The sequence below is a fragment of the Styela clava genome, chromosome 1, assembly GCF_964204865.1.
Source record: "Styela clava chromosome 1, kaStyClav1.hap1.2, whole genome shotgun sequence".
Taxonomy (NCBI): Eukaryota; Metazoa; Chordata; class Ascidiacea; order Stolidobranchia; family Styelidae; genus Styela; species Styela clava.
Window position 1 is genome coordinate 30,260,644 of NC_135250.1, and position 240,677 is coordinate 30,501,320.

The 240,677-nt window shown below is 37.1% G+C and overlaps 13 protein-coding genes, 1 long non-coding RNA gene and 1 other non-coding gene across 20 annotated transcripts; 9 read left to right on the forward strand and 6 right to left on the reverse strand.

Annotated features, from left to right (window-relative positions):
- The first annotated feature begins 14,453 nt into the window (after nucleotides 1-14,453).
- Nucleotides 14,454-18,528, forward strand: LOC120334783 (uncharacterized). The gene is made up of 7 exons (XM_078115433.1): nucleotides 14,454-14,948; nucleotides 15,278-15,363; nucleotides 15,615-15,887; nucleotides 16,633-16,746; nucleotides 17,220-17,441; nucleotides 17,653-17,714; nucleotides 18,064-18,528. Exons 1-7 carry the CDS (start codon nucleotides 14,476-14,478, stop codon nucleotides 18,106-18,108), a joined length of 1,275 nt encoding a protein of 424 aa, XP_077971559.1. The 5' UTR covers nucleotides 14,454-14,475; the 3' UTR covers nucleotides 18,109-18,528.
- A 5,638-nt stretch (nucleotides 18,529-24,166) lies between these two features.
- On the reverse strand, nucleotides 24,167-27,801 carry LOC120334796 (uncharacterized). Its single transcript, XM_078117433.1, has 6 exons — nucleotides 27,681-27,801; nucleotides 27,332-27,390; nucleotides 27,078-27,093; nucleotides 26,800-26,850; nucleotides 25,362-25,588; nucleotides 24,167-24,561 (listed from the first exon to the last, which is right to left on the reverse strand). The coding sequence occupies exons 1-6, from the start codon at nucleotides 27,748-27,750 to the stop codon at nucleotides 24,367-24,369; spliced, it is 618 nt and encodes a 205-aa protein (XP_077973559.1). The 5' UTR covers nucleotides 27,751-27,801; the 3' UTR covers nucleotides 24,167-24,366.
- Nucleotides 27,802-33,246: 5,445 nt separating this feature from the next.
- On the forward strand, nucleotides 33,247-198,591 carry LOC120334744 (afadin- and alpha-actinin-binding protein A-like). 5 transcript variants are annotated; one of them, XR_013476229.1, is made up of 17 exons: nucleotides 33,247-33,506; nucleotides 35,837-35,924; nucleotides 39,529-39,762; nucleotides 45,230-45,305; nucleotides 46,361-46,509; nucleotides 47,484-47,584; nucleotides 48,380-48,540; nucleotides 48,831-48,916; nucleotides 49,367-49,529; nucleotides 50,603-50,683; nucleotides 51,320-51,429; nucleotides 52,121-52,235; nucleotides 52,853-52,980; nucleotides 53,393-53,532; nucleotides 54,218-54,415; nucleotides 61,482-62,117; nucleotides 198,570-198,591. XR_013476229.1 is itself a non-coding variant. In XM_039402239.2 (16 exons), the coding sequence occupies exons 1-16, from the start codon at nucleotides 33,325-33,327 to the stop codon at nucleotides 61,888-61,890; spliced, it is 2,421 nt and encodes an 806-aa protein (XP_039258173.2). In that variant the 5' UTR covers nucleotides 33,247-33,324; the 3' UTR covers nucleotides 61,891-64,026. The 5 variants fall into 5 exon arrangements, 3 of the variants coding, with proteins under 3 accessions (XP_039258173.2, XP_039258171.2, XP_039258172.2); XR_013476223.1 differs by lacking the exon at nucleotides 198,570-198,591 and adding an exon at nucleotides 63,268-64,026 and having other exon boundaries at nucleotides 61,482-63,194; XM_039402239.2 differs by lacking the exon at nucleotides 198,570-198,591 and having other exon boundaries at nucleotides 61,482-64,026.
- LOC120334803 (uncharacterized) lies at nucleotides 65,019-69,104 on the reverse strand. The gene is made up of 4 exons (XM_078113324.1): nucleotides 68,945-69,104; nucleotides 67,581-67,724; nucleotides 67,059-67,212; nucleotides 65,019-66,136 (listed from the first exon to the last, which is right to left on the reverse strand). Exons 1-4 carry the CDS (start codon nucleotides 68,996-68,998, stop codon nucleotides 65,970-65,972), a joined length of 519 nt encoding a protein of 172 aa, XP_077969450.1. The 5' UTR covers nucleotides 68,999-69,104; the 3' UTR covers nucleotides 65,019-65,969.
- On the forward strand, nucleotides 75,671-79,083 carry LOC120334758 (zinc finger protein ZPR1-like). The gene has a single exon (XM_039402261.2). The coding sequence runs from the start codon at nucleotides 75,741-75,743 to the stop codon at nucleotides 77,061-77,063; it is 1,323 nt and encodes a 440-aa protein (XP_039258195.2). The 5' UTR covers nucleotides 75,671-75,740; the 3' UTR covers nucleotides 77,064-79,083.
- Nucleotides 79,110-88,164, forward strand: LOC120334754 (uncharacterized). Its single transcript, XM_039402256.2, has 6 exons — nucleotides 79,110-79,300; nucleotides 79,747-79,971; nucleotides 81,590-81,823; nucleotides 84,230-84,332; nucleotides 85,214-85,699; nucleotides 87,210-88,164. The coding sequence occupies exons 1-6, from the start codon at nucleotides 79,124-79,126 to the stop codon at nucleotides 87,539-87,541; spliced, it is 1,557 nt and encodes a 518-aa protein (XP_039258190.2). The 5' UTR covers nucleotides 79,110-79,123; the 3' UTR covers nucleotides 87,542-88,164.
- On the forward strand, nucleotides 89,733-101,161 carry LOC120334749 (2-(3-amino-3-carboxypropyl)histidine synthase subunit 2-like). The gene is made up of 9 exons (XM_039402250.2): nucleotides 89,733-90,003; nucleotides 91,048-91,178; nucleotides 92,751-92,980; nucleotides 94,030-94,490; nucleotides 94,815-95,002; nucleotides 96,730-96,928; nucleotides 97,744-97,903; nucleotides 99,806-99,991; nucleotides 100,957-101,161. Exons 1-9 carry the CDS (start codon nucleotides 89,860-89,862, stop codon nucleotides 101,079-101,081), a joined length of 1,824 nt encoding a protein of 607 aa, XP_039258184.2. The 5' UTR covers nucleotides 89,733-89,859; the 3' UTR covers nucleotides 101,082-101,161.
- LOC144423970 (uncharacterized) lies at nucleotides 101,123-105,095 on the reverse strand. The gene is made up of 4 exons (XM_078113323.1): nucleotides 104,939-105,095; nucleotides 103,935-104,105; nucleotides 103,105-103,232; nucleotides 101,123-102,793 (listed from the first exon to the last, which is right to left on the reverse strand). Exons 1-4 carry the CDS (start codon nucleotides 105,078-105,080, stop codon nucleotides 102,671-102,673), a joined length of 564 nt encoding a protein of 187 aa, XP_077969449.1. The 5' UTR covers nucleotides 105,081-105,095; the 3' UTR covers nucleotides 101,123-102,670.
- LOC120335055 (uncharacterized) lies at nucleotides 106,451-109,779 on the reverse strand. Its single transcript, XR_013476384.1, has 3 exons — nucleotides 109,591-109,779; nucleotides 108,245-108,342; nucleotides 106,451-106,640 (listed from the first exon to the last, which is right to left on the reverse strand). It is a non-coding gene; the product is annotated as an uncharacterized LOC120335055 (long non-coding RNA).
- LOC120335003 (uncharacterized) lies at nucleotides 115,549-123,709 on the forward strand. Of its 2 annotated transcripts, none has more exons than XM_039402513.2 (5): nucleotides 115,549-115,813; nucleotides 117,433-117,570; nucleotides 119,008-119,103; nucleotides 121,271-121,460; nucleotides 122,730-123,709. In XM_039402513.2, the coding sequence occupies exons 1-5, from the start codon at nucleotides 115,666-115,668 to the stop codon at nucleotides 123,127-123,129; spliced, it is 972 nt and encodes a 323-aa protein (XP_039258447.2). In that variant the 5' UTR covers nucleotides 115,549-115,665; the 3' UTR covers nucleotides 123,130-123,709. The 2 variants fall into 2 exon arrangements, with proteins under 2 accessions (XP_039258447.2, XP_077971563.1); XM_078115437.1 differs by having other exon boundaries at nucleotides 121,322-121,460.
- On the reverse strand, nucleotides 134,890-145,538 carry LOC120334883 (uncharacterized). Its single transcript, XM_039402398.2, has 9 exons — nucleotides 145,206-145,538; nucleotides 141,795-141,897; nucleotides 140,409-140,644; nucleotides 139,909-140,084; nucleotides 139,235-139,415; nucleotides 138,384-138,422; nucleotides 137,675-137,919; nucleotides 136,835-137,334; nucleotides 134,890-136,303 (listed from the first exon to the last, which is right to left on the reverse strand). Exons 1-9 carry the CDS (start codon nucleotides 145,321-145,323, stop codon nucleotides 135,646-135,648), a joined length of 2,256 nt encoding a protein of 751 aa, XP_039258332.2. The 5' UTR covers nucleotides 145,324-145,538; the 3' UTR covers nucleotides 134,890-135,645.
- Trnai-uau (transfer RNA isoleucine (anticodon UAU)) lies at nucleotides 175,475-175,564 on the forward strand. Its single transcript is given in 2 exon segments — nucleotides 175,475-175,512; nucleotides 175,529-175,564. It is a non-coding gene; the product is annotated as a tRNA-Ile (tRNA).
- On the forward strand, nucleotides 191,142-193,805 carry LOC120334860 (enoyl-CoA hydratase, mitochondrial-like). Its single transcript, XM_039402375.2, has one exon. It carries the CDS (start codon nucleotides 191,184-191,186, stop codon nucleotides 192,051-192,053), a length of 870 nt encoding a protein of 289 aa, XP_039258309.2. The 5' UTR covers nucleotides 191,142-191,183; the 3' UTR covers nucleotides 192,054-193,805.
- On the forward strand, nucleotides 193,808-218,407 carry LOC120334859 (uncharacterized). Its single transcript, XM_039402374.2, has 16 exons — nucleotides 193,808-193,948; nucleotides 194,697-194,804; nucleotides 196,082-196,240; nucleotides 197,709-197,792; nucleotides 198,950-199,106; nucleotides 202,843-203,006; nucleotides 203,264-203,389; nucleotides 203,960-204,076; nucleotides 206,683-206,779; nucleotides 208,151-208,260; nucleotides 209,843-209,977; nucleotides 211,413-213,603; nucleotides 214,595-214,766; nucleotides 215,578-215,659; nucleotides 215,909-216,038; nucleotides 217,228-218,407. Exons 1-16 carry the CDS (start codon nucleotides 193,875-193,877, stop codon nucleotides 217,309-217,311), a joined length of 3,990 nt encoding a protein of 1,329 aa, XP_039258308.2. The 5' UTR covers nucleotides 193,808-193,874; the 3' UTR covers nucleotides 217,312-218,407.
- A 4,250-nt stretch (nucleotides 218,408-222,657) lies between these two features.
- LOC120334928 (NADH dehydrogenase [ubiquinone] 1 beta subcomplex subunit 6-like) lies at nucleotides 222,658-227,686 on the reverse strand. Its single transcript, XM_039402444.2, has 5 exons — nucleotides 227,508-227,686; nucleotides 225,520-225,651; nucleotides 224,585-224,701; nucleotides 223,469-223,561; nucleotides 222,658-222,859 (listed from the first exon to the last, which is right to left on the reverse strand). The coding sequence occupies exons 1-5, from the start codon at nucleotides 227,574-227,576 to the stop codon at nucleotides 222,707-222,709; spliced, it is 564 nt and encodes a 187-aa protein (XP_039258378.1). The 5' UTR covers nucleotides 227,577-227,686; the 3' UTR covers nucleotides 222,658-222,706.
- Between the last annotated feature and the right edge of the window lie 12,991 nt (nucleotides 227,687-240,677).

Below are 240,677 nucleotides of genomic sequence, written 5' to 3' on the forward strand. Positions count from 1 at the left end.
AAATTTAATGTGGATATTGAGAAACATACATGGATGAAATTGTTTGGGGGTAAATGCAGATCAGACGACAGGAAACAATGTGGTCGAGTTATTTTCTCTTGAGAAAGGCTCTAGACAAGCAGCCATGGAGACTCTATAAGTCTATAAGCTGCAATGTTATTGGAAACACCAAAATCACCATGCAAGCATATAGTGTTGTATGTTTGGTGAAACTATCTATCTTTATTGTTTATTATATATCACGAATGTTTATATGCGTGTTGTCTATAGCTGTGAAGTCAGGGAAAACACTCGATCCACTTCGGACTTTGTGCAGTTTATAAACCAAACAGCTACTGAAATAAGAATTCAACTGTTGAATTAAGAAAATTGGTTTAACTTGAGCCCAAAAACAATCGTTTTATTGATTTTGGATTTACTTACATGTCTGGTGGTTTTTTTTTAGCTATGTGATCAGTGACTGCCAGCCTAGAGCTTTCCTCAGAATAAAATATACAAAACACATTGTTACCTGTCATCTCTGAACTGCATAATCCCCAAATCTTTTTTTATTCTCATATGTTCCTCAATATTAACATTGAATTGAGTTTGTGCAAAAAGTTAACCGGACTACTTTCTCTTTCACTCAATGAAATTTAGTAGGAATTCAGTCCATAATAATTTTTAATTGAAAAAACCATTCATGACTATTTTTGGCACTTTTTTTTAAATGATTTCTGTCACAGCTGTCTGCTTTCAGCTTCATTGCACTCACACAACTTTCATTTCTCTTTAAAATATTTGGATCCGAGATATTCTGAGTGTCGTCAAGTTGTGCTTCATTTTTCTTTCTTGCTGTCCTTTGTTCAACGGCTGTGAAGTCGAGGGAAAATTCAGCCACTTTGGGTTGAAAAATTATGTCTGCGCCTCCAGAGTTGAAATAAAAATTTTGACTGCGGCTTTAGATAAAATCTAATTTCTGACATTATGTATATCTTTTTTAATATATTGTTGGGAATGATTGGATTAAAGATTAAAAATTTTTTGATGGCAACTCTCGAGAAAATCAAATTTTAGACCTCCAGAAGTATGTGCACCAAGATGGCGCACAACCTGAATATTGTATGTGTACCAGGTCATGGTTCAGGTTGTGCCTCATCTTGGTGCACATACTTCGGAAGCGCCCAAATTTTAATAACAAAAACGTTGATATACGTAAACCGTCTTTAATAGCCTTTTGGGAATGCTCCGCGTTTCTCTATGAAATTTTTGCTTTGACTATCACTATAAATGTATGGTATTTCAACTCTGGGCAATTCAAAATTTAATTTTTGATTCAGAGTTGGGGGAAGGGTATATGGGGGTTGAAAACATTACTCCGACTTCGCAGTCCTTCTTTGTTCTGTCTTTCTTTTATATCGCCATTGTTGGGTTTGGGGAGGGGCATGGGTGTGTTACCAGTCAGTTTGTCCAATTATTCTGTATTTTACCAGTAAATTTTACTAATTGCATTTTATGAAATGGGTTAAGCCCGCCTAACACCTTAGTTTTTGCTCCGAGATTGAGTGCGTATAAATGTCTGCCCCTCAGAGATGAGGTTTTCCTTACTTTAGGGCAAATTGTTTGTCTCACAGTGGTCGCCTGTAACTTAGCCCTGAGATGTGTCTTTTTTGCAATAAATAATAAATACATGCCCATCAATGATACACTTCGCAGGCCTCTCTCCCATTTTCCAATAATGGCGGCTTTTCCGCTTCTGTTTTCCTAAGCCGGTGTTTCTATTTTTCGAAAACATTATAGTTCGTACAGAAAAAGATTTGTCTCTTTACATTTGGTCGGGATCGACCCCCCTTTTTTTCTGGACCATGTGCGGAATGAGTTGCGTGGAGCCTGCCTGCGACGCTTCACTGAATTATAGCGGCAAAACGGTTGTTTTAACGATCATATTCTCTACGTAAACGAATTTATTGCGAGACACGTATGGACTAAATTTTATTATGACCTAACAATTTAGTAAACGGCTACTCGTTTATTTAATGAGCCTACAATTTAACAATTATAATTAGACAAATGACAACAAAACACAGAAAAGTGGATCTGCGTGCAGCTGGTTCTTAGGCGAAGAAAATATTCAATGCAATGCAATGAGGAAATAAAATCCATATTTCATTCGAGAGATACGAGGTGTGGCTAAAAAGAAACGAGACTGACGTCACAGATTGCGCAACACGATTAACCATTGGTAATCAACACTTTTACAGTGTGGTGTAATATGTGTTCTTTGTTCAACAGCTTTTTTGACACAATATCGCAATTATTTTTGCTCTTTAGGAGCCATAGGTGAATGTGATTAATTGCTTGTTGAAAAAAAAATTGCCGTGCGAGATCTGATTGAGTTTTTTGGCGATAGGGGGTTCAATTGCAGAATGACGATTGAGCAATGAATTAACATTAAATTTTGTGTCAAACTTGGAAAAACGGCGACTGCGACTTTGAAGAAATTGTGTGATGTTTATGGAGATTCTTCCATGTCCAGAACAAGAGTTTTTGAATGGCACAAGCGATTTGTGGGATGCAGGGAGGATGTGGAGGATGATTCGAAGTCAGGAAGGCCTTGCACTTCCACAACTGATACCAACATCGAAAAGGTATCAGTTGTGAGTTCAGTTGTGAAAGGCAGTTGATTCGCAGCGACCGTCGCTCAACAATTCGCGTCATTGCGAAGTTGGAAAAGACAAAAAAAAACGGTTCGCACCAGTTTGGTTGACACTTTTGGCTTGTGAAAGGTGAGTGTCAAAATGGTGCCAAGGCTGTTGACTGAGGAGCAGAAAGCTCAACGATTAAATGTTGCCCAGTTGACATGCATTTTTCCAAGTTTGACACAAAATTTAATGTTAATTCATTGCTCAATCGTCATTCTGCAATTGAACCCCCTATCGCCAAAAAACTCAATCAGATCTCGCACGGCAATTTTTTTTTCAACAAGCAATTAATCACATTCACCTATGGCTCCTAAAGAGCAAAAATAATTGCGATATTGTGTCAAAAAAGCTGTTGAACAAAGAACACATATTACACCACACTGTAAAAGTGTTGATTACCAATGGTTAATCGTGTTGCGCAATCTGTGACGTCAGTCTCGTTTCTTTTTAGCCACACCTCGTATATCACTGCTTGATTTTTATAAAAGTATCTTATTGAAAGAAAACTCTATTCAAATTTGACAAACCATGCTAAAAAACTCAAATCAATGTTTGATAGTACATATATATGTGTGCGAAGAATTATTTTCGAAAATGAACAGAACAAGCTAGACTTGTATTAGTGATGCGCATCCAGTGTGTCACTTGATGTTGAAAAGCTATTAAGCGTAATGCAACAAGTAGGTGTCTTAATTTCAACTTCTGATTTGTGTGGAAAAATTGCGATTCACCAGCTATCTGTTCGGTTTTTAACTTTCTAAAAATACATGTGGCCCGCCAAGACTTGCAACACTCAATTTTTGCCCGCGAGCGACGAAAGGTTGCGGACTCCTGTTCGAGAGGATTGGTGGATTCCTCGCCGCCGCAGGGTGGTTCACGTAACCGCTGGTCGGTTACGGCTTCCACCACCATTAAGTTATGCTTCCGAAAACAAATAACTAGCTAACCCCATACCCGACATGGACTGGTAACCGAATGAGAGGCCGTGGTTCGCCATTTGAGTAAGCCGTTTTAATCGCTTTTCACTCCTTCGCAATGAACATTTAAAGCGTGTGTTGACACGGAAGTTTAATACGGCGTCTCGCCCTGGGCGCCAATTCCGTTTTCGGCAGTCGCGCTCTTTCACATAACTTTCTGTAATAATACGTATGTAATATTTATTTGATTCAATATACAGTCAGTCAAACAGTGGAGATGTGCTGTCTATGAGGGACACACAGCATACAGAACTCAACAGCTTTTATTGTCTATCGATGTGTGGTGTGATTGGCCTAAACAAGATTACGTCACACACATCGTGAATTTAAAAACCAGCCAATCAAAACGTTGTCTACGACTCTACGTGACACTTTACAAAGTCACAAACCTTAACGCGGGTAGATTAACTGACAGATATAGAGGGTGTCCATGACGTCCTAATTTTTTTTAGAGAGTTCATCGATACCATATATTGTTTAGGCCGTCATAAATTTATTAAATATAGTAAAAATACTTTAAAAAATTACTGAATAAAAAACAACAAACTTAGTTAAGATATATTGAAAACTGACTTCATAACAAAATTGAAATTGTAAAAGGACTTTGTGGACAACTTGTATATATCCTACTGATTGGGGAGATACCATTAAGAGTTAAGGTTGTATTACCGTGTGATCTAGGTTGAAGGATGTGAGACATTATATTAGTATCAGTTTAAATTAACATCATAAAAATAAATATTGAATTCAGTCAGGGCCGGATTTACCAATAGGCTAGGCAGGCTGAAGCCGAGGGTCAACGTCTAGGGGCCTCAAAATTCCGTTCCGAAGTTTGTAATTCTTTTGAAAACTTGGCAAGTTTAAACCCTACCTATAGTATATATATATTAAGCTTGTCAGAGTAGAAAATTCTATACACAACTGGTTTCACCCACGTTGTAAACAGCCATTATTACGTCGTTTGCATCATAATAAAGGCAATTATTATGCGCATTCTGCTGGAAGCTTCTATGTTAAAGTACCGTAGTCTACTCTGCAAAAAACAGTATCGATAGTGGATATGTTGCTGAAATAACCAATAGACATTGTGTTGCTTACTGTTAGTGTGGTAAATTATACGTTTTATCAATTGAAATTTACTAATGTTATCGACTTATCTTATTATGAGACGTCTTGGTATTGCTAACCTGCGTTTAGATCAAGCAATAATCTTATTTCATAGTTTTTCGAACCTCAAATTTATTGTGAGTAAAAGATTTGAAAGTGGAGCTAGCAAGCGCAAAGGAAAGAAATTAGAAATTAAAAGCAAAACTGCCTTAGTTGAATTTTTATTCATTTAATTAAAAATTTACACTCATAAATGGGGAGAATGAAAAGAACGAAGAGTTTAATGCACTCATATTTTAAACATTAAGCAATGACATGTGATGTTGTTCAGAGAGAAATTCTGAGCCAAAAAATATGGAAGGGCCTCACAAATGGAATAGCCTAGGCCCTAGGGCCCTTTCATGGTCTAAATCCCACCCAGAATTCAGTTTATATACTTTGTGATATAGATAACTTATCCTGTTGTGTTAAAAAAGATTGTGAAACATTGATGAGTGTAAATCATGCATTTATAAACTGTGCATGGATTTGCGCTATGTGAAGGAGTGTTTATAGAAAGGCAACCAGTAACACCACTAAAACGGATATGCCTCTAGTGGTTTTCGATCGAGCTTCCACCAGTACAGTCAAGGGATTCCGCAAGTTTATATTTAAATCTGAGTCTATATCGGACATGGGCGAAGTACGGCCCGCGGGCCAAATCCGGCCCGTTGGGTAATTCAATCTGGCCCGCCTGATGTTGACACAACCAAACTGAAATCAAATTTTGATGTTTTAGCTAAAATACCTTAAGTAATTCGTTGAGATTGCGCTCAAATTAGATTTGACACGAGGCGTATTGTTTTCTACCTTTGCTATGTAACACTGGTAATATTGCTCATAAAATGTAACTTTTTACGTCACACTTTTATGGCCCGTCAGTCTAAATGGGCAAAATTTTTGGCCCCTGGTTTAAAAACCGTGCCCACCCATGGTCCATGCTGTTTAATTGTGATCAAATGCCAGTAAATTTCGCCACTATTATTAAACTTGCTTTTCTAGATCGTTTTTTGCCAGTATTGCGCTAATGGGCTTTCTTTTGTATCAGAGGTTCTTGAACTTTTTAACCCCCTTGGAAGAATTTGTCAAGTCTCGCACCCCACCTGGAAAATATCTAGCTAGCAATAGGCTACAAATATCAAGTAGTAAATCGAAAATATCTTTTATTCAAAAAATACGTTGAAAATGTGTGGATGGAACGTAAATAATGAAAAGTTTTAGAAACAAAAAAGGCGGGCAAAATCATATCTAACAAATCGTTTTATTTTTATTTAGCTTTATTTAAGTCCCTCATTGTGTGATCATGGCCATAGATATTTTAGTCAAAATCTAGGGACTTTAGTTGGGACTTTATTTTGAGTAGTTGTTTGTGCAGAGTCTAGTTCAGAGAGAATATGTTAAAGAACACTCAATATTCTTGAGTAAATGCTCGTGCAATTGTACTAGTTACACAAGTAACTAGTTGTATAGAATGGATGGATGAATACTACCTAGTTGTAATATTAACGTCTTTGTTTAAGTTACAGTTGGTTACACTTCAGTTACATTGCGTAAAAGAAATGTTAAAGTAGCCCAGTTACCTTTTGCATAAACTCGCCCCAAATTTAATGTGGATATTGAGAAACATACATGAATTGAATTGTTTGGGGGTAAATGCAGATAAGACGACAGGAAACAATGTGGTCGAGTTATTTTCTCTTGAGAAAGGCTCTAGACAAGCAGCCATGGAGACTCTATAAGTCTATAAGCTGCAATGTTATTGGAAACACCAAAATCACCATGCAAGCATATAGTGTTGTATGTTTGGTGAAACTATCTATCTTTATTGTTTATTATATATCACGAATGTTTATATGCGTGTTGTCTATAGCTGTGAAGTCAGGAAAACACTCGATCCACTTCGGACTTTGTGCAGTTTATAAACCAAACTGCTACTGAAATAAGAATTCAACTGTTGAATTAAGAAAATTGGTTTAACTTGAGCCCAAAAACAATCGTTTTATTGATTTTGGATTTACTTACATGTCTGGTGTTTTTTTTTTAGCTATGTGACCATCAGTGACTGCCAGCCTAGAGCTTTTCTCAGAATAAAATATACAAAACACATTGTTACCTGTCATCTGAACTGCATAATCCCAAAATCTTTTTTTATTCTCATATGTTCCTCAATATTAACATTGAATTGAGTTTGTGCAAAAAGTTAACCGGACTACTTTCTCTTTCACTCAATGAAATTTAGTAGGAATTCAGTCCATAATAATTTTTAATTGGAAAAACCATTCATGACTATTTTTGGCACTTTTTTTTTAAATGATTTCTGTCACAGCTGTCTGCTTTCAGCTTCATTGCACTTACAGAACTTTCATTTCTCTTTAAAATATTTGGATCCGAGATATATCTGAGTGTCGTCAAGTTGTGCTTCATTTTTCTTTCTTGCTGTCCTTTGTTCAACGGCTGTGAAGTCGAGAGAAAATTCAGCCACTTTGGGTTAAATGGATACTTGACTTCTAAAATTAAATTTGAAAGAGGAATTCGTCAAGATGATCCAATTGGTATGTTTATTTTTATAATTGCAATAGAACCACTTCTAATATATATAAACACGGAAAATAATATTCGTGAAATTGTTGTACCAGAAAATAATAAATTGAAAAGTCTTGGATTTGCTGATGACGTGACTCTGGCATTAGGTAAATAAAATTCTATAAAAGAAGCATCGAAAGTTATTGAAAGGCATGAAATAGCAACATGATGAAATTGAACAAATCTAAAACAAAATTAATGAGAATTGGAATTTGGAGACAAATAAACCCGCAACAAGACATCAATGAAGTTGAATCCATGGAAATATTAAATGTTACATTTGGGGGGGCTCCCGAAGTATGCGAACCAAGATGGCGGACATCGGAATGTAATATGTGTACTAGATTAGGGTTAGGCCATAATTTTAGGCATAAATACTACGGGAGACTCTTGGCTAGTCTTCGAACTGATAATAGGACTAAAATGAGGAAAATTGGAAAAAAATTATCGCCTAACCCTAACCTGTTATCCACGTTACGTTTTGATGTCCGCCATCTTGGTTCGCATACTTCGGGAGCACCCATTTGGGAATAAAGATATGTGTCAAATTAATTGGATGAAATGTTTAGAGGAAGCAAAAAATGTTGTAAGAGAATTACAGGATATCAAGTTGACTTTAGAGGGCAAATGTATATTAGTAAAATTAAAGGTGTTGCCGCAGTTTCTATATTTATCGAAAGTATTTCCGATGCCAAATTCTATAGGAAAAAGGGTGAATGACATGGTGGAAAAATTTGTATTCAATGGAAGAAGCATACTGAAAATAGGGAATTTGTGAAAACCAAAAAATTTGGGGGGTTATGATATTATTGACATACCCATTTTTACAATGTGCATGTACATAATTAGTGTCTTGGATTATTATGAAGCTGGAAAATGTGATTATAATGAGGATTACAATAATATTTGTATGTCCTTTGTTGAATACAATATTGGACAACAACTTAGTACATTTTGGGGGATTAGAACTAAAAATACATGTTCACATAGATTTTGTCCTCAAAGTGAGTATAGATTAATATTAGAATTTTTAAGAAAGCATAACATAAGTAGTACAGATATAAAAGAAGGTATGCATAAAACTATTTATAAAAAAATTGTTATTTCTATGACTGGGGACAGATTAATTTTTCTACGCAATTGTAATTTAAATATTGCATGTGAGAATATTCATAATAATATTCTGGCAAACTATATGAAAACCTTTAATTTCAAGTTAATGTGGGATATTTTACCAGTAAAAACAAAACCTGGAATAAGAAATATTGCAGGAAATGATATGTGTGTGTTATGTGGAAAAGAACCAGAATTTGTTAGCCATCTATTTATGAGTTGTGAATATTTTGATTATGTTTTTGATTTTATGGAAAATACTGGTAGGAAATTAAATAATGCCAGACTTTTGAAAGATTATGAATCTTGTGTTTTATTGGATTTAAGCTATTTGTTACATTCCAACATTACAAGACGAGATTTAGATATTATTATTATACATTTTCAATCACTAGATATAAAATATGGATACAAAGAAATTCTGTTATATTCGAAGGTAGTCCCCCTAATCAGCACTTAGTTTTCAAACAAATATGGTTTGGCGGTGTGGCTCAACGGGTTAAGCGTTAGGAATACGCTCGCCACCGCACCTCTAATTACTCTGCGTGGGTTCGCAGGTTCGAATCCCATGCAGGGATGGTTATGTGCGAGAGGATTGCTGGACTCCTCGCCGTCGTTGGGTGGTTCACGTAACCGCTGGTCGGTTACGGTTTCCTCCACCACCAAGTCCATGCTTCCGCAAACAAACAATATAACTAATCCCATACCCGACTTGGAATGGTAACCGGACGAGAGGCCGTGGTTCGCCATATGGATAAGCCGTCTTATCGGCTTTCCTCTCCCCCGGGATAAATATGTAAATCCTATCCTTCCCATCCTCGGGGTCGCGACCCTGAAATGGTCTCTCTCTTTCCGGGGTAGGTTTTTAACATCATAAAGCAAACTTTGGAATATCAGTTTACCTCTCACACATTAGGTAGACATTGTCTACCTCTATAAAAACACAACACCAAGCTACTGGATTACCATAGGCCGAAATAATATTACAAATCAGCAATAGTTGAACATCGTTCAGGCTTGGTACTGGTGTCAGTAAAGCATACTTCGAAAAGAGTGAAAACAAATATCACGCTTCAACGTAGTATTGTTAACAGCGCGTCGGGGGACGTTGTTTTGTTGTTGTTTCATCACTTTTGTTTTGTTTCAGTAAAAGAATACGTATAAGGACATCGATGGAGGTCGAATAGAATAGTGTTCCCATAGTTTGTAAAATAATTGAAATATAATTTCTAGACCGCTATGACTTATCGCCGAAAAATCATAAAACAATCTTCTCACCTTATTGGCGAAGAATTTGTTGTCTGGTGAAGTCTGATAAATACCATCTTATATTAATTTCAATAATCGATGGACAAGTATGAGTGGAACGCTGAAATTGGTCGCGTGTGCTTTTTTGGCTTTTCACAATCTAGCTGGTATTTTACCCGGAGAAAGTAGTAGTTTATTATCAACGATAAAAAGAGCTGCAAATATAAGTTTAGACTAAAAAGAAAACATTATGTCATATTTTGAAATAATTTTGTTTTATGAAATAGAAATTGGATTTTGAGATTGGTATTCTAGTTTCTTTCATCATGAAGTTCAGATAATGAGTTTGTAATGTATATATGATCAAGTTTGCTGTCAAACGTAAGCTGTTTTATGAGGAATTTAAAAGGTACCGGTATGTCATTGAATAAGCTGGATTAAATTGTCTTTCATATAAAATTTAAGAATTGTTATTTAGGAATGACACATGCATAAGAAGTAGGCTACACAGGGTACTAAACTAAATCCGCCCCCAATGGCAGAATGGTAGAAAATCACACTAATAAATCAGTACATAACCAATCATAAAATTACAATTGTAATGTATTCACAATTGTATGCGGATGTAGTTTAGTACCCTGTGTAGCCTACTTCTTATGGGTGTGAATACTACCTATTGGTAATATTAACATCTTTGTTTAAGTTACAGTTGGTTACACTTCAGTTACAATCCGTAAAAGAAATGTTAACAGAATAAACGTGTACGCCCCTATTTGGCAGTGGATTGTGGTATTGTATGTGATATACATTCAAAATATATCAGCGTGTCCTACACAAACTAGGGTAGGTCACAAGGCTTTTACGCAAAAATGTACGGCCCTAAGTGTTGGCGATAAATCTTTGTGGTATTGAAAATATCTTTTATTCAAAAAATACGTTGAAAATGTGTGGATGGAACGTAAATAATGAAAAGTTTTAGAAACAAAAAAGGCGGGCAAAATCATATCTAACAGGTCGTTTTATTTTTATTTAGCTTTATTTAAGTCCCTCATTGTTTGATCATGGCCATAACTATTTTAGTCAAAATCTAGGGACTTTAGTTGGGACTTTATTTTGAGTAGTTGTTTGTGCAGAGTCTAGTTCAGAGAGAATATGTTAAAGAACACTCAATATTCTTGAGTAAATGCTCGTGCAATTGTACTAGTTACACAAGTAACTAGTTGTATAGAATGGATGGATGAATACTACCTAGTTGTACTTGTAATATTAACATCTTTGTTTGAGTTACAGTATGTTACACTTCAGTTACATTGCGTAAAAGAAATGTTAAAGTAGCCCAGTTACCTTTTGCATAAACTCTCCCAAATTTAATCTGGATATTGAGAAACATACATGAATGGAATTGTTTGGGGGTAAATGCAGATCAGACGACAGGAAACAATGTGGTCGAGTTATTTTCTCTTGAGAAAAGCTCTAGACAAGCAGCCATGGCGACTCTATAAGTCTATAAGCTGCAATGTTATTGGAAACACCAAAATCACCATGCAAGCATATAGTGTTGTATGTTTGGTGAAACTATCTATCTTTATTGTTTATTATATATCACGAATGTTTATATGCGTGTTGTCTATAGCTGTGAAGTCAGGAAAACACTCGATCCACTTCGGACTTTGTGCAGTTTATAAACCAAACAGCTACTGAAATAAGAATTCAACTGTTGAATTAAGAAAATTGGTTTAACTTGAGCCCAAAAACAATCGTTTTATTGATTTTGGATTTACTTACATGTCTGGTGTTTTTTTTTTAGCTATGTGACCATCAGTGACTGCCAGCCTAGAGCTTTCCTCAGAATAAAATATACAAAACACATTGTTACCTGTCATCTGAACTGCATAATCCCCAAATCTTTTTTTATTCTCGTATGTTCCTCAATATTAACATTGAATTGAGTTTGTGCAAAAAGTTAACCGGACTACTTTCTCTTTCACTCAATGAAATTTAGTAGGAATTCAGTCCATAATAATTTTTAATTGGAAAAACCATTCATGACTATTTTTGGCACTTTTTTTTTAAATGATTTCTGTCACAGCTGTCTGCTTTCAGCTTCATTGCACTTACAGAACTTTCATTTCTCTTTAAAATATTTGGATCCGAGATATATCTGAGTGTCGTCAAGTTGTGCTTCATTTTTCTTTCTTGCTGTCCTTTGTTTAACGGCTGTGAAGTCGAGAGAAAATTCAGCAACTTTGGGTTAAATGGATACTTGACTTCTAAAATTAAATTTGAAAGAGGAATTCGTCAAGATGATCCAATTGGTATGTTTATTTTTATAATTGCAATAGAACCACTTCTAATATATATAAACACAGAAAATAATATTCGTGAAATTGTTGTACCAGAAAATAATAAATTGAAAAGTCTTGGATTTGCTGATGACGTGACTCTGGCATTAGGTAAAGAAAATTCTATAAAAGAAGCATTGAAAGTTATTGAAAGGCATGAAATAGCAACATGATGAAATTGAACAAATCTAGAACAAAATTAATGAGAATTGGGATTTGGAGACAAATAAATCCGCAACAAGACATCAATGAAGTTGAATCCATGGAAATATTAAATGTTACATTTGGGGGGGCTCCCGAAGTATGCGAACCAAGATGGCGGACATCGGAATGTAATATGTGTACTAGATTAGGGTTAGGCCATAATTTTAGGCATAAATACTACGGGAGACTCTTGGCTAGTCTTCGAACTGATAATAGGACTAAAATAAGGAAAATTGGAAAAAAATTATCGCCTAACCCTAACCTGTTATCCACGTTACGTTCTGATGTCCGCCATCTTGGTTCGCATACTTCGGGAGCACCCATTTGGGAATAAAGATATGTGTCAAATTAATTGGATGAAATGTTTAGAGGAAGCAAAAAATGTTGTAAGAGAATTACAGGATATCAAGTTGACTTTAGAGGGCAAATGTATATTAGTAAAATTAAAGGTGTTGCCGCAGTTTCTATATTTATCGAAAGTATTTCCGATGCCAAATTCTATAGGAAAAAGAGTGAATGACATGGTGGAAAAATTTGTATTCAATGGAAGAAGCATACTGAAAATAGGGAATTTGTGAAAACCAAAAAATTTGGGGGGTTATGATATTATTGACATACCCATTTTTACAATGTGCATGTACATAATTAGTGTCTTGGATTATTATGAAGCTGGAAAATGTGATTATAATGAGAATTACAATAATATTTGTATGTCCTTTGTTGAATACAATATTGGACAACAACTTAGTACATTTTGGGGGATTAGAACTAAAAATACATGTTCACATAGATTTTGTCCTCAAAGTGAGTATAGATTAATATTAGAATTTTTAAGAAAGCATAACATAAGTAGTACAGATATAAAAGAAGGTATGCATAAAACTATTTATAAAAAAATTGTTATTTCTATGACTGGGGACAGATTAATTTTTCTACGCAATTGTAATTTAAATATTGCATGTGAGAATATTCATAATAATATTCTGGCAAACTATATGAAAACCTTTAATTTCAAGTTAATGTGGGATATTTTACCAGTAAAAACAAAACCTGGAATAAGAAATATAGCAGGAAATGATATGTGTGTGTTATGTGGAAAAGAACCAGAATTTGTTAGCCATCTATTTATGAGTTGTGAATATTTTGATTATGTTTTTGATTTTATGGAAAATACTGGTAGGAAATTAAATAATGCCAGACTTTTGAAAGATTATGAATCTTGTGTTTTATTGGATTTAAGCTATTTGTTACATTCCAACATTACAAGACGAGATTTAGATATTATTATTATACATTTTCAATCACTAGATATAAAATATGGATACAAAGAAATTCTGTTATATTCGAAGGTAGTCCCCCTAATCAGCACTTAGTTTTCAAACAAATAAAAACTGCAATCAGTTACAGACTCAACATTGAAAAAAATAGAAAATCACCAAATTTTGTCAGAGAATTTGAAATACTAAGGAATTGTATTTGAACTATAAATCAAGTGTGTATAAATTTAGTATGTTTAAAAATGAACATGTCTAATAAATTAAAAAAAAAAAAAAAGTACTGCCGTTACCGCGGCAGATATGCCATGGTTTCAAGGCAGGTTCGGAAAATGGTGTCGGTATGTGGTATGACCATGTATGTTGCAGTATCTGGGTTTTTTGTACTATGGATGACTTGATGATGGCACGTGAGTACAGATGTGCCTGATTAGATTTAGTCCTGGTAATTTCAGTTACAGATGTTAGGTTTGAAGTATGGATGGAACGAAATGATGTTATATTTCAAGGAGTTACTCCAGATGTAACAAAGGTGAAAGAAAAAATCAAGAGGGGGTTGAAACACAGACTTAGTTTAGAAAGGCATAGGAATGGTAACAAATATGTTAATATATTATGCCAATGTTTTTGATAGATGTAAGCTAAGATTGTTTTAAATTAATTTATTATCAATAGTGTGAATTATTCATTTGCTAATTGTCATTTTTGTTTTTTATGTAACTATTGTTAATAACCTAAATATTTGATTATATTAATAATATGTATTTGAAAAAATTGGATGATACTAATGCTGAATGGAACATACAATAATAATGATGGGAATCATATTGGATGATGACGTGTAATGTGATGAATCTTACTGTATTCTTATATCAACACATATTAAAAAAATAAATAAAATAACAGTATGGGGCCGGGCATACCGTCCATTCCATTTGTATTTGATTTTAGAGACAAAACAAGACATATTGAGGTTAAATATGATGATAATACACTAGAAGTGAAGCATGAAGACTTCATTAAATGCAGAGAATGGAAATTGAAAACAAATTCGGATAGTAAATTTATGATGGGATGCATTACTGGTGGTGTAGCTGTTGCAGCGATTGGTGTAACATCCCTGTTATTAAAAAAAACCATCAGTTTGAGAGCATTACCGTTCGCACATAAGTGTGCTATATATGAGGTGGTGATTCCAATTGACGGCGAAATTGAATTTGAGCAGTTTGTCAACAGTGGAGAACTGACTTCAAAGTTGCAAAGAAAATTCGAAAAAATTGAGAGTCATCTGGAAACTATGGGAGTTACAGCTGGATATTCAGATTATCAAGACAAGATTATCAAACAACTAGGAGGAGTCAAAATAGTGTCAGTGGAAATGTAAGTTTAGTAAAATGAAAATACCCGTACTATTCTAATCCACCAACGGTTACGTGAAGCACCCTACGGCGACGAGGAGTCCAGCAATCCTCTCGAACATACTATCCGCATTGGATTCGGACCTGCGAACTCACACAGAGTAATCAGAGGTGCTCTTAGCATGATTAGCCACACCGCCGCGCCAATTATTCTCGAATATGTTTTTTTTTCGATCAAGCAAACATTTATTAACATGCATTCAAATATTACTGAAATATAATAATACATCGAAGCTTCGACGCTTGTCATTTGTCTCAAAAAAATAATAATACATACTTATCCTTGTTCAGTTGTAGTCAAGAGATTGCAGAAAAAGCATTTGAAGATATGTATAAGAAAGAAGCATTCGACGAGCAACAAAGAAAAAAAATTTGCAGTAAGTTTTTACATCATTCTTAAAGAGATAAGGTAGAATTTTTCTATTGGTAGCATTGCTTGACGAATCGAAAGCAAATTGTTCAATTGACAAATCTAGCTCAAAATGATCAGAATCTAAATAAAACATTTCGGCCAGGACTTTTTATGCTTGTGTAATTGTCATTGTTGGTTAGGACAATCTCACATCTTTTTATCAAATATTAATGTTGTTAGTTTCAAAGGTACCAGTATGTGTTTAATTGTTTTCAGCACCAAAAAACCTCATTATCAAGGAAGGGCCCAAATCACCGAGTACTCAGATATTTGCCTCGTATGATCCTGGCGAGGAAGCAGATGGGTACATTGTTACAGCACATGACCTCGGAACTGGGAAAGAAGTCATAAAATCAACAACCAATAGGTTTTGTGTCGTTGATGGCCTTGAAGCTGGCCATTCCTATTTGTTGGGGGTGAAATCTCTTCATGGCGGTCTAGAGAGTTTAGAACTCTTAGCAAAGGATCATGTGCGAACTGCAATGTATGGTAAGAACTGTTATGCTGTTTTTTTTTTCTTGGGCAATTCGGGTAGATATGTAACAATATTGCACTATTTAGTGATGATATTTCAATAATATTTTCTACTAAACAAGACCACATTTTTTATGTTCAACTAGTTGTTTTTTGAGATAAGCTGGTGAAACAATTTGATATAAAACTAGTTCCTATGTTTCCAATTATGTGAATTTTTCCTATGATGCATATTACCACATTCTGCTCTGAGCAAGGTGCTGTACGACCAACCACTGACATCTAGCAATATGTACTATTTTCAAAATAACTAGGTTGGCATATCCGTAGTTAGGGGGGAAAGGATAGGGAACTGTGCGGTGTGGCTCATCGTGCTAAGCGTTAGGAATACGCTCGCCATCGCACCTCTAATTACTCTGCGTGGATTCACAGTTCCGAATCCCATGACGGGATAGGTATGTGTGAGAGGATTGCTGGACTCTTCGTCGCCATAGGGTGGTTCACGTAACCGCTGGTCGGTTACGGCTTCCTCCACCATCAAGTCCATGCTTCCGAAAACAAATAACTAACTAATCCCATAATCGCCATAGAATTGTAACCGGTTGAGAGGCCTTTGTTAGCCATATGGTTAAGCCGCCTTAGTGGCTTTCCTTTCCCACAGCATAAATATGTAAATCCTATCCTAACTCGAGATATGTAACTTGCAATGCCAGCTTAGATATTAGGAAACCATTGCTAACAAACCGAGTAATTTTCTCAGATCCATATCCTTGGAGGTACATAGATGATGATGAAAGCAAAGCTTTAATCGGTGGTGGAACATCAGTTGCTCAATATTCAGAAGCTGGATTAAGGAAATTTACAGATGATAGTGGTGAGTCTGACCTGTTCATTGATAAAATTATAAATGAAAGTAATGATACAAATGTTGTATAGAACAGCGTTTCACAAACTTTTTATGCCTGCGCTTTTTATCCAGCCCCGTGGAACACCAAGAAATTAGAAGGTAAAATTAATAATAAAGAAATTCTGTATGATTTTACTTTGTGCTTTGTGCACAACCGGCTTATCACAACACCTTTTATGGCTTCCAGTTTTAAGCCAACGTTCCTTTGAGAAAGGTGTTCTCCAAAAAATTTAGCTTAAGGTAAAATAAAAAGTTATCTGTAATGTAAAGCAAATTTAACCATGGTTTTTGGGGAACATATACAATCTACCCATGGTTGAAACATTTCTGGCCCTGATTCTGGGTTAACTTTAGACTCCCGACTTACAGCACTCCTTTCCTTCCATCTCCGTTTTAAAGTCTAAAACAGCATCTCAGAATATTGACACTGACATTTTTAGCTTTGCCCGAACTATGGAATTCTAGCTTTCATGTGGAATTATTGAAAATATTCGGGAAGAGATTTGATGATGCAAAAATGAAGAGCCTACTTTTCAAGTGTGATGAGCTTGGAATTTCTGAAGCCAGGGATCTCAAGTTCATAGAAAGCAAAGAGGTTGCGGAGGAATTCAAAGGCACGTTGAAAATGGTCGAACTCTTGAAGCTGATTGATTATGCAAAAGGTAGAAAAATAGTGATGAAATAATGTTGATTTTTTGGCTATTTTTAATTTTTCAATTAGAAATGATGCCCTATAACTCCAATCCTTGTATATTTTTCAGGATATCATGAACAATGTACTCTATAAGTACCTTTTACTGAAAACATGGCACCTATTTAGGTATTTGCATTTATGCATTGGATGTTGCTCAAATATATTTTTTTTTATTTCAGATCAGTCATCTACACAGGAATCTACAGAAGAAAAAAGAGTCCCTGGCATTGTAATAAATGTGGTAATTGCACTTATTACACTATATAATAGTCAGGTCATTGATAACACTGTGGACGTGGAGTGGGGTCCCAAATCAAAGTTTTTACTGGGCTTAGTTGTACTTTCGAGTTGCTTTGAACAAGTGTCAAAATTTTGGACTGTAAAGCTAAAGTTTCAACTTAAACAAAGAAAAATTGGAAATGACAAAGTTTTTATGGTCAAAATATAGTTCTCATGTATCTGGCATCAGATTTAGTCTAACATGAATTTGGGAAACAGGGGCGGAATTAGATTCAACCTTGTCCTAATATGGCAATTTTTCCATGCACAATATCTTCTCCTGCTCTAATTTATAATTGTTACATTTCCAGGAAAGTAATCACACAAAACCGACAGAAATCACTGCAAGTGGCTAAACAGACTCAGAAATGAAGATGGAATTTCACATTACTAGAGTAGTTTAGTTTTTCTGTATTTTCTAGTGTAGCAATGTATACTCAGTATGGTAGGGAACGGTCACAAAGATTAACGAAGTGGATTTAAGTAGTGTTATAGTTAACTATTTTGAATTAATTACATTTAAAAAAAATTTGGTTTTACAATTTACAGCACCTATTGTTTAAGAATGTTCAGCTAATTTTATGCAAAAATTATTAATTTTGGCTTTTGTACTTTATTTGTTTTACAAGTTCAATTCATTTATCAATTATTTTTCTGAATCCTTCGTCCGTTGAGTTGAAATCATGTACGGATAATTATGCATAAATTTTCACCTTTAGGCCTATCCTAAATTTTATATACATTTTTGCAGAAAATATATACTCTGGACTAGATAATTCATGTGGCTTATTCAACGAGTAATCTTGGGTGCGGTCAGAGTTCAAAGTCTTTGTCTCATTTTTTTTAAATGATGCTTAGTGCCTTTCGGTACGAAACCATGTACAGCGGCCACTGATATCCAGAGATATTTAAAAAAGTACTTTTATTTTTGAAAAAAAACATAATTTTCCCATTCGGTATTGCGTACCAAATTTATTTCACCTTGAGTAAGCTGGTAAGCATGGAATTCGAACGGGAAATATTTTAATCGCTGGACCCTTGTGCCTATTTAGGGTAGGATAGAGTATTCCTAACGCTTAGCACGATGACCCACACCGCCATGCTTACCCATTTAGGAGAAGTTTTAATCATATGGCGAACCACGGTCTCTGGTTTGGTGGCCAGTTCATATCGGGTATGAGATTAGTTAGCCAGTTATTTTTTTCCGAAAGCATGAAGTTGATGATGGAGGAAGCGTAACCGACCAGCGGTTACGTGAAACACCCTACGGCAGCGAGGAGTCCAGTAATCCTCGCGCTCAACTTTCCCGGCATAGGATTATAACCTGCGATCCCACGCAGAGGTGCGGTAGCGCATATCTCTTAATGCTTATCAAGATGAGCCACACCACTGCGCTTTTACACTTAGGAGAGATCTCTTCAAGTTATGGCAAATAAGCGGTTATAGATGAAAAATGATCTTTTTTGCCGTGAACAAAGGGTCATGAACTTTGCTGTGAACCACCACACGACGGCGATCAGGACATCAATCCGCTCGCACATTATTATCTCCCACATTATTCGAACCCACGCAGGGTAATAATAAAGTTGATATGCCAATTGTAACGTACGATGCACCAACTACACCTTAGGATATGACTTATAATATATGGAACCTCTTGAAGTATGCGCACCAAGATGGCGCACAACCTGAACTCAGGTTAGGGTTCAGGTTATGCGACATTTTGGTGCGCATACTTCGGGAGCACCGGAGATAAGACAGCTTAATCATACAGTCATATGGTGAACTACGGCCTCTCATTCGATTACCACTTCAGACAGACCACGTCGGGTATGAGATTAGTTTGCAAGTTGTTTGTTTCAGATCACGGACTAGGTGGTAGAGGAAGCCGTAACCGCTGGTCGATGAACCATCCTGAACAAATACTTATCTATCTATTTGTTAGTTTTCGGATGTGTTTTCAATAATTAGTTGTAAATTAATTACCTCAGTTGTAATTATGTCTTTCAGGGAGCCATAGTTTAGTTGCAATATTCGATAATCTGTCCCAGAATAGCTGCAGTAGACTACCCCAAAAGTAGCTGTCAGTACCCGTAAGGAGCACGTGTTTGAATATTATTATAAAAAAGGGATGGTTTTTAAAACATATAAACTAGTTTAGAGATGTACCGATACCACTTTTGTCGCCGATACCGATACCAGCTAAAAACACCGATACGCCGATACTACAAAAAGGCCGATATTCCGATACCGATACTATGTAAATATTACTTAATTAGGTGTGTTGTGTAGGGCAGACGGGTTAAAACAATGGTCTTTGAGCGTTGTTCATAGTACACAATCTTTCAGATCGAAAAAAATAGATATATATGTCGCATAATGTGAAATTAATAGGATAGGATTTACATATTTATCCCGGGGGAGAGGAAAGCCGATAAGACAGCTTATCCATATGGCGAACCACGGCCTCTCGTCCCGTTACCATTCCAAGTCGGGTATGGGATTAGTTTTACTGTATTGTTTGTTTTCGGAGGCATGGACTTGGTGGTGGAGGAAGCCGTAACCGACCAGCGGTTACGTGAACCACCCAACGACGGCGAGGAGTCCAGCAATCCTCTCGCACATAACCATCCCTGCATGGGATTCGAACCTGCGAACCCACGCAGAGTAGTTAGAGGTGCAGTGGCGAGCGTATTCCTAACGCTTAGCCCGTTGAGCCACACCGCCGCGCCATGTTTGGTATCCATCTGCTTTAACAGATTAAGATACGTTGTACAGTAACGCTAGTAATCTCGGTGTTCAATTGAAACTCATAAGCCGGGATGTCCAATATGAATTTAATGTTAATATCGCGACCTTCAAAAATCGTTATTCGTGTTTAAAAGAATATCGAATATCACCCACACATTCTAGAGCCGCCGTCCTACGATCAAGTTAAAAGCATTTTTCAAATATTTCATTTCGTGGCTAATCGTAATCGTCGACGCAATAAGTAAGTCAAAGCCAACATGAAAGAATATCAATCAGCACCGACCAAAAGAAGGATACCTATAACCGTCGAGGACGTTTTTTTTTACTTCACTATTTTATATTATTATACAATTGCTATCATATATTTTGTGACAGTCTAGGGCTAGGCGGTCATGTCAATATATCTATAAAGAAATTGTGTAGTTAAACAAAATTAATACCTGCGTAGAGGGATAATTGTGTCGGAATTTAGTTTATTGATGTCGACGGACTAAATGATACTCGTACTTGACGACAAACAGTCAGAAATTATACCCGTGCCAAAAGTCCATGTGCCGTTAATAAGGACCCCAATTCCACTGTATGATTTAAAACTGGGCGTCTAATTGCTTTTTGTTATGTGCCGTGTTGATGTATTTCTTCATGATTACTATGTAATATTAAAAATGTCAATATAAAAATTTGACAGCGAAAATAGCCAAATTAGTTGAGCTAATTTAGCTGATAAATAGCTAAAAACACGTGAATCCTATTCTCTCGCGGGGGTGGGGACATGTATGGCTCATAGCTCACGATGTCTCCAGACAAAAAATAAATTAAAAAGTAGTATTCCAACTTATCTTTAAAACATTCTGGACCATTTCAAAAAAGTAAATATATCGGAAATATCGGCCTTAATCTCACCGATACCGATACATGGCTGATACCGTAAAAATGACCGATATTGCCGATACCGATACATCGGTACATCTCTAAACCAGTTTACAAGCGCCCACTCTCCAAAACACTCAAAATAAGCGTTAAAAAGTCACAATACTAACAGCTTTTCAGGGTCGCGGAAATAGCATTCTGCGAGGTTATGGGTTATGACAGGGTTTGATCACATTGAGGTAGTTGGTTGAAGCATGGACTTGATGGTAGAGGAAGCCGTAAGGCGTAACCGACCAGCGGTTACGTGAACAACCCCACGGCGGTGAGGAGTCCAACAATCCTCTCGTACATAACTATGAGGAGTTGACTTTGATGGCCGTCTATTCGTATCACTCCCTCCTCTCTATACCAAACTAATTTATTATTACCAAATATTATTTTCATTATTACGATGACTGTTATTTTATTTTGGTTGACGGAAAAATAAATCTCTCTCTCTTTATATATATACCGTATATATCGCCGATAAACTTTAATGTAAACTTTTATATTAATAAAAAGTCGTAAAGAAGTTTTCGTCAATGATTAAGACAAATTATGTTTTAGTATGAAAATCGCTGTAGCGTTGAATTTTGAATTTAAGTCAGTCAAGTCAGTAAATCTTTCGTCACAATGGTCAATGTGCACTACTAAAATGCAAGCAGATGTACCACATTGTATTGACGAGTGGCATCTACCATTTGCGAACGCGACATAGTGGGAAGTATATGAAAGTATATGTAGAAGCATTGTAGTCAAAATCTTTATATTTTTCATATTGACATGTAAGAATTTTGAAATAGCCGCCTAGAATTAACAGTGGGTGGTGAGCTGGAAATGCAGTTCACAACCAAGTTGCACATTGGCCTACGTTTACGTTTGTATTATGGCCGCCAAAAAAGAAGAAAAATATATTTTTGAAATGATTCAACAGCTAGCTACCTGCGGAACCATTAGGCGAAAAATATGAGCAACGACGTATATTTGTGAGCGCACGTTGCGGTAGCATGGACAAAAACGTGTTGTTCTGCTTTCCGTTATGACGTCACCAACTCGGCAGAGCAGTACAGTCGGACACAAAATGGCGCCCGAGGAGCAGTACAGTGGGACACAAAATGGCGTCCGATGGCCTCAGAACGTTCGGTGACGTCATAGCAAACAAAAATTCACAGAGCTAACAGAAATAGTTGAAATAAATAAAAGTAATGGCCTTCTGGAGAAAAATATTATCTGTAACCACTGAAAATTTCAGAGCAATTGGTCCAGTAATCAAAGAGAAAAGCGACTTTTTGGATTTTCCACTGGGTGTCCAAAAACTGTCAAAGAACAACAAGGACAACAACAACATAATATTGAAACGATCGCTATTTCCACTTCAACTCAAACTGTAAGCGTGGATGACTTTTTTCAAAAAAGGAATTAAATAAAACATAATATACAAACAATACAGTAAAAACTAATCCCATACCCGACTTGGAATGGTAACCGGACGAGAGGCCGTGGTTCGCCATATGGATAAGCCGTCTTATCGGCTTCCCTCTCCCCCGGGATAAATATGTAAATCCTATCCTAAAATGGTATAACCTACCATTTGTGAGAATATCTATATGAAGATAGCAAAGCCATAAAATCCCGGGATTTTTAGAAAATAATTGAGGGTCGGGATTGAAAAAAACAGTCCAAATTTCGGGATCTTGATTTTCCGGGGTCCCAACCCTGATTGTTACTGTAACGTGTGAGCGATAGCCACATTCTCTTCCCTCAAGGTTTCTTGTGCTTCTCCCTCACGAAAAAAATGAAAAAAATTTGTGTAGCTCGGCTAGGTGTCTGAAGTTGGTTATATGGCTAAAAAAATGTTGCACGCGTCTTGTTTAGAGTCTTTCACATGCTTTGGTAGAATTTTGCTGAATAACGATCCATTTGAACCTTATAAAATAGTTGCCTAATATGGGTCTCAAGCAGAGCACATAATTACCAAATCACTACTAAAATAAGTTTGTTTCAAAGGTTCTCTCCCTGATATATCTGCCCGTACCCTAGATATCTATGGATATGGTGGGCGTGGTCATTTTCATGCATGAGTAAATTTCCATTTTACGGATCATTTCACTTTTTGATTGATTTCCATAAGCCAACAAAATAATATCAAACTCACAAATAATCGAATCAATATTTAATATTCTAATTGATAATATACAGTAACATGGAGACAGCTATGAATTTTACTTTCTGAGCAAAAATTTTCAATAAACAAGGCGACCAATTCAAGGCATGGGTTATACGGTTAACAATAGTAAATAATACAAGAGAGCTACGCACAAATATATGGACACGTTAGACCAGAGCGAATCAGTCCTTACCGGTACCTTTGACGCTACCGGTACCCTCAAAAAAGTTCTGAATTTCCAGTAGCAAGAATTTTGCAGAATCAAAACGTACAGCCAGTCATGACACTGACTAAAATCCGTGTTCCCATGGATGAAAAATAATACAGCAAAATTTTAGACGAAATATCAAATTTCATAGAATTCACGCAAAATTTTGAAATAAATAAAAGTAATAGCCTTCTAGCGAAAAAATTAATCATTAACCACTGAAAATTTCAAAGCAATTGGTCCAGTATTCGAAGAGAAAAGCGACTTTTTAAAAACGTGTCAAAGAACAATAACAACAACAACAACATAATATTGAAACGATCGTTATGTCCACTACGTTTCCAATAAGTAATTAATGAAAATAAGAAGCTTTGTAACTATTATTTTATTGTAATATTTCCAATTGGTTTTTTTCTTTAGCGGTTGAAAAAAAAAGATTAACTTAGTGTATATTTGGAACATCACTAATCACGAGCATAAAAGTGGAAAATCACAAAAAAACAACACCAAAAAGCCTAGTAAAACGTTCAAAATCTATGAAAACCCATCAATGGAGTACTGTCTGGTTTTGAGCTGGTATTATATTTCACAGATTACACCGTGGCATCTCGCGGATAGAGAAATATCAGATATTCCCTGATGTACAGACACTGGATCTTCATCGACATAAAGAATAACATTAGTTAGCGATGCATTGGTTGTCGGATAATGAACATGCCAGAATCCTGTTGCTATGGTAATTGGTTCTCCACTTGACAGCAAAAGCTGATTGTCCTGCAACAATTAATCAAGAGAGCGATGTTCAAATATATAGACACGCAGGGCAATTTTTTTTTATCATTAATTCCCCAGAAATCATATGCGGTACGTAACTTGCTAGTACTGTCGCTGTGTGCCTGATATTCGATCGCGAAACCGCTTGAAATAGGTTAAAAACAGTGTTCCCAGGAGTAAAAATTATTTCAGCGAAATTTTGAATGAAATATCAGATTACATAGGATTCATAGAAAATTTAGGAAAAAATTAAAGTAATAGCCTTCTATCGAAAAATAGAATTTTTACCCACTGGAAATTTCAAAGTAATTAGTCCAGTAATCAGGGCGAATCCATAACGATAAGAAGTAACGCAAAGAACAACAACATAATAATAATATCAAAACGATCAATAGGTCGTAATTTCGTGATTTAATTAAAGACAGGCTTTGAGTCAACCTTGGACCTGGTGAAGTTTACAAAAATGAGTCAAACTTTGCTGAGATTTCAGATCGGTGGTCCCCAACCTTTTATGGCTTGCTGATGACCCCCATTCGGAAGCTTTTAGCACTAATGGCCTCCTGTTTTTTATTCCGGATTGGTCGATCCAAAATCCCCTTAAAATTTTCAATTGATTCATGCCCAACAAAGTTAAAACACCCTGTTAAATAACGTTATCAAGCAATGGAACTTGTAAAGGAAAAGGAAAATCAGTTTTTCGCCTAGCAGGGTGCCTCCTTCAACTGCTCTGTGGCCTTATTGGCGGGCCACGGGCCCTCCATTGGGAACCGTTTATTTAGATTGTGACCTATAGAACGAACCTTATATTCCATCCCTGTCCAGACACGAATATATTTCCTACCAGCATCAGCTTTGAGTGAGCGAAGATCAGATAGCAACATCTGGAGATGCGCGAGGTCGTAAATATTCGCGGGTTTTCCGTTGTTCATTGATTTGCAAATGAATTTCCCAACATTGAAGGTGACGTTGGCTTCAGCATACACAACCGATCGGAAGCATTTTGAATCGTATTTGACGTCACATTTTACTGAAAAAAACATTATTGTTGTCCTTTTATATTGAAATTTCGGAATATTTGAACGATCTGAGATTACAATTTTGTGGCTTTGCTTATTCAATAGGACTTCCTTTCGAAGCAAAAATTTTAAAAATGCTGTAACCCAATAATTTCGGGGAGAGAAAAATCAATATAAAAATAAATCTGTTTCAGATGTCATAATAGCTATTATGTTTAAATACATGGTTGTCGTAACAGACTATGGCTTGGGTTAATTAAAACCCAACACCGTCGGATGGCATATACTCAGTATTATTTAGCCTAGTCCAACTCTAAAAAGGTATTAATTGTGTTTTACAGTCAATGTTTTATAGTAGAGTGGTATATTTCGCGAAAAAAGAGACTCCAGCCGTGACGCAAAGTGCGAATAGCGTGGATTTCAAAATCGCCATTCAGATGTGTGAAATTGTTGACCCAACCCAAACAGGAAATCAAAACATTAACTCTTTATAATGACCTATTATTGGTTCAGCATGTATTTTCAGTCATACATATCATCCCTGGCACTGTGATGTTTTGATAAATATGATTTCGACTGCACCATACTTGGCAGAGGTATCGAGATTTTTCAAACGTGAAAAAAACGTAAAATTAATGGTAATTTTCACGCGTAGTGGCGCGCGTTAGAATGTTTACGTCTTTCTCCGCGCATTTTCCGTCGGAAAAAGTAACATTTTTTGCATTGAGGGGGGCGTGTGCACTAATAATTAAAGGTGTGACGTCATCGAAATTGTCAATTGAAGCCTTGTACTTGAAAATTCTGTAAGTACAATCGTGAATTTTAGAATAACCATTCTTGCTATAGTGATTTTGGTGTTGTTCTGTTGGAAAATAACACAAGAAAACGTTGAAATGAAAATTAATTAATTAGGAATAAATATTAACCCTCTACTAAACACAAAATCTCGCAAGTTCAATAGAAATTTTGGTATTCTGGCGTAAAAAATTTTTTTTTAGAGGAGTGCGTTTTACATATATTGCTGAATAGAGCTCTATCACACGCCATTAAAAAGCCATGAGTGAAGCTTTAGGGCCTAATGGTTGTAGTGCGAACCCATGTAAAATGACACCAGACCGACCGGCTGGGTAGGACAGCCAATTGACAACGCGATATGCGAAATCTTCATAAAATTAGAATAATAATGCTTTTACGGGTGTGGCATATTTTATAATCAAATTACTTTCAGCTTTTGTCTTCTCGTCCAGACTCTTCTTGATCAATCTGGCGATTTCTGTAAATAAATGACATATTTAGTTGCATGTAGGGTATGACATTTTAAATCAATTTTCATCATATAATATTGTTCACACTTTTTTCTCCGATGACCTTATCTTTGTAACCAACGCATATTGCAACTATTATACACGCTGAGAATATTGACTCAAAGTCTGTGTCGTTCGTTCAGGGTCAGGAAATATTTTCAAACATAATATATTTCATTAAGTAAAGCGAACTCACCGGATCCATCATCTTTCTGTAAAAAAAAAATGCAGATGATTAGTAAAATGAATATATCAAGTAAGTTGTTTTCGATTATATTAGTTGCGTGACATGCAGAAGTCGGATTTGCAATTGGGTTGCAACTTACGAAAGGAAAAGCTTCGAGTACCAAAAATGGTAACTCTAAAATGATCAGTGGCCTCTTTCTCAAAGCCTTGCTTAGAAACAAAGTGGGAAAACATGTATAATATAATATAGTTACTTCATTTTACCTTGCAATCTCCAACTTGGACGAGTTTCCCGTTAACGATCTTAGAAACGCAGGATCCAGCTGTCAAAAATAAAACGTTATATTATCAAGTCAAATATAGCAACATCTTGTGTCAAAAATTATAGGTTTTGCTACACTCGTTGAATTTGGTATATTTTGCAAATGATTTGAAAAGTTCTTCTTATTTTTGAATTCTTGGCGTCCAGTAATGGCGTCTCGCGACTCGCTCCACCCTGAAGTACCATTTACCCTTTTTTTATTATTCAACCATAAAGTGTATTTTAGTATAGTTGAAAAATAAATTACTGATTACAAAATCTAGCAGCTTTTGTATCCGAAATAAATCTTACCCGGTACTTTTAGCTCCGCAACCAAGCCACAGATGAGAGAGATAAAGAAGAGTATTTCGAACAGATTCATGTTAGCTTATAGAATGATTTGATAACACAACTGAGTGCTTAGCTTTAAGGTAACATCTGTAAAAATATCCGAAGGTTTTATATGCTGCCTATCTTATTCGCTCTGAACAGAACTCTTGGTGTGTTTGAGAAATGTTTTCTAATTTGAGGGGCTTGTATGGACGTTTCTCTGACCCTTGAACCCTGAAAGATTCTCCTTATACTTGAACATTGCAAAATTTTCAACGTTGATTTGGAGAGTATTTTGGAGTGTTGGGCTCTTACAAACTGGTTCATATAATCAAAACTATTCAAAACAATAAACCACGAGCCGGTAGGTAGGGAGGACTAATTTTAGGCTTGTCCGTCGCATCGTTTGCGGTATCAGTTTTGAATTAATGTAACTAAACTAGAGTTTCTCATAAGACTAAATGACAATTAAGTTATTCGATTTAGAACTATTTTTGGAAACACAAATAAAAACAGACGAATAACACGCAAAACTACCATAAAAAAGGCAATGTTTACAACCACGCTTGGATATCTGTCGGAGCAAAAAAAGTGTCTGAGCGGCGGCATATATTCCAATTGTTACGTCATTACGTTAACTCATTGCTGATTTGTAATTGTTACGGAAATAAACAAGGAACTCGGGGAAACATCCATTCAGTGGCGTATCTACGTAAAATGGCGCCCGACTGTTTCGTTATTATTTAGGCAGAAATGCGAGTTTAAGTGAAGACGGGACATGCTAACTTCATTCACCTGTTGTATTTGTGCAGTTGAAAGCAGTTTATATTCTCGAGTAATGTTTTGCTTGACGCCACTTCCTGTGGTATATATAAAACATACTAAGAATTGAAAAATTTTATTGTACCCTTTCGACCCTGTACTGTGCGTTCCGTAATGTTTTGTTGAACGGTAAAACATTGTGTTATATCTACATACTGTATATAAAAAAGCATTCATCGAACATCTTCAAAAATCGTTGAAAAAAACTAGAAATTGTTTTTGCTTGCGAATTTTCAACGTTTTATTTTACTTAAATGCAATTTTGCAACAGTTGCAGTGAGATATAAATCCTTACGCCTATTCCAGCACTATTTTGCGCTATTCTTGAACGATTCACTAAAAATTTGACGTTTTTTGGCTTGCTATAAATAATCCTTCCTCTAAACAAGAGAGCTATGCTCAAATATATGGACACGTAGCGCCACCCGATGGCAATAATTTTGATGACGTCATAGCGGGAAAAAAAGTAATAGCCTTCTGGAGAAAATTTTTATCTTTAACCACTGTAAATTTCAAAGCAATTGGTCCAGTATTCGAAGAGAAAAGCGATTTTTTAAAAATGAAGACGGAGACAAATATAAATAACCATAACAACAAAATTTTGAAACGATCGTTATGTCCACTTCGTGTCCAATAAACCAACCGAGATAGGTGAAAATACGCGCCTATATAGCTTGGATAATTTCGATAGCGAGATAAGTCTGTGAAGAGATTTTTTGGTGAGAAATCGGTGGCCGTTAAAAATTCACTGCGACATTAATTTCACCCAGATTCCAAAACACTCACTATAAACAGGTTGGCAGGCGCATGTATATTAGCGAGAGCACACTACTCGACTGACGGTGGAAAGTCGTCATACCGCGATTTTATCTGTGCAGTATTAAAAATATAAAAACGCTCGTATGACGCAGCATTCAAATGTTATTTACGTGCAGTTGAAGGCAGTTTATAGTGTCGGGTGATGCTTTGTTTCACGTCACTTCCTGTACTATATATAAAACAAATTATAGAATAGAATACTTTTATTGCACCCGCTTACCCCGTACATTTAAGTAAACATAGAACATAAAATATGACTGCATTACGCAATAACCAAACTGAATTCACCCATTGTAAGAGTACAGGCAATTTGGTATTGTTTAAAGCAGGTAGCGCGCAACGAATTTTATGGGTCACCAAGAGTACACCAATTTCACAAGGGTGTTGTAGCAAGAGTGAAGATAACTATCCTGAGTGATTCAAGAGTTCAGTTGAATAATGTATGTTTGTGGAGGTCTGGCCTTGGTCAGACGAAACGTCACAGAAATATATTTGTGTTAGTGTATAATGATGAAACTGCTGAAACTCAAACCCCGACTACAAACGTTTTAGCCAAATCCAAAAATATTCCGTAACTTAATCAACCCCCCCTCCAAGGAGTAGCGTTTTTTTTTTATAAATTGTTCAATTACCTTAATTAACCGTGAATCATTATAGCAAACATGAGGGGAGCTGATTCTGATGACCGTATGGTCGTATCGCTCCCCGGTCTATACCAAAGTGACTATAAACCAAGTGAGGACATGCATTGGTAACGTTATAAGCGCTCGTGTGACGTCACACCAGCCGTTTTGTGTCCAGAGTTCTATCTCTGCATGATCCTAACTAGGTGATTTAAACCTGCGATCGTTAAACAGCTGAATAAAAAAAAAACGATGCTCAATAATTCGGACCAAACTTTCGCAGCGGCAAAACGAATCAACATTCTTCTGAAAAATTGATTATCCGCAGATGTTTCTCGGATAACTCGGCTCGGCGGTATGGTCAGCATATACGAAGTTAAGGTTGAAGTCATCAGACTTCACTCGATAAATCAACAATTAAGACCAAAATAATAAACAAAAAGATACACATTTTAGGAGGAGGATTTACATATTTATCCCGGGGGAGAGGAAATCCGATAAGACGGCTTATCCATATTGCGAACCACGTCCTCTCGTCCGGTTACCATTCCAAGTCGGGTATGGGATTAGTTATATTGTTTTGTTTTCGGAAGCATATTTTATTATAAAATTCTTGATGTAAGTATCGCTACTTGCACATAAGCTATTTTAACAAACTGACAGACCTACAATACAAATTATACTACAGAAACTTGCACTATATTTTGCGGTACATGTCATGATATATTAAAATATGCGTATCGCAAATTTTCAACAAGATGTACATTGCCAAAATAATATTAAAAAAATATACTACATGCATGGAATGAAGGATAAAGGCGTATATCAAGTTTACAAGAACATCTAATAATCTGGAGTGTATAAAATAATATATTATCTATTTGACTCTTGCCGCAGGTCTACTAATAACTAGCATGCCGTTTTTCAATAATTTTATTTGTCTCCTGTTTTGCGTGAATATTTAGCTTTAAATGAGAAAACGTTTCAAAATTTTAAAAGCGATATTGTGGAAAATTATTATACTCCAAGCAACTTTATCTGTCAGAAAAGTAACAGGCGAACATATATTAGGAAAGGCAGTAATATTAATATTTATGCCACCCATACAAAAAAGCAATCGTATTTTTGCGCGAAGAATAAACTATATTGCTTTTTTGTATGGGTGGCATAAATATTGGGTAAAACTATCAATTTTCAAATATTTATCGTGTGTGTAAGACCTAAAAAGAGTTAGAAATGATTGTGGGCATTCATCGGGATATTGACACATAGAAACAAACAAACAATTTGAACCCGTGTCTTTATAGGGTTCCCCCGGAAACATCAAGACTAATTTTTCACTGTTGGATATCGATAAAATTATAATTAAGTTTTATCAACAAAAACGTAGAAGACATGTTGGCGTTGCTAAATCACCTAGTAAATATTTTACATTTTCCGACGCAAAAGAATCGAAACATCCTGTCAATAATAAGTTGCTAAGAGCTGCAACACCAGTCGCGGTGGCTGGTTTTTAAATTTTGTACCTTATAATGTACATGCTTCGATGAAATTCATTAGGCCGCACAAATGTGCTAGCTATGAGATCGTTTACATTCTATAATTTTTGGAGCGACTGTTGCAACAGTTCATAAAATTAAGAAAAATTTTCCCGAGAAAATTCATTCCATCAGCTTCTGGAATGATAAATGTAAAACACAGACTTTAAACTTTTGGCATGGTGTGAACAAGTATCATAATACCAGTTCAAAGTTTACCTGATTTAAACGTATGCATTAGGTTAATGACGTTTCACACTTGCGAAGAAAAGCGTTATGTTTTTTTCATACAGAACGTTGCTACGTAATTGCGTAACGAAGTAATTAGGGAACGTTGTTGTTTAACTCAAGTTTGCGCAGTGGACATGTCAAAGAATTGGAGAACATTGAATGAAATAACTTATACAATTTTACTGGTGCACGATAAATTCTATCTAATGTCGAAAGCTATCTTTAACCTCTGCAAATGTGTCGATGTCATATTAGGTTAAAACAAGAACAAATCGAAGTTTTTGTTATTTAATTCAAAAGCCTCTAAAAAAAATTCCACGCTTTTTTCAATTTTGCAGATTTTTGTATGTTAATCGCAACATTTTATCTTCATCTCATAATTATATTTAGTCTCCTAGATTGCCTTTCAAACAATATAAAACATATCTGCATATAATATAAGGTTCGTGAGATATGAGGTTTCAAAGTTGCATAACTCACACGGGATGATAAGATAACTATCGCAACTTTCACGAAACCGCACGATACCAGTATGATTCCGCGAGGCAAATAGCAAAAGAGAAATGAAATTACCCGAATAAAATGCAAAACAGTAAAAAATCTTCAAACAAATCGACGAGCGAGACCTTCTGACGAAGCTAAAATAAACCGACGCTGCCGCGTTCCCCCGATTCGCTGGACACAAAATGGCGTCGATAAGCATCTACACTTGGTTTATAGTCACTTTGGTCGATACTGAATAACTTTGTATATCCTGTATATATTGCTTTAGTGCTTGTATTCTTGCTGACAAAATATTATCTCTATCTCTCTCTATGTGTAGCAATATTCTTGAATCACCTATGAAATAATTTTATGTAGAAATACCAGAGTTTAGTGAAAAAATATACATTGGTTTACCGGTTGTTCTATATGCTCAGGATATTAATCCTCATTTGGTAAATTTTTTTGTCGGTATCAGTATTATTAAACGTAAGATTTACTAGTTATTCGTTTTGGATTTCGTGCCCATAAATATGAGCACCGCTCTCTTGTTTTCGTATCGCCAGCACGGGCATTCAGCCGTATCAGTTCAAATTGTTCTCAAGGACGGCGGGTGTTTTTGTTCTGTTGTTTCGTTGCCGTTTGCTTTGATTGTCGGACAGGATCTGGTTTTTATATTTATGCCTGGCTGTCTCGGGTGAAGAAAGTGATAATATGTTAGATACAGATAGATATTTTACTATGGTTTAATAATTTGGAGGACCATGGCCTCTCATTCGGCTGTCAGTCCATTTCGAATATGGGAATAGGTGATTAAACCGTTTTCAGATCGTTCACCCCCGTCCGTCTGCCCGTGGAGTCGCGATAAGTACCGGTATGTACAGATGTACGTACGGTAAGTATACTGGTATTTTACTATTCAGCCATACCAGTAGTTAGGACAGTATCAGCAAAAACTGAAAAATAACAGTAGACTATAACAGATATATTTTTTATAAAATAGATGTGAAAAGAATAATTTAATTTCTGGATTTCCGTTTAAACAGGTATATTTTACAACTGAACTCCAAAATAGCAACGAAATTTTATCTCGAGAATTACTTTTAAAATATGGATGAAAGCTCTGGTCCCCCTGGCGATTTTGCTCAGCGATATTTGACAAGACAATCTTTTTCACCTGGACAAGGGATTTATATGTCTCATAGATCTTCATCAGACCAAAATTCACATTTTAGGAATTCTATGCCAGGAAGCTGCAATGAGTTTTCACCTTTTAAACCTTCAAATATCAGGTAGTTTGTGGCCACAATGAGGAGGAATTTTTACTTTGTATTTGCTGATATTACTGATTCTTTAGTTTGTTATAATAACACTTATGGGCTATTCCAAGTGACGCTACAGGACAATTCCAGAAATTTTGCATGTTGTTAAATTCAATATATTTTCACATTTTCAGCTACATGTTTTGTTTCATTGTCCAATCAGTTGCTTTATTGAATATGTAAAAAATTGCACAAAAGTTACACCCAACCTTACTTAGTAGATAAAAAAAATATAGTAAAATATAGCGTGACACTACAGGACGGCAAATCCACCATGCACTAACAGTACGTTGTGTTGTGCTGTAAATTTTTGCGATGGTACAGTAGGAGCCCATAATATTTTCTGGTGCAGTAGCTGAACTACCCTTCTATGTGTTGCTCAAGTTACTTAATGTAACACTGAAAATCCATGCCAATAATGTGCATATTGTATGTGACACTACAGGACGTGACACTACAGGACATTTTTCCACTTCGGAATAGCGGCCTCTATCATCTCTTAAAATTCTGGTAATAAATCGTTAAATGGGTGAAGAAATGTCCTACAGCACTGCAAACATTTAAACGTTATTAACTTAAATCCAGTGGATCAATTCCATATGAAATAACTGTACCAAACAATCAAACACTTTGTGCCAGGAATCATCACAAAATATGTCAATTATACCAAAATTTCTACATTTCAGGCCATTTTTTTTTAAACCATCAAAAACCTGGGTGAAATTTTAAATTGTTCGATGGAATGAATGCAGTCCAATAAAATTCCAATGACTTTTGATATCAAAAATAAAAAAAATTTACTTTTACTACACTTTTTAAAAATTTGATAGAATTCAACTTTTGCTTGGAATGACCCTTATATGTTATACATGATCACATAATAAATTACTATACAAGAAGGAGAGTGCGTCTATTTTTTCCCCAAACTAATCACCTAATCAACAACATGAATTTAGCAATAACAGAATAATGAGTTAGGGTAATCATAAAATATAAAATATAGCTCTATCTTCGCAGTACAACCAAAATAGCTCATGTTGCATTTTTCAGAAATGTGATTTATTTTATCGTCAGTCATTGTGGACTTGGGCCCGTCTTTTGTTCTGTGTTCCCAAGCTTGTACCTGTTTCGATATTAATTGTGGACAAAAGTGATTTTTTTCCAACAGCAAAAGCCTTGTCAATCAGTCCTGTTGGGCCAGTCTGGATTTCATGGCCTTTTTGAACGAGAAATCAGGCGTGCAATCAGAAATTCCCGCCTGCAAATCAGAATTCCCGGCGTGCAATTATAGCTCACGACGTGCAAAACAACTGCGCCCGCGCGCAACTGACTTTGACTTTAGAACCTGTTCAATACATTCGCGTAAAATTATCGGAAATTTACGTTAATCAGAGCAAAAATGGACGTTTGACCTTTGACCCCCAAAAACCTTATTTCCAATAACTTGTCATTAATTTCAAGAGTGTTTGTGTGACTTTGGATACTTGTACTGTTTAGTGCATCCGCTTAAAATTATTGGATAAAAAATATGTCGAATCAAAGCAAAAATGGACCTTTGACCCCCAAATATTATTTCTATACTTTGACATTAATTTTCGAGTTTTTTTGTGTAAAATTATTTGATAAACAATACGCTGAATCAGAGCCGTAACTGACCAGCGTCGGCAAGGAGTCTGGCGCCCTTAGCTATTCTCTGGTCTTTTTGCTTCTCATTTTTCGATAAGGCCAAATCTTGCAAGCTAGTATGTAGTCGACAATTGTGGAGCTGCAATTTGTTGACATCTTTATATTACTGGATTATTGATTTAAAAACCATTTATACCAATTTTCATTGGTGAGCAATGGCAAATTTTCGGCGTGCAAAGTTGGATTCGCTCGCTTGCATTTTTGCGGAGCGCTAGCGCCCTCGGGCGTGCACCTGCCATGGAATCCAGTCTGGCTGTTGGGCAATTCAATCTAGCCAGCCTGTTACTACCACAACCAAGCAAAACCAAATTTTGATGTTTTAGCTAAATCATAGCTCAAGGGTATTTTGTTTAAATTGCGATTAAATTTAGTTTAGGCACGAGGCTCATCGTTTTCTACTTCTGCTTTTGTAACACTGTAAATATTGTTAATAAAAGGTAATTTCACACTTACATGGCCCACCAGTCCAGCCAGCAAAATTTTTGGACCCTGGTTCATCCCAGCTCACGTTTCCTATTCGTGGGTTATAAATTTTGGATAAAACCTTGAAATGTGACATACGCTAATTTGTTTCTGCTGTGGCGATATGATTCTGAATTTTCAATATCTTACAGATCACCGGAATGCCGAAAAATAATGGATAGAATTTCAACCTTTTGTGGAAAAGAAAATTTAGTTCAAAGAGTTGCTTTTCTTGATCAGGTAAATTTTATATTTGATACATACTATTTCGTGAAACAATTTTTACATTCTCTTGGAAAAAGGCTCACACTGTTTTTTTCCAACATGGGGTGGGTGCGACCAGGGTCGCACACAGGAGAGGGTGTGTGTGGGTCGGAACCCTCTCTTTTTAAATGTAAAAAAACATTTTTTTGTATCATACATAACAATCTTCATGCTTGAAATGCTTTTGAAACCCTCAAGGCTTTTGAAAACCCATGTTTTTCAGCCTCTTAAGGCAGTGGTTGTCAAACTTTTTGAAACGCGACCCCATTTCATAAATTTTGACGTATGATAAGCTCGCGACCCCAAGGTTTGACAAGGGAAAAAAAATCACTAAAAACTAATCACAATAAAATCTCATTCCCAAAATTTTTTTCACACGCTCTAGATTTCGTGTTAGAATTTAATTATTGCCGTCAAACAATAGCCTTATTATAAAAGATATCACTGTAATTCAGAATACCCAAACTTGCTATGTAGTGCTAGTCAGCTCAGTGTAGAATGCACGCAATAGAATAATGAAAAATAAAACAAGAATACAACGCTGGACACTCGACGACCCCGAAATATTCAAGGCGACCAAACTTGGGGTCGCCACCCACACTACAGTGACCACTGTCTTAGGGACCCGTTAGCTGTTTCGGTCTAACTTTTCAATTAGAAATTTACGAACCCCTCGTTGAAAAATCCAGGCTAAAACCCTGGTTGCGATGCGAAGTTGGGTCGTCTGATATTCTTTCTAGGTTTTTGTTTAACGAAAACATATAACAAGTTATTAACCTGGGCTTGCTTTATTTTAAATTACAAAATAGCTGCTAATTCGTCAAAAAAAACGATCCTATGATAAAGATTTTCAAAAACTTGGTTTTACCGATTTAGATGTTGGTAAATGTTATGCAAAAATGATTGTTTTGCATTAATAATTAATTTTGTAGCTGTAACAGCACTACAGTATTTGAGCATATTTTTGGGTAACAAGTTGGGTAATAAAAAAATTTAATTTGCTTTTAAAATTTGGTTTGCTAAAAAAAAGGTTTTTCACTTCTCCAGAGATTTATATGCTGATGTTAGAATGGAACTACTCTGGCATCATAGATAGATAAATTAACTAAAAAGCAATAAAAAGTTTCTTCAAATTGAAATATTTTCAAATTTTGTCCTGAATAAATTGGTATAGCCTACATCAGGGCTACTCAACTATTTTTATCGAAGGTCCGCAAACAAAACTTCAAAATTATTTGGGTCCTGTCTTTCCAGAAATGATATTTCGGCATCCTTAACAAGCACTTCCTCGACCGACTAATGATTAGTAGCAAATTAAAAGTGTTTATTATGGTGTTATAGTTCTTTTCGTATATATTCAAAACTATGAAAGTCATTTTATAATAGGAAATTCAAAAAGTGGGACTAATGATCCAAAAAAAAATTCTCGAAAGGTCCGGATTCGGACTGCGGTCCGCCAGTTAAGTAGCCCTGGCCTACATCTCTAGAAATGACCAGTCAATGGAAAACAATTAACAGACGTACTGAGTTTATAGTGCTCTTTATATAAACTATATAAGAACCATGGAAATTCAATCTTTGGGTTTATTGAACCTTTCAACAAATACAAAATTGACATATTATTTATATATCACATTGTAAAATATGATTGAATGAATTTTGTTGATTGAAAATGAAACAGTATGAAATTAATTCAAAATTTCGTTTGCGTTCGTGGCTCTTAAGATAAATTTAATATTTAAAACATCCTGGAGATGATGTAATTTTTACACCACATGAGAAATTTTTTTAGAGAAATATTTTAATGATGCACAGCTAAATGGATAATGTTATGTCAATAACATAGCCTATATATATTTCATAGTAATTCCCTAAAAAAACGAACTTAGAGTGGTTTATGTGTCCAATAGGAGGCAATAGAATTTTGCACTTGAAAGGGTTAATAATTGCTTGTTTCGAGCCTTTTCAGAGCAAGAACTACATGTCAGTTATCTGATATGACAGTATTATTTCAATACACATTTATATTCCATAGAATAATGTATATTTGAAAACAAATCCTTAACAAAACTTCCAGCTGTAGCGTGATTTGTGTGTCTTATATAAATAAACCTTATATATAGCTACAAAAGACTAGAAAACCTGTCATAACATACACAAGTATGTATGGAAGTTTGTAATAACATAGGATGTTTGAATTGGGTGCATATGACTGCTGAAGAATGTCACAATGTTTTGAAAAATAACAGACAAACATAACTTAGAAATCACAACAGTAAAGCCCTTCAAGGAAAACCCATTTGGACTGAGTTCTAAGCCTGTATTAATTTGAGCCTTAATAGATAGATAGATAGTTTATTTCGAAAACTCCACAATATGATAATACAAAAAAATAATAATAAAAATGGAGAAATCTGGAGAACGAGCAAAACCTTTAAAAGTTTAAAACATGATGAGTATCATGTGCCCGCTCACCAACACGCATTGCATTCACAACAGAAAATACAAATCTTGTTAAATTAGATGAAGAAATGTTTGATTTTACGATAACACGAAAAGCGGTAAGTCGACTAAGCAATTCCAATGGCCTGTAGGCTTGCATACAACAAAGTTTTGTTTTTGTTAAAGTTTGATTTTCTCAAAGCGACTCCTGTGTCATTTGATTATTGCGTTCATGTAAAGGCACCTAGTAAATTGATGCTCTCTATTTTATTATAGCAGTAATATTTTTGTTCATAGAATATTGGAAACAGTTTGAATGGGTTATCCTCCAAGGCAGTGGTTATCAAACTGTTTTGTGTACCCGTATGTGAAGGCACATTATCAGGAAAAAAAACTTTACAACTTTACACAAGAAAAATTGCTGCTTTTAAATAAAACTCAATTTTGTGATCGTTAATGTGCGCTTCATGACTGACACTTTTTGGAAACCGCTGTTTATAGGGTTTCCTCTCACTTATTATTTCCTTGGTCGTAAAAGTAATAAAACTTTTCTACAACAACAACAAACAGCTGAATAACAGATGTGCTTGCCAGACAGTTGGTCATAAAATATTCATTCCTAATTGCTATGTCTGGAGTTTGTTTAGAACACTTTATATTTCCGTTTTGGATATGATACGTCAGAATATTTAGTTTAAGGTTAAATTTAGTTTTTATGAAATAGAGCAATTCATAATTCACGAGAATTAAGTCGTTTGTTTTGTGAAATTTCATGAGTGTTCACATGCCTCATTCAGGAGCGCCAAACTGGAAATTCTGTTTTGAAAAAATGAAGAAAATGAATTTTTGTTATTCTTCAAACTGTTGTAAAATTTATTGAAGTATACTTTGGTGAATACTGCTTCCAACCATGATTAGATACCTGATTAAATAGACCCTTTGTGATAGCCAAGTAAATAAATATACCATAGGTTTCAGTCCCTTTACACCACATGATGTAAAGTAGGTGAACAAAATTAGTTACCGCCAGTCCGCCACATTGGTACACACACTCTTGGCGCACTTCTTTTTCTTAATCTAACATTTGCTCTTTTGTATTGATCTCTTCAAACTTATCAATTTTTTATTTGTCTTCCAGGAACTGTCAGTATTCGGCTATCCGTCCATCGTCAGCGATTTTGAAGATGACTTGGAACTGTCGCCAGATCAACAACAAGGTGGCGCTATAGATCTTGTGACTCTTGTAAACATCTCATACGATCTACTGAGATCTTGGCGTCAATCGTTTGAAATACAAAGTGAATCGAATGATGTACAGCGATCTTCTGAAGCTGAAATCGTCAGATTGAGACATCTGGCCTCAAGATTGAAGGTAAGACAATTTGATCAATTACAGGAATATTGTCTGTTTATTCCAGGGGTGTGCAACCTTTTTCCAGGCGGGCCAGATTACACTAAATTGAAAACTTGTTTCGCTGGTCGCACGCCATTCAAAATTGCACCTCTCTGCGGGTCGCTCGATTTTCTCTCGCGTGCTGCATTTGGCCCCACGGGCCGCAATTTGCACACCCCTGGTTTATATCAGTGGTTCTTAGAACTGATTGACCGGGGTCCAAAATTAGAAGCGGGAGGATATTCGCGGGCCAGAGGAAGGGAGCGCCTGCAAAGGGCTGGTACGGTACCTATAATTATCAAGATACCAGTATAATTCAACTGTTACGAATATACATGTGCTTAAATGTGATAATGACATAACAATTGGCAATATCTAGACCGCAAAGTGGAAAAACAAATGGTTAAACTATTTTGCTCTATTTCGACGGGCTATATTGAATCGTTAAGGGCCGTGGTTTGGGAACCACTGCTTCATTTTGAATGATGTTTTCAAGCATTAATTTTTGTCGGTACAATATTCATGCACGACAGAATAATGATTCGAATCTTATCGAAGCACGCATTACTACTTAAACCAGTCGTTCTCAAACTTTTCAAGAATTTGTCAAGTCCTCGCGCCCAACCTCATAAATAAATAGCTAACAATAAGCTACAAATAACAGATAGTGAGGCGAAAGTATATTTTATTCAAAAAACACGCTGAAAATACGTTCACATAATAAAGAAATGTAAATATCCAAAATAAAGCGGACGAGATCAAATCTGACAAATATCTTTATTTTTAATCAGCTTCATGCCTTACAAAAAATTTGTCTTTGTCCAGCAATTGAGAACCACTGACGTATACTGTACAAAAGCCATAGTGTGACTTGCAGTAATGCTACCTAAGGATCTATTTAAGATTGAATAAACAAAAGTGCTTTTTATTCGTAGTGAGGAAGATATAAAGCGTTCAAAAAGGGAGGAATTTAATGAAAAATATTGGGAACCACTGCCTTAGCTATCCTTGGTTACAATAAACATTCATATCTTTTTTGCGTTCAGAGATATCTCCTTGACATCTCGTCATATTTACATTGTTTGATAATAATCGATGACATTATGAGTCATAGTATATATTATAAAGAGATGATAGACAAATTGTCAACATTGACATTTGTTGATTCAAACACTTCAGTGTTCACTTCCACAGTGTTCCCCACGGATGTTCAAAACAGGACCCAGGTGCTCATCTAGAACACAATCCAGAGAAAACATAACTTTTTGTGCATAACGTCCTAGATTACTGTTATTGTCTACTAATAGTTTAAATAAATTGTCTTAATTTTAGTAGTAGTAATTAAGAAAATTATTGTTTTTGTGTGGCGCCCTGTATATTCTTGAATTTATTAAGATAATTATGATCAGAATATTTCAAGTCAACTTTATTTTCTTCCAGTCTTAATTAAATATCGCTTTTCGCCCTTATCTCTACCCAGCTTCATGCAATCAGTTTCGCCTAGGGCACCACATGGTGTCAATCTTAACTTCTTACACACTGTGAGTCCGTGATATATCTGTGACTTTTTGTACAGATTCTTGTTCGGAGCAGAAAATATAAATAAGCATTGTTTACACAAGGAAAAATATAGGTTGAAGAAATTAATTTGTGTTCACCATTCAAAAGCTTGGTACAATTCAATTTCCTTAAAACCTTTTAAATAGGATAATTCCTCTTTATGAGAGGCATCTTAGCTTAAGTTATCAATAGCACTCGGTAGGACTTAATAACACAAGAAGGCAGTAATGCTGTTTAATTCTCTCCTTGTGTATCAATTCAATAATTAATCTGGCGTATTCTTTTTTATAATATCCTAGAACAGGGGTTCGCAACCTTTTTAGTCTCGCGTGCCAAAATCGGCTAAATTTGACCACAAAATTCTTCAGCGTGCCGACCGAAATGCTTTGCTATTTTCAAAGCAGAAAAGATTCACTATTCGGGAAAATATCAGTCCGACAAATAGATTTGATTACTTCTTATTCTATATCAGTGAGACTTCTGCTGCTGCATCACTGCTGATTGGGATTTTACATTGGGTTTATATTTTTTAAGTTTCAAAGAAATACACGAACTACTGGTTTCATCTTTCAGGCTACTCCTGTTACGAGACTTGATAAAGGTCATAATCATAACTGAGATTCACAAGCATAATGTAGATGAAAACATGGAGAGTAATGCAGTTGCAAAGTTTTTAAGATATGAAAATTTCTCGGGAATGGCATCCCAATCACGCAATAGTTCGTTTTCTGCACTTCTCTCTTGTATTCCCTTCCCTAATCGCTTATATTTTATTCAAAATCAATTTATAACAATAAGTTAGCAAGTAACTCTAACCAACATAAGCTGTACAACTTCATAAATCAATCAGAAATGAAGAAAAAGTGTGGCACAGACGATGTAGGATACGTAACAATGTAGCCAAATGAAAGGAGTGTTTTCTCGACAAAATTCGTCGAGAGCTCACTCAGTCGTTACGTCATAATATTTTTCTTTCTAGCCATATGTCATGAAAAGACAAAACGAGTTCGAAGGAATAACGGATTGTTAAGAAACGATAATGAATAAACGAACACCGAGTTTCATCACATAACTCAGAGTCTCGAAACTTTTTATCTGAAAGAGAATGATCTCGTTTCTGAGGCCTCGCTCGCGTGCCGAACTCGCGTGGGCTCGCGTTGCCCACCCCTGTCCTAGAACATGGGTCACCAACCTTTTTAAAGCCACATGCTACTTCCTGAGTACCGATTTAGTTACGGGCAACCAGCTCGATGTATACTTCTGAAAGCCAATTTGCTCGATTACTATTATTGGTATTTAGCCATGAGGAGACACAGATAATGTTTAAGATTCTTCACAAAATTATAATTAATAATTACAACATCATAGGAAGTAGGTTAATATCAATAAGACTTAGGTACACAGGGAGTCCTCGGGTTACGACGGTCGCGACTTACGCTGTTTCGAGGTTACAAACGCACTTCATAAAGAATATAAAAGATAATACTGTACTGTACAGTATTTGCTTTTATTCATGTGATATGGTCATGGAATTGTTTTCTGTTTTTTTAATAAAGTACTTTTTTGCATTATTTGTGCATTTTATTGCAGTACCATACTTTACAATACAGTACGATATATATAGAGTAAGTTATGTACTGTACAGTATAATGTTGCGACTTACACTGAAATTCGGGTTACACCGCGTCTCGAGAACGGAACACTGTCGTAAGTCGAGGACTTCCTGTATTTTCAAATTCAGTGTTTTTCAAATGACCACTTCTATAGCAGCCTAGGAAATTTAACAAACACCCTGCACACGCCTACTTAGTGCCCGCGGGTGACCCCTGTCCTAGAATATTCTGAATGAATTGAATATACAAATCAACGGGAGCAAAAAAACAAATGCATCACAGGCCACAGCATTAACTTACCATAGTCAATTTATTTCAAAATTGTACCTAGTTTAGAGCCTTCAAATCATGGCCCAGAAAACTGCTCTGTGAAGAGGTTTGAGGGCCCAGTTTCAGTAACCTTGATCTATATCATATTTTAAAATTTAATGTCGAAAAAAAAGTCATTAACATTAATTCGGTGCTCCCGAAGTATGTGAACCAAGATGGCGGACATCGGAACGTAACATGGGTAACAGGTACGGGTTAGGCGATAATTTTTTTCCAATTTTCCTTATTTTCGTCCTATTATCAGTTCGAAGACTAGCCAAGAGCCTCCCGTAGTATTTATACCTAAAATTATTGCCTAACCCTAACCTATACACATATTACATTCCGATGTCCGCCATCTTGGTTAGCATACTTCGGGAGCCCCATTAATTCATTATTATTTTTTGAGTCGGGGGGAGAGGGGGTGGCCTACTGATTACAATATTAACTGTGTTGGCGACCGTAGCAGAGTACACATCTGTGATTCAAATCCCATGCCTCCCATCTTATCCAGACTGTAATAAATTGAGTAGTCAACGCAGAACCGGAGAGTTTCTCGTCTTTCTGAATGATAAAAAAGTTTATTCTGTATCAGGGGTTCTCAAGCTTTTTTCAGGACGACCCCAAAGACAACTTTCAAGTGTCCAGTGCGACCCCAGGTCAATATATATATTTTTCATGAAACTTTAGAGCTTCTTTCACTGGACTTTTGAGTTTGGTTATGTGGTGGTATTGAGTAAAATAAGCTAAAACCAAGCAGTGATGTAACAATAAGCACCTACATTTTCTATAGCATAAGCATAGAGCAATGCTTATAGGCCTGTTTTACAGTAAGCCATGGTACAAAACTACTAAATTTAACATGGTTTGTCAAATTTTAGATGTTTTATACATCAATCCTCTACCATACCTCAGCGACCCCACGACCTATTTGCGGCCCTACCTACTTATCACTCCGAACCAATTTGGGGTCGTGACCTCTGGTTTGAGAACCCCTGTCCTATATCATTAGAAGTCAGTGGCTGCTTTTATAAGGCCTTGTTTGCAACAAAAGCCAGGAATTAATGTTTAAAAAAATTTGGTTTGGGGATCACCTACTTCTGAGCTTATAGTCTCGTGTTTTGTCTTCCATAATAACAATTATGCGTTCTCTTTTGATCACTTGTGTAGCGTGATTTGAAAACAATTTTAAACATACTTGATACTCAATGTCTGGTGTTGAAGTGCTTTCTATTAGACACTTATCTTTCAATTGATCCATGAAATTGACTTTTGAAGGAGGCACACCTAAATCATTTACTATTTTGTCATTTTAATTCCTGTAAAATAATAAATGGTTTATAAAAGATGAAAAGATTGTTGGAATCTCAAGGAGGCTTCAGATATCAAAGAAAATTTCCTCCTTGAGAGTTAATAATATGCCATGCCGACATCACAGATTATTAAAGATCTTAGATGCAAATCACTTGCCAATCATCTCATCAAGTGTGTAATAAATTTGGCCGCTAATGAACCGGTAAGATTCTGGTTCGTACGAAATTCAATTGCGCTCACATTTCAGTGGCCATTTGTACAAATGCTTGAAGAGGCTTAGGAAATGCGACCGTCCCCCCAACCCATCTAGGCTGTGATAATTGGGTGGACAATCCCAAACTATTAAGATTCTTGTCTTGCTAAATTTCTGTAACTTCCTGTGCATCAGTGGCTGCTCATACAGAGCCTCCTTCAGGGTGAAGGACTTGAAAATGTGAAAAATGGCATCTCAAGGCCCCCCCATGCCAACTAACCCCATCCTGGGGGAAATCAGTTGGGTGAAAAATTCAGTACCCGAAAGATTTTGGTCCCTTCAAAATATAATATTTCCTTAAACCTCATTCTTTGCTTGAACCTTTATTCTGAGTAAAATACATAATACCAATAGGATATTTATGGGAATTATTCAATTTTTATTTTCAAATTTTTAGGAAGACATTGCGAATAAGGATCGAGATTTAAAATCAAAAGAATTAATGCAACTACAGCTGTCACAAAGAATGGAAAGTGAGTAAAATATATTTCTTAAGTTGTCATTTCTCCTGAATAGGGTCTGGACAAGCAGCCAGATGTGCCCAGAATGAATACATTCAAAATTTTATTTAATGAATTTTTGGTTTTTGTGTAATTTAGACCAGGGGTGTGCAAACTGCGGCCCACGGGATAAATGTGGAAAAATTGTGCGGCGGCGAAACGAGTTTTTAATTTAGTTTAATCTGGAACGTGTGAGTAATTCACTTTGCGTTGCACAGCATATACTCGAGTATATTACTTATTATCTATGCATATGACGTTACAATTCCCTGATAGTTAGCTTGTGCGAAGCTAACAACACATGTCATAACATCAATCTCCAAAATTTTTGTGTTAGAAAGCCTATATTACTTAAATAAAAGTGTGGCCCGCGGCTTCACCCAGTTATTTATATCTGGCCCTGTTTATAGCTTGCACACTCCTGATTTAGACAATTTTATTATTCCTATTATAAGTATTCTAACAGGGGTGTGCAGCCTGCGACCCCAATGTGGCCCTCAAGGGAAAATTTGCATCCTGTGAAACAGGTTATTAATTTGGTTGTTCCAGTCCCTTTCATTGCAAAGCCTATACCCGAGTCCAATTCATTATCATCTATGCCTATTACTCCATAGTGCCCTATTATCTAGCTTGTGCGAAGCAAACAACGCATGTCGTAAATCAATAACAAATGTTTTATGCCTGCCTACTAGATAGCCGCCTATGTTAAAAAAAAGTTATTCTCTTCTGACCCTCCTGTAGTAAAGCTTGCACAACCCTGCTCTAAGTTATTCAAGTCTTGCTGCATAACATTCTGTAACAGTGACCATTTCATAGCAATGATGTGAACTGACTATGGCCTTGAACGTAACGGTATTCAGATCTCGACCAGACGAAATGTTACAGAAATACATTTGTGGTAATGTGCAGAAAAACTCTTATATTACATAGTCGAATCCAATTAATTTGACTTTGGCTTTGGGCAGTCTTGAATGCTGGATGTTTGACATTATCAATACAGTTTGCTTTTTATTTGTCGAAATTTCCAGGTCTCAAAAAGAAGTTTAAACTTGAGCAGGACAAGTCTAAAAAACTTTCTGCTGAATTGACGGCGAGAGATTCACAATTTCGTCACGAAAAGAAAAAAAAGGTCCAAGAGATAGAGAAATTGCAATCTCGTTTGCAACAGTTATTACAGGTTTGAATGCTTTTTTGTCTTTTCCCCTTTCTATGCAAGTTTGCCAAAAGCAAGGATATGATCATGGACAGAAGTGAAAAAGTCCAAGCTTGTGTGAAATTTTACATCTAACTCAGAGCCATTTGTAACGACTACAACTCTGAAATTTCGAGAATTACATGCTCTAACTCAGAAGCACGGGACTGACATTTTGCTGGAGCCAATTTAACCATGTTAGATGAAGCTGTAGCTAACAGAAATGTTATCATTTTTTACATTTATAATGTCACACAACTAATAAAATCTATCCTTTTCAGCTCATTAATTTTTACAAATTTCAATTTATATTATTAGTTCAAAATCTCAAGTTGAATTTAAATATTTAAAACTTTAATTTTGAAATTTGAAACCCTAATATCATACTATTGAGTCCCGCTTCCACGAAACTGCTTCTGGGCAGATATTTTATGATAGTGGTCACACTTAAAACCTCAATGGGTATGGAGTCGGAGCCCAGCTCTGATTGAGAAAATAAAACTGAAACAGAGTCAAGATGTCAAACCAGCTCTGCTCAGAAGTAACTCATAAATGAGCAAAGGTATAGGCGCCATTAAAATGTCATTCGCTACTGGTGCGATACAGATTAATGTTTAGTGCGTCACATTTATTTATAGTCTTGCATGGTAAGTTCTGTTAAAAGTGTCAGGGTGCATTTACATGGTATCCAAAAAGTTTCGCCCGATTTTTTAGTAATAACAATTGGAAGTTTGAACAAGTTTTTTTTGTATGATAAATGAAAACTAAAGCACAATAAGAACTATTAATAAACAAAGACGAAGAAATTTTTAGTTGTTATTACTAACTAGCGGAAAGTAACATTCTTACTCTCCATCTAAACACATTCTAAAAACCTTGCAAAAATGAGCAAATTTGTGAAAAATGAAAAGTAAAAAACTAGGCTCCTACTGATTTCTTTTTTCATTCTTCTTTTTCAGGACAAACGCCATGAACGAATGCTTGGAATAGAAATTCTGAATTCTCTGCAAAGATCAGATGGGAAGCGTGGAAAATGGAGCACAGATAAAACTAAGAAAAGGTACCTTCTTTCTCCTAAAAATAAATACAAAATCTATTTCTGTGGAAAATTCGAAGCAATTCCAAACCCTAATCAACTCAGCCTGACCATTGAATCCATGCCGATTGACAAAAAAGTACAATGTCAGTTATAGTGAGAAACTGAAAAAAAAAAGTTGCCAAACTGGGGGGGGGGCTTATACGTGCATAACTCTGATCGCTCTCGAACGAAATGACATTATGCAACTTAATTCCAACAGCTACAACTAAGTTCTCACGATAAGAGCGTGCATGCAGGAAGCAGGGCCTGGTATGCTATGACAGCGATAATAGTCTATGATTGGTTTCCATACATGTGATTGCTTGCGTGTTTACATTTCTATGACAGCAATAACATTTGTACGGCATGTTACAATTTGTAAGGTCGCCTTCTACGCAAATTTTTTGGTACTCCTGTAGTATGTGAACCAAGATGACGGACACAGAACGTATTATGCGTAACAGGCTAGGGTTAGGCCATAATTCCAGGTACAAATAATACCGGTGTCATTTGCTAGTCCCCGAACTCGTAATAAACTAAAATAAGAAAAATTGTAATAAAATTATGGCCTAACCCTAATCTGGTGCACATACTATGTTCAGGTGTCCGCCATTTTGGCTCACCAACTACGGGAGCGCCATTTTTTTTAAATCACATTTTAGAGTGTTTTTAGGGCTTGTATACGAGATTGGCTTATATCTGAAGATATCTTTACCCAACCAATGTTGGCCATAATTAAGCCTCCCCTTTTTATTTAATATTTTTCTTCTTATATAGCAATGAGCAAGACATGTATCGTTTAATCATCACAAATTACGAAGACTCTCAAAAACAATTGTTGAAAGAAAATGACGGAATGAGAAAATATTTAAAAGAAATGCAGAACGAACTAATATCAGCTCTGAATGAGAGAACTAACAATGTACATGACCAAAGCCGTAAGTGTAGATTTTTATTTAATTCTTTCATAAGCACTTCGCTTGAACGCAGGTGCGTAAGGTACCTTTCTGTGAGTGCCATCAGTAATTGTTCAAGTATTTTTACTTCATTTAATATATTTATGAGGGTCAAAACAATATACGATATCGATAAATTTTAAAAAATCTCAAGACTTTTGGACACCCTTTGGGAGAAATTCCCTCTGGTTGGCAAGTGAGGCTATTTTGCCTATTGTATTATTATTAGACAATCCAGCACACAAACTCATTTTTTGATTTTTTTCTTTCAGAATCATCCAACCATGGAGGTGTCAAAGGTCAAACTGAAGGTGACAGACCAGATAGTTCAAGGTCAAGCAGTGCTGCTTCTAATATGGTCAGTAATGATATAGCCTAGTGATTAGAGAATTGGAATCTCAGTTCATCAAACCCCATGCTAACCATGTCACACAGGGTCAAGGATGTAGTCTTTTTTGGGGGGGGGGGGTTAAGGGCCGAACCTGTTGAAACTTCCCCATTTGAAATGTAAAAAAAGCATTTTTTTGTATTATGTTATGGAAATGATTTTGTGTTAGTGTTGCAATACTATTGAATTATTATCGCGATAATCACAGTTATTCTTGCTACTTTATCCTTCGCCTGCATAAGTAGAGGAGTATGTTTCGAGTTGTAGCTGTTGGGATTAAGTTAGCATAAACAATATCATTTCCGAGTCAGAGTTATGTTATCATTTTTTTTTTTTGAGTTTTAAATCGGGCTTTTATGTGATGATTTATGGTAAGTTTCGCAGTGTGTAACTCCGGAATCCAATTCTTAAATTCTGTAGTCTGAAACTTCTGACGTGTCTGAGCCGATGTCGGATGGAATGTTCGAGATGCCGTATGATCTAGTCAAAGAAGACATTGAGAAGAGCATCAGGAATAAATGGAGAGCGCTGAAAAAAGAAATTAGGAAAACTAGGAACGCTGATAAAGCTCCACAGTCTAATAGTGAGTAAATTTCAAGACTAATATGTTGTTACTTATCGATCTTAAGATCGGTAAGTATATTGATAGGTATTTGTCTGTATGTCTGTGTGTGTGTCTGTTAGATGAATGCGATATCTCGCGAATGCGAGGTTGAATCTGCTCCAAATTTTGCATGTGCATTCATCATATCTCGGACCAGAAGCCTATTGATTTTAGATGAATTATGTCGTATAATTAGCGAGTTATTAATTAATTAGTGATGGGACACGCAGTGTCACTATAGAGTCATGAATCGAAATTGCAGTTTCGATCGATAAGTCTTCGGTCTCCGACCGATGTTCTCGTTTATTTTTTAATTCATTTTATGCATAACGGGTATGAATATGTACAAAGTTTCCTGAAAATAAAGAAAGCCCTCTCAACATCTCTAAGTTCCCAAGTCCTCAACTAGAGTAAGCATACAATTAGAATACTGAATACATGGTGCTCCCGAAGTATGCGAACCAAGATGGCGGACATCGGAACGTAACATGGGTAACAGGTTAGGGTTAGGCGATAATTTTTTTTCCAATTTTCCTCATTTTAGTACTATTATCAGTTCGAAGACTAGCCAAGAGCCTCCCGTAGTATCTATACCTAAAATTATGGCCTAACCCTAACCTGTACACGTATTACATTCCGATGTCCGCCATCTTGGTTTGCATACTTCGGGAGACCCGAATACCATATATTAATATTTTAAACATGAAGTATAGGTTATTACTTATCGATTTTAATCGGTAAGTATGTTGATAGGTATTTGTCTGTCTGTTTGTTTGTCTGTCTGTCTGTTAGATGCACGCGATATCTCACGAAAGCGAGATTGAATCTGCTCCAGATTTTGCATGTGCATTCATCATATGTCGTACCAGAAGCCTATTGATTTTGGATGAATTATGTCCATTATAATTAGTATCGGTCGAAAAGTCTTCGGTCTCTGACCGACATTCTCGTATTCTACAGCTGGCCATGTTTAAGAATGAAAAGGACTAAGGACTAACCTGGAAACCTGGTTGAGAAGTACTTCTTCTTATGAATCTAACACTATTTTTCAGAAGAAAACTACACAGAAAATGAGTATGATGATTTGGTTCAACAACAACAAGAACTAATTGATTATCTGACAACAGGGGAAGGTAGGCTAGGTTAATCTTTTTATTGCCGATATTTCTTTGCCAAGGGTGCCTTTTGTCATTACCTAGGCCAGGATTTCCCAAACTTTTTAGATCGCGACCACATTGAAAATATTTAATTTTTATCCGACCCCTGTTTCGAGAAGCGCGCCGCTTCTTGGGTCATACGACCAAGGTCGGCATTTTTATGCAAGCGTGCCGCTTCTCTGATCCTATGTCTTGTCTTATCTTGTGAGATTTTGTTAGATTTATGTTTTGCAAGATTTCTAATAATTGTGTTTTAAATTGAAGGCCTAAAGAGGTACAATAGATATAGTACTTTGTGTTAAATTGGTGTTCTTTTTGCGCCCCCCAAAATTTGTTGCGTCCCCATGCAGGGTCGCGACCCCCAGTTTGTGAAAAGCCCTAATCTAGGCAGTGTTTGTTATAAGTGAGCCCTTGTTACCCTATTTGCGGTTCACAAGGGGTCACAAAGGGATTCACTGTGATGCATGCATTCTTTGTTTCATTTGTTGGATTTTATTATTTATCTTGGCTGATGAATATGGCGAGGTCTTTGATGGTCGCAGATAATGAGAGCTTGGAAACCATTGCACTTCATCCAACTTGTTCTGTATATTGTCTTCCTTCCTGTTACAGGTGAAAGTTCAGATCGTCCTATTCCTGAAGATTGTTATTTTCTTGAAGAAAAAGCTGATTTTGAGAAAGAAAAGAATGTTTTTAACCAACAGAAACAAGCATTTGATAAGGTAGTATATTTATATAGTGAATTGGATGAAAACTAGATGAAACTGGGGCTCGACCTTTATTTTTCATAGACTTATCAGCAGTTGCAGGCACAAAAAATTTTGTATGTGGATCTTATGACATGCGACACAAGTTAGCTGTTTTCTCAGGGGGCTGCACAGTTTTAGGGGCTCCGGAAGTATGCGAACCAAGATGGCTGACATCGGAATGTAATATGTGTACTAGGTTAGGGTTGGGCCATAATTTTAGGTATAAATACTACGGGAGGCTCTTGGCTAGTCTTCGAATTGATAATAGGACTGAAATGAGGAAAATTGGAAAAAAATTATCGTCTAACCCTAACCTGTTACCCATGTTACGTTCCGATGTCCGCCATCTTGGTTCGCATACTTCGGAAGCCCCCAATTTTACTTTGTGGGCCGCATTTGGCCCCCAGCCCGCAGGTTGCATACCACAGCTTTAGATAATGAATGTAATAGTTGCTCAGGCTGAGAAGTTCTGGAAATTAGCACCTTCTTGTTGACATGGAATCTATGACCTTGACTTCCAATCTATGACCTTGACGACCAATCCTGAGAGCAGGGTTCTTTAAACTGGCCACCCAGAGGCCCACGGAGCAGTTCTTTAAATTTCTCACACTATGTACATACATGGTGCTTGGCCATGGTTTGTAACCATTTATTACCTTTCCAGGAGAGACAACTTTATGCAGAAGCATTACTTCAGTTGGATGAACAAAGACAATCATTTGAAATTGAGAAAAACAAATGGCTCCAACAAAATTTCCTACAACTGACACCTTTCAGAGGCTTGTGACGTTTTCATTTTTCGAACTTGAATTGAAGCAGTGACTGTTTGTTTATAACGAAATGTGTAATTAAATAAGCGTCGTATATGAAAAGTTGTTCACGTTGGTTGTGTAAAAATTACTTTTCTCTGCAATTAGTGGCGTAATGGTTTCTAAATTTTTAATTCTAAAAATGGAAGAAGTTTTTAGTGTGGGCACAACTATTATTATTCAGTTTTATTCCTCCAAGTTTTTGATATGTTTCAATTTTTGCTTTTTTATTTTATAATTGACAATTCTACATACGCTCTTTCAAAAACAATTAATTCTAATTCTCTTTTTCCAACTGAAGTTTTCAAATTTTAGATGAGTGAGGATTAGGGCCGCCCAAATTTGAACAGTATGTTTTTCTCGCTGCACCGAATAATCGAATATTTTTACGCAATCCTAAATCTGTCTCGTTTGTACTACGAAAACTTATCCAGTGTAATAACACATGAGCGATTACATCGAAATACCGAAATACTGGTGAAATTGGGCATAACTATGTTTTCAGGAATATATTGAGAGTTACACATGCATTATTCATCTTCATCCGATAATTGAACATCTTTGGTATTTCTTTTTATTTTTAACAGACAATCGTCCTTCTACTGCTCCACATCCAAATCTTCGAGGCAAAGAGACGTCTTCTCACTATATCAAGTCAACAAGGCAACAGCCGTATCAAGCAAGGCCATCTATAAGCCCAGATAGATCTTTAAAGGTCTTTAAATTTACTTTTTCACCCAAAATATGTTAAAACTAGCCTAAAAAATATGTCGTTGTACAAAAAAATCAGGTACCTGTGGCCCGGATAAAATGTTTTGATTTAAATCTCATGCTCATCACCTCAAAATAGAGACGCTTTCATACATTAATGCCATATTATTCCGAAAATACATGCATCAGTGATTATTACACCTATTCTTTTACAGGGGAGTGACCACTTGTTAAAATGGCAGCAGTTTCATATGTCTATTAAGGTTATATTATTCTGGCTAGTAATGTTTGACTGATTTGTACCCTCTTCCCAGGCAAATGACCACTTGTGAAAAATTGCAGCACTTTCAAATGTGTATTACAGTCATATTATTCTGTCTAGACACGCTTTGTTGATTATCAAGCCTATTTTTCAGGGAAATGACCAACAACAATCCAAGAGTTACCAAAGTCAGCAACATATGCAAAACTCTCCAAATAATATTACTCAGACACTAAGCAGATTGCATTCATCAAGTCATCATAACTCATTCTCACCTGATAATATGCAACATAGGTACGTAGGTGGTTTACTCTAAATTGGATTTGCGTATACTTGAAAACTTCTCTTATGAACTTGCTGCAAGAATACTGTAATGCAGTGGTTTCCAACCTTTTATGGCTTGTGATCCTTCTTACGGAGATTTTTAGTTCTCATGGCCTCCTGTTTACCATTAGCGTAGTATTTGTAGCGTTTTTTTGATTGTTAGATTTCAAATCCCATTATGTTCAAACAATTGGGCATGGCCCATGGCCCCTTGTTTGAGAACTGATGCTGTAATGCTCTTGTTTGGGATTGGGGGGGGGGGGGGAATTTAGCTGAAAAACAACACAGCATGAGGTCCTCGATTGGGGTAGTATTTACCCTTAGGGATAAATTTCTCAAGCAAGAAATAGATTTTATCAATTTACCCAGACATTAAGCAGACTTCATTCATCTAATCATTATAACTCACCTGACAATATGCAACATAGGCAGGTTGGTGTGCTCCCACTCTGAGTAGCAAATTATTTTTGAATTTTGCAAGATAATTTTGACTTTTTCATCACCATTGAAGGTTCGAAGTTTGATTTATGATTTGGTGAATTCAACTCCGGACTTCGGAAATTTGAAAATATGAATCCGATTTGATCCGACAATGCTAAACAGCAGTTCGGATTTAACAGCCGTGACTAAGCAAATAATCCCTCGTTATTTTTAGATCTCCTGATCCGTCATGGCAAACTCGCACTCCAGAGAACAATCAGAAAACTGCCACAACCAACCCCCACAGAACAAAAAGTACCCCCAACACAACAAACTCTATACCTCCACCTAGTACTGCGGAATTATATCGAAGCTTGGGATTGGTTTATTACGGAAGTGATAAGGAAAATGAAGAGACAGGAAACACTGGAAAGTGAGTAATTAGATTTTAAATTTTTAGTGGTATAAGGAGGGGAAATACCCTTCAGGATTGCAATTTTTGGTTCAAAACTCCATTTTTCAGTATTGGGGAAATACCCTGGAATAGAAAATTTTATTTAGCTTACAACTTTATATATGGCCTTTTACAGTATTATAGGGAGGGGAAATACCCTAAGATTTGAACTTTTTAGGTTACAACTCTTCTTTTTATGTAAGGCTTTTTTCAGTATTATGGAAAGAGGAAATACACTTTAGAAACAAGAGTTTTTTTAATTACAACTCTTTTTCTTAATATACATACAATGGTTAATTTTTACTGGGTAGGAAAAATAAGCTCTTAATGGTAAACTAATATGTTGTCACATCGCATCCACATGGCACTTTCTTCTTAGAATAGCAACTAATGTATGTTAGGTTCAGACATATATACCTGAACATTAGATAACCAGATACTTGCATGATGTGTCTTTGCCTTCGTATAATAACATGGAAAGTTGAGAATACTTTTCAACAGTGGCAAAAACAGCTCAATTATGGCAGATAAAACTATTTATGTGAAAATCAACGCTATCTTATTAGAAATTGCAACACTTTATTCTGACAAAATTGATTTATTTTGCAAAATGGGGCGGGGGGAGGTAGATTCTCTGTGATTTCATAAAATGCATGCATCTCACATATCTTTTAGTTTTAGTCTCTTTCCAACTTCTCTTTCCAACTAACTAACAATCTCTTTTTTTCTTTCTTTGTGTTGTCACTATGTGTTGCATGTTTGTGTTTGTTGCATCACAATAGCATGGATTCAAATATTTGTCCTCGCTCTAGTGGAGCTATGGAATTTCACCACTCGATGTCTCGAGGTGCAAACCAACAACAAAATATTTCTTCAAGGTCAAACCCTGGATCGTTTAAGGTCAAAATACAATCTAAAGTGAAACCGGTGGCTCAGAACGAAATTCCGCCAAGCCCAGAATATGTGAGCGCAGAGGGAAGTTTTGATAGTCAATCTAACGATCAGAAATCGACGGAATCGGATTACTTTGATGCAGAACGAAGTTTAAGAAACGGATCTCCACGTAGAAGCCAGAGAAACGCTCCTAAAGAACGCAGTAATCACTCAGTATCGAAAAAGGGAATTGAAAACGTGCCATTCTTCACAAATGAGTTTCAAATCAGTCAAAAATTACCGGAACCTGGCAGCCATTTTATTTATTCCTCTCCACAGAAGCGTCGATTATACTCGAGTAAATCCATGGATGAAAAAACTTTCCGTTACGATTTGGAGAATGATAAATACGAGGTGGAAACCGCGAAACAGAAAAAATTTGGATTTCGTAGTTTCGTGAGAAATATAATTTCTGGATCGCCGAAGCGTAAAGAGCGTGACGCAAACAACAATGACAAAGCAAATCCACAGTTGCTTTCAAACAGTGATTCAGCTTTAAGTCTTCGATACTATTTGGACCATGACGTTGAAAGCGGGGGTCAGAGTTCGATATTTCCATCAGCACGGGTGACTTCAAACACTGAATGTCGACCAAAAATTGATTCCGCTTCGAGCCCTGCTCTTTCGAATGACGTCACACATCAACGAACAAGATCTTTCCCAGGGAATGAAATCTTAAATACGGATTATGTCAAGCCAAGATCCTCTTCTTACGACTCTCCAGTTTTGACTCGAGCCGCAGAAAGACATAAGTCTGCTCTGTTATCTTTGTCAGCCAATTGCAATCCAACTGGTCCAACTTCAAGCCAAAAGGAGCCAACCCCAAGCCATTTGAAGCCAAAACCAAGCCGTTATGATTTGAAAAGAAGCTTTGAGGGATTGACCATAACGAACACTGCCAAAGAAAATACAAGTTCAGCCACCACAAAGGGGAGTTTAAATCAATACCAAGGGTATAATTTTGATGGCAAGCAATACCAGCCAGAAATGTATGATAGTTGGTCAAATTCCAGACAAGGAATCTTCAAACCAACGGTGAAAGTCACAAGCCAGCCATTAATTCAGGCTGAAGGCAACCAGAGACCAAAGTCAAGCCAACCAATCCAAAACCAGCCTCAAGGCGATTTGGGTATGCAAAGGCCAGTTTCAGCCAGTTGGAACCAGTCTCAACGGCTTCATGCTGACACCAACAAGTCGAAACCTGTTTCAGCAAGACAGAAGTACTCAGAACTGGCTCAAACCAGTTCCAGCAAGTTTCAAGCGAATCCATTCAATCAGACCGGGTCCAGCCAACCACAAACTGGAGCAAACATGCCAGAACTGGTTTCTACCAACCAGTTACAAATGGATCCATCCAATCAGATCTGGTCAAACCCGACACAATTTGGATCAAGCAGGCCAGAACCAGTTTCAACCGCCCATTGCAGTCCTTCTTTGCTGGAGAAATTAACAATGGCTGATCAAAGCTATGGATCTATCGCTGAAGATGACTCAAGTGCTAGCGAAACATGCTGAATCTTTTCCACTAACTTTGGTTTTGAAGGCATAAACTTTTTTGATCTATCAAAGGCTTTTCTGATGGCAGAACTTGGAAAATCTGCTTTGAGAAAATGAGAAAAACATATTTTTCACTTTGAAATACTTTGGGGGAATATTGTTACAAACTATGTAGCACCTATTTCTTTGTAATATTTTCAAATAAAAACTTATTGAAATTTCGCTCAAACTCTCAATATTCTTCTATTAGTGGTCATATTCAACCAAACTTACAATCATCCAGTAATAGTTTTTTGGCAGAATTGACCCAGCTCTGGGAAAAAACTTAAATTACTTTAATCGGAGTAAACCAATCATCCTTATGACAATAAATCTGTATGAATTTTGTGTTAAATTATTTTTATTGAACTCTGTAAAAATGTTGAACATAAACCTATTTAGCATATATTTTATATTCAAATTTTGGATACTCCTGAAATATGTGCACCAAGATGTCGGACAACCTGAACCCTAACATAGTATACAACCTGAGTTCAGGTTGTGCGCCATCTTGGTGCGCATACTTCAAGAGATCCCAAATTTTTTTTTTCAATGTATTCATAACAGTAGTCAGTTATTCAAGACTTAAAAGTTGGTTTCACATTGGATTTGAACATGGCTATAGGCTAGAACAGGGTGGTCCAGGGTTGTCTGCTCCGCGGGCCAAAATATTTTTTTTTTGCATTGTTCGCGGGCCACAATTGTGCCAAAATAGGTAAACGGTGCAACACAAAACAAACGCTTTTATTGTGCGAACACATAGTTATCAGGCATAGCCATCCCTGGCAAATAGAATCCGCATTCGACTTTTAGTTTTCTATGATGCCTGTATTGTTAGCATATATTCCTGACCAAAAAGATAGAAAGCCAGATAATAATTTAGACTGCCAAGCACATCATTCAACTTCGCTAGTTGCCCCAGCAAGCCATAACACTAGTCAATTCAGTGACATGAGTGATGTAACAATATGTCGAAAGATTTTTTTGAATTATTTTGTTACGAAACAACGCGAAATGCGATTTTCTGATTACTCTCCGAACGTCACGCGGGCCACATATAATGAAGCGGCGGGCCACATGTGGCCCGCGGGCCTGGATTTGGACAACCCTGGGCTAGAAGCATCCGATATTAAAATCTCTGACTTAATTAGAATTAGGTCAGAAACTGGATCAAACAGGCCAGAACTGGTTTCAGCTGACAAGTTTCATATGGATCCACCCAATCAGATCTGGTCAAAACCATCACAATCTGGATTACAATCGAAAACATTTCACGCTATTACTTACCCATCTTAGTATTCCTTTTGAATATCTTCGCAATCATAATTCACTCATGTACAGCAGTGGGTCGCAACTTCAAACTGGGTCGCCTGAAATATAGTAGATCTTAACCAGGGGGGTAGCCAGAGTTGAGGGCAAGGGGTCGTCCCCCCCCCCCTTTTGAAATGTAAAAAAATGGACCTCCTGAAGTATGCGCACCAAGATGGCGCACAACCTGAACTCAGGTTAGGCTTCAGGCTATGCGACATCTTGGTGCGCATACTTCAGGAGCACCAAAAAAATAAATTCCTCATCATACATACCGTATTTGCTCGTTTTGTAGCCCGGGCCCATATTTTTTTCAACCAACTCACTAACCGGGCCCTTATTCAAGCACGGGCGCTTGTTATTTTCGATCGTTACAATAATTCCTCATCATACATACCGTATTTACTCGTTTTGTAGCCCGGGCCCATATTTTTTTCAACCAACTCACTAACCGGGCCCTTATTCAAGCACGGGCGCTTGTTATTTTCGATCGTTACAATAATTAATATATTGTTATTTCCAGTTATCAAGTATGATTTAAACGAGAATAACGAAAATTTTGACTTTTTCTACGCACCGCAGGTACAAATATGCAAAAGAAGAAAAGTTTTGCGACGCCCTATCAATATTGAAACGACGCACTTGGGCGTCGCGACACCGGCGCTCAAAATTCAACAGCGTTGTGACAAAAGCGTTTTTATTTCCTATTGTTATCTACCACTGGAAGATCATCTTTTACATCGGGCGGGTATTCAAGCACGGGCCCTTATTTATTTTTATGTTGTGTTCATACGGGCAGCTATTCAAACGGGCCCTTAATCAAGATCGGGCGGTAAAACGAGCATCTACGGTAGTAAGTTTTCATAGCTTGAAACGCTCCTTAGAGCATTAAGACAAAGCACATTGAAGTTTTCGGCTTATTTAGAACAGGAATTTATTACCACACAGTGTAAATCAGTCATATTTAGTGTGCAAAACCTGTAATCATATATGCCAGATACTATGTATATACTAATATAACTTATATATAATCTTTATGGCGCTTAGACTAGCCAATAAATATGTTACTTTGTTTTTAATAATTAGAAAATTATGATGTTGGTTATGCTAGGTAGGCATTGGTGTCTACATGAGCCAAAAACAAAATTTTGCTGGACTCTGGTTTTTAGGCTTTCATTGGTGATAAAAATGTAAGGTTTTTTCAGAAAAATTGTTAAGTATAATATAATAATAGGGCCCGTAATAAAATTTTGATACATAGTGGGTCAAGTATACCAAAATCTGTTTATGAGTGAATCTATCATATTATTCTCACAATATTTTGCTATTATTATCTCAGTGGGGGCTCGTAGTCTCCTTTTTGAGTGCATTTTTTCTGAGGTAAAATTTGTATGTTTATGGGGCAATTTGTCGTACATACATCTCAGTGGTGCTTTCGAAATCTTTAATAATCATATTTTTCACGTTTTTGTTCCTGAGTGGAGATTTTATAATTGCATGATTACCTGCTTGCTATTGTTATCCGTGCTGTGAAGTTTTTTTCGGTTTTTTGATTATTTTTGCCTGATTTTGTGTTCAGTTCTGAGTTTATTTTTAACGTTACTCGCAATAGAGAATGATCTATATAACAAGTCTGTGTTGAGTCTTGCACTTTTCTGGTTTGAGTCTATTTGTACTAACATCATAAACACCTAAGTAGTACACCACTTGACATCTTCATAAACCTGAACTAGAACAGTCTGTTTTGAGTTCAGAATCATTCTGCTTTCAGTCTATTCTCACTAACAATTATTAACACGTAGATGAAGAAACTTAACATCAAACATTATTTTCTAAAACTATAAAACTTACTGGTGACTTTGACACTACTGACAGCTGGCATATTGTGCTAATTATAAGGAAAATACTTGTCATCGCATCCCTGATTACTCTATGCAGGTGTGCAAGTTTGAATCTTGTAGGAGATATGAATGTGCGAGAGAATTACTGGATTTCTCATCGTGATAGTTTCCAGCTTCCTTTACTATCAAGTCCATGATTATGAAATTAATTACTGATTAACTCTAACCGTACCTGATATGGATTGGTAACCGCACAAGGGGCCGTGGTTTTATATTCTATCTTATCTAACACACAACAAAATCGGAACATATCTGCGATATCACACCTTTCAACATGTTATTACCGTTTACAGGCATGCATCATCAGTTTTAAAACGAATCCGACTTAACTAGTGTCTTTTATAGTTTCATATTTATCTCAACTTAAAACATGGTACTCCCATAGTGTGTGTACAAAGTTAGGGTTAGGCCATAATTTTATTCTGATTTTCGGTGCTCCCGAAGTATGCGAACCAAGATGGCGGACATCGGAACGTAACAGGTTAGGGTTAGGCGATAATTTTTTTCCAATTTTCCTTATTTTAGTCCTATTATCAGTTCGAAGACTAGCCAAGAGCTTCCCGTAGTATTTATACCTAAAATTATGGCCTAACCCTAACCTAGTACACATATTACATTCCGAGGTCCGCCATGTTGGTTCGCATACTTCGGGAGCCCCTGATTTTCTCTATTTTAGTTCTATTACGAGTTCGTGGACTGTCTGTGTTAGACAAGTGAATATACCCCTGCCCATAGCTTTCAGTCCCATTATACAACTTGATGTAAAATAGCAAACAAACTTGGTCACGTCCATATTGGTTGACATACTTCTGGAGCGCCCAAAACATACTATCAAATTGAATTCACCTACAAGTGCTTCATGCCCTTGATAATTTACCCAAAGTTTTAGTTGCTGGTCGGCATATTCTTCTGTTATAATGTTTATTTATTATGCAGAAGCCATTACATTTTAGGACAAATAGACATACATATCAACATGAAGTTATTTTCATTGTAACGATTCCCAACTTTATGAACACATTCCTTCCTTGGCGTAATTTTTAGCTCGTCACCCCCCCCACTATGCCCAAAAACTTCATTTACATTTGTTATTTATTCTTTAACGAAACATTTACTTGCGGCACATGTAAATGGTACTCCTTATTTCAAAATATACGATATTGCTAAATAAGTAAAAATTACTAGCAATTCTACCATGCGAAAAAAGTAAAATTTCCTCTGCATAAACTTTTAAAATCCTCCCTGGGAAACCATGGGATAATTACAGAAGTCCTTATGGCTTCAGTAAAGTGGCTTTTACAATAACCGTTAGTTACCTAAAAAAATTTTGGAAACTAGAATTAATTACCTTACCTGTACAATACAAGGTTACCACATCATCATGAGAGAAGAATAACCTCAACATCAAAGACCGAACACCAAAGAAACATTCGTCGATTTCACCATAAAATGAAGAATTCACCACCTAGTGGTTTAAAACCGTCGCCACCAAAGTTCGATAAAGGAGACCCTGCGGATTGCAGTTCAATTCGACGATCATACGACGCCACGTACGATAAAACTGTCCTCACCACGAATGGTAGTATAAACGAAACTCATAAAAGGAGTTCCAGTGCTCCCAAAGACAGTTTTCTTCACTCTTCAAATGATTCTCATGGGAGCACTGGCAATAGTATGCTTTATGATACCGTGCTAAATGCTGAAACTCCAAATCCCCAAATAAGGGAGAAGTTTGTTGTTGTTGAGGACTTGAAAGCTGCCTTGTTCCAAGATTAATTATAACTTCTTACATGTCGTTGATATCAGTGGATGCTACTAAAGGGCCTTGTTCAAAGAGAAAAGTGTGAATGTGGGACATAAAAGTGTGATTAAGGATGTTTAAAAACAAATTTCCTATTTCAAATACATTATTAAGAATATTTTATTGGTCTATTCCAGCGGTTCCCAAGCTTTTTTCAGGACGACCCCAAACACAACTTTCAAACTGTCCAGTGCGACCCCAAGTCGATATATATACATATATATATTTTTCATGGAATTTAGAAGAACTTCTTTCACTGGACTTTTGAGTTTGGTCATGTGGTGGTATTAAGTAAAATAAGCTAAAACCAAACAGTGATGTCACAATAAGCACCTACATTTTCTATAGGATAAGCATAGAGCGATGCCCATGGGCCTGCTTTACAGTAAGCCATGGTTTTATACTGCTAAATTCAACACAGTTTGTCAAGTCTTAGATGATTTGTGTATCCATCCTCCAACATACCTCAGCGACCTCATCGGCCCCATGATCTGTTTGCGACCCTACCTATCACTTCGACACAATTTGGGGTCGCGATCTCTGGTTTGGGAACCCCTATTCCAAGGTGGTGGAACCTGTGGGCCAAGGTCAAATGCGTCCAACAAAAAAAAATTGTGCAGCCCGCGAAGAAGTGCCAATTCTGAATGGTATGCGGCCCGCAAAACGAGTTTTCAATTTAGTCCAATCTGATATGTTACCAGCATGTTATGACGTTACTATACCTAACAGCTCGCTTGTGTGAAGCGGACAATTCATGTCATAAGATCATTAATCAAAGTTTGTTGTCTGCAACTACTAAAAATCCTATGTTAAATGAAAGTGCGGTCGTGGTTTCACCCAGTTATTTGTATCTGTCTCTCTTGTATTAAAGGTTGCACACCCCTATTCAACTCTCCATGTTCTGGTTTTGAATTTTATTTCATGCAGCCACTAACGTGCTTTTCGATTCTTTTTCAATTTCGCATAGAAATGTATTTCCCTACGAGTGAATAGATTCGATCTCTTTGTGGTAATTTGAAAAAATCATCAAATTCAACTGTACTGTAATGTTACTAAATTAGCAGAATTGGATCACTGTTATAATACCTTCAATTATTCTGCCACTTACATGTTCACAGAGTCATGGCATTGTGTTATTTTAATTTGCAAATTAGTGCATTTCAATTCTGTTTTTGAACAGCATTCCGCGGTGAGACAATCTGAAAGTTCATTTTTCATTTCATATATTTACAAATTCATACTTTCAAAGTGGTAATTTATTTGGTCTTCGTTTGTTCTGGTATCACTAAATAACTTCGCAGACTGCACATCCATTTTTATTTGTTTTAGTTTATTGTACTGAAATGATCAAGTGTGTATTGTATTTATGTTCTAAGTGTTCCAGCACTGTATTTATTTTATGTTTATTCTTATTTATTGTACATGTTCTTAAACGTAAGACGTCTGGTTGCTATCTCAAACAGTTTGCCACTTACAGACCTTGTTTTCTTGTACATGAAATAATAAAACTAAACTGTAAAAGCATTCAAGCATGACTGGCAGCAACTGATACAAAATCTTAGCAGCCTCACTGTGATACAATTATTATCAAATTCTGTCCATTTATGGTAAAGTGTTGTTAGCCGACATTTTTTATCACTACCCAATTGGCACAGCCAAATTGTTCGCGCCCCACAAAAGCTAAAATAAAACCTAATAATACAAAAATTGCTTGCATATTCTCGCACTAAAGATCAAATCTTGATGGAGCTGATTTATTTTCGATATTGTTTAGTTGCCATTTTGCATGGCTGATTAATATGTTTTCTTATCTATGTATAAGTATGAAAAATAGTATTTGATACCGGAATTTATCCCAGATTCTAAATGTTACTTATTAGTGTGACTGTGTTTTCGTTTGTGAAAATGTTTTATCCTATGATTTTTTGATGATTAGGAAACTGTTTCTTTTTCTTTAACTGTTACAAAATAATTGGTTTTCAAAATCTGGCATCCTCCTTTGTGTCCCTCTTCAAATTCTGCTTGTCCAACTTTTCAGTATCTTGTGTTTTATTGCTTATGTGTTGAACTTTGTTTTAATGAATCTTTCAAATGAAATAATTTTATTCTGATTCAAATACTCTTCATTTGCCAGGGGGGCCAGGGAGGACGTAGGACTTTACATAGCGATCTCATTGGTAAGGATTGCTGGACTATTAGCCGCTGTGGGGTGGTTCACGTAACCGCTGGTCGGTTACGGCTTCCTCCACCACTAAGTCCATGCTTCCGAAAACAAAGGACTGGCTAACTAATCCCATCGACATGGACTGGAAACCAGACGAGATTCGCGGTTTGCCATATGATTAAGCCATCTAATCAGCTTCCCCCTCCTCAATGATAATTATGTAAATCCTATCCTCATGTAGTCATCAAGTATGGTGCCTAGTGAAAGCTTTTCTCTTTGGACTCAGTTTTGGAAACCTTTCATTAAGCTGTAAAATGCATAAGCCTCCCTCATGAGTATTAAGCACCGCCCCTCGTGGGTTATTGTACTTTCTTGGATTATAACTGGTGTTGACGCGCTCATTGTCTGAAGAATCAAGTCCATATATCCAAAGCAAATAACAGGTCTCATCAACTTCCCTTTTTCCTCGAATAAATATAAAAATCCTCTATTCAAATTTATTGTTCGTCATATATTATATCAAAAATGTATTGATGAAGAGAACAATCCGCTTCCAATTCGGGAACTGCAACATAGTATTTAACACTGAAACCTCTGCTTGAACCTAACTTACCAATCGAGACAAATACTACGGGAGTCCTAGTAATACAAATAGAATAAAGAAAATTGAAATAAAATTATGGCCTAACCCTAAACTGGTACAAATACTACGTTCCGGTTTCCGCCATCTATGGGAGCGCTCTTCAGTTCTTCTTGAAATGGTTTACCTCTTTTTCACCGTATGTGGGTTCATCCTTTCGTCATAGATGTTTTTAGTTCGTCAGGTTGGGACCGTATTATTTCCAAGTCTGTGCATTTTGTGAAGTTGTGGGCTATTTTTTCATAACATAACACCTTTCATTTTGAGAACAACAATTCAGGTCCTATTCATTGCGACACTTTCCAGGAAAATGAATTATTATTTTATTAAAAACAAAGTTTGTTAAATGAAATAGAAATAATAAGAGGTAAACAGCTTTGAACATGCATTATATCAGTCATATTGACTTCTCTCTTCCCCGCAAAGGTAGAGATGTTGTCTCAGTATTGGATGTGTTTTCTTGATTGCCATCCATAACAAACGCATGATCTTCACTGATAGTTGAGGCCCGCAATCAAGTGTGGATGTATAGCGGCAGCGTGATACCGAAACTGCCCATTCATTTTAAGCGCTGCGCATTTGTAGTGAGTGCATTAATGACAAAATGAAGCTAATAATTAAAAAACTGTTCACTAAAATCAAGGCTTTTCCACTTCATGGAGCATTGGGGCGAAAGACCACTTGTTCGAAAGAGTATTTTGTTCTGCAGAAGATAACGCTCTTACTCTAGAGATGAGATCCAACAGTACATAGATATGCCTGATCTGGGTAGGTTACATATGGGCAATAGCATTATCCATGTGTCAGAAATGTCAGTTTTATGTGACTTTTAGAACGAATCATTTCCTACTTCGTCCAATGAATCATCTCTTGATATTTCAATAAGAACAATATTTAATACATGAATTACAAATAATAAAAAGTAAAAAGAACCAATAAATTCATGATATAAAGACTGGTGAAGCCGCATTTGGGGCTCCCCTCTCCTCCAGAGAGATGCCTGAAGCACTGGTACACTCTTTTTAGCGCCATCGTGTGCAAGACACATTCCAAACTTTTTTGAAATCGTTCAAATTTGTTCAGTCGCTGTCTGAAGATAAGCAATAGTTTTTTAATATAAAAAAATATGATAAAGCCACATATAGGCTTTCCTCTCCCCCTGAAAGACACTTGAAGTTGGACACCCTTCTTTGGCGCCATCGTGTGCAAGACGTGTCTCAAATTTTTTTCTCAAGATCGTTCAAATTTATTCAGTCGCTGTCTGAAGATGAGCTTGAACTTGAAGATGATGACTCGGCTTTCTTATTTTTCGCTTTTTCATCTTTTGGTGAGACAGCAATTTTTACTTTTGCATTATCATCATCTGATGAACTGTCAGGGGAGGAATCTTCAGTTCCAGATGAGGATTTGTCTGGATCTGCCAAAAATAGACATGAAAAATAATTTTAACTGAGTCTGTAAAACGTAAAAAAATTTGACTCGGGGGCTAGCTCCGAAATGAAATTTTCTTATTTTGATTACAAATACTCAGGGGTATACAATAAGAAGCCAATTTTTTAAAATTGCAAAGGTAATTCAATGATACCATATATTGTTTTGGCCCTCACAGATGTATTAATGAAGTAAAAATACTTGAATAATTGAACAACAAACCTGGTTAAGATATATTGAGAACTAACTTCATAACAAAATTGAATGTGTGAGGGGACTTTATGTTGGGTATGTTTTGGTTACAAAATTATGACGTCTTTTATCACAATCAAATTTTTGATTCGATTTGTTTTTGGCAATAAAGCTTAGATTCTGAAATTTGGTTCTGGTCGGATACGGCTTTCTCCACCATGAAGTTCATTCATATGGAACAAATAATTATTCAACCAACAGTAACAGGACAGTACTTTTTCGCCGCTGAAAGCAATAGTGAAACCTAGCTCCAAATACTTCTCATCATACTGCCTAATAAAGTCTCCCTTTTGTTTTTTGCTTGTTTCTGTGTGATCCATATCAACATTGCTGCAAGATCGTTTCGGGGCATGATGTAAAGTTGAAGTAGCAGTCTCTTCCTCTGTCTTGTCAACACCACTAACTTGGTGTTCACCGCTAGATTTCTTTTGAATGAACTTTGCTGTTTGTTTGCCTCAATTTTACTATCAAACCTCGCTAAATTATAGGCCTATTGAGTATTGATTACAGAATCCGGCGGTTGAGTACAACTGCTCTAGAATGTTCAAGAATAGTAAATTATTCTACATTGCCCATCCCTAACTCTAGCTACAGGTGCGAAGCCTTGCTCAGAGTGGGAGGGTGTCACCAACTCGTAAAAATTTAAAAAAACTTACCTCCTTCATTCTCTGAATCACTCGATGATGAAGAGCTAGAATCTGAGCTTGATGAGGAGGAATCGCTGCTACTTGAGGAACTCGAAGATGAACTACTACTGCTACTAGTGGATGAAGATCCCGTAGAATTCTTCCTTCTTCGCTTCTGTTTCGTCTAAAAGTGTTGAAAGGGTTAATTCTTAAAGGTATAGACAGCAATGGTAAAGCTTGATAAGGACAAGGTTGTTTCAGAGATTGAGACTTGAAAAACATGAAGACTAAATCTCATTTTTGAAAAGTTCAACGTAAATCTTGTTACCTATGCTGCCTTAGTCATGACTGGGTCGCAGTCAGCAGGTTCGGCTGAGGCCGAAAGACATGGGTTCTAAATGGTCTCGAGGGTCTAAAGAGCGGTTAAATATAAGATACAGAAGAATGCTTTTTTTTATATTTTAAATGGGAGTTATGACGAAACGAAACCATCGCCCCCAAACGAAATGGAACCCTTCGACACCCGTTTCAGAATTGGGTTAAAATGCATACCTTTCTCAATTCTTTCTTTTTATTTTCTTTGATAGATTTATTCAATTCTTTAGTTCTTGACGTTCTTTCAACATATTTTCTTTTGTTTTTACACTCGTATGTCCAATGACCTTTTTGTAGGCATTTTTGACATGTTGCATTGGTCTGAAACAGAGGTGGGCAATTACTTTTCTGAGTGGGTTACAGATAATAGACTTGGTTACTGGACCAAAAGCTCAAAACTCGATATGAAAAACTATGAATGAAAACAGTTTATTTACAAGGCAATAAAATAAATGGAACCGGTTAAAAGGTCTTGCCAAAAGAAGTGGTACCTGTTCATTCACCTGAAATATCAAATTAAATCACATACATATTGTACATATGCAATCACACAGATATAATAAAATTAGAAATGGTAAAAGTGAGATAGGATAGGATTTACTTATTTATCCAGGGGGAGAGGAAAGTCGATAAGACGGCTTATCCATATGGCGAACCACGGCCTCTCGTCCGGTTACCATTCCAAGTCGGGTATGGGATTAGTTTTACTGTATTGTTTGTTTTCGGAAGCATGGACTTGGTGGTGGAGGAAGCCATAACCGACCAGCGGTTACGTGAACCACCCAACGACGGCGAGGAGTCCAGCAATCCTCTCGCACATAACCATCCCTGCATGGGATTCGAACCTGCGAACCCACGCAGAGTAGTTAGATGTGCGGTGGCGAGCGTATTCCTAACGCTTAGCCCGTTGAGCCACACCGCCGCGCCGAGAAATCCAAGATATACCGGTATAACATAGAAATCCAATCCAAAACTAGACAAAGAAAAAAAATTTGGCCACACCATCCCGTCTAAATTTTGGGGAAACACGATAAGAAGTGCTGTACAGTGTACAAAACTACTATGCGTAAAAAAGCCACATGGTCATTTTTTGTGTAGCAAATTTTTGTTCCTTTGAGAAGATTGGTAAAAGGAAACTTTCACAGATTAGAATATTTCAATTTAACTTCTTTTGTTTTTTTGAAGATTTATGTATTCGAGTCGTCACCGATCCTAATAACCAGTATAATTAATCAAAGCTTTCTACATCTTTCCACGACCCACTAAGATTCCTTTTGCTACCCACCAGTGAAACCGCTGCCATAGACTATAAATGTACATTAATGACTTTGCCAAATTGAATACTGAATTCACAAAAAGAAGTGAACAGTAAGGAGATGGAAAAAAAATAATCACATATTTATCCCGGAAAGTTAAAGTTTGGAAGGTTGACTTGAAAGAAAGTACCGTACCGTAAGAAAACAATGCTATTGCATTCCTGACTGCAAAAAAAACAGAGAAAGAGCAAGCTAGCCCATAAACTTATTTTATATCGAACTCACTTTCTCAAGATCTCTTTGCCTCTGTTGTAAAACAGCCATCCATCTTGAAGACATTGTTGTTTTAGTAATTCCAATATCCTGATATATCACAGCTAAACGAACTAAGTCTAATGGATAACGTTGAGTCAACGTTGCTCAATACAATAAAATTTGGTGAAAATAGTGCTCATTGGCACCATCTCGAGGATGTAGATGGATTGATTTTACTGATCATGACATCCGCAGGGTGGCGCACATATCCAAGAATTTTCGCGAATTTGCTGTAAATTTTCCATGTGTTTTGTTGGCAGTCGTCAAAATGTGGACAACACTAAAAGGCTGAAGGAAGAAACGGATGAAGTGGAGGAAAAACGGAAGTTGAAGTGTTCCCAAAGGAGAAAAATTAAAAAACACTAAAAGGCTGAACACTAAAAGGAAGAAGTGGATGAAATTTATTCCCACGAATAATGAGGTGGTTGAAGTCACTAAAAAGCTGAACACTAAAAGGAAGAAGTTGATGAAATTTCTTCCGACGAATAATGAGGTGGTTGAAGTCACTAAAAAGCTGAACACTAAAAGGAAGAAATGGATGAAATTTCTTCCGACGAATAATGAGGTGGTTGAAGTCACTAATAATCTGAACACTAAAAGGAAGGAGTGGATGAAATTTCTTCCGACGAAAAATGAGGTGGTTGAAGTCTCTAAAAAGCTGAACACTAAAAGGAAGAAATAGATGAAATTTCTTTCGACGAATAATGAGGTGGCGGAGGTCACTGAAAAGCTGAACACTAAAAGGAAGAAGTTGATGAAATTTCTTCCGACGGGTGGTGAGGTGGCTGAGGTCACTAAAAAGCTAAACACTATAAGGAAGAAGTACGTTAGGGTTAGATGATATTTTGTCCTATCGATTTTGAGGCGGTTGAAGTCACTAAAATACCGAACATTAGGAGAGTTAAATAGCCAAAACATATCCCGACGGAAGTGAGATTGGATGAAGACCCTGAAAGCGGACTAATGAGTAGGCATGCCCCTTTTAGATTTATGAATTGAATCGATTCAAATCGCAATTTTTTTTCGAATCTGATTTACGCGATTCGAAAAAAAGAGAGCCGTTTAGCGAAGAAAAACAAACACTCCAAATAACACCTATTGCCAGACGGGAATGTAAATGAATTTTTCGTTATTTACTTTTATTGATCTGCCTTCATTCATTTTCATGTTCAGCGCAACACACCCTGATCATCACTCGAGATGCTGACGTGCTGTGTGGGTAATTAATTTCCTTCAATCTGTCAGTTGAGTATTCCACTGAATGACCTAAGTTTCTATCACACGCAAATTAAAATGGATCGTATACCCGAAAGTTCGTTGCAATTTTGTTAAAAATATGCAACAGCATACCTTCTTTGCGACTAAGTTATGGTACGCCTTGACATGAATTGATAAACGATCAGATACCGACTTTTAGAAAACATTTAATTTTGATTGAAATTTAATTTAAACTCCGTTGAAATTGAAATATTGGTACTACTGGAGTACGCGCACCAAGATGTCGCACAACCTGATCCCTAACCTCGTACACCAGTGATTTTCAACCTTTATTGTATCGCGGAACACATTTTTTATTCTAAAATTGTGACGGAACACCAAATGAGATTTTTGGAAATAAACTATATTATGCAATTAACTGACATCGATCATTTCGGAATAAAATAAATTAACGAAATTAATAATAGCTTGTCAACTTCAGCTGGAAAAGACGTTGCACATATTCCGATTCAGAGCTACCGATGAGCTAGGAACAGAAATGGTATTTTAATGTAATATCTGGGCCTGTTTCGATAAGTTTCAATATTTTATTCTGGCTGGAATTTAATTGAGAGAGACAAACACGCAGCTCTTTCTCGATGACTCTCAATTTTTCGTGTTTTTTATACTCTTATTGGCGGCCAAGAAAAGGGTGGGCAAAATCGAATATTTTTTTCGAATCAAATAATTCGAATATTCTTAACAAATACCGAATAGTCCAATACCGAATATTTTTTATACGCAGCAGGGTCCAGAACATCGGAGGTAGATTTGGAAACTAATAGAAACATGGAAAATCGGCAACAAAGCGATTTTTACTGATTAATTTCGTCATAATCGCTGATATTTTGTCCCCCTGAACGTTTTTAAATTCCCGTCATTTGTTCTTTTGCGCAACTATTAATTCCTGTGAGTCGGCGGAGATCGAAGTTTCATATTATTGATATAACTATGAGTTCACATCAGCGACAGATTTTAATGACATTAAGGAGTGATTTCAAAGCCAAATTAATTGTATTCTGATGTTTATCTTTTGCGCCGACTCTGATCTAACTTATCGCCGTTTGCAAATTGAACGTCCCAGTTTTAGATTTAGATAAATCTGTGAAGCTGTGATTGCGTGAATAAAGAATGTTGATTTAAAATCTGAAATAAAGGCAATTCCACGTTGTCGTTTGGCAGCACTCTTGAACGATATTTCACATACACGACCTAATACCAAAAAAATTGTAAACAATTTTGTGCCCAAGTGCTTTTCGTACCTAGTAGAAGGGAAGACGCTAATTATAATTAATCACCTCAAGTCACCATTTATTTTACAACAAATCAATACCCCGACCATTATCATAGCTAATATCGTTACCGAGAAATTCATAATTTTATTTACGGAATTTGCAAATTCAACACTCCACTTGACGATTTTGATGATGCCACGCCCTAATTAATACTGCAAGAAAAGCTTCAAAAGGCAACGAATGTAATCAATTCCGATGATGACTCCATCCATGGTCGAGTATAATGTTCACATTTTTGAAACATTTTTTGGTCAAGGATGAAATGGATCACTAAAAATACATGCCGATCTATTAGAGTCCATTAAAAGAAAGTATGGCCTGTCATTTCTTATCTTGTTATAAGTTTTTATACCGGCTTTTCAAAACTCTGACTCGCCATTTTCAAATCTATGCTATTTATATGGTACTCCCGTGGTATGTGAACCAATTATATAACTCGAATTTTCTGACGACCTAAAATTGCCGTTTTCACCATGTATCGAAAACGTCTTTGTAACTCTTAATTTCCGAAAATTATTTTCTATTCGGGTCATGCATGCGGAGGCTAATAAAATCTTTAAAATCTGTTAACTTTATTTTAGATATCTTATTTGGGGTGACGTTTCTACATTTGCGGACTAGTGTCGGCACGCTTTTTGCAAAATAACAGTGGAACCGAGGGAGAATTCTCGCGTAATCCAAGCGATCGACTTACCGGCGTGAATTCCGTGCCCAAGCAAAGCGGTACAGATTACGTGGTATTGTACATACGAATAGTAAAATAGCATTCGCATATTTTAATATTGTATTCGCTATTCGAATATTTTGCCCAGCCCTAGACCGACCATGCTTAAAAAGCTCATTTCGCAAAGATAGGTAGTGGAAAATGATAGCAAGATTGAAAGCGCTTGTGAACCGAGCTTTGTGAAATTTTATAAATCCATCGGACGGTTAAATACCTGATATCAAAAAATCAATCAAAAATCACTTCTTCCTTTTAGTGTTCAGCTTTTTAGTGACTTCAACCACCTCATTATTCGTCGGAAACAATTTCATCCACCTCTTCCTTTTAGTGTTCAGCTTTTTAGTGGCGTCAACCACCTCATTATTCGTCGGAAGAAATTTCATCCACTTCTTCCTTTTAGTGTTCAGCTTTTTAGTGACTTCAACCACCTCATTATTCGTCGGAAGAAATTTCATCCACTTCTTCCTTTTAGTGTTCAGCTTTTAAGTGACTTCAACCACCTCATTATTCGTCGGAAGAAATTTCATCCACTTCTTCCTTTTAGTGTTCAGCTTTTTAGTGACTTCAACCACCTCGTTATTCGTCGGAAACAATTTCATCCACCTCTTCCTTTTAGTGTTCAGCTTTTTAGTGGCGTCAACCACCTCATTATTCGTCGGAAGAAATTTCATCCACTTCTTCCTTTTAGTGTTCAGCTTTTTAGTGACTTTCAACCACCTCATTATTCGTCGGAAAAAATTCCATCAGCTTTTTAGTGACTTCAACCACTTCATTATTCGTCGGAAAAAATTTCATCCACCTCTTCCTTTTAGTGTTCAGCTTTTTAGTGACTCCAGCCACCTAACTACCCGTCGGAAAAAATTTCATCCACTTCTTACTTTTAGTGTTCAGCCTTTTAGTGTTTTTTTAATTTTTCACCTTTGGGAACACTTCAACTTCCGTTTTCCCTCCACTTCATCCGTTTCTTCCTTCAGCCTTTTAGTGTTGTCCTCAAAATGTATGATTTCACACATTTCAGCGTTTTCAGGTTTGGTAGTATTAGTGAAATCGTGAAACTTGGAATTATTGGAACTCCCTGGATTATATGGAATATTATATCTGATAGAATTATCTTGATATTACTGATATATATGTTTGTTCACTTGTGGTACACAATATGTCTTTATTTATATTTAATTTACCGGTGGTACCGGTATGGCGGTATCTATTATTTACTTCTTGAATAATTAACATTGTGGATCCATTTAAAAAAAAAAAACTTGATCAGGTAAATTTCGTTTAGTTTGGACGTTTATTTCCTATGCTGACAAGTACCGTAAAGTGCTACCCTTGCATGACTGCAGTTGACAGCTTTTTATAGGACAGTCTGAAGCCCCGGGCGGTACCTTTTTTCAAGATTAAGTTTTGTTTTGTTATTGATCTTACGACATTATTATTGGTCTTTGCAGAAATGGTGAGATAAACGCATAAACTTATGAAAAAAAACTGCTATTCAAATTTATTGTCACACCGATCTGCCGACTTGAACGAATTCAGTGAGAAACAAATTTTTTAACACGGGATATTTTGCTAGCTAGTTTTGCTGATATGATAGTAGCACTCAGGCTGGTATAGGCTTTGCGACGCAAAAAAGAATTTGGACTGCTCACGCATAGACTAGTACAGTGGTTCCCAAACTTTTTAGAGTTGGGACCCACTATTTTTTACCACAGCTTATGGCGACCCATTTAACTTTAATAAATTAATTAAACATCAATGGAAGAAACAAATTTATTTTTTCAAATTGAATTTTTAGTGAAGCTAGTGAGAAAGATGAGCTTATTTCTTGCTATTTTCCATAATAGACTTGACATTTATTTCAATTTCAGATAGTTTTAGACGTAAAAAATTAAAAAGTTGTCGTTTATTTCGAAATTTGCTTTGCCACCGATCCTAATAACTAGTATAATTGATCAAAGCTTTCTACATCTTTTCACGACCCACTGAGATTCCTCTTGCGACCCACCAGTCGGTCGCAACCCATAGTTTGGGAACCGCTGGACTAGTAGACTACCAGGTTAACTAAACTAAAAACTCATTTTGCGGGCGCACTATTCAAAATTGACACTTCTCCGCTGGCTGCACAATTTTTCTTGGGGGCTGAAGTTTGCACACCCCTGTTTTAATGCATGAGAATTGTCTGTAGACTAATTTTTTCTACTCTAAGTTCAAAAACAAATGTTGTGAGCTTAGTCATTTAAATGAAAATTAATAGGGCAGGATATACGGGTCTCGTGTAGTTTCGTACCTAACGTACTTCTAATGGGTGTAGCATAACAATTTTTTTGACATGTCAATCCTAACCCCCACCTGACTACGTCATCCCAAAAAATTACGTCACTGCGACCTCACAATCACGTCACAGAGTTGCCGAAGTATAACTACGATTACCCGAGAAGGCATCTGCGCCGACGATAAAGAACTCGCTAACGACAGCGATCTCTCTCTTATCGGGATCGTTGAGACGAGAAATAGCTGTTCGATTTTGGGTTCTCGTCTGACCGTCTTGGATGACAGTTCGTATAGTTTGAAGGGCTCCATTATGTCACGGTGACGTCGTAGTGACGTAATTTTTGGATGCCACGGTCAGGCGGGGGTTAGGATTAACCTATGCATGTGATGCTACGCCCACTAGAAGTAATTTAGGTACGAAACTACACTAAACCCGGATTTACATGTTTTATTAAGAGAGATAAGATCGCTTAATCATATGGCGGCCTTTCGTCCGGTGACCAGCACCAGCTGATGTCCTACACAAGGTAATGAGAGATGCGAGGGTGAGAGTATTCGTAGCGCGATGCACCACACCACCGAACTTACCAAAGCCGATGATTGAGACATACGGTAACTCAGCGATCGTTTTGCTTGCGTGAGCTGCAACGTGGCATGACTCAAGAGTTTAGGGTTTCTCACTCCTCACCATACAGTACAGCACACTATCTCCAAATTCCAAGAATTTCCTTCCATTTGGCTAAATAAAACAAACACTCCATGTGTCTCACAAACGAGGGGCGTCTGGGATCGCGTCAGATGCTTCATATCGCGCCATGCTTGTCTCAATAATAATCTAAATTAATCGCGACCGTCACATGATCAAAATTGCCGTCGAATGCTACGGTAAAATTTTTTTTTCCTTCTGTAAATCGGATTATTTTTTCCCAAGGAATTCAATGATGACGTTACTAGATTGTGCTTTTTTGTAGTATTTTGCGCAACTTCATTTTACTGTATTATTTTCGATATTGAGGGAGGACAATGCCTAGACGTCTCCCAAAGGAGGGGTGTCTGATCATCTGTAAAATGGGTTTCTCTGAAGCAGGACAATGTCACCCGATTTGTATAGTGTGCTATACTGCCATAGCATAACATTCATTTTTTCATATTTTCAAAGGACTAGATTGATAAGATTTTTTTAAACTTTATTTATTCAATAATCTTGCATCAAAAAAATATGGCTTCCGAGCCCAAAAAGACCAAGACAAATAAACCCTTATTTCAGTCTGACCATGACGAATTGGAAACAACAGAAATCCAGAGTTTGTGTATGTATTGTCACCAGCAAGGAACAACGCGCTTACTACTCACAAAAATTCCGTTCTTTAAGGATCTAGTCGTTAGTTCGTTTTCGTGCGATCATTGTGGTCATTCAGATACTGACTTACAATCGGCGGATCCTATTCAAGAATTTGGGGTAAAAATGTCATTCAACGTTGACCCTCAGCGTGACCTCAATCGGCGAGTCGTAAAAACGGAGTCCACTACGATAAAAATCCCGGAAATTGATTTCGAAATACCTCCCGAGTCGCAAAAAGGTATTTTAACGACAATCGAAGGAGTGATGGATCGTGCTGTACGTGGGTTAGAACAAGAACAACCAGTTAGGCGCATCATGGATCCCGCAACTGCTGAAAAAATTGATGCTTTTGTTAAAAAATTAAAAGAACTTCAAACACGAGAAAAACCATTTAAGATGATTCTTGAAGATCCAGCAGGAAATTGTCACATTGAAAATTACAACGCACCAAATCCAGACCCGCAGATGATAATTTCACATTTTGAGCGTACGAAACAACAAAACGAAGCTCTTGGGATCTCTGCTGCCCCCGCTGATGGAAATAACGGATCTGAAGAGACGGATAACCCTGCACCAGGAGAGGTTATGCAATTTAAAACAAATTGTCCGAATTGCAACGCACCAGTGGATACAAATATGAAAATGGTAGACATCCCCCACTTCAAAGAAATTATCCTAATGGCGACATCGTGTGACACATGTGGAGAGCGTACAAATGAAGTCAAATCTGGCACAGGATTTGAAGAAAAAGGGAAAAAGATAACTTTGAACGTTACTGATGCATCAGATATGAATCGTGATTTACTCAAATCTGAAACATGCTCTGTGCGCATTCCAGAAATTGATATGGAAATTGGGGGTCACGCGATCGCAGGAAAATTCACGACTTTGGAAGGCTTACTGGACGATATCAGGGACCTCGTTGTTAAGAAAAACCCTTTTACAGCGGGAGATAGTGTGGATGCCGACATGAGAAAAAATATCACAACATTCGGAGAAAAATTAGAGAGTCTAAAAAACGGGAAATCGAATTTTACATTCATAATGGATGACCCAGCAGGTAACTCGTATCTACAGAATGTTTACGCCCCAGAAGATGACCCAGAAATGAAAATCGAACTTTATGAACGAACGTACGATCAAAATGAGGAACTCGGACTGAATGACATGAAAACTGAAAACTATGAACAAGAAGGATAAAACTTTGATGAACGGCCAACAGGGGGCGTGACCAGGAATTCTCGGGGGGGGAGATTTTTAAATTTTGAATTACCAAGTTTGACTGTAACAGCAGGGTGGTCCAAGGTTGTGGGCTACGCGGGCCACAAAATTATTTTGGCATTGGTCGCGGCCCGCGGGCCACAATACGATCAAGAATAGATAAACAGTGCAATACAAAACAAGCACTTCTATTATGTAAACAAATAGTTATCAAGCATTTCTAACCTAGACTAATGGAATCCGCATCGGATGTTTAGTTTTCTATCATGCCTATATTGTTAGGATATATTCCCGACCAAAACGATAGAAATCCAGGTAACAATTCAGACTGCCCATCACATCTTCAACTTTGCTAGTTGCTTCAGCTAGCCATCATACTAGTCAATTCAGTCACAGTGGTGATATAAGAACAATACGTCAAACGATTTTTCTGATTTATTTTATGAGAAGCAATTTAAAATACGTTATTTTGATTACTCTCCGAATGCGGCGAGGGCCACAGATAATGGAGCGTCGGGCCACATGTGGCCCGCTGGCCTAGATTTAGACCACCCTGAGCTAGTGGGTTCAGGTTTTTAAGAGTCTTAGAGATCTAAAAGCGTTTCAAGCAGTGATGGGATTCAAATTTTTTGTCAGCCGGTTCCCTCACAAAAGTCATATTTTTCAGTCGGTTCTGTTACAAACAGAACATTGACAGTAACCAGTAATGCTAACCGGTTCGCTGATCTCATAAAATTCCGTGAGACGGTTCTATAGAACCGGTGCGAACCGGCTGAATCCAACCACTGGTTTTAAGCTACGAAAATTGCTATGTATGATGCGCAAACTGCTTTTCACTTTTTTTTCACATTTCAAAAGAGGGGGGGGGGGCCTAACCCTGAATCCCCACGCCCTCAGATCAGCCACTGATAGTTAACAATATCTATAAAGGAGCAAAATATATTTGGGATATTTATCTTCATTATACTTAAGAAGTTCTCAAACTTTTCAAATTCACATACATTCAATATTTTTAAAACATGCAAAAGCCTTGTAGGTCACAAAAAATTGGGAAGGCTTTTTGCCTTCCTTGACATGACAAAAGTAGTTCCATTATATATGCTAATTTATTTGAATACGTTTGAAACATTCATGCATGACTAAGTGTGCTGTGCAACTTGAGAAAATTTTGCTTTTGTCATAAAATATTAATTTATTTCCTAAAAGTTACTTTTGTGCCTTTATGTTACGTTTTTGGTTTAAAACTGTGGTTCCCAACCTTTTATAGTTCATGTCCCCTTGTTTATCATTACATTGGTATTTCTGTATTTATATTGTTATTTTCATTGGTGGATTTCAAATCCCATTATAATCAAACAATTCATGCTCAACAAAGAGAAAACACTCTTTGAAATGACCTTATCAAAGAAATGAAACTAGGAAGAATGTTTCTTGTGAAGGGAAAAAGTGAAATCTGTTTTGCGCCTAGCGTTACCCCCCTAAAACTGCGCTGTGGCCCTCGTTAGGAATTGCTGGTTTAGAACTTGTCACAAAATGTTAAATTAAATCTATTCAAATACTGTCGAGTCGTGAAGCACGATTCTCAAATATCAGACATCCAGTCACATAATCTTTTATACAGTGTGTCCAATATATTTTTGCCTGATTTCATAGTAATAACAATTGTAAGTTTAATAAATTTTATTGTATGATAATTGATAAATAAGAACTACAAGCACATTAAGAACTATTAATAAACAAAGACAAAGAAATTTTTGATTGCTATTACTATCAAATCAGGCGAAATTTTTTGAACACCCTTGTATTCCCAAAAGAACAGTTGTGTTTCACACACATTCAATTTTAGATATTTTGAGACCTTTTTTGATGTAATTTATTGTTAAATAAAATCAAATTTCAATGTGTCATAATTTGCTTTTCCGAACTGTACTGTACATTTTCCGTATGTGAGCAATCGAAGAATTAATCTATTTAATGACATTGTATTGTTTGCCTGTAGTGAAATAAACATCAAAAAAATTTTTGAATAAAAATATAAAATGTCGGACGCTGAGGTGGAAGTTATAGAAGTAAAAGCGTCCAATACGTTAGTTCCAAATCTTACAATATCTGTAGACCAAGATGAAAATCAGGGCGATGAACCCATTGTTGAATTCCAGGAAGAAGATGAGGAAGTTACAGAGGTCAAAGAGGAAAAAGATGCTGTGGAGTTCAAGGTACTGTAGGCCAGGGTTACTAATCTATTTTTGCTTAAGGTCCGTATACAAAACTTGAAAATTTCTGTGATCCGGTTTGGCCAGAAAATGCATTTCATTCTGCACCTACGGTAACTATATTTCAGTGACTCTATCTTTTCGGTTGCGCCAGTTGTGGAAAACTGAGTAACGGCAAAATATTCCACATCCTTTTACATATCCAAAGTTAAATGGAGACAATCCTCTAAAATAAAAAAAATCAGACTGGTCCGAATCGAATACTTGAAAAGTTATTGAAGTCTCAAAGTATGACGAGAAATTTACTACTCTGTAGACGTTTTCCTGATTGCATTGCCAAGAACCTTTAACTTATTATTTCTAAGTCCGTGCGATCTTGATTTGAGCAAATTTTTTCATAAATAAAATAATTTTATTTTTTCACATCTTCTTGTTATCCATATTTTCAGCTTGAGACGAAATCATTTCCTCACACAAAGATCTATGAAAACAAATTATTGAAAGAAATGGGTCTGACAGCTGAGGAAGCCAAACTTCGAAAGCAAACTCGTGCCCAGAGGTTCCAATCTCCGTTGTTACGAGGAGAGATTGAACCTGAGGATAATGAGTTAGACGCCGTAAAAAATCTCATCGCAAAAATTGAGAAAATGAACGAAGAAGGGGATATTTTAAAGGTAAAAGGCTTAAATACAATTGGCAAGGACAGTGTCTCCCAACCAGAGGGAATTTAACAGTTCAAGAGGGGAATTCAACTTTATATTTGAATGTAGTGTTATCATTCTTTTTTACTTGTCGATCTTCAGATTGGTAAGTATGTTGATAGGTATTTGTCTGTCTGTCTGTTAAATGCACGCGATATCTCACGAAGGCGTGGTTGAATCTGCTCCAAATTTTGCATGTGCATTAATCATATTGGACCGGAAGACTATTGATTTCGGATGAATTATGTAGTATAATTAGCGAGGTATTAATTAATTAGTGATGGGACACGCGGTGTCACTATAGAGTCATAAATCGAAACCGCAGTTTCGATCGATAAGTCTTTTGTCTCCAACAGATATACTCGTTCTTTATTCCTTTAGTATTAATGTAATACTTGTATATGCACACATTATGGACCATTCAAGCTGCAGAAGGTTGTCCACACTCTGTACCACACATGAAGGACCCTTGAAATTATCAAATTTGAGGTCAGAGATCGAAGACTTATCAATCGCAAGTTAGGGGATCCCCAAAACAAAGCTCTTACTCCATAGTGACATCTTGTGTCTCATCACTAATTTATTAATAACTCGCTAATTATACGACATAATTCGCTCAAAATCAATAGGCTTCTGGTCCGAGATAAGATGAATGCACATGCAAAATCTGGAGCAGATTTAATCTACAGACAAACAGACAGACAAATACCTATCAACGTACTTACCGATTAAAATCGATAAGTAATGAAGGTTGGGAAGCACTGGCGTAACTATTTTGATGTTATTGTTTGAAATCGAAGGTCTGACCACGTTACGTCCACGTTAACCAGAGTGCAATTATTTGGGTAGGCAATGCTGAACCAGAAATATTCTTGTTTTTGCAAAAATGCTAGATTCTTACATGGCAATGACTGCTTGTTGTACATACCGTATTTGCTCGTTTTGTAGCCCGGGCCTATATTTTTTTCAACCAACTCACTAGCCGGGCCCTTATTCAAACCGGCCCTTATTCAAGCACAGGTGCTTGTTATTTTCGACCGTTACAATAATTAATATATTGTTGTGTTCAGTTCTCAAATAAGATTTAAACGAGAATAACGAAAATTTTGACTTTTTCTACGCACAGCAGGTACCAATCCGCAAAAGGAGGAAAGTTTTGCGACGCCCTATCAATATTGAAACAACGCACTTGGGCGTCGCGACGCCCAGTTTGAGAACCATGGTGTTACGTAATCAATGCTGTTTGTTATGTACTTGGACTCCCAAGGTGTGAGTGTTATCTACCGGCGCTTAAAATTGAACAGCGTTCTGACAAAAGCGCTTCTTATTTCCTATTGTTCTCTACCACTGAAAAATCAGCTACATCGGCGGCCCTTATTTATTTTTATGTTCTGTTCACACCCTTAATCAAGAACGGGCAGTAAAACGACCATATACGGTAGTCGTAATTCAGGCATAAGACTCGACCCCATGCACACCAACTCACTTGGAGTTTAAAATAAACTGGGTAGCTTGTTTGGAGTTGAAGTTGTATATATTAAAAAATTTTCCTAACATTTCTTATAAATATTTTCATCATTTTCTTTTTTAGTCAATCAGACTCGACGCCATCCATCTTCGAGGACTTGATGACATGAGTACGGAGGATATTTTCAGTTTTTTCAGCGACCATTTTCCCTCCCACATCGAGTGGATTGATGACACGTCGTGTAATGTTGTTTGGAAAGATACTGAATCTGCGGCCTCTGCTTTATTAAAAATGACAAAACCTTATAAATCGAGAACAAAATCACAAGATGGAGCTAATGAGTCTGATAAAACTAAGGTAAGTTTGCCGTTATTTTATTTGTATCTTGGACATTTTAAAATTAGCGATCTGCTGGCTCGAATCTGCTGGTCGGGATAAGTAAGTGTAAAAGGATTGCTATACTTTTGACTGCTACAGGTGTTGGCTTGACTTAAGTCACCATTTGTAAAGACTTGAAGTGACCCGATTCACACAAATAAAAGAACTCAGACTCATCTAACTGTCAGTGAGATGTAAATCAGTGATTGACTCGTTTTCGGACTCAGACGCAGATGATCGAACTGAAGTTCTTTTTATTTCAATCCATTACTTATCGATCTTTAGATCGGTAAGTGTGTTGATAGGTATTTGTCTGTCTGTCTGTTAGATGCACGCGATATCTCACGAAGGCGTGGTTGAATCTGCTCCAAATTTTGCATGTGCATTCATCATATCTCGGACCAAAAGCCTATTGATTTTGGATGAATTATGTCGTATAATTAGCGAGTTATTAATTAATTAGTGATGGGAGACGTGGTGTCACTATAGAGTCATGAATCGAAACCGAAGTTTCGATCGACAAGTCTTCGGTCTCCGACCGATATTCTCGTTTGTATCTTAGTTGTTTTAGTCCCTGATTTGCGAGCTTGTATCCTATGTGGATAGTCATGTGCTTGGATATTGCTAGCCTTCATTGTGGTTCACTCAACCAGTGAATGGTTGTAGCTTTCTCTACTATTAGGCCTGGGCATTTTCGAATACCTGATGATTTCAGCATCGAATCGAATAATTTTTTCGAATCAAATCTCGAATACTTGGAAGGTATGAAATTGTATGTAACTTCCTTAGTATTTTAGTTCCTCCAGACACATGAATTACCGAAAACATAGAATACATCACTGACAATAAAAAAAAAACACGTTTTCATCAATACCTCAATACAGAAAGAGTCATAAGTCAGAATTGTATTGAAAAAAAAATTGAGAAATTTACCTTGACCATTGGCGGAAAGAGTAAAACAAGATGGCGGTGATTCGAAAATTTGCTCTAAACCGATTCGAATAATTTACTATTCGATTTGAAATGCCCAATCCGCTATACAAGGATATTCATATAAAACAAGTGACTGATTAACTCTCCAAATACCTGACCTGGACTTGTAACCAAACGCATGACTATATTAAATCCATGCGCGGCGGTGTGGCTCAACGGGCTAAGCGTTAGGAATTCGCTCGCCACCGCACCTCTAATTACTCTGCGTGGGTTCGCAGGTTCGAATCCCATGCAGGGATGGTTATGTGCGAGAGGATTGCTGGACTCCTCGCCGTCGTTGGGTGGTTCACGTAACCGCTGGTCGGTTACGGCTTCCTCCACCACCAAGTCCATGCTTCCGAAAACAAACAATATAACTAATCCCATACCCGACCTGGAATGGTAACCGGACGAGAGGCCGTGGTTCGCCATATGGATAAGCCGTCTTATCGGCTTTCCTCTCCCCCGGGATAAATATGTAAATCCTAATCCTAATGTCATTGGATTTCCTTTTCCCTGGGATAAAAATGAAATCTATAAACTTCAGTTATGCGGAATCCACAACACTACCTCCGTAGTCGTTTTTTTCTGTTTGTATTCACTTGAATGGCATATCTCCGCATTCAAGTCGAGTTTAAAACTAAGGGGTTGGCTTTTGTGCGCATAACTCTGACCGCACTCAAACGAGTTTGAGAAGTTTGACAGTGATAATGAGGATGAATTTGAAGGATTTCGAGACACCTCTCACTGTTATTAATAACAGTAAAACATAATAATAATGATTATCATTTTAATTAATTATCTTCTGCAACCAATTACTGTAGTAGGTTCGTACAGTGTGTTATGATTTGTAGTGTCGGGCTATATGCGAATTTTTATAAATTCACCGTTTTGAGGGGGTGGACTTATATGCGAGGATCTGCTGTAGTTCTGGTAACTGGAATTTTGGTGCTCATTTGTGAGTTTTCTCAAAAATAATGAATTTTTGGTACTCCTGAAGTATGCGCACCAAGATGCCGCACAACCTGAACCCTAACCTGGTACACAACCTGAGTTCAGGTTGTGCGCCATCTTGGTGCACATACTTCAGGAGGTCCTAATTTTCTTTGCTTCTGAGTTACTGCATGTTACTTCTATTGAATTAGGTGAAATTTATTTCTCGCAAGCGTAACTGTTTTCTCGCAGTATTTACTTAAGTCGGCCTAGTTTCATTCACCCTTTACACATAGAATTGCCCTAATTATACATCATATCAGTAGCACTGGGTATTCAGTGGTCTTCTGTTAGCGTATTCAGAAATGAATATTCTTTATTTTTGAGCAAGTGCAACTGATGACGTTGCTTCAAGCAATTCTCTTTGAAAAAATAAAAATATTTTTACAAAAATAAATATGAATTCTTATTCTTACACAGGAGGGTTCTGAAACGAAGGGAGAAGCTAAAGATGAAGATGATGACTTAGACTTAATGGAAACCGATGAAGAAATGGAAGTTGATGAGGGGAACACTGAAAAAGGTGAACACTACGGTTATTAAGAAATTTGGGTGCTTCCAAAGTATGTGCACCAAGATGGCGCTCAACCTGAACATAGTATGTGTACTAGGTTAGGGCTCAGGTTGTGCGCCATCTCGGTGCACATACTTCCAGAGCGCCGAAATTTGCATGGTCAAGCGAACCGAACCTGCTCTTAAGATGACTGATCTTGGAACAAAGTTACAGACTTTCATGTAAATGACTTAATCAATTCGCTACGAAGCTTCGATAAATTGTGAATCCATCGTGATTCTATAACTCCAGCCTCTCCAACACTGCGATAACTAGGCGAGAGGATTAGTATCATAATTTGGCTTCCGGAATGAATAATATCAAAACCCCTAATCCAGGGGTGTTAAACGCTATTCTGTGGCCACAACTCGGCCCGCCAAGCTATTTAGTGTGGCCGCTATCAACACTCAGGTTTTTCCCCTTCAAGCATAACATCCTAATTTTTTTTCAAAAGGCGCTCACATGGGTAAAAATATGTGATGTTTTTTGCTCTTGTCGCTGCATTAAATCTTTCGTCGTTTTGCCCAGTGCCTTCATTAGCTAAGTGATATCCGCATTCTCTTGCCTTTCCCATGGCAATTTGGTTGTAGCTAATTTTTTAATTTGTACTGTACATGAAAAACCAATTTTTTGTATGGCATAGCTAGACGTCAGAAGTTGGTTATATGGCCCACCGACATAAAATGTTGCACAACCATGCTCTAATGCCAGTCCTACTAAAATAGTGGAAACGTTTTTTGCGTTGCCCAGCTAGAAGTCAGAATGTCGGGGTATATGGCCCACTGTCATAATAAAATGTTGCCCCCCCCCCTCCTCTCTAATAGTCAAAAACTTGTACACTGTTTTTACAGATTCGGAGCAAAAGCAATTGGATAAAGTTAATGGAGCTTTCAAAAATGAATTACGAAGATGCAAGCGTCCTTTCTTGAAAGGCGAGAGGAAAGTTTTACTAAAAATGAGACTCGCTAACGTAAACGATAAAAAAACACTAGGTGGGGCTAAAAAGAGCCACTATTATCGTCGATATGGTAATCCAAATTACGGCAACATTCGTGGACTATTAAGTCGCTCATTCATGAAAAGATATCACGGAAGGGTAGCCAAGCGTGAATATTCTGGCTACAAGCCAGAAACCGATGAAGCGGAACATGACATAGAAGAAGAACATGAATCAGCAAAAAAATATGCAACTAAGAAACGACAAATGTATAGTGAGGAGGAATGGTCAAATGCTAAGAAAGCCCGAAAAAATGATGGGGAGACATCTAGTGGATCGTCTGAAAGTGAGTCAGAAGAAGACAATGAAAAAGAAGACAGGGATCTTATCAACAGTTCAGGTAGTGTGAACGATAAATGTAAAAACCCTATTTTAAAATTTGCACGCTTGGTTGAGAGTGACTTTCCTCTTCCTCACTATATATATCAAAAACCTAACCTAAAAACTTGCATGTTTGTGTAATGAATGTATATAAATTTCCCTGGTCCAAACAACATTTCCAGTTCTGTCGATTTTTTTATTCAAAAATTACTATCCCTTTAACTTCGAACAATGTTCTTTATGTGCAGCCAGTGAAATCTAATGATATGTTCAGGTCAGGGGTGGGCAATTACCTTTTTGAGTGGCCCAGTTCCAGATAATAGACTTGGTTACCTGACCGGAGGGTCAAAACTCGATATAAAACACCATGAATGAAAAACAATTTATTTGCAAAAGCTTGGCTAACGTTTATATGATAATAAGAAGCACAATGTAATAATCATTGGCTGTTAGATGGCCAAGATGTGATGGCGTCAGACCTACAAATTAAATTAAATAGATAAAAAAAATAAATCTACCTTGCTTACACTCTCACAGAAATTCTAGGGTTGTTATGTTATGTTCATAGCTGCAATGTTTCATGCAGGGTCGCATAAATGTATTTTGTACTAGACTGAAATAGGTTAGGTTGGATTTTTGTAAAAATATGAAACCTTAGGTTAGAGGCTCTTAAGGTGGATTTTATTATTTATTTACTCTCTGTAGCAAGACTTAACCCTTTTTTTCCGCTGTATACAATCGACTTTATGTACCATTTTATAATATGCAATGACCAGTTAACCAAACGTACAAGGAACACCCCCAATATCTCTTTAAAAAGCTTATTTTCGCGTCTTCCTACTAAAACGCGCCCAAATGACGTAGGCGAAACTGTTCGACCCTACGCGTGTAAGAAGAGAGAAATTTCAAAAAATTTTGAGAGAACGTTTCACACTCTTATCGCTTCGATGAACACGTGTTACAAAGAAACGAAATTCCAACCGCTCTTCTGAAAGAGGGTTACGTCGCCTTTGCAGAAAAACCAGACTCAGCTTCGCAAGCGAAGCGAAACGCGAAATAATCAATGATATGTGAGAGCATGTCCACGATAGTTGTCTGGAATCTTTGTTTGTTTATTATGTGCGCGAAATTGTTTCCCGCTCGTTCAAATGGCCTCTTTTTGAAGTAATGACAAATACTTTCGTGTATCTCTAAGCTTTGAAATGCCTACACAAATAAAATTCACTTAGTAGTAAAATAAAAAATTTACAAAAAAACAAAATGTTGACAGATCAAGCACGGATCATAGTTGGATGCTCAAAATGATTTAGTTAGTGCGGAATACTTCACAAAACATGAACATAAACGTAAAATAGTCCGAAAATAACTATTATGACCAAGGATGGTAATACGAATATATAAGTTATACGGAACAAAAGAGTTAAGACCTGTATTGACTGACAATATTTTGAAACAGTTCAAGCAAGTAAATATGATCAGGAAAACTGCTACAAGATAGTAAATTTCACATATTCACTTTATTTTTAAAGCTAAAGATCTGGATGACGCGATCCCAGTACAAAACAACGAAGATTCTTTCGAAATTACTGAAGAAGACACAATGAGAGCAGATCGAATTGCAAAGAAAATCGAAGCTGCTCGACGCAGTCAAGAAAACGCGTCTCTGAGTGGAAATTTGAACGTGCAGGTTCGGGGAAATAGCGTTTGGGGTCGATTGGGTAAAAAGCCTGACCCTGATGCCAATCAAGTTGCAATTACGATTAAAAATGAACAGAAAGAAAGAAGTTTACGTCAAGATGTAGAAATTAAGAACAAATTACCGAAATCACTGCAAGATCGATTAGGGTCCAAAAGAAGCTGAGGGCGTGTCCTTCTATAAACGCCTTCGCAATCTGGGGTTCTAGAAATGATGTACATTTACTTGTTGGGGGTAAATGTTGCCATGTTTTCACCACAGAGAGTCTAGTGACATTATTTTAGATCAGTTTTTCTCAAGCTTTTTAAGTGGCGCCTCCATTTTAGATTTTGTCAAGTCTTGGGCCTCACCTCAAAAATGACTGTCTAACAATAAGCTACAAATAATAGATAGTGAGGAGAAAGTATGTTTTATTCAAAAAAAACTTTTGAAAATTAGTGGATGAAACGTAAATATCCAAAATAAGATCGAATCTAATCAATATGTTTTTAATTAGCCTCACGACCCCTCAAAAATTGTCTTAGGACTGGTGGGCTACTGCCATTCTCAAAATGAGAATCTCTGGTTACCAAATGATAAGTCACCTTTTTGTCTATTCAGCAGCAGTTTTTTTTATGTTTAGCACATGGAATAAAGCAGTAGATTGGTGCAGATCGCAAAGTCGTTTGTAACTTGTTTTTGCAGTTTGTATGTCTTGTGCTGAAGTCGCAGTGATTATTTTTTAATTTCTCAACTTTTTCTACATTTAATGACCAATTCAATCTTTAATAAAATCATAAATTTGCAGATTTCATTTTCTGTCAGAAAGAGGGAGGGGCGAAAGGGTGCTTTGTCTAGCTCAGTGGTACTCAACCTTCTTTCTTCCGTTGCACAAAAAGTTCTGCGGCTAATTAACTTTCTCATGCATAGGGAAAACTACAAGAAAAACAAATTATCCTAATTGCAAAGTTAGGCATTTTTGATTTTCCTAAATCCATAAAATTTAGGCCTCTGGAAAACCGGAGTGAATTCGATAAAAGAAACGGTCTCCAGGAGACACTTCGATAATTTTATTCACAAAAATACTACATGAAAAGCAGTTGAGATAAGAGTCAGGAAATATACAAAACCTAAGAATTACCCGACGAGGCAAATCAAACAGCATATCGAGCTTCCTCATTTTGTGTTTCCATCTAGTAGCAAAAGATTGAAATCGATTGGCCAAATTTTAAAAAAGTGTTTTTGTTTTATTCTCAACAGTGCAGGACGACCATTAGGCTAAACGTTTGAAATATTGATGTCATCATAGGCGTCGCCGAAGTAGGCCCAGGATTTTCATCAATTTTTATTAGATAATGATTTATTTCCGATACAAGTACCTAATACAGTAAGCATGAGCAAACAACAACAAGCATAAAAATATATACGGAAGGGGACGGGCTTCCAAGGTCGACCAACCCCTATTAATGCTTTCTCTATTGAAGTGCTTTAAATTCGTACGTATTTTCCAACATCATTTTGCCCTATTCTTGAACGTTTTACCGAGATATATGAAAATGCGTACCTATAAACCTTGGGCAACATCGACAGCGAAGTAAGTCTGAAGAGAGATTCTTGGTATCAGGGGTATATTTGGTATCAGAGGCTACTTTTAGCTAGCCTTGTTCGGAGCGAAAAGCACGAGTAAACGCCGTATTACGTCATATTACAAATCAATTGACCCCTTCAAACAATACACTTATACTTCCAACAGCATTGAGATCTGCTCCAGTTATACTGGAGTTTAAGGTAGAAGTATAAGTTTGTTTCAATAAAAGAAAGTTTTAAGATATATGTTAGGGTACAAGTAGCACAATGGTTAACATAGCAGCGCTCTATTAGCTTCGGTTACGTACATTTGAACCCATGCGTATATTCGCGGTTTCAATCTATATGCGGGTGCTAAAACCCATGGGTTAGGGTTAGTATGGGTTCAAATATCCGCAAAACAAAAGAATTTCTATAGGTGCAATAGTATGCAGGTGCAATTGTCGTGGGTTCAAATGTACGAGAAACAGTGACTTCGAATATGGGACGAAAAGAATCATTTTCTTAATTCACATTACCCAGCCTTTATACATGTTTAATGAAAACTACAAATGTTGTCCCTTATATTATCAGAATATGGCAACTACTAAACAGAGCAGCGTGCTATTATATTTTTATCTGGTCGTGCATGAATTATGATAATTAATTTTTCAGGCAAACTTCTTACGGCCATGTTCGATCGTGGATAATTCACCATGTGATTAACGTTTTACGTCATCAAATTCCTTACTAATGATATTTAAAAATCGCTGATTCATGGTATAGTACGTGACTGTTTTGTTCCTGTGAATGGACGGACGATCGGGGTCGCTGCTGTTCCCGTATTTTTTTCCCTTTCAGTGAATTTATATAAATTTTTATTATTCTAAATTAGAAATTGCCGTTGAAATATAAAAAAATAAAGTAATTTCTTCAAAATGGCATCGTCGTCAGCTTATTACTCGAACGAAGAAGCAACAATTCAGAGAGAGACAGACGTTCATGTTGCAGACTTGGTCGCTACTCCTGCAGAGAAATTGAACGAAATATACGAAATTGAAAGATGCGTGAAATACATAAAAGTAAGTTATGTGTTTTCATGTCCAAGTAACGTTTTTTAAGTTTTGGGAAATTTCCTACCACAGACTAAAAGTTCTGAAATTGAAGCAGGTTTTCCAAACGGAGATGGTGTCTAGTGTTTTGGGGGAAGCAATTTCACTTTGTATTTGTGTGAAGCATTATTAAGTTAATATTTTTTGCCGGTTCCTATGTAATATGATTGTAATACTCATAATTATAGTCCACACACTAGATTGGTGTAGGCTACCTGTCATAAGTATAAGTTTATTTCGACTCCATAATCAGCAATAGACGATAAAATAATTGATAAAAAACAAAATAAATAAAACTGATTATAGAATCGGGAAAGCAAACGAAACCTCAAGTAAGGTTTAAATCGTACAGATTTTAGGCGGAAAGGTATTGATTAAAGTAGTAGTGCATGTTCGCTTACCCAAAAGATAAAAACTAATTAAGGCACGCACTCACACACACACATACAATCATTGAGACTGAGACATGATAAGTCGGCAGTGAAAAAAGTGAGAAAATAAAATTATTTAGGATAGGATAGGGATAGGATTTACATATTTATCCCGGGGGAGAGGAAAGCCGATAAGACGGCTTATCTATATGGCGAACCACGGCCTCTCGTCCGGTTACCATTCCAAGTCGGGTATGGGATTAGTTATATATTGTTTGTTTCCGGAAGCATGGACTTGGTGGTGGAGGAAGCCGTAACCGACCAGCGGTTACGTGAACCACCCAACGACGGTGAGGAGTCCAGCAATCCTCTCGCACATAACCATCCCTGCATGGGATTCGAACCTGCGGATCCACGCAGAGTAATTAGGGGGTGCGGTGGCGAGCGTATTCCTAACGCTTAGCCCGTTGAGCCACACCGCCGCGCCGCTTTTTACTCAGTAAAAAGGAAAATATACATATAAAAAAAAAATGAATAAATTATTTTGCCACACCAAATTAATAATTTTATGAGAATTATCTGTCATTATTTGAATATAGTCAGATTTTATGTTTTAACTATTAATATACATTATTGGTTTTAGGAGAAAAAGTGCAAGAAAGTGTCTTTGCAGTTTCCTGATTCTCTGCTCGTTGATGCATCAAATGTTGCTAAGCAATTAGAAAACAATTGTGATGCAAAAATATATATACTTGCCGATACATCATATGGACAGTAAGTTATGTTTTTTATCTTTATTTGTTAAAGTTTAGACCAAGAATCAGATATTGATGCTCGAAGCTGTTAATGCGAACCCAACGTAAGGATGATAGGGTTAGGAGATTACAACTTCACTCAGGTGCATTTAAATTGGATAAGCAATGCCTGTGAAAAATATGGCCTTTCAAAAATGGTATAATTTTTGTCTTAGTAGTGACTGAATGTATAGAGCCTAGTTTAAAGTGAGAGTGTGGAAATGCCTCTGAAAATTTCCATGATTGCCTTGTTCACCAGGGGCATAGTCAGGTGGCTTCCTTTTTTGAAATGTAAAAAATATTTTTCTGTATTATGCATTGCAATTTTTCATAGAAATTCTTTTGTAGCCTCTCAAGATTATTGTAAACCCATGTTTTCAGTCCTCAGATTGGCAGTACAGCACACTATCCAAATTCCAAGAATTTCCCTCCATTTGGCTCAATAAAACAAATACTCTATGTGTCTCACAAACGAGGGGCGTCTATGACCACGTCAGATGCTTCATATCACTCCATGCTTGGCTCAATAATAATCTAAATTAATCGCGGCTGTCACATGACCGAAATTGTCCTTTTTTTCTAAAAACTCTCGAATGCTACGGTAAAATTTTTTTCCTTCGGTAAATCGGATTAACTTTTCCCAAGGAATTCAATGATGACGTTACTAACTTGCGCTTTTCTGTAGTATTTTGTGCAACTTCATTATACTGTATTATTACCGATATTGAGGGACAACAATGTCCCGACGTCTCCCCTTGTCCGATCATCTGTAAAATGGGTTTCTCTGAAACGGGACAATATCACCCGTTTTGTATAGTGTGCCGTACTGGATTGGACCTGATAGCTGTTACGATCTAACTTGGCAATTAGAAATTTCAGAACCTTCCAGTGGTCTTCCACCACCTCCAGGCATTTGTAACAGTTAACAACTAGTTAGCTATTCTCATTTTTAATAATTATCTGTTCAGACTGTTTAGTGGACTTGATGCTTCCTGATCTTTCGTTGGAAATTTTAACTTTGACTATCACCATTAGATGTGTGAAATCACAGTTTTATTTGAGAAGGGCTAATTTCATTTGCCAAAATATTTACTGTAATATAGATGAAGTCAATGCCATATTTTTCAATCTTACCGTTGTTTGTGAAATCTATTAAATGATTCTGCCTTGACGTTTGGGTGCTCCCGAAGTATGTGAACCAAGATGGCGGACATCGGAACGTAACATGGGTAACAGGTTAGGGTTAGGCGATAATTTTTTTCCAATTTTCCTCGTTTTAGTCCTATTATCAGTTCGAAGACTAGAGCCAAGAGCCTCCCGTAGTATTTATAGCTAAAATTATGGCCTAACCCTAACCTAGTACATATATTACATTCCGATGTCCGCCATCTTGGTTCGCATACTTCAGGAGCCCCGACGTTTGACCATATACTCTGGTATTGGAGTAAGTTCCCAACATTTGGCATCTTGGTGTATTTCTCTTTGTTATGTGTGAGGAATCAGAAAGAACAAATTTCAATTCCCCTGAAAAAAATGTTTATCGTTTTAACAGCTGTGACATAGATGAAGTCAATGCCAAACATATCACATCAGATCTTCTTATTCATTATGGAGAAACTTCACTTACACCGTCTGCAACAATACCGACATTATTTGTATTCGGACGTCACCCTAGTCTGATTGACGCTGATAAAGTTTGTGAAATCTTTCGTGAAACGTACCCAAGTAAATGTGACACAAGAGTTGTTTTCTTGCACCATGTTTCATGCGATTATATAGCAGGTTGGTACTTCTTCTATGACTAGACCAGAGTTTCTGATACTGGGTCTTTGGCTTTCTTGGGTTGTAACAAGCCAATACCTTTACTAGTTCCCATTTGTGATGATAACAACAAGTCAAATTTTATTGATTATTAGATACTCACATAGTGTGTGTACCAGGTTAGGGTTAGTCCATAATTTTATTTCGAATTTCCTTATTTTAGTTCTATTACGAGTTTGGTGAATGTCTGTGTTAGCCAAGAGAATATCCCCCCCGCCTAAAGATTTCAGTCCTTTTGCACTACTTGATGTAAAGTAGGCGAATAAAATTAGTTACCTTCATATTGGTACACATACTTCTGGAGCGCTGATTGTTATTTTTAATTTTTTTAATGCAATTTATTTACTATCTTTCATTTGTGCGCTTTTTTAGTATTAAACATAACACGTATAATACCTGTTGGTACCTTTAGAAGAGGGCCATGGCTTATGAATGTTTGTGAACCATTGAACTATGCCATTGTCTTGCAGTACCAGGTTTGGGTTAGGTCGTAATTTTATTCTGATTTTTCTTATTACTTATCGATCTTAAGATCGGTAAGTATGTTGATAGGTGTTTGTCTGTGTGTCAGATGCACGCGATATCTCACGAAAGCGAGGTTGGATCTGCTCCAAATTTTGCATGTGCATTCATCATAGCTCGGATCAGAAGCCTATTGATTTTGGATAGATTATGTCTTATAATTAGTGAGTTATTAATTAATTAGTGATGGGACACACGGTGTCACTATGGAGTAAGACCACTGTTTTGGGGATCCCCTAACCTTCGATCGATAAGTCTTCGATTTCTAACCGATATTCTAGTTTTAGTTCTATTATGAGTTCGGGGACTGTCTATGTTAGCCAAGTGAATATACCCCCTGCCCGTAGTAATCAGTCCCCATTACACGACTTGATGAAAACTAGGCAAACAAAATTAGCTACCTCCATATTGGTGCACATACTTCTAGAGCGCCCCTGCAATTATACCTGCACTCCACTTTACCTAATGGTGAACATCTATTTTTTTAGACTCGATAGCAAGTCGGCTTGTTCCAGAATATCCATATCTATCCGTCGGTGAACTCAATATTCCTAAAGACCCTGGTGGCGCTAAAGGGCTACAAGCAGGCGAGGAGGAGGAAAACATTCTAAAAGACTTGTGTACTAAATCTTGCCCTGGTTGCCCTTGTCGACTAGAAAATACAGACAAAAATAAAAAGGGTGATTTAACACGCCCGACTGAACTTCAGGGCTCAAAATTGAGTGAAAATGTTATAAAAATATTGGTTCACCCTGAACAAACCAAAAACGACTCAAATTTGACCCGAATTAATAACATAGATGGCATAACAAACTCTAGTACAGCTTCAAAAGAGGGTGAAGATGTTTCTTATGAAGCTTCTGAAACTACGGAATATCCTACAAATATTTCAAATGGAAATAATTCTGCCAGTAAGGAGGATGGGGATACGCATCATCCAGATTGCAAGGTGAATTACTTTCTTATTGCAAAGCGGTATCTTTTCATACTTTTGTTCGAGCTGCTGCACAGTGTAATGAAATAAAAAAATTGGGCGCCATCAATAATATCAGGCATACAAAATATCACAAAAAAATAAAACAAATTTACATATCACGGTACTATTTTTTTGATATTCAATGTGTTTGGATATTCCCGCGACCATGGGTTTGCAGAAACATTGGCAGAATAACCATAGATATTTTGCATGGGTGAAATATAGAATGAATTTCACTGAGGCATATGTCGAGTAATCATCCAGCAGTTTTCTAAAACTATATTTTTATGTTTTCAGGACTATGTAACGGGATTCTATACAATCCCACTCGAATTTGACAAGAAATTATCTGATTACAGTATTTTCTACCTCGGGTCGAAAAATGCAGAGTCATTGAGGAATTTTATGCTGACTCATCCTACATGCAATGTACATGTATTTGATCCAGAGACTGGGATAGAGAGAATGCAATCTAATACAAACAGGTATAACCTGAACAGGCATCTGAAAATAAATATCTTTTTGAACTAGATTAGGATAGGATAGGATAGGATTTACATATTTATCCCGAGGGAGAGGAAAGCCGATAAGACGGCTTATCCATATGGCGAACCACGGCCTCTCGTCTGGTTACCATTCCAAGTCGGGTATGGGATTAGTTTAACTGTATTGTTTGTTTTCGGAAGCATGGACTTGGTGGTGGAGGAAGCCGTAACCGACCAGCGGTAACGTGAACCACCCAACGACGGCGAGGAGTCCAGCGATCCTCCCGCACATAACCATCCCTGCATGGGATTCGAACCTGCGAACCCACGCAGAGTAGTTAGAGGTGCGGTGGCGAGAGTATCACACCGCCGCCGCGATTATCCTCTATCCAACGTTGGCTTCGAATTTGACATATTGTGCTAAGCCAGGGTTTCCAAAACTGGGGGCCCACAGACCTCTGCGGGTTCGTGATGACTGCACAGGGGGTCTGCAACGATATTAAAAGAGTGGTCTGCGGCCCAACAAGTATGGGTAACCCTGTGCTAAGCATTAAGAATATGCTTGCCATTGCATTCCTGATTACCGTACGCAGTTTCGAAATCAGGCCTGGGAATAAATGTGTGCAGAAGCATTGCTGAACTCCTCACCAATGTAGAGTGGTTTACGTGACCCCTGGTTGGTTTGACCCCTGACCCAGTTTACCCCAACATCGAATTTATCTGTCTAAAACAAGCGTTTCTAAACTGCTGCCCGTGAGCCAATTACTGCCTTCGTATCGTTTTAGTATGGCTTGCCAAACTTAAGTAACTAGTTTTTGCGGTCTAGATACTACTAATTGTTACATCATTCTTACAGTTTAACCCTTTCCGTGTGTTGGGCACGTATACGTACCCACAACAAAACTCGCTAGATTGCGGCGGGTACGTTGATGTACTCCACTGTTTTATTTAGCAATTGGTCGCAAACTGTTGGTCTATCTTTTCCGGGTTTTAGTTTATTAATAAGAAGTCTTCTTCGAGATTAACATAAGCGACGGTAAATCTCGCTTTCGTTTACCATGGGAATTTTATTTGTGGCGGAACGAGGGAGTGTTTTTGAAATTTATGCAAATTTCGGTGTTTTTTGGGTGTTAATAGAAGACATATTATCCCTTCCATCTACCAAAGTATTTTGAGTTAGATAACGAAATTGCTACAGCAATATTATGCTATTGTTTGCCAACCAAGAAGCGGTAACAGTAAAGGATTTAGCGAATATTTATATTTTTTATCACGGTTTGAAGTATCAACACCCAAGAAAAAAAAAAGCCTTTTTTCTATCCGGTTTGTGACTCAGACCACCCCTTTTAAAAAAAAATTTTTTTAATTGCCAATTGCAAGCTCTTTAAATAAGCTTTCCAACGAGCCGTCAGTGGGCAGTAGAGGATCATTACTTTTTCGTTAGTCGATCGATTAGTTGTGGGGGTACAAATGCAAAAAGTAGGCGTAGCAAATACGATTATTAAATAAAAAATAAAAATCGCATGGAAAGGGTTAAGCAAGTGTATATTTATAACAATTCAATGATACCGGTATCTTGCGGGCGATCCCCTCTCCTGGCCTGCGAATACTGTTCTGCTTCCAATTTTGAACCTAGTCAATCAACTTTGGAACATCTTTTCATACACCCTTCTGTAAAATTTAAAAAAGTTGTAAAAGTTGTAAAATTTAATATCCTTCATTTACAGACAACTAATGAAAAGGTATTACCTCGTCGAAAAAGTCAAGGATGCAAAAATCGTCGGAATACTTTGTGGTACAATGGGAGTAGCGGGATACTTAGAATGCATGAATTATATGAAAAAGATAGGAAAAGCTGCCGGGAAGAAAATTTATACTTTCATTATGGGGAAACTAACACCGGAAAAACTTGCAAACTTCTTGGAAGTAAGACTTTTTAATAATTATTTACTCATCGATTTTTATTGGTAAGTATGTTGATAGGTATTTGTCTGTATGTCTGTGTGTTAGATGCATGCGATATCTCATGAAAACGAGATTGAATTTGCTCCAGATTTTGCATGTGCATGCATCATATCTCGGACCAGAAGCCTATTGATTTGAGGCGAATTATGTCGTATAATTAGCAAGTTATTAATTTATTAGTGATGGGACACAAGGTGTCACTATGGTTAAGAGTGCTGTTTTGGGGGATCCCCTAACTTTTGATCGATAAGTCTTCGGTCTCTGACCGATATTCTCGTTTTGTTTTTGTCAAACCTCTTGTCAAACCGAAAACTTTACCAATGGTAAAATAAAATAGGCAAACTATATGTATAACCAGTTCTGGAGAGCAGGGAGCCATGGAGCCAGGTGGTTTTGTTGGGGCTGGATTCAAGCTACCATATTAGATGGGACCTGGAGCTGCCAGAATTTAGTGGCTCCAGCTCCAGACCAGAAATTTGAATATTCAACTCGTTTTAGACATCTCTGAACTAACACAGCACATATTTAGTTACTCCCGTAGTATGTGTACCAGGTTAGGGTTAGGCCATAATTTTATTTCGATTTTCCCCATTTTAGTTCTATTACGTGTTCGGGGACTGTCTGTATTAGCCAAGTGAATATACCCCATCTCATAGGTTTCAGTCCCTTTACACAACTTGATGTAAAATAGGTGAATAAAATTAGTTATTGGTACACACACTTATGGAGTGCCCATATGTGTGTATTAAACAAATTTTTATTCAATGTTTTTCCAGATTGACATCTATGTACTTGTTGCCAACCCAGAGCACAATAATATTGACGTCTCAAATTTTTATCGACCGGTTGTGACTCCTTATGAGTTTGAAGTCGCTTGCAATCCTAGCAGAGAGTGGTCGGAAAATTATGTCACCGATTTCAGGACAATATTGCCAGGTGAGGCAGTAGATAGTTTTGTATTTTGTGGACGCAGTGCAGGGGCTTGCCTTAGGCGACTACACCCTAAACGGCGCTGTGGGCAGTAAATTTTTTTTTTTTTGGCGGGGATGCAGTGCCGAGGATGGACTGAGGCAATCTCAACCTAAACGGCGCTGTGGGCAGTAAAGAGTTTTTTTTTTGGGAGGACGCAGTGCAGGGGATGGCCTGAGGCGATCACAACCGAAACGGCGCCGTGGGCATAAGAGAGTTTTTTTGAGGCTTCGTACAAGAGCGACCTATGTAACCCATGTGATCACAGTGAGCCCTGTGCTATTTCATGTGTACACTATTAATTTAAGTTTAGCGTGTTTATCCTGTGCACGCAAGACTTGTTTGCAGTAGTTTTAATTTTGATTTGATTATAACTGGGGGGTTTAGAGACTCGGGGGGGGGGGAGGGGGGGTATTAAGAGGACTAGGGGCCAAAAATTGGGCTCACCTAGACTAGCGGATCATTCACGTGTGACGTAAAAAGTTTATGAGCAGTGTGTTACAAAAGCAAAGTGGAAAACAATACGCCTCGTGCCGAAACTAAGTTTAACCGAAATCTCAACAAATTCCTTAAGCTATTTTCTAGCTAAAACATTAACATTTGTTTCTCGTAGCATCAGGCGGGCCAAATGAAATTGCCCAATAAGCAGGATTCGTCCCGCGGGCAGATCTTACTTCACACTTTCTGATCTAATAATATAGTTACTTGAAGGAGTCCCATGTCATTTTCCAGAACTTGAACGCAACAATCTGGCAGTCAGTTACGCTTGTTATTCACGCATACATTCACGAAATTTATTACTTAAATATTTCACTCATTTTTAACTCTGCAAACTGTTCTTTATTTCAAACTCTGTATCAATAAAATAAAATATACAAAAATGTAATGGTTGACAGTCCACAGATAAAAATAAAATACTAAAATATATTGCAACAGAAAGCTATGAAGTTTGATAACTACTGAAAAGAGCATGTCTACTGATTGGTTATATATTTTTTTGTAGTTTTCTAAGATTAAATGAAAGTCTTTTTTAGTCATATTGTGAAACTTTAATTCTTCAAAATAATAATTTCTTTAAATTAAATTACGGTGGCACTGCCAGGGGGGTCAAAAATAGAAAAAAAAAAGACTTTGATTATACGCTGAAGAAGTCTGCTTCTCTAACGAACACGCAATCGTTGCGACTGTTTCAGAAGCCGTTGGGGGCTCCCGAAGTATGCGAACCAAGATGGCGGACATCGAAATGTAATATGTGTACTAGGTTAGGGTTAGGCCATAATTTTAGGTATAAATTCTACGGGAGGCTCTTGGCTAGTCTTCGAACTGATAATAGGACTAAAATAAGGAAAATTGGAAAAAAATTATCGCCTAACCCTAACCTGTTACCCATGTTACGTTCCGATGTCCGCCATCTTGGTTCGCATACTTCGGGAGCACCAGCCGTTGCATAGAAATATCCAATTCCGAAAATCCCTTCTTGTTTGAGGATCTTGGCTCAGTGGCCCCCAAAGTTACGAACCATGGGGCCAAAATTAGAAGCGGAAGGATATTCATTGGCCGGGAGAAGAGAGCGCCCACAGGGGGCCCGTATAATTAAGATACCGGTATAATGGAATTGTCACGAATATACACATGTTTAAACTGTGCTGATGACGGGAGAATTGCCGGTATCTAGAACACAAAAAGGTAAAAACATGAAGTGTTAAACTATATCACTTCGGCGGGCCATATTGAATCGGCATGCGGGCCGTAATCAGGCCACGGTTTGGGAACCACTGCGTTGAATGCTTTTAAAGTGCCTTGGTGAGAGCGAACATCATAAATAATCATTGTATAAAACTATAAAAGTTGAAAAATCATCTTTTCCAGGCGGGACAAACTTTGTCGAATTCCCAGAGAATTACTCGAAAGATGATGAAACCACAATGTCCTTAATATCTGGCAACATAAGAACAAACAATAATTCTGACATTGAAAATTGTACAGAAAACGCCGATGCATTAGCGATAAGAAATGATAAAACTTCAGTTGCAGTATTTGGGCCAAACTCGTCAGGTAAACCTTTTGAATATCAATCAGTGGTCTATTCAACTTTATTTAAAAAAAAAATAACAAATAGTAAAGCAAAAGTATTTTTTATTCAAAAACATGTTGAAAATATGTGGATGCAACCTAAATAACCAAAATAAAGAAACTAAAATATCCTAAGTAGGTCGGGCAATATCAAATATAACAAATTTTGGGGCTCCCGAAGTATGCGAACCAAGATGGCGGACATCGGAATGTAATATGTGTACTAGGTTAGGGTTAGGCCATAATTTTAGGTATAAATACTACGGGAGGCTCTTGGCTAGTCTTCGAACTGATAATAGGACTAAAATAGGGAAAATTGGAAAAAAATTATCGCCTAACCCTAACCTGTTACCCATGTTACGCTCCGATGTCCGCCATCTTGGTTTGCATACTTCGGGAGCACCCAAGTTTTTAGTTCTAGATGCTTAAACTTGATGGTGGAGGAAGCTGTAAAATACCAGCTGTTAACGTGTACCACTATAGGATAGGATAGGTTTTACAGATTTATTCCGGGGGAGAGGAAAGCCCATAAGACGGCATATCCATATGGCTAATCACGACATCTCGTCCGGTTACCGTTCCAAGTCGGGTATGGGATTAGTTGTATTGTTTGTTTTCGGAAGCATGGACTTGGTGGTGGAGGAAGCCGTAACCGGAACCACCCAACGACGGCGAGGAGTCCAGAAATCCTCTTGCTTGCACATAACCATCCTTGCATGGGATTCGAACCTGCGAACCCGCGCAGAGTAATTAGAGGTGCGGTGGCGAGCATATTCCTAACGATTAGCCCGTTGAGCCACACCGCCGCGCTAAATCATTTCTACAGTTGTAATTTCAGATACAAGTCGGCTGAATAAAACACTTTGGGGGGGCGGCTGTAATTTGCCCGCCCTATATTAGACAAAAGTGCTGACACAATAAATTTTTTTTGAACTTCCATTTTGCAGCTCAAAAGTTATCGGAACGATCTTGGAAAGGATTGGAACAAAAATTAGGGGAAACCCCTGTTACCAAGGCAACAAAAGGAAGAAGTGGACTTCCGGTTTCATATAACGAAATGATCGATTTTTAAGATTGTTTTTCATTGTTTATATCGGTGCCATAAAATTATGCATATTTTGCGGGATCAGTAAATTTTAATTTATGCTGCCACTGCTTTGCGTATTTTGTTGATCTTGAGATCACCAAAGCTGATTGTTATATTTTCAGCGAGAGGGTATGGTAGATCATATTAGCAGTATTGGAGGCTGGCGTGTAGCTGGAGGATGGGTTTTGAGGACCCCCCTTTTTGAACTCGACAACACATACTAACTTGATAATTATCAATCTCACGACTAACCACTTTCAAAATTCCACGCTATTCCTTCCATTTACCAAAGACTTCTAAATTGGCAAACTGGTATCGGGAGAGACTTGATGGCTTAATCATATAGCGGACTGTTTAAGCATGGACTACCTGTCGGTAAGACGTTATTCGTACGCAGAATATTATTTATCCATTCGATTACCAGGTGTGTTATAAATAATAGTTCCCACTCATAGCCCTTGCTAAAACCAGAATGAAACACCTGGTTCAAGGGTTAATGCTCGAGGCATGATGAAATTTCAAAGTGTATCAAAAAAACAAGACAGGCGGAGTGCCAGATTGCATATAACTGTGCTCTTATGAATTGAAAAAAAATAAGTGGCTTCGTTTCATAAGCTTCGAATAATAATAATAAAAGTTCTGCAAATTAAAATAAAACATCAAAAATTGGGGTAAGATATAAATAATAAATGTTATAGCAAGATGCTCAAGAATTGAACTATGACAACAAAAAATATTGATTAAATATCCGCTTCGTACGTCTCGGAAAAAATGAAGGTTATAATAAGATGTCATCAAAAGTGCTTCCATGAAATAAAATAATAAAAATTGGGTGAAGTAACGGGCTTCGTACGCCTCAAGCAAAATGTCATATAAGAGCGTTCCCATGAATTAAATAAAATAGCAAAATTTTGGGTAAAATACCAGGGTTTGTGCGAATGAGAAATGAGTGCTCACATGAAATAAAACATCAAGATGTCATAGAAGAGTGCTCCCATGAATTAAATATAACAGCAAAATATTTAGTTAAATACCGGGGTTCGTTCAGCCAACTGGAAGCTATAATACGAAGTGTTCCCATCAGCAAGAAAGTTCCAATAGGGGAGTTTCGTACGTCTCGCAAAATGAAGGAAAGAAAATAAATGGTATAGCAAGGTGCCATATAAAAATGTTCACATTAAATAATATATTTGACTATGTAAAACATAACTAAAAGTTTTATACAGGTGTTCTTATCATTGGATATAATAGCAAAAATTGCAGTGAATTTTGGGCTTCGTGAAGCTGACAGAAAGATATAGTAAGATGTCTATGAATTGATAAAAGCGCAAATTTTGGGTAAAATAATGGGCTTCGTGTGACTTTCTGAAAGTTTTAGTAAGGTGTCATGGAAAAGTATCAAATAAAATGAAAACAAATATGTCGTATGAATGTTCAATGGATTAAATTGTAACATCCAAATTTGGTGAATATCGGCTTCCTAAAACTCGAACGAGAAATGAAAGCACTGTCGCGATTGTAGTTTAAAAATCTGTCGTAAACTTTCGGATCGAAATTCACGGTGGTCTCTATTCTCAGCATCCAAATACAGTAATGGTGCAGTTCTCGATGTTTTTGTGCTCAAGCTGGATTGCATGTACAACCTCCGAAGTTGGAAATGTGATAAAGTCCTCTGTGTAATTTGTCCGGTCGAATTTCTGTAATAAAGATTTTAGTTTCCATATTTATCCTCGAGGAGAGGAAAGTCTGACCACAGAGGCCTCTTGTTCGGTTACCATTCTACGTCGTGAATGGGATTTGTTAGCCAGTTATTTGTTTCAGATGCATGGACTGGCTGGTTTGGGAAGCCGTAACCGATCACCCTACGACGGCGAAGAGTCTAGCAACCCTCTCGCACATAATTAGCCATTGGATTCAAACCCGTGTACGGTAATCTAAGGTGTGATGGTAAGCATATTCCTAACGTTTAGCATGATGCGCCAAACGCCGATACGAGATTGGTCCTTACCGTATAATTGCCATTAGCTATTTTCATGTAGCTGAACGTGAAATCCTTGCATTCGTGCGTAGATGTAACTCTGGTAATTTGTTTCAGTTCAGAACTAGATCCTAATACAATTATGAAATACGTGGTATCTAAATACAAAACAAAAATGTGATTAGAGAATAATTTTAATATTTATTCTGGGGGAGAGGAGAGTCGGTAAGACGGGTTCCTTCAATGGCGAATCACGTCCATCCGGTCTTAAATGTCACAGCGTGTTCGCAGAATGGTTGAAGCAGGAATGGACAAACTACGAATAGAGTCGTGAATATTTTGCAACTAATACAAATTTAGATTTATTTTAACTTTATTTAAAATAGCTATCTTTTTACTTCCTAAAAAATCTTCAATTTGGGATATTTCACATAACATTTCTTGACTGTAGGTAAATAATAGGGTAATAATATAAAAAAGATGGCGGACACCGGAACGTAGTATGTGTACCACGTTAGGGTTAGGACATAATTTCAAGTACAAATACTACGTGAGTCACCTAGCTAGTCTCCGAACTCGTAATAGAACTAAAATAAGGAAAATTGGAATCAAATTATGGCTTGACCTGGTACACATACTACGTTCCGGTGTTCGCCATCTTGGTTTGCAATCTATATGCTATGGTCATCTGGTAAAAGTACTTTCTCAAAGCGGCCATTTGCAAAAAAAAATCTGAATGCGATTGTTGCAAAATAAACTTTTCCCAGCCTTGAGATGAAGTAGTCCTACTTATCAGTGGCTTGCTGCACAGAATTGTGTAGAACGAAAAGAATAGAAAAAGTGAAAAGAAAAAATCTCACTGTTCGACCCGTCTTTGGCCTGACATACGAATTTTGGTAGTTTATCTTCACAGGTATTGTTATATAGTACAATTGTCTTGGTACATGATGGAATGGTTGTGGTAGCTGTTGTTGTTGTAGCTGAGCTTGTTGTTGGGGTAGCTGGTTCTCGTTCAGCCGTTGTCGTGAGAACTAGAAATAAATTTAGCCAGTCAGTCATTAATTTATTTTTTCACCAACGTTAAAAGAACGTAACAAACAGTGTAGAATAGAATAAGAAATAGCAATTCAAGGTGAAGGAAGACGCAGAAAAACCACTACAGGGGTTATCGAGCAGCGACAGCAAAAACATGAAAATTTTCTCAGCATTAAAAAGTTAATATTCAGGTATATTTTTACTGGGTAGGACTTTCATACATAATCATAAATTTATAAATTAATTCTATGAAAATGGGACACTTGAACCTCTGTTTGTGTGCGATTGTACCCAAATATTTAATAATCTGGGACTTTTTGCACAAAATTTGAGTTCTTCCTAGGATATGTTCCAAATTATTATTTGTAAATTCCTTACATTCAATAGTGATAACAAGTTAAAATTCCCTGCAGAACCTCAAAAAATTTTTTTTACAGTCTATTGAAGAATTGCTGGAATACGTAACGTTTTGATGTTTGTTTGACTACTCGTCGTTACAGAGTGGTTCAGGTAACCTCCACTATTAAGTTCATGCAGCAGTCAGTAGTTTATTTTCTCATCATACTGGGAGCACACTTGATATACAAATTGTAATAAATAATGAAAAAGCATTTCAGGGTTGGGGGAACCGCGGGAAATCAAATTTGGTTATCGAGCAGCGGCCCCCATACGGAAGTCTAACAAAAAAAATGCTTTCAAAACAAAGTAATTCTCTTTTTATTCTCATACCCGACAAAGACTGTTAACCGGACGAGAGGCCGTGGTTCGCCATTTAATCAACCATCTTATAGGCTTTCCTCTCCTCCGGGAAAAAAATTTAAAAAAATACCTTGTTTCAGAGTGGATGTCGATGTTGTCCGTACTGGCGTCGGCTGCACTTTTTCAATGTCGGTCTTGATCTCAATTGTTGCGTCATTCAAAGACGTCAGAGGGCATGGCGAATTTTGGATATACGGTGTACATTCACGCATTTTCGACAGTTAGACACTTATTTGGGTCTTATTGGCAGTTACTTTAGTACGAGTCACTTTATTGAGAAGAACAGGCTTAAAGAATAAGTCAAAGCTGTATACGCGAAAATTTATGTTAGTCAAGTCAAGTTTATTTTTTCCAACCGGTAAATAGAAAAAAGCGACACCCAAGGTTCACATTGAAAAATTGAAATTTTAGATTTAGGAAACTACTGTGTTTGATGTTGGGTACCGTACGAATCATTAATCTAACATTGCTTGATAGAGATAGTAAATTTCTCGTGATTGTATTAATAACAAAATTTTTATTAGCAAAATTTGATTTTTTCGAAAAAAAATTTTCTACTCGAATTCGGAGTCGAAATATGTATTTTCAACTGGAGGTCGTAGTTGGAGTCAATATATTTTAATCCGTAATTACAGAGTCTAATTTTTTTTTTTAAATCATTGTCGGAGTCAAATTTTTTTTTAATCGGGTCGAGGTACCCTGTGAAATCGGAATTAGCCAACGTAGTCGAAAATTTTTAATGGTCGCTGTCAGAGTCAACAATTTTTTTAATCTAGAGGTGCAGACGTAGTCAAAATATTTTCTCCAACCCGGTAATGTCGGATTCGGAGTCAAAATAATTTCAATCACAAAATCCTGATCTTTCATTTTATGAAGATTCGATATTTTTTTAACTTCGAGTCGGACTCAAAATATTTTTTAACAGAGTTCGTAGTTGGAGTCAATATTTTTCCGATCCGGAGTTACAAGATCAAAATTTTTCCAACTCAGAGTTGCAATCGGAGTCAAATTATTCAAATCCGGGTCGTAGTCGGATTCAAAATATTCTGCAACCCCGATGTTGGGGTAAAATTTTTTTTCATTCCAGATTCGAATGAAGAGTCAAAAATGTTTCAACCCGGAATCACAAAGTTCAAATTTTTATAAAGATTCAAAATTTTCACAACTTCGAGTCGGATTCAAAATATTTTTAAACCAGGATCGTAGTTGGAGTCAATATTTTCGCGTCTCGGAGTTATAAGGTCATAATTTTGAGTCGAGTCGGAATCTAAATTCGCAGTCAAACTATTTCTAACCAGGTGTCGTAGTCGGAGTCGAAATATTCTGCAACACGGCGGAATCGAGGACAAAAGCATTTTTTACCCGGAGTTATTATTAAGTCAAAATTTTAAAGATTGGCTGTCGGAGCCAAAATATTTTAAATTTTCTAAGGGTCGTATTTTGAGTCAATATATTTTCAACCCAGAGTTACGAAGTCGAAATTCTTTCGTATCCGGAGTCAGAATATTTTCAACCCGGGGTAGCAGTCGGAGTCAAAATTCGAAGTTAAATTATTTTTAACCAGGTGTCGTAGTCACAGTCGCATAGTTTCAACCAGGGGTCGTAGCCAGAGTCGAAATTTGCTTTAAACCGGATTGAAATCAAATCCGGAGTCGGAGTTGATAGTAAATTTCTCCAGACTGCACTGCCCTGGTACAATGAAACACGGCTTTACAAACTTGACTGCTGATTGATCGTCAAAGTTAATGATGCTCACCGGCTTCGCTTGTAATCTGAAATAAAAAAAATAAAATATTCAAATATTTATTTTCAGCATAAAAAACAAAAAGTTGCAAATATCAATTTGAGCTTGACTTAGGACAAATATCGCTAAAAAAATATTATGCAAAAAACTATGGTCGGGATGTCTTAGTGCAGGGGTCGGCAACCCACGGTCCGCGGAGTAATATAATCCGGCCCGCGACGGTTCACTGAATTATAGTAACAAAACAGCTGTTTTGATGATTATATTCTTACGTAACAAAATTTATTGTGAGACACGTGTAGACTAAATTATATTATAATCTAACAAGTATAATATCCAAAAATTACTCGTTCAATAAGCCTATAATTTAATTATAATTAGACAAATGGCAACAAAACGCAGAAAAATTGATGCTAAGTGCAAAGGGTTCAATGGCGCCGAAAATATTCAAATGAAATTTTTTGAGATGCAATGAGGAAATAAATCTATCTTCTATTCGAGAGATGTATCACTGCTTGATTTTTTTTTATAAAAATATCATCCGTTTTCAACTTTCTAAAAATATGTACGGCCCGCCAATGACTTGCAAGTTGCAACCCTTGATATTGGCCCGCGAGCGACAAAATGTTGCCGATCCCTGGCTTAGTGATTGAATAGTTAGCTCATCAGTTGCCAACCGGATGCCCCTGCCCATAGAGGTACTCCTGAAGTATGCGCACCAAGATGTCGCACAACCTGAACCCTGACCTTATACACATCCTGATTTCAGGTTTTGCGCCATCTTGGTTCGCACACTTCGGGAGCCCCGAAAAATGTTTCTTTTTACATTTCAAAAGGAAAGGGTTGCGACCAGCAACACTGCCCCAAATCCTTACGCCCCCTTTTCAAACTATAGTCGCTGTTTCCAGTGGGTACATCCACACAGGTGGGAAGGCTCAGTAGTTCTCTACATAAAGTTCCATATTTATTCCGCGGGGGGAGAGGAAAGCCGATAAAACGGCTTGATCATATTGCGAACCAAGGCCTCTCGTTCGGTTACCAGTCCATGTCGGGTATGGGATAAGTTAGTCGGGTATTTGTACTCAGATGCATGGACTTGAGGGTGAAGGAAGCCGTAACTTAAAAGCGTTTACGTGAACCACCACCTAGGGCTGGGCATTTCGAATTGAATATTCGAATCGAATAGTAAATTATTCGAATCGGTTCAGAGCAAAATTTCGAATCGCCGCCATCTTGTTTTTTTCTTTCCGTCAATGGTTCGTGTGAATTCCCCCAATTTTTTTTTCATCGACGTCATATTTTTTCAACGCAATTCTGACATATGACTATTCTCTGTAGTGAGTTATTGATAAAACGTGTTTGTTATTCTGTGTGAACGCTCAGTAATCTGTCTGAGTGATGTATTCTATGTCTTCGGTAATTCATTTGTTGAGAGGACCAATTACTATAAGACTCCTATATTATTTTATTATTAATTACTATATATAAATATTCGATTCGATTCTGAAATCTCAAGTTATTCGTAAATTCCCAGCCCTACCACCACCATGAGGTGGCAAGGGAGGGGGGGGGATCGTTTTGCACATAATTATTACCCAACGGATTCTTACGGTGAACCACTTATTTGTTTACCTTCTGGAAGTCGTCGCTTTTTCCCAAGACAATCTCCATATTTCCGTCTTTGTCCCCACAACCAAGACCAACGTGCACGACTACCTTGACGAACGTATCTGTATTAGAAAAATTGGTAATCAGTACTTTCAGTGACTTCTTTACATCCGCCCTATAGGTGCTGAACAACCCTCCTAAAATTTTGTGACACAATAATATAATTCTTGAGGTGTATAAAATTTTATCTGGATTTTCTGAAAGTGGCATATTCATCAGTGCAAATGATGAGTCAATTACATAACACATTTTTATAGGTTAAGTTGAAAATAATTTTATCACTAAAAACAATATATATACTACCCTCTAAATTTGGAAACAAACAAGAGACGCCGCCGTTCGTTTGTGGCAGGAGCTGCCATAAAGTGATAAGAACTCCGCTTCTAATTATGTGTGAGAGGATTGCTGGACTCCTCGCCACCGCAGGGTGGTTCACGTACCCATGGACGGCTTTCTCCTCCATCAAGTACATGCAATTGGAACAAATAACAGGCTCACTAATTTAATACCGGACATGGATATAATACCTCCCGTAGTATGTCGACCAAGTTGGCGGACACCGGAACGTAGTATGTGTACCAGGTTAGGGTTAGGCATATTTCTAGGTACAAATACTACAGGAGTCACTTGGCTAGTCCCGAACACGTAATAAAACTAAACTAATGAAAATTGGACTAAAATTATGGCCTGACCCTAACCTGGTACACATACTACGTTTCGGTGTCCGCCATCTTGGTTCACATACTACGGGAGTACCTTTTATTTGACGTTGTGTATTAGACTCATGTTAAGTGTATCATGTTAATGCAGCTTACGTAGCGAAAGAGAGAGAGATATTTATTTTTCAACAACTGGAAAAAACGAGAATAGCAAAAATAATAAAAATAACAACATAAGCAAAGTTTTTTGGTATAGACTGGGGGGGAGCGATGCGACCATACGGTGATCAGAGTCAGCGTACTTTCTCCAAATTGAGCGAACCCGTTATTGATAAGTTCGATGCAAAAGAGAACCCGTTTCTAAAACTTTGAATCCCTTCATGGGAGGAATTCCGGCGCTCCAGAAGTACGTGTACCAATATGAATGTAACCTCAATTTGTTCGCCTATTTTACATTAAGTTGTGTAACGGGACTGAAACCTAAGGACAGGTGGTATATTCGCTTGGCTAACACAGGCAGTCCCCGAACTCGTAATAGAACTAAAATAAGGAAAATCAGAATAAAATTATGGTCTAACCCTAACCTGGTACACATGCTACGAGACTATCGGAATTTCAATATACAAATTAACGTAAGGATATTTTTACCACCTTCATGATTCCCAGAGGCCAGAAGGAAGAAACTGATGAGAATAATCCAGTGGAGAAGCAAAGCCATTATGCAAAGCTTACTCTCGCCAAGTCGTGTGCATGCAAGCACAAAAGTGAAGGAATCCGACTCGACTCGCTGTATGCTACCGCGACCGTTAAATAAGGATCTTTAAAAAATATCTGATATTCTAGCCTGTCAGAAAATAGAAAAAGTATTTTGGCAGTTTGTCTTTGATTTTGTCTGGGTACTGAAAATCCATTCTTTCGGTGTTGGGGTCGAGGACGTATACGCTAAAATTTCTAGAAGTCGGGAACCGATGTCTAAATATTGACGTTACGGGAATCAAAGCTTCTGGGCCAGAAATCGAACCTTTAAAAAGTCTACAGTCGAATTAAGTTTCCAATAAAATATTATAGTTATTTTTTTCCTGTAGCAATAAGCGCAGTCTAACTGATATAATAGCCACAAACGACTCTGCCATTACACATTAGTAGCACTGGACATTTCGAATGGAATAGTAAATTATTTGAATCGGTATTTCCACTTCGCCAATGGTCGCGGTAAATTTTTGAATTTTTTTTAGATAAAGCCATCTTTTTTCAACGCAATTCTGACATATGACTATTTTCTGTAGTGAGTTATTGTTGAAAACATGTTTTTTTATTGTGTATGAACGCTCAGCAGTCTGTATTAATGATGTATTCTATGTTTTCCGAATTTATGTGTCTGGAGGACCTAATACAATAGGAAAGTTACAGACAATTTTATATCTCCCAAGTATTCGAGATTCTATTCGAAAAATATTTGAGTCGATTCTGAAATCATCAGGTATTCGAAAATGCACATCCCTACACATTGATCGTTCCTCATAGAAAACCTTATTAGGAGAGAAAGTTTGTCAATTATTAATATTAATATAACACCTTTCTAATGGAGAGCGATTACTTAGAATCTAATCTACAAAGAGCAAGTAAATTGTGACTTCACACGCGGAAATGACGCAGGTGGGATATTTTTATCGACATTTGATTGATCTAATGATGTGTCTGGGAAAACATTTGTTTAGAAATCATGACGTCACTTTTCAATGACGTCATAAAATTGTCCATTTTTGAAAGGGAACACTTTGCGGAAGACACTTTTTGTGCTGGGCCGCGTTATATTGTCGGGAGCAGTTCTTTTCAGTGTCGGGTTTATATGACGAACCACGGCCTATCGTTCAGTTTCCAGTCCATGTCGGGTATGGGATTATTTAGCCAGTCATTTTGGTACTCCCGTAGTATGTGAACCAAGATGGCGGACACCGGTACGTAGTATTCCCTGAACTCGTAATAGAACTAAAATAAGTACGATGGGAATAAAATTATGGCCTAACCCTAACTTGGTACACATACTACGTCTCGGTGTCCGCCATCTTGGTTTACATACTTCGGGATTACCGTTATTTGTTTTCGGAGGCATTGACTGAAAGAAATCGCTCTGTAAAGCAACCAAGCTAGGTAAGAAGCTACTTACTTTTGAAAAACAGGAATTTTCCTATTCAAGAATCGCATACCCAATTTATTTACACCCTTAGGGGATTTCATTCCGCGATTTATAACCAGCGACACCACCAAAGATTTTGGACCAGGGATTAAAAATTCTGTCCTACCAGACGGGCGTACCATGTGAGCCGTAAGTGGCTCGGGTTCCAAATAGCGACTGGTAGAGCAGCGACTGTCATAATGGCGACTTCATAATAGCGACGTAATCAAGTGAACGACTGTCAAAATAGCCACTGTCATAATGGCGACCGCATTAAAACAACGACTGTTATGATAGCGTTAGGGTTAGTCCAAATAAAATGTTGATTTGAAGTCCCCTTTTGTTTTCAATCTTTCACTACGCAGTGTTTGCCTGTTTGTGCGTGTATACGTGTGTAGAGAGGTCGCTAACCCTAACACGAGTTAAGTCGCTATCATAACAGTCGCTGTTTTATTGCGGTCGCCATTATGACATTCGCTGTTTTGACAGTCGCTCACTTGATTACGTCGCTATTATGAAGTCGCCATTATGACAGTCGCTATCCTGCCTGAATACCCATGTAAGTGTGGCGTAAAAAGTTACAAATGCACACAAATACAAAGTGAAATTATGTTCCTCATACCAACGAAATTTCTCCTTGGAAATGAATTCCGCCCGGTTTTGGAATATCTGTACTTTCATCAAGGGCGAAGAAAAATGGGGAGTCGACTCAAACATTCCCCCCATCCCAACATTTTAAAACATAAACAGAAAAAGTTTCAAAACGATTGAAGAAGCGATTTTTATAGCATGAAGACTCGAACCCGCTATCTGATAGTGTCCAACTTGGAACTTAAAAATTTCAGATACCCCACGAGAAAAAATTGTGGCTATCTGACTTTCATAATTACCTAACATCCTAACATAAATTTTCCATCCTGTTCAGGATACTAATAAATACAAACAATAGCCTAACGTAAATGAAAACTTCGAAAACAGAACATCTAAGCAAGCGCGCTCACATGATATACTGCCGATGGCACACAAGCTACTACTTGCAGTTTGAATCAACTTTTTGCTTGCCTACGTATAAATTTCCTTGTTATAGATGAGCATAGATGGAGTAACTAATGTCACAGAACCTTCGGACCATGTGTGGTCACTGTTAAACTGATATAAACGGAAATTACACATAATTATCCTCTAAAAAATCTCGGAAATTTAACTGAAATTTTCATGTGATTGTGCGACCTTGCACACACATCGTGCAATGAGGAAATGATGTTGAACATTATAATCATCGGCAGAGCGGAAATTCACTCGTGAAAATTCCATGGTCTTGTAGGCTGTTTCCAAATTTTGGGAGTGGCAAATATTTTGCTATTAGCGATTAAACAAACTATTTATAACTTATAATAATGTGTTACGTATTTGACTGGCCATCTGTACTGGTATATAAGCCACTGACTGAATATTTGAATGCGATTATATTCAAGTTGAATTAAAGTGGATTTAACTTGAATTAAAGTGTGATGTCACTCCTCAAAATTAGGGGGGGGGGGGTTAAATTTTAGATGGTTTTCATCACTGGCGACATGGCATAGCAGGGACGTAGCTAGGAGGTGGTTTGGGGGTGGGAACGCCCCCCCCCCCCCCCCATTTTGGAATAAAAAAAATTAAAAGCATCTTTCTGTATCACACACAGCAATTTGAAGCTTGAAACCCTTTTTAGACCACTAAGACTCATGAAACACACATTTTCCGGCGTTCGGCCGGACCCACTTGCTGTTTCAATCTAACTAGGCAAATCAGAACATCCCCCCCCCCATTTGAAATTTTCTGGATATGCCTCCGGCTATAGTGTTAAAGTTGAATGTTTTCACCGGAGTCCGAGTCGTATTTTCAAACTCTCCGGAGTTGAAATAAAAATTCTGATATTTCCGGAGTAGGGAGTCAGACTTTCAATGGTGATAAAGTCGTCAAAAAAGGATTTTAAGTCGTCCAAAAGTTTATTAAGCGTTATTAACAGTGTAACGAGAATATCGGTCAGAGACCGAAGACTTATCGATCGAAAGTTAGGGGATCCCTCAAAACAGTGCTCTTACTCCATAGTGACACCTTGTGTCCAATCACTAATTAATTAATAACTCGCTAATTATACGACATAATTTGCCCAAAATCAACAGGCTTCTGGTCTGAGATACGGTAAAAATCTGGAGCAGATTCAATCTCGCTTTCGTGAGATATCGCGTGCTTCTAACAGACAAACAGACAAATACCTATCAACATACTTACCGATTAAAATCGATAAGTAATAACACTGGATTGATAAACAGGCGGCCCAGCAGTGCTGAAAGCCTCCGGAAGGGAACACGAGCGCTAAAAGGTTGGGAATCACTGGAATAGAGTGTAAATTTTCACCCGACTACCCCAGCAAACCTAATTCTACACAAAAAATTAATCACTTCAACGATAGAGTTCAAACCGGGTCACAAATTTCAGAGGCGAGCTGGCTCGAATCAAATTTTAACATTGCGAAATCAAGCCCGCACCTAGCCTGCCATCCTATTATGACATCATGTGTTGTTTGTGAATTTAGCCGATACAGTTGTGTGTGACTTTTGTTGATTATAAGAAATAGTCTCGCACACTCACGGGCCATCATCACTGAAACGTCAAAGAATATACAGTGTTACCTCGATCGATACTCGAACAATTCAATACTCGACCAATAAATTCTAGTAAAAAATGCTGCAGTACTTGTACGGAAATTCCGTGCTCGAACACCCGGGCGCGCCGCTGAGTACGATTACGTCACCCGAACCGCGAATCTCGGCTGTCTCTTGACCATTCTAGAAGAGAGCGATGCTCAAATATATAGACACGAAGTCCTATAACGAAAAAATACGGGTAGCAATCTTCACAACTAACGTGACGGCGGAACCGTCACAAGGTGCGCATTTTTTGATGACGTCATCGCACACAAATACGGAATTCCACAGAACCCACAGAAATTTTCTCAAGCATACAGTATAACCGATACAAATTTTTAAATATTTCATGATTTATTTCAAATTCCAAATCATTCCAACCTCAACTGGATGGTATCTAATTTGTTATTTTGAAACGTGAAGATGTTTTCTTCAAATCTCCCATTTTCGCATTAGTGGCCGGGGCTTCTTTGTGCAGAAGATCCAAAATTCGTTGCGAGCATAAAATTTTTGGGTCATATTCTACTTTTAACGTTTACGATTTACCTAAAAATCAAACAACTTTCTTTTTATTTAAATATAATTGTTTAGTTTTTATTTTTATTTGGAGGGGGTGGGGCGTTGTAACTCAAATTTGATGCAAGCGAATATAATTTTGGGAATTATTCTACTTTTGCGTTTACGATTTCCCTAAAAATCAAACAATTATTTTATCCAAATATAGTTTTTTTTTTTTTTTCGGGGTATCTCAAATTTGATGCAAGCGAATCAAATTTTGGGGAATTTTGTACTTTTAACGTTTACGATTTACTTATAAATTAAACAATTTTTCTTTTTTTTCAAATATAATTTGCCCACTTCATTCAATAGCCTATCGACGTAGATAGGTAATAATCATAAACACGGAAGGTGACGCTACTCGTAAAAAGAAACGAAAAGTTTACTCGCGTTTTAATGTTATCCGCTCACATAAGAAATTATTGAGGGCGGGGTTCGTCAAAGACTCAAAATTGACAAACTACTAAATCTTTCGATATAAAATGTCGAAGTTACTGACAAATATAAGTTACATTAACAGACATTTCAATTATATCAACACACGTATTTTTTGTCTTAGTAATACTCGTATCATATATTATAATCTCGCGGAAATTGGTTTGAACAATACATTTTGCGCAGGCGATGCAAATAGTCGGGCTGTATTGCTATTTGATCATAGGCTTAGCTTTGCAATAGTGTATTTTATACAAATTTGAGCAACGTAAATAAAGTCTTGAAATAGCGCTACAATCTAACAGCAAGCTAACTCGGTACCCTGAAGTATGCATACCAAAACGGCAGACACGGAACGTAGTATGTGTACCAGGTTAGCGTTAGGCCATAATTTCAGATACAAATACTACGGGAGTCACTTGGCTAGTTCCCGAACTCGTAATAGAACTAAAATAAAGAAAATTGGAATAAAATTATGGCTTGACAAATACTTTAGCATACTGTAGAAGTTATTGTACGGATGTTCGCCAGTCAAGGCACACGATATTCGGCACGTTCATTTCTTAAAATTGGCAGCGGCGAAACTTGCCTTTGTTACGTAATATTATGATCTATCTGCCTTGCCCAGGCATAAATACTATATGTGTATACTGTATCGTACTTTGCGCGTACACAGTACTGTATTATTCCCGTTTTAAAAGCACACAACATGCGCTGCATGGAACTTGTTCAAGGCAATATTTCGAGGTATGTTACCGAATTCTCAAGCGTGGTGACGCGATCGACTACTCATGACGTGTTGGCCACCCCTTACATATAGCATATGTTTTACTGACTGTAGATATAGTGAGTTAAAATTATTGAAGTATGACTCAACTGCCTCCCGCTGCAATTCGAACGTGCAATGTGACAGTTATGCAGAACGAAGCCGATTCACATCCTTCTCTGGAAGTGATCATTTTTCCGATTCACTTTGAGAATATTACTTTGAATTGCGCATCATGGACTATCCAGGGTAAGTCGAGCTAGGGGAGTAAAATTGTGGTTGTATACGTGGAGTCGATGGATCCGGCTCCGGATTATCCTAAAACCGGTTTCATATACCGTGTTACCCCGAAAATAAGACCTAGTCAGAATTTTAAAAATGATTTTAATATAAGCTCTCCCCTTATAAGACCTAGTCAATACCGCGAATTTTTTTTTACTTAGTCTATAACAAGAAATCTTTCCTACATGTTCTAATGATCAGTAATCTATGTTTTGCAGTTGTTTTGAAAAGAAACTGTTATTTATAAGTGTCAAGTGAATGGATATCGGTTTTCATATTTTGTAAATTCTGAAATCTCGTATTTCTCTACTTTGTAATTTTGTTTTTGATAAATAAAAATATAAGACATCCCCCGAAAATAAGCGCTAGCGGTAATTTTTGGAAGAAAATTGAAATAAGACCCAGTCTTATTTTCGGGAAAACACGGTACAAACGTTGACTTAGACACCAACCCAAACAAACGTTACCATTTTTCACGTTTTGTAAGTAATAGTGCGGATTGCTCTACGTCAAGGGATCACAAACTTTTCTAGCCGCGCCCCCTTTTTAGAATTTGTCAAGTTTCGCACCCCACCTCAGAAATAACTAGCTAACAATAAGCTACAAACGAGAATATCGGTCAGAGACCGAAGACTTATCGATCGAAAGTTAGGGGATCTCCCAAAACAGCGCTCTTATTCCATAGTGACACCTTGTGGTCCCATCACTAATTAATTAATAACTCGCTAATTATACGGCATAATTCATCCACAATCAATAGGCTTCTGGTCCGAGATTAGATGAATGCACATGCAAAATTCGGAGCAGATTCAGCCTTGCTTTCGTGAGATATTGCGTAACATACGAAAGTGTCTAACAGACAAATACCTATCAACATACTTACCGATCAAGATCGATAAGTAATAAGTCTGGGAAGGTCAAGTCTAACAAATATATATATTTTTAAATAGCTTCACGCCCCCTCAAAAATTGTCTACGCCTCCCTTGTGGGGCGCGTCCCACCGTTTTAGAATCACTGACCGATGTGATCCGTCAAGGTTAATCGAACCAGAGGGCTGGAAACTCTGTAAAATCGACTCACCATCGACTCTTAATCCGGATTAAAAAAAATTTGACTCCCACTCCAGCTCTGAGAAAAACAAATTTTGATAACAAAAAGGGTATGCGATTATTCTTTATTAGACTATAAAAGACGCTTAGTAAAATTAATACTTTTTGAGTTTCTGTGGTCAATTCTGATTTTTTTTTTTATCGCCACTTAGAATCTGAAATCCCGACTTTGACGAAATCAGAATTTCGACTTCGAATCAGGGAAAAATATGATTCCGATTACAGTGAAAGCATGCTTTAGTCCGACTAAATATTAAATCCGGTCTCTGGTTAGTTGGACCAGCGGACTTAAACCGTGGTTGCAGAGTCGACAAATCTGACTCCAGATACCGGACTCCAGTTTTTATGGAATTTTTGAGATGGAAAGGGTCGCCTGAAGGCAATTAATGTTTTTCTATTAGATTCGATATTCTATTCGACTCTTCTTTAGAATCTAGTATAAATGTCTCACTTAAAAACGACCATTTGTTTTTTAGGCCAGCGCAGTATTGAAGAAGCTCGACCTTTTGCTTCGTTTCAAGATCGTAAAGATAGCTGTACAGATACTATATCTAAATATTGTCGATCTAAAGCAATACTCGACACGGATCGGTGCACTTTATACCTCACAAACGGTAATGCTGAGCCCAATATGTAGACCTACCATACGTACCGGTTTAGCCGGAACAGTCCCGATTTTGACAAGCTGTCCTGGCGTCCCGCCCGGTACACTAAAATGTCCCGGTCATGAGCATGGTAGTCGTAAACAATTATTTTATTATCAATACAAAATAGTTTTTTTGGTTGTTAGGAATTCCATTTACCACTGATTTGCGACTCACTTTATTAGTTCAGTGAGAACTACTATATTGTTATGTCATAGTTATTATATGTTTGATGTGCCAATTTAACATCCAACGTTAGTTGCCGTAAAATTATTCAGAATGCCGAAAAGAAAGTAAAAGTTTTCCGATGATTTAAATATATATTCATATGAGTTGAATGTTTCTAAGCCTCGAAAATGAACTAAGGTTTGTTCAATCGCACCGTCCCGTTTTTTCATGTATATAGTAATCCCACTAATAAGACAAGTTGGCACGCTCTGCAGGGGCGAACAAGCTTGGCTCGAATAAAGTCACATTTAGACCTGAATGACGGTTAGCATTGCAGGTTGTAGTTATTTGGGTGAACAGTGCCGACTTAAAACCTGAAAGATTCCGGCCCTTGCGCGAAACACTGTTTTATATTAATTGAAGAAAGTAAATAATCATTTCATTTTCGAATAATGGCAGCGCAATTACGCCATCACCCCCGGTTCAGTAATCACTCCTCACTGCTTATCTTATAGTGATTGACGGTTCAGGACACGAGTGCGAATGTTGAAATTTCAAAAAAAAAATTATCTGAATACATCACAAAGTATAGGTGCTCTTTATACTGTTCTTCAATCATACTCTGATGCAATATTCAGCAAATTTCTTCAATAAAAAGTTGCGGTTATTTAATGCAAACCAAATAAACGTTTTCGTTATTTTTTTCTCAAAAAAGTCTTTTATAGTTTAGTCCTTTTGGGTCGAAATCCTTATTTGCTAAGGGTTCAAAACTATGTCGGTTATCCCACGAAAGGCTGAACCACGACTAGTTGTTGTGGTTATTTGTAATCTTGGTATTTTTTTTCTTTAGTTATTGTAAAAAAATCCTCTGAACTACTGGACCAATTGCTTTGGAATTTTCAGTGGTTAAAGATTCCTGTTGTCGCCAGAAGGCTACTACTTTTATTTAATTCCCAATATTTTGTGGGCTCTGAGAGATTCGATTTTTACTTTGAAGTTTTGCGTGATGACGTCATCAAAATTGCGCACCGTGTGGCTTCCGCGATCTGGTGAAGTGAAGTTGGGAGATTTTCGTTAAGTAAGACAATGGGTAGCTTACTGTAAAAGATTCAATACCACTTCGTTTTAGCCTTTGTGTCCATATATTTGAGCATTGTTCTCTTGTATATATTTGTGATTTGATAATTATTAATAAAATTGTTTTCCAAAATCTGACTTGTCTCTATTTTTCAAAAAAAGGACCCAACCCTGGGGGCAAATTGGAAAATTCTGTCAACTTTACCTGCACCCCGCTAATAACCACGAACACCCACTTCACTGCAACGACACCCACAGGTACGTTTTTTTCTTCGCTCCATTAATATGCCCCTGTTTATATAGGGGAAGCAAGCGGGGGGGGGGGGGGGGGATATTAGTTTTGACTACCGAAATAATCGTTTCTTTTATTTGTCGAAGAAAGGTATCGCAGACCATATTACTGAAACTTATCAGACACAAACAGAAGGTCAAGTGCTAAATGAAGTTTCGTCATTTTTGTAAAAGTCATTAGTAGGGCTGGGAATGGTTGACTGGTTAATCGGTTAGACTATTTTAGAGGATTAACGGTTACGATTTATTTTAACCGTTAACTGACATCTCAGGTACAAATCATCTTTATAATGTATAATTTCTTCAAAGGATTAGTTCATCGCAAATTTATCTCCTGTGGCGTTTAATTCAAAAGAATATCACTAACTGTATTGGTAAGGACCCAATGAGTGTGAAAAATATTCGAAGTATCAAGATTGCAGATTATGAAAATTTGACAATGATAAATTCAGGATCAGTTTTCGGTCGAAATATATTGTTCGCGATTTTATTGCAAAATCGTTCATTCAATGCCATCCAACAAGTGTGGAGTTTTTTTTATATGATATCTCAAAGTAGAATTGCACGTCAAAAACTGAAAATTTGTCATATAAATGACATTCAATAACTGATTCGCGTTTTACCAAAATACTGCCATATGCTCAAACCACGTTGCATATCTCTTGCAGCAGAGCGATCACAAAACTATCTCCATTCGTGAATATTTTTGAGCGATACCGGGATAAGATCACCGAAATGGCTTTGTAACCATTGTAACGTAAACAAGCTAAAATTACTACGTCAAATGTCACGCTGCGGTAAATTTTACCCGGTGAAAGTGTTTTCCCTAAAATTCCCAGCCCTGGGAAATGTATTGTTTTTTTATTGGGAGATGATGGGACGCGAACCCGTAGGGGAAGGTGGGTTACGTTGGGACATTGGGCACAGTGAAAAATCAGCTATCACACTGATACTATATCCGCAATCCTGTCCGCGGCTCGATGTTCCAATCCGCCCTTAGGTGAGTTACAACGTCCCCGCGAACGGACAACGGACGGGTAGAGCGGCGCAAGCTATGGGGTGAAATTGGTTTTGGGAGGTTGAAAAAAAAATTTCACCGTTCCAGTTTTTTCTTTTTTTTAGTTTAGCCTTTCCAACGAGACAAACCATCGTCTGATATTCTTTAGCGTCAATCCACTGTAAAATATTCCTAACGTTAGCGAGTGGCTGTGCCTTCCGAATTTTGCCGTGGGATGGTCTGAAAATATTTGTTTCCTATGGGGAACAATGGACCGGGGTTCAGTGGGACATGCTCTACAGGGCACAATTCGACAATGTTTGATACAATAAGTGCTTAGAGACTTAGAGATGCGTTATATTTTGTGTAATATAATGGTTTCTTTCGACCCATGGCCCAATATGGAATATATTCGAGAATCAATAATATTTCCAGATTTAGATTCGAGGAAGGAAATAATCAAATTTTTTTGCAAAATGTTTTGTCAAAATATCTGAACTATTTCAGTTGAACATTGATTTTAAAAATATTAAATCTTCAAATTCGAAGTCTCCCCGTACTTTAGACGATTTTGCTGATTAATTGCTTATTTTTAAGGGCATACTTCGTTGAATTTTGACAGACTGACCCATTGTGCCCCAGGGTCTGTCCGATTGTGCCCACAAGTGGGGTACAGTGGGACACTTGACAGACGTTTTTCAAAGCATTTTGGTAGTAAGATGTGTGTCGCAAGGGAATTTCTTTGTTGCTGAATAAAAACTACATTTACCCCTCTATGCATTAGTCCCGCAAACTTAAGAGAATATGCAGAATTAACGGCTCAAAATATGCAAAAGAAAAAAAGTGTCCCAACCTTCCCCACTTTCCCCTACTTGTCTTTAGACGAACGCAGCAAAGGGGTAACGTGCACCGCCGCTGACAACTAGCGTTATCTTTCACGCTTCAAATGTTGTGCTAGATTTGAAGAGTGTCGTGTTAATGTAGCTAACGTAGGATAGGGTTTACATATTTCATGGGGGAAAGAGAAGTGCGCGAGCGTATTCCTAACGCTTAGAACGATGCGCCACCCTGAAATAAAAGAATCTGTTGTTGGAGAGAACCTGCTCTCAAATTTTGAATGCTACCACTGCTTTTAAGATCTACCCACCGAAAGTACTACTCATACAACAGGAACCTTTCTCTCCACAGAAAATACAACCCAGAAAGTGCCGGTAAACACCGACAAGGATATGGCAGGAGACAACTTCCCAGTTTGGGTGATAATCTTGATTGCCTCTGTCATAATGGTGATCATTTTGATGATTGTGGCGTACAGAATAGTAAAACGGTGAGTGAAAAATACGTTATGTTCACAAAGAATATCAAGATTATAATTTTTCGTTCATTTTTCCGAGTTTAAAGTTGCTTTTGGTCAATATCGCCTCTCTCTTATTGAAATGAGATTTCCATAGTAATCCCGGAGAAACGGAAACTCGATAGGACGTCTTAATTACATGGCGAACAACGGGCTATAGTCTGGTTAACAGTCCATGTCGGTATAGGCAGTGGCGTAGCAAGACTCTCGTGAGCCCCCCCGCAAAAATATTTCGTGGAAATGACCCTAAAAACTCTCGGACATAAGCTAAAACGTTTTTTTTATTTCGTCAAAAAGCATAACATGTCGCTATTAAAAGGCAATATTAACCTAAAATTTGCCGTTTATCTTGGTTACTTTTATTTTTTTCATACGTACTTCCTCTTCTGCCCTTTTTCTGCGTTTCTGTGCGCCACTGAGAAGTTTTGCTTTTGACATCATTCTGACAGCCTTCGTAATTTTGCCGGTGCGATCAAACCACACGACGCCAAAAATCGACGACTCCCTGGCATTGTTACGTAACGAAACGATTTGAGCAGAGCTAACATCAACGTTATAAGATGTGCATTACTTGTTTTGCAATGCAACTTTTGGTTTTGCGGCTTAAATTTCTAAATTCTAACAGCTTGGGCCCCTTTGCGCTGTGGGCCCTCCCGCGACCGCGAGGGTTGCGGGGGTGGATGCTACGCCACTGGGTATAGGTAAATAATTATTCAGCTATTTTTCTCCGAATCCAACGGTGACTCCTCCAATATAAGTTGTTACCCTCCCTCTGTGAAAACTGTGTATAAACAGAAACAGCGAATATATAATTTGACGACATACACGTACGGTACTTACCTCGGGGTGGGGTCGGTATTCCCTCCCCCCCCCCAGGTATTCCCCGGTCGGTATTCCCCCTCAAGAACGCTTGTCAAAGCGTTTGATAGGTGGGTGACCAGTCTATCGTGACGCTTCATGTACACATTTAAATTGTTTCTGGACAAAGTCTCGGCCACTAGCGGTCAGGCCACCACATAGGTGTTTCTCCGATCGTAATGACTTGCATTTCTTTCAAGTCTCACGTCAATCGGTATTTACTAACATAGCAGCTCTTGGAACTTTAGTTGTCACCTTTAACTTTGCTCGGAGATCAGTTTCCTTTAATACTAAGTAGCCTACCGTAAGTCCTCGCGACCTTGCTTTGAGCCAAGTTTTAAAGCTAGAAAAATTTTGTTGATCATTTTCTATTGATATCCGTAGACGAAAAGCGGCGAGGAAAGAATCTATTACCGCTAAAGGAGATGGGAATGTGCCACAAGATGGAGCCAATAATCCTGTTTTTGAGTCGGATTACACGCTTGCAGTTGATCCAAACAACTCAAGAGGCAACGATGCGTCATCAGCATCAACGTCACAGCCTACGCCACAAGCTGTTGTTAATAACTACGAGGAAGCTAAGCCTCTAGGTCACGTGACAGACAATGAGAACAATGGCCCATCAACCAGTAATCTTTATCATGTAATAAACGATGCTCCCGGAAATGAAACTACGCGGGAAGGATTGTATCATGTGATTAAAGATTTGGCGCCAAAATCTGAATCACGTGATGGGAATGAGAGCGAACGAGAAATGGTCGACAATGTGCTATATAATATGTAATTTTTTTGTGGGTTTCGTAAGTGAGAGAAACTCTCTTCAGTTTTTTTGACAGTAATCACGTGACGCATTCAAAAAGCGCCTTTATCGATATTCACTGGGAATCCTGTCGCAACAAGGAATGTAAATTTATATGTATTTTAAGGTCGCCACGAGTGTTCTGTTCCTATTTTTTTTCCGTTATGCTTTTATTTTAACCTGAGTTGTGATTGCTGTAGAATCTGTTGTATCAAGCACCCACCAAAATACCTCCGTCACCGCTCAAATAAAAAAACAATTAATATTTATCCTGTTAGAGTGAGGGCTATTAATGCAAGTTGCGCTGAAAATTCAAATTTTCAAATCATTCCTAACCCTAACCCCAACTGGGTAACTACACAGTTGTTATATCAAACGTGTTTTTCTCAAATATCACATTTTTTGTATTAGTGAGGGGGATTTGTACAAAAGATCCAGATGTATATGAATATACTACAAACTGTCTGTTTTATTGAAGTGGGTGATAGCAATATGTTTTTGTGAATGTTTCCAATTTCTATACAAACAAACGTCATCAGGACTATCTGTCATTGCCCTGATAAGCCGTCTGTGTATATGATGTACGCAGGGGCGTCATCAGGGAGGGTGTGGGGTAGGGCTGGGCATTTCGAATCGAATATTCGAATCAAATCGAATAGTAAATTATTCGAATCGGTTCAGAGCAAAATTTCGAATCGAAGCCATCTTGTTTTTTTCTTTCCCCCAATTTTCGAGGTAAATTTCTCAATTTTTTTGAGAAAAAAAAAACATTGAAATTGAAACCATATTTTTTCAACCCAATTCTGACTTATGACTCTTTTTTGTTGTGACTTATTGATGAAAACGTGTTTTTTTATTGAGTGTGAACGCTCAGCAATCGTTTCCAGTAATTTATGTGTCTGGAACACCCAATACAAAAAGAAAGTAAAATACAATTATATATCTCCCAAGTATTCGAGATTCGATTCGATTCGAAAAAATATTCGATTCGATTCTGAAATCATCAGATATTCGAAAATGCCCAGGTTGAGGGTAACACCCCCCCCCCCCCCCCCTTTTGAATGCAAAAAAGAAAATAATTTTTCTGTAATATGCATGCCAATCTTTCGTAGTTTCATACCTTGAAACGCATTTTAGACTCTCAAGACTCTTGAAAACCCGGACTTGTTATCTGTCACGGTCTAAGTTGGTCATCAGAAATTTCAGAACCTTCTTCCCCCTCGAAAATTCGTTGCTGTGCGTTGCCAAGCTGCGCAGACAACCTCGTCAAAGCTATTCAACGCCCTGTATAGGCGTCTGTGTTGTACATACCAGTGGTTGACATTTGTTCAACACGAAATGTTGTTGTTGGTATTTTTCTTCTTGATGTTATGGAAAATTTTCTTATTCACTAGTATACCAATTTTTTTGACATTTTTAGTGGTTGAAGATTGTATTTTTCGCTAGAATGCTATTACTTTTATTTATTTTTAATTTTCTATGAGATCTGATATTTGATTCAAAATTTTGCTGTAATTTTATTTTTCATTGGAACAAGGTTTTTAATTCGCAAAGCGTGACGGCCGTTTCCAATTCCACACAGTGCTCGGAGATTAATTGATACCGGTAAACCGGTACGAGTACAGGTGATAAATATGACATGAGCAAACTACGTCCCGCAAGCCAGTCCCGGTCCGTTGAGTAATTCAATCTGGCCCGCATGATGCTGCCACAACAAAGCTAAGAACCAAATTTTGATTTTTTATCTGAAAAAACATATAAGGAATTGGTTGGGGTTGCGATTAAATTTAGTTTTAGCGCCAGGCCTATTGTTTTTCAAATTCAAATTTGTAACACTGTTAATATTGTTAATTAATTTAAACTTTTACGTCACTTACATGACTCGCTAGCCTGGGTGAACAAAATTTTTAGCCTCTGGTATAAAAAATGCTTTGCTTTTGATTTCGTGTCCATATATTTGAGCATCGCCCTCTTGTCTACCCGTAGTAAAGCATGCAAAACTAGTGAGAAGACTGTGAGAGAACTGTGGCTAACATTTTCGTCTACTTATTATCAAGTATGCTTGTTCTATAATTGTTTCGGTTTATTTAACTAGAATCTCAAAACGAATGTTCTTTTTAATTTTCTATGCAAAATACAAGCATTCCTACAGTTCAATTAAAAAAATTTCTGGAGAATTTGGAATTTTACTTTAATCCCGGGGGGAAAGGAAAACAAGAAGACGATTCGGCAATTCAGAAGTATGTGTACCAATATAGAGGTTACTAACTTTGTTCGCACACTTTACATCAAGTTGTGTAAAGGGACTGAAACCTATGGGCAGGTGGTATATTCGCGTGGCTAACACAGACAGTCCCTGAACGCGTAATAGAACTAAAATAAGGAAAATCGTAATAAAATCATGGCCTAGCCCTAATCTGTTACACATACTACGGGAGTACGAAATTCAATCATATATGATGACATAGTCTTGTCCGGTTACCAGTTCATGTCAGGTATGGGAATAGGGGTTATTTGCACAAAGCCCCCGGCACTAATGCAAAAGGTAAGATTTGAGAAAGACACCCCTCCACGTTTTAAAATAACAAACAAGTAATTATCCAGTGAGGATTCGGGTTAGGAATGATTTGAAAATTTGAATGTCCAGCGCAATCGGCATTTCTAGCCCTGACTAAATAGTTACTATATTTTTTTTTGAGCGTCGGTAGGGGTGTTATTAGGCAAGGGCTTTTGTACAAAAGATTCAGCAATAGTTAACCTGGTATTCTATATACATGGAATTTTTAGTTTAATATATAACTGTGGGTACTCAAGATAAGAAAGGCGACAAGGCGGATTAAATAACAAGCAAATAACATTTAGCGTAGTCGTGTGTCGCATTTTGAACCATTAGCACACACACATTAGCGGGTTTCTGCTTGAATCATATTCCCTTCCATCTATAGTATCTACATTCTCGCTAGTTGGCACACACGAGTAAAAATATTCGAGTTTTCCAGATCGAGTAATTGCGCATCAGAAATCTCAAGACTTTCTCCTATTCATTAGATGTACTTGTACTTAACGGGAATAATTATTGTTTCAAATAATAACCCCCCCCCCCCAAAAAAAAAAACCTACGTGGGAGGAGAACCTTCATATGATCTAGCCCGGGGGCTTGAGTTGGATACTTTTTGAAGAGATAATCATATTATCCAATAATGTTTCTTAAATCTCCCAAATAAGCACCATTGTAAGTATTGATAGAAACTAAAAGGCTAACTATTCCCAAATTTGGCCTGAAATAGTAACCAGAAGGAAGCCATGGATGCCCACTAAATAAACTATTTTATCGCTATTTTTAATTCCAAAAATAAATATTAAATAGAATTCCGCCCTACCGTGTATAATACGTCGTTAGAATAGGGACACCTACATCTGTTTTTTACGAAGAATTTTGATCTCTGGGTGTTCCCGAAGTATGCGAACCAAGATGGCGGACATCGGAGCGTAACATGGGTAACAGGTTAGGGTTAGGCGATAATTTTTCTTATTTTAGTCCTATTATCAGTTCGAAGACTAGCCAAGAGCCTCCCGTAGTATTTATATCTAAAATTATCGCTTAACCCTAACCTAGTACACATATTACATTCCGATGTCCGCCATCTTGGTTCGCATACTTCGGGAGCCCCGATCTCTGACCTCGCCGAGGAAATCCTCTATCGGTTTAAGGACAAGAAAGACAAAACGAAGGGTACTCCCGTAGGTTACCAGGTTAGGGTTGGGTTAATTTAATTCCGATTTTCCTTATTTTAGTTCTATTACGAGTTCGGGGACTGTCCGTGTTAGCCAAGAGAATATACCCCCTGCCCATAGGCTTCAGTCCCTTTACACAACTTGATGTAAAGTAGGCGAACAAAATTAGTTACCTCCATATTGGTACACATACTTCTAGAACGCCGTATTTGTATATGGACACGAAACCCAAAACGTAGTAGTATGGGTATGCTATCTGTCACTGTACCGGTACGGTATCGTAGCCTCCACGACTTAGACTGACCACCAGATCGCGAACGCGGAACCGCCACAAGGTGCGCAATTTTCAATTTTGATTACGTTATCACACAAAACAGAAAAACAAATCTCATAAATCCCACAGAAATTTTTGAACAAATAAAAGTAATATTCTCTAGCAAAAAATATAATCTTTCACCACTGTAAATTTCAAAGCTATTGTTCCAATAGGTAATGAGAAAAGCGATTTTTTTCATAACAACAACAAAAACAACACATTAACAAAACGATCCTTAAGTACATATCGTGTCCAATAACATTAATGAAAACGTCTGGGAAATCAGTTATCAATTCAAATAGCAATAAAATAAAGGCTGACATCAAATTTTGCAATGGAAATATTGTGAGTCGATTGTGGAAGACATGATGATGTCAGAATCGAATCGAATATTTCTTTCGAATCGAATCTTGAATACTCAGAAGAAAATTGAACTTCTGTTCGAGAATAATGTATGATTGTGGCCGAAATTTCGATAAATTTAGTTTCAAAGTTGAGTTCTGTTTCGTCGTGTATTTTTAGTATTACTCTCGCGTCTTCCTCTTGGAAAAATTGTTTATCTTTTTCGGCTTTATTTGATTATAGATAGATTTTAATTACAATGAAGATACCACGATAAAACTTAATTTATTTCAAAAAATACGTTTCGAGATGTTTCACCCGATAACCTTTATATTCTACCAAAATACAGAAATAATTGAACGAGCGTCGAGACAGGACGTGATGCGGTTGGACTGTGATATCACAGTGCGCTGATTTCAAATGTTTTTCGAGTTATAGTATTCAGTATGGTAGGAGGGGGGGAGTGATTTGAATATTAAAAAAATATTACGTCATAACCCAACGACTGACGTCACGAAGTGTGATGACACAATGTGATGATTTCGAAAGTTTTTGATTTATCCTATTCAGTGTATTCAGTATGAGGGGATGGGGTAATTTGAATGAAAAACAAAATTACGTCATAACCCAACGAGTGACGTCACGAAGAGTGATAACAAAATGTGCTGATTTCGAAAGTTTTTTGATTTATTTCATTCAGTGTATTTAGTATTTATTGTAATTTGAATGAAAAAAAAAATATTGCGTCATAACCCAACTAGTGACGTCACACTATTTTTGACGCAGCATATTTGAATGACCTTTTACTTCCACGTATATACCAGTATTTTACCAGTATCACCCGCTTTTCGTAACACGACGCATAACGGGACAATCTTCTCTTCCCCATATTAATAATAATCCAATGCAGGGCTTCTCAATTTGGACCTGGACCAAAAAATGACGTCATAACACACCGAATGACGTCACACTATTTTTGACGTAGCTGGGTTGAATGGCCTTTTACCTTCTCATATCAGTACTATGACGCATAATAGCACAAACCTCAACCTCTTTCCCATAATATTAATACTCCAATTTCTCAAACTGGGCCTTCGAACTGGGGGGTTGGGGGGACTCCAGCACATGCCTCCACTACCATTCGCGATTAGGGCGGGGCATTTTCGAATACCTGATGATTTCAGAATCAAATCGAATATTTTTTTCGAATCGAATCGAATCTCGAATACTTGGAAGATATATAATTGTATGTTACTTTCTTTTTGTATTGGGTCTTCCAGACACATAAATTACTGGAAACGATTGATGAGCGTTCACACTCAATAAAAAAACACGTTTTCATCAATAAGTCACAACAGAAAAGAGTCATAAGTCAGAATTGGGTTGAAAAAATATGGTTTCAATAAAAAAAATTGAGAAATTTACCTCGAAAATTGGCGGAAAGAAAAAAAACAAGATGGCGTCGATTCGAAATTTTGCTCTGAACCGATTCGAATAATTTACTATTCGATTCGATTCGAATATTCGATTCGAAATGCCCAGCCCTATTCGCGATGGATTCATTTATTTAGTTTAGAACAAAGATGGGCAAATTACGGCCCCTATTATCGATGAAAATAACGTCATAATGATCCTGATTGCTACATCGTGCTTCTTGTTATTATATAAACGTTAATAGCTGTTGGACTAGTTTTTTTGAATAAACAGTTTTTAATCATAGTTTATCATATTTAGTTTTGAGCCTCCGGCCCAGTAACCAAGTCTGTTATGTGTGACTGACCCACTCAGAAAAGTAATTACTAATCCCTGATTTAGAGCAAATTGACTGGGATTCGTTTAATTGTTCGACTGAAATGCAGATCATGGGTGTTTGAGAACCACTATACAACACCGCCAATGATGTCTCGCGATAAGTAGGTGATATTTGGAAAGGCCACAATTGTTCTGGTTTTGGTTTGGTATTGCATCATTTTGTTTCAGAGCAGGTTGGTCTCATTAGCTAAAAAAAAATGAGACCACATCATTATTGTTCTATACCGTGGTTTTTAAGATATAATTTCTGACAAAGGACAAAAGATTTCCACATTCTTCTACGTAATTACGATTATCTATAATGACATCGCAATGACATACTTTACCTAATTCTTCCGGTATTTCATAACATGGTAGATTAGAGACATGTTTTTAGACCTCAAACTATTCTCCTTTACAAACGAAAATAAAAACACGAAAATTGATGAAATCGTCTTAATTTTGATGTGCTTTTGTAGGACATATTTTTCTCAGAGTCGAGACTATTTTACAGTGTTTCCCCAAAAATAAGACATGGTCTCATTTCAATTTTCTTTCGAAAAATAACACTATGGCTTAATTTTGGGGATGTCTTTTAGGGGCTCCCGAAGTATGCAAACCAAGATGGCGGACATCGGAATGTAATATGTGTACTAGGTTAGGGTTAGGCCATAATTTTAGGTATAAATACTACGGGAGGCTCTTGGCTAGTCTTCGAACTGATAATAGGACTAAAATAAGGAAAATTGGAAAAAAAATTATGGCCTAACCCTAACCTGTTACCCATGTTACGTTCCGATGTCCGCCATCTTGGTTCGCATACTTCGGGAGCACCGTCTTTTATTTTCATTTATCAAAAAAAATGACAAAGTAAAGAATTACAAGATTTTCAAATATACAAAATATGGAAACCGATATCTATTTACTTATAAATGTCGTATTTTTATCGACTAGATCTTATTTTAAGGGGAAGGAATATATTAAAATCATTTATAAAATTAAGGCTACGTCTTATTTTCGGGAAAACACGGTATTTTCTTTTCGCAAACACAATGTTCTCCGTCTTATAGCTATTTATCACTTTCATAATTTTTTCTGTCTTTCTAAAGTGTATTAAACAACAAAAATAATGTTTTTCAACTCATAATTTTCGAAAATAGGCTCAGCTGATTAGTGTACTCACAATGTTGCCGTTACAAATAAAAAAAAAAAAACTTTACCCGCCATCTCGCCCAGAAAGTAATAAATTGGTTATAGAAGGTACGGAACCAGACAAATCATGGCGCCTTAATACCACTTTGCTTATAGGTATTGAAGTGCAAGTATTGAAAGTTTAAAATTGAATGCTCTATCATTACGAAAAAAAGCGATTTTTTCCGCCAAAAAGTCGTCCAACCACAACGATTTTACGAAGCAATCCATAAGGCCGCTTCGTGCACAATAAATATTATTTTCCATGTTTTTAAAATATCTTTGGAATGAGGTAATCGTTGTTTTGGCGAAAATTCCACCCCATCAGCAAAATTATCAGCCATAACGTCTGGTAACTGGCAAAAACAAACAAGTTACAAAAAATGTCAACAATTTGACGATGAGAGTCACAAGTTGGAGATAAAAACTAAAACTAAAACAAACTATTATGCAGAAATACCGAGGGAAAATCACACAAAGTGACGTCATACTTCAAAAGCTACGTCATAAAACGAGGGCTCAGAAATCAATTATTAGGTTGCTATTAGAAAAGTCCCCAGAATATAACGTCATGAATATTGAGTTACGTCATAAAACACGATTCCACTCTGACAATGACGTCATAATGCAAAACCGTGATGTATTATCTCTCATAATCGTCTCAGAAGATCTCATTTTTCAGTCAGGGGGATGTTTATATACAAAATAGGCCGGTTCGATAACAAAGCTTCTATCTCTGATATAACTATTAAATTAAAGGCCCATGCCAAAAGTATATATTTATACTGTATTTTCACTTCTTCACTCCGAAGAAGTCATTGTACAAGCAGCACAAATATTCAAAATGTCAGCTTCTGAAGGATTCAACTAAATCGAGAGTTGGTAGCCAGTGCATCTCTAGCATTGAGCAGTAAACTAGTAACTTATTGAACACAAAATGTACATATTTTTCGTTCTGTTATTATGTTGTGTTCTTGTTGGTATTTTCTTCTTGTTGTGAAAAAGAAAACGTTTTTCTCTCTAACTGATGAACAGATTAGCTTTGAAATTTTCAGTGGTTAAAGTTTGTATTTTCCTAAAATGCTAATACTTTTATTTATTTCGAAAATTTCTTTGACCTCTATGGGGTTCGTTTTGTTGCGTGCGAAGACGTCATCAAATTAAAAATTGCGCTTCTTGTGGCGGTTCCGCGTTCGCGTAAGCTGTTTTCGTGGTCAGCTGCTTTACGTTACCGGTAGACTACTGTGGCAGATTGTACATACATTTGAGCATTGCTGTCATGTTTCTCAATGGCTAACAACCCATTTAAGGTCGCTTTCAATTTGCCATAATCGTCTCAAAAGATCTTATTTTTCAGTCAAGGCGATGTTTATATGTAAAATAGGTCCGTTTGATAACAATTGAGATACCGCACGTCCTTATATAAACCATAACAGAGCAAAGCTTACAATAAAAGCGCATTACTATCAACAGATAAGTAGCGATCAATAAGTTATATTGGCACAGAAAGGGTACTTCAGTGTTTTTGAAAAAAGTCAGAGGAGACGTCATAATTCAAAAGTTACGTCATATGACTATAAAACAAGACTTCACCACAAACCAATTAAGTGATTGCCATTATTAAAGAACATATACAGAATGTTACGTCATAATTTGCGTAATACAATATGAGATTGTGAGGTTCTTGTAATTTTGATACGGTAAACTAAATAATACTTTTTCATTGGATTCTTTATTACTTGTCTTACAAGCACCAGACATCTTTTGTAAACTCGGCGAAAGAAACTTGTACTACTTGACGTCACAAATTAAAATTTGACGTCACAATATAGCTCCAAATTCCATGATTTTAAAACAATTACATTAAAAATGTGATGTCATTGTTCCATATAAAGACGTTAAACGGCTAGGAACGAGTTCCCAAATGCTGCTTAAATTGGAAATTTATGACAGGTACAAGTAATTTCGACACGGTATATTATCTACTACTTTTTTAACAGTAATCGCAGGAAATTAATGGAATTTTGGTTCCATATTATCTAGTTTTATCAAGTCCTTGTATAATCTGTTATAAATTTCCCCTGAGGGACTTGATAACTTGCAATAACTGCAAACCGTAAAAATCGTGCCGGTACGCGCATTGACGTCCTGACAGTTTGTTTAATATTGTGACAACATAGTCCCTGTATCGTTTATGAAGTCATAATAAATAATTAATCCTTGAAGAGAATTTTTTAAATAAATCGTTCGCCGAATTAAGAGTTTAATTTTCCTAAATAATAAATAGGCTTTTCTTAGTTTTTTGTTGGAGAGAGCGCGCAGGTTTAGCAAGTTGCCTCTAATTATATTGGCAAAGTATGTTAAAGATTCCTTATTCCAGGGGTCGGCAACCGTTTTGTCGCTCGCGGGCCAAAATTGAAGGTTGCAAGTCATTGGCGGGCCACACATATTTTTAGAAAGGTAAAAATCGAATGGATGGCCGGTGAATCACATTTTATCACACAGATCAGAAGTTAAAGTTTAAGCAGCGCGCGAAGACTGACCATTCGAATATTTTTGTGCCATTAAACCATTCGCACTTAGCATCAAATTTTCTGGTTTTTGTTGCCATTCATCTAAATTTTAATTATATTATAGGCTCATTAAACGAGGAATTGTGAATTATATACTTGTTACGTTATAATATAATTTAGTCTACACGTAAATTCTTTTGCGTAAAGAATATAATCGACAAAACAGCTATAATTTGTTACTATAATTCAGTGAAGGGACGCGGGCCAGATTATATTGCTCCGCGGGCCGGATCCGGCCCGCGGGCCGTAAGTTGCCGACTCCTACCTTATTTATTCGTTTTCAAAAGTTTGTACCATTCCCAAATTTTGTTATGCATGACTGCTTTTCGGAATCAAAACTCGGTACTCCCGTAGTGTGTGTACCTGGTTAGGGCTAGGCCATAATTTTATTCCTATTTTCCTTATTTTGGTTCTATTTCAAGTTCGGGGACTGTCTGTGTTAGCCAAGTGGAATCGCGATGGCTGTCTTTCACGTTTTTATGACATCGTGACGGCTGGTACCGGTAGTCTACTGTGAAAAATTGCATACCCGTACTACGGCGTTTAGGACTTCGTGTCCATATATCTGAGCATTCCTTTCTTGTCTTCTACAAAAATATTCAGTTGTTCATTTCAATCGGCTTTAGTAGAGCCGAGTTTTAAAGGCCCGTTCAATACCATTCCTTACAACAGGGGTGCGCAACCTCTGACCCGCGGGCCAAAGAGGCCGACATGAAAAATTTGTGCGCCCGCTAGCCGAGTTTTCAATTTAGTTTAATCAGGTACGTGCGAATAATTTCAATCCTTTTTCGTTGCAAAGCCCATACCTTAGTCCAATTTATTATCTATGCCAACGGTGCACAACCTGCGGCCGTCGTGAAAAAATAATGCGGCCGTCCACATACAAAATCCTATAAATAAAAAACAAAAAAAAAGTTTAAAATGAGAGATTTGACGGCTTTGCTTTGCAAACTTTTATAGAATAAATTCATTTATATATATTATATATATATTATCCTAATATTTGACATTTTATTATACTTTTGTCGACAAGAAAATGGGGGCAACCGCCCCTCACCGACTTCGATATTTTTCAAAATTGTGCAACCATTATGCAATTTGCTGCAATATATATGCTCAAAAATAGATCCGCCGAAAAGAAAAATCCGTTTAAAATGCGAATATTATACCTTCAAGTAGTGTTACATACTTCATAATGGGCATGGGCAGACTACACCTCGCATGGGTCAAATACGCGGTTATGACGTCAGAAAAGTCCAAACAAAAAATTTCGCTCATCAACCCCCTGGAGGCCATATTGAATACAAACAAATGCAATGTGGCCGCCAATAGCAAAAAGGTCGTGCACCCCTGAACTACGCCTATGACGTTACAATGCCTTAATAACAGCGAGCTTTTGCGAAGCAAACAACGCATGTCATAAGATCAATAACCTGATAACTACTAGAATGGCTATGAATAAATAAAGGTGCAGTCCGCGATTTCACACAGTCATTTGGGTAGTAGGTGAACCAAGATGGCGGACACCGTAACGTAGTATGTGTACCAGGTTAGAGTTAGGCCATAATTCTATTTCAATTTTTTTTATTTTAGTTCTATTACGAGTTCGGGGACTAGCCAAGTGACTCCCGTAGTATTTGTACCTGAAATTATGGCCTAACCCCAACCTGGTACACGTACTACGTTGCGGTGTCCGCCATCTTAGTTCACATACTACGGGAGTACTGTTATTTATATCTGACTCTCGTGTAATAAATGTCGCACAACCTTACCCCACAACCCGCTATAAACACACGATTTGCGTTTTCAAGTGATTTGTATTTGAAAAGCTTCATGGTAGGAATGGGTATATATGTCAAGGCATTAGAAATAATAAACAAACAAGAATAAAAATTAAAAATAAATAAGAAGATCGCGTATGTACAGGCAGTCATCCCAAGTATGGGTGTAAAGTCTTTAAGGTGGCATAAAATTTTTAAGAAAAATCAGAAAATGTAACGGATTTTATCGTATTATACGAAATATATATATATGGTATCCCCACAAGGGGATTAAGACAATTTCTTGAGTGGGTGTGAAGCCAATTGATAATGAAAATATTTGTAGGATTTGATTTTGCCCGTCTTATTTCGAATATTTACAATTCTTTATTTTGAATATTTACGTTCCATCCACGTGATTTCAACGTTTTTATAGGATAAAAAAAAACTTATTATTAGCTTATTATATTTGTAATATTTATTTCAAAGCTATGTATGCTTTTTACATAAACTTAATTCGAACAGGAATAAAGACGAAAATAAAATTTTTCTACAACCGAATATATAATCACGTAACAACAACTAAAATTCACTATTTTATCTTTAATTATTACGTCATATTTACAGCTCAGTAAATAACAATAAAACATAAATTTAAAAAGGTGAAACGCTGAAAATCGCGTTGAGCGAAAAAGGCAGTTTTTAAAAAGTTCTGGCACATTTTGATAATGGAACTTAATTACGTACAGTGTTAAGAATGTTGTTGACGTTTTGATGACGTTATATACGATTATTACGTAGTTACGTACGTCATGTAATCTCCGTCATTATCAGAGTTTTCATTATCGCTAGCGCCAGCTAATTCAAAACGCGAACTCAATAAAGTGTCTTTTTCACTGGAAGGCAAAGTAGCACAGTCTGGTGTGTCGGGGCTGTACCCCGAATCTATTGAATTTTCTGACACTGACCCCCTGCGGTCAAGCCCAACCGGAAGTGAAACAGGAACCTCCCGCGATTCTCTATTGTCTCCATTTGTACATTTTTCGTGTGTTTGTGCATTCTTGCATGAAGGGCACATCGTCATTATGACGACGCGTGACGATTCGCCAGCGAAATGTGAATAATCGTTTATGTCATCACATTTAATTGGAGACTCTTTTTTTATTGCGTCATAAACGTTTATTGGTTGTCGTTGTGTGACGTCTTCTGTTGCCATGGATACGAACATGGTCATATTCTGAGAGAAATCTTTGTTAAAAGATGGCGCGTGTGTTACGTAATCAGGCATTCCGTCAGATATTGCGTCACTATCCATCATCTGTTTCTGCCATTGTTTGAACTTTTCCTCATCGAAATCTTCTGATGACGTAATGTCTCCTGTGACGTCACTTAGATCATTTGTGAACGCTGATTCTATCCCAGTGTCATCCGTCACGTAGTCGCTCATGGTCCTAAAAATTTTACATCGTAAATAATATTTCAAAAATTGAGACGAATGCGATGCCAAGTGTTGAAAATTAGGGATGATCGTATCATTGAAATCTGTGGTAGACTACGTCGGTATGTTTCCCGGCTTTTTATTTCAGGGGGGTCAGATATTTTGTTGGTAGTGATAAAACTATTTTTAACATTTGAAAATGTGTTATGTATTTGACTAATCATCTTCATCGGCATATGAGCCACTTTCTGAATATTCAAATACATTTTTATTTACGTTAAGAATTAATTAAGTATGGTGTCACACCTATATTTGGGGAGGGGTTCGAAATTTTAGGGGTATGTGGAAAAATTATTGGACTAGGCTGAAATTAAGTATCAGGTTTTCAACAGCTTTTGGTAAAATTTTTTAATTAAAATGATAGTCAGGAATCAAGTAAACCAGGAAGAAGGAAGAGAATTAATTTCGAGGGAAAGGTCGAGAAAACATTCATGGATGTGCAACAAGACATAAATACAGAAAATAGAAAGTGTTATTCACGAACCTATCCAGGCTTCCAAGTATTGTGACGTCATTCTTGTCGTTTGTAAAAAGATAGCTCGGCATGTCACTGTCTTGAGGTCCCAACTTTACATATTTTACAGATCCAAAATTTTTCACAATTGCCTGTATATCCTCCTGAGATTTCAATTTCCACGGGTTCCTGTTTTGAAGCGATACACTATTGTTACGTGTGGTGACGTCATCAAATATTAGGACGTCACGTGGCGATGACGTTGAAGGTTCTTCATCGTGCCCATCCACGCTATCCAATATCTCGTTTAGAGAAAAGGTGTCGTCCAAATTTTTGGATGAAGACAGGAGTCGTTGTCGTCCGAAATCGACGTCTCGTTCTTCCCGGCGAGATAAAGCGAAGTACCGAGTGTGGTTATTGTTGTTGTTGGATGGATTGTTCGGAACAGCAGCTACTGGCTTCTGTAGCATGTGCTGTGTGATGGGACAAGGTACTTCTGCTCCTTTTTCACATTGGCCATCAGATTTTTCCTTTAAAGAAAAATAAATTTTCAGCAAGTTTGCTTAAATCAAGTTGGCGCTTTCCCCAAGCCATCACTGAAGTATAAGACTTCAAGTTTCAAATATGGCACTATTTTGTTATGCTATTACTTATGTATTATGACGCCACAGTTAAATTATTACGTCATTTTATTATGAAGTAACCTTCGTATTATGTCGTTTTGAATTATAATACCACAGTTCAATTATGACGTAAGTCAATTATGATGTCACCTTGCATTATGTAATCAAGTATTTAAAAATTTTTACTCCCCATCATCGAGATTCGTTTGCAAGTACTGATTATCTTAGTATTATTAAAGTAACTTACATTAGTATTTGGGAAAAGTCCGGGGTCGTGAATGCTTTCATCTTTGAAGTTGACAAACAATTTCGGACCAGAGAACTTAATTTTACTGAGGCAACAGCAATATCGTCTCCATTGGAAGAAGTATCCAGCGATCGCTAGAGCGACTACGATGATAAATGACGTCACTGCTGACGCAATGATGACTTTCTTCGATACTTGTACCGGTCGAATGACATCATTGATACGATTTGATGACGTGAAAGGTTCTAAATATGATATCTTAATGTAATCACAGCAGTAAGTGGTGGAGATAAACTAACTTATCACAAATTGTTCCGAAGAATACCATGATCAACTAACTATTGCCCAAACACTCTACATGAAATATTACAGCAACAGTATATATATATTGGTATTATTTGAATAATTACAAAAATAAAAAATGATTAAAAAACAAAGGAAGTTTTGAAAACAAAATGCGATATTTTAATAAAAGTTTAAAACGGGGTTAATTTTGCTACATATGGCCTTGTAAGTAGGTGCCGTGATTTGCAAATTTTTAACACCATCTTGTTCTATTCCTATAAATTTTTACTTATATTACTGGAATTTAATTTATTTAACGCATTATTTGCTTTGAATTTGTATATTTCTTGTTTTTAAGCCTTTCTAAGATTAGATTTTCTTCTAAAAAAGTTTTTCAGACGAATGTACAGTTTCTTATACTTACCGTTTATTTTTGTGTCTTCCTTGAGATCGACGAGTGTAACTGCAAAAAAAATAAAATAAATTTAGTTACGAAATCTAATACGATAACGTGGTTGGAGTAATCTATATTAGAAATGAATCAGGGGTTTCAGCATTCAAGTGATTACTGTATAAGGCAGTGGTTTCCAAAGTTGATTGACCGGTAACCAAAATTGAAAACGGAAGTATATTCGTGGGTCGGAAGAGGGGAGCGCCGCAAGTGGCCGATATCGGTATTGATATGTATAATTAAAATACCGGTATAATTGAATCGTTACGAATATACACGTGCCTTAACTTAATAATGACGTAACAACAATAAACTATTTTACTTAAGCTCGGCGGGCCATATTGAATCGTTGAGCAGGCCGTAATTGGCCCGTGAGCCGCGGCTGGGAACCACTACTATAGGATGTTTCATCCCCCATATCCAATCAAAGTTTTGAATCTATATCCAATTATCCATAGGTGGATACCCAAATGAGAAGAATCATCTTTGGGCTTTTGTGTAGCTTGCTCAATTTATTACAGCCTTAGTATGCAAGGGCTCAAATCATGTTTAACTTCTGTCGACATAGTTGAGCTAAAAGAATTGTTATGGATGATGAAATCCCAGCAACATGAGTATTGATAAGATCTGGATTTCATGTTCGGACCACGATTTTTTTTCTATATTTAACACAGCACAACAGAGAAATATTAAACACAATCAGTTGCACGAGCAACGCTGAAGAATGTTCAGGTATATTAGTAGGATCAGTAACTAGGCTAACTTAAGTCCATGGTAGTATAAGGTGAGAACAGTTTGAAGTAAACAAATGAATGAAACCTCACCTTCTGAGGTTATTCTTGCCGTCTTTGGCACCATAAAGACCAAAACATTCGATGGACGAGTCCACTCTCGTTCGGCATCAGCTTCTGATGGATCCATAGAGGCAGAGACGCGGAGTTCATACGTTGAACCCGGAACTAGTGTTGGCAGGAAGGCACTTGTTTCCGGACCAATATACCAATCCTGAAAAATGAATTTTTATTTTTACTTGTTTTATGTAGTCGAGTTTAATGAAAATTTAAGTCTTTATTAATGAAATTGGAACTCGGGTGATCCTTAACAGTGGATAGGACAGATACATAAATATCATGTCTATACCAAATAACTTTGCGTATGTTATTTATTTTTAATATTAATGCAATACTTGTTTTCTGGTTGACAAAATCATAAATCTCTTTCTATGTTGGCATTCAAAAACTGACATTTCGTGTACAAGCACTGAATATTTATCGTTCGACCCGATCCTATTCTAGACAAGATGAGACATGGTATACCTTAATCGTAGCTCCCGATATATTTGAAAGCAGATTGTACTGAATCTTATTAAAAACCAAAATGTAAAACACATTAATGACAATAAAAATATCAACATTGCTTGTTGGTATTTATAGCTAAAATAACTCATAGGAAAGTGGAAATACACATTTTTCTGAAGACAACTAAAACGGTAACAAACCTCCCAACCGGTAGCTTTTTCTCCGTTCAATAGTTCTCTGTACTCTACTTTATAAAGAACTTTTCTTCTATGTAAAGCAAAGCTCAACATTGAATCCATTCTCTCAGGTTCTTCCCATGTTAGTCTTTCCCCATCGTCCACGATTTGAAGCGAGGAAGGAGGAATGGTCAGTTTTACTGTGAAAATTAGAATGTGTTAGTTTTGATATATATGTGTACATATTTATGAACAGAACGTTAAGGCAGAAAAACGAATGTGCTTGCAAACAAAAGCATCTGAAACGTAGCCTACAGTATACAGTGAAGCCTGCAGTATCCCATATCCGACATGGAGGAATGCCGTGGTTCGCCATATGGTTGAGTCGTCTTATCGCCTTTCCTCTCCCCGGCACAAATATGTAAGTCACATTCTATTCAGCATATGTTTATATTACAGGGGTCTCCTTTTACTTACTTAGCAAACAAACTATTTAAAAAATATATACTTATATCTCGGCTTACCATTTGATCCCATACAGGTAAAATCAATCTCTTTGCTTTTGGCAAACGACTGACAAACTCCGGTTATTGCATCACAATCATGTACAGACGCAACCCACAATGTAAATTTTCCGTACATTGTTCCATGAATGCCACAACTTTCTGTTATGACATCACCATCGATGCTTTGTTCTGTCACAGAGCAGTATTTGTCAAGCCTTACTTCATGAGCGTCGGCAGCTGAGATGTAACCAAGCCTGAAAATAGAGTTAACCTATATCAGTTATGGAGTTTTGAAAGTAGAATATGGTAGGTTTTAGTCAGTTTCAACTTTTAGTCTGGCTTCGATACTGTTTGGTTACCGTCAGTATTTGGCATTGTTACCGCTATAATTTCGACTTTAGTAGCGTTCGCCTTAGTACTTATACTTTTTGTATTACTACCATTAAGCTTAATCAAGGCTTCCAAAACTTTTAAGCTTGCGACCTCTTTCAATATGATGAATTTTTTCGCGACCCCGTTACGAGTAGCGCACCGCGTCTTTGATCCTATGTATTCTCTCGAAATTGTAAATTCGAGTTTTGCACTAGTTTTAATAATTGTGTTTCGAATCAAAAGTCTAAAAATGTACAACAAACATAGTACTTTGTAAATTGCGCCCCCTGAAGTATGTTGTGCGCCCTCTTTGGGGTTGCATCCCCCAGTTTGGGAAACTTTGTGCTGAATTAGTTTAGGGACAATGGAAGCACAGCACTCAAACGAAATGAAGGAAAAATAGATCACAGAATAAGCTATGTGACAATAACATGATATCACCGTCACCAACACAGTTCTAATACAAAATTTGGACCTCTAGAAGTATGCGCACCAAGATGGCGCACAACCTGAACATAGTATTGAGTACTGTACCGGTTAGGATTCAGGTTGTGCGACATCTTGGTGCGCATACTTCTACTTTTTAATATAGTCAAGATTAACCGACTTTGTCGTAAGAGACTAAAACCAGAATTCCGCCTTAACACACGATTATATAAATTCGTATTAAAATTATAAGGCTTCGGGCGAATTAGACCTCGTATTAAGATTGCATAACAGATTGAATTAATTTTAAAATTCTGTCTTGAAACCGCCATTTTGCGGCACAGATTATTATAATAATAACGTGTGGCATGAACCGGCGTAATTGGAATTTTGTACAAAGATGAGAAAGAGAATTGCAGTTAAGGAATGTAACTTCGTCGTACTCTTGTAAATTCCGTGGAATATTGGGAATAGATCTTGAAGCGACATTTTTTTTAATTGTCACACTACTAGTGTTTACCGGCTATTCTTTCGGTAGTACTTGTTTTTTTTTAGCTGTTTTCGGTCGTTATCGAAGCCCTACATTTAAAGAAAAAGCTAACATACCTAAAATCTGAAGCAGTGTCTCTTTTTGGTCGCTTCCACCAGCATGTGACGTAATATGCGTTGACGTAGGCACAATTTTCTATCTCCGGAACTTCTAAGAGATCTGTGAAATAGTAGAAAAATCTGGTTGAGTTGAGTTCAAAGTTTAACAACATTAACTCGGAAGTTAGTTTTATGAATTAAATACGGAGTAATCTTTATATCTAATGGATGTTGGGGTCCTTATTTGTAATTAGACACGTATACAAAACCATGTTAGTCTTATGTGCAAATGTATCAAATATTATATTTGGATAACTTTTATACGTTCGGAGCTTTTCCGATATTTTTTTCGAGCGGTGATATTCTTTAAAGAGGTACCATGTCGTAATGACAAAAATTTTCGAGACGATAATATAAGTTTTAAGTTATATAATGACTAATTTAAACATTTGGATGATGGTTTTACAACAGACAGTGATTCACCTCTGACCCGTAATTTCGGTCAGCCGATATGTCTCAATTCAAGGTCAAATATTATAATTTCAAGGTCATAACATATGACCTATTACGTAAGAAATCCGATACAGTCGATTCACGTCGCTTAAGGACATAAATTTGAAACGTAAAAAATTATAACACCTGTGATTATTAGAGTAGTTCTTTGTGCAAATTTATCATTTTTTTTAAATAAAATTTGATGAGTTATGCTTGATTCAAAGCTGTATAAATTAATATGTATATTCTCGCATATAAGCCGAGTGTAAACTGAATAAAAAGTTGTCAAACTGAGAAGTCAGCTTATGCACGCATAACTCTGATCACAGACTAATCATATATACGTTGCGTATGGCGTGTTAGGGTTTGTAGGATCTGCTTATAGTCAGTTCGGCAGTCAGCATACTAGGCAGGATTCATGGTATACTTTGGATTAGGTTGATGTGAAACTTTGTGGAAATAATTAAAATTAGCGTATGAAAGGGAACAGTTAGTCATATGGATATATTATATAACTTTATGGAAATGATTAAAATTACCATACAAAGTGGGATTTGCGGCGAAAATGATGGTTAATGCTTCATTCACTTAGGTTAAAAACACTTGGCAAATACCTCATAAGAATTAGTACAAAATTAGAAAATTTTCAATGATTCATTTTTTAAAATGAACTAATAAACACAGACCTTCAGGCTGTTATTCTATTTTGAATGAAGTTCAGAGACTTTGGTAACAAAAAATTAATATCAACAACAAAACTTCATAACATTCATTCGCTCTGAATCACCGCAGAAGATTAGAAAACCACACTACGACTGTCATCGATGTCCGTGCTTCATAGTACTATATCGTATTATTACCTAACCGCAAATTTTATTTTAATTTTGTTTATTTTATGTTAGGTTTGAAATGGGTTCTATTATAATAAGAGGCTCTCAAATTAAGGTGTTATGGTGGCTGACTAATATTTACGGAGTCCCTCAATAATTCAAAAAAAAAAATACAAACAAAAAACACATTTTTACTTAACGATTATCGTTTCTGAGTAAATTAAAATCACTCTACCTAATGACTCAGATGTAGTTGCTTCTTTTTTTAAAAAAATATTTCATTAATGCCACCATTGCTTATTTGGACAGTTACAAAATTGGAGGATTTTTTCTCCAAAACGGCTATGTGGAAATAGTCACTATTTAGAAACTATGAGTTGATTTAACAATTTGTTTACAATTGTTTTAATTCACAAATTCTTTGTTTTAAAATGTATTAAATTTGACGTCACTACACTTCCCCTCGGGCAACCAATAGCATTTGAATATAATTGTGAACGCCCGTATTTACGTCAGATGACATTTGAATGTAAATTTCTCGAGTTAGATCGAGAATTTAATATAAATAAATAAAACGAATCGATTTCCTGTCCAAAAGATTGTGATAACACAAAATTTTTTACTCGAAAATGGGCGACTTTTAATTTTTAAACCCGAAAACGTGTCATACCATCAGAATTTTTTTTAATTCATTTAATTTATTGTGTTTTCAAGGATGAAATGACAAATATTAAATTTTTGATTAGTTTTGTTTCTATCAATTAATCACTTTATTTATTATCGTTAATTGTTTGCTTTTTAGTAGTGTGCGTGCATTGTTACTTTTTAAAGTCTAACTATTATGCTGTGTTATATACTGATTGCAGATTCGAATTTATCTGATATCAGAATTTCACTTATTATAATGATTTTATGTTCTAGATAATCACTTTTTAAATTCCTTTGTTGAACAAAATTATAATCATTGTTGAGTAATAATCCACAATACGGTCGCGACAAACAATGCCGGGTGGAGTTAACAATCATTTAGCGAGAAAATACTCTTACGTCATAATGAAAGATAATTGGTTCGAGTTCGCGCCGTTATCAAACACGTTTGTTCCATTATGATGAAATAATTGTTAGTTACAACAAACAATCGCTTTAAAGAAATCCATTGTTTGTCGTTGTTGTCATCCAAACGACTCTATAACAGGATTATATGTTCAATCATATTTGCCTTAAGCATTTTAGAAATTCTAAATTTTAAATTTTTTTTACGAAATGTAACATGTTTGAACATTAATAAGCATTAACTTTTCGTCGAAATAATGATTAAAACCGAATAATTCGAAATTAAAATTTATTTTTAGAATAATAATCTATTAATCCTATATTGTTTATATTATCTATGTTATGGTTTTATTGACAATAGGATTTCTGGAATAGATATTAAAAATACATATTTCGACAAATAATCCACTTTAAGCCATCGAAAGTATTTAGTCTTATTTTTTTACCCGGAATTCGAAAACTACGGAGAAAATAGCATTATCTGAAAACTATAAGAAATATTACAAGGATTATATTTTCTAAAAATGCGCTTATGATATAAACAATAACGCAGAAAGTTAAATTAAAAAAAATTGACAAGACTTTAAAATTACCAATGATGAACATAATTAATCAGTTTTGTTAAAATAACTTTGCGTGTATTTTCGAAGTTCTTTTATTCAATTATAGGTTTTAGCCTAAAAAATTTGTGTTTCTCGTATTAGGTATATAGGCGCATACGTTTCTTTGAAAAGCGTTTTCAATTTAATATTATTATCGCTAATATAAAGCAGTTATTGATACATGAAAAAGGGACCGGATTTTAATACTTTTCTCTTCACCTAACCAAAAATCGCCCGTCAAAGGAACAAAATTAATAATGAGTATTTGCAACCATTATATACACATACAAATGATATTGCCCAGAAATGAGTCTTCTTCGCGTCTGATGTTATGTGAACTTGCTTTGATCAAAACCTCATACCAATTTCCCGGAATCTGTAGGAATCCATTTAAATGAAATGGCATTTGAATATAATAATATTTAGATCAAAAATATAATATATCTTACCTTCTGTATTGGGTATTGGAGCAGCTGTTGTAAGAAAGCTTAATTCGAGTAAAATAAACATTGCAATCATGTTCGCGTTCGCGCTAATTACTTTTGTCGACAGAATTTTTGTTTTCATAATTTAAATCGTTGTTTCAATACTTCTTAGTAAACGGATACCAGCACTTAGAAACACATTTCCAAAGTTTTCAACCACTTGAAATAATCCGTTTGTAAAGTGTGTTTTCCTGCAACTGAGGTGTTTTTTCAAAAAAGTTTAATCCTTTTTACGGGAATTTCCGAACCCTCTTTAGAATATGTGTATCTTATTATATTTAATCTGTAATATAAACAATGATAATTAGATTCGTTCACGGGACATTAAATGATCAACGAAAAATGTTTAAATGCTCGACAGGTGATCAAATCTTTCCTGGAATAAACTTAAACTCAAATCTAATTTGTTGAGTTTAGTACCATATGCGCGAAAAATGCCATTGGCCGCGAATCCGACCAACCTAACTCTTTTTATATCTACCTTAACTTAAATAATACTATTAATGACTCCCGTTTCACGTACTCACTATAACTATTTCGTTAATCTCCATATCTAGTCCAAAATCTGACATTCAACTCAAAGATAATTTGTTGAGTTTAGAACCATTTGCGCGAATAATATCACTTACCGAGAATCCGTCTGTATATGAACAATCTATCTATTTGCTTAAATTAATCTTTTCATAAAAACTATGGTCGTAATTTCGGCAGACACAAATGAGCCGGATAAAACACTTCGTTGGGCCGTAATTCTCTCTCCCATGTTGTATAAACAACAGGGAACACACTGCCTATTGCAGGGTGGTCCAAACCCAGGCCCGCCACTTCATTATCTTTGGCTCGCGTCGCATTTGGAGAGGAATCAAAAAATCGCATTTCTTGTTGTTTCGTCATAAAATTAACCAAAAAATATTTTGTCATATTGTTGCATCACTAATGTCACTGAATTGATTAGTGTTATGGCTGGTTGAGGCAACGAACGAAGTTCTTGGCACTATTGTGGCCCGCGAACAATGCAAAAGTAATTTTATGGCCCGCGAATCTGCCAATCTTGGACCACTCTGGCCTATTGCGTACAAGTTCAATAACAATGTTAGAAATAAGTAAACTACTGTGTATATATATATATATATATCTTGTTTAAATTACCACTTGGAACGCGCGAAAACTTAACAATAGGTATTGTTGCGTAACAATAGTAATTATTTCTTATCAAATTCAGGTTCAATGCTTTAATTATGACCTCATAGTAATTATATTCAAACTTGCAAGACTTGAACGCTAATGAACTCTGGAGATAATGAAGCAGCAATTAAGCGGCGTCTACGCAAAAGATAGACCAGTAAATTAACTTAACGTAAGAAACATGGAATTCGATACTCCCGTAATAAATTTCTAACTTTCGAGAAAGATTTTCTATGCTATATCAATGCTGTACAAAGAATTACCATTACTACACGGGTTGTCCATAAAGTCTTTTTACAATTTCAATTTTGTTATGAAGTCAGTTTTCAATATATCTTAACCAGGTTTATTGATTTTTAATCAGTAATTGTTAAAGTATTTTACTTCATTTAATACATCTGTGAGAACCAAAACAATAAATGGTATCGATAAATTCCCTTTGCAATTTTAAAAAATTGTTAAGACTTTGTGGACACTCCATACTTTCAATTTGATTTCGTGTTGGTTGAAATGACTGTTTGCTTAAAACTGTTTGTTCTATTCATATTGCACATATTTCTACTCGAAGCCACAACTTTTTATTAAAATGCTAACTTGTTTGCCTTTTTTACATCAAGTTTTGTAAATGAACTGAAGCCGATGGACAGGGGTATATTCACTTGGCTAACACAGACAGTCCCCGACCTCGTAATATAACTAAAACAAGGAATATCGGAATAAAATTATGACCTGACCCCCCACCTGGTACTCATACTTCGCGAATACCATCGGTTCTATCTCTCTCCATAGAGCACAATTATTACTTTCCATTATGATTATTATTATCGTCTTCTAACAGCTCCCCTTCAGATAACTTGTTTGCAATGATACGTCATTTTATTGAGAAATAATTTGTCTGCATTTACATGTATCGAAGCCCTCGGGCCTTTATAACTTGTTCCATTAAAACGATCGTTATGTTGTTTATACTAAGCCGACTGATGTACGGCCATATTTAAAACAACGATAAATTGAGTACTTAAAACTACTGTTTTATGTTAGGACCATGATTAATAAATTATGATAGAAGTGTAAATCAGGTGTTTACAACAAAAAAGTGCGGCATTTTAGCTGTAACTTTGTGTAACTCCGAAGCGAGAGAGTGGTGAACAAGCAATAATGCAATTATAGAAAAACATAATGGAAAAAAGAATTATTTACTACTCATTTGCACATGATAATCACAAAATTCAAGTTCATATGTCTGAAACAAATAACTGTCTAACTAATCCCATACCCGACATGGACTAGTAACCGGACGAAAGGCCGTGGTTCACCACATGTTTTTGCGCGTTTTCCCACGTTTTGGCAATTTTTCTAGTGTTGTTGGACGGCTTTTCTTTCCCTCGAGATATTTAATAAAAATCTTATCCTAAATATGACCGACATTTCAAATTATGCAGATAGTTCTTTTCGAATGGGCGTTCCAGAACTATTCGTACCAAGATGACGCACAACCCTAACCGGGTACACATGTTCAGGTCGTGCGCCATATTGGTACGAATACTTCGGGAGCACCTTCCAATGTCCTGTGGCGGTTGTCTGAGGATAGACGTTCTAACAGCGTTAGCGAAAGCTATGTCTCACGCTATGTTAACCTTGTCGGCTCCATTTTGCCTTCTTGATTCTTAATACGATACAGAACTGATGTAAGTCTGTTATTCATTTCGATTTTTATACCAACACCCACATTATCGCGCGCGAAATGTAACAATACTCTTTAATATGATAACACAATGTAATTTTCCTTATCAAAACCATGTTCAATGCCATAATTATTGCATAATAGTCGGTGTGAGGCAATGCGCGAGACTCCGGCGCTAATGAGGCCCGAGTACCTATTACTCGTCCCAAACGCGATTCAGATATCTCGCGCGCGTTTGTTTTTTAATAAGCGATAAAACTTGACAGCGTAAGTTCACAAAAGTAGGTATAATTATCGTAAAGCTTCTTTTATGATTTGAGGTTTGAAGTCAGAAAATGTGGTCTGGTTTAAATCGCTTGAGTAATTATAGAATTCAAATTAAAAATAGCGCATCAGCGGTTAAAAAAGCATGATAGCCTGATAAAAATTTAATTTCAAATTAAGAAAATGAGTTATTATCCAGTTAGGGTTACGAATGATAATTACTATTTTTCTCATTTTAGCGTTGGCGAGGGTGTTTTTTTGGCGGGCTTTGCCAAAAAAAAAAAAAAATGGACGAATACAAACAACCACGGCCGTCATAATATTAAAATACATGAGAGAGCAATGTTTATATATGTATGGACGCAAAAATCAAATGGTTGATATGGCCACAGTAAAGTCAGTTGAATCTCGGCCAAATGTTAGAAAGTATTGCTACCAAATTTTTTTTTGGAATCGGGGCATCTCTTTTTTGATTATACTGGGCCACGGCCTATCGTTCTTGCACTAGAATGTCTTAATTAGGGTGTAATATTCTAAGACTATGACATTACATTCTGTTAATATGATAACACATCGTCGCCTCTTTCGGTCATTAATTTTTCTTGTTCATATTCAACAACCACGAACCGCCAATATGTCTTTATCAACAGTACTATACTTAATATTCCACAATTTAAATTAGTAAACACATTTACTGCAAAAACTAACTCTTTTCACATTTTTTTTTATAAAGTACTACCCAATAATTATCTAAATTACAAGCGGTGTTTACAATGATCATTTGTTTGTCTGGCAATCCCATGTATTCAAAGAATGCATCGTAAGGTAAATACCAGTCCTGCGGGAACTCGCGTAGTGTGTGTACCAGGTTAGGGTTAGGCCATAATTTTATTCCAAATTTCCTTATTTTAGTTTTATTACGAGTTCGGGGACTGTCTGTGTTAGCAAAGTGAATATACCCCTGCTCATAGGTTTCAGTCCATTTACAAAACTTGATGTAAAGTATGCGAACAAAATTAGTTACCTCCATATTGATACACACACTTCTGGAGCGTCCCGACCAGAACTTGCATAGCTGACGCAATTCTAAAGTGTGTCTGCCGAATACAAACTTTGTATAGCCTCAGTCGCCGCCCGTCAAAGGTAAGTCTTTTTTACTACGCAGTAGCGTATCTACGTAAAATGGCGCCCATTGCAAAGTTTAAAATATCGTTAACTGATATCGTTAGTGATCGTTGACTGAAAATATTTAACGACTGTAGTTGATTTGAGATACTTGTGCGTCAGTATATACGTAAAAATACGGGTCTTTCATAGAATGCCTAGCCTACACCACTAAAAGTGAGAGATTTGAAAAAAAACTTCCGCCACGCTTTAAATAAAATTTTAGTAAGTATCGAGATGGAGTTAGGAATGATTTAAAAATTTAAACTTTCAGCGCAATCTGCTTTTCTAACCCTAACTGGATAACTGGCGAGAGCATTGTACAAAAGATCTATAATTCTTTATTTCTGGGTGAGCGCGCCTAACCTTGCTTCGTGCAAACTACCTTCCTTAAAAATGGCATTCATTCTTTTTACTTCTGGTTTAGTATGTGACCTTGCACAGCTGACAAACTCAAATATTTTTTTACGTCCCACGTCGGCCGGCATTTGGTAATTCACCAATATACTTCCGTATGTTTGCGCAATTCAATGGTCGCCGTTAAATTTGCTCCGCGATGAGTTTCCTTTACTTCCGAGTTGATGCGCGTTGCATTGAGCAGGGTCCCATTCAAAAATTTGTAACATTCCGATTCGAAAAACTTGCTCAATACATCAATTTCCGCATCTATTAGTAATTCAATAGTCGCCGGTGAATAGACTCTGATATGTGTGCTCTCGAAGTATTTGTACCAAGATGGCGCACAGCCTAACCATAGTTTGTGTACCAGGTTAGGTTGTTCAGGTTGTGCGTCATCTTTGTGCGAAATTATCCGAAGCAACTGATATGCGTTCATTAACTTATGATTTAATGCACGTTTCATTGAGCAACTTCCCATTGAAAACTTTGTAACATTCCGATTCGAAAAACCCGCCCAATGCATCAATATACTTCCGTAGCTATTAGCGATTCAATAGAGGACTTATTTATTGATGTGCGTTGCAATAAGCAGTTTCCCCAAAGTACCATTCACAGACTGGCGTCGAAATGCACCGATGTACTTCCGTAACTATTAGCAATTCAATAGCCACTTCATTTACTCTTATGTTTCTATGATTCATTTACTTCTATGAAAAAAATTTAATTCATGATATTCAATTCATTATTCAAACTTTCGACTTTTTTCGGTTATTCACATGGCGGGCTGGTCTAAACTAACGCTTCCCAACAGCGGAAGAATCCCTTCGCAGCAAGAAATTGTCATTTTTCTGGGAGAATTTTGCTACCCACCCTTACCCCCCAAATGGGTACTCCCGTGGTATGTGTACCAAGTTAGAGTTGGGCCATAATAATATTAGGCCCACTCAGACTGGCGGGCTATGTAACTGTGACGTAGAAAGTTACATTTGATGAACAATATTAACAGTGTATACAAAACAAAGGTGGAAAACAATACGCCTCGTGTCAAATCTAAATTAACCGCAATCTCAACATATTCCTTGAGCTATTTTTAGCTAAAACATCAAAACTTGATTTCAGTTTAGTTGTGGCAGCATCAGGCGGGCCAGATTAAATTACCTAACGGGCAGGATTTGGCCCGCGGGCCGTACTTTGCCAATGTCTGATCTATTTGGTTCATTTTCTGCCCTTTATTTCTATTCATATTTCTGGCACTCTATTCCACATACTAAAACTTTCGATTAATACAACTTCTATTTATATCAGAAAATTTTAACAAGAAAAAAATACCGTAATCTCTTAAATTATAACTTTAAATCATAAAACCAAAAAACGCCTTTGACCTAAATACTTACATTGAAATTTTTTTACAACAGAATTCTCGGAAATGAAGCTTATATCAATACTACTAAAAAGTGGTGATTTTAACTAAAAATTCACTGTCATCTAGAGTCGAGAAAGTTCTTAAATTGCCGAGTTAGACAGTAACATTTACAAGGTCCGTACGGAGGGATCTTTGGGGTCTAAAAAGCATTTCAAGCTACGAAAATTTTCTATATATGAGAAAATCTTTTTTTACATTTCAAAAAAAAGGGGGGGGGGGGTGGTGGCTGATTTTATCGGTTCGTCATTGACAACACAATTTGTTACATTTTGGTTGAGGATATGAGAATTCGTCTTAACGCTTCAACAAATAGGGCCAAGCGTTTCTCAGACTGTGTTCCGCAGAACAGAGATCAGAATTGTGACAAAATTGGTTGCCGTTTTATTGTCGATTTTCTAATTCATTGGTGTTACACAAGGTTGGATAAAAAGCGTAGGTGTTTCGCCAAAAAAGTTTGAGAAACGCTTATCTAGGCTATCGCACGCAACTATAAAATACAACTAACTTTATCTCATTTTTTTATAGTAATATTTATTTGATTTATTATTTTTATTCTCATTTTCACAAACAATGAAATCTTCCAAGTACAAAATATCGGTATTTAAGTCCATGTAATCGCTTGCTTTTCTAGGAATTGAAATTATGGATTTCTCCGAATTTCGGCAAATTGGTTGTTTTGTGATTTTCTGAGAATTTTGATGATAGAATTTTTTATCTTTTTTATATGTGACATACAATATTCCTGAAAATGGAGTATTCACAATTCACGAATTATTTTCGAATCCTGTTTCACGAATTTGGAAATTTTTTCCAATTTGTTGAATTGAATAAAAATAAATTAAACTAATAAATGAAGGATAAATTGGAGTATTTCGCGGAAACTCCGGAAAAATTAAATTTTGATGAAACAAAAAATTTTAAAATATATGAACACGAAGTCCAAAACAAAGTACTTTTCGTACCGTTCCTACCGGTATCAATTAATCTCCGAGTTTCGCATAACTTCGCGTCTAATCGAAAACAGCCTCTTAGGATCTCGTAGGATTCATTGAAAATTTAGGAATATATAAATAAAAGAAATAGCCGTATATATTTAAAATAAATCTTTAAACCACTGAAAATTTCAAAGCAATTGGTCCTTTAGGGAATGAGAAAAGCGATTTTTTCACTTTGGCACATTCAAACCTTCTTGGATTAAGAACACTACCGAACACTTCAGAACAAAATCTATATACAAGTACGATTTTGTGAATATGAGCAAAAATATTTATTTCTTGAAGTTCGTGCTTTGTTGTTTTTGAACTATTTTCAAGAAATCGGTAATTTGGAGAAAATACGATTTGACTGGAATATGTTCAAAATATAAAAAAGTATCTTTTCAAGGAATATTCATCGCGTTTCTTATATCAATCTAATTCGTTTTATTTTTAGAATTTTGTTTTTCAATTCGACGGAAAAACAAATTAATTGGATTATGACAAAAGACAAATAAATCGAATTTTAAGGAATTATTTTTAAAAAATGTAGTTTTTCGTTTGCTTTGAAAAGTCGAGAAATTGTAAAAATAGACTGAATTAAGAGCTCGTAATATTTTCTGGCAGTTCGCTGAATTAACCTTACCATGTGCGCTTTGGGGTACTCCCGTAGTATGTGTACCAGGTTAGGGTTAGGGCATAACTTTATTTCGATTTTCCTTATTTTAGTTCTATAAAAGAAATCAAAATATTCGCGACAAAAGATTGTACCTTCCGTGTTTATGTAAAAGGCCTAAAAGGAAAGAGGGCGAATGACGTCGGATCCGACACTGCACAAAGTGTTCCATCCGGCCTACTGTTGTAAATACGACTACAGTTATTATGAATATAAATCTTCGTCGAAAATGCCGATGAAAATAACTTCATAATGACCCTGATTGTTACTTTGTGCTCCTTATTATTATATAGACCAGGGATGTACAACTCGCGGGCCGCATGCGGCCCACAGGGAGAATTTGTGCGTCCCACTTGAAGTTTTTATATAACTATGGACATATAAACATATTTAACGTAAAAATTTTCTTGTATGATATCAAATATTACTAAAATTTAGTCTATAATTTCACGCGACTCCGCCCAAAGAAAAACGTTGTTAAGAGCCGCAGAAGATTTGATTTGGCGTTTGATTTAGCGAGGATCAAATTCTAACGTAAATCGGAATTGGGTTGGTATTTTAAGTTTGGTAAAAACGTTTGCGGCCCGCATTGAATTTCCCCACGTGAAAGTGGCCCGCTACACCAAAAAGGTTGCCGTGCTTGATATATACGTTAGCCTACCTGTTGAACTAGCTTTTGTAAATAAACTGTTTTTATTTATATTGAGTTTTAATCCCCCGGCCCGGTAATCAAGTCTATTGTTTGTAACTGGCCCACTCATAAAAGTAATGGCCCACTTCTGGGCCCTCAAACCCCTCAACTAGGATAAAAAATATTTCAACAAATTCAAGATTCCAAGTAGCTATAAACTTCACTGTTTCAAACGATTCAAAAAAAAATTCTTGGAAATGAAAAAAGTCAGAATCTGACTAAAATATAAGCGCGCCAAGCAGAAATACATGCATTGCAAATAATTCTTGAAATCCCACGATATCGATAGAATAAAAAAATTGGATTTCAAGGAAACGCAATGCGACCTTTTTTTTTTCGCAAAACTAAAAAAAGGACAAGGACTTTTTAACGTAATTGTCGTAATTTTTTCAACTCGTTAGAACAGTAATTTGTTTTACAGGAATAAGCAAGTGACGACAATTACAGTAAAATGAATAGTGCAATTTATCAAACTTTCTTAATCGTATTTAAAAAGCGCTAAATTGATTCGCACATTTTGGTGAATTTTGTTGTACGATGAGGAAAAAAATTACTACTTATAATTACTACTAACAAAAATGAGTTACTTTAATTGCTTTTGATCGTTATTACAACCACGTGTATGAGAAGCAAGGCAAATTACTGCTGTTTGGTTTTATTTTTGACAATTTGGCTAATTTTACCCTCGGATTTTTTGTAAAGATCTTCTTTCTGGTCGTTATTTACTCAAGTTATTATATTCTACTATCTTTTCACTGTAATTTTGAAATTTTTACCGGCAATCGCCTGGCATTACTTATTACTGGTATGCAGTTTTATAATTTTGATGCAATTTTGCGGTAAAAATCACTTTTCATCTCATTCACTGCCTCTTGGCTGTAATTTATACAACTTGACACATTTTGCGCTCTTTTTACTGTAAATGGCGCACCGCGTTATAAGGCAAACTGTCGATAATTTCCCATAATTAAGGCGAATCTGGCTATAAGTCGCAAACGGTATAGGTACTGAATAAAGGCAATTTAGCACTACTTGATACATACATTAAACGCGGCTTCTTATAAGGAGTACGATCGTTTTTTGAGAAAAAAAAAGTAATTAAATGCATAATTAAATTTTGATTCGTAAGATACGTTATTTAATTTTAGCATCTTAATTCCCATACACTTTAAAATGTTATCTGACCTCAAATTTGAATGTCATCTTTTATCTTGTCATAAAACCCATACTATTTGTCATAATACGACCGCGACCTTTTCATATGACGGCATATTGATTAGAAATTGCATGTTTGTTTAAATCTTGTCTGACATCGTTGTCTGTATATAATACCAAAAAGGTTCCCGACCTTTCATGGCTTGTGGTCCCCTTCATAAGTACTCAGTTTATAAGTCAAGGCCGGATATATATAGTACTACTAGTGTTTCATGGTATCTGAAGTTGAATACGATGGGACAGCACACATTTGTGTTTTCCATGGGACACGTGGGACACGAAAACCGCATGATTTTCGGGGAAATCATGGTAAAACACTTCGTAATGGACTTCGTGTCCATGGCATAGCTCTCTAGTTAGGTATAACGAGCGAAATATTTTTAGCATTAACAATATACTTTGTGAAGGAGCTGATGGACACGTGTATAATAGTTATAAATATAAAGTTAACAAAGTCCGTAAATTTTGTTGTTTTGCATATCTATTCGTACATGTAGTCCTATTTAGTAGATGCTAGTTAAACCTAAATTTAACAATTTCTATTGAATTTTATTTCAATGGGAATCCAATGGGATGGGACAGGCATAAATACTATGGGATGGGAATGGGACAGGAAATATGGGACAAGCCTGTGTATATAAGGAAAAAGGCAAAAATTTATATCAGCCGGGCCGATATTGAGGTCTTTATCGTATGACCGTATATATCAACTCGACCTACTGTCGCAAAAGAAAGCAAATAAACCGATCCATAGTGAATGTACTAGATTTAAGCATTATTACAGCAATCTGTTCAAACTGTACCTCATTTATAAAATTGAAAAATATTTTACAATTAATGCAATATTGTAAAAACATATTCTTGCATACAAAAATATTCTCAAAAATGACATTAGAAATTGTTTATATCAGAGCAGCTTTAAAAACACATTCTATCATAAACTGCAAGCTGTCACACGCCCATCTACAAATAAAAATAAAAAAAGATTCAATGTGTGAAACCGATACTAGAATTTGTTGCAACCTAATACGCTGTGTATTCTTCACACAATAGTATATGCTTGCTGAACGATTACATGTGAAATATAGTGTCATCCCCGGACAACATTCCCCCCCCCCCCCCCCCCCTCAACCACATACACACACAAAACAATATAAAGAGCAGCTCTATAAGAAAATTTTCACATTTAAACTGCTTCAGTCCGGGCCATAGTTAAATCTGTCTGGATGAAAAAAATGCTAGAAAACTGGTCCATCTGTTACTTGAGTTTAGATCTACACAAAACACCCCTCGCGCCACCTACAAATGCAAATTAAAAAAATCGATTTGTCTCATTAAGAAAATAAAAATTCGTCTCACATAAAAGCAAACAAAGGTGATGACGGGTTTATCGCATCTCCCTTTACACTAAAATGCATTTTTTTTCAAATCTTTTTCAAGTATTTTTGTACAATGTGTGCTTACGGCATGTGAAAAGGATGCTTGCATAAAAACAATATGCCCCCTCTCACACACAGAACCACATAACAAAAACGAGCAGATCTATTAGAAAAATTTACGTCTGAACTGCTTTAGTCCAGTTTAGTTTAGTTTTAATTCTATCTTTCTCAATTAAAAAAGCGAGAAAAACTGGCTCATCTGTTCATTATATGCTATGTCGTAACATGAAAGTATGCTTGCATCGGTTTTCTCTCGCTCTATAATTTTTTTTTTTTCAAAAATTCGATAATATATTTAAAAATTCTAGATTCATGCAGAATTACGTTCAGTTCTACACAAACAATTAATCCTATGTTTGTCATTCTTTTAAAACAATTTTATATAATACGCTTTATATTCTTCACACAATAGTATATGCGCCTCCCCTGCGGCCTCCCTCCCGAACTATGAAAAAAAAAATGAAGAAAAAGGGAGAATATATTTAAAAACTCCAGATTCATGCAGGATTAATTTCAGTTCTACCTAAAACTTTAACTTGAAACAATTCTACACATTCTTAAGCATCGGTAACCTAATACGCTTTATATTCTTCACACAATAGTATATGCGTGCAGAAAGACTGCCAGTAGAATATGATGATATCCCTGGCATAACTCATTACCCCCTCACACACACACAAAACAAAAAACGCAGATCTAATAAAAACATTCTACATTTAAACTGCTTTAGTTAGTGTTCTAATTCAAACGTTCTCAATAAAAAAATGCTAGAAAACTGGTCCATCATTATATGCTTTGTCGTAACATAAAAGAATGGTTGCGCCGCCTCTCTACCGCAGTATGAGTTTTTTTCAACTGCGATAATAATTTTAAATATTCTAGATTCATGCAAATTAGGTTTAGTTTTACACAAAAAATCCTATGTTTCACGTATTTTTAAAAACAATTCTACAAATTCTTAAGCATTGGTAACCTAATACGCTTTATATTCTTCACACAATAGTATATGCGTGCAGAATAACTGCCTGTAAAATATAATGACATCCCTGGCATAACTCATTATTCTTTTTGTCATTGCCCCAAGCGCTATGCATTTATATTATTCAATTTTTATTTTTTCACACTTTTACTTTAAGAAATCATATTTTTTATTAATTTATAATCTTTTTTTGCCATTATCTGTTCGTTTCATCTCTTCAAAAATGCGCTCTTTACGTAGAAAATATCCTTGCGCGTTGTTAACGTGCCCGAAGGCATAAAATTCGACTGTTCGTTCGCTATTATCCCTCAAAAAATTAAACATAGGATTTTTCGAAATACCTCGAATCAAAGAAGGCGGACCCCTTCGAAACGCCGTTTTTCTGTGGTCCAAGATAAGGGGATGCCTTTATATTAAATTTTTCTTTTTAACTTACCATAATATGATGAAGTTTCATTACTATAATAACACCCTACACGAGAAATTATCTTTTTTTTAATATAATTTTAACAGTATGCCCGCTATCATTATTACTTTAGTATTTACTTTAAAATATTGATGATTTCGAAATTCCCTCCGAAAGTCTCCACATAAGCAACTACCCAATGTGTGAATAAATTAGGATTTCAAGTGGTAACTAGAGTTTCTGAATTTCAGACTTCAAATGTAATTTTTCCATAAAAATTTAAAAAGCATTGAGTCGTATAAGGGCTGGGCTTTCTAAATCGAATCGAATAGTAAATTAATCGAATCGGTTCAGACAAGAATTTTGGATTGCCGCCATCTTGTTTTTTTGTCCGCTAAAAGTCGAGATGAACCCCCAATTTTTTATTCATATCTAATTTTTTAAATGCAATTGTAATATATGACTTTTTTCCTTCGAGCGAGTTACTGATGAAACATGTTTCTTATCGTTTGTGAACGTTTAGCGAACTCTCTTGAGTGATAGATAGACACGAATTTATGTGTCTGAAAGACCTTTTACAATGAAAAGCTACACACAATTGCATATCTTCCAAAAAAATTCGATTCTGAAACGATCAGCTATTCGAAAAGGCCAGTTCTAATTAAAAAGCGCCGAAAAATGTTCTATAAAAACTCTATTGGCGCTCATAGCGTATCGCATTTCATTCGCCATATCATATTACCAGATTGGAATTTGATATATTGCCCGCCCGTGAAAGTATATTTTTGTTAAGTTTTACATTTTGAATATCTATCTCCCAGGGAGAAGTATATATCCGACATTTTCGAATATCTTGTGATTTCAGAATCGAATCGAATAATTTTTTCGAATCGAATCTCGAATACTTGAACGTATATAATTGTAAGCGACTTTATTATAGTAATTGGTCCTCTCAACAAATGAATTACTGAAAACGTAGAATACATCACTCAGACAGATTACTGAGCGTTCACACAAAATAACAAACACGTTTTATCAATAACTCACCACAGAGAATAGTCATATGTTAGTATTTCGTTGAAAAAATATGACTCCAATGAAAAAAAAATTGGGGATTTCACCTCGACCATTAACGGAAAGATAAAAACAAGATGGCGGCGAATCGAAATTTAGCTCTGAACCGATTCGAATAATTTACTATTCGAAATAACGGTAGCTTCTGGGATATCAGAGGCCGCTAGTACAACCCCCCTAATTCTGATCGAACAACGAGGAGTAAGCGAGTATAATACGAAAACGTTTATTGCTATAAACGTGTGAGACATCATAAATACATAATTGACTCCGCGTTGTTTGGGTAAATAGGACTTAATTTTTGTTTTCAGAAAATTGTAAACCAAAATTATTACTTCGAAATTTCTTGTTGGTGTTAAAATAATTGCGCGCGTTTGTTTTGTTACTTCGTAAAATAAAATTGATATCTTAACCGGGGGTCTCACATCTTTACCCAGAAAAATACGTTGAGTAAGAATCTACTCGTTCGATGGGCCATAATTTTTCAAACTGTTTTGCCCCGCAACACCTATATACGCTTTTTACCTCGCCTCGCGAAACACTACGGAAGTAGAAGCTAAAATGATAATGGAAAAAATGCGTAATAGTGGATTACTTTGTGCATGCATGCTTTCCAGACTGGCACGAGGCCTGCTGCCTGTTTGTCGCCAGTTTGAGGACAAATTTACGACCAAGAGGCACCGAAGTACGGCTGAGATCGCTATGGCGAACAATTAGGTCGCAATTTCGACCCCCTGTCTCGCGGAACACTCCGGAAAAGCTCGCGGAACACAGTTTGAGAAACGCTTCGTTAAGCAAGTACTTCAAAACCAAGATTCCAAAGCACGGTCCCGAAAGTTTACAAGTGTTTCCCAACTTATGGATAGGTCGCCTGAAAATATTCTTGAGTTTTTATTTTTGGGGGAAAAATCTAAAAGTTACTGCTTTTATTTTCTAGTAAATTTTATTATTTATTTCATATTTAGTATTGAAGTGTTGCTCAAAAGTAATTATGTAGATGTGGGAAGTATCACAGCGTAAAAACTTCACAGCATCCATTTTGCTTAGAGCGACGCAATTATTTCAATAAATCGCTGATGGCAAAACATCTCACTTGTGCGAGTTTAAAAGTTCTGCTGAAACAAATCTTTTGTAAAATTCAAAGTGATTGTTTTGTATCAGTAATTTAATTCGGCGGCCATAAATGCACTTCATGCGGTTTGTACCGTGTGTGAGCATTTCGTTGGGTTGCGAGATTTTACAAAATTTATTTTTCAAATATTTGGGCTGCGTGGGAAAAGGTTGAAAACCATTGATTAATATATCAAACTATCACTGAACATTCTACACTTTAAGGATGATTTTGTTTTCAAGTCTTAGGCTTGCTTTTATACATTTACAGCTTATAAAATCATTCTTAACCTACAAGTGTTGCTCAGAGGTTCCTTGAGCCCCTAGAACTGACATAAGCAAACTACGGCCCGCGGGCCAAATCCTGCCAGTCGGGTAATTCAAAATTATGGCCTAACCCTAATCTGGTACACACACACTACGGGAGTACCTGATACCTGTAGTAATTGTAATGAGAGACCTTTTTTAGTTGCCCAAGAGAACTGCCCCCTAGAGAGGCCGACTGCCCAGTTAAAATAAAACTGAAAAGATGGATTTCAGGATTTCAGCAACTCGGGTACTTCAAAAGTATTATTGGAAAAATGTCGAACCGACTGGTAGTTACATGTTACTTCAGTTATGTGCAACCGGGATATACTGGGGCGCAGAGCAGTAGCCAGGAATTTTCAATGGGGGTGGGGGGAGTTCTGAGACTTTTAATTGTCAAGTCAAACCGAAACAGTTAGCGGGTCTGGAAAACATATGTTTTAACCTGTGTAGTCTTGTCGGTATAAAAAGCGATTCAACGTGCTAAAAATGGCTATGTATAATACATTAAAATGCTTTTTTTTTACAAAAAAATGGGAAGGGGTGGGGGAAAGGGGGGAAGCTAAGGCCAATAAAAAACAGGAAGCATCTGGCGCCCATCAACAGCCTATACCGAAAATATAGGCTATTTCCAGGAGGTTTCGGGGGGTCCGACCCGCGCCCAAGGGTACAACCCAGATTGTGCGCAATTCCCCATCAAAATTCTATATGATTTCAGGAATCTTTTTTACAAATTCCCTTTCCAAAAACACACCCCGCCAACGCTTAAAAAAAAATATTAATAATCCAGTCAAGGTTAAGAATGGCAAGGGTGACTGTATCATCATGAATTATGATTGAGTATTTCAGATTAACGCCAGAACGGAATCATACCGATAACATAAACATAACGTTTTGCTTCACAAAAATAAACAACTGATTGTAAACAGCGGATTAGAATAACAAAGGAAACCGCAGGTCATTGGCTTAAAAATGGCGGCGATTTTGGTTTAATTGATCGTGAAAAAGCACTATAAATAACTTGTGTTTTCTTTGAATTGGAGATTTAAGCAAGACATCAATTTGATCTATTTTTGTGAGGCGTTTCAACATCCTTCGCTCTAAACAATGCTCAGTACTCGCGTAGTATGTGTACCAGGTTAGAGTTGGCCACTATTTTATTCCGATTTTCCTTATTTTAGTTCTTTAAGGGGTTCGGGGACTGTTTGTGATAGCCAAGTGAATATACCCCCTGCTCATAGGTTTCAGTTCCTTCACACAACTTGAAGTAAAGTAGGCGAACAAAATCAGTTACTTTCATATTGGTACACATACTTCTGGAGCGCCCTTGCCTTTGTAGTTTTAATTTAGTTCATATTGTGACTTGTATAGATAAATAAGTGTTATATCAATAATAAAGAACTAAAGAATATTACTGCTACTCCTCGTCACTTTGGGGGGCGTGAGGTAGATTCCTTTTCGGCTGGGATACGTAGCTATAACCACTCTCGACTTTGGTTGCGAACAACGGGTTAATGTAACACAACAGCACAAACAAATTTATTTTGACCGGATTTCATAATAATAATCCGCAAGTCATTGCTTACATGATGTTGCGACTTTCGGTTAGTTTTTCTTGGAAAAAATTTGGCTGTTTATTTGATTTTCACCAAAATGCAATTCCTCAGCAAGGCGCTTTTACTCAGAAGTAAAAAAGACTTATTTTTGAGTAAAGGGCGACCATTGAATTTTGAAAATTGATGAAAAAATTTTTTCTAGCATTCGCTCAAATCAGGGCAACACGTGCTTTGTTCAGAAGTAAAATCTCATCTCAGAGCGAAGTTACAGGACCATTGAGATGTTTAGAGATACTGAATCCATATATATATATATATATAGAATTATGGAAGTAAATCACGCATCGTCAGGGGCGTACCTTGAGTGCGCGGTTGACCTCCGACCTCCCTCATTTTTTAAATGAAAAAAAATAAGTTTTTGTATCATACATTGTAGTTTTTCGTAGCTTTAGATCCTTATTAGACACTCAGGACTCGTGAAAACGTACGCCGCCAGCTTTTACGGTTGAAATGGGCAATTAGAAACATCAGAACCCCCTCCCCCCCCTCTTCAAAAAGTCCTGGCTACACCTTAAATGCCGAACTGGAAATATTTCGGTCATTCCAAGAATATCAGCTTTTTACATATCGAAGGATGCTTGTGCAGTTAACAGACAATATGATCCTATAAGCCCCCTTTTTCACAAATAGCGTTTAATGCCTACGTGACCACAGAAACGTACGCATATAGTCTGGAACCCCGAGGGCGTCTCTTCCGGGAAAGTCATAGGAGTGCCGACAATTGCCCGCAGATGCTCTTTAACGATAAGAATTTTTAGGCGAATAACAATTTTTGTTATTTTTTTGTCAAATTCGAAAAAAAAAATTGAGCAGGTCGAAATTTTGGTTTGGGACTTAATTGGAAATAGAAGTACAACTTGCAAGTACAAGTCCATAATATCTCAAACAATTTCAAAATTGCAAAAGAAATTTATCGCTACCATACATTGTTTTGGCCCTCACAGATGTATTAAATGAAGTGTAAATATTCGAACAATCACTGATTAAAAAACAACAAACCTGGTTAAAATATATTGAGAACTTGACTTTATACCAAAATTAAAATTGTAAAGGAACTTTATGAACACTCTGTATATGCAAAATCGTGATTTATAAAAAAAAAATCAAAAAAAAATTCATTGTAGTTTTGATAAATTTGATATTGCATTCCTGCAGTTCACCCTAACACAAAAGCGTATCCAGCGCAAAATTGGGGAGGAAAGCAAATTTTGTTTTCTATACTGACATAATACGACGCTTGCTCGTGCCTTTTGCTACGAACAAGCCCAGATAAAAGTATTGACCGATATCTAGCAAAATTGTGAAGAATCTCCCTACAGACTAACTCCGCTGTCGAATTATCCAAGGTATACATACAAGCGCGCATTTTCATCCATCTCGATTGGTTCATTCGTTGAAAAGATTATTGATTGCAAGACAGGAAAAATTAACTTTCAGTTAAATCGTTCAAGAATAAAGTAAAACGGTGGTCTTTTAGGCCACTCCTGGCTTCACATACAGTCATACACCCTACTAATATGCTATTCATTTACTTATCCTAGTCCAAACATAACTCCTACTAATAACAAGAACGCGATGCTAAAATATATAGACACGAAAGTTGAAACGATGTAGCACGGGAATGCAACAGTAATCAGTAATTTATTTTTCCACCACACTAAAATACACTTTATGAATAAACAATACAAAAATAAATTAAAATGTCACTCCAGGATGAAGGGAGGCACTAGACATCATTACTGGTTATCGAGTAGCGATGCCCGTAATTTGAGTCTAACAGTAATAGATGAATCGAATCAACTGAATTCCCCCCCCCCCCCCCGGACCCGCCTGGGGAGGAGATTCTTCAATTGGACTCACCTAGGGGCAGATTCTTCAGTTGATCCCGTTTCCCAACTGAAGAATATCCCTCCCCTGACCCACCTAAGTCGATAATACCAGCTGATCCTTCATTTGACCTGGACTAATTATTTGGTAGGGTTAAAAGGTCTTAGTTGGGGTGGAGATTCTACAGTTGGTCTAACTTGGGTTGGAGATTCTTTAGTTGGGTGCCCTTTGGGGGGATTCTTCAGTTGATCCGATAAATTAAACAATGATTTTTAAAAGAAGTTTGTGTCAAAGTAAGTCAAGGCGACCTGAATACCCTGAAGACGCCGATTCAAAAAACAATAGACTACTGGTACGGCAATCTTTGCGACTTTGTCTAACCGCCAGACACAAACAAGGAATCGCCACAAAATGCGCAATTTTTCAATTTGAAGACTCATCGACACAAGAAAACGAATCCATAAATTCGTTCATCCACGTATTAATAGCCGTCTAGCGAAAAATACAATTTTTAACCACTGAAAATTTCAAAACATTCAGTGTAGTACAGCGGTTCTCAACGGTGGGGCGTATACAATTATCGAGGAAGCGTTGAGCTGATTAAAATATTTGTTACATTTGATCTTGCCCGCTTTTTTTGGATATTTACATTTCAAAACTTTTATTTTATTATTTACGTTTCATCCACGTATTTTCAACTTGTTTTTCGAATAAAACATACTTTCTCCTCACTATCTGTTATTTGTAGCTTATTGTTAGCTAGTTATTTATGAGGTTGGGCGCGAGACTTAGCAAATTCAAAAAGGAGACGCGGCTCAAAAAGTTTAGGAACCACTGGGCTAGAAGTAAATAGGTTTTCGTAAGTACAAGAATGAGAAAATAAAATCTAGCAACAACAACATAATAACAAACAATTCAAATATGAACAAAATTTATCTACGAGTACCATGCAAACAAGAGAGCTATGCTCAAATATATGGACACGTTTGAAATAAATGAATGTAAAAGCCTTCTAAAAAAAATTATCTTTAATCACTGAAAATTTCAGAGCAATTGGTCCAGTAATCAAGGAGAAAAGCGACTTTTTAAAAGTGTGTCAAAGAAGAAGAAGAGTGCAGCATAAAATGCAAAACGATCGTTATGTCTACTGACGTGCCAAAAAATCAGACATCTATTTGCGCATATTGCGTGAAATCTTCTGCATCCGAGTAAACCTCATCGCTGAAACGAATTTGCTTGAAAATCGATTTTACAACAGGATACTCAAAGTTCTCAGTGAGAGAGGCCTGGGCACAAGCAATTCGCCAATGTGCGAAGAGCTTGAATGCTTTTGAATAGGTACAGAATAATCTCGCCCCGGAATTATAATCCTAGCCGAAAATTATTCGATCATTCAGTTTAACGCCTTTAATAACGTCAACATTATACACCCCGTCTTGAACCCGGAAATGTTTCGATACGGTTCATCGATCACAATTTATCGTAATTTACTTGACACCAAAATTTGCATACAACGTCACAACATTTCAAACAGAAAACCGAAGACACTTCGACCACTGCGATCCAGAAAACCGAAACGATATCCGGTAACCACAGTTTGACGTAACCTTGTCAGAGACCTGTCCTGAACCCGGAAGTGTTTCGATACGGGTCATCGATCAAAATTCATCATATTTTTTTAAGAACAAAATTTGCATACAACGTCATGACATTTCAAACAAAGAAACTAGAAAAGCTCCGACCATTGCGGTCAGAAAACCGAAACGATATCCGGTAACTACAGTTTGACGTAACCTTATCAGAAACCTGTCTTGAACTCGGCAGTGTTTCGATACGGTTTATCGATCATAATTCATCGTGATTTTCTTGACACCAAATTTTGCATACAACTTCCAACAACTTAAACTGGAAATCGAATAAACTCCGACCACAGCAACTCAGAAAACCGAAACGGCAATTGGTAACCACAGTTTGACGTCATATATTCTTATCAGTGAAACGTGATGCGCTATTTCTGGTTAGACATAGATAAAGATCACTGATAATATAGAGATAACACACGATTAAATGTTTTTATCAGGAATCCGCACATACGTGCATGTCAATCAAAATTGTCTCAACCAACGAGGTTAGTTTTTCAAAATCTGTCGCATACTGCTTTTTACGTTTTTGCCCCAAATAGGGAAATTTACTGGAATGATGACGCATCGTGTAGTGGTACCCAAACCACGGCCGCTTAACGGTTTAATATGACCCGTCGATCTTGAGTGAAATAGTTAACACTTCATGTTTTAATCTTTTTTGCGTTCTAGATAATACCAATTGTTACATCATTATCACAGTTTAAAGCACATGTATAATCGTCACAATTCAATTATAATGGTATCTTTATCATACGCATCGGTACCGATATTGAACCCCTTGCGGACGCTTCCCTTTCCCGGCCCGCAAACATCTTTTTGCTTCTAATTTAAGCCCCCGGTCTATCAACTTTGAAAATCATTGTGTTAAACGTTGTGATTATGCTACCACGACTTTGTTAATTGCAATGGCTGATGTATTCAGTATCAAGTCAAATATTTTTTTGAATTAAATCGAATACTTGTAATTAAATGTAACTTTTTTAATATAATGGGTCTTTCAGACACACAAATTACTGAAAACATGTAATACATCACTCAGACAACGAAAAACTTATTTTATCAATAAGGGTAATAGCCAGATACATAATGGATGCAGTGGGTTATTTAGAGATTCCAGGATATGGCGTCAAAATTGCAATGTCGCACCTTTTGAGGAAAACCGAAACACATTTCATTTGTTTTCAACTTCAGATCTCGGGGTTTCCTGATTAAATTGGGGGACGCCAAAATATGTGGCGAAATCTACCCGCCTATCAAATCCTTGCACCCAAATCAACTAACTAACTGTAACTCATTCCTAATTGACTTCTGAACGGGGAAAATGCCCTGATTTTCCATATAATTAATTCGTCTTATCGGCTTTTCTCTCCCCGGAAAATGCCGATTCCTTAAACCACAACTCTTTACTGTCCCTAGTGGCGAAAAATTGAAAACAATTACATCATTTATATATTAGCATTCCAATGACAGACAGGAGAAAATCGCCCTTGTTTTGATTGTTGTGACATTTTGCCACAGAAATTCAAAACTCAGCGATCTGATTTAGATAATTAGGATTCTTGATGGCTTCCCTAAACAAAAATATTATTCTTTCAAGACGAGTGGTCGTTGGTCACGTACACAGGACTGATCCATATCACGTACGAGGAATGATCTAAGGAAATTGTCATGCTTGTCTATAGGACAGTTTTTGTCTCACCCAGTATCATGTAAATTTATGCCTGTCTTATCATATCGTATGAAACGTTTCTCATGGAATTACTTCCGTAGTATGTAATATTTGATATTCATAATTTTATTCCGATTTCCCTTATTTAGGTTCTATCACGAGTTCGAGTCTGTGTTGGCCAAGTGAATATACCCCCTGCCCATAGGTTTCATTCCTTTTACACAACCTGATGTAAAGTAAGCAAACAAAATTAGTTACCTCCCCAGAGATTATGTAAATTTATGCCTGCTTCATGTCTTGTGAAACGTTTCGGCTTTACGTTACTGGTAACGCCAGGTCGAAGAACCGCTACAAATAATTTATATTGATTTTCAAGAGGTCATCACGAAAAATTAATAGCGAAAAATACAATCTTTACACCAAAAATTCAAAGCAGTTAATCCGGTAGCTAATGAGAAAGGCGATATCAACAAGAACAACAACACATTAACAAAACGATCAATATGCACTCTTTCAATATAATCATTTCTTAGGATTATTCATTGATCAGAAAAAAACGGCGCTTTAGAAGTATGTGTACCAATATGGATGTAACTAATTTTGTTCACCTACTTTATATAAAGGGACTGAAACATATGGGCAGGGGATATATTCACTTGACTAACACAGATAGTCCCGAACTCGTAAAAAAACCCGTAAAAAAACTAAAATAAGGGAAATCGAAATCAAATTATGACCTGACCCTAACCTGGTACACATACTACAGGATTACCGTGAATTCCATATAAGTACTTAGAAAAACCACTCTGACGACATCAAACCAAAGACAGATTCTCTTATAGAGATTATGGCATAATAAAATTCGGATCATAAACAGTCACAGACCAACATGTAAACACAATTCTTTTCAAATATACAAACGGAAACTGAAGTACGAAAAAATGATAAAAGTAATTATATAACACTCAAAATATTATTTTCATGTTACATAATCATGTGTCGCCTGTTTTTATTAAATTTCATTGTTTATTGAACACGTAAGTAGACCTATAAATCGTTTTAACATTATGTTGTTGTTCCTATTCTTGTTCTTGTTGTTCTTTGTCACAAGAACAAACCATTCTTTGATTACTGGACCAATTGCTTTGAAATTTTCAGTGCTTAAAGATTAAATTTTTCGCTAGAAGGCTATAGCTTTTATTTATTTCAAATATTCCGGTAAGTTGCATGGGATTCCATTTTTTGTGTGCTATGACGTCATCGAAATTTGCCAATATGTGACACAATGTGTCTATATATATTCGAGCATAGCTCTCTTGTTTCTATTTGGCATTGACGTGTTGACATAAATATTATATAAAAATGGCTGTTTTGAAGTAACCGTTTAATTCTACGGCCATAAAAGGGCGCTCTAGAAGTATGTGTACCAATATGGAAGTACATCAAGTTGTGTAAAGGGAATGAAACCTATGGACAGGGAGATATTCAGTTAGTTAACACAGACAGTCCCCGAACTCGTGATTAAACTAAAATAAGGGAAATCGGAATAAAATTATGTCCTGACCCTAACCTGGTACACATACTACGGGATTACCGTGAACTCCATATAAGTACTTGGAAAAACCACTCGGGCGACACCAAACCAAAGACAGATTCTCTTATAGAGATTATGGCATAATAAAATTCGGATCATAAACAGTCATGGACCAACATATAAACACAATTCTTTTCAAATATACAAACGAAAACCGAAGTATAAACAAATAATAAAAGTAATTATATAAGTCTAAAAATGGTGTTTTATTTGTCACGTTATGTGATGGATTTTTTTTAAATATCACTATGACGATGTTTTTCAAAAGAATTTGTTGAAAAATCTTATTTTAAAAATTATATGTTCGTGAAATTCACGATACTCATGTAGCGTGTGTACCAGGTTAGGGTTAGGCCATAATTTGATTCCGATTTTTCTTATTTTAGTTCTATTACGAGTTCGGTGACTGTTTATTTAGCCCCCCCCCCCCCCCCCCCCCCCAAAATCGACATCATAATCTCGCATACTCTTCCTTTCTCTTCCGCGTTTCAACTCCATCGCAAAAATGGATTATTTTTATTTCAGGAATAGTACCGATTGTTCAACTCTATAAACGGATTATAGCAATTTATCTGAGTCGACAACAAGTTTAATATATTATGATTTAATAAAGATGAGACGGGAAACGCCGACTTATCGATCTTCCGCAAAAAAAAATTAACTAATTATTTAATAACTGGCTAATTATACGAAATAATTCATCCAAAATCAAAAGACTTCTGGTCCGAGATTTGATGAGTGCACATGTGAAATTTGGAGCAGATGTAACCTCGCTTTCGTGAGATATTGCGTAACATACGAAAGTGTCTGACAGACAAACAGGCAAACAAACAGACAAATACCTATCGACATACTTACTGATCGAGATCGATAAGTAATAATCATCCATTTTACTCACACTCAGTGGCTGCTTGTACAAGTCCTCCTTTGGGGTGAAACGCGAAAGTAAGTGTTGTTAAATAAACTAAATACTTCGTGAACTAAAATAACCTGAACTTTGCACGAACCTTCAATTATATCAATTATAAGAAAATTAAATCAAAAAGATGAACTCAAATTTTGAAAATAACAATTCCTATATAAACCATGGTCCATACCAAACGATCATACATTTCGTTTCAAACGTGGTTTCAACTTTTTGAGTTCAATTTTAATGAACACGTTGAAAATATCACTTGACCACTAATTCCGATTCCTTCCCGCCATTCATAATTACGATTATGATGGAACAATTAGATATTGGTTTTGGCGGGAAGCATACCACAGACACGCGGTTATTTATTTTAAAATGAGTTTATGAGTTTAATTTACAAAATTCTTATTGTCTGCATATGATAGAAATAGCAATATAGCTACTACTGGAAAACTGAGCCAACGAGGCTATATTATATACATACAAGTAGGTTTACCATATAACTGAAGCAATAATAAAACGGGACATTGCGGATTGGAATAGCCGCAAAAACTCTTCGATAGAAAATAAATTTTATGTGAAGATGGTTGTTTCAAATTAGTCAGTTAATTGTTGCAACATAAAGCATGAGCACTACATACCGCCTAATATGCGAGCATATCATAATTGGGTTTTGAGTTTTTACAAAATATATTTTTTTTAAATTTGGGTCGCTTCAGAAAAATGGGTACTCATGTAGTATGTGAACCAAGATGGCGGACACCGGAACGTAGTATGTGTACCAGGTTAGGGTTAGGTCATAATTTTAAGTACAAATAATACGGAAGTCACTTGGCTAGTTCCCGAAATCGTAATAGAACTAAAATAAAGAAATTTAGAATAAAATTATGTCCTAACCCTAACTTGGCACACATACTACGTTCTGGTGTCCGCCATCTTGGTGCACATACTACGGGGGCGCCAAAACTGCTCTATTGGATTATTCTAATCTCAATTTTTTGTTCACGACTGACTGTATCCGGTAACGGAAACAAAATCGGAAATCTTGATAAAAACCGGAACAAAACGACTCTTTCTATTTACACTATTAAGAGCACGTTTATGTTGTTAAACACTGATACTATCTTGGTATAAGTCACGACTTATTTGCTAATTGTAAAAGTGATGCAAACAGTTCAAAAAAACGTAAAATAAATTGAATTTGATGATGGCTTGATTTGCCAATTTCCACATCTGATGTCGTTTATTATTTGTGGAGAGGTAGTTAGCTATTTTCATCAAGCAGTTCAAAAAAACGTGAAATAAATTGAATTTGATGATGGCTTGATTTGCCCATTTCCGCAACCCTAGTTTATATGCTAATTGTGATTTATATCTTTTCATGATACAATTTTACACGGAAGTTCCAAATAAAGAAGCAGCTACAAACATGCTTGCAGATATTATTGTTGAAAGAAATGGTATATTTCCCGTTAGGCAATGTCTCCTAAAGGCAGTGGTTCCCAACCCTTTATGTTTCGTGACCTCCTTCCGGAAGCATTTAGCACTCATCGCCCCCTTTTTAATATTCCAGTGGTATTTATAGTTTTTTTTTGATTGGTAGATTCCAAATCCCATTATGTTTAAACAATTCAAGCTCAAAAAAGTGGAAACACCATGTGAAATAACCTTATCAATAATGTAAAAAGAAAGAAAACGGAGATTTTCCTTGTAAAGGGAAACGTAAAGGGCTAGTGTTGTAGGCATGAGGTTTCAGCTCGAAAGCATAATCTTGCGATACCGACATCATTTTAGAGCTTTTTGAACTTTGACCTTTTGACCACACGGAACAAGGATATGCAGGATACTCATACACACGTGGGGCAATTATGTTTTGCGAATAACAGTACCTTTCTGTTCAGCATTACCTCCTACACTTTATTTCAAAAATTCTCTCCTTTTATAGGTTTTAGAAAAAATGGAAATTTTCTCGTATTTTTTTTAGGCTCTATTCAGCCACTTGCAATGAGAAAATAGATTCCTTTTGGGGCGCTTACAACTCAAAATGTTACTTTTTCACGCATTTTTCAACAGTCACAAACGCGGATTTTTCAATTTGTTCACTCACTCCTTCGCTCTGAATAAGAACTTGTACAAGCGATACATGTCATTGCGGTTTCGCAGACCAGGGGAGTAGCCAGAGGTTCCGACCCCTGCCCTTTTTAAAATGTAAAAAAAAGCATTTTTTGTATCATACACATTTTTCGCATTTTGAAACGACGATTTTTAGACCCTCAAGACCCCCTAACCCACGTTTTCTGGGACCCAGCTGGGACCCGCTAGCTCTCAAGGTCAAACTTGGGAATTACACATTTCAGTTTGTGCTCGTTGTGTAAGATATGGTGTAGGCAGGGTTAGACAGCAAAGTCCTATTCCGCCCTAAAGGTAATAGCTTCTAACGGATTTCTTTTGCGTATAAAAGTGCTACCGCGAATTTTAGGTAACCCGCCTTCAAGGTAATAGGCACTTTTACACATTGCATAAAGCCTTGTTCAGAGCTAAAAGATTGTAAATTACCCCAAACAATTTGCGTCACTGAAATTTATAATCTAAACAGCCACTAAATTATATGTTACGTTAATGCGATTTCTATCTCTTAAGACTCAACCTTCACCTATTTTCTCCATTCATAAAAGGAAAACAACAAAATTCCTTCGCGTAAAGAAGTGCTACAGCGAATTTTAGAAAGGTTCTTATTCTTGGGCGACCAAACAGGATCAAGTAGTGGAAACAAAGGCGAGACGTCATACATGTAAAAGAGCTAATGCAAATGCAATCGGGTGAAATTATAACTTTTACTAGGGTCTGCAAGTGTTTAAAATGTCAGTCGAAAATGATCAATTTCTAGGAAAATCAAAGTTTTGTAATGAAGCAGTCTCAACGTCAGTGGAAACTACCTTGTCTGTACTCTTTTGTCAAAGACTCGAGGTTTCTAACTCAGAACACACCATGCATCCAATTTTATACGATCGCGCATTAACTTCGCCAAAGGGACCGCTGGGAACAAAAAGATCGGATAGTGCGCAAAATGTGGTCGGTATCCCTTGCCAAATGAAACTGAAAGATTGACAAAGTTCATTGTTCCACGTGCAAAAGTGCTAGCGAGCTATTTTTAAGCGGGCTATAATTTTAACAACTAATAAACAAAATGAGATAGGCGTTTTTTGCTAGAAGAAATAGCAGGTCAAAATTTACTCTAACCATTTGCTGATAATTTTATATCTTAACAATTCATTCATACCTGTATTTTAATTATACATACCGATATCGTCCCCATGCGGGCGCTCGCTTCACTTTTGGAACCACCGGGCCAAACGTTAGAAACGCTAAAAATCTGTTAGTTAAATCGAAAGCTGTGGTGAAATTTATAATCCAATCAATGCAATATCTCAATGAATCTATCGACAGACTTACTTCACCTTGCTGTCGAAGTTATTCAAGGTATACACAATCGTGCATTTTCATTTATCTCGGTTCGTCTATTTGGTGAAAGGAATATTGATATCGTGCCAGAAAAAATTAGTTTTCAGTAAATCGTTAAAGGATAGATTAAAATGGTGTTGGGAAAGACGTAATGAGGGAGGAGGTAATAGGTATGGCTCTATGATCTCATCTAAAAAATAAATTGGCGTGAAAACACTACTGCCTTGCTTTATAGGCTAATCCTTAGAGGCGCCAGGAATCTCTTTCTTTCCTCCCATAAAAGTACGAAATAACATCTTATTCTGACTCTTCCCAGCATTCTATATACTTACTAATCGAATATAAAACCATTTTAGACACATTTGCATTCCTCTCATTTGATTTATAATTACTTAATTAGCAAATGCTCTATGTTCAATCAAATCTTGCAAGATCCATCACTATGTAAAAAAAATCAGTAAGGATAAGGTGTCCAAGAAGTCTTGAGATTTTTGAAAATTGCAAAGGGAATTTATTGATACCACATATTGTTTTAGTCCTCACGGATGTATTAAATGAAGTAAAAATACTTGAACAATGACTGACTGAAAAACAACAAACCTGGTTAAGATATATTGAGAACTCACTTGTAACAAAATTGAAGTTGTAAAGAGACTTTATGTACGACTTTTATGTATATTAAATCAGTTTAGACACATTTGCTTCCCATTTGATTTATAATTACTTAATTACTAAATGCTCTATGTTCAATCAAATCGTGCAGGATCCATAACTGTGTAAAAAATCAGTAAAAGTTACTAACATTTGATGATGGTTAATGAGAAAATACTTGAGAAAAAAAAAACCAACAATACCTTCATGGGACAAATGTGCTTGCATATTTTCTCCCAATTTATCGAATCTTGGTGATGATGCCTTTCAAGTTTTATGGATATTTTGTTTTAACATAAGTTAGCGTCGATAAAGATTTCACTTCGATCCATTGGGGTTCGGGACCCCCAGTTTGAAAAGCTCTGAGCTAAACTATATCCGTTGCTAATTACATAAACAACAAAACAATAAATTTTACCGGTGTTTTTACACAGGTAATGAAATAATAATTAACCATTTTGAACACATTCGCTGTTCTCATTTGATTTATAGTTATTACTTAATTAGTAAATCCTCTGCTCATTAATATATGCGGGATCCATAACTGTGTAAAAAAACAGTAAATATGACCGACAATTGAAAGTAAATGCCGTGTATGTCTAAATCAGTGGTTCTCAAATAGTGGGCGTGTCCCACAAAGGGGGCGTAGACATTTTTTTGAGGGAGCGTAAAGCTAATTCAAAATAAAAATACTTGTTAGATTTGATCTTGCCTGCTTTATTTTGGATATTTACATTTCTGACATATTGACAGAGCTGTGCTTGGAGCATGTTGAAGAGAGTAGCTCATTGTTAGCCCTTTGTTTTTGAGGTGGGGCGCTAGACGTGACAAATTCTAAAAAGGGGGCGCGGATTAAACAGTTTGAGAACCACTGGTCTCAAAAATTTCGAGCGGCGATAGTTTTTAGCAGTACATGAAATTATGATTAACTCTGGTAGATCACGTGATCAATGAGAAGAAACCAAACTACAATCCGTCATATTAATGGAGATTGATCTTATTGTGGCACGAGTGGCCCGTGAGAACTGTACGCGCGAGTTGTTGGCCCAACGGCCGATCAATGGCTTTTACAAGCGGCATTTTTGATTATCAGCCTAATACTACCTCGACGGTGAGTTCAGCGTTGGAATTTCTTTTTTTTTCTTTTTTCAATAAAAAAGACAAAAAGACAAAGTTAGACATGAAACAACACAACAACAATTTTATCTGGAATATCATAATTTTCATTTTAACACACCAAACATACATTTTTTTTACAACTATCTTATTTCAATGTAAATAAATTACAGAAAATAGAGATGAGAACTTTGAAGCATTACAGATTTTTCAAAAGAATTTCAATCTTTCCATCTCTTAATATTTCTTCTTTTATAAAACCATTCATAACTCTTATATATCCTATCATCACATAATTAAACATAGTTCGGAGTATAAACCGATAGATTCCCAATTTTTGAAATATTATGCCATTTCTAAAATTCCAAATTGCTGCCATTAGGCATACGCTTGCCACTACATCTCTGATTATCCTGCGTGGATCTGAAAATTCGAATCCCATGCAGGGATGGTTATGTGCGAGAGGATTGCTGGATTCCTCACCACCGTAGGGTGGTTCACGTAAGCGCTGTTGCGTTACGGCTTCCTCCACCATCAAGTCCGTGCCTTTGAAACACATAACTGGCTAACTAATCCCATACCGGACATAGAATGGTAACCGGACGAGAGACCGTGGTTTGCCATATGATCAAGCCGCGTTATCGACTTACCTCTCCCCTAGGATAAATATGTAAATCCTATCCTGCCGAAAGGTGGCTTTCTTTCTGAATGATATTTTCCGATTTACCCAATTCGAAGATCACCGCACGCCAAACTCCAGTGGCGCAATCGGTTAGCGCGCCGTACTTATATGACAGATACGGAGTGATGCGGAGGTTGTGAGTTCGATCCTCACCTGGAGCAATTTTTAAGTTGCTGAACTATATTGACATATATTTATCTTCGACCGTTACCTAAACAATTTTTCCGATTGGTTGACCGTTAGTTCGGCTCGGCGATGTGGCGCATCGTGCTAAGCGTTAGGAATACGATCGACACCGCAACTATGATTACCCTACGGCTTACGTGGTTTCGCAGGTTCAAATTCTGCGGAGTTAATCATGTGCAAGAATATTGCTGGACTCCTCGCCGCCATAGGGTGGTTCTCGTAACCGCTGGTCGGTTACGTATTGCTCCACCATCAAGTCCATTCTTACGAAAACAAATAACTGGCTAACTACTCCCATAACCAACATTAAGCCGTATTAACGACTTTCCTTTTCTCTGGGATAAATATGTCAATCCTAATCTAGTTATCTCAAGCAATAAATTGGTATTTGAACAAAAAGTAGAGATTATAACATATAATAGAGCTTAAGTATCCGGAAATAAATATTTACCTCCGAACACCACTTTTCTCATTATATACAGTAAAAAATAATATTACAAACGGATTGAAGTTGCAATATTCCTTTTTTTGTGTTTATATATCCGATGATATTTTATATGCTCCGTGCAACACCACTTTGATAAGATCCAATAAACAAATAATTCCAAAGAAATGTTATCCATTGACGTTATCCAAATTACAATAACTCCAAATTGTAAAATCCAATAGGGTCTCCCACATTCCAGGAACTAAATTGAGCCGTCCAGAAGTGTGTGTACCAATATTCAGGTAACTAATTTTGTTCGCCTATTTTACACGAAGTTGTGCAAAGGAACTGAAAACCTATAGGCAGGGGGTATATTCATTTGGCTGACACAGACAGTCCCCGAACTCGTAATGGAACTAAAATAGGAATAATCGGAATGAAATTATGACACAAACCTAACCTGTTACACACTACGGGAGTACCCAAATTCAAATTCATAATATGGGACGTTGTTACTACACCTTTCTCATTTTCGCCCAGAACAAGGCTCATTGCAACTAACCATTGATACATAAGGCTCATCTTGCCATGTTTTCTATTTCCTCCAGCGCACAATATTTTCTACTGGTCTGGTCAGGGCGTAGCCAGACATTTTCAGAAGGAGGAGAAGTTCTAAAATTTGTAATTGCTAAGTTACACCGTAAAAGCTATCGGACCGGGGTCTCCAAGAATCTTGATGGTCTAATAAGCGTTTCAGAAAGCATTTTCTGTATCATACATAAAATTGTTCGTAGCCTGCAACGCTTTTCGACCCTCAATTTCCCGCCAGCTGTTATGGTCTAACTTGGCACTTTGTCAGAAATGTCAGAACCCCCGCTTTAAAAATTACTGACTGCGCCATTGCACTGTACAAATACTGCGGATCGCAATGATTATTTCGCCAAAACTAATACACAATATTTTTCACGAGTCTCCACAAGTTAAAAATCTAAAATTAGTCTTCACTATACAATTTACTGCCACCTGTAGTAGTTATTGGTTCCATTATACCAGTGGTTCTCAACTTTTTATGACTCGTGGCCCCCTTTCGGAGGCTTTTAGCACTCATGGCCCCCACTTTAATATTCCAGAGGTATTAATAGGGTTATTTTCATTGATAGATTCCAAATCCCATTATGTTAAAACAATTTGCACAAAAGAGAGCGAAAACACCCTGCGAAATAACCTTGTTGAGCAGCAAACTAGGAAAAACTGTGAGATTTCTTTTAAAGTGAAAAGTAAATTTAGATTTCAGCTCATCCTTGTGGCCCCCCTCCAACTCCTCTGTGGTCCCCTTAGGAGGCCGAGGGCCCCCGGTTAAGAACCACTGCATTATACCCTTTCTAAAAAAAAATTCCATATTTTTTCACGCATATCAGACAAGGGTTCGAATCCCAGCGAGGCCACAATAAATCCCAACTTAATTTATATCGCACAGTTACCAAACTTCCACTATGAACTCTTCATACTCTTCCACTGACACCCTATATCTGCCAATTTAAAAAAAATCGGTGCTCCCGAAGTATGCGAACCAAGATGGCGGACATTGGAACGTAACATTGGTAACAGGTTAGGGTTAGGCGATAATTTTTTTCCAATTTCCCTTATTTTAGTCCTATTATCAGTTCGCAGACTAGCCAAGAGCCTCCCGTAGTATATATACCTAAAATTATGGCCTAACCCTAACCTAGTACACATATTACATTCCGATGTCCGCCATCTTGGTTCGCATACTTCGGGAGCCCCAAAAAATCTCTACTCAACTTAATACAGTCGTTATTATTTTTATTGGCAATTCATATCATAACGGCTTGCGTTTCTAGCTACGCAAATGGCTCTGTATGATACAAAAAAATGCTTTTTTCTGCATTTCAAAAGGAGGGAGAGGGTGTTATGAACCTCAGCCGCACAGTTTGAAACCAAAAAAATATAACCTTCAAAGTAAACATTCCTAAGCTTTCTATCCATATTTATACCATCTTAAATTACTGTTCCTATATCCTTTTGTATATATTTTTTTTCCGTCACAATATGTAAAGTTTAAAACCTAAATTCTTCTTCTCTATACAATTCCCTGTCTGATATGGTCTCATAGTCTCTCTCTCAAAAAAGATTTTCTTCATATTTTTACGCGTATGACCTAAGTGTTGGAATCCCCTTATTCTAAATTTGTACAGTTACCACCATTATGAACAAGGCTTCAATAGAGCAGCCAGTAATCTACGCGAATCTCAGCTCAACTTATTACAGTCAGTTTTTTAGGGGGGAGGGGGGGGGGGGAGCTCAAATTAAAGACTTATAACGTTCAAAGTCAATATTGCAAACTTTCTATTCAACTTCCACTACCTATAATTTCAGTTTTCCCATCCTTCTAGAAATATTTTTTCATCATTATTCGTTTCACATATATCAGCTTACATAACTTCATAAGCTAACGAGACAGTAAAAATACACTTCTAAAAATTTCCAGCAAACTTAACGTGACTTTACGCAAAATTATACATAAATAACTCCAAAATTTCTCTCGTTTTTACCGATTGTATCTAAAACAGAATCGCGTTACATAACGCTGATTCTACGTCACGTGTTTAGCGATTTTTATGTAAATTTGGATTTTTATTTTTGCCTCGAATGTATTAAAAACATGCGGCAAATTTGACTGTTATTTTATAGTATTCGGTAATGATGATCCGGGAAGATCCCAGGACCCTCAAAAATTGTAGCTTACATTCACACAAGGGTGCGAATAGCCGTAGATATTATCACAAAATCGACAATTTTTTTCGTCATATTAAGGTGTTTAGTAATGCTGGTCATAGTCTAATTTCTTCAGGCGAAACAAGATATATTTGTAAAAATGAACACCGCAATAATTGTCACGTACAATTACAACAATAAAATTCCACAAGAGAGCAGCAATGCTCAAATATTTGGACACGAAACCCAAAACGAAATAGTATCAATTCTTTTACTGTAGCAGTAGTCGCACTGAGATGTGATCACGGAACCACGTTACGCAAGTTTCAATTTTGATGACGTCATCACTCAAAACTCCAAAAGGAATTAAATTTTTGAAAAAAATAAAAGCAATAGCCTTCTATAAGCGAAATATACAATCTTGGACCACTGAAAATCCAAAGCAATTGGACCATTAATTTTTTTCATAACAACAGCAATAACGTAATAACAAAACGTTCTATAGGTCCATTTTGTGTGCAATCATTTGTTCTGTCTCGTATCTTAAGGCTGCACTAATTTATGTGCATAGATTCCGGGTCCGTCCTTTTGTCTGGCTTTTGTTGTTGTTGTTGATGTTGTTGTTGTTCAGCCGAGGACCAATGTTTCTCAAACTTTTTAAGCCGCTTCCTCCTCCCCTTTTTGAGAATATGCTAGGGGTCGCCCCCCCCTTCCTCCCCTTTCAAAAATAATCACAAATGAGCTAGATCTACAAATAACAGATAGTGAGTTTTATTCAAAAAAACACGTGAAAAACCCTACCCCCTCCCCAACTAAAAACATTCTACGGCCCCTATATGGGGCGCGCCCCATCGTTTAGATTGAATTGAATTTTTGAATCTTTTTAAATTCAATATAGCAAGTCTTAGTTTTGAGACAAAAGAGTACCGGCTTTTATTTTTTTAATTCTAACGCTGGAAATATCGTTTATGATAAAAATACAAACGCTGTTACGTGTTCGCGGTAGCGCTTTATTTACAGGAAAATTATCCGATTAAGCAAGCGGTGCCAGATATTATGCGTCGCTGGTTGTTTATGATTATGTTGTTGTTATGTAATTGGATCAACGTGGATTAAAATCACAGGTATTATCTGGCAAGAGATTTCTTGGAAGTTAATTTTTTTTTTGAACAATAAAAATGGGCAAAAAGGAGAATTACGTTGGTGTATCTTGTCTGAGAAAAGCCTTTTTATCCAATTTTGTAAAACTCGATATTAGTTGGCGACATTATGGTTTCATTCCAAGGCTAAAACAAGTCTCTGAACAGGCGACCGAATCTACGCTTTTGAGAAAAAAACAAAGTATTTTTATTCCAGAGTTTCTCAAACTTATCTCGCCTCATGAAACATCAAGAAATTAGAAGGTAAATTTATATTCAAAAAATTGTGTAATAGAGTTACTTCGTGCATCAACTTGCACAGCAGGATTATCACGACATCTTTTGAGGCTTCCAGTTTTGAGTCAACACTCCATTGAGAAGGCAACACACGAAAACACCCTACGGTAAAATGTAAACTTGACAATTAGAAAACGAGAATATCGGTCAGAGACCGAAACCCATCGATCGAAAGTTATGGGATTCCCCCAAAACAGCGCTCGTATTCCATAGTGACACCTTGTGTCCCATCACTAATTAATTAAAAAACTTGCTAATTATACGACATAGTTCATCCAAAATCAATAGGCTTCTGGTCCGATATATGATGAATGCACATGCAAAATCTGGAGCAGATTCAATCTCGCTTCCGTGAGATATCGCGTGCATCTAACAGACAGACAGACAGACAGACAGACAGACAGACAGACAGACAGACAGACAGACAGACAGACAGACAGACAGACAGACAGACAGACAGACAGACAGACAGACAGACAGACAGACAGACAGACAGACAGACAGACAGACAGACAGACAGACAGACAGACAGACAGACAGACAGACAGACAGACAGACAGACAGACAGACAGACAGACAGACAGACAGACAGACAGACAGACAGACAGACAGACAGACAGACAGACAGACAGACAGACAGACAGACAGACAGACAGACAGACAGACAGACAGACAGACAGACAGACAGACAGACAGACAGACAGACAGACCGACAGACAAATACCTATCAACATACTTACCGATTAAAATCGATAAGTGATAAGGCCGACGGTTAAGGATATTGAACAGTTGACAAAAATGCCAAGCTCTCCAGACTGGTATGAGGCCTGTCCGCCTGTTTGTCGCCAGTTGGAGACAAATTCAAGACCCAGAAGTACCGCCGGAATTGACATAGCGACCAATTTAGTCACAATTTCAATCCATGTCCAGCGGAACAATTCGAAAATGCTCTCTCAACAGCAGTGTTTCGCGGAACACAATTCTAGAAGTTCTGTTCTATTTAATTCACTAAGCTTTGATGTTGAAAGATGGGGATTCCGATAAAACCAAGATTTCCGACGACACAAACATAGCCTATTATACTAAATACCCTATCCCGTGATATTAAAAGTATTTACTGTAAACTAAAATAACGTGAGCGTTGAAACCACGAATTTGTGAAAGATAAAAAGTCAATCTGGCAGATCGGCTTTCATGATGTATATCAGGTGCTAATCTCCGTGTTAGATAAAGGTTATCTATCCGATAGTTTAAACAGTGCCATTTAGCTTCCCAACTCCGAGAAACCTAAGTTTTAGTGTTCCTTTGATTGGTGTATTCTAAATCCCATTATGTCCAAACAATTCATGATAAACAAAGTGAAAACACCTTGTGAGAAAACCTAGTCAAGCAAGCGGTGCCAGATATTGTTCATCGTCGGTTGTTTATGAATATGTTGTTGTTATGTAATTGAATCAACGTGGATTAAAATCACAGGTATTATCTGGCAAGAGGTTTCTTGGAAGCTAATTATTTAGAACAATAAAAATTGACAAAGCGGGAAATTAAGTCCTTCCATTAGAACAAGGCTCCGGAAATGCATAATATATTTATAATCGCTTGTTCTCCTGTCCAATTTTGTACAATTTGCTGTTAGTTGAGAACATTGGGGTTGCATTCCATGGATAAAACAATCAAAGCCAATCAAAGTCTCCGGTTGGCCAAATATTTTTTTCAGGTATGGATATACATATTTATCCCGGGAAGAGGAAAGTCGATAAGACGGCTCAGTCATATGCCGAACCACGACCTCTCGCCCGGTTACCGGTCCATATCGGGTATGGAATTAGTTAGCCAGTTATTTGTTTTCAGATACATAAACGGGCGACAAAAGCTACGCTTTTGAAGAAAAACGAAGTATTTTATTCAATTCACTATGCTTGACGTTAGGAGATGGAGATTCCGTTTAAACTAAGATCTTTCCAACGACACCAACATAGCACTAAACACTCGATAACCATATCGTATGATATTAAAAGTATGATACTCCCGAAGTATGTGAACCAATATCGCGGACACCGGAACGTAGCATGTGTACCAGGTTGAGGTTGAGCCATAATTTCTTCCTTATTCAGTAGTTCTATTACGAGTTAGAGGACTAGCCAAGTGGTATTTGTACCTGAAATTACTGTACTTGAAATTACACATACTACGTCCCGGTGTCCGCCATCTTGCTTTTCATACTTCGGAAGCACCAAAATGATTTACTGTAAACTGAAATATCGTAAACGTTGAAACTATATAAATTCAGCTGGCTGTTTCAATTTTTAATCTGTATTGAGATTTTCTTATTTTATTTTTGTATCAAGTATTATCAGCTTTATTTTGTTTAAATTGCTTTTTTTAAATACCCTCAAGTTAGTAATTCCTTGATTTTTTTTTCTGTTATTTACGGATTTATGAAAGATAAAAAAGTCAATCTGGCAGATCGGATTTCATGATGTATATCAGGTGCTAATCTCCTTGTTAGATAAAGATTATCTATCCGATAGTTTAAGCAGTGCCATTTAGCTTAACAACTCCGAGAAAACTAAGATCTGATCGAAAAAACTTGTATACATATGTTTGGTTTCTATTGAGAATTCCACAGAATCTGTGGAAAACATATGAACAACGTCCGGGTTCTAGGAAAAGTATACTTCAATAAATGCGACAAAGGGCGACATGGGCTGGAAGATAACAAATTTGCCGCCTTGGTTCGCAAAGGGCAATCACAATAGGACTAATATGCCACATGGTTGAGCTTACCATACGTCCCGCTTTAGGCGGGACAGTCCCGCTTTTCAGCGTTTTGTCTCACCGTCCCAATAAGTCAGCCAAAAGTCCCGCTTTTCCAGCATAATACACAAACATGTTCTCGTTACTGTTGTTTCTGTGTAGCGCAGCGCTAGCCTACTTACTGAAAGTGAATGAGTTCGTTTCCCGCTGATTCTCATTGATGGCAGACGTATCGCATGTAAAACCAATACTAATTAGTCCAAATTGAATTATTTGTACCGGTATCGTTAACGTCACAGCTGAGGGGTTGTTGCCTTTTGAGGCGTCCCGATTTGAAGTCCCAAAAATATGGTAACCCTACACATGGTGCCGGTTCGCTATGCGATCTTACTTGCTTCAATCAATTGTCATAGAGTTCAGTTTCAAGCCCTGACTAAGTTTTGAGTGTTATTTTGATTGACAGATTCCAAATCCCATTATCCAAAAAAGGTTGAGAACCAATGCAATAGATCATCAAGGAATGCCTTTTTTGTAGGATGGTTTTCAACCTTTTTCTTTCGTGCCCCACTTTTGTTGCACAAAATATCCCGTGGCCTAATAACTCACTCATGGAAGAAAAAAGCTAAAAGTGAAACAAGAAATTGTTTTGTCAAAGATAGACACTTTAAACAATTAAATTGAGAATTAACACATAGAGCAGGGGTCGGCAACCTACGGCCCGCGGAGATATATAATCCGGCCCGCGACGCTTCACTGAATTATAGTAACGAATTATAGCTGTTTTGTCGATTATATTCTTTACGCAAGAGAATTTACGTGTAGACTAAATGATATTATAACGTCACAAGTATATAATTCACAATTACTCGTTTAATGAGCCTATAATTTAATTATAAATTAGACAAATGGCAACAAAACGCAGAAAAGTTGATGCTAAGTGCAAATGGTTTAATGGCGCAAAAAATATTGAAATGATCAGTCTTCGCGCGCTGCTTAAAATTTAACTTCTGATCTGTGTGATAAACTGTGATACATTGATCATCCATACGATTTTTAACTTTCTAAAAATAGGTGCGCCCCGCCAATGAATTGCAACCTTTAATTTTGGCCCGCAAGCGACAAAAGGTTGCCGACCCCTGACATAGAGCCAAAAAGCAGCAGCATCCTTCATTTCAATCAAAGTTCAACTGATTAGTCAATAACTCTGGCAGTTTTTAATAGGTCTGTGCTCCATCTGAAAATATTTCTATGACCCAAAATTGGGCCATGATCGAGTACCAATGACCACGGCGTTCATGTCTTTACTCAGATCATTATGAAATCCCGTCAATTTATACAACGTATACAAAACATATCTATTCACAGAAACACTTGTAAGCTGTGGATTTTGGTTTAACTCCTATTTAAGAAACGGATTTGGATTTAAAATTTTCGAGACCCAGCCAAATCTTTCTTCAAAATGAAATGTTTGTTCGGCATTTCCTGCGAAACTTATTGCTCTCTGGATGAAGTGGTGAAGATATATCAGTTGGGTACTCCCGAAGTATGTAAACTAATATGGCGGACACCGTAACGTACTTGGAATAAAATTATGGCCTAAACCTAACCCGGTACACATACTACGTTCTGATGTTCGCCATCTTTTTGCATATACTATGTCACTGCGTAAAATAAAAAAAATACCAAGATATTCCTAGGGGTTCGCAGAGGGATCTCACCGCCGATTATACAGTAGACCAGTGGTTTCAAACTGTTTAAGCCGCGCCCGCTTTTAGAATTGTCAAGTCCCGCGCCTCATCACAAAAATAACTAGCTAACAATAAGCTACAAATATCAGTTAGTAAAGCGAGAGTATGTTTTAATCAAAAAACACGTAGAAAATACGTGGATGGAACGTAAATAATGGAATGAATGAAAAGAGTCGAAAAACAAATAGGGCGGGTAGAATCAAATCTAACAATATTTAAATTTTAATTAGCTTCACGACCACTCGGAAAAAAAAAAATCCCACGCTCCCTTTGTGATGCGCGCCCTATTGTTTAAGAACTACTGCGGAAGACCCTTGTGAAACAGATAAGAGTGTCTATAGCAGCCACACTTTATGCGATACCGCCGTTTATAATAAAATTTGTTCAAAAAAAGATCACCGGCACCTACTCAAAAATGAAGAAGGTGATCTCTGAGAGTTAGAGGCGACCATTGAAATGCAATGATCGACTCGCACTCACTCAGTGTTAAAAGAGGATTATTTCCGAGAAAAGGCGACCACCGAGTATCGTGTGTCCCCGAAAATAAGACATAGCCTGATTTTAAAAAATGGTTTTAGTATAAGCAATCCCTTTAAAATTAGACCTATAGTCGATAGCGCGAATTTTTTTGACATATGATTTATGAATCTAGTGACTTGCAGGACATTCTAAATGATGGTGATATGGTCATTTTTGAATAGTCTATGTTCTGCAATATTCTTAAATGAAAGCGTGTTATTTATAAGTAAATGAATATCGGTTTTCCTATTTTGTATATTTGAAAATTTCGTAATTTGCAATTTTTTTTTCGATTAATAAAAATAAAAGACAGGGGCTTATTTCCGTGGAAACACGGTATCAACAGCTACTGACCCTGTCTAGAATTACGTGTTTTGCAAGAATATACTTATGCTAAACAATGCAAAATTAGGTACCAACGCCTCCAATCAAAAGCCTGAACCGCCAGTTCCACATATTACAAGCTCTACTCAGAAGTTAAAACCGGCGGATTTTCTCGGAATCGATATATTGCCAAAGATTATAATTCGTTCTATGAAACGCTGAATTAATATGTTATCTTATAAACCTCGTGAAGAAATTCTCGGTTTAGCGGTTTTGATTACTAAATGTGTAAACAATGTCGGTGAGCAGAAAATGTAGGTTGAGTGTTGGGCTGGGAATTCCAAATACTTAATGATTTCAGAATCGAATCGAATATTTTTTCGAATCGAATCGAATCTCGAGTACTTGGAAGATATATAGTTGTGTTGACTGTTTTATTGTAATGGGTCATTCAGAAACATAAATTAGTGAAAATAATGTAATTTATCACTCAGACAGTTCGCTGGGTGTTCACACACAGTAAGTAACATATTTCATTAATAACTCACTCGGAAGAAAACAGTATTTATGTCAGGATGGCATTTTGAAAATTTGAATAAATAACAAGAGGGATTCCCCTCGACTTGCGGGCGGACAAAAAAAAAAAAGATGGCGGCGATTCAAAATTCCCGTCTGAACCGATTGGAATAATTTACTATTCGATTTGAAATGCCGGTACTCCCGTAGTATGTGAACCAAGATGGCGGACCAGGTTAGGTTTAGGCCATAATTTCAGGTGCAAATACTACAGGAGTCACATGGCTCGTCCACCATCTTGGTTCACATACTAAAGGAGCCCCGAGAAGCCCAGCTTCACTCAGTAGCTGAAACCGGCAGATTTTCTCGGAACCGATATGTTGCGAAAGTTTCTAATTCGTTCTATGAAACGCCTAAACAATATGTTATCATATAATCCTCGTAAACAATTCTTGGTATAGCGGTTTTGATTTACTAAATCTGTAAACAATGTCGGTGAACAGAAAATGTAGGCTGGGACTAGAGCTGGGATCTTCCGAATACCTGATGATTTCAGAGTCGAATCGAATATTGATTTTGAAACGAATCTCGAACTCTTATAAGATGTGTAGTTGTATTGACTGTTTCATTGCAATGGGTCCTCAAAATACATAAATTACCGAAAACATAGAATCCATTTCTCAGACAGTTTTCTTCGCACAGCAAGAAACATGTTTCCTCGATAACTCACAAGAAAGAAAAGAGCCATACGCCAAAAATCAAGATGGCGTTGATTTAAAATTTAGGGCCTAATCATATGGCAAACCACGGTCTCTCGTCCGGTTACCAGTTCATGTCGGGTATGGAATTTGTTATCCAGTTATTTGGGTAATCAGAGATGCGGTGGCGGGGGTATTCCTAACGCTTAGCATGATGTACCACACTTTACAAGCTCTGCTCAGAAGCTAAAACCGGCGGATTTTCTTGGAACTGAAATAATGCGAAAGTTTATAATTCGTTCTATGAAACGCTGAATTAATAATATGTTATCATATAAACCTCGTAAACAATTTTTGGTTTAGCGGTTTTGATTTACTAAATGTGTAAACAATGTCGGTGCGGAGAAAATGTAGGTTAAGAGTAAAATAATGGTGCTCATTCTAATTGTTGTGCTTGTGTAGCGAATGTGGATTTTAATGCCTTTTAACCCTTTTATAGTAATAGTATGTAAAATTCAATAAAATAGGCCATTTCAGCTATTGCCCTGATAATGATTTATAGCGAGAAGCCTTAGCTTTCTTTGTGTCAAGCGTTATTTGTATCAAGCAATTTGATGACGTGTGTTTCTAACTATCACCTATACATGAATATCTAAATCGATCTGATTGCAATTTTTTCTTCATTTGTCTTTTTTTATTTATTTCATTACATAGATTAGACTAGCTAGAACAGATTGCGCTTGCTGTGAATTCTTTCAATAATTTACGAGTTATAATTAAAATATTTTCATCATCACGACGACTATTACATAGTAAATTTGTAGCAAATGTAATTATTTTTACTCTAAACTAGTAACAGCGCGATGGACGTTTCCCCGATCTTTGACCCCTAAAAAAATCTATATATATACTTCGCCATTGCAAAGTTTTGAACGCTTATTTTGAGAGTGAGCGCTTACAAACTGGCTCACATGTCAAAACCTTCCATTTTTATTCAAAACATAAAACCACGTACCGCTTATGGGTACTGATAGCTAATTTTAGGCTGGTCTGTCTATCACAGCGTTTGCGGTCATCGGAATAATAATTTGATTTACAACTATTTTTTTGAAACAAAACTGAAAACTGACAAATAACACGCAAAAGCACTAAAACGAGGCTATGTTTACTACCATGCTCGAATATCTGTCTGAGCGAAAGAAGTGTCTGAGCGGCAGCACAAATTGCAATTGTTGGGTCATTGTCTCTTTTTGCTGATTGGTCGTTGTGACGGCAATAACCATGGAAACATTCATAGGTGTTGTTGATTAAAGACCTAACGAGTTTCCTTGAGACTCCTGTCGCACAATTAGTGTTATTAGTATTTCTATTTTTTGTACAAACTTTTTTTTTGTTTGTTTTTGTGACGATAGATAAACGACAGACAGCATGCGGGGGTTCGCTCGTTTAAATATTGTGGAAGATGGGCGGCGGGACCTCTCGCACATAACCATCCATACAGGGATGGTTATGTGCGAGAGGATTGCTGGACTCCTCGCCGTCGTTGGGTGGTTCACGTAACCGCTGGTCGGTTACGGCTTCCTCCACCACCAAGTCCATGCCTCCGAAAACAAACAATTTAACTAATCCCATACCCGACTGGGAATGGTAACCGGACGAAAGGCCGTGGTTCGCCATATGGATAAGCCGTCTTATCGGCTTTCCTCTCCCCCGGGATAAATATGTAAATCCAATCATATCCTAGATAATTGTATGCGAGAGGATTTCTGGACTCCTCGTTCACATTATGATACAGGTTACCGCGAATCAATGAGGCTGCATTTTGATAGGACTTTTATCTCTCTTGAAAATGAACTAGTCACTGCCGAATAAGGAGCTCTATTTTTTTTCAGCTTTTTGTTGAGTAAAACTTGATTGCTGCTACCATCTACCGAATTTAAGAAATTTAGGATTGGGATATTGAATATTTATTACCACGGTCCTTGCCCGGTTACCTGTTCATTCTGGATATCTAATAAGTTAGCCAGTTATTTTGTTTTTAAGTACATGGTGCCGAAGAAAGCTGTAACCGAGGTATTTTTATTTTTTATTAAACTTTTCATGCTGATGTAAGGTGAGATTGCCCGTGAAGTACATTTATGTCGCGTGTTTGAACTTCATTTAGCAACTTAACTCAAGTGTATCCGTCATTAGTACAGGTATTATTTTGTATCATAGCGGAGTTAAAAATAAATACAGGCTTATTTTTTTGACTCATCGCAATACTTTCAGCCATCATGTATCCATGTTGAACTAGCAACGTTTTCTGTTGAGAAACTTTGATTTTTATCTTCGGTCGTAGAATTGTTATATTCTGGAAGTTACCGTAGCTTTGTCATAATTCCATCCAAAACAGGCTCTCATACTGACGGTGCAAGACTGAAGGACCGGGTCCGGGCGAAGGTTCTTGAGTTAAAGACAAAACGGTGAAATTATGAAAGGTGATTATTTGAAATATCACAAATTAAATAGTACGGTGCCTAGGTGCTTATTTCGGTATTTGGTACCGTACCGGTACCTATTTAATCATAGTTCAGTATTTTCAACGGCTGAACGGGAAGCCATCAAACAGTCGAAGCATTACAAAAAATTAAAAATTCGTTTTTCTCATTTTACCAAATCAGCCTTTTCAAATTTCACCTTTTTAGGTTTAAGCTCTTGTAAATATTTCTGAATACAGGAATATCACAAACAATGTCTTTTTTGAAAGAAAGAAAAATGTGGCTAGTGTTTTCACAATTTGTTTGGCGTTACCGGTATTCAATCACTTAAGTCATTCATTTTCATTATTTTTTCCTGAAGAATCTAATGGTGACACTTCAGATTACTATTTTTTTTGTTTATTGCGCAGTGACTGTTTATCGATTTGGAGGCCCAGACTGTCTCATAAAGGAGGGTTTTGCTATCACTGTTATAATTGATGTGTTTTAATGTGAGGGCTATTCATGGAATAAGAGAACTGTTCTGTACTGCAATACAGTATATAACAAGGTTGTCATGGCTATTACTGTATTAGGGTGGCTTACCCACTTTGCTACCATGACCTATTTGCGTCCATCAACTTCATCGATCTGATTAATGCCGAAAAATTGCACTAAAAATTGCACTCTGCGAAATTACACTAAAATGCGGCCACAAACAAAAAAGTTTCGACGCATCAGAAACGATGTTCAAGGCTTGAAATTCGTGGTCGCACACTGGACGTTCTGTTGCAAATATCTGTTCCGAGTGTCATACTTCGGTGGTTTGTATAGCTTTAACCCCTGGTCGTAGAAAGTTAATTCGAGGTTTATCGTGTATAATAAATGCCAATGCACTTATGATGAAAAAATTAACGGGTTAGAAATATTGATTTTTGTTTTATAGCGGTTTGAATGAAATCGTCCGCAGACTGGCTACACCACCCTAGTGAAGTCAAAAAAGTTTTTTTCAATCTCAAGAATGATTTAGTTTACTGAGCGTTCTCAAAGGTTCATTGATAATGTCTTGCGCATGTGCTCAGAGTTTCTCGTAACTGGAATCAGAGTCAAAAATATGGTAATTAATATGCTCACCCACCTTACATACTGTAGTTCTCAGATGAAGCATTCTGGAACGTTCGTTGTTAGAAATTGGTATCTTACTAGAATTTCCCATTTACCGTATTTCCCGGCGAATAAGTCGCTTTTTTTGGCCTGATTATGGGGGGGGGGGGGGTCGTCTTATTAGGCGGGTATGGTTATTTTCTTTTTTTTGTTGTCGCTTTATTATGTATTAGGTAATGTTCTTTTATGGTGGACGCAATCGTGATTTGAACATAATTAGATTAAAATTGAAAGTTTGAATTCCCGTAGTTATTATGGATTGAATATTACGCTACAAGAAAACGTCATTATAGGCTATTTTAACCAATGCGCAAACGCGGCGACCCCACAAAAGGCATTATATGGTAATTTGAGATTCCGATGTTGATGCGATTTTACTACTCCGACTTATTGGCAGGTTATATGCAAAAACCATTTTTTCAGGCTTAAAATAAGCCTCGTCTTATTTACCGGTTAGTTCTATTCGCCGGGAAATACGATATTCTGAAGTCTGCGAAACGATCCCAATATGAGGAATGTTACTTGCGTTGTGATTTTGTTAATGTAATCGCTGGTGCCATTACAGGTGATCGTTGCTATACTTCGGCAAGATCTATTTTGGGATTGTGACGTTGAGTGAAATAAAATTTGGATGTCGTAGTCAGATGGGGTAAGGAATGACATATGCAAAAATTTTTACACTCACTACAAGTCATAGTGGTACTAAATTACATCCAAGATATTTGTTGTGATGCTCCAATTACATTTCTTTTTACAGAGATAAAAAAATTATTTAGTATTTTATTTAATATTGAATAAATAAACTGAAAAATGTCAGGAATTGCAAGTCGACTAACCAACCAACTTGTTGGGAAAAATTTCCATAAACCTTCATCGCTGTTTTTTACGAGATTAATGTCTTCTGGCACTTACGAAAACGTCTTAGTTGAAAAAGTCGGCGAGAAGAAAAACGTCGGTTTGATCACTTTGAATAATCCTAAATCTCTGAACGCACTTTGCGATCCGTTAATTGCTGATATCAAAAAAGCAGCAATCGATTTGAGCAAGGATAAAGACGTAGGATGCGTTGTAATTACTGGTAAAGGAAAAGCATTCGCAGCCGGTGCGGATATCAAACAGATGCAGCCAATGACACTCCAAAATTGCATTATGGGTAACTTTCTTTCTGATTGGGGCCAATTTGGTAAAAGACCGATCATAGCTGCTGTGAATGGATACGCTCTAGGTGGAGGCTGTGAGCTTGCAATGATGTGCGATATTATATATGCTTCAGATAAAGCACAGTTTGGGCAGCCGGAAATTTTACTCGGCACAATTCCTGGAGCTGGAGGCACTCAGCGACTTACGAGAGCTGTCGGAAAGTCTTTAGCAATGGAGATGTGTCTTACAGGAGATAGAATAACAGCACAAACGGCCCTCGCCGCTGGTCTCGTAAGCAAAGTCGTTGATGCGGAAAAACTGGTAGAAGAAGCAATAAAAACTGCGGAAAAAATTGCGAATAACTCGAAACTCATCGTTACTCTTGCGAAAGAAGCAGTCGACGGAGCATTTGAGACGACACTCACTCAAGGTTGCCAGTTTGAAAGAAAGATTTTTCACTCAACCTTTGGAACGAATGATAGAAAAGAAGGAATGGATGCTTTTGTTGAAAAAAGAAAAGCTAATTTCACTGATTCATAAAGAAAAACTGGCGACTATAATTCTTATTCTTGCTTTACAATGTTTATAATTATGCCAAATAATTTTTTATAAATTTGTCATTGAAAAACGAGTTTTTCCCGAGATCTCAGACAATCACGACAAATTCTGAATCATTTTCGGATAATAATGGCTGAAAAATAGATCTATCCAAAAAATTTATTGTTGTTATGAACCGGCAAGGAAGCTGACTTATGATTCAGCAATTTTAAAAACAGCCAAGCAATTTCAAACTGCAAATGTTTTACAGCGTGATATAGTACGATCATTTTACTTGTTCAGCCATGATTGTTTCCGTATATATCTGTCTTTATTATGATTTTCGAAACTGATCAACTGTTTCTGTAATTTGTGAAACTGATGGATGTCTGTCCTTATGATGAGGCAGTGGTTCTCAACCTCTTTTTTTTATCGTGGCCCACTTTCATTGCATAAAATATCTGTGCCGCACTCACTTTCTCATGCAAGTAAAAAACAAGACTTTGTTTGTAAAAATAAACACTTTCACTTTGATATTCAGAATGAAAAGAAGCAGCATCATTTATTGCTACTACAATAAAAATAGACTATAATGACACAAATGAAACTAAACTTTTCAATAACCATAGTAATTTTTAATAGACTTGTGGCCCACTTGAAAATGTCTCTATGACTCAGCAGCGGGCCATGCATGGCCCACTGGTTGAGAACCAGTGTATTGGGCCAGGGTTGCAAAACACGAAGCACACGTGCCAAATTTGGCACGTCTTACGCTCAAACGTGGCACGCGAACGATTTTGTAAAAAAAAAAAAAATTTATGATATACATTAAAATATCACGTTTATATCAATATCAGCAGTTTTTCGGGACAATAAATTGTTTCAATAAAAAGATATCCGTTATTTTGTATTGTTATTGAAATTTGCTTGTTTTGCGGGAGTTAATTTACAGTACCACAATTGTGTGTGGCACGCGACAAGATCAGGCCTATTTAAAAAAAAAATTGGCACGTATCCTCATTTGAGTGGTGCACCCCTGGATTAGGCTATGTTCGAAACTGTTTGTTTACCGTAAGTAATTTGGAAACCCATTGAGTTAATGATCGTTACTAAATTTAGAATTTCATTCAATATTTGAATCAGATTTTTCTATTTGCATTTAGAATTGGCTTAAATATTTTTGGCTGCTTGTACAAAGCCATTTTTAGAGCGAAAGAAATGTCAAAAAGTATAAAAAAAATATTGAAAATGAAGTATAGTATTGTTAATTGCACCACTGTTTCTATGTTTAAATTTCGTCAAAAACATAATCATGTTTTCACCAGTTTTATTGCAAACTTAAGATCATCCTAATCATGACCTTTGACATTACAACCAAGAAATAATTGTTTCCTGTAATACATTTTGGCTATTTTATGTATAGTTCAGTTTTTTAAAATCTTGGGTAAAAATAGTTCTTATGAAGATATAGCGACAATGTTTTTCTTAATACATATTCAATATTCCAGATTAGTAAACTTATAAATAAATTCAAAACCATTTTTACCTGGAAACATACCTGTTATTGTTTTTCATATATCCCTAAAATTTAGATCAATCAAATCATGATTCTCCATGACCTTTGACACCATAACCAATAAAATCATTGTTTTCTGGATCGCAATATTGCCATTTCTCGTACTATTCAATTCAGTTTTGACGACTGGTTCAAGATTTTTTGTCTTAATTATAATGCCTAATTCTTTTGCTCCCAGATGTTTCAAATTTATATAATCGTAAAATTTTAGTTTTTGAAAGTTAATTTTGTTAAACTTGTCATAAATTATGGAACCACGGTTGAAGAATTTATTGTTCAAAACTAACACAGAGTATAAGGATGTTCGTTTCAGTGTTTACAGGTAGGCTATTTCGAATTTGATTACTTTCTGTGAAATCTAGTGTTGGCATGTTAGTTTCTTGATGCATGGCCCCCTACCGAATAATCCGAGCACATTCTGGTCCTTTCCTATAAAAAGACTTCTTATTAACTCAATCTTTTTAACATGTTTCCATTAGGTATATCGGTAGTCGGTACTCCCGTATTGTGTGTACCAGGTTAGGATTAGTTCACAATTTTATTCCAATTTTCCCTTATTTTAGTTCTATTACGAGTTCCGGGACTGTTTGTGTTAGCCAAGTGAATATACCCCCTGCCCATAGGTTTTATTCCCCTTACACAAGTTGATATAATTATCCTGTTGAAGCTTGGTTAACAGATACTCCCGTAGTATGTGTACCCGACTAGAGTTGGGCCATAATTCTATTACAATTTTCCTCATTTTAGTTCAATTGCGAGTCCTGGGAGTTAGCCAAACGAATATACCCCTTGTCCACAATTTTCAGTCCCTTTACACAACTTGGCGAACAAAATTAGTTACCTCCATATTGGTACACACACTTCTGGAGCGCCGTTATTTCACTTCCACGTTCAATAAAGAAAATATATGATAGTCAAAATATTGAAATAATCACAGTCAATTTACTTTGAACTAATGTAGACATCGATTATGTTATTTCTCAGCAAAATATGCCCTTTACTCAACAAAATTGTGATTTATGTCCAATTCTTGAAGTTGAATTTTATTTGTTCCTACCTCATTTTTACAGGACATCATTGAAACTTCGTCGAATTCAGAAAAGTCTGAAATTGGATAAAATCGAAGTCTCGAGCGCTCTTGCTGTTTTATCTCAACCACTGGAGGGACTGAGTTCAAGGTGGGTGTTATTTTTATGAGGAAGTTTTGAGCTACGGAAAATTGCTTTGGGTTTGACCTTTAAACTCTCCTCTCCCTGGATACACCTCTGACCTAGAAGATTAAGGTAAAAAAAGTGCTTCTTTTCTAGCAGTGGTTGAACCCTGATTGGAATAACAACGTACGAGCATATAAAATAATAAATACAGTGATAAGGCGGCGCATCGTGCTAAGAGTTAGGAATACGCTCGCCACCGCATCTCTGATTAGCCTTCGTGGGTTCGCAGGTTCGAATTCGGCGATGATAATGTACGAGAGAATTGCTGGACTCCTCGCCGCCGTAGGGTGGTTTACGTAACCGCTGGTCGGTTACGGCTTCATCCACCATCAAGTCCATGCTTCCGAAAACAAACAATACAGTATAACTAATTCCATACCCGACTTGGAATGGTAACCGGACGAGAGACCGTGGTTTGCCATATGGTTAAGCCATCTTATCGGCTTTCCTCTCCCCCGGGATAAATATGTAAATCCTATCCTACCTTGATATTTGAACATATTTAGTTGCGAATTGGTGTTCGGCTATCTTTCGACGGTTTCCCTTTCGCGGTAGTCGTGACATCGGTACCGGTAATTTACTGTAACAGATTGAAAACCCGGGTGACGTCATCTTGCACGATGGAACCCTCAGGTGTTCGAGCACTGAATTTCTGTTCGGGTACCGCAAGATTTTTGACTAGAATTTTTTGGCCGACTACCGAATTGTTCGAATGTTTTTGAGGTGCTTTTTTACCGAGGTATCACTGTATATAAAAATAAGTGGTTTGTTACATGTCTGTTTCTGCTCGTATAGAGCCTTGCTCTGAGAGACAACTGGAACTGTATAAAACAGTGGTTCCCAAACTTTTTAGAGTTGGGACACACTATTTTATACCACAGCTTATGGCGACCCATTTACCTTTAATAAATTAATAAAACATTGATGGAGGAGACAACTTTATTTCTCAAATTGAATTTTCAGTGAAGCTAGTCAGAAAGATGAGCTTGTTTCTTGCTAATTTCCATAATAGACTTGACATTTAATTCAATTTCAGATAGTTTTAGACGTAAAAAATTGAAAAGTTGCAGTTTATTTCGAAATTTGCTTTGCCACCGATCCTAATAACTAGTATAATTAATCAAAGCTTTCTACATCTTTTTACGACCCACTGAGATTCCTCTTGCGACCCACCAGTGGGTCACGACCAATAGTTTGGGAACCGCTGGTACAAAATATTGTTATATTTTCTTCATATCTAGCCCAGAACAATCTCATCCGAGCATCAGTGCTTCAGGAGTACAGAATGTTGTTCATCGAGTTTACACTGAGTCACCTACTCAAGGAAATGATCTTGAGGAGATTTTTCCTGAGGCCCTTGCCGACCTCACTACAGCTCTTGTGATGCATATCTATGATACGTGAGTAGATTTTGAGTAGTTTCCAAATTCAGAACTTTGATAATTTTGGTCATGACAGTACAAGGTATGGATGTCAAAATCAAATTCAATGTGTTTGAAAGTTGAGATTCTTGATATTGTGAACATTTCATAATCAAACTAAGGGATGTTCATGTCTATCATTTGAATGTATTCAAAGGTAGTCTTATTAGTTTAGAACACTGGTTTTAAGGGGCTCCCGAAGTATGCGAACCAAGATGGCGGACATCGGAATGTAATATGTGTACTAGGTTAGGGTTAGGCCATAATTTTAGGTATAAATACTACGGGAGGCTCTTGGCTAGTCTTCGAACTGACAATAGGACTAAAATAAGGAAAATTGGAAAAAAATTATCGACTAACCCTAACCTGTTACCCATGTTACGTTCCGATGTCCGCCATCTTGGTTTGCTTACTTCGGGAGCATGGGTTTTAAAACTTTTCAAGAAAGTATACGTAGATGGATGATGGAACATAAATAATGGAATAATTGAAATGTTTTGAAATGTAAATATCCAAAGTAAGGCGGACATGATCGAAGCTTTCAAATATTTTTATTTTGTATTAGCTTCACGTCCCCTCAAAAATTGTCTTCGTCCCTCTTTGTGGAGCACGAACCATCGTTTGAAAACCATTAGTTTAGAATATTACTACAAACTTTTTCGGTCATGATTTAATTTTTTTTGTGTAGGATAGGATTTACATATTTATCCCGGGGAGAGGAAAGCAGATAAGACGGCTTATCCATATGGCGAACCACGGCCTCTCGTCCGGTTACCGTTCCAAGTCGGGTATGGGATTAGTTAGTTATACTGTATTGTTTGTTTTCGGAAGCATGGACTTGGTGGTGGAGGAAGCCGTAACCGACCAGCGGTTACGTGAACCACCCAACGACGGCGAGGAGTCCAGCAATTTTTTCGCACATAACCATCCCTGCATGGGATTCGAACCTGCGAACCCACGCAGAGTAATTAGAGGTGCGGTGGCGAGCGTATTCCTAACGCTTAACCCGTTGAGCCACACCGCCGCGCCTGTACGTTGACGACATCAAAGTTTAAAATTGCGCTCCTTGTGGTGGTTCTGCTTTCGTGTAAGTTCAAATCTGCTGCTCAGCTGTGATATGGTGCTGGTAGGATACTGTGACAGATTGCATACCTGCACCATTTCGTGTCCATATATAGGGTTGTTCACGTAACCACTGGTCGGTTACGGCTTCCTCCACCGTCAAGTCCATGCTTACAAAAACAAATAACTAATCCCATACCCGATATGGAATGGTAACCGGACGAGAGGCCGTGGTTCGCCATATGGTTAAGCCGCATTATCGGCTTTCATCTCCCCCGGGATAAATATGTAAATCCTATCTTATATTTGAGCATCGCTGTCTTGTTTATAAATCTGCTTTAAAATTTAAACATCTATAATTTATATGTATTTTACTTATTTTCAGTAAAGACGAAGGCATTATCCCTCTGCAAGCGGTTCGATCATTTTTCATAGTGATGTGTGACAGAGAATTAATTGGCAAATATAAGTAAGTACCAGTTATTAAGCTTGTGAGATTTTCAATATACAGATACAGTGTCCAAAAAATTCCGCCCAATTTTATATACGGTAATAACAATAAAAAATTTCGAACCTCCAGAATATGCGCACCAAGATGGCGCACAACCTGAACATAGTATGTGTGTACCGGTTAGGATTCAGGTTGTGCGACATCTTGGTGTGCATACTTCTGGAGCACCAAAATTTCTTTGTCATTTTTTATTAATAGTTCTTATTGTGCTTGTAGTCCTCATTTATCATGCATTAAAATTTATTTAAACTTACAATTGTTATTACTATAAAATCGGGCAAAATTTTTTGAACTTCTTGTGCAAGTTTGACTCAGAGTAGTGTTCACAATAGGTGCACTTTCTTAGAGACTGTGAAATTGCCATTCGCTCGTTTTTGAGAGGAAAATTTCTGTTTGGCGGTATTCAGCCATATTGGCGGTAATTTCATATTACATTTTTGTTTGGCATTATTTATTTAAGGAGTTTACTTCGCTAAACCCATTTTTTTCTTCAAGTTTAGTCCAAGCAAGGCCCTCAACTTAAAGTGAAAAGAGCACTGATATACACTGATTATGAGTCTCTGGTAACAGCAGTACAGCCAATGTTAGTTACAGTCCATTCAAAAATAATAGCTCCCACTAGTGGAATGCTTATACAAAGCCTTGTTCTGAGAATAAAGAGTCTTGCTCAGGGGTTCCCAAGCTTTTTTCAGGACGACCCCAAACACAACTTTCAAGTGTCCAGTGCGACCCCAGGTCAATATATATATTTTTCATGGAACTTTAGAGCTTCTTTTACTGGACTTTTGAGTTTGGTCATGTGGTGGTATTAAGTAAAATAAGCTAAAACCGAACAGTGATGTCACAATAAGCACCTATATTTTCCATAGCATGGCAACTTTGTTGTATTTATTTGCCTAGTTTAGGTTAATTTATGTTGTTTATGCCCCTTTTTTCTTTTTTTCTCAAGATTCCAATAACAAGTGATTATTTTTTGTTATTTATTTTTCACAAAATGAAATGTCGTGAGAGTTTTATTTTGCCTTACTCTGTACAACTATAAAAATTAGTGTCTATCAGCCAACATAAATCGGTTTTCTTATCCATTTTTTAATATTTGTCAAATTTTTTTTCAGGTCGCTCTTCTGGTGTCATTGCGAACCAGGCAGTAAAACGCTGACTAAGCGGAATGTTGCAATACTGCTAAATCATGTTATTCAAATAACCCGAGTCATCTTTGAATCGAGCCATTTTGGGAAACTTGGACCTGCAGTTGAAAGTTGTTTTAATGGGGTAGGCACATAAAATAATCTAATTATATTTAACAGTTATGAAACAATAGAGGCACTATATAACAGAAAGTGTATGACACGCACTAGTGCGCCGCGGGCACCTTTTGGACCGCAGACATGGCAGAAAGATAAGCTGTCGGCCCCATGGAAATTGCAATGTTTGGAATATGAAAATTTTGACAGAAATTAATTTAGTTTTTCATAGTTTAGGAAGTTGTATTTATGAAATGAATTCCATTCATGCTAGACCATTATACTGTACTTTTAGGGGCGCTCCAGAAGTATGTGTACCTTATGAAGATAACTAATTTTGTTCGCCTACTTTACATCAAGTTGCGTAAAGGGACAGAAGCCTATTCACTTGGTTTATGAGGGGGTATATTCACGTGTATTTATGAAATGAATTCCATTCATGCTGGACTATTAAACTGTAGCATTAGGGGCGTTCCAGAAGTGTGTGTACCTTATGAAGGTAACTAATTTTGTTCGCCTATTTTACATCAAGTTGTGTAAAGGGATGGAAACCTATAGGCACAGGGTATATTCACTTAACTAACATAGACAATCCCGAACTCGTAATAGAACTGAAATAAGGAAAATTGGAATAAAATTATCGCCTAACCCTAACCTGGTGGTACATATACTACGGGAGTACCCTATTAGGACAATAAAAAGAATTAATCATGAATACTATTACGATTACTACATGACTATTACACACTTGTAACAGAACACTCGGACATCGAATCAAAACAAAAGGTTTGAAATACCAATCAATACCACTTGATACTGAGTACACAATACAAATTATGAAGTGGGTAACGAGAGTGGTCGGGTAGTAAATAAAATAAATATATAAAAAAGTAAAATAATTAATAAATATACTCGATAAAATTAACTTTGAAAAAAAATAAATACCCTTGCATAAAAGTTGAGTTAAAAACTCAAAAAAAAAAGTTATCAAACATAACTCTGATTGCACTAATAATCTGGCTTAAACATGCAAAACTCTGATCACACTGAAGGGTCAGCTTATACGCTGATGTAACATATGACTGGAAAGATCTCTTTGGGGGAGTTTGAAAGTGATGCAAATGCAAAAATTTAGTTACAAAGATTCTTGAATATAAAACATATAAAAAGGAATAAAGATGAGAACCGAATCCGATACCGCTCATCTTTTTTTTTGAATTATACCGGTAATTGGCGAAAGGGGAGTAAAGGGAGGTATCGCAACTGCAAGAATGCTGTAGCAAAAGTGAAGATAACTATCCTAAGTGATTCAAAAGGCTTGTAACACACTAACGCAAATAAATTTCTGTAACTATTGTATGTCTGAGGGAGGTCTGACTCTGGTCAGACGAAATGTTACAGAAATATATTTGTGTTAGTGTGCAGCTAGACCAGGTGTGTGTGTGTGTGCAGCTAGACCAGGTGTGTGTGTGTGTGCAGCTAGACCAGGTGTGTGTGTGTGTGCAGCTAGACCAGGTGTGTGTGTGTGTGCAGCTAGACCAGGTGTGTGTGTGTGTGCAGCTAGACCAGGTGTGTGTGTGTGTGCAGCTAGACCAGGTGTGTGTGTGTGTGCAGCTAGACCAGGTGTGTGTGTGTGTGCAGCTAGACCAGGTGTGTGCGTGTGTGCAGCTAGACCAGGTGTGTGCGTGTGTGCAGCTAGACCAGGTGTGTGTGTGTGTGCAGCTAGACCAGGTGTGTGTGTGTGTGCAGCTAGACCAGGTGTGTGTGTGTGTGCAGCTAGACCAGGTGTATGTGTGTGTGCAGCTAGACCAGGTGTATGTGTGTGTGCAGCTAGACCAGGTGTGTGTGTGTGTGCAGCTAGACCAGGTGTATGTGTGTGTGCAGCTAGACCAGGTGTGTGTGTGTGTGCAGCTAGACCAGGTGTGTGTGTGTGTGTGCAGCTAGACCAGGTGTGTGTGTGTGTGTGTGCAGCTAGACCAGGTGTGTGTGTGTGTGTGCAGCTAGACCAGGTGTGTGTGTGTGTGCAGCTAGACCAGGTGTATGTGTGTGTGCAGCTAGACCAGGTGTGTGCGTGTGTGCAGCTAGACCAGGTGTGTGCGTGTGTGCAGCTAGACCAGGTGTGTGTGTGTGTGCAGCTAGACCAGGTGTGTGCGTGTGTGCAGCTAGACCAGGTGTGTGCGTGTGTGCAGCTAGACCAGGTGTGTGTGTGTGTGCAGCTAGACCAGGTGTATGTGTGTGTGCAGCTAGACCAGGTGTGTGTGTGTGTGCAGCTAGACCAGGTGTGTGTGTGTGTGCAGCTAGACCAGGTGTGTGTGTGTGTGCAGCTAGACCAGGTGTGTGTGTGTGTGTAGCTAGACCAGGTGTGTGTGTGTGTGTGCAGCTAGACCAGGTGTGTGTGTGTGTGTGTGCAGCTAGACCAGGTGTGTGTGTGTGTGTGTGTGTGCAGCTAGACCAGGTGTGTGTGTGTGTGTGCAGCTAGACCAGGTGTGTGTGTGTGTGTGCAGCTAGACCAGGTGTGTGTGTGTGTGTGTGTGTGTGCAGCTAGACCAGGTGTATGTGTGTGTGCAGCTAGACCATGGGTGGGCAAGGTTTCTGAACCAGGTCTGTCGATATTTATTTATAACCGCGCCTCACTGATGTCATTTGGCTGCCCTTCAAACAATATTCATAACTCTGACATGTGCAAACTACTGCCCGCGGGCCAAATCCGGCTGGCGGGATAATTCAATCTGGCCGGACTGATGCTGATTACGAGAAAATTTAGTTTTAGCACGAGAAATATTGTTTTCCACTTTTGCTTTTGTAACACCGTAAATATTGTTCATAAAATGTAACTTATTACGTCACACCCACAGGGCCCGTCTAGGGGGCCAAAAATTTAGCAACCTATATTAGCGGGCCATAAAAGTGTGACGCAATAAGTAACATTTTATGAACAATATTTACAGTGTTACGAAAGCATAAGTGGAAAACAAGCCCCATGCCCAAACTAATTTAATCACAATCTGGACTGATTCCTTGAGTTATTTTTAACTAAAACATCAAAATTTGGTTTCAGTTTGGTTGCGGCAGCATCAGGCGGGTCAGATTGAATAAACCAATGGGCTGGATTTGGCCCGCGGTCCGTAGTTTGCTCATGTCAGAGCTAGACTCTTGAATCGCACAGGATATTTTAACTTTATGGACCTTTCCCCGACCTTTGACCCCCTAAAAATATTTCTATACTTTACCATTGCACAATTTTCGGGGCTATTTTAAAAGCGCTTTTGCGATTTGGCGCCTGTAAAATGACGTATGTGTTTCAAACCATCAGTATGACTCATCGCATACAACAACCTGTTTTTTAAAAGTACCGTTAAAGAATTTTAGCGTAGTCTATCACAGCTATTTCTACACTAATTTTTATTACTGCAATTAAATTAAAACTCCTAGGAAGACAGGGTGACCATTGAATAATCTGATTTACATTTAAGTTTCCAAAACACAACTGAAAACTAACGAATAGAGTTCAAAAATGCGGAAATGAGGTAATGTTTACGACCACGCTTGAAAATCTGTCTGAGTGACAAAAGTGTCTGAGCGGATGCAAAAAGGAAGCATTGTTACGTCACCTTTTGCAGTTTGCTGATTGGCCAATGTCACGAAGTAAACAAGGAAGTCGATGCTCTGGGAAAGGTCCATTAGTGTATTTACAAATCCACAATAATTGAAGAAAAAACAACCAGTCATGAATTCAACCCTAAATTCATCTTTTTGTTAACAAGATCTTTGGATACGGCATCACAGAACATGACTTTGTACGCTGGATGTTATTGGAGCCACAATCCATCGTGTGGCTACCCACAATGCACAGAATCAACAGTGCGGAAAGGTCACGACACCAAGTCTCTTGCTCGATTTGTAAAACAAGACCAATCATTGGATTAAGGTGAGCGTTGGGTACTCCTGTAGTGTATGTACCAGGTTAGGGTTAGTCCATAATTTTATTTCAATTTACCTTATTTTAAGTTCTATTACGAGTTTGGAGACTGTCTGTGTTAGCCAAGTGAATATACCCCCTACCCATAGATTCCAGTCATTTTACACAACTTAATGTAAAGTAGTTACGTCCATATTGGTACACACACTTCTAGAGCGCCAAAAAAACTATGAATTCTTTCATGTACTCATCTAATTTTCATTCAGATTTCGTTGTTTGAGATGTATGGATTACAATGCATGTCAAAATTGCTTTCTTACAAACACTGACGGCAAGAAATCACACAAACCAACCCATCCTGTGCAGGAATACTGTATGCCGGTCAAGAAGAGGTGAAGATACTAGGATTTACATATTTGTCCCTGGGAGAGGAAAGCCGATAAGACGGCTTAATCATTTGGCGAACCACGGCCACATTCAGTTACCAGTCCATGTCGGGTATGGGATTAGTTAGCCAGTTATTTGTTTTCGGAAGCATGGACTTGATGGTGGAGGAAACCGTAATTGATTAGCAGTTACGTGAACCACCCTACGGCAGCGATGAGTCCAGCAATCCTTTTACACATAACTATCCTCGCATGGGATCCAAACCTGCGAACCCAAGCAGGGTAATCAAAGTTGCGGCGGCGTCCGTATTCCTAAAGCTTAGCACGATGAGGTTGACCAGAACTGGTAACAGGGTGAGAGACTGTGGCCCGTGATATGATTGAGTCGTCCTTTTCTCACCTTCAGAATTTTTATAGTGTTTTTCATTTTGCTTTCACTAGCTTTAGTGGATCTTTGTATGTTTCTAACTTTTTCCAAAATTATGTTCACCTTCCAGGTATCTCTGCGTTTTGTTTGTCTGTTTGTTTTTCTCAGAGTGACTGAAATAAAATTTTAACCATTTCTTCGTTTTCTAGGGAGAGCATGAAAGACTTGGCAAGAACATTCCGAAACATTGTCACGAAACGATACAAACGAAAAACAGTTTCGAGAAGTTTTTTACCGATTGACCAGTCCGGTAATAATAATGGAATGTAAGTTTGAATCCTTGTTTCTTGCTGTTTTATCTGTTTCTGTTATGCATGTGAAATTGGTCGCTAAAAAAGCAGAACATTTGAAGGTCAGATGAGAATGTTGGATCATGAATAAAATGGGTGCTCCCGAAGTATGCGAACCAAGATGGCGGACATCGGAACGTAACATGGGTAACAGGTTAGGGTTAGGCGATAATTTCTTTCCAATTTTCCTTATTTTAGTCCTATTGTCAGTTCGAAGACTAGCCAAGAGCCTCCCGTAGTATTTATACCTAAAATTATGGCCTAACCCTAACCTAGTACACATATTACATTCCGATGTCCGCCATCTTGGTTCGCATACTTCGGGAGCCCCATAAAATGTTTGCTAACTCATTTCTTTTTCGAATTTTGAAATGATATCCCATAAGTTAAACTTCAAAACGCTACACGAGCTTGGACTCCTAGGTTAGTACCATGCTCTGAAGTGAGTGTAATCTAACATATGCCTTCAAAAAACTCAAGGCATATGTTATATTTTATTATTCTTTGTATAAAAATAGGTTTATCACAAATTTTCTGTTTTTCTAGCGGCCCCCCCTGTGTTAATTGAAGTAATTATTAACTTTGTGAGACCCTTAGTGGTGTGAAATGTCTGAAAAAATGTGTAATAAGTATTAAAAGAAACGAATATTTTTTAATAATCAGTTCATGAGGAATTTCAGAGCCTTTCTTATTAAAATTAGTAACTACCTCATATATGTGTAAAAATATGTGAATATGTGTGTGATACTTTTTGATCTCAGATCTTGAAAACCCATATTTTCCTGCTAGCTGTGGTTCGACTTAGAAATCAGAGATCTCAGAACACCCCTTTGAAAATTCATGGCTGGTTTGCCCCTGGTTTCAACCCACAATTCACATCAAAAATCCTATTTTCTCTCCTTATTTTCCCATTTTATTGAAATGGGCAAGTGAATCAACCCATTTTGTCTTATTCAATCACCCATGCACACCCCTCTCTCTCTCCTTTTTATTTTTTTGCAATTCTCTCCTATTGACCCAATTGTGTCATCCATAGACACCCATTTATTGTAGACTTATGTCCCTAATCATAACACTACTTAGAAAATAATTATCCCATATATTTTCCCCTGCCATACATAATAAGAGCATAAATGAGGGATTTATGTAATGTTTTTCTCAGGGCCTAGCATGCTATGAGTTTTAAGTTTTATTTCTTAATCGTTCCTTCCATTATAAATTGATGTCAAAATAGACCCTTAGATTCAACTATTAGCAAACAATGGTTTATTCAAGTTGTATTATGAGCTAACAATACTATCCTTGGTTATGTTTGTTATGTCATAAAACTTCAGCGTGGTTTTTGTTTGTATTGCACGCTCTGCCGCATTACTTATACTACCATTGTGATTTATAGTGCTAGCTATTGTGAGGTAATAGTTAGGTATGGATTGTTAGTATTTGAATTTTTGACTTGCTTTACGTTGGTAGTTTAGCGTAGAATGGGCTTTATATTAAGGATTAAGAATAAGAGTTTTCAAGTCTTTTTTTCTGATTTTAGCATTACTGTTAGGTTTTTAGCATAAATTGAGGTAGGTGTACTTTAAATTTGAAGTTTACGTTTCCTTTAAAAAAACTTCAAAGTAGTATTTGATGTTAATTAGTATTCTTTTTGAAACTGCTACTCGAAAAAGATTTTTTGAAAAATGTTCATCCACTTTCCACTTGAATGAAAATTCTTGTTCTTTCTAGTGGAATTCAGGGTTTGAGAATTTTCTTAAAATCAAAAGATTTTTTTGTAATATAGAGTTAGCTTTTTACTGTATATTAATAAGGATAATAACTTTTATCCTTTAAATGTGAAATTAATTAGTAATTGAAGTTTTTTGAACTATTGTTATTTTGATAAAATTTGTGAGTTTTGAATTGAATTGGGCATGAACTTAATAGACTGTGCTGACATTTTCAAACTGTTTTATTAAGAAATGCTCTCATAACTAGCTTGTCAATGCTTTTTTATTGTTTTTAGCTTTTTTGTATTTGTTAAATGTAGTTGACTAATATTTCCGAGTGAAATATTTGTTTGTTTTAGATGTTTTCGTAGTTTCTGAATCTCCGTGTTGTGTGTTCAACCATTCAAGAATATAGTAAGGTGGGTATCGTAGGATTCAGATTTGAATTTACGGAGCTCTTGGAAGTGAAATGAAATTTTGTTGTGAAAAATTCTTTTTTCTCCACAGCTGATGGTCCAATTAATTTCAAATTTGAAGTATGAAGGATGCGAAGTGTTAATTATCTTTGAGACCTGTCATATCATAAAAATTTTCAGTTTAATGGCTTATGTGAACGTTCTATTCTGCTAGTTCATTCATTTTGTTGGCAAGCTAGGTGCTCAGCTACGACCTTATAATATCAATACATAATCTTGGGGTCAATATATTTGAGCATTGCTCTCTTTTTCGGCCTAAACGAAGTCACTGGGATCAGGCTCCGGGCATATCAGTGGCTCTTGTGCCTGGTCTTGTTCGGAATAAAACATGAAAATGTCATATAAAAAAGAAAGATTAAGTTTCATAAATAACATTAAATCTGAATTTTCACAGCATGATGGAGACTTGGCAGCAACAAAGTTTAGATGTGACAAGCACATCAATGCCTGATATTGAATATGGAAGATATACAGAGCAACAGAATAATGGGGTATGACATGTTTGTTCTAGTCATAGAGTATTAATTTGGTGCAATGGTTTAGTGCTGGGATTCCCTGGCGTAGGGTATATTTGGCGGAGGTGGACCGCTGATCCGTTTATTGAGATTCTCCATGTTTTTGTTTTGGGCGCTGAAGTATGTGCACCAAGATGGCACACAACCTGATAACACTAACCTGGTACAATACTATGTTCAGGTTGTGCGCCATCTTGGTGCACATACTTCGGGAGCACCTGTGGCCCAGTGGTATATCATGTTTGACTATGGAGTACTTTCGAAAGGAGAAAACAACATTTTTTGAGTTGCCCTTTTTCATGGAGACAAGAAGTTTTGTTTTCCTAGTAAACTCAACTGTGGATTAGGAGTGCAGTGGGGTGAGATATGGTTGCTTCAAGCATTTAGTAAAGGTTCCATCACATTTGAACCCACGTACATTTGAACCCAAGTACATTTGAACCCAAGTACATTTGAACCCACGTACATTTGAACCCACGTACATTTGAACCCAAGTACATTTGAACCCACGTACATTTGAACCCATGTACATTTGAACCCATGTACATTTGAACCCACGTACATTTGAACCCACGTACATTTGAACCCACGTACATTTGAACCCACGTACATTTGAACCCGCGTACATTTGAACCCGCGTACATTTGAACCCACGTACATTTGAACCCACGTACATTTGAACCCACGTACATTTGAACCCACGTACATTTGAACCCACGTACATTTGAACCCACGTACATTTGAACCCACGTACATTTGAACCCACGTACATTTGAACCCACGTACATTTGAACCCACGTACATTTGAACCCACGTACATTTGAACCCACGTACATTTGAACCCAAGTACATTTGAACCCACGTACATTTGAACCCACGTACATTTGAACCCACGTACATTTGAACCCACGTACATTTGAACCCACGTACATTTGAACTCACGACAATTGCACCTATGGAATTTTTTTTTTTTACGGACATCTAACCCTAACCCATGGATTTTAGCACCAACATATAGATTGAACCCGCGGATATACGGGTGCAAATGTATGGGTTCAAATGTACGTTGGTTCAAATGTGCTGTCACCTTTAGTAAAATAGTTTTGAGTCGCTACTGTGTCCTTTTGTAGGGAATCACAAGGAACTCCTTTTTGAGAGCAAGATTATTGACGAACTCTGAAATACTTAAACCTGCTCAAACTATATAGATTTATTTTGGTGTATTACATCCACCACAAACATCTCATCTATTATTGCTATTTTCGAGGATTTTCTTCAATACACCTTTTAAAATGCTTATTCATCTATTTTTTTACTTAAATTTGCAATTTTAATTCATTGTTTCAGGATCTCAATGTCAGTAGAATGTCAGCAGGATTTGCTGACGTGTCACAGTTGGCCGATGAAGAAAAAGTGAAACTGGATTTACTGATTGAAAAACTAGAAGAGGAGAGAAGGTAGGCACATGGCAGTATTAGCAGTTTTTAAATTTTACATGATTTAAAATTCAAAACAGCAGATTTTTGATTCAACTAAAGAAAACATGCTTCTCTTTTTAAGAAAAAAAATACCTAGTTTTTTGGTTCTGTGTCATTTCTGTGACATGATTAATAATGAGGCATGTCTAATATTCCAAGAATAACAAACTAAGATAAAAAAAAAATGAATCATTATAATCAAATGCAAAACATTAATTATACAAACGAGATATCGATCAGAGACCGCTGACTTATCGACCAAGCGGCGTGTATCCTTCGCTCTGACTCAATAGCGATACCGTGTGTCTCATCACTAATTAATCAAAAACCCGCTAATTATATTACATAATTCATCTAAAATCAATAGGCTTCTGGTTCGAGATATGATAAATGTACATGCAAAACTTGGAGCAGATTCTACCTCGCTTTCGGGAGATATCGCGTAACATACGAAAGTGTCTAACAGACAAATACCTAATAACCTACTTAACGATCAAGATTGATAAGTAATGACAGATTCACAGCCAATATGTTGCGAATCATTCTGAGATTTTTTTGTTTGTGACCGTGTCCCTTCAGGAGGGTCTTGTTTGAGTCTGATCAGACAGTCAAACTGGTCAAATTTTCTGAAGGAATATTCTGAACTAAAGTCAAAAATTAAGTCTATTGAAAATAACGTATTTGTTAGTACACTTCTAGTCGAATACAGTCTAGTCATTACTTATCGATCTTGATCGGTAAGTATGTTGATAGGTTTTGAAAGCGAGGTTGAATCTGCTCAAGATTTGGCATGTGCATTCATCATATCTCGGACCAGAAGCCTATTGATTTTGGAAAAATTATGTCCTATAATTATCGAGTTATTAATTAATTAGTAATAGAACACGCGGTGTCACTATAGAGTTAGAGCAAATGAATCGAAACCGCAGTTTCTGTTTTGGGGGATTCCCCTAACTTTCGATCGATAAGTCTTCGGTCTCCGACTGATATTCTCGTTTTAAACTTTGTATCACCCTGTCTTAAGTATCTGCTTCTACATAGCATTATTTAGGCGCAGCGGTGTGGCTCATCATGCTAAGCGTTAGGAATAAGCTCGCCACCATACCTCTGATTACTCTGCGTGGGTTCGCAGGTTCGAATCCATCATGTGCGAGAGGATTGCTGGACTCCTCGTCGCCGTGGGGTAGTTCACGAAACCCCTGGTAGGTTATGGCTTCCTCCACCAAGTCAACGCATCTGAAATAAAAAAATAACTGTCTAACTCATCCCATACTCCACCGGGACTGGTAACCGGATGAGAGGCCGTGGTTCGCCATATAATTAAGCCGTGTTTTCAAGTTTCCTCTCCCCCGGGATAAATATATAAATCCTATCCTACGACTGACACCTTTTATACTTTTGTATGTTTGCTTTTTCACCTATCAGAGGTGGTAACTGTTAACTGTATCTTTACTGTATTACTGGACTGGACGAGAGGCCGTGGTTTGTCATATGATTGAGCCGTATTATCAGCTTTCCTCTCCCCTGGGATAGGAACCACTCACAATATTTTTTGTTTCAGGAGAATGATGGCAACTACAGAACTGTTAGAATCATCTCAAAACAATCCTCAAGCAGGGAGAATCAAGGGGGCTGAACCACAAAACGAGCAAGAAAAATTACAAGCTGAGTTAGAAGATATAAAGCATTATAACCAGTGAGTTAACAAATAAATTGTTTATTAGTCATGGGAACACTTTTAATGACATATGGAAACATTTTTTGATTTGACCTTTGATCTGTGTGGGAAGGCTGAGGTAGAAGTTATAAAACATTATAACAAACAACAAATTTGTTTTTTAGTCCATGGGAACACTTTTAATGGAATATGGGGAGCACTTTTTTATTTGACCTATAACCAGTAGTAAGTCAACAAAAAATTTGCTTTTCAAGTTAATGGGAACACTTTCAATCGCATAAAAACCTTGGGAGTTGGGAACACTTTTTTGTTCGACCTCTGACTTGTATGTTCATTTCAACATAGATTTCTCATAATTCATGAATAAGGATTTGTCTTTCACTTCTAATGGGGCACAAGCAGTCAATAATATGTGTAGGGAGATATTATATTTTGATGAATCGAAATCCCAAAGATATCAAAATTTGACAAAAATGCCACTTCGCACACAAGCCTTTTAATACAGTGTTCCCCAACGTATAGGTCGCCTGCGAATCTCTTTGTGTCATCTGTTTTTTCAACAAAAGTCTAAAATTTACTGGATTTATTTTTATTAAATTTTATTATCTATTTTATATTTGTATTGAAGTGTTGCTCAATAGTAATTGTATATGTGGGTAGTTTCACAGCGTAAAAACTTCATATATGTTGTATTGTTGTTATTATTACTTATCGATCTTAAGATCGGTAAGTATATTGATAGGTATTTGTATGTATGTCTGTCTGTATGTCTGTCTGTCTGTGTGTGTGTGTGTCTGTTAGATGCACGCGATATCTCACGAGAGCGGGATTGAATCTGCTCCAGATTTTGCATGTGCATTCATCTTATCTCGGACCAGAATCCTATTGATTTTGGGCGAATTATGTCGTATAATTAGCGAGTTATCAATCAATTATTGATATAGTGATCTAGATTTTTGTAAAGCGAGAGAATTTTGAAACCCGCCGAGTGTGTGTGTGCGATGCGCAGTGCGCAAGTTACAAGAGCGGATGAATCGAAACTGCAGTTTCTGTTTTGGGGGATCCCCTAACTATCGATCGATAAGTCTTCGGTTTCCAACCGATATTCTCGTTGTTATTATTCTTCAGTTAATTTTATGACAAAGCATCAAGGCATGAAGCATTCAATCATATTCCTGGGTCGCGAGACTTAATTTTTTTTTAAATATGTGTCGCTTGAAATAAGGTAGGTTTAAAATATAATCAGTAACTTTCTTTAATAAACTGTGAGAAGGTTCAAATTGTGAATTCTGTCAACGCCATGGGAAGTCTTGACATTTTGGAGTTTGAAAATCCAAAGACTACCCCATGCCAAATTCCTCTACTTGAGTCCTCGAATATCGATCTCCTTTATTTTCTGACTGAGTGGGACCAATGCGCAATGAAAATTTTAAAATCCTATTTTTCAATTCAGTGATCTTCAGAGAGAGTTGAATGAACTTCGTGCTTCATTGCACACAGATACGCACCACCGCACACAGCATGTTCCACAACACACAGGTGTCGCACCACGCACATCCACACCAAGAATTGTTTCACAAAGTCCAGAAAATGCTTCTTACAGCCCCAAAAATTCTCGCTACTCCCCAGTGGCTACAGGCAGCCACTACTACACACCTGAAGCAGTACAGAGTAGAAAAAGTCACGAGTCTTTGCATTATTCTCCCCGACATTATGATGATTCAATATCAAAGTATGACACACCTCCTGATCTTCAGACCACACCCCCACAATTTATTCAGCCACCAGAAAGAGTGGCTACCTCAGTTATTCAGAGGCCCGGTTCTCATCCTCACTATGAGCCCCTCAAAGGACGCAGTGGGCACTCCCCTAAATTATATCCAACAAAAAAAGACCCAGAAATGAAGGGACTTTCCCCTAAAGCAAGCAGAAGGCCTATGAGAGTCCCTAGAGACGAACACCACTCTTTGGGGTATTCCCCTCAATCATTGGAACAGGATTCCCCTATTGGATTCCATAAAAAACCTTTCAGATCATTGGGGAATTCCCCAAGAGAAAATGCAAATGATATTGGAAGTCCCCTGAAACCAGGTCCATGGGGTTCACGTAAAGTACTCCCAGATGTCCCATTTGGGAGATCCCTAAAGCACCCACGGAGTTCCCCATCGCAGAGTTCTCAAAGTTCTCCTCAAGTTGCAGCCGCTTTTAACCGCCCTGGTCTAGCTCAAAGAAGTCTAACACCCACGGATTTTAGTCGGGTATCCGCTAAGGGCATGTATAATCAATTTCAAAAAGATTCCTCCAGTGAATCCGGATCTTTCAGTGACATCTCGCAGAATTCGCGTCATTCTTCGCCTAAGCGTCAATCATGGCATTCTTCTCGCGGAACATCTCCGAAACTCAGACGAAACGATTCACAATCCTTACAAGAAGCTTACTTGCGCCATCTAGAGGCCAATCAAACAACGTCGGAATCTATGTTAACCACTTCACAGCATTCTCATAACCTCGACTCTGAAGAAATAAGAGAAAACCAGTCCACACCGACCCCAAAACAGCGTAAAAAACGTAGCAGCACCCCCCAGCGGAAAAATTTAGAAAACCAATCGCACGAACCGGAAATTGAATATACGTCCGACGCTAGTTCTAAGCCGAGTTACAAAAACTCAAGTAAAAGTCCGAAAATTCCACAACGTAGGCAGCGGCCGCAAAGTTACGATGGCTCTCTCAGATCACCTGAAAAGGAAATACCAAAACCTCACAGAAGAGGTCCTTCTAAGATGTATGGTTCTCAAGAATTCAATGGAGAGAAGACCCCTTCATTTGGAGACAATCTACACAATAAATCTCCATTCCAAGATAAATTGCAACTTGCCCCTTCTTTTCAAGACAAATTGAAACGTGGGCATAAAAATGGCTCAACTAACAAGTCCAGCAGTTCCGAATCATCTCAAACCAGTGGAAGCAAAACAAAAGAAAGAGAATCTGGCGGTGGTAGACCAAGTTCTGTCTCTTCCCGTGGAAAAAGAATCAAAAATGGCGAACAGCGCCATCTTTCGAGGAATAATACACAAGGATCAATCGTCGCTCCGAGAAAAGTTGTGTCGTGCGAGAATTTAGCGTATGAAGGTTCACAAAGAGGTTCTATGGATTCATTGGATACTTTACATGGTGCTGGGGTATCTAACCCCAGTTTGGGGATCTATGGGACCTCAAATGGCGATACAATATCCCCCGTTCCAGACACACCAGGGAGTTCGGACCACCAAATTGAACACTCTGAAGAAATAGACCCATATGCTCATATACATTCAAGCAAACCTAATATTGTGGACAGATCTGAAGCAGAGGCCAAAATGGGGCACTCCAGTCAAAAATTTAGCACAAACAGGGCCGATTTTAGCCCCAAAAATGGTCATATTCACATGCAGACTGGTGTCCAGAGTCCGACAGGCAATTCATCGAAATCAAGGTCATTTGAAGGTCATTCAAATGCTAGAAAAACTCCCGAAATGAGACGACAACTGGAAGCTAGTGGGCGATCAAAACCTCAGAAAGAGAAGCTAGACAGGTCACAAAGGAAAGATATGAAGACGAAACATAAAGAGGACTCCTCAGCGTCTGGAAGTGATTCTGATCTCCAGGTGGAGTTATTGTTATGTTATTTTATTCTGATTTGATTGAGAATGCATTTTTTAATACACCATTACTTCGTTGAATGGTAGTCCATATTTGATTAGTTTAGAATTCAAAAATCCCATCATGCAGTCAATTTCATTTTAACAGCGATCAGCAAAATTTTTTTTACATATTTTACATAAAAAATCAGTAACAATGAATAAATAATCTAATGATTCAAGCGCTGAACTGGGCTGACTACGACCCACTGGTCAAATCCGGCTTATTGGGTAATTCAATCTAGCCCGCCTGATTCTGTCACAACCAAACTAAAACCAAATTTGGGTGTTTTAGCTAAAAAATACTTCAAGAAATTTGTTGAGATTGCGATTAAATTTAGTTTTGGCACGAGGCTTATTGTTTCCACTAATGCTTTTATAACACTGTAAATAGTGTTCATGAAATAGTGTTCATGTCACAATTACATGGCCCACCAGTCTAAATGGGCAAAATTTTTGGCCCCTGGTTCAAAAACCTAGGCCCATCTCTGTTCAAGAGTCTACCACACACTAATGTGAATGTATTTCTGTAACATTTAGTCTGATTTACCAAAATACATTTGTTATTGTGCTGCAAGAATCTTTATTCTCATAGAATTCGGTATAATTTAACATACCATAATTGAGTGGATACTGTCGCAACAACATGCGACACTCGCTCTCACGGTCACAGAATATAAACAATCAAAATGTAGATTTTATTTTATCATCATTAGGCTGCAATACGTGACAAAGCACAAAAAATTCTTTTGAAGATTAGCGCGAAAACGAAACACCGTGTTACCGAAAAGTGGCTATCATTCAGAAATATTTGAAAATCAATCGTAAAGGTGTTCGAATACTTTGATGTTCGAATACATTCGAATATTCAATTCATTTTGGACAACCCTGCGTATCACCCCAAAATTACAGATTTTAGACCAAGAATAATCTGTTCATAAATATTTTCACATTACAGGAATCTACAAGAGCCACACCAAAGAATTCTCGCAAATCGAGTCCCAAGCAATCCAGAGCTAGAAGTCAAAAAGTATCTTCGAAACCATCAACACCAAAAGGCTCCAGAAGAGAACGAACTCTGACCCCGCAGAGGAAGAGTCACAGGAAGCATGAAAAGAATCAGACATCAGGTTTGTTGTATTTTTTAATATGACTTTTTTCACTCCAAGCATTACTGCGTATAAGCACTTGCTGATAAAAAAAATTCTAAATATAATCAGTCATAAACAAAATGAACTCTGAAAAAATTATTAAAAAAAAAATCAATATTAGTTCCATCATTTGGAAGGAGAGAAATCCAGCGCGTCGGCCCATTCCTGAAGCTTATTATCTGGTTACCAGTTATTTGTTTCAGATACATAGACTCTCAAGATGAACCACCACCAGAGAGTGAAGTAATCTCCTCAACTATAATTTATATCCCACTTGATTAGGATAGGATAGGATTTACATATTTATCCCGGGGGAGAGGAAAGCCGATAAAACGGCTTATCCATATGGCGAACCACGGCCTCTCGTCCGGTTACCATTCCAAGTCGGGTATGGGATTAGTTTTACTGTATTGTTTGTTTTCGGAAGCATGGACTTGGTGGTGGAGGAAGCCGCAACTGACCAGCGGTTACGTGAACCACCCAACGACGGCGAGGAGTCCAGCAATCCTCTCGCACATAACCATCCCTGCATGGGATTCGAACCTGCGAACCCACGCAGAGTAATTAGAGGTGCGGTGGCGAGCGTATTCCTAACGCTTAGCCTGTTGAGCCACAATGCCGCGCCAATGATTCAATGTTTTTTGCTCGACGCTACGTTAAATCTCACCCCATTTTTTAACTTTTCTGTATTTCGTTGCGTATAAAGAAAAACAAAATTTTTCACACAAAACTAGAGAACTTCCTAATGGTCAAAGTATTTTTTTCTACATTTATCAATTTTTTCAATCAGATGGTGGTTCAACAAATTCAAGATCGTCACCAGAAGGAGATTTTAAATCTAAGTCTTTGGAGAATTCATCAAGCGATCACAGGTTGGGTGTCTTTCTCATTTTGAGTAGTTGTACCTGACTAAGTTGGCGAGGATAGGATCTTTCTATTTACCCTTCAATGGATCCTAATGTTATGTACACTCCTGATTCTGTACGGTTATTATGTGTGCTTAAATAAATACTTTATTAGTAATAAAGGACTAAAGAATATTGGTAATACCATAGCAAATACATTGTGTCATCGTGCTCAAAAAATTATTTTTTTATCATTTTGATTCTTTTGTATCACAGTTTCACATCTCCAGAAGAAGAAATGAAATTCCTTGTCAGCAGGTTGCAAGGCATCATGCCATCTACTTATGATCAATCTATCGATAGTCGATCCAGTTTCGATTTGAAAGTTGCTAAGCCTATGAATGAGGTAAGATTGGAAAGGGTGCTTCACAGTGTTAGCGTGTCTCAAGTGATCGAGTCGCTAGGAACTATACTTGACTCTCAATTTAGGGGCGTCTTTCTGGTTCTGGTCCATCCATGATCAAACTACCATGAGGACTTGCCCCAGGTGTGTAGTCAGGAATTTTTAAAGGGGGGGGGGGGATTCTGAAATTTGTAATTGGTGAATTAGACTGCAACAGCTAGCAGGTTTGCCGAAGGCCGGAAAATGTGGGTTCTCAATAGTCTTTGGGGTCTAAAAAGCATTTGGGGCTCCCGAAGTATGCGAACCAAGATGGCGGACATCGGAATGTAATATGTGTACTAGGTTAGGGTTAGGCCATAATTTTAGGTATAAATACTACGGGAGGCTCTTGGCTAGTCTTCGAACTGATAATAGGACTAAAATAAAGAAAATTGGAAAAAAATTATCGCCTAACCCTAACCTGTTACCAATGTTACGTTCCGATGTCTGCCATCTTGGTTCGCATACTTCGGGAGCACCAAGCATTTCAATCTACGAAAAATTGCTATGTTTGATACAGAAAAATTTAAAAAGAGGGAGGGGGGGTTCTGACCCGCAACCCCTTGCCCTCCTGGCTACGACCCCGACTGACTCGTACTCAACTTACCACCTGTGAGACTTAGTTAAGTTGTCAGTCACCTCAGTTAAGTTGTCAGTCACCTCACTCAAAGATTTTTGCCAGTGTCGAAGTCAAGTTGAGTCAATGGTTATCCAAGACTCTTGTTTATTCCAGCTCTCTCACATAAATATAGTCTTGTCTAATGTATCCAGGCCAGCGATCGTCAACCTGCATCTCCACATGCGACTCTTTGTTCTCGGAGTTCTGGCTCCCATGAACATGGGGCGTAGATAGAAATATCCAAAGGGGGGTTATGAATTTTTTTTTTGTCAAGTTTGATCGAAACTGCTAGCGGGTCTGATCGATCGCTGGAATACGCGAGCATCATTTGTAAGAACTATAATATTCATTCATATGTGATTTTCCGAGAGTTTTAATAGCCACTCACTTTATAGTAAATGTTGCGGTTCCAAGTAGGTATGAGTTTACTTGAAAGGATGCCAACAGGCTCTTTCAATGCTAAAGGTTGCCGACGCATGTTCTAGGCTTACTAATACTGAATATAAACCCCATTGTAACATTCCCTTTTTGCAGGTCCTTCTCGCTGCTCAACAAACTCGTCAATCAATCAGATTATTTGCTGAGTATGCTATCGCCGTGGCCGCAGGGGAGGTATAGGAGACTTCAATGTGTTGCAAAGTTTAGTTATTTAAAATGTAAAATTTTGTTTTTTATGCATGTTTTGATATTAGTGCCATTTCGAGATGTGTTTGTGAAAAATTTAGAAGTATGTGTTTGTGTTGGCACGAGTTGCCCACTTATCTAAGGCTTGAGTCATCTGAAAGCAGGTTTTCCATACTTCGGGCCTCCTTTTTGTGAATCTTTGTTTTGACTGACCCGCTGGCCGATTCTCGAGTCGTATCAATTTCTGTGTCACCAATGTGTAAGGTTAATGTTTTCATTTATAACACAAACGACAGTAATGTGACAAGCAAGCATTTGTTTGCATCAAACAAATGTTTGATTTTATATCAGTACCATTTTGGGATGTGTTTGTAAAAAATTTAGAGTGCTGATAAAGTATTTGTTGGTATTGGGATAGCACAAGTTTTCGATTTCTCAAAAGCTCAAGTTATCTGAATCTGGGTTATTAGTATATATACTTTACTATATGTAACAAGAGAGCTATGCTCAAATATATGGACACGTAGAGTCACATAATTTTGATAACGCCATAGCGAAAAAAAAATAATAGCCTTCGGGAGAAAATTTTTATCTTTAACCACTGAAAATTTCAAAGCGGTCCAATTTCAAATTGGTCCAGTATTCGAAGAAAAAAGCGATTTCTTCAAAACGTGTTGACGGAGACCAATATTAACAATACAACAAAATTTTGAAACGATTGTTATGTCCACTACGTGTCCAATAATTGAGTGTTTGTAAGTTTGGCATACAGAGGGGATTGTAAAGTGGGCACTTTGGCTACTAGAGACTGAAACGTGTTAACCATCCTGGATAGTATAGTGGTCAATGTGTTCGGTCTATGTTGGTGTCACATTTTAAGGACCCTGTTTCGAATCTTGTACCTAGGTTATGTTTGCAACATTTTTTGTCTATGGACAATATAACCAACTTCAGACATCTAGCTGGCCACGCTTACAACGAATTAAAAAAGTTTCCACAATGTATAGTATTACCGTAGTAGTTATTTTAGTGTGTTAATTGAAATTCCGAGTTCTTGCATAGTTTGTTAATATAAGCTGTTAAACATAAACTGTCTGATTAAAATTTTATGCTTGATGGGGAAAAGCTCACCAAATTCCTTCGCGATCCTGGTATAGAACACAAGGCAGATGCCAGGCCCAGAACTATTTATTGTTTATCAGCGACTGCTTGTGCCAGTAATTATTTAAATTAATGGCTTGAGAAAGGCTTTAAATTTTTTCTTGCGCATTGCATACCTGCTGAAGTCGTGGGATTGGATCGAAAACCAAGTCTTTTTTGAACCGTGGGATCACAGCAACAATTCTCCTCACCCCATACTCATGTGTTTTTGTATTTTTTGTTACTTTGAACCGTAAATGCTATATTGCTAGCTATTATTTGTTATAACTGTATTTGATGTGTAAATGGATGATAAATAAAGTATATTTATGTGAGAGTATTAAATTATCATGATTTTTGAGTATTTCCATTACTCTGGTAAGAGTAATATACCATGATATTTGGCGCTCCGGAAGTATTCGTACCAAGATGACGCACAACCTGAACAACCCTAACCTAGTACACATACTATGTTCAGGTTGTGCGCCATCTTGGTACACATACTTCGGGAGCACCCGATATTTATGGGAGAAGAAAGCCGTAAAGGTGGCTTGTTTTATGGTGAGAATGACCTCTAGTTCGGTTACCAAAGTTCATGTCATGTTCTTCCTTTTGGAGAAATGGAATTGACCTTGAAGAAAGCCTCAAACTGTGCAAACCAGAGTAAGATAAGGTAACTGGTAAAAAAACTTCCAATTCGAAAAAAATAACTTGTATAACAAGTCGCTTCCTAAAAGATGTCCATGTTGGTTATATGAACCACCCTACGACGGTGAGTCCAGTAATACAGGACAGTGATGATGAATGTATTTTGAAGTAACAAATTTAATCAAGCAAGCCGTAAGATACCAAACGTCATTAACTCCAGTCAATCAAATTAGAAGTCCATAGCTTGTAACAGTTTTCGGGCTCTCATGCAGGACACGCTAGCTGTTACGTTCTGACTTCGCATTCAGAAATTTGAGTCCCCCTTCGAAAATTACTGGCTACGCTCCTGGCTGATAATATACAGAGCACAACTGGAATAGATAACATCTCAAATCTATATTCAGAAAAACCTATGTGCTGGTTTTGGAAAAACTCGAGTGTCTAACAAGGGTCATTAAATGAAAAGACTCAAAACTCTATTACACTGGTCGGCAAACTTCATGCACTACTAGGCCAAATATACGCACAACTTGTTTTAGATTCGCTCAGGGGCCACAAAAAATGGTTGTGGGTTGGAGTTTGTGACCACTGCTCTATTAACTAGCGGAGACACTTAACACGGGAAATTTTAAGGATCATTTAAAAAAGATGCGAAGAAATACAATTTACCATGTGGTCCCAGTGGCGTATCTACATAAAACGGCGCCTATGACAAAGTTTAAAAATGCGATTCTTCATCATTGGTTGACGATTTTTAGCAACTATTGTTGAATTGAGATACTTGTACGTTATTATTTGAATAGAATTACGAGCTTCAATTGTTTTCAATTTGGAACTATTTATTGAAACATTTAAACTTTTCGTTGTTTTTGCGCCCCTGTTCAAACGGCGCCCATTGTACGAGCCAATGGTCTAGGATAGTACTGTAGTAGTATTTACACATTTATCCCGAAGGAGAGGAAAGCCGATAAGACGGCTTAATCGTATGGCGAACCACGGCCTCTCGTCCGGCTACCAGTCCAGGTCGGGTATGGGATTAGTTATATTGTTTGTTTTCGGAAGCATGGACTTGATGGTGGAGGCAGCCCTCACCGACCAGCGGTTACGTGAACAACCCTACGGCGGCGAGGAGTCCAGCAATCCTCTTGCACATAACCATCCCCGCATGGGATTCGAACCTGCGATCCCACGAGGGGTAATCAGAGATGCGGTGGCGAGCATATTCCTAACGCTTAGCACGAAGCGCCACGCCGCCGAGCAACGGGTCTATTGGACAATCCCTCAATACCACTTAACAACATTATACTCTGTGGGAGTCTGAATTTGGCATGTTTTCACTGGTGTCTGGCTAGTACACTGGATCTAAACCAGTGGGCCATTGCCCACTGCTGAGCCACAGACCTATAAAAAATTGCTAGAAATTTAGTTAAATTTGATGGTAGTAGCAACGAATGATGCTGCATGCGCGGCGGTGTGGCGTATCGTGCTAAGCGTTAGGAATACGCTTGCCACCGCATCTCTGATTACCTTGCGTGGGTTCGAAGGTTCGAATCCCACGCGGGGATGGTTATGTGCGAGAGGTTTGCTGGACTCCTCGCCGCCGTATGGTGGTTCACGTAACCGCTGGTCGGTTACGGCTTCCTCCACCATGAAGTCCATGCTTCTGAAAACAAATAACTAGCTAACTAATCCCATACCCGACCTGGACTGGTAACCGGACGAGAGATCGTGGTTTGCCACATGATTAAGCCGTCTTATCGGCTTTCCTCTCTCCCCGGGATAAATATGTAAATCCTATCCTGTATTTTGTTACAGGGTGGTAATTTTCTCCTTATTATTATTATAATAAAAATGTCATTTTTGCAGAAAAATTCTTTGCTTTTATTGTAGATTTCCTCTAGCATGAAAAAGTTATTGAGCCACAGAATTTTTGCTCAACGAAAATGGGCCGCGAAGGAAAAATGGTTCAGAATAGTATTTTTAATACCGAACTTTCCGGGCTGTAACTCCGAACTTTGAGTGGTATTAGTATGTCCAAGATGATTAGGTTAAGTCATCTATAGGAAAAACTTAAACATAGTCCAGAGTTTTTTTTATCACAATTTGATTTTCTCAGAGCTAAAGAGACAAGACCCAAAGTCAACCCAAGTCAGATATGAGCTACCGTAATTACCTGGACTCTCTACAGCAGTGGTTCTTAAAGTATGGGTCGCGACCCAAACATGGGTCGCGGAAGGTTTAAAAATGGGTCGCGACAAGGTCGTCAATGCAAGGGCAATCTAAGAGGAGAAGGAAGAATTTTCAGCTTTCCCAATGTTTCAATTTAGCTTCTAAACTCTGGTATTTAAAAATAATGAAATTTAAAATGTCATTCACGGAAAGAACTGTCTTGAGATCATTGTTACATCACAATTCTGATTTGCCAGTCACGTGTATTATTTTTATGGTATCGGTAACCATGTACGTCGCTTGTCGTTGTGTTGACCGCGTGGAATGTCGTCTTAGTGGATTAAAATAACCAAAAATGGGTTACCGCAAGCGAAGCAGTGTGTGCACATTTGATGAGTAAAAAGTTGTATATTGCGAGAGATACCGAAGGCCAGCTAGGATGTCGTGTTTGCGACGGACAGCGGACGCCTTTTCTGCTACAATTCGCGACAAGGCACTTGTGCGAGCGAGGATATTTGGCACTGACGGTTATCAAAACTAAGCTCGCAATCGCCTCGAAACCCGTGACAACTTGCGTATTGCGTTAAGTAAAATAGAGCTGTGTATTGAAGATATAATGAAAAGGAAATTTCAGTTTCATCAATCTCACTGAGTCAATGGACTGTTTCTGATAAATAGTTGTCTGTATTTGAGTCAAACTGCACTAACACTTTTTGCGTTATTTAGGATTGGGTCGCGAGTATTCATAAAACTCAGATTTGGGTCGCGCTCGAAAAAGTTTAAGAACCACTGCTCTACAGCATGGATGTGCAACCTTTATAACAGGAGGGCCAGATACAAGTAACTGGGTGAAGCCGAGGGTCGCACCTTTATTTTAAAAAAAACTTTTTTCAGTAGTTTCAGGCACAAATAATTGTTTCTCTTGTTATTGATGTTACCGTGGCACTGACTGTCAACGAATTCAGTGAGAAACACATTTTTACAACATAGTGTATTTTGCTAGCTGCCGCAGTTTTGCTAATATGACAGTGGCACCCGGGTACTGGTGCTTTGCGACGCGAAAGAATTGGAATTACTTGCATGTTCGAGTATTAAACAAAATTAAGACTTTTTCAATGGGCCACACACTATTTAAAACTGGCACTTTTCCGCGGGTCGCACAATCTTTCCCTGCTCCACCAAATCGAAATTTGGCACTGTGGGCAAAGCTGGCTGGCCATAAAATAACTAGCCAACACTACGACCATATGGCTCCTCTATCACAGCGGCTCCCAACCTTCTATTATCTATGGCTAGAGGCCCCTGTTTATCATCCCTGTGGTATTTAAAGTGTTATTGTGATCGGTAGAATCTAAATCAAACACTATAACCAGACTTGTTGCATTCAATGTAAATCTAATATATTCAAGAGAAAAAAATCGACACAGAAAAATTAATTTTCTTGGATTGTAACTTCAACTCCTTCTTTCGGAATAACTTGAAGCGTTCTCATATCAACTGTGACGTCCTTTCTTGCGGCAACAAACCTTTTGTCACCGGGGTATGTCGGCATATAAGGTGTTCGTAAAACGTTGCTGGGATCGTCCTAAAATATTGAATAAGTTTTATATCATAGGAAGGGAAATTCAGTGCGAATGAAGGCCTGGGTGTGGTTGGAGTTGGAATATTATAGAGTGTTCACAAAGTCCTTTTACAATTTCAATTTTGTTATGAAGTCAGTTCTCAATATATCTCAACCAGTTTTTTTTTTAATCAGTAATTGTTTAAGTGTTTTTGCTTCATTTAATACATCTGTGAGAGTCAAAACAATATATGGTATCGATAAATTCCTTTTTTAATTTCATAAAAGAATTTATGGACATCCTATATATTCAAGTTCCCTGAAACAAATCGCAGACAAAAAAGAACTACTGACCAAGCGCACTTATCAGTCCATTATTGAAAAAAGATAACCCATACTTATTCCAATCCAGATACAGGTCATTATGTGAAAGAGGATTAATGGACTCTGTCTCCACAAGGTGGTTCACATAATTGCTGGTAAGCTCCAGCTAGCGAAGTGAATACCTTGGGGACCACTTGCTGCATTATACTCCTAGAAATAGAGAACTGAAAAAGGCTTACACAAGCCAAAATTTTTGACTTTTTCAAAGTCAATTTTTTTACAACCCGTCTCTACAGCCCTGCTACATACCTCCACTACATGCTTCAGCCACGCCAATACAGGAACCATTGGAATCATGAAAAAGAGAAGATAACTTCGAGCCCCCTTTTGCGCTTTGTAAAACTGAAAAAAATAATTCAAAATTGTGAAACTAGAATAAAACGCTATTCAAGACAAGGCTGGGTAAAGTCCAGTGATTTTCCTACACCCCCCTATAGGGATGAACACCACCTAATTTTCAGGTAGGGCCATCGTACTTTACTTCTGAAAGTAAATAAAATTGTATTTGAATATCTATATCAGGGTGGTTCAAGGTCTCGCGGGCCACGCTATTATTTTCGTATTGTTCGCGGGCTACAATAGTGCCAAGAATAGGTGAACAGTGCAATACAAAACAAACTCTTTTATTGTGAACACATCGATCATTATTCGTAATTTATCAGACATATTAAGCAAGCATTGTTCATTAGTGATGTAACAATATGTCGAAAGATTTTTCTGGTTATTTATAATATGACAAAACAACACCAAATACAATTATTTTGTTTAACCTCGAGCAAATACCATGCGGGCCACAGATAATGAAGCGGCGGGCCACATGTGGCCCACGGGCCTGGGTTTGGACCACCCTAATCTATATAAAGTGGCTCATACACCAGTGAAGATGATCAGTCATATACATAACACATTTCAATAAGTTACAGATAGTTTTATAACCAATAACAGAATATATACCACCCCCTAAATTTGGAAACAATTCTTCCCCCCTAAAATAAAAAAAAACGGGGAACATACTGATAAAGACGTTCAAGGGGTTGGGACTATACTACAGTGACCTATAGTTCATTCAATGTCTGTTACATACTCAAGGCTTACATTGGCTTTGACTTTAAAGTCTGAAAGAGCGAGCCGCAATTGTGATGTATGCGTACTTCAGCAATATATAACAATAGCTAGCTTCAATTCAATTTGAGAATACTTTCTTTTCCAACCACATTGAAATGCCTGTGCCAGCTTTTTTGAAGGTTTGCTTGGCATTTTGTCTCGACAAACTTACAGCAGTTAACTTCCCAGAATGTTCAGTCAACCAAGGCACAAATAGGCGGCAGTTAAATTTCAAAAATGTACAATCAACCATATACTCACCATTAATTTTGGGAATTCTCTTATAAAACCTTTTCCGTAAAGCATATCCGCAACTGTCTTATATTTCAAATGTTTATCCCAGAACGCTCCTTCTCTGCATTTCATTTTTTCCATAAACTGAAAGAAAAATGTAAATTTTGCTAAGATACGTAAAGAGTATCTTCCAAGGATAGATTCCTAAGGATAGAATTCACATATTTAATTTCAGAAGCGGAAAGCTGATAATACAGCTTAACCATAGGAAAAACCATGGCCTCTCATCCAGTCAACAGTCCATGTAGGTTATAGCATTATTACTTATCGATCTTAATCGGAAAGTATGTTGATTTGATAGGTATTTGTCTGTTTGCTTGTTTGTTTGTCTGTTAGATATACGCGATATCTCACGAAAGCGAGGTTGAATCTGTTCCAAATTTTGAATGTGCATTCATCATATCTCGGACCAGAAGCCTATTGATTTTGGATGAATTATGTCGTATAATTAGTTATTAATTGATTTATTAATTAATTAGCGATGAGACACGCGACGTTGGTATTGAGTCAGAGTGAAGCATACACGCCGCTAGATTGATAAATCGGCGATCTCTGATCGCTATCTCGTTTAGCCAGTTATTTGTTTTTGGAAGCATGGACCTTCATACACATTCATCTGTTTGATGCTGGTTTCTCCATCTGGTGAAAATTTGACCTACATAGGGGATAGATTTTGTTACAAAAAAAATGGAATTCAATTATTACGAAATGACATCGAAATGACATATCAAAAAAACAACCTAGCCAAAACTTTATTTTCATTTCTTTTTATCACAAACTATTCTATCCTCGTTTCTACCCTGGGTTAATACAATATCCTGTTAATTTATTTCAGTTGGCGCAAGGAAACTTAATAACAAGGAAACATTAAAAATGCAATTGGATTATATTATAATTTTTACCGTTATGGGAGGGTGCAAAGGTTCCCTTGCGCTCAAATGATGGTCTTTGATCCATTTCTTTCTTAAATTCCACAACTGATGACGCCGCAATCTCTGTTCATCAATTTCACTTAGAAGTCCTCCTGAAGATTTCTGGTAAAAAAATAAAGGAGTATAGGATTTGCATATCTATGGCAAGGAGAGCACATAGACGACTTTTGAGGCCAGTTCACAAAACGCCATCAAGTACTTCTAGTTGGAGTGGCATACCCATTTTCGCATATGTTATTTATAACCTCCACCTGATTACGTCATCTAAAAATTACATCACTACAACATCACAGTGACGAAATAAGGCTCGTTAAAAATATACGAATCATCGTCTAAACGCGCCAAGCAAGCTATTTTTCTCGTCGTAACGATCCCGATATGAGAGATGGCGTTAGCGAATTCGTTATAGTTGACGGAGATGCCATTTCGGGCAATCGTAGCTTCTCTTTGACAAGCATAATGACTTGATTGGGACATCGTAGTGACGTAATTTTTGGATGCATAGTCAGGTGGAGGTTAGGAATAAGATATGCAAAAATCGTTATGCTACGCCCACTGGAAGTACTTGGTGAACATGCACCTTAGACCTCTTGTTGCCATGTTAAAGTAGTATGCCAGGGGAAGACAAAGAAGCAAAAAATGTTACCACTGTCACTTTTGCATCTGTACGAATTTAATGGTTGCTACTAACAGACCAATGCCATTCAATATATTATGAAGTACCGTATAACAGATGCACTTATGGTCTATTGGAGTTATCACCGTAACTGCTAAATGTGATGTGAAATTTTAATGTATTTAAAAAAGTATAACCCAAGAGATTTTTGAAACTGTGAAAATTGAAAATGTTTGGTTCAAATCAAACGTGTGGTGTGATTTTTCTCATGCAGTACAGCACACTATCCAAATTCCAAGAATTTTCATCCATTTTGGTCAATAAAACAAACACTCCATGTGTCTCACAGACCATCAGATTCTTCATATCGTGCCATGCTTGTCTCAATAATAATCTAAATTAACCGTGGTCGTCACATGACCAAAATTGCCAATTTTTGCTAAAAACTCTTGAATGCAACAGTAAAACTTTTTTTTCTTCGATATATTGGATAACTTTTTCCCAAGGAATTCAATGATGACGGTATTAGATTGCACTTTTTTGTAGTATTTTGCGCAACTTCATTATACTGTATTATTACCGATATTGAGGGACAACAATGTCCAGACGTCTCCCGAAGGAGGGGTGTATGATCATCTGTAAAATGGGTATCTGTATAGTGTACCGTGAGTAGTATAAAATCCGCATAGTGTGCCATACTAGCATGTGTTAAACTTTTTAAACATTTTGCACGTCTACAGAATTCTCCATTTTTAAATTGTGCGGATTATGGAGTTTTCAAGATAATCAATTTATAAAACCTTCTCAATTTTCAACTAACAGACTAACCGGGTGTGCCCCATGCAGTTCAGGATATTGTGTTTGACAAGACCGACTTTTATTATTATTTTTTAATTGAAAATTTTGGTTGTATTATCACATCACATTTTTGTTTGGCGTTGTTCACTTATTTAAACAGTTACGGCGTTTACTTCGCAAGGCACCACAATTGCCCATTTGGGCCCAACATTTGTTCAACAGTGTGCCAAATACGGTACTCCGAGTGGTGTTTCAGACCTGAAGGCTCGATTTCAAGTCTCAGTGTGAAAATAGGCAGTAAAATTAATTCCAAAATATTACAGTAATATGAAAATCCTAAAAGACTGAAGCACAAGATTCAGAAATTAGCCACTCATTCAAGCATTTTTCAGTTTTTAATCGTCATTTCAACTAGTCCTGTAATCAGTCAGCGCTGTCTCCAAAAATGAGCGATGGCCTGATCAGCCATGGGATAGGTGCTTCATTCAAAATATTAAACGAGCCACCAAGTTACAGGACGGTGAAGCAAAAAATAAAATCTTACAATTTGCTGCAGACGGTCCAAGTCGCTAATTATCGATGGACGCGATGATCCCTGATTTGTAACCGACATGTTGGGCTACTCCACTCAAAAATAACTCAGCATCTCAACGCCTATAAAGGCTAATTTCTGGCAAATAAACACAAAACTAGAAATCCTAATGCTTGAAGTACAGGCAATGTGAAGGATATGCCGGTCACAAACGACTATAAAGTGACAAGAGTCAATAATATCGGTATGTCCGGATGGATTGTAAATATATCCGAAACGAATATACGTTAATAAGGATAGGATAGGATTTACATATTTATCCCGGGGAGAGGAAAGCCGATAAGACGGCTTATCCATATGGCGAACCACGGCCTCTCGTCCGGTTACCATTCCAAGTTGGGTATGAGATTAGTTATATTGTTTGTTTTCGGAAGCATGGAGTTGGTGGTGGAGGAAGCCGTAACCGACCAGCGGTTACGTGAACCACCCAACGACGGCGAGGAGTCCAACAATCCTCTCGCACATAACCATCCATGCATGGGATTCGAACCTGCGAACCCACGCAGAGTAATTAGAGGTGCGGTGGCGAGCGTATTCCTAACGCTTAGCCCGTTGAGGCACACCGCCGCGCCGGATTTTGGATAGGATAGAATTTACATATTTATCCCTGGGGAGAGGAAAACCAATAAGACGGCTTATCCATATGGCGAACTACGGCCCCTCGTCCGGTTACCCGTTCATGTGTCGGGTATGGGTGTTATGGTAGGGTTACCATATTTGAAAAAGCAAAATTCCGGACAGTGCATGTCTATTTTTATGACCTCGTAGTAAAAAATATGCGCATGGTACGAAATAACAATATTCTGTATTAGCAGTGTGCACAGTACGATTGCAGATGCAGTAAAATTCCGGATTCCGGACATTTAAGCCTTTATTAAATTCTTCCCGGATGGAAACCCTATGTTATGGTATATAGTAACATTAGTAAGTTATTTGTTTTCGGAAGCATGGACTTGTGGATGTCTCGAGCAAACAACGTTTTACATATATTTGGCACTGGCAGTAATTTAAAAATATTAGAATGTTCTAAACCCAATAAATGTATATTGCGAAAAACGTTCATTTGCTAATTTATAAAGTCTAAAACTAGTTTTTTGTTTCGATTTCAATTGATTTCAACGTTCAAGTGATATTCCATAGCCATTGTGGCTCTTGCAGTTTATTTAATATTCTTTCTGTTGTTCTTTCCTTTTATATATGATTTTGTCGAATTTATTTAATACTGAGTTGTTCGGTTGCTCTGTTTGCTGCTTCAATGCAGCTACAAGGTGTCGCTGACTGAATGACTCTTTGAGTCTTTCGCAACCCCTCGTCCACTGCAACCAGCAGATATCCGTTTTTGTAAATTGTTATATGCTTTTGCAAAACGAAAATAAATATATCTTAATCTGAATCGATCCATTTTACATCTGTAAACCTTTTGCGACCAAGTAACCTTTTGGATTGACACTTATTTAAAAACATTTATTTATTGTTTAATTATTTTAACTTTATTCGTCGGCTTAGCAGGTCGTTTTGGGTTTATCAGGATTCTGCTTCAAAATCCCTCCATACAACCAACCTTTCCTTTTGAAGCCGTGTATAATAATATATATATATATATATATATAAATTTTAGCCGAAAAGCCGAAATATATATAACAGCCGAAAATCCCCGTCCAGCAGTTGGTGTTTCAACTCTTTAAATGCATTCTCGAGAAATTAACTATCTCTATTATTAAGCAAAGTTAGATTAACGACTCGTACGGTACCCAACATCAAACATGGTAGTTACCTATCTCCAATTTTTCAAATTAGATATTCGAATCTCAGGTGGTGCTGCTCGATAACCAGCTTTGGTTCCCCGAGACTTCCCGTCCCAGTAAAACTGTGTAATTTTCATTTTTTTCGTATTTTCTGTGTTCTATTTTTTTTTTTATTTACTGATTGGAAAAAAATAAACTTGACTTGTGAAGACACCTGGTGGAAGTATAGAGCTACGTAATTTTCAGTAAGCATGCACCCCGAACTGTAGCGCGGTCACTAAAAGTTTGCGTGAGTCACTCGCTACTCAATAGTTTGTTAAATGATTGGATGTGACAACATTCACAAAACAAAAACGTAATATATCGAGAACTCTCAGCCATATTGAAGTTTTTCTCATAAAAAATGCTGCTGTAACTATGTGTAAAAATAATGCTGGCTGTGATACTTATTACTCAAGAAAGATACGCAGCTCGGAATGGGCACTTCGTCGTTTTGCAAAGTTTTGTTTTTCTACTCGATAGAGTATTCTTAATTTACGTTCACGTGTCGCATAGTCGCAAAAAATAATTATATCTATTTTTGCGATTTCATCTTTGAGTAAGTCTCATCCACTTCATTTCATGGAGATTGTTTTGAAAAAATATCCACAAGAATTACTACTCAAATACGGCGTTGAAATTAACATCTTCTTTATTTGGATTAGAATTTGCATATTTATCCCGGGGGGAGGAAAGCTGTTAGGGCGGCTCAACCATATGGTGAACCACGGCCTTTCGTCAGGTTACCAGTACATGTCGGCCTTGTATGGTACAGGATTAGCTAGTTAGTTAGTAATTTGTTTTCGGAAGCATGGACTTGGTGGTGAAAGAAGCCGTAACCGATCAGCGGTCACGTGAACCATCCTAATGCGGCGAGGAGTCCAGCAATCCTCTCGCACATGATTATCCCCACGGGATTCGTAATCATAGGTGTGGTGGCGAACGTACCTATTTCATACGCTAAGCACGATGCGCCACACCGCCGATCATAGCTTCCAACATTGTAATTACTTTGAAATATAATTGAATTTACAATCACGAGGTTTTTAATTCAATTTGTTGATTAGCGCGCACGTAGTCAGCAATCGTTGATAGAGTCAGACCACCCACGAAGTCTCTGTTCTGAGAAGTTTATAAATACCTCAACCTTGCTCAGATCACCTTGGAAGTACGGTGATAACAAAATGGCGCAAGAATTGTTCATTCTCCCATGTGAATTGATAAGTTGGTTGTAATTATCAAGATTCTCTTGCTTTTGTGAGCTTTGATCAAGGTAAGGTCGCAAGCATTAACCTGAATGAAGGAATAATATATATTAAGAACACTCTTGAAATCGTGAGATTTATGTTTTGCACAAGTTTTAATGATTGAGTTTCAAATCAAAAGTCTAAAAAAGTTTAAAAAAAGAGTAAAAAAAAAATATAGTACTTTGTGTGAAATTGATGTAGGCCTACTATTTACGACCCCATATTAGTGATTAGCCTATTTGTAACTTATAAGAATGTGTTATGTATTTGACTGATCATTCTCACTGGCATATTGTCACTTTCTGAATATTCAAATACAATTTTATTCACGTTACGAATTTAAAGTATGATGCCGTACCTGAAAATTAGGAGGGTGTTTGAAATTATAGGGAAGAGGGGGGGTCAATCCATTAAGTACAGAAAAGCGGGCGCGCTTACATAACAATGCCGACTTAAACGGGGGTCGCGGAAATGTAATTATATTGGAAGGGGTTGCGAGCTTAACGGTTTGGGAAGCTGTGACCTAGATGTTCTGCACAAAAGTCTTGTTCTTTCTAAAATATGTTCCGAATAAACCTGCGTTCTATTTTGGGGGGATCACTCTGTACTTACGCAAAATTGTTGCAACACAACAAACCTCGAATAAGATAAATTCCTTTATAAATAGAATTCTCCTTTCATCACCCAACCAATCATCAAAATTAAAATGGCGAATGTCAATAAACAGGATTAGTTAACACCATGTGATTGCGGTTGAAGAAATTAGATTATACAAGTAATCTAGGCCGTAGAGATCACTTTTCCTGCTCGCCTGCTTTAATATTTTCTCATTATTTTTCTGGGCTTCCCAGACAGACATTTGGTTTGTTGGTGATTTTATTGCGTCACCGGGTCCATTTTCGGCTGGTCTACGGCAGGACCGTGGAGTCGATGTTGTTTTCACCGGAGTTGTGTTTTCAAATTCGTCGGACGAATATCAATTCAAATTTGTCGTTTTCTCTTAAATATGTTCCAAATGGCCTTCAATAAATATTTGGTGGTTAGTGGTTACCCTGTACTTCTGCGAAATAGTTGCAACACAACAAACCTCGGGTAAGCTTCTTAGATAAATCCTTTATAAATAGGATCCTTCTTTCATAAGTCAATTAACAAGATTAGTCAGCAACATGTGATTGCGGTAAAGTAGTTGGATTTTCAAGCAACCTAGGTAAGAGTGTTCACTTTCTCCTTGCTTGTTTGCTTTGAAATTTTCTCATTATTTTTCTGGGCTTCTGAGGCCTTTGGTTGCCCAAATTTTGATGCATTAAAAAATCGGAAGAGTACGGTAGGCCGTGGAGTCGAACTTTTGTATATATTTTCACCGGATTTGTATTTTTAAACTAGTCGGACTTGAGATTCCGAATTCCCCAAAGTCAGAACAGAATTCTCTTCTGAAGAAATTATTCAAGCTTTGACTTTACTATGCGTTTTCAGCAGTCTTGCATTTGCCATGTTCGTTCGTCAAACTTTTATTTTCTCGGAATTTGTATCTGGGATCTGAGTCAGATTTTTTCTCCCTAACCCGGAGTCGGGAGCAAATTTTTCGTCGCTCCCGTAGTATGTGAACCAAGATGGCAGACATCTGAACATAGTATGTGTACCAGGTTAGGGTCAGGGCATAATTTTATTCCAATTTTCCATATTTTAGTTCTATTACGAGTTCGGGGACTAGGGAAAATTGAAAATTGTGAGGAGCGTGCTGTATATTTGTGCAATGTTTCCCTTTGGTATTTTCCCACTACTAACAAGTCAATTGTAACGAAGCAAAAATCCATCGAATGGTCTCCATAAGGGCTGGGCATTTTCGAATACATGGTGATTTCAGAATCAAATGGAATATTTTTTCGAGTCGAATACTCGATTGAAGTACTTGAGTAATACTCGAGATAATTGTTTATATGTGACTTTTCACTGTAATGGGTATTTCAGAGACATGAATTACTCAAAACATAGAATTCATCACTTTGTTATGTCGCTGAGCGTTTAAACACAATGGGAAACATGTTTCAGCGATAACTAACTATAGGCAAAAAACGAGCCATATGTACGAATTGCATTGCAAATATATGGCTTTAATAAAGGAAATAGTAGAATTTACCTCGGCGCTCCCGAAGTATGTGCACCAAGATGGCGCTCAACCTGAACCCGAACCAGGTACACATACTTTGCTCAGGTTGTGCGCCATCTTGGTGCGCATACTTCTGGAGGTCCTTTACCTCGACATTTGGCGGACAGAAAAAACAACGAGATGGCAGCAATTCGAAATTTTCGTCTGGACTGAGTCGAATAATTTACTATTCGATTCGAAATGCCCAGCGCTAGAATCTCTATATCGTTATATCTAATTGAACATATACATCGCCTGTTGTCTGTCGATATTTATTTATAACCGCGCCTCACTGATGTCATTTGGCTGCCCTTCAAACCAAATTCATAACTCTGTCATGGGCAAACCACGGCCCGCGGGCCAAATCCGGCTCGCTGGATAATTCAATCTGGCCCGACTGATGCTGATTACGAGTAAATTTAGTTTTAGCACGAGAAATATTGTTTTCCACTTTTGCTTTTGTGCTGTAAATATTGTTCATAAAATATAATTATTACGTCACACCCACATGGCCCGTCTAGGGGGCCAAAATTTTCCGCCCCTGGTCTAAAATCTTTGCCCACCCTTGAAAACTATATCGTTATACTTAATTGGCCACACACATTGCCTGTTGTCTGTCGATATTTATTTATAACCGCGCCTCACTGATGTTATTTGGCTTCTCTTCAAACCGGTTGTATGACCTGATAATTTCATTCTACTCTAACCGAAGTCAATTAGTGGAAATGGTACCGTACATTGCGACCACTGTTTCTGAGAGTGCTAAAAGTGGTAAATCGTTAAGTTTGGTTATTTGTACTCCCGTTGTATGTGTACCAGGTTAGGGGTAGGGCATAATTTTATCCCGATTTTTCTTATTTTAGTTCTATTACAAGTTCGGGGAATGTCTGTGTTAGCCGAGTGAATATACCCCCCCCCCCCCCCCCCCCCGCTAATAGGTTTCAGTCCTTTTACACAACTTAGTGTGAAGTAGGCAAACAAAATTAGTTACCTGAATATTGGTACAAATACTTTTGGAGCGCCTTATTTATAACGCGCATTACTGATGTCATTTGGCTGCCCTTCAAACCAGTTGTAGGACCTGATAATTTCTTTCTACTCTAACCGAAGTCAATTAGTGTGAAATGATACCAGACATTGGACGTAGCCAATGGGGTTTTGGATTAGTTAAAAAGGTATTTTCTACGACAGAGTTTCTTAATTATAAAAAGTGTGAAAATTGTGAATCGTAATATTGGGCTTAAGATACAGTGCAGGAAAGGAAGTCTTGAATGCGTTTTCACTTACACTAAAATTACAGGGTAAATATTCATGTATTACTGTAGTAGCAATTCTACTGTACAGTAAAAAAAATTATGAAAGTGTGATGTCAGAATGAACTGCGAGGTGTTCAGTGTGACGTCACAATGGTGTGAATAAATGCATAATATATCGTTACAACGTCGTGGAACAAGGGCTTTGTGTAACCGGTCTATTGTGAGGGTCACACATAAAACTGATGAAAATGTCTCCGAATACTCAATATTTTAATCCAAGTCGTGGATTTGGTGTAGTTCCAAGTAGTTGAAATTTTGAAGCTAGCTCACCAGACCTTTTCAAAAATAAAGTGTTATTATTCTGTTAATTGTCTTTCACTTTTTTAGATTAAGTTAGGATAATTTTGACATGTGGTTGTAACAAGTGCTGGACAATTTCGAATACATGATGATTTCAGAATCAAATCGAATATTATTTGTATTATTTGTATATTAATCGTATACTGGGAAGATATGTAGTTGCATTGACCGTTTCATTGTAATGGGTATTACAGACACAAAAAAAATTATTGAAAGCACGTAATCTATCACTAAGACAGTTTGCTGGGTGTTAACACAATAAAAAAACATGTTTCATCAATAACTCAATATAGAAAAGAGTCTTATTACAGAATTACATTTGAAAAATTTGATATGAATAAAAAACGAGAAAGATTCACCTTGAGCTGTGGGCAGAAAAAAAACAAGATTCAAAAAAATTACCATTCGATTCGAAATACCCAGCCCAAGTTGTTACCCAGCACATCTCATCTTAAAATAAACATAACCAAATGAAACAGATCCGAAAATTAGCGGCGGGAATAAATACTCCCTATTTCTAACCATGTGAAGTTACAATTAGGACTGGGCCTTTCGGATCCAATAGTAAATTTTTCGAATCATTTCGGACGAAAATTTAGAATCGCCACTATCGTTTTTTTTTTGACCTTCTGAAGTATGCGTACCAAGATGGTGCACAACCTGAACTCAGGTTGTGTACCAGGTTAGGGTTCAGGTTATGCGGCATCTTGGTGCGCATACTTCAGGAGTACCCCTTTTTTTCTATCAGCCATAGGCAGGGTTGCCATACCGTGCTTATTTCCAAGATTTGTGCTTATTTTCTAGCGTGTGTCTGTCTTATAAAGTAGCGATGTGCTTATTTCTAAGAAAAGCGCTTATTTTTGAGTTATGTCCTTATTTTGTCTTAGAAACATGGATGACTTGTTTAGGTTTTGCGTACAAAGCTTCCGTAGAAACGAGTGACTATTTTTTATGTTATACGCAACGCGTTTAATTTAAAATTATGTGTTAATGTTATTTAATAACTAATTTGTTACCCACATTTTGGGTTAGATGGCTGTGCATCTCATTGTATATGCGCAGACGCCCTTTGGGTTGTTGTTTCCTGTGCAAGATGTTGAATGCTGGATGTTTATTGTGTGTACTTGCCTACTTTTCTGTAGCTTCTTACATTTTAGAGGTTGCGTGTGGCCGTTATTTAATGGTTTGCCATGGCCTTGCGCGATTTCGGGGCTGTATGCAACCTTGTTCGAAGCGACTTCTAATAATAAAAAGTTGGAGTGCGGAAGAGACTTGTGTATGATTCCTTTCTCATTTTCAATCTCTCCTCTGCCGTTGTTAAGTACCCCCCAAATAAACTTTAGACACCCGTGCTTATTTTTGGCTCTAGGTCGATGGCAACCCTGGCCATAGGCCAAGGCGAATTCCACAATTTTTTTTTATTAAAGCCATATTTTTACAATTCAATCGGTACAAGTACTATTTTAAATATCTTCCAACGATTCGATTCAAAAAAAAATATTCGATTCGATTCTGAAATCAATCATCCGGTATTGGAAAATGCCCAGCCCTAGTTACAATACATAAGAAAGTTGAGGGTCATTGCCTAGTTCTGATAGGCCAAAATCAAAAGCACAATACGTTAGCGCATGCCAATGGGCACGATTCCAAGAAGTATCACGATCTTATCGCCCCGCTTGGGAAACGATCGGTCAGGCACTGGTGCCGTGATGATAGTTACGACTTTGTATAAGTTCCAATATAAGCGTATATACGATCGTACTTGATCATAATATACGCATTTTAAATCGGGGTTCCGTTGCTAGAACGTGCTTCTGAAAACAAATAACTGGTTAACTAATCTCATACCCGACATGGACTGGTAACAGGACAAGAGGCCGTGGCCTGCCAAATGATTGAGCCGTCTTGTCGGCTTTTCTCTCCCCCGGTATAAATATGTAAATCCTATCCAAATAGGGAAGAAGCCACTAATAGATAAAGAGGTACGATGTCTCGAGCATTGACTTGAATATGTGATTAATATAAACTCAAGTAAGGACAAAATTGGGACCCCCTGAAGTATGCGCACCAAGATGGCGCACAACCTGAACTCATGCTGTGTACCAGGTTAGGGTTCAGGTTATGCGACATCTTGATGCGTATACTTCAGGAGCACCCAAAATGGAATATGCCCAACAGCTATACTTGTGTGCGTCCGAGGATAGGTGATGATTAATAAATAAATACTTTGTAATAGAGTATGACCTTTGACCCCCCGTTTTTTATATTTTGACATTTTGAGTCTGGCACTCTTAAATTGTTTAATCAGTTAAACTCAAATTCTTATGTGGCGTTTCGCACCTCATTGCGGAAAAGGACGAGCAGCTGTAAATATGGAAATAACTAATACTATTCACGGAAAGACCGGATTATTTTCGGTTTGACATTGCTCACTCAATTTATTACATACATACAGCCAGGTTCATCTTCTATTATCTAACCACAAATTTTTCGATCATCTTTATCGTAAGTGAGTAAGTCCCTTTACAATTTAAATTTGATATGAAGTCAGTTCTCAATATATCCTAACAAGGTTTGTTGTTTTTTAATCAGTAATTGTTCAAGTATTTTTATTTCATAAGACGTTATGGATACCCTATACGTTACTGCCCTATTAATGTTGTTTAATAAATAAATTCCTTTCACTTATCTAACTTAAACTAATCTAATGAAAACGAAAAATTGTGGCATTTTTTTACTCGCAGCATCGAGAAACATATGCGCATGCGATGGTACTCATTCATAAAATATGTTTATTACAATACAACCAAAGGGTTGTCTGATTATTCCCTTGACTTGACAATAACACTTCACTTCGATTTGTTTCATGTGTGGCCCTCACAAGGGACACAAGTAAATAAAGATAAGCCCCTATTTCGCGTTGCAACGACGAATGTGCTCTTTATGCATTATTCACACCCGTGTGACGTCACACTACACAATTTGCAGTCCATTCTGACGATTCACTTCGATGAATGGTTATTGATTTCCGCAGACGACACAGTCATGCGATGAGCGTCTAGGGTCGTTTTATTAGTCGAGGTGCAGATATCGGAGAAATTTAGCGCAGCGGATTTCGTTTACTGTATATTCACCGATTCACAATGCAAGTAGTCTAGGGTGGCTGGCTTTTTTCAATGAAAATAGTAAATATTACTACTAAATATTTACTAGTAAATATTATTGTTTATTCTTTTTTGGTATTGGGGTACTGCTCAATAGTAATTGCATGTGTAAGAAGTATCTCTGCGTAAAGACTTGGCAGTAACGTTTCGGGTCGTTTTATTACTCGTGGTACATGCAGATATCGGAGAAATTTAGCGCATTGAGTTTGTTTTACTTTATTAAATTACCCAATTTTTGTATTCAAAATTTCAAATGCTTTTTAAAATCGGAGTGTAGGTAGTCCAGTGCTTTAATGTCTGAATGTAGTCGTTTTGATTCACCAGTCTATTTGAGCAGTATTTTTTAAATGTGATCCGATAGTCTTTCTTATTGCTCAGTAATAATTTCATGTGTAGGAAGTATAACTGCGTAAAAACTTGAAAGCATCTATTTTGCTCAAGTAAAGCCACGCCGAGATTTCAAAAACTCGCTGATGGCAAACACGCACAGTTTTCTCATTTCAAAGTAATTTCTGAGGAAATAAATGTTATAAAATTGATTGTTTTATAATATTCATTTAATTTTGGTCGTGCACGCTTAGTATTTGAGCCTAATTATTCTTGTGCCGCAAGATTTTACAGAATTCTTTTATTTGGAAAATTTGGGTCGCTTGAAAAAAGATTGGAAACTATTGCCATATACACCCTCTCATTGCAAAGTCTCGAGCTCCAAATAAAAGTGAAAAATATTTGATTGTTTCGAGCGGTATCTTGCGCGATACAGACGACGACCAGGCTTATTCGTAGTAAAACGTGCGAAGGTTGTTGGGAGCAGACGATGCAATTTATCTTACAGTCTTATGTATCTTCTTCATTGATGGCAGTTGATTTAACGTATATTTATTAGAGGTAACCCGTGACCCGATTACCTGGACTTGCAAGCCCGAGTCGAAAATTTGATATTTTATTCAGGATCTCTTTGAATTTCACAAATAGTTTTAGTGTATATTTTTATAAATATATATTTAAAAAAAAAAAAAAGTCAGCGATAGAGAAGCCCGACCGGAACGTAATTCTTGACATTTCAGGCCGGGCTTCATATCTTAGCTCTAATATGTATGTCAATTATGTAAATTGGTCGGAGACACTTGGAAAAAAAACCTTCATAGAACTAGAAGCCGTCAGCAGAATGAATTACGTCTGGATAAGTCAAATATAGCCACCATATTGTGCGCTCGGTTTCTGTAAATTTAGTGGGTTGCGTCGCTCTCCACAGGTAAAGCTTGTTTAGACCCTTGTTCGCAATGAAAGTGCTTTTATATCCGACGGCCCGCGGGCCAAATCCGGCCCGCTTGGTTTCTGTCACAACCATTCTAAATCCAAAATTTGATGTTTAGCTATATTAAAAATAGCTCAAGGAATCTGTTGAGATTGCAATTAATTTTAGTTTTGGCACGAGGCTTATTGTTTTCCGCTTTTGCCTTTGTAACACTGTAAATATTGTTCATAAAATGTAACTTTTTACGTCACACTTACATGGCCCGCCAGTTCAGGCGGGTGAAATTCGTGGTTCCTGGCCCTAAAACTTTGACCAACCCTGTTTTATACGATAGTTCTATTGGGCGGATCGCACAGTCATCAAGCGGAAAAGTAGGGTACTGAAGTTGTTTATTACGGCACAGCACGGGTCAACCGAGTCCATTCTGACGTAAACAATAATAATAAACAAAGTTGTCGTCTGCCCTAGATGTTTTGAAACGCAACGAGAGATAAACACAAATTAAAGTGTCGGTAAATATCAATCAATAAGAATGCCGATCGCCCTACAAAAATAGTTTGTTGTTTTAATTTATTCAATTTATAACATTATAAAAGCATCGTTTTAGGCTACTTTGACATATACAGTATACTTTATTGTACATGATGAAACGAAAGTAGAGAGGGAGACTTGATCGTACGATGTAATTGGACTGTTTAAAATACTGGGATTACTTTTTAGAAGAGTAGATACTCGAGATAAGTTTTTTTAGAGAAAGCACAACTTTATTCAGGATAAGAAATTTAAAAAATAATCTTTTGTTTGCCAATGGAATTTCTGCTTTTCTGAACTTTTGAAAGATTTCAGTCATAATTACTGAACTTTTCCCACAGCTTCTGATCTTCGAATAAGTGGAACATGACTAGCGGAAATTTTTTTTGGTGTCATGGCCTAACGAAGTGAGCTCTTTACAACTGAATGTCTAACGTTCATATTCCAATCCTCCGTTTCACTCAGTGTGGCGTGAATCTCCAAAAACTGTGGGTGCTAATATACACGCGGGAGCTTTTACGTCGCGCCCATTCATTCAAAAACCTAAAGCTCTGTATCGCCTATATTTTATATCAAAGGGTATGATTTCTCATGTAGTACTTTAACGACTCATGTTTTAATCTAATTTTTGAAATTTCGACAATCCTCTTGAACTTCCTCTGTGTTTCTCTTGTGTATTGTGATCATTTCTTGTACCATTTCTTGTTCAGAATAAAGTTTTGTCTTTTCCGAGTGGGATCGTCAAACATCGAATAAAACACGCTTTTTTGAGTCTTTCGCATCTTTGATGTTTAAATCATTGTGCGATATGTTTTGTAATAGGAATATCGATGGATAAAAGATGAGTTTTTGACACGCGAAGATCAATCGAAATGTGGCAACCCTCTTTCATGTGGCGAACAGTATCGTTTACAAATATGCTTTGAAAGTAATCTACGGCGCCTTGAGACCTGTGCGTTTCACTTTACTGATGGAAATTTTCGCTAATGAGCATCATATCGTCCGTGCATGGCGACGCGATGGTCAATGATTCACAGCGTGAGATTTGACTTACCTCGAGTGGTCAATTTTTTTTACAAATTTGCTACCTTATTTCGACGACAGGGGAGGTGGTTTAAGGGTGTTTAAAATGTAATAAAAGCATTTTTCTGTATCATACATTTTTTGTAGTCTTAAACGCTTGTTAGACGCTGAAGACTCCTGAATCCCGCGCTATGATTAGTTTTCCTTGAACGCAATTGTTCGAAGTTTCATTTCTTTTCAGCCGATAAATATAATATAATTCGAGTTAGCCCTCTCTTACACATATTTCCTAGCAATGCCAGTGGTCCGCATAAGGTTTACTCATATTTATTAAACCTGGAGACCCAAGGATG

Coding starts and splice junctions, on each gene's coding strand:
- LOC120334783 (XM_078115433.1), top strand. CDS start 14,476: ATGGGGCCGGGCATACCGTCCATTCCATTTGTATTTGATTTTAGAGAC. Junction 14,949..15,277: donor AAAATAGTGTCAGTGGAAAT/GTAAGTTTAGTA, acceptor ATCCTTGTTCAG/TTGTAGTCAAGAGATTGCAG. Junction 16,747..17,219: donor GAAATTTACAGATGATAGTG/GTGAGTCTGACC, acceptor TGACATTTTTAG/CTTTGCCCGAACTATGGAAT.
- LOC120334796 (XM_078117433.1), bottom strand. CDS start 27,750: ATGAATCTGTTCGAAATACTCTTCTTTATCTCTCTCATCTGTGGCTTG. Junction 27,391..27,680: donor TGCGGAGCTAAAAGTACCGG/GTAAGATTTATT, acceptor TATTTTTGACAG/CTGGATCCTGCGTTTCTAAG. Junction 24,562..25,361: donor GGACAGGGATGGAATATAAG/GTTCGTTCTATA, acceptor TAATTGTTGCAG/GACAATCAGCTTTTGCTGTC.
- LOC120334744 (XM_039402237.2), top strand. CDS start 33,325: ATGGATGAAAGCTCTGGTCCCCCTGGCGATTTTGCTCAGCGATATTTG. Junction 45,306..46,360: donor GCTGTCACAAAGAATGGAAA/GTGAGTAAAATA, acceptor CGAAATTTCCAG/GTCTCAAAAAGAAGTTTAAA. Junction 50,684..51,319: donor TTATCTGACAACAGGGGAAG/GTAGGCTAGGTT, acceptor TTCCTGTTACAG/GTGAAAGTTCAGATCGTCCT.
- LOC120334803 (XM_078113324.1), bottom strand. CDS start 68,998: ATGTCTTCAAGATGGATGGCTGTTTTACAACAGAGGCAAAGAGATCTT. Junction 67,725..68,944: donor GGCAAAGAGATCTTGAGAAA/GTGAGTTCGATA, acceptor CCTCTGTTTCAG/ACCAATGCAACATGTCAAAA. Junction 67,213..67,580: donor AAAAGAAAGAATTGAGAAAG/GTATGCATTTTA, acceptor CAACACTTTTAG/ACGAAACAGAAGCGAAGAAG.
- LOC120334758 (XM_039402261.2), top strand. CDS start 75,741: ATGGCTTCCGAGCCCAAAAAGACCAAGACAAATAAACCCTTATTTCAG.
- LOC120334754 (XM_039402256.2), top strand. CDS start 79,124: ATGTCGGACGCTGAGGTGGAAGTTATAGAAGTAAAAGCGTCCAATACG. Junction 79,301..79,746: donor AAGATGCTGTGGAGTTCAAG/GTACTGTAGGCC, acceptor CCATATTTTCAG/CTTGAGACGAAATCATTTCC. Junction 81,824..84,229: donor ATGAGTCTGATAAAACTAAG/GTAAGTTTGCCG, acceptor ATTCTTACACAG/GAGGGTTCTGAAACGAAGGG.
- LOC120334749 (XM_039402250.2), top strand. CDS start 89,860: ATGGCATCGTCGTCAGCTTATTACTCGAACGAAGAAGCAACAATTCAG. Junction 92,981..94,029: donor TTCATGCGATTATATAGCAG/GTTGGTACTTCT, acceptor CTATTTTTTTAG/ACTCGATAGCAAGTCGGCTT. Junction 97,904..99,805: donor TTTCAGGACAATATTGCCAG/GTGAGGCAGTAG, acceptor CATCTTTTCCAG/GCGGGACAAACTTTGTCGAA.
- LOC144423970 (XM_078113323.1), bottom strand. CDS start 105,080: ATGCGTGAATGTACACCGTATATCCAAAATTCGCCATGCCCTCTGACG. Junction 104,106..104,938: donor GACATCCACTCTGAAACAAG/GTATTTTTTTAA, acceptor ATTTATTTCTAG/TTCTCACGACAACGGCTGAA. Junction 102,794..103,104: donor TAGCTAATGGCAATTATACG/GTAAGGACCAAT, acceptor TCTTTATTACAG/AAATTCGACCGGACAAATTA.
- LOC120335003 (XM_039402513.2), top strand. CDS start 115,666: ATGACTCAACTGCCTCCCGCTGCAATTCGAACGTGCAATGTGACAGTT. Junction 117,571..119,007: donor CACTTTATACCTCACAAACG/GTAATGCTGAGC, acceptor TTTCAAAAAAAG/GACCCAACCCTGGGGGCAAA. Junction 119,104..121,270: donor CACTGCAACGACACCCACAG/GTACGTTTTTTT, acceptor ACTGCTTTTAAG/ATCTACCCACCGAAAGTACT.
- LOC120334883 (XM_039402398.2), bottom strand. CDS start 145,323: ATGAAAACAAAAATTCTGTCGACAAAAGTAATTAGCGCGAACGCGAAC. Junction 138,423..139,234: donor GGCAAGAATAACCTCAGAAG/GTGAGGTTTCAT, acceptor TTTTTTTTGCAG/TTACACTCGTCGATCTCAAG. Junction 137,335..137,674: donor GACTTTTCCCAAATACTAAT/GTAAGTTACTTT, acceptor TTTTCTTTAAAG/GAAAAATCTGATGGCCAATG.
- LOC120334860 (XM_039402375.2), top strand. CDS start 191,184: ATGTCAGGAATTGCAAGTCGACTAACCAACCAACTTGTTGGGAAAAAT.
- LOC120334859 (XM_039402374.2), top strand. CDS start 193,875: ATGGAACCACGGTTGAAGAATTTATTGTTCAAAACTAACACAGAGTAT. Junction 203,390..203,959: donor TGTATGCCGGTCAAGAAGAG/GTGAAGATACTA, acceptor TTCGTTTTCTAG/GGAGAGCATGAAAGACTTGG. Junction 214,767..215,577: donor TGAAAAGAATCAGACATCAG/GTTTGTTGTATT, acceptor TTTTTCAATCAG/ATGGTGGTTCAACAAATTCA.
- LOC120334928 (XM_039402444.2), bottom strand. CDS start 227,576: ATGTCGGTTACAAATCAGGGATCATCGCGTCCATCGATAATTAGCGAC. Junction 225,652..227,507: donor TGGACCGTCTGCAGCAAATT/GTAAGATTTTAT, acceptor TTTTTTTACCAG/AAATCTTCAGGAGGACTTCT. Junction 222,860..223,468: donor GGCTGAAGCATGTAGTGGAG/GTATGTAGCAGG, acceptor TCAATATTTTAG/GACGATCCCAGCAACGTTTT.